This window comes from Diorhabda sublineata, chromosome 11 (genome assembly GCF_026230105.1).
Source record: "Diorhabda sublineata isolate icDioSubl1.1 chromosome 11, icDioSubl1.1, whole genome shotgun sequence".
Lineage (NCBI taxonomy): Eukaryota > Metazoa > Arthropoda > Insecta > Coleoptera > Chrysomelidae > Diorhabda > Diorhabda sublineata.
The window spans coordinates 5,858,140-6,146,497 of record NC_079484.1 but is presented as its reverse complement, the minus strand read 5'-3'; the positions used below and the strand labels follow the sequence as shown (position 1 = coordinate 6,146,497).

The 288,358-nt window shown below is 33.1% G+C and overlaps 1 protein-coding gene across 1 annotated transcript; it reads left to right on the top strand.

Annotated features, from left to right (window-relative positions):
- Window positions 1-123,277: 123,277 nt before the first annotated feature.
- LOC130450247 (LIM domain transcription factor LMO4-B) lies at window positions 123,278-251,207 on the top strand. Its single transcript, XM_056788536.1, has 6 exons — window positions 123,278-123,566; window positions 175,006-175,311; window positions 175,377-175,722; window positions 229,402-229,575; window positions 231,239-231,387; window positions 247,413-251,207. The coding sequence occupies exons 2-5, from the start codon at window positions 175,155-175,157 to the stop codon at window positions 231,363-231,365; spliced, it is 804 nt and encodes a 267-aa protein (XP_056644514.1). The 5' UTR covers window positions 123,278-123,566; window positions 175,006-175,154; the 3' UTR covers window positions 231,366-231,387; window positions 247,413-251,207.
- The last annotated feature ends 37,151 nt before the right edge of the window (window positions 251,208-288,358 follow it).

The following is a 288,358-nucleotide window of genomic DNA, read 5'->3' as shown; positions in this document are numbered from 1 at the left end:
CATATATGAGTGTCTTTTTCATTGTTATGATGTTTTCGATAAAACACTATCTGCTACTTTTTTCTTTGCCCTCCACTTCAAGCTGATACTTATCTGTATCTTCATTTAGTGTTTTCTTCAAGGTTTTCTCTTGAATCTATTATTGAACATAACAGTTTTATGCTTCTTCAGTCATTGTATTTGACTCACTTATTTAGTACAATTGAATAAGCCTTGTGAAAATTGTTACAATTGTTACGATCAGTTTTTACTTTCAACATTATTGTCACCGTTTTCTTATGCTGTTCAGTTTTTCGCGCTATCGATTAAGTAATTCTTTGTTTCAATTTTTTGTCTTGTTTTCTTCCTATCGAGGTTTTTTCCAACTGTACAACAAACCTTTCTCGTTTGTACTCCATTCATTTTAAGTTTTTTTCTATAGCAGAATTTATTTTTATCGTCTTTTCTTTCCCTTTTTTGTGTTTAAAAAGATACGAATATTTTTATTACTGTTCCATTACTATAATTTTCAAAAAATTAGTCAAATTTATTATTGTAGATGTATACGGTTGAAAGCAATTAATAATCTGCTCGACCATCTGTTTATATATCTTCTTATTATCCAGTTTCGACAGTATGCGTTCCCATGAAATTAAAAGGTGGAATGATATTTATGGCCGTTAATATTAGCGACAATTACACGGAGAAAGCTGATAAAATTAACTAACCAAGGACGCTTTTAGTATTGTTAGCTTTCACCTATAAATCGATTATCAATTAAAATTGATAGAGAGCTTGATTTTTATACGGAAATATTGTAATAAGTATCTAATAAAGGTGTGCCATACAAGGTATCCGAGTTTATTGAGAACAATGAACGTACAGGGACGTATATTAGATGAGTAGAAATAATAATTAATATTTGAGAATAAGTCGAATACAGGCTTTTTGCATTAATTCATCTTTTTAAATCCACCATCACGAAAGAGGCGCAGTCTATAGTACACGTCGCTTTTGTTAAAAATCATAATTGAAATCTTACCTATATAACCAGTATAAGAAGGTGAATGGGGTGAGGTGAAACTGTATGAAAAAAGAATATCGAATAAATGAAATCATCACAAACAGTACTCAAAACCGGAGGCATCGGCAGTTTTACCAATTTCGTTAATCAGTTTAAGGCAGCCGCTAAAGTAAATAATTGGTCCGATAAAGAAAAGCACTTCGAACAGCTGGAGAAAAAGTTGGACATGCGATATGCTCACGAACCTGATAAATCTGAGAGGACGTGAAATGAGACTTCCTTGTGTACTAGAATTCGGCCTATAGAAGACCTAGCAGGAGTAAATTATGCAATCCAATTGAAAAGGAGAATGAACGACAAGCACGAATTGGTTCGCTAATCTCAAAGTTTCCAGCTACAAACGGCGGTTTTAAAGAGGGGAATAAATTATGGCTGCAGAACCCGAAATGGAGAAACGAATTACAAAAAACCTGGGAAGGTCTATATTTAATCAAAAAAAGGATCAATTATGTCATCAATCGTAAAAGCAAGATCCTCAATGGAAAACCGAAAGTAGTCCATCTAAATCGACTAGCGTCATTCGAAAGAGACCTTGACCTATAGGAAGAAGTGAACATTGAGATTGGTTTATTCAACCGGACAATTATTCGCTGATCTGCAACATCCCTGTTCGTATCAAGAATGCACGAAGTTTGGTAACCGCATTGCGGAAGAAGTTTAGTAAATTATAGAAACTTGATGAGCAGATCCCAGCACCTGGAAAGACGTTGATAATCGAACACTATTCGTGGTACATCTTCTACTTGTAATCAAAAATGATGTGCGGGAATTGCTTCAAATCCTCCGCAACCATATGTTGTAAGCCAAAGTGAAGAAACTGGCTATGACCAATATAGCGAGTAACCAGTTGGATTGGCGAGACCTCAAGAGCATGGTAGAAGTTATATTTCAGGATATCTTGGTTAAAACGTTGACTGCCAACTACGAGATAACTCGTAGTTTGTATTCTTTTCTAGGACGCCAACTGTTACTTCGTCCGGTGTTTACTTGCCATTTTTGTGCAGCTACGATTAAACTCTGAATATATAAGTGCTAATATCGATAGATGGCTTCTGGGAAAAGAACAAAAAATCAAAGCTGGCTTGCATGAACAGAAAATTTATTAAAAAACGAAGAAAAAAAAATAATTATAAAAATTAGTTCAAATTCTCAAAATAAAATAATATTTTATTGTTTGTGGAACTTCTTAAAGCAATCTTTCAAACAAAGGGCTGGCTTTTCTTTACATGTTGAACAGAAATAACGCGTTTCTCTACGTTTTTTTGCTTGGGTACATATACGACGTGGCTTTGTCGGACGCTGCTTTTTTTCAGTAAGTGGTAGACTCCCTAAATAATGAATCTTTTGCAATTTCATTTATTTCGAATCTGGTTGAATTTCTGTCCACAAATTATCATTCGCATTTGATGTCGTTGCTTGGGAATCATTATCTTCAGATTCGGGATCATCTTCAGGTTCAGAGATTTCATCTTCACTATCACTTAAATTCTCAGAAGGTTCATAATCGCTACTGTCGTTACCATCCTCGCCAAAAATCTCGTCTAATTCGGAATCACTCAGATTTGCGCAGTATTCAATTTCATTTTGAGTCAATGGTCTTTTCTTATCCATATTGGATTCTTGATAATTTAATTATAATATTAATTATAAAACTAAATACTCAAGAAATACGTAAATGTAATGCAGTCGACAATATCTGAGAATATGAACGCGTATATATGATTTAGAGAAGCGACAGGTCGAATCGTGTCTGTGCGTGTCTGCGTACGAATGAACTCGTAGTTGGCTTCCGCGAAGAGATTTATGTTACAGAAGCCAACTAAGAGATAATTCGTAACACCTTTTTTTTTAAGAAAAAAACACATTTTTTATGCTTTTTATGATAACTATGCACTAAAATTTGAGTTTTTAATAATATAATGTAATTAAATCAAATTGTCATTTTTAAACGGAATTCTGAATCTTGTCGTGGCAGTCAACGTGTTAACATATTAATTTGCAGCTATCCATCCCGTCATGAGTACCTAATGAAGAAGCTGCCCCGTTATTTTCATATGCAGTTGCCGATATAAACATCCAGTCCCAGCTATACATGAACAGCAGGAGTAATTTCCTTCTTAGGAGGGGGTAGTGCTCACGACATGGACCGTGAAGCTGGTCTTGTTCGGTTTTAATGAAAGATTTTTATAAACAGCGGTGATTTGTTTATATTATTTTTTTAAAGCTAATTTTTAAGAAGTTCTTTTTATTTGTTTGTTTGTTCACTTTCTAGAGCTCTAGAAATTCCTTTCTGATATATATTCGAGCTTGTTTAACAACGATAGTTTATAGATAAAAGTCGTAATGAACTGAACAAAATAGAAAAGTAACCGTTTTATTTAAACAAATTAGAAAAATAGTCAGAAAAGTAGTGAATAGTTAATAATATAAGTAGTGATAAGTGAGTTAAGTCTAGTGTGTTTAAATAAATCAAGTAAATAGAATTTATCAATTTACCCCCATTTCTTTACTAAAAAAAGTAAAATTTATTGTAAAATAAAGCTCTGTAAACATTGAAAAAATGTTTTATCTCTGTTAGGACACGAATAAGAAAATTTTTGAGTGTGGAACCGGCAAAACTTTCCATGCTATTTGTAGGATAATGTGACTGTTTAGTTATATAAATAAAACATCGTTAGTTCGTTTAACTGAATATGGAAAGAGCCTATCCATGTTTATAAATTTAATTGACATTTTTGTTGAAGGAATACATCAATGTAGTTAATGATGATTCAGAAATTATAATAAAGAACTATTTGTACTTGCATCTTATTCATCAATATTGATCTATCACTGATCATTGATCTTTTTACGAGGATTTCTTTATTACAAGGACAATATTCTACAAGAATATTGAAATATTCATATACTCGTAAAAACCACGCCACCAAGAAGGTTACTGACACATTATATCAGTGGGATTTCACGGTACTTGCCCGCCTGATAATAATATAGAAAAATTTTTACTCTGCGCTCGACAAAATACTCTGATAAAATAATAGATGAGTAGTTAATTATATCTCAACACTGTAATTATTTCATTTGCAAAAAATATTAGCGATATATAGAGTGTGTCAAATACACAGCTCGTCAGTTATTTATAAAATAGTTTACATCAATTTATAAAATTTAGTTCGACACGTAGTGTGCAATATAGGTCGTGAGATTGATGTTTTAATTGGTTTAATCAATGAGACCTATAAAGGAATGTTGTCTTCTTCATAGTAATTCCTTTGAGAATCCAAGCAGCGTTCTCCCGCTTATTCGAATACTGGTATAAGCTTCAGCAGGTTACAATTACATATTTGAACATTTTCTATTATTACAAAATGAGTTTACAGAAGAGGAGAAAAGGTCGAAAGAAAGAATGGTAGGTAAGTTGGAGGGAAGGGGAGGAAAGGTCGTGCCTTGTTATATTTCCTATTTTTTTTATCTTTCTCTATGTAGTATTGTGCTAGAACACATATTTTTAGTCACGAAAAATTTTGTGGAAAGGTTTAACATTTCATGTTTTGATTAAGTTTACTGCTCCAATTATTATTTTTTTTATTGGTACTAATAATTTTTTTGTTAGCTCAAGATTAATATTTGATGTATGGTAATGGAAATGTGCCCCTATTACAAATATTTCTATACGATTTACTACATTTTATTACCATTACATTAACGTTTAGATTATTAATATATCGATAACTTTAAAGTCGTAGCTTTGATTGAAAAAAAGCAGCATCTAAGCTTAAACTTTTTTCATTGCTCTTCTTTTCCCCTATTCGTATTCGTTTTGCCTCTTCAATATGTAAGTACAACTGTACTTCCTTGTTGTGGTGCACCGGTTGAATTCTTTGTTGAACTCCCAGCCTGGCAGCTGTAGAACTGCGGGAAAAAATAACATGAGGACAAGGAGTCGGGAACGGAGATGGAATTTAATAGAAAAAGAACGAGTAAGTAGAATAGATTTGAATAAAAAGGAGCTTATGCTCCAGCATATGAATGAATTTTTGTTTTTTCAAAGATATAATTAAACAGGAATCTGTTTTGTTTAACAAATAGACAGAAAATACGAATTTACACGAAAACTTTTATAGAAAAATTGCTTTAAACAAAAGAAAATTAATAAAGGTAACTGGAATTTATTAAAATTGTTATATTTAATATATATTTGAATATATTTCTTATTTTTTAGACCTTTTGATATATTTATTTGAAGGGTATAATTTTTTCTGTTATTATCCAATAATTAAGTAAAGATTCGTGAAAAATTCGTCTTTTTTTTTTCTAAAAAAGAATTATGAGGACACGATACCGATTTTCTAAAATTTGTTAACGGGGTTTTTTATAGAAAAAGTTGTTCTTTTTCTTCTTTTTATCATTAAAATTAAAATTATAAACATATATATCGCCCCCCTCATATACATGGCGCAACCATCAATCGTTGGTGCAGCAGGCTTTCTGCGGTTTTACTGTAGCCTGGAGCACCAGAAAATTTTTCAAAAACAGCTTTCTTTTCGTTCTCTTCTGGCCAATTATCGATCGCTTTTCCTCTTTTCAGCTAGAAAATCACAACTCCACGCAATCACCACAACCTCAACTCTGCAGAGGAGAAGCTCCTATATCAGGGCCAACACCAAAAAACTTTTCTCCTCTCTATCTCTCTCTTTCTCTTTCTAGCAACCATCTGTCTACGTATAATGTCTATATTTTACATGTTTATAAGACAAAATTAGAGTTTATTCATTGATTTAATTGAAGTAAGTGACAGAAAACTTTTCTTCGTAAAATTTTCCCGCCATAATTTTTCTATTTGTTTTTTTTTCATATTTTACACCATTAGAGAGATATTTTCAAGAAATAAAAAACATTGTTTTTACCCTAATTACATGAATTTTTCGTAAACGATGGCTAAAACATTAAGTACCCCTTTTCAAGTTTCATTTCTGACCATAATTATCAAATCGTGACAATACTTGGAACTTTAAGGTAATTTTATACTTATACTTGAAGGATTATCATATTTTTATCCTATTAAAACTACCAATAATATATATAATAGTTCACAAAATTTGATCTTTTGTGAGGTTATATATGCAATTTGAAAAATATTATAAACAAAATTATAAATTGAAGTTTTATTAGCTCCGAGGTAACAGTATGAACTACAATCAAATAATTAGCTTTACGTGCTTGTAATAAAATTTGAATTTGCCAGTATTTTATGAAAGATGTCAAATAAATAGTTCAGGTTCAGTCCCCCAGTCGATGTCAATTTGGTTAGAACAAATAAATTTAGGTTATCTGATGGCGTCAATATTAGTTGAGTTCACGTATTTTTTATTCAACCCTCGTATAATAATACTGAGAAAATGATATAAAATCTGTCATGTTTAATGCAAGTTAAGTCAAATATATTGGTAATCCGAATTATAAGGTTGTCTGGGAGATCATGAATATTAACCTAATTCATTATAGCCTCACGCACGATATTCTATCAAAGATCTTGATAGGGAACACAATAAGGAATTATCCCCAATTATAAGTGAATGGAGATGTGTCCGATGATAAAGACAGGCATCTCAGCGTGTGGGAAGATCGATTGTAAAGGCAGGTATAACGATATACGGATATGAGATAGGAATGGAAAAGAATTCGTGTTCGTGAAATTCGGATTAAAACTTATTTTCCCATATACTTATTTTTAATTTGTAATAACCGGCATAAAAGATTGAGGAAATTTTGTGCTTAGATAACGAAAGTATTGGAATAACTCAATTAGTTGCAAAAGCGGAAATTGGATTGTTGAAACAAAATATTCGTAGAAACGTTGGTTTCGACGTGTAAAATTTTAGTATTTGGAATATCACAATCGAATTACTATGATCTGATGTCAGGTAGATCATCTATCAGCTGATTCTGGATTCTGCCTCAGTACCAAATTTTGATCATAACTCCCGAACGTCGTCCTAAAAGTTTTATTACACTTCACTTACATTAACTCTTCCATGATATTTATTTATTTGTATAATAGATTCTAGATGTTTAATAATTGTTATTAAGCAGTTTAAAATGATTAACCCACTCACACGAATCAATAGTAGACACTCATTTACGAAGAATAAATAATTTTAAAAGCTCCAAAGATCAAAGACAAGTCAAACAACCGTCTGCTGATTGAGCCGAATCATATTTTTCATAGTTTCCGAAAATTCCTTAGTATAACTTGAATACAAGACGAACAAACCAATTTGCAAATTGGTCTTTTGAATCCTCTATAGTATACATCAATCCAACTGATAGATTAGTTCTAGCAGTCCTATAAAGAAAATTGTTTCCATTGCTGGATGAATGTGGAAAGAAAACAATCTGTTGTAATTGAACATTACGTGGAATAACTACAAGTGAAACTAACTATAAATGGTTCTTTATTTGTAAATTTGAACCCAGATGACGTTGCAACTTTGAAACCATAGTTTTGAATCTCAATAAGTCAGAATTGTGTACTTTCATTCCGATCCGAAACTCAACTGAATCCATTAGAGAGAAACATTTTACAAGGGTATGGAAACTCGCTGGTGTGGAAGGGAAAAATGAGCTGTAGCGCCCTCTCTTGGCTTATTAGCACAACTAGTTCAACTATTGACATAGCACGGTGGATGCCTAGTTGATCTGGGGCGGAAGCCCATCAACAACAACTTGATAATTTAATTGTAGCACGTATTTAATCGGAAAGAAGCTGAAAGCCAAATCCATCTAGGGCTCTGACTTTAATTAGAAACTTGATTTAACCTTGGATCATCTTTGTGAATCATCTAGAAAATACGTGGTTTGTGCTTGGTAGTCTGCTACTTTAACTTTTATAGTCAGATCCTGTTAGCGGACTCAACAACATCAACATTAAGTTGAAAAAAATATCAAAGCAGCTTATGAATTATTAAAATTTGTCGAGAAGAACGAAAAACTGTAATTATTCGACTTCAAAAACAGAGCTTGACTTGTTCAAACATTCGATTAATTGATTGAATGGGAAATGAGACGAGTAAGTGCCCAATTTATTCCAAACTGTTGAAATGACATGGAATGTGGAAGAAAGATTGATGTTATTAACTCAATATAAAATTGTAATTATTTCTTTCTATAAGAAGATGGGGAACCTAAAGAAACAACTGTTAACTATTGAGGCATTTTGTATTGCATCAAAATATTAAAGGAAATAATTAAAATGATTGTTACAATCAAAACTGATATCTAAGAATTCAGAAATCATAATCCAATATCACAAATCAAATAACCGTTACCAAGAATCGATTATATCATAACAAGAATATCGCCACATTGGTTATTGATGTCTTGGAAGTGAAAAATGTTAGGTACGTAGTATATCCACATTCATATCTGATTGATTTAACTTTTTTACTCGCCATGTAACCGATCATTGTTTATAACATATCTACCACTTCATTCTTTGTTGATGTCACTTTTTGCTTGGTTGAATTACATCGAGTCATAAAACTATGATGTATGCGACAGCTTTTTCTCGTTTGGTTTACGAAATGATAATGATATATAATTACACAAGTTTTGTATACAAAAAATTTGTATATGTATTTGAAAGAGTTATTAGTTTGGATACTTCATATTCTTTTCACTCAACTGTCCTTTTTTTTTCAGAAATTATATACCAAAAATATATTTAAAAAAATATTTTCATATAAACATTCTAATTAATATGTACTTATTTTTTCCATTGGTTGGGGCCTTAGTGTACAAAAAGTGCTACCCCTGTTTTTCACAACAAGAAACAACAGATAAACTTTCTCTACTATTTGTTTAATTTCATCTGAAGTTGATTTTCGTATGTATTCGTGCACAGCTAATCTATTAAGCTTACTCCTTGCTCTCAGATTTAATGCTCATACTTCAAGGAAAGGGATTGTTTTAGTAGGTAACTTACTATCTACTTCATTTTCTAGTATTTTCTCGATTGTCCTTAGCCTATTTCACAACAGGGGCTCAGATCCAACGAAGGTTTATTCCGCTCCTACTTTAATAAACTATTACATGTCCCTTCATTCCAGTGCTTGCCAGAGCCTGTTAATTCCCTTGGATATCAAGACATTCGGAACTAATGGCTATATTACAAGAATATAGTCTCGTTTTTGCCATATTTTTTCCAACATATTCTCTCATTGCATTGTTTCTGCAGTTTGCGGAATTTTTTTCTTTGTCAACCATATCGAAAAATCCTGTTCTAGTAAATCATATTATGGGGTTATAGGGTTATAAGATTATAGAGGGAATTTTTGTTATCAGGATCAAAGTTTGACATGTCTATCTATGACAATATGCAGATCCTTCATGAGAAAACTCAGATGCCATAGTGTGGAAGTTGCGCTGTTCTCGCCTTCCCTCGCCTCGCCTCTCTGTCGTTCCATTCCGTATTAAATTTTTAGGATCGAATAAATAAACGTGAGGATTGAAATAAAGTGAACTCCATGCGGAATTGTATTAGTAGAGGATGTATATAAATATTATTTTAATTACGTTCATTTTGTAGTAGACTTACCGAGCGCTTCTTCCGCCTCGCGAAAACCTGAAAAACTGCTGTAGTTGGACAGGTCTTCATTGTCCTTGTACTGCTAATGTCCTTTTTTTCAGGGGTTACCATATGAATTTTTATTTGAATTTTCTTTACTAGGCGACTGCTTCATGGTTCACATTTATCGTACTATGTCTGGTACTGTTGGTCGATGATTGTTGTTTATCAAATGCTATCGTAAGAATCGTGGTAGAAATTACTTTTATAGACCGTTTTCTATTAGAACTAAACTTTTCACACATTCTATAGAAGTTTTGGTTGCATGACTACGTTGTTAAATACTTGGTTCATGATTTTAAGATTAAAAAGAAAAATAACTGCAATCACGTTGCTGACGGTCGGCTTTTATTACTTCATGTCACCTTTTTTAAATAAAACAAACGGTTCTCATTCGAGCCGGCCTTTTAAAACACAAAACTTGGCAATATTTCTCTTTGTGACCATCTTTCCTGTTTCACTTTCTATCATTCGCATCGTATCTTATATCACAAACTGGATCCCTTCGCCCTGTCATACCAAGATACATTCCACATAAATATGAACTCTCATTTGCGTATGATACGCAGTGACGTTTTGATGGCTTCAGCGTAACTTTTTATTATTTCAGTAGTAAAACAAAGCCTCGAAACGTAACGATGATTAAATGTTTTCGTCGACTTTTTAGAACGCAGCATAATAATAATGTTGATATCTAACGTAATTTTACATATATATGTACTAAAGTGTACTAAAAATCGGTGTGCAGTTAATTTACGAGGGTTGACCGAAAAGTTTACACAATTCCACGACATCCTCATAAAACGGTCGTTTAAACTGTCTCCATTTTCGGAGCAGATTTGCCTTCTAGAATATACTGTTTTGACTATTCCTTCATTCCAGTAATTGTTGTTGTGGATCCAGATTTCATTTAAAGTTAGAAATCGACACAACAAATTTGTGTTAATAAGGCCTGTCAGTCAGTATAAAGCAAATACATTCTTTTGATATGTCAATAGCCTCTAATATCTGAGGGATCTTTCTTCGAAGGTATTAAGGGTTGTTGTCCGAAATCAGTTGCCCAAAATTTTGCGATCCGTACAGAGTTGATGACCGGTCAATTCTCAGGTCTCTTAACAACTTCACATAGTGATAATTTTTTTCCAATTAAGCTGTTTTTACTTCACTTATTTCGTAGTAAGTGTGAAGAAGAAAAGAAAATGATTTATCAATAAAAAAAATTTGAAATGTAAGCGAATTGTGATGCAAATTAAAAGAGTATTAAAACAAATTCCAATAGAGCTGTCAATTTTATGAACGTCATTTGACATTTGACAAGTGATATAAACTAAAATGTCAAATTATATTTACATCGTTTACCCATCGAGATAATGAGGTTAAGATAAAATAATTATAAATTGAAATATATAAATGCCTATAGTATGGATCACAAAAATTGTTTTTTGAACATTGGATCAATATTAATTCTAATGATAATGTCAGGGAAAGTAAAAGCTTACTTTAGACACAACGATTAAGTAAAATAAGCAGTGTAAATTACACTTCAAAATGAATGGATTTTCACAGAAATTCATACTTTTGAGACTTTGTAGGTATTGAGCCTTTTACATTCGATACGATATATACAACAAATAGCCTGAAAATCGTAGGTTAGGATAAACAAATTCCACATAGTTTCCTTGGACTATTATAGCGGTCACACATTTTTTTCGATAACAATCTTCAAAATCGTCACCAGTTTCGATAATAATCTCTTCATCAACACAAAATTTTTGTCCGGCGAGCATATTCTAGGGGTTTGTGAACAGAAAAAAGCCGCTAAAGGACAGATCCGAAGAATGCGGAAACGTATTACTCTAATCCACACTGTGCTCTGCTTTCTCACTACATAAATGCATTAACTCGAAGGGTTTAATCCTCTTAAATCTTGTTGTCATGTTTGTGTTGTCTAGCGGCTGGATTGTCTCACATGATGTTAATGGCTACTAGCAAAACTGGTTATGATTTGCTTGGAACTCTCTATCTGAATATCCCGATGAATGACACCAAAATACTGATGCCATAACCACGCTTTGGGATCGATTAATCACGAGTAATCCACTCAGCTTAAATATCGATTGAACACTAGTGTGAAAAAATAAAACCATGTTTCAATATTTGTTACTTATTTACGCAAAAAACGGGTTTATCACTTATCATTAAATAACTCCAAGCACTGCTGAGAATCATCATGTCGTTATATTCTTTGGTCTATTGTAAGATCGCAGCCCCCATTTCAAACAAAACGTTCTTGTGAACTTCGTCCTCGGTGCTCATTCCACCTCGTTAAAACTTAGCAAACCATTTTTGATCGGCTAATTTTCCTGTATCTGAATTATGTTTATTGAGACATCCTTGGCATCAATAGTAATTTTTTGCAAACAAGAAATGCTTTGATTTACTCAAAATGCTATAACTGATCAACTAATAGTACAACAGCTCAATCCACGTACTTTGCTGAGGATTAATTTTGACATAACCTTTAGTATCTGAAGATGATAACTTGGAATACGAAACGCGCGCCAAATAGTGTAATTATGAGTGTTGGTGTAGTGTAAATAGTGTGTTCAGTGTGAATATCACCAACGGTTCTAGAAATTTCAACTTAGTAGGATTAATTTCGTTTTCACTGAATTTAATACATTTTCATTGAGGTTCCAACTGAATATTTGTCAATTTTTGGTATCAATTCCAATATTCTCGGGTTTGTTTTGAATTTTGTTTCTGGTACATTCCGGATTTATTCTATGCAAGTATGTCATAATATTTGATTCGACCTGTATACTTCATACTTTCAACTGATATAGTTTTCCAATATTTTCTATGTGTAAAATGGTACTGAGATTAATAAATCGTTCGAAAATATGTATCAATTTGAAATAATTCAAATTGGAAAGTTCCTATTTCATTTTCGATAAATAAATCAAATAATTATGGCTACTGATTGCAACAACGTCGATAATATTAATTCAATCAAGTATTCGCGTCAGTTTGATACGAGAATCCTATTATGCCGTACACGGACATTCAATTAGTAAAACCATGGTATTTCATTAGACAGACTAATGAAGTGACGTCACCGGCGGTTAAACCAGGTGATTATCAATCATCTTGGTGTGACGGCTTATAGAGGAACAGGCCGCGTCTGCAGTCGTTCGCTCGCTCTTTACGGGAGTATTCCAAGGGCGTAACGATTTCTTGTTACTCATAACTAATATAGAAACAATTAACGATATTAATAAATAAACTTGAGTCACTTTCGAATGGTGTGTAACAAGATATGCTATTTCTCGTTACACATCCAAAACCCGCCGTCTCTATTTTTTAAGACCGCATGCAAAATCTCGCACATTATCGATTTGGTACCCATTCTAGGGAAGAGTCTAGTCTCCTGTCCATCAGGCTCCGAAAACAAGATAACAACGGATATAATTATTGCCACTTTATTCACTGGCCACGATAGGAATTAGATTGATTTATTTATGAAATTTTTTTAGAGGCAGCCACGATGTCTTGCACTATGTCCAGCTGCCTTTATCATTTTCAAAACCCGCAATCTCCAACGTATGCCACTTTCAAACTTTAGCGTATATATGACAGCCAATAAGCAAGAATATTATGTTCACGTGACGGTTAACTTATATTTTCACATCCCAAAATTGTTCTCAAAATTCGCATATCATTCGATATGAGCAACTTTAAAAATCAGAGGTAAAAGGTCACAAAAGCAAATTTATTTTGTTAATATCTCGTTGTCTACTGGTTTCACACTATTAGTACTTTCTAGTTCTCCAAAACTGTTTTAAACAATTTTTTGTACGTTGAATCGTTTCTGAGATAGAGCGCGGTACGAATACTCCCGATCGAAATCACCTCATGCCAATTTATAAATAAATATTTTGCCAAATATATAACTATAAATAATTTTCATTTTTTATCAACTATCACAATATATTTAAATATTTTTGTCTTCATCTATGATTTCAATAATCCTCTTAATATATTTTCGTCATTGAAAAATCAATTCACAATCGTGTTTATTACCATGTGCTTGGTAATAAACACTTGTTTAGAGCATGATTAGGAAATCCGGGAATGCGCAACGGACTCCTAGAACCTATCACGACAATTTTACTACCTGCTTCACCTGAACACAATATTCTGCATCTGCAAGAATGGTTATGGTTCTAGATGTAGATAGAGATGCGAAGTTGCACTGCTTTTTAGATTGTGGCCAATGTAACCGACAAGATTGTTAAAATAGGGCCTTTGACGCAAGAATCATAGAAGAATTAGAAACAAATGTTGATGAAGACGATAATGACCTTGAAATTTCACACTTGTGGGAAGATGACGGCTATGGAGAAAAAGAAATGAACTTAGAAACTTTATTCTTTTAATTAGTCCTTGTTTTGACAAACATAAATAGAACGAAAAACATTTTTCGATAAAAATATTATTTAAAATCTCATTTCTTGTCTTTTTAATTAATTTTAATCAGTATAAATTCGATTAGAAATACGGGGTGCTTCAAAAAAGCTAATCCCTCATCCAGTATAGATATAAAACAGAAAAGTATTTTACTATAACTACTGGCAACATTGCATTGATGTATTTCCAATTTTTATGTTTGACTCTCATAGAGGGCGGTAGTTACACGGTTCGTACCAAGTATATTGAACATAACTTTTTCAATATTAGATTTATTAAGAAAAATTTCAAATAAACTTAAACATCATTTAATTTCACACCAAAAGGTTCTCTTGTTAAGACTCGAGACTGTATACCGTTTTCGGAATATTTTGATTTGAAAATTATGAATAATAACCGATGTTATAGCGCCCTTTAAAAAATTTTTTACTTAGAAAACCCCAAATATTTTTCAGTTTTATATTTATCCTAGACACGTGATCACCTTTTTTTGAAACACCCTGTATAATAGGATTTAAGTTTATGCTTCTAAAACCATGCAAAGCCAACGCTTCCAGTGAATTTGTTTGCTCAAATGTATGTTATTGAAGTACAAGTGAAGGTTGTGAGTTAATATTCAATTAATATTCAATTCCATATAAAAATAAAGAGATTTTCGGTCTTCCCGACTCAAAAGGTTGCCGACCCCTACTCTAGGGAGATTTTAAATGAGAATTTTGATCTGTACAATATTCATATTAAATATAAATAATGTAAAAGTAAAAAAATGAGCGATTTTTGTAACATTTAACCTTTAAGTGGAGAACAAAATGTTTTTCCAACAGAAAACGAAAATAAAAACTAGATCAATTTGCAACATTACAAACACTTATATAACCATGTTTGTAGCTCCAGGAAATGATAACCTTTTTTATAATGATATATTGAGAAAAACAGACTACCAGTCTCCTGTTTAATTTCATTATATTGATCTTTTTACAAGAAATATTTGTTTAACTGTTGAAATAACTATCGCAGTATAGTTCTTCTTAAACACAAAACAAAACTGTTCACTCATCTTATTAAAGACTTATAAATTATATTACCAGAATGCCAAATAAGTTTTCGTAACTTCCTTAGTTGTGACCACAACGCTTTTACTTTATACAGAATTATTAACAAGTATCTATGCTTACCTTCAAGAGAACTTACCTTATTTTTTTATTCCAAAGAGACTCTGGATTATGCATAGAATACGTATTATCTAAGAAGCGTATAAATTCTTTATCCGAATCAGTACTTTTATAAACAAAGAAGTTCTATAAGATAAATAACTAAAACCCCATAGATATTAAGAAGTTACCTTAATCGAAACAACTATCATTACATCAATATACTTATCATTGTAAGTAAAAATAAAATTACAGGAAGCCATTCATTAATAAATTAAGCTCCAATAAAAAGAGACAAATAACATAAATTACTTGGTACTATTGAAAACCAGGTTTGGACCAACAACCAGGAAACAAAGGCACGTTTCATCAAGACAATGTTTTCAATGTCCTGTTTTAGGTTAAGTCCTGGACCTTGAACAAAGATATGAGCAAAATATTAGAAGCATTTGATAGAATAAAGATTGCCATGCTGACCGCCAGCATTCGTCACAGATAGGCACCGCAAGAAGAAGTTCTTGTTTTGTATTTGTGGTGATATAAAAACAAATATATATTCTCCATTAAGATTAATACATTTTTGATAAGTTAGTATCCATTTTCGAGAAATTCCATTCCGAAATAACGTACTGAAACTCTATGGTGGAAGCCCCATCAAATCAAGCTTCATGTTATGTTATTGAAATACATTGCAAACTAATTCATATAATTCTTTTCAATTTGAAATGTGGTGTTTCCCATCAATACAAATGCTAATATAAAAAATCAATCAATTCCATTTGTAGATTCAATTTTTACGAGGAAATCACATAAAGTCTCACTTTTGGAAGGGGTCAAATATTATCAGAAAAACGTATAAATCACAATATGGGGAGCCAAGGTAGATTCGTACTTCGACTCCGGACATTATCTCCAATATTTTTTCTTGCGAAGGGAATGAAATGCAAATGAAAAGTCGAATCTCTTGACACGCGAAACTGTAACGAATAAAAGGAAATGAAAAAGGCAACGGGGCTACGGAGGGATCTGAGGAGGGTTTATTAATTAAAGAGGAAGCTCAATCAAGGCTGGACTTCACTATTTATGGTGAAAACGGGAGAGAAATGGAAATATGTCATGATTTATGATTACAAGGTACTTAAATATGTTGATATTGGGTCATATTTATTAAATTAATTTGATAATTTTTTTCTTTTATGATCTATTTGTTTCGGTGGTGCTGATAATCAATTTACTTTAATCATGCCAAAATAAAACGAAAATAAAGAATGAGATATTTCGATATCTCTTCGTTTTCGAGATATCGGTAAATAAAGTCACAACCAAACGTTAGTTCGAAATTATCTTTATAGATGGTGTTTAATATTTCTTCTAGAATAAATATTTAATCAATTCTAGTCTTGTAATTTAACAAATAAGAAGTTTATCTGATTAATTTTTATATAATTTACCCTCATATTCCAATAATATTCTACTACGTGATAAATATCACATTATATACGATGAATACAGAAATAGAAGTATTTTTAGAAAGAATTGTGTATTGTTTGGTACCGTTTACAAAATAAGATACAAAATTTGAAGATTTCACCGATAATTATCAAGCAAGAAGTACGCTCCGAATGTTTTCAAAGGCGAAGCCCCGGTAGGGTTGGATTAAGTTAGGTTAGGTTTTTTCGATGATGACAACGGCACATTTTTCCTTTAATTCTAATTCATCCATTAGGTAGTACTGAAAATACGAAAAGAAGTACAACATAAAGCAAAGTAGACGAAACTTAAAAATCTCCTTCGACATAAATAGTAAATTTCCTTCAGGACGTTCGTTGAAAAACAGATGTGCCTTATAACGTGCGTTGTGTGTGATAAAAATGATTGTGTAGGAAATGCTGAATGCTACGCAATCCAAAAGTTTATGTGAGATGTGGATCTGGCTTTAGTTATTAATATCATAGGCTCGAAATTCATATAAGGCTGGGAATTGAGTAATTTCACCTTTTATTGATAGAGAGCCTTGATTTATTTTTTGAATAACTTATTTTAGTGTTGTACTTTGCCGTTTGTCACGTGATATTGGTCAAATTAACCTAACTTCATAAGTTAGTAGTGCACGATTTTTATTAGAACTACAAAGATGTTTTTTTGAGCTGATTCCAAGGAACCGAAGCATCAATTCTGGAGTTGACTGTCAACAATTAATGAAACAGGATGAAGAGATACGGCCAGAATTGTCAAATCGGAGGGTTTAGATAATGCAAGGCCTCATACAACCCAACTCGTGGGAAACTATTTGAGCTTGGCTGGGAAGTGATGCTCCATCCCCCATAAAATCCTGATCTGGTAGAAAGATACAAATAACATAAATTACTTGGTACTATTGAAAACCAGGTTTGGACCAACAACCAGGAAACAAAGGCACGTTTCATTAAGACAATGTTTTCAATGTCCTGTTTTAGATTAAGTCCTGGACCTTGAACCAAGATATGAGCAAAATGTTAGAAGCATTTACCATTCATTTCGAGGTGTGCAGAATTCTTTGAATGATTAAACTCTCACAAATGACGATGATCTTAAATCGCACCTGGTTCAGTTTTTTGCTGATAAGGATAAGAAACTTTATGAGCGCGGAATCTTGAAGTTAAAAAAAAAAAAGATAGTAAACGGTTATTGAGCAAAATGGAAAAGATGTAATGGATTAAAAACTATTTCTAGTGTTTTATTTTATACTACAAAACCGAAATTGTCGCCAACCGAATAGCTACTATATTGAATTACTATAGACACTTTCTACATATATATTTTAACAATTATTCTAATTGTAGATACACGATTATCCTGTATTATGATAATTTCAAATATTGTGATAGTTTGTATCGATATTTACATTCACGAATCGAATGTCAAAATACAATACCGACGTTTATAAACATCAAAACGGACCGAAATATTTTAGTCTTGTTTCAAAAATATATATCCCATCGAGTAATCCATCAAATTATACGCTTTCTTAAATAAAATAAATTATTTCGATTCCGATTGGAGACGCAGCACGACATGAGAGAAAAGGTAAAAGGTATCATTATTGTAACTATATGTAAGTGGCAGACGTGAGTAGACTGTAAATATTCGTGGAATGTATACCGTGTCTCTAGATTCTCGAATTCTCATCAGTAGAAAATATCGAAACATAATTTTCGTCTAACCCTATATTAGTTCGAAATAAAATATTAGTTATTAGGAGAATGTATGGGATATATTACTTTGAACCTTTCACACAATATCATTATATCGAATAGTTTGAATTTAATGCCACAAATCTTCATAATAGGAAACTAACACCCAGTTGACTTCGAGGTATGTTGAGATTATTTCAGACAGACTAGCGTCGCGTCGAAAAATTTTGGCAGCTATCCAAGACTTCTGTAAACTAAGCCTAAAGTCGCAAAATCAACTAGGGGTGGATACATACTAATGAGAAAGTCATTGCTATTGGACGATGAAAAATACTTTACGTTTTCTAATTCGGAAATCAAACGGGTGTGAGATTTCGAGGGTTATACACAACTTACTTGAGTTGAGTTAGATATATTAACAACTGCCTCCTAAATTAGGTGATTTTGTGAGCAAATATCCCATTGAAGGCCATATAATGTTTTGACCGCAATTAGCGTCTCACCAATATGCAAGGGCAAGAAAATTTTACATTAAACTAAGATACCTTTTATAACAAAACAAGATTACCCCCTAATTTACCTCAGGCTCATCGAAATGAAGAGTTTTGTACACTTTTCTATCGAAAAGTGTATGATGGAGGGTGATAAACCAATTAGGATGTAGAAAAATATGGGATAGTCCAGGATCTAATAAGAGATGTTTGCAAAATGTTCGCCTAATTGAGAATCACAGTCTCCTTCGTATAGTTTAGGTAATAAACTTCATTAGTTACTAAGCAGTTAATAATGATTAAAAAAATGTATGGTGAAATATTTTGTTCCAAAATTATTGGGACATAGTTATGAGTAGGTAGCCAATGGCTAAAATCAATTGAGTGGAGATTAATGTGATACGAACAAGTTCCCTCGTACATTCATCTCTCCCACGATTATGAGTAATGTACACCTTGAACCTAAATGATGTTCACCTTGTACTCATCTTCGTTGTGTCGCACCGGTTGTTCTTTCAACTGCCTTTCTTTTTTATTTGGTTCCAATAAATTACAATTTACGAAACTCCACAATCAGCTCTAATGAAATCATTCAAACTTTTCTGTTATTTTTTGCTGTCACATTCAATAGTTATGAATCAATTTATACAATTAGTAATCTGTCCTCTAAATTACATTGAGTGTTGTAATACCTTGTTAATTATTTATATACATGTTCAATTTAAAGTTGTTAAAATTATGAACTCATCACACATTGTTAATAACGCATACTTAAAGATATAATCAAATCATCCAATAATGGTAAAAAAATATTACAAATATCAACTTGACTTTGTCACTAAGTTAATAGATGTTATATAATTACAACTTTTTTTATTACAATGTCTTTATAAAAAGTGTGTTCAATTAGAATGTCGATAAACTCTCAGAAATTTGATATTAGTACTTATAGTACGGGGGCTTATATTTAAAAAACATGTTACAAATGTTGCGATTTTATTATTATTATCATTATTCTTGATATTAATAATTTCTCCACTCCCTCCAAAAATATTGGTTTTATTGCTTCCTTTATTAATTTAAATCAAGTTTTCAGAATGTCTGCTGCTCTGCTATGATGTATCTTGTAACATTTTTCACAATGCCCACTTTATTTTTTGATATAAATTCACATGAAAAATATCTTGAAGTTTAAATTTTGTATTTAATCATTCCTTGGAACCCAGATTAATAATACGATCAAAATAGACATTTAAATTGGCAATAATTCCAAAAAAAGTTGAATTTTCGTTGAAACCTTGGGCGAATTAATGGTTTTCTTCGACTCTAATCTCCTCATTGGACGTCCTTTGTTTCTCCAACATTTCCACAAGTTCTACATATATCTTTCATTTATATTCTTTATTCTTCTCCTGTTTTTTTCTCATAAAGAATAACCAAAAAGTAACAAACACGTCCATGGTTTGAAAAGAACCTCTGAACATTTTGATTGGACACACGAACAATGAGGCTCCTACTGCTTTTGAATTTTCTTAGCCCAATCTTATTGAATACACTATTTACACCATCACTACACTAACACTTACACTAAAGGTAAACTGTTAACGAGTTTACCTTCATTCTCTGAAGACAATCATTCCTATTTAAGACCAATCTTATTTATCCAATACCTGAACGAGATGGAAAATAACTTTAGTGGAGTAACCAGCAAGGAGTCCTCAAAATGAGCTTAAACTACGGCTTTCCAGGAGCTTAAGTTGACTTTTGAATAGGAGTAGGAAGGTTTACTTCAAGATTTCTTGAGCTCTTAAAAATGTCGATAAAAAAAGCGCACGTAGTAGCAATTGTAGTAGCAAAATTGATAATCTAAATACTTAGTGATTCTAACTGACTTTATTTTTGAATGTACAAAAGTTGTTTTATCTAATCTTCTCCATTAATAAACAAGGTAAAAAATTCTTATCTATCATTTTCATATTTTGATTTATCGTGCTCTAAAACGGATGGGACAAGTAAATTTTAGGGAAATGTGTTTTATAACCAAGAAAAAAATAGAAAAATGTCTTTATCAGTAATTCTCAGAATTGTTCCAAGAAATATTATCTTTACTGTTTAATGTAAGGTTTATTTTAGCCAACAAATTATTATGTCATAAGAAGGGAATCCAAACATCTCCAATTTAATTTATGAGGTCAAAGAGACGCCGACCTTTTAAAGCAACGAAGGCATAGGAAGATACCACAATAGGTGTGTGTAAAATATACTGAGATAAGATTTTAGAGGGAAAATTAGCGCGTTTCCTCTATTATCATCAACGCCACCACATTAACAGCAAACACCAAACAATTTAGATAAATTCACTCGTTCACAGTTCGTAGTTGGTACAAACACGAATAGTAGGAGAGTTAATTTCCAAAATGCATAAGTATTTTATTCTTACATATATGAACTATTTAAACAAATGAAAATTTAAGTAATATCAAAAGATCGAGATCAAATAATCCATTAAAGAGGTTATTTTAAGTATAGGTAAGCATGTAAACAGTAAAATAGAAAATAGAATGGACTATAACGTTGATTATAAGACTTTAAGTGGGTAGTTAACTCTTTTGACATGTGTTTTAATTAGGTTCAAGTCCGCAGTAGTCCATAGATCTTCAACCAAACTTTTCTCTTAGCTCAGAGTTAACCTATGAATCGTAGGATGTTTTTTTTGTTTATTTTATTTTTATAAAAATATTCACCATGCTAGAGCTGGTAGAATCAATCCCAGTGATTTGAAATAAACGCTGAAAAGATTTATCAGATGTTTTTTCGGATTTATTCAACGTTATGCGCGTTTATGAGGCAATTTCTTCGTGCCTACATAAATTCTTCACAAGTGTTGGAGCAAGCATATGGACTACAGTCAGAAGCTATACTTTCTCAATAGTTTCATACACCAGAAGTCTGTTCTTCACGTAGTCTTTCTATGATATTGGAAAGTCGAAATTTATCAATACTCTCGAAAAGAATCCGGAAACGCAGACATCAAGAGAATGTTTAATTTATGCTGGACAGTTTTTCTGTATTATCTTATATGATATTTGCGATTCGATCCCGCTTTGCAAAGTCAATGGCAACAAATGCGTTGAATCACCTTCTACCACTCCCATCAATAAACGTGACAAAGATTTTTTTAAGATTCTTGGGAATCGTGCCAATGACCCTTCACCTAAGCTTCCAAAACTTATTTTCTGTGAATATAAAGAAAAGTGGGGGTTATATGTCTTCTTTTTAGTGGATAAAAATACAAATATACAATATACAACATCACCATCGACACTCTATTTATCGACGGCGACAACAACGTAGATGATGATGTTTAGAGCTTCTCAACATCATTTCCCGCGGCTTCCTTAGCCAGTACTCCCAAAATGGTGAAATATATGAAAATGATTACCTGAACTCGGACTTACCTACCGATTTAAAGCCGTGCTGGAGAATGTTTTATTAGTGGAAAGGATGAAATAAAAAGTTTTTAACAAATTTTTTTTCAACATACCTCAAGAGAATATGACAAAAAAAGAAATTTTTATTGATATCTTGAAGATCTTGAAGATATATTGAAGAATCGGGCTCGACAATTTCAAGGCCTTCTCAACGCAATAAAAAAATTCAGCTTTCTCGGTTCATTTGCATTTCCAAATAAATGTAATTGCTGAAGTATTGAAACGTCTTTTTGTTACTTTTTTGAAGAAAATTATGAAATGAAGCATGTATAATTGAAAAAATATTAAATAATGTGTTTATAGTAAATATTCACTCCACCTAGCAGCCTTTGTTATTGGTAACATGGTTTAAAAGCAATTTGAATTTATAATAAAACCGTTCTAAGTGAAATTGTTTTAACCCACTTGAGTAAATTTCGTACCGCTCAAGAACTCATTACGAGATTCAAAACAAAAACTTTCCAGTCCGAAAACTAATAACAAAGTTCGCTAAAGGCAGAATCATCATCATATCGTCGTCGGCTAGCCAATGCCTGTCCGGAAGTGCATCTACATCCTGGGCCCGGACACGAATCCGGACCCATCTACTGGAATTCGGTAACATAGTTTACATAGGCCAGTACATTTAACTTAACTAAATTCTTTGCCATTTGTAATTATAAAGTTTAATATAATTTAAACATAGAATACAACAAAACAAACTGACCACCAATACAAAATGATGATGACAAGATAACGTTACTTACACATCCAACAAGCATATATATACGTGAAATGTGTTTGTTGGATAAATAAATATCCAAAGCGATAAGAAAATATGTAAAAAGATACAAATGAAATATCTACGATTATTGAAAAAAATGGAGAAACAAAAACAGGATAAAGAAGATCCTAAGAACCAAAAATCGAGAGTTCTATGCTACACTGTATAAAAACAACAACCAGTAGAACGAGTAGAACTAATTCCACTGATTTTAAATCAGAGTTCAGAAGATCTACCACATGCTGCTTAAGATGAAATAAAAACTGAAATTAGTAATATGGAAAAAGAAGTCACGTCATGATAACTGTTTGATTATAGAAGCTATAAAGTGTGGGGGCCTTTCTCTCCACCAATAGAAATGACTTAATACTTGCTTAAAAAAAAGGAATATCACTTTCCCAATAAGACCAAATATTAATAGTGATATAACGAACTTAAACTGTATCAAAATTTGCTTTTCCATAAGAATAAGTTGTTATGCGTATTATTTCGAACAGGATAAGTTTTAAATTAGATCTTTATCAGCACCGAGAACAAGCAGGGGTCAGAAGATGGTATGGTACAAACAATCATTTAGATGTCAACTTAACCCTCATAGATAAAAGCGTAGAATAAAACAAACTAATTATTCTGGTGTTTGTAGACTGTTTGTAAACCAAGACCGTGTCGACGATGTCAGAAGTAGTTTTTCTTTTATCTAAGAAGCAAGCACAAACGTTAAACCCTATTAAACTCGATTAGTTCAAGTTGTACCTGCACCTGGATATGGATCTTGAACTTTTTTCCGTTGTAGAATTCGGAAAAGATATGCGCTAAAGAAAACTATCCCGATAAAGTCACGTTCTGGGCGTCTGCCGAGAAACTCGATGTTCATGAACCACGTCTACATATCACATAGGTCTTGCAGATGCTGATCTAGCTGAGATCACGTTGGACATACCGGAAGAGCTCCTGCCGTTGTAGTATTGGTAAAACAGAGTTAGGTTGAAGATGAATAAATACAAAACTGAATACATTTCAAACCTTAAGTGAAATATAGAATAAGTAAGCTCCTACAAATATCTTGAAAACCAAATTGGCAGTAATAGAGAACCAGACCAGTAAAATAAGCAGAAAGAGATGTTAAGCACGGGCCGCATTTGGTTAACTCGAAGAAAAAGATGTTGTAACAAGGCATTCTACCGGTGCTAACATACGGTGCTGAAACTCTAGCCAAAATCCAGGTAATGCAGCGAAGAAAGGAACGAGTGTTACTAGGTTTATCTCTGAAGGATACAGTGACCAGTAAAACATTTCGCAAGGAGACTAGTTGAACAGTTGCGGTAGTTAGAATAACAGGTTTGAAATGGTTTTGGGAGGGAAGAAGAACAGACACTCGGAGGACCGAAAGAATTATTGAGTGGAGATCGAAAAAAAGGTCATTAGAAATAGAGGAGGCCCATCGACACGTCGGGCTGGTTTGAAAATATTAAGAGGAGTCCTCAGTTGAATAAAGTTTCTGCCAGGGACCGTGCACAGTGGTACATGACTGTTCGTTTAATCATGGAGGGAAATGGAATTTCTAGTGGTGGATCAAATTTTTTATCACTCTATATAATTGACTGTTTACTGCCACTAACATTTACACTGTCTGGCACTCGTTTCGATAACAAAATATTTTCTGTGTGTTAGTTTGGACCAATTGGCTTCGTAATGTCAGATTTTATGATATCGGAACAAACCAATACAGAATGTATCCTAAATTGTAAGTCACTCACATATGAAGAAAAATGAGAAAGAAGGAAAGGAGTATACATATTGTGTTTAAATCCAAAGTTATGCACAAATTGTACATGTCATGATGTTTGCATCCTCGAAACACCATCATGAATTTAGTTTCAGGATCTAAATATCGATTGGAACACATAAACTAGTCAAACTTTGCATTGCAAAAACACTGTACAGTGCTCTGTATGAAAAATAATGAAAGTTTTGAAATAATTCCTTAAGTTTTATTATATTTTTGTGTATGATCGACTAGACAAAAAGACAACAAACACCATCGAGATCATATGGTTTAACGTCTTCTTTTGAATTCGGTAGTTTACTCTTTTTTGGTTAAGAGAAGATATGAAAGAGAATCTTTGTTCTGAGTAAACGTTGAGACTTTAGACTTTACCCATGATGGTTTGTATATCTCGTGCTTTGGAGGTAAAGCAATTCTCTAATGTTTTTTTACTACTAGCATGCATAAGCTACAAATATCTCGTATCTATCCATTTGTTCGTCAATGGTCAATAAATCAACGAAATACTACTAAATACTAAGCAAAACCAAACTGAGCAAAGAAGTGAAAATAATACATTGAAAAGGATAAACTACAATGAACATAATTGAGATAAAACACCTGAGAAGTATGTCGGAGAAAAGAACGTGGAAGAGACAAAACAAATAACGAAACTAGAAGATGATCAAAACAGTTAAATAAGAGTCGAATGACTACCAAAGAAACCGAAAACGAAATTTTTGTACAAAATATGGAAAATTCGGTGAAATGAAACTCTCATGAGATATTAAAGTGAGTAACTTATTATAGACATTTGAATAATACTGGCCTATTAATAAAGTTAGAATGATACCGTAATTTAATGACAATGGGTAACCGCTGGTCCGTCGTCGAAATCATTTAACCGAATAGTCGGGTGTTTCCCGATGGATGTTGTTTGCCTTGCGGCTCACCTCCAGAATGCTAATTGTTTGTGGACCAGCCCCGAAGACATTGTCCGATTGTCTCCAACAACCCGCAAAGGGTCTCAGATGTGGTTAGTATGAAATGCATCTGTGGTCAATGAGGCATGAAATCTGAATGGACCGTTTACGATTTGTATTCCTTCAATCAGATTTTGGGAAACATACGTTTTCTTAGTATCAAACATTTTAATCATTATCATAACATTTTTTTCGACAAATGAATCGAATTGTAAATCATATAATAAATTAAGAAAAAGGAAAACACGATATTTTGGTTCAAATCTTTTATAAGAAATTTATAAACAGTGTTTTTCATGGAAAAGTTTGTAAGCATTCAGAATTTATGAATGATACAACAAACTATTCAAAATATTGCTCTTGATTGGCAACATTAACTCCATGGCCTTCGTCTGTTGTTTCGTGGTTGGAATGATGTCAAAATTATTATTTTCTAGAGCATTTTGAAGCTAAAAGTTTAAAAGTACTAAATCGGGTGAGTAAAACTAAAGGCATGAAGAGTTTTGACCTCACAATCTAAGAAGAACTTTGATTGAGGAGTTTTTCAACAGCGAGGTTTTCCATTATCACATCACGAGTTTTAGCTACGACATAAACAAAAAAAGAGTCCTCCGTTCGTTTGTGAATATATAAATATGTACGAACCATTTATTGATGTTAATTTCACTATCCACTGTTTTATCAATTGAAATAAATGGTAATGTTAATGCATAATTAATTTATGGTATCCATAAATTATTACCTTAAATATGCAGGGGATTTTTCTCACCGTTCGAATTGAATTTCAGACATAAATCAAATCAATAATGGCGCCTTTTGTAGTACTTAATGTTGGAATATATGGACTTTATTATAAAGGCTATTGCTGCGTTATTTTTGACGTGGATATAAATTTTACTTGATTAAGCATTAAATACTTGGAATGTGCATACTAAAGTTTTCAAAACTATTCAATTATCTTTTAATTGTCTACGATATACATGTAACAGTTAACCTAGTATTGGAAGAAATGTTTGTTTTAAGTAATTTTCCAATTAAACAATTCATAGAATTTTTAATAACAGTTTTTTCGAATAAAAGCTCTTATTTTAAGTCCCATTAAATTGTTTTTATTTTATTTTTAATGATTCGATCCAATTTTGATCTTTATCTAAATAGATAACTGTTAACCCTTTAACGACCGGTAGGTAATGTAGGTCATTATTTACACAAATGGAATTTGCATATCATCAAGTGAGTTATGACTATCACTGCTAATTGTATACTATACTTTATCTATGATTATAACAATATATACTAAGATACAAGGGACAATCGCTAAGTCATGATTTTAATAAGTGCCATAATATTTTGACTTCGGTTACAATGTGACAGCTCGTGATCGTGGTTATCATGAAGATTAGACAACTAGTGATTCTGCAACCTAGCCTAGCCCAAGGGTGGTTGCAATATTTGGGGTAGAATATTAACCAATTGAAAGTGTCCATTATTATGTTATAAAGAAGTTTATAAATTAAGGCTTCCGCAAATTTTAAAAATTAATTTCTCTATTATATCATCATCTATCAGCCATCTTCCATCCACTGCTGGATATAGGCCTCTTCTAGTTTAAACCATCTGTCTCTATCTTGAGCTGTATGTATCCAATTTCCTACAATTTTCTTTACATCGTCACTCCATCTTGTTGGCGGCCTGCCTCTACATCTCTTATCAATTCTTGGCCTCCACTCCAATATTCTTTTCGTCCATCTATTATCCGTCATTCGGGCTACATGGCCTGCCCATTTCCATTTCTTTTGGGTTATAATTTCAATAATGTCCTTAACGTTTGTTTTTCTTCTTATGTTTTCATTTGTAATTCTATCCCTTCTCGTAATTCCCAACATTGCCCTTTCCATTGCCCGTTGCGCCACTCTCATCTTTCCTGCAGTTTGTCTCGTGAGGGTAAGCGTCTCTGCCCCATAGGACATCACAGGTATAACACACTGCTCATATACTTTTCAAGGTACTACTCAACTTGCCAAAAGCTATCCATCTCTATTATATAGTTGAATGCAATTTAAAAGATTTAGAAAATCTAGGTTTCAATTTTCCAACTTTTCAATGTGGATTCCAAATTCCAGGTAATACTCTTGATGAATCCACCACGAGTTGACTCAAAAACAATAGGAAACCAGAAAGGTTCACAACAGAAATGGAACGTAACGGAAACTTCAACCCAATCCTACCTAGTTTACATATAAATAATACAGAGTGAGACACAGAACCAGTCCTATCTAATGTAGTATTTATTATATATCAGTAACCTAAAGTTTCATTTTTAAATCGAAATTATACCAAATGTGTCACATTATTAGAAATGTATTCAGAATCAGATTTAATCAACATCTACGATTTTTTTCAATATCAAACTGTTTTGCAAAAAGTGAGGTCCATTATATACTTGGGTTGTTACTTGAGCTTTGAGGTAGACAAATAAAAACAAATATTTATAATTGGATACGACTTTTCAATTCTCAATTAAAATCAATACACTTTTTGCATGCATTTGAACTAACTGCCGAAGCATTTTTTACATTCTGACTGAGTTGACTTCAAAACATGTGATTTGAACGCATTAACCGCTGCTTCAGGTGTAGACAAACGTTAACCTCCCAATTAATTTTTGATCTGTGGAAATAAGAAGAAATCATCGGCGGGTAACCGATCAATTCGATGTTTCGACACTTTAAAAACGTTTTCCTGATTGTTTCGTACACTTCTGGCAAATTCTGGTGTACCATTGTTGTACAGTCGATTGTTGATTATTTTATGGTTCATATGCATAGATCGATGATTCTTTTTAGAGCATTTCTTTGCACCAATCGACACCAGCTTTTTTTGAGCGATTTTCAAATTATGCGGTATCCAACGCTAACAAATCATTTTGACGGCCAAATATTCATGCAGCATTGAATGTATACGAGTGGAACTAATGCTCAAGTATGCCTTAATATCACGGTATGTCACATGATGTCATTGCAATATGAGTGTACGCACAGGATCGATGTTTTCTGGCACGACAGGCGATTTTGGACGAGCCTCGCGAAATTCATCCTGTAGCGAAGTGCAACCACGTTTGAATTCGCAAAACCAGGCGCAAAATGGTGCTTTTGGTTTGCGATTTAATTCCATTTTTTGACCAAATGAATGTTTGAAGTATCTGTAAATAACTCAAACAGTATTTGTATGACAACACGTTTTGAGTACGTTCACCATTAAAAATGTCAAACTGTACGATGGAAATTTCAGATTCGACATATTCATTCAGCAACACTTGTATATGGGAGCAAATTCTTTTTTTATATTTCATAAGTAGTACCCACATATTCCAAGTGTTGTGATTATTGCTTTCACTCTTTCATTACTTTGATTACATTTTCATTTTTAATTGTCTAATTTATTATTATCTCAATTATGCCATGAAGAATCATTTCAAATATAGATCATAGTCCCAGAGATGCGAGGAGGAAACGTTTACGTCTTATAAATTATACTCTTCGCGTCCCAGACGAGCTGCTTGCTCTCTATATGTAATTGTTTTCATGCTTTATGAAGAAATTATATACTTCGATCCACGATTCTAGTTCCTACTATCTATACAGGTATACATTCTCAATAATTCAGAAATGTAAATTACTTGTCGAGCTCTGAATATACTGCGTGTTAAACGACACCAGTTCATCAGCATACGTTGCATCTAAAGTTAACGTTTCGCTTACTGGTAATGTTATTTCAATAAACAATCTACATCTTTAGTCTTCTGGAGAGGGGTTTTGTCAGAACAACTTCGTTAGGCAAATTAACACAGTGTTGCCGAGTTCCACTGAATAAATTTAATTTGTTTATTTCACATTGGTATTATAATACTAAAACAAGGATTAGTTAAATACGATAATATGCGAGGTTTTCTGCTAAAATTGTTGTTGTGGAAGCTTAAACCATTTTACTCATAAACTTCATTTTATGTTATGTCAATAGACTGTGTACTGTGTAATTAACATTCCCAACTAATTCGAAAATGTCATATTATCGACCCGTTTCGTTTTATCTACGAATTAGTATTAAGTAGACAATTCCACGATAATAGTACAGGAAACAAAGGCAAAAAATAACCAGAGGTGTGATTTGTTTCTAGTACGCTGTAAATTAACACACTCAGTACAACTTAGAAAGAAACTATACATATATAATTGAAGTTTATAAAATTTCTCATAAAAATGTTGTCTTGTCCTTTTTGGGTACAATTAATCGTTTTCTCAAAAAACGCCATTGAAAGCGGTAAGGGAAAAAACTTCGTTGAAAATCATCACAGAGACCAGCACCGATATACACTGTGTTTTTCAAAGCGTAGGGCACATTTTCCAAACAAAGTTTTTTGGAAACAACACCATAAAACTATTTTTTTATTAGTTTTAAGTAAGTAATGGTTGGCTATAAAGAAAAGGATCCAAAATTATTTCATCCATCTTGTGACTCATTAATTAGTATTAAGTAGACAATTCCACGATAATAGTACAGGAAACAGAGGCAAAAAATAACCAGAGGTGTGATTTGTTTCTAGTACGCTGTAAATTAACACACTCAGTACAACTTAGAAAGAAACTATACATATATAATTGAAGTTTATAAAATTTCTCATAAAAATGTTGTCTTGTCCTTTTTGGGTACAATTAATCGTTTTCTCAAAAAACGCCATTGAAAGCGGTAAGGGAAAAAACTTCGTTGAAAATCATCACAGAGACCAGCACCGATATACACTGTGTTTTTCAAAGCGTAGGGCACATTTTCCAAACAAAGTTTTTTGGAAACAACACCATAAAACTATTTTTTTATTGGTTTTAAGTAAGGAATTGTTAGCTACAAAGAAAACGATCCAAAATTATTTAATCCATCTTGTGACTCATTAATTAGTATTAAATAGACAATTCCACGATAATAGTACAGGAAGCAGAGGCAAAAAATAACCAGAGGTGCGATTTGTTTGTAGTAGGCTGTAAATTAACACACTCAGTACAACTTAGAAAGAAACTATACATATATAATTGAAGTTTATAAAATTTCTCATAAAAATGTTGTCGTGTCCTTTTTGGGTACAATTAATCGTTTTCTCAAAAAACGCCATTGAAAGCGGTACGGGAAAAAACTTCGTTGAAAATCATCACAGAGACCAGCACCGATATATACTGTGTTTTTCAAAGCGTAGGGCACATTTTCCAAACAAAGTTTTTTGGAAACAACACCATAAAACTATTTTTTTATTAGTTTTAAGTAAGTAATGGTTGGCTATAAAGAAAAGGATCCAAAATTATTTCATCCATCTTGTGACTCATTAATTAGTATTAAGTAGACAATTCCACGATAATAGTACAGGAAGCAGAGGCAAAAAATAACCAGAGGTGCGATTTGTTTGTAGTAGGCTGTAAATTAACACACTCAGTACAACTTAGAAAGAAACTATTCCTATATAATTGAAGTTTATAAAATTTCCTATACAAATGTACGGTACGGGAAATAACTTCGTTGAAAATCATCATAGAGACAAGCACCGATGTACACTGTGTTTTTCAAGGCGTAGGGTACATTTTCCAAACAATGTTCTTTGGAACCAACACCATAAAACTATTTTTTTATTGGTTTTAATTAAGGAATGGTTGGCTACAAAGAAAACGATCCAAAATTATTTCATCCATCTTGTGACTCATTAATTAGTATTAAGTAGACAATTCCACGATAATAGTACAGGAAGCAGAGGCAAAAAATAACCAGAGGTGCGATTTGTTTGTAGTACGCTGTAAAGTAACACACTCAGTAATACTTAGAAAGAAACTATACATATATAATTGAAGTTTATAAAATTTCTCATAAAAATGTTGTCTTGTCCTTTTTGGGTACAATTAATCGTTTTCTCAAAAAACGCCATTGAAAGCGGTACGGGAAAAAACTTCGTTGAAAATCATCACAGAGACCAGCACCGATATACACTGTGTTTTTCAAAGCGTAGGGCACATTTTCCAAACAAAGTTTTTTGGAAACAACACCATAAAACTATTTTTTTATTGGTTTTAAGTAAGGAATTGTTAGCTACAAAGAAAACGATCCAAAATTATTTAATCCATCTTGTGACTCATTAATTAGTATTAAATAGACAATTCCACGATAATAGTACAGGAAGCAGAGGCAAAAAATAACCAGAGGTGCGATTTGTTTGTAGTAGGCTGTAAATTAACACACTCAGTACAACTTAGAAAGAAACTATACATATATAATTGAAGTTTATAAAATTTCTCATAAAAAAGTTGTCTTGTCCTTTTTGGGTACAATTAATCGTTTTCTCAAAAAACGCCATTGAAAGCGGTACGGGAAAAAACTTCGTTGAAAATCATCACAGAGACCAGCACCGATATATACTGTGTTTTTCAAAGCGTAGGGCACATTTTCCAAACAAAGTTTTTTGGAAACAACACCATAAAACTATTTTTTTATTAGTTTTAAGTAAGTAATGGTTGGCTATAAAGAAAAGGATCCAAAATTATTTCATCCATCTTGTGACTCATTAATTAGTATTAAGTAGACAATTCCACGATAATAGTACAGGAAACAGAGGCAAAAAATAACCAGAGGTGTGATTTGTTTCTAGTACGCTGTAAATGAACACACTCAGTACAACTTAGAAAGAAACTATACATATATAATTGAAGTTTATAAAATTTCTCATAAAAATGTTGTCTTGTCCTTTTTGGGTACAATTAATCGTTTTCTCAAAAAACGCCATTGAAAGCGGTACGGGAAAAAACTTCGTTGAAAATCATCACAGAGACCAGCACCGATATATACTGTGTTTTTCAAAGCGTAGGGCACATTTTCCAAACAAAGTTTTTTGGAAACAACACCATAAAACTATTTTTTATTGGTTTCAATGGTTGGCTACAAAGAAAAGGATCCAAAATTATTTCATCCATCTTGTGACTCATTAATTAGTATTAAGTAGACAATTCTACGATAATAGTACAGGAAACAGAGGCAAAAAATAACCAGAGGTGCGATTTGTTTGTAGTACGCTGTACATTAACACACTCAGTAGAACTTAGAAAGAAACTATTTCTATATAATTGAAGTTTATAAAATTTCCTATACAAATGTACGGTACGGGAAATAACTTTGAAAATCATCATAGAGACAAGCACCGATGTACACTGTGTTTTTCAAAGCGTAGGGCACATTTTCCAAACAAAGTTTTTTGGAAACAACACCATAAAACTATTTTTTTATTGGTTTTAAGTAAGGAATTGTTGGCTACAAAGAAAACGATCCAAAATTATTTAATCCATCTTGTGACTCATTAATTAGTATTAAATAGACAATTCCACGATAATAGTACAGGAAGCAGAGGCAAAAAATAAACAGAGGTGCGATTTGTTTGTAGTAGGCTGTAAATTAACACACTCAGTACAACTTAGAAAGAAACTATACATATATAATTGAAGTTTATAAAATTTCTCATAAAAATGTACGGTACGGGAAATAACTTCGTTGAAAATCATCATAGAGACAAGCACCGATGTACACTGTGTTTTTCAAAGCGTAGGGCACATTTTCCAAACAAAGTTTTTTGGAAACAACACCATAAAACTATTTTTTTATTGGTTTTAAGTAAGGAATTGTTGGCTACAAAGAAAACGATCCAAAATTATTTAATCCATCTTGTGACTCATTAATTAGTATTAAATAGACAATTCCACGATAATAGTACAGGAAGCAGAGGCAAAAAATAACCAGAGGTGTGATTTGTTTCTATTACGCTGTAAATTAACACACTCAGTACAACTTAGAAAGAAACTATACATATATAATTGAAGTTTATAAAATTTCTCATAAAAATGTACGGTACGGGAAATAACTTCGTTGAAAATCATCATAGAGACAAGCACCGATGTACACTGTGTTTTTCAAAGCGTAGGGCACATTTTCCAAACAAAGTTTTTTGGAAACAACACCATAAAACTATTTTTTTATTGGTTTTAAGTAAGGAATTGTTGGCTACAAAGAAAACGATCCAAAATTATTTAATCCATCTTGTGACTCATTAATTAGTATTAAATAGACAATTCCACGATAATAGTACAGGAAGCAGAGGCAAAAAATAACCAGAGGTGTGATTTGTTTCTATTACGCTGTAAATTAACACACTCAGTACAACTTAGAAAGAAACTATACATATATAATTGAAGTTTATAAAATTTCTCATAAAAATGTACGGTACGGGAAATAACTTCGTTGAAAATCATCATAGAGACAAGCACCGATATACACTGTGTTTTTCAAAGCGTAGGGCACATTTTCCAAACAAAGTTTTTTGGAAACAACACCATAAAACTATTTTTTTATTGGTTTTAAGTAAGGAATTGTTAGCTACAAAGAAAACGATCCAAAATTATTTAATCCATCTTGTGACTCATTAATTAGTATTAAATAGACAATTCCACGATAATAGTACAGGAAGCAGAGGCAAAAAATAACCAGAGGTGCGATTTGTTTGTAGTAGGCTGTAAATTAACACACTCAGTACAACTTAGAAAGAAACTATACATATATAATTGAAGTTTATAAAATTTCTCATAAAAATGTTGTCTTGTCCTTTTTGGGTACAATTAATCGTTTTCTCAAAAAACGCCATTGAAAGCGGTACGGGAAAAAACTTCGTTGAAAATCATCACAGAGACCAGCACCGATATATACTGTGTTTTTCAAAGCGTAGGGCACATTTTCCAAACAAAGTTTTTTGGAAACAACACCATAAAACTATTTTTTATTGGTTTCAATGGTTGGCTACAAAGAAAAGGATCCAAAATTATTTCATCCATCTTGTGACTCATTAATTAGTATTAAGTAGACAATTCTACGATAATAGTACAGGCAACAGAGGCAAAAAATAACCAGAGGTGCGATTTGTTTGTAGTACGCTGTACATTAACACACTCAGTAGAACTTAGAAAGAAACTATTTCTATATAATTGAAGTTTATAAAATTTCTCATAAAAATGTACGGTACGGGAAATAACTTCGTTGAAAATCATCATAGAGACAAGCACCGATGTACACTGTGTTTTTCAAAGCGTAGGGCACATTTTCCAAACAAAGTTTTTTGGAAACAACACCATAAAACTATTTTTTTATTGGTTTTAAGTAAGGAATTGTTGGCTACACAGAAAACGATCCAAAATTATTTAATCCATCTTGTGACTCATTAATTAGTATTAAATAGACAATTCCACGATAATAGTACAGGAAGCAGAGGCAAAAAATAACCAGAGGTGCGATTTGTTTGTAGTAGGCTGTAAATTAACACACTCAGTACAACTTAGAAAGAAACTATACATATATAATTGAAGTTTATAAAATTTCCTATACAAATGTACGGTACGGGAAATAACTTCGTTGAAAATCATCATAGAGACAAGCACCGATGTACACTGTGTTTTTCAAGGCGTAGGGTTCATTTTGAAATCAATTTTTTTTGGAAACGACACCGTAAAACAATTTTTTTATTAGTTTTAAATAAGAAATGGTTGGCTACGGAAAAAAGGATCCAAAATTATCCATCTAGTGATTATCTTTTGAGATAATCTCTACGTGGAAAAGAAATATTTATGTACAATGTCCTTTGTAAGATTTTGTAAAAATGCCTCCGGAACAACAGAATTTTTCATTTCGCAACGAAGTTTTTTGAAGTCGTAGCTGTATCCCAATTACATTATCTATTTATAATCAAGCTATCGGAAAGCTTAGACTCTGAGCTTGGAATTGACACCCTCACTTTTCATGTAAAACGCATATTAAATATTATTTTCAACTTTTACTTCGGAAAATAGGCATTCTTAAAGATAAATTTTTTGTCCTCAGAAAGTATGAAGCGCTTAGTTGGACTTAAGTTGTTAAAAACATCCTGGATAATGTTTTCATTACAAGTTGTAAATATAAGTTGATTAATAATGCATCAAATTTAAGGTTGCATCTGGAAAACTACGGCAAGATTAGTTAAAACTAATTATATCTACGATGATTTTCAAAACTGTAGAAATGCTGCAATGTTTCTGTTGTAATAAGCTAGAAGGGCATAAAAAAATCATCCAAATCCCAGCAATATACGCCATTTGGTAAATCTACCGAGAATTTCAACAACAAAAGATAGAAACTATGAACGGAATCGCGAGAAGAAGATCTGAATAGCGTAGGACCTACCACAGCTCTGAGTGAAAGGGACTGCACGACAAAAGACTGTCTCAGACATCGAGGCTGGATTACGACGAGCAATAAAGATAAGGAGAAGGACCTCCTATTGAAGACCCTGCCAATATGAGAAATACGGACAGCTTTAGCAATTGTTTCCTCTCTTTAAGGACACGCCCAACGCAAACGTCAATACCGAAGAAAAAAAAAGAAGAATTTAGTGAATTGCAAGAAAGAAAAGAAGAGGATAGCCGAACACTTTTACTCTTGGAAGAAAGAAGGGAAGCTAGCAGCATAAAATACTGATGACCTCATCTAAAGAGATTATGGGAGACTTAGTGGAAGGTATAGTTCTTCGACTGAAGCATTTTGGGAAAGGCGGGCTGGATCTAGAGACACAGCTGACGATTGACTAGTTGAAACAAGAAAACGTCGATGTTCGTTTACAAACACAACAAATTATTACTTCTTCATAGAATTGAATAAAGTAGATACGTTCTGTACGGGATTTAGAATGTTACGTAATAATTAAAAACTCGATGAGTCTTGGTGGAATCTAAATTGTAAGCTTGTAACTTTACAACTTCAAACTGGCAATATTTCAATGATCCTGAAAGTATAATAGTGAATACGATATATTCAATTTATTTCAGTAATTGAAAAATGTTATTTTTAGTAGCCACCGCGTTCTACTTGTTGACACTAACGGTATAATTATGTGGTAAAACAACCGAAAGATATAATTGTGTCCTAGAACAGAGCAAGCCTTACCCACACAAAAACCAATTAATCTTATTAGAAAGAGGAGTTAAGCAATGGTAATAATTTTCCCGTGATATCGGATTTTTAATTAGCTGTCAAATATACCAAATTGCATTTGACGCTTAATTATGCTCTCGATCGATTTGTGGACGAGTTCCCAGGGGTGGCGTAGGTGGATTTTCTTCCATTACAATACGTTACTCCGTCCTGATAAACTGGGTTGCTGGAGAATGATATTTATTTTGTAGAATTTGAAAAAGAGGTTGATGAATGTTGTATTCATTTGTATGATCCTTTTAAACTTTCGGACAAGGTAGAGATTATTTCACAGTCACTAAGTAAACACGAAAAATAATATAGCTACGATTTCTCAACACAAAGTGGATCAAAACTATCTAAATAATGCTTCATTTTATATTTCTGGATTTAATTTTTGGTTTAGAATGAAGATGAGGTGAAGCCTCTAAGTCAAAATAAATTATAATTATAAAAAGAACGAGGTGTCGAAAATTTTGACTTATTCTGATCGTATGAAGTTGTTGAAAATCAATTGAAACTATTTTCTTATTTGCAATCATGGCAATTCTGCAAGGATATAATGGTAAAGTTACATATACACTTCGAATTAAAACTAATAAAAAAGCTTGTTTGAATTTTATAACATTTAATCATATAATATAATGAAAAGGTGAAATGTTCCTACACCTGTTGTATATCTTCCATATTGAGGCTTCCTTCCAAATATTTTCAATACGGTCCTGTAAATTTACACTACACATTATTTTCTTTATCGCACTTTGCGTGATTCAATACTTTCTTTGTCTTCAAATCATTTATCTTCACTGGAAGCATGCAAGACTCATATTTTTTTATTCCTACATATGAATTCCAATTTATCCCGACTTTTCTTTTCTTCTTATATCCCATTCTATGACTCAGGTTTACATACTGTTACGAATTCGTCCACTGACGTAGACCATGAAGCCGGTCCTGTTCTATTATGTTGTTTTAATCTGATGTTTGGAGGATGCGCCGGGTGAAATTCCCGGACGGACCATTTACATTATGATTTTTATATTCCGCCGTAATTTCTTTATATTGTGTTAACAACTTATTTACAGTGAGTGGGGGCCGTTTTTATTGAAGAAAGAAGGCGTTCTTATTTATTTATGATTAAAGTCTCTAGAAGCCTAAGTAGTCAGTAAATAATCTGATATCATCCCGAACACCACGGGATAGTAAAGTAAACGGTGTGTTTAAATAAATTAGTATGTTAAGAATTATATAAGCGTTTAGTGATAAGTGTTAGAGCATTGTTTAGTGGATAGTGAATATTGTTAGTGTCTATATGAACCCCACTGATAAAAACCGTTTAAATAAATAAGAAAAATTACATTGGTGTCAAGTGTGGGGTAATAAAAAGAAAAGGAACATTACAATTCCCTGATATATTCTTAATGTATGTGTATCAGTCACTGATATCGTTTAGTAATAATCAGCTTTGTAAGAATTGTCCAATCTTACTACCCTGCTTTCACATTTCAGCTTCTTTAAAGCATCTTCCAAGGCTTTTCTATCCTTGCTTCGTCTATTGAGGCCAAGACGACATTGTGGAAACTTGGGTCACTTGTTTTTAATAGTATTGAGAGAATTTCGTTTATTATGCATACTTTTTCAAGATATTTATCAAACTATATACATAGAGTCGCCTCCAAGCTTGATCTTAACCATATCTTGGTGCTTCTGGTCACATAATGTATTTAAAATTTATCCACAAGAGATATTTAATCTTATATCACAAAAATTCGACTATTGCAACTCGATTTTTTTTAAATTAACTATAATTATGTGCGCCAATGTATAAATTTTATAATATTCTTAAACCATATTATCTGAAGGCGGCGTTATTTCCAACTGTAATTATTAATTAAATTTTGTGTATACAAAATAAATAAGGTTTCGCTATTATTACGATGGTAAAAACTCATTTACTTTTTAATTAAGATTATGGACCCTATTTACTCCGTCGCTGCCACAAATTAATCTTGTATTGCGCCCACCAATTATGCGCCTTCGCCGTTGTACCAGGCCAACAATTTTTTTGTTAATTTCTCTCTTTAATGTATATTTCAATACAGTGACGTACATAACATGACTCAATTAAAAAAAAATTAAAAATCAACTTGACGTTATGCGACATTATGCCAAAAGAAATGCACAATACCTTCACAATCATTACTTCGCAGTACAATTAAAATCCTTTTCCAACCGTATCGCTTTGATTACTCGACTCAACTGACTCACGTCGCGCCGACGCACTTGTTTTATATGGTTATGGCGATACTATCTTTATCTCTTGCTTGTCTAGGCACGCGCTGCCCTTGAAATTACTTATAAACATCCGTAGACTTGAGAGTACGAGTATTTAACACATCCGTAGAGGAATCGAATGAAGTTCAAAAGCTCTAAAAAACATGATTCGTCTTTCTGTGACACACCGGAAGCGGCCCGTGGGCTGTATCTTTGACATTCATCATAATTTTCACATTATCTCACCAATCACAAGCCAAAGACAGTTGGTATTGCTACGAAAACACCGTCTTCGATTGCTTCACCGACATGAAGAATCAGAAAAAATCTATTCTGTTATACTTAGGCAGGAACTTGGAAATATAAAAAAAGCTGTTATAGAAATTTCAATCGTTCTTCAACAGAAACATAATTGAAGAAAAAAAATATATTTGAAGATCATGGAATTATAATACATCAGGCAAAGGAAGAAAAGGCAGACCTGCACAAAGTGGAAAAGAGCTAAGAGGAAGAACTGCAACAGATAAACTTAACACGGGAAAAACCTTCAAAAATAACCAACAACAGAAGGAAATAGAAGTCCTAATAAACAAAATTAGAAGGAGTCCACAAAACGACGATTGAGGATAGTAACTAAATTGGAATTTTTGGAACCGTTGGCGATATTCATACTGAACACACTGTTTACACTATTACTACACAAACACTAACAATTACGCTGTCTGGCGCGCATTTCGATTACGAAGTTAACGTCTTCAGAGATTTCAGTATAAAGATAACGACGTTTCATCACAGCTGATAAAACACAGATAGATGCGAGAATTTTTGCTAACTCACGTTAACTTCCCAATCATTTCTTTCTTATTTCTTCCTTACTTCCAGCAATGTTTGTTGTTACTTCATGTTACATCATAAATAATTGATTTCTTTTTCTCCGTTTCCTCGCGCTAATAGTCTTTAATCAACTTCTTTTTATTCGTTCTTCCTTTCTTCGACATTATCTCTATTATCTGATCGCACCATACACAAAGTAATATTCCACTTGGTGGACTGTCTTATCAGACACCTCAAGGTTCTGAGATGATATGGAATCATTCGATCACCGCATTTACGCTAGGAACTATTAGATAAAAGTCTTCTTCCAAGATTATATATTGAACTGTTAGATTGAAAAACTTTCATGTGAAAATTTCTTGAAGATATACATGTTAGTAACTCATTTTTTTGAGTTTTTATTCTATGAAACTCCGTAATATTGTGGATTGTTATGTCGAAATAGCTACTTACTACTAATAACTTTTTCGATTATCATACCATACAAGTCTTCATCAGCAGCTGAACAAGTTAAGTCCAAATTCGTTCGTTAAGTCCATTCGTTCAAATAACCAATTTAATGAAGCTCTTATCAAGGCGGAGAAATTCACTTAGCATTTCAGCGATTATCAACAGGCGCTGTATGGGATAATTACGAAGATTGAAATATAGATGGACTTGATTTGCGTCCTTGAGTTTGATGCTTAATCTCAAGATATCTTCTGAACATAACGGTGGAAATCGCAACTGAAGAAACCGTGGAATGGAATTTCCTCGTTTTCTCCGCATCTTGGAAGTTAGTTATCAATCTTCTGATCAGCCTTAGCTGGTTTCTTGTAAGTTTGATGAAACTCTCCCTCAATACCTTTTGATATGTAGCATGCCTGTGATTTCCAACCACCTATTCAGAAAGCTTTCTTCATATTTTCTTTTCATCAGAACTTTGAAAAACCCATTGGATACGAACATTGAAACATTGGTAGCGGACTCGTAACAGCTCTGTTCCCTAATCTATCATTTCTCTAGACACCAGATAATCCAATGAACCATATCAGCTTGACAGCTTTTGAAGACCTCCACGAGTGCTTCGAAAGTTTGTCGTTGGTCGCAGCACATATGGATGTGTTGGTTGATTTATTTATCAGGGGAGATGACTTTAAATTTGGTTAGTTCTGAAGTTGGGGTGACGGTTATATCTTAAAGTAAAACCTCTTCGAGGTCCCTGATCTGACCAAAATAAATTCACACTCCTCAACAAGTGAAGTTGAGAAATACTCAAAAATTATTTTCCACTTGATAAAATTCACACCGCCCTTCGATTGAGATGATTGAAATGATATTAGATAAACAATTATATAATTTTATAATTAAGAATAAACTATTAGGTAACTGTTTCTCTTATTGTTCAAAAATACAGAAATTATTAATGACAAAATATGAAATTATGATGATACATAACATTTTTATCGATAATATTAAATACTTTAATTTTTCTTGATACGCCATTAAGTGTTTAATTCTTGTAGTTATATTAGGCGAGACCCACTTCTATTTGTAATCGCACTCCAAATATTGCTAATCCAAGACACCCGTATATGCACCCCTATACAATTCCCTTCACTATATCCTCCTAATGACATAATGGCCCCGTAACGAGGCCTACATAGCCACCCTGCAAAAAGTATTCTGTCCGCAGAATTAGAGTAGACCATGGGATGGCGTGCGAACAGCCCATCATCAGGGCAACCAGTCTCGGCGAGCCGATGACAATACACCCCAAATGACAAGTGAAATACGCAAATGAAGAATTGTAGAACGTGTGAATGGAAGTCATTATGACGACACCGTTGCCACACCACATCATTCCTGATTGCGATTGTGTCTGTTTGAGTATACGTTTGACTTGAAGGGCTTTGTTGCCAAGCCTTTCGGTTTACTCGATAAAAAACAAATCAGTCATGATAAAGAAAGATTAACCAAGAACTATAACAGGAAGAAAAATAGGATATTAGTTTGAAAATAGAATCACTTAAGGTCTTCTTAAAAAATTGGAGTAGAATTTCTCTTAAATATTAATACACACAACAAGAAATTAGCATTTTAGTCAGAAATGAACACCTGCACTCATTAAATTTGACCGTGTAAGCATAATACAGCATGCGGAGGATCTGGGTTATATGGTGAAGAAATTGAAGGACGAGTATGGAAAAGTATGTCTTGAAATAAACGTTAAAAAAACAGAAAATCTAGCAATGACACATTTGGGATTAAACAACCTAGATGCAGATAAAAACGTGCAAATTAAATAGGTAGATTTATTCAAATATCATCACAAAGGACGCAACAATGCAAATAAAAAACAAAAATAGACTAAGACAGACACGAAGAATTATGAGACAACAGAATAATTAACAATAAGATACGTAGACATATGAACATGAGTAAAAATGCTATTGAATATGTTGAGAAAAAACGATAGTTATGACATGACCACGTAAGAGATGAAAAAATAACAGATGTATGAAAAGATACACTCAAACCTCAAAAATATGCATGCATTTAGGAAAAAGAGACAGCAAACAATGGAAATGGGATTCCTTAGAAAAAATGAGAATGAGACTCGATTAGACTTCATAAGAAACGAAGCATAAAGACAGAATATTAAATTAAAAACCTGCAGAACAACATATAGGATGGCTAGACATGTGAAATGAAAAAATGAGGAAGAATGATTGGACGCCGAAATAATAGGAAACGGAAGTAGAGGAAGATCTGTATTAACGAAATCAACAAAGATGTTGTCAATATAAGAAAGAAACTACACGTGGAGCAAACTATTAAAAGAAATTGAGGGAATTTTGGAGAAAATACTCAAAGAAAAAAGACATGGATTTCATCAATCATCAAGTAATGTTCCCAGTTTTAGTTATTCTAAAGAGGTAGTTGTATTATCTTCTTCTTCTCTAGAACTCTTTACGCCCTTTTGAGAATCAGAGTATTGGGATTCCAGTTTCCATTCTCCTTTCATCCATTTTCACTCCTTTGCTATTTCATTTATCTGCTAAATTGTTCTCCCCCGTTATTTGCTACTTTTTCTAGCCAAAGTTTTCCTGGGTTTTCTTTTTCTTCTTTTTTTCTATCTTCTTGCTTCTGCTACTTTTCTCATTAGGCTTTATGATATTTCTTTCTTTTTGCATTTTCTTGTTCATGACCCAAGTTTCACTTTCATCGTTTTCTCCTATTTCTTTTTCCGAAAATTATCTTATTGAGAACATAGTATACTTGACTTGCTTTTTTCACTCTATTCGCTATATCTATAACTCGTTTCCTATGACTCCCAGTTATTCAAAAGCGGTCAATTTTTTGATATATAACCATCCTTTCACATTCATTGATATCTACTTCCATTCTCAACTATTCTGTTGTCCACTTTCTCTTCTATTTTCTCAAATGTATCTGCTATGATTACTGTATGCTCTGTATATACTAATCCGTCTATTTTTACCGGTTCCAGGTTTCTTTAGCCAATTATATTTTAATTTATATCGATGACAAGTATATATAGTAGAGGACTAAGATTATCTCTTTGTTTTACTACTATCTCCATCCCAAACTGCTTTTTCAATCCATTTAAACTTTCCCTCTTACGTTTTCGTATATTCGGTTTGCTAGGTAATCCTATTTTCTTGATAATATCCCCTACAATTGTTCTATCTATTGAGTCGAATGCAGCTGTCAAATCGATGAATGTAATATGTTCTATTTTTCTTTCTACGAGTCTGGTCCCAGAAGTACCTAGCCTGACCTAGAGATAGCGGTAGCTGCTTCAAAAAATACCACTCTAGTAGAAAGTATACAATCTATACAGCACGCCACGTTGTTTAGTATTTGTTTGTCAGCCGTCAATAGTGAACGTTTCCAATGAATTTTGTTTGTTTAATCTCCTATTCTTCCTATTTTCTTTCTTTTTCTTCCTCTCTTTGCTCCGATTTCGTTCCAAAAGATTCTGTTATTGTCTTTATTATTATTCTCGGAATTGCACACATGTTTTCTTTTTTGCTTCTATAGTTTCTTTCTTGACTTCGTGTCTCATGGCTTTTTTTATCAATATAATTCTTCTATGCTGCCTATTTCTGTTTAACCATTTAAAAAATGAAATTTTCGTGTTTTCTTGTTTCTGTAACTACCTTTATATCTAATATATATTATCCGTATTGGCAACATAGCGGAATCTTTATCTCCGGTTGGTCGGACGCGTCGTCATGACAAAAATTAGTTTCAGAGAGTGGGAGGGGGGGATAAGTAATGAGATATTGTCCGGCAATAAATGCGTGAAGTTCAGTGGGGAGTCGGATAGGATATAAATGATTTCTCATGAAGGATAACTCACAAAAATCAGTGTACGCTACGTTCTTTTTGGTTTTTTATAAAATTACTTGAAAATATTTTGCTGAAGAAAAATAAATTGATACAATTGGTTACGAGTAATTTGATGTATCCGAAAATTTTGAGGTGCTAATTCAATAAAAGTTGATTTTTTAATTCTATATAATCAAAAAATAATATGGACACGTACCTCGTCTTCACTCCGGTTCAATTCAACTTTAATCCCTCTAGAAATTATCTCCCATGGCAATTTTTTTAAAGATTAATTAATATTAATTGCCGCAGGTGGACTAAAGCAATTAACTTGAAAATGTTTACTGTACAGTTTAAATTAAGACATTTAAAATTTAAATATGGTTTGATTACTTCTTTTGTTTTCGGTTGTTCGTTATTTGAAGCGATTGTTTTAGGGTAATTGTTTTCTGCTACAACGAGATTAGAGATGTGGGAGGTGAGAGGATCGTATACCGAACTTTAGATGAATTTGAAATCTGTTTCACAGAAATTACAGATTAATTCATATACATGTATATTTTAGGATAATACCTTATCGGAAAAGGCATAGATATTATTAAATTATTATTATTCAAAACCTTCAAAAAGTATGGGACTATTTACATAAAGATGTGACGCCTATTTTGTTCTTTATATATAACACATATTTCTGTGAAAAAAACTATCATCTATAGATTTTCAAAAACTATCGAATTAATAGTTTTTATCACAGTTTATTTAACTATCATTGTTAGTTTGTCTGATTAAATGTTTTAATGGAATTTTCTAAACAAATTTTTAAACTATTCCCTCATAATTTCGTTTGGGAAGTCGTCGTTCATTCTTGGTTGGTAGATCGAATCTCATTGGGGACGTGAATGAAAAAATTGTGAATACTCCGTAGCGGATGTTTCAATCAATTATTAGAACAGTGGTCGCCAAACAGTCGATCGGGTTGGCAACACTGAGTGTCTGGGACACTGCAGCCGATTAGTCATTACCGTTTTTGTTTTGCAGACTGTTTGTTTGTTCCGCCTGAAGCCAGAGTGGGGTTATGTCTGTGCCGTATGCGCTTAATTCACTTGTACACGTTTAAGCTCTTTCCTTGGTCATTTTTACTATGGCTAGTTCAAGCAAAAAGCCGAAAACCTATCACTATCATGCAGAGTGGGATCCCGATTACTTTTTCATGCAAGTTAAAGATAAATATGTGTGTTTACTTTGAAATGTGAGTGTCTCTGTTGGAAAGGAAGGAAATGTCGAGCGTCATTTCAAGACAGTTCACAGTGGAATTGAAAAAGATTTTCCGCTGAACTCAGCTCTGAGAAAAGAGAAGGTGATACAGTTAAAATCTCAGCTAAATGCACAACAACTAAGTTTTTTTGAAACACTATACAAGAACAAGGCAGCTACCGAGGCGTCATTCCGGTTTTCCAAGTAGTAGTAGTAGTAGACTAACTAACTTACTCCCTTGTATTAACGTTTCTCTAAAAAACCGCATTTTTTAAATGTACTATAGTGTTGTTATGTCATTTATTCCTCAATTTCCCATCATTGTAAATTGTTACACCAATTATATCATTCATTTATTGCGCATTAAGTGAAAAATTCAATTTGAATACTAAGATATGGTTTTATTCTTATTGTTTAGAATTATTATGGGGTTTCATTGTTTGTATTGAAACAGAACAAATCACAGTTCTTAAGGAAAATTAAACCAAAAGATCTTACACAGCTTCACCTGTTTTACAACATTTATATTGTACTGTGAACAGACAATTTTCTCCTACACGTTACATTTCTTCTAGTTTTTTTTACACATTGAAGCCAATTTAATGAAGTTCAGCTGTCTTCATAGTGTTTTCCTCATTCGATATTGGTTGTAAACGTGTCAGCCGCATTCAGTCAACTGTTTTTATAGCCCAGTTAAAATACGTACCTCAAGTTGACTACGTTTTAGAACAGTTGAAATAACGGTATGTGTTATAAAAAGTAATCATCCAAAATGAGTTGGAACTGTTATCTCCTTTTCAGTATTTCAAGACTTTTATAGTTTGCATAAATTGTACAAAGAGAAATTTTTCTACCTTATAAAAATGTAGTTATCAGGAGAAACATTGTTAATTTCAAATTATTCTACTCGTTTGTCTTATATAAATACTAACTAACCCTTTTTTTCGCCTTAGCTATAAAGCTATAAATAAGCAGATTTTGGATTTTATTCACTCATTTTTCTATTAGGATAATAACTATAAATAAAAAAAATAATTATTTCAATGATTCTTTTTAAGTCAACTATTTTGGTGCACCCTTCATCAAGATAACCGATAACATTTTTTTTTATTATCAAGCGTAAGAACATCATCATCAACATCATCATCAAGCCTTTCGATCTTTTGGATTATGGCTATCGCTTATAGCTCTTTAAAAACCTTTTTTGAGGTCCGTTACTCCTCGTTATCTATTTTTGTTTTCCTTTTTAAATTATCGTTTGTCTTGGCTGCTTTTGTTATTATTTTCCATTTATTTTGGTTCCGGAATTTTGCCATCCAGTTCTCTATATTAAGGGCTCTTATATCCACCTTCTTTTTGGAGCCTATTGCGTTATTCTTTCAGTTGGTTTTCTTCTCATTATATACCCTGCCCAGTTGAGTCTTTTTCTTCTCCAGTCCTTTCTCTTTTCGTTCGTTTCTCTTTGCTCTCTTTTCTCCTTCCTGTGTTGTCTTTGTACCTGTTATAGTTCCCATTATTTTTCTCTTCTTCTTCTTCCCTTTTGTTGATTACTGTTTCCATCGCATACGTGATTACTGGTCTTATTAGGATTTTGTGCATTTTCATTTTATTTTGTTTGGTTATATGTTTGTTCTTGTTTCTTCCATAGGCTTGATAGCCTTGTTGTAACCTTTTCTTTATCCTGTCTCGTGTTTTTGTCCCAACGTCATTAGTTTTCAGTTGATTTGCTCTATATTCTGGTTTTCCCCCTATTTTCATACATTTTGTTTCCTCTGCATTTATTTCCAGTCTGTAATTGCTTGCTTCTTATTCTAATTTGTTGATCACCTTTATTAATTCCTTCTGTCCATTTGGTATGATAGTTACATCATCTGCGTATGCTACTGTCTTTATACGTATGTTATAATGTGATTTTGCGTTTCTCATAATGCCACATATAATTGACCATTCAGAAAACAGGATTTTTTAGAATCAGACCCCAAATTTACAAAAGTTGCCTGTGATTTGTTCATGGTCATGGGGAATGTAATATGGATCAGAAATTGAGTCCTTGAAACTCAAGCGGCAAATCGGTTAGGATTATCGGGGATCCTCGAAATTAGAACTTCGTCACCTTGGAATTTTCCTTTCACTTTCCTTTGAGTATGGTCGCTCAAATCACATTGTTCATCAATTTACTTACCATCAAACACGTTCCCTTGCACAGTTTTGGTTGGTGTTTCGAAGTATAACTTCTAATATCGTATTAAATCCTCGATCTTCGATAATATCTGCCACAAATTATGTCATTAAAAAGAAGCCATTGTGTATTTTTTGAGTTTTTGTTAGAAAATTTCTTTATTCAGGCGTTTCGCCACGAAGCAATGGTTCAAGTTGCGGAGTTGATAATGGCAATTTCACTTTCCCACTAAGGCAGCACAACTCTGGCTTTTCTCCGGAAAACTTGCGCCACAGTAATCAATGATACAATCGTATCGACACGCTGCTCGAATCAATGCAGTACTTCTGTGCATCGAAAATTATCTAGTTGTTCATTTTCTCGACGATTTAATCTCCATTAATTTTTTTTCTACCAATCACATTCTGGCTTAATAACATACTTGGTTGTCTCTTGTCTCTTAGTCAATAATTCTTTGCAGTCTCTTCCATTACATTATTTGTTATGGTTAACAAATCTAAATCGTCTGCATATACAAGTATTGCTGCTTATAGCAATAAACTCTGTTCTTTGTCTCTTGCTCTCTTTAAGACTATAATAAAAGCCTCACTTGATAATGGATCTTCCTGTTATAATCTTTCTGATTACAAAATTCCTCGTTGTTCTAATTGGTGAATTATCTGATATCATTTTGTTAGCTCTACAATTTTTTCGGAATTTCCAGTAAGCTCCAGGCAATATATAATTTATCTCTATCGATTGTGTCACAAGCCTGCTTAGAATCTATAAACAAATGATGAATACTTTGCGTCATAACTTGAAGAGATAGTTTAGATCAACTCCTTAAGAAACGTATCAGATCTGCGGATCTGCTTCCAATAAGTTTGGAAAACTTACACACTAATTAGTCGAAAAGGGGCTAATTTGATTGTATTTGGTTTTATTAGGTACTAAAAACTAAACTTTTTTTATTATTTCATAAGATACTTCACATGTTATAAGATAGTTTTCAAATGATTTTGATATCGGTAAATTCATTTGAAAGACATAGTTTGGGGCAACTTTACTGAAACAGGGATCGTACAGCCAGATATTACTAGTTTGATACTTTGTGCAGTCCATGAGGTATTAACTTAACATGGAAATAAACGTCATGAATTATGTTCTCCTTTTATTTCCACACACTATCCAGAAAATCTGAATAAGCTCTCTCTAGGCGGACCGAATCAAATCTAGAATATATGGTGGATGTTATAAAGCGAAGCAGTGTGGAGTTGAGCATTGTGATGAAGCCAGTAACCAGTGTTCATGGTTGTATTTGATTCCTTGAGGTCAATCAAAAGGATGTCCTCGCAGTTCCATAACACTTTTTTGTTGTTTTTCCTGGCCTTTGCTTTTTTTAGAAAGGACTTTCTCTGCTCGGTACTGCTTTTGCACTGCGCTGAGAATTCGACCACTAATTCTTGTCATAGTAGCTCATGTATATTCCTAGAACACTTGTTTTGGAAATACCGGTATATGCTGCAATTTGTTTTGTTTTTACCTCTGGTCATGTGAACAATTCCTTCCAATAATTTAATCTCTGGAATAGTTACCGTCAAAGAACCTCCCGCACGCGAAGATTTTCGCCCCCATCGAAACAACTAAGACCAATTCTAATTGTTGAAAATTATGAACAAAAGTCTCCGTAAACAATCTCCATTCTGTTTTGATTTGTATTGGTACTAATCCTTCTGTAGTCAAAAATTTTATAACAGCACAAGACTCAATTTGAGACATTTTGGTTGATCGAGCTCTCCTATAATGAAATGGATGGAAGTACCAAGTTGAAACTTTGTGTAAAGCTTGTCACTGACGCGTGCATAAATATTTTTATGAGGGTTTTCTATTAGAGGGTTGTTATATGAGACCAAGAACTCATGGAGTGCACTATGTACCTCTTCAGCTACACCTACAATATTATCATCGGGCTTGTTGTGTTTATTACAATTATTATTATCATTTCCTCTGCGTTTGTAACATTATCCATATTTCGACAATTTAAGAAGCTGAAACTTGTCTGACTGATTGTTGAAAATATTAATTGCTTGTTTACAAGTTTAGTGATTAAAGAGGTCAATCAAATTCTCAAGTAGGTCGAATTTGTCTTCTAGTTTTTATTTCCTTAGCGGTGGAAATAAAAAACTTTCTCCACAAATTCCACAAAAGTTCCGATAGGTTCATTTTAGTATTAAAAATCAATTAGTTTAAAATAGAAGTTTGATAACAAAAATCTGAATCTAATTTACACCTTATTTTAACGGTTATAATTCAAGACGATGATTGATAGATCATTAAAGAAACAATTTAAAAACTATCGATTTACTTCCAGATATTTTATTTTTCCGGTTTATAAAAGTCCACTGGTCAATAATGTAGGATTAATAAGATAAAGTCAATCTTCTCTTCTCACGAAGTGACAGAAAGAATTCTGAAAGTAACTCACGTTAATACTATTAACACACTCACGTTTAAGTTAGTTCATTAAGGATTTAAATACAAATCTGAGTGGTTGGCAGTAATGTTCCTTTCTACCTTCTCAGTGGTGTATCAGTATAGTTAATACTACCAGAATATTAGACTTACACACTTGGTAATTGAAAATTAGAACCTTCGTACCTATAGAACGATTCAAGTTAGAAATTTTTAATTGCAGATAGTTGTAATCAATATTATTTTCAAGTCTAAGGCATTGTTGCTGATCAAAGACTCTTCAGTAGTTCATTCAAATCGGCAACTACACTAGAAGACCAAGTGCAGATTTGAATCTGAAGAAATAAGGAAAAATATTTGCCCAATGCAACATTTACGTAAGAATGAGCTATCGATGAGGCTCAATTATGTTGTAGTCTGGTATAAATTCTGAGAGTTTTACTGACTTGGTTCTTGTGGTTAGAGGTTCTATGACCATTTTAACATCTGGTACAGTCATTTTAGGATAACGCGCGTCTCTACCGTGCTTGGTTAATCAGTAAATGTTAAGTTGTAAAGATAAGTTGATATGAATATGCCAGCTTCCAATTTCGATTTCAATCTAACCAAATATTTTGAATCAGGATACTCCGTTCAGGCAGTTTAGCTGAGAATAGGGTGGAGCTTCAGTCAATATGGGATTAATTGGATTAACTTGATGTTCAATAAGTTTGTTTTTGGATAAAGTACTTTTTAATCTTCAAATAAACCTATACGTTTTTATATAAACATAATTTCGCGTAAACTGTCTTTGTTAATCACAATTTATTTTCTTTTTAATTTATGTCATCTCTAACAGTGATATTATCCAGAAATGTTGCTTATAAAATTGGCGTCAATGAAATAAGTGAATATTAATAATTAATAATAATATGAGAATGAAACTTCTGTTGTGAAAGTCTATTATATTACAAACATAACTTTGTCAGCCTTAATGAGTACTTTTTTATACCTTTCAAAAATTACGGGAACCTATTACAATAGGAACAAATGTAACCAAGAGCAGGTGTTAAATAACCAAGGAGTGCCAAGAATTCGCCGTCATGACACGTTTAAATTTATGACCAAAATAACAACGATCAATAGTCGAGCACCTTTTATAACTGAAAAACCAGCAAATGTGACAAGATTAAAGGTAGATAATATGAGTCAGTGATGGACACTGAAAAAAAAACATCGAGTTTTTTTCCATTTAATGCATCTTATAGTCGTATCGATATATATACATCGATTGTTTTGCTATAAGTTAGATATGTGAATGGTTTAGATATTAAAAAAAGCACAAATTCTTAAAGGCATTTCAGAAATATATAGTGATATATCTTCCACAAAGATTTATAAGCCTACAGTAACTGAAATGAGCTCAAAATCTATGCCAAAATGAACCTATAAAACTTTTCATATTTAACTTATCAGACCAAATATCTATTATCTAGGTCCGTGATTCCCAAAGTGTTCAAGGTGGACCACCAGGGGTCCACGGGAGACTCGACGGGGATCTACGTTGTTGGGCCTACAACAAAAAATGGGGATGCACAATTGTAAATGGGGGTCAATGAAAATTTATTTTATTTCGATAGTGAAGAACTAAAATGATGGTTTGATTTCTTCAACCAATATGATTTAGTTGATTTTATTATCAAATAATTAACCATAGCAAGAAATCAATTGTGACTCTTTTTTCGAAAACTGTAAATTCGTCGTTTAAACCCAGTCATAACGCAAGTTTTCATAGATAGATCTTATCTTCAGTTTTTTTCGAGATTTGAAAATTGTTAATATAGAGGGTTCACCGCACCCATCATAATTTTGAATGTGGTCTATGAAACAAAAAAGTTTGGGGATCAATGATCTTGGTTGTGTCTTCTATTGTACACAATTTCGTTTTGAAAGTTTCTAAAACAACCTCATATTTATTGTCTAACCATCGTCTCTGCCTGTTATTTAATATTGAGGACCATCAGCCTTCAAAAAATTTTTTAAACCTTCATTTTCAACTATTGAGAAAGGCTGATGATCTTTAGAAATCATATTGTTCAATTTTTTTGATCTTATGCTAGATTATGAATAAGAGTACATGTTTTGAAAACTGACCTTGATTGATTTTTAACGTTTTATAGGGATCAAGTTTATAAGGATAAGTTTTGATGCATTAAATGAAAAAATGTCGATGAATCCTTACTATACTTTGAATGTTTTATATTTTGTATTTTCTTGATATGCTGTACCAACATTTTCTTTTGTCTGATAATCATTTTTATACTGCTGTCGATACAAAATTTTGAAAAATTTGGTATTGAATGATTTATTTTGCTGCTGGATTATTTCAAATCATCGCTCTTCCGTTGCCTAAATATGTGATTACATCAGTAATATAGTTCATGATTTTCATTAAAATGGAATGAATATCATTAAGCATGAACCTAATAGAAATTAAAATGACTGAATTTCGATTTAAAGTATAGTCATTTTAATTATATTCGAGACACCACTGTGTCCTTCACATCTTTTTCTGGATGGATATAAGGATGTGATACCTACAGTCTTAATTTGCATTTCAAGTGACTTCAGTGACGAGTCTATTGATTTTAATGAAGAAATAAAATTAAATTGTATTGCCTTTCGATTTTGTTATCACTAGTGAGTGTCGTGTTGCTAGAGATAAAAACGTACTTAAGACACTAACTGCATTATATATGATTTTTGTTTTTGTTTTTGAAAACCAGAATATTCAAATTAAACTAGCAATTAATTGAATAGTGAGGAAACTGGTAATGTAATCAGTGTTGTTTAATCAAGAAAAAACGTGGAGTTTCATTAGAGAATAATTACAATAAATCGTAACAAGTAGATAGATTCCATTGGAGGTTTAATTAAAGGAATCACCAACCAGAGAGGGACTATGATTTTGATATAATAGCCAATACATTTTTCGGTTTACATATGTATTTTGTTTGTCACGTTATTTAAACTTTTCCATTAATTTCTTTTCCTTTCTTTCTCGCATGCGTCAAAGGTTAGCCACGTCAGTTTTTCGTCTGAAGCCTACTCTTTCGATTGTGATATCTGACAAGTCTGTAGACTGTAGACAAACCAGTATAGCCGTTGTTTTTTCGTTTTGCTGTAAAAATGATAGACGCGAGAAAAAGGAATGGATTGCTTTAAGATTTCACATGCAACTATAATTTATTGAAAAAAGTGTAATGAATATTTATCCCGACCACATGCTTAAGTATTTTCAAGATGGCCGAGATGTTTGATGATTCACGTCCGGGTCGCCTACGCCAAAGCGGATGAAAAGTCGGTAATCCTGTTTGCTCTGATCTTCGGTTAAGTATTCGTGCGATTGCTGAATCTATATGAATTGACAAGGAATGAATATACGCCACAAATTTTACATGAAAACACAAAGATCGCAAATATATTGAATGCGGATCAAATAAGCATTAGAAGAAACAAGATTTGAATCTGTTGAACCGCCTGTCCTGAAATAACTGACGTGAAAGACTTCTTGCATTGTTTATGGGATTAGGGGAGGGGAGGGGTATATATTGAAGATGATAATAAATAAATTTACATAACAAAATGTCTTGTTATTCAATTAAATCACTTTCTTATCATCTTGATCAGATATTTCAACGAAGTGCGAAAAGTAATAAGACTGATTTCTAATTACCAAAGTTCCAATTTTTTTCTTTGAAAATAGCACCTTTTGACAGTTATATAAGTTGAGACATAGTTCCAATTCTTGGTAGTACCACTAGAAGCCTCCCAACTGTTTTGAGTTTTAACTTATCGGTTACTGTCTTTTGAATGCAGATTATAGTTTCAAACTAATATCCTTTAATTACAGATTTCAATTTCAGGGAAGAGTAAAAAGGCACAAGCTTTCAAATTAGGATTCGGGGTCATTGCTAATACTCTAAACAAGACGAACACTCGAGTTTCTTTATCATTTTGTTCAGTTGCGAAGTTTAGGATGTCTTTGTAGTTAGACTTAAGTTGCAACTGCTATCTATAGTCGGAATATCCGTGTCATTCAATTAAAATGTGATTGATAGTTAAATTAGAACTACAGCGGGTACAAATGAATACAAGGGGAAGAACAAATTAGATAACCAAATTCGAGTTTTGAGTGGCTAATGCTTGATCTTCTTGCAGTTGAATTTTGACTCGAGAGACCTGAGAAGTTATGGGCGCTAGTCTTAGTATCGAGGGTAATGAAGAGGTAGCAGAAAGTTCGGTAGTTTAAACTTACTATATTACATCAGAAAACTATGTACACAAAATATTAAAAAACGTCGCGCGAGCTAAGTCTCTGGAAACAACATAGCATCGCCGAGATCTCGGCGCTCGAGATCTGATCGCTTCGCTGTCTCAAAACAGAATGAATTTCGTCTCGACTCCAAGCGCCTCGACTGGGTTCGTGTAATTATGGAACAATGAGTAGGTAGAAAGTATTGGTTTTCCCAAAAAATACCAGGTATATAGAGGATTGGTTCAATTATGTGCTATTAAGACATTAAGAAGGTTACTTGGAGTTTTCAGGGTTGGGTATCGGTTATTCAAGGATTGAGGAAATTTGGTCGGAGAAATGTGTGAAAGTATTTTTAAATGCCACGTCATCTGGCGTGGTTGCCTCAAAGTTACTTGGTTATGGTTAACTATCGTATGCCATATTCAAATTCTGCTGCTGTGTTACTCTGGTTTTCTTTTAAACGTGATATTTTGAACTTTATAAATAGTTTGGATTGGTGATGGTATATGTAGAAGCAATTATATCTATTGGTCTGCTAGTTCGATACCTATAATGCCAATGTGGGAATTTAACTAAATAAAAGTAACTGTTATTTCCTAGGATGTAATAAGTTTTGTATAAACTGGATAAAACTATTAATTGGCATCAAATCAAGAGAAGCCCCACATATCTTTGCAAAAATTCATCTATTTAAAACCTCAGCTCAGTCGATGTGAAAAATTTCGATGAAAAATCATTATTTCAGTTCTACCTTTTCAGACATATTTTCATCTTCAGCATAATAGGCCGGTATAGAAGATGTATTTTTTGGGGTAGATGAATTTTTTTAAATAATAAACCAACAAATTGTTCGGCGTAATAGAAAATTTATATTGAATGAAACCAACTATGTCTGACCTATGTTAACAACCCAACCTTATTTTGGTCTCTTTCAGAAACTTTTTTCACCTTTTGGAATCCAAAATAAAGTTTTGGTGGTCGATCAGATGTAATTTCTTCTGACAAAATACCCAGTTGAACTTCTTCATTCTACAAATGACATAAGTAACTTTAGATTGCTCTATTATACAGGGTGTCCCGTATAAAAACCGACCAGAAACGTACAGGGGAACCTAAAATATGACGATGTATCCCTGAGAAGTAACAGGACTCAAAATTTCCTTGCATCCCAGTTTTCGTACACCGTATGAGAGGCATTAAGTATAACCTCTTCATCTTGCTCAGTCATTTGAACAGGAAATTCTCGACTAACACTGTAAAGACCGTCTTTCAAGATTAGAAAATGTTTTATTGTGAGGAGCCAAGCGATTAAGGAACCTCCACTTCTTAAACTCATTTAAAAAAAATTGTAACAATTTAATTAGTGAAAGAACCAAATTGAAAATTTCCAAATTTGATGTGGTAGTTTTAAGGTAAAGGATGGCAAAATTTTGGGGCTTCCTTTGAGGCCTTTTATTTTAGAATACCATCTGCTCTGGGTCGGCTCTTATGCAGTATATGTGTGTACCTCTCTATTTCAAAAAATGAAGCCCTCTAGGTTCCTTATAAGACCATTTAATTAATTAATAATTATTCTGGAAAATAGTTGAGAATCTCCGGGAAAAGTTTTGATATTTTGAAGAAATGAAAAGAGATTATGGATTTTAAATAGAAAATAGAAACGGAAATCTGGAAATTTACGAAATGGAAAAGAAATGAATGGGCATAATTGGATAAGCAGCAGCAGAATATTATAAAAGATGTCTCATTTTTTTCACTTATTATATTTATCCTGATGTTCTATTGAAAAGCATGGGAGAACCGCGAAATTCATAGTATACTGGCCTAATCTTTTCCTATGCTATAACATACAGTTTGTATTTTTTGTCGGGCTTCTGTTTTCTGCGCGAATGTGCTTATTCCAAATTCATTGGACTGAACACTCCTCTCTCGCACGTATGTGTATTAATTGAGCTGTACAATTTCAATATATCCATATAAATAGAAGCAATTCAAGCACACAATATGACTAAATTGAATATTACAGAATGCAGACGAAAATTGAATAATAAAATAGGGAAGTCGACATTGGCGTACGCCGGAAGTAAGCAATTTCGAAAGCAAAATATTTAAATTATTTGTCGAATTATAAAAAACATGCATATATTTATTAATTTGTATGAAAATTCTTTCTTTATATTCGATTTATTGCTGAGATAACTTGAAGAGTAATTAGATATAAAAAGACTGATATAATAAAATTAAAATAAATTACTTCGCTTTAATCACAAAAAAAGTATCAGGACTTATAATGATAACTAAAAAAAAATACTTAAAAAGAATATTACCAACCGGAAACGATAAATAAATTCGGCTTTGAAGTAGAACAATGATTAGCAACCAAGTCTAACATCATTCAATAAGTCATGTGACTGACACATAGATGGCGCTGCCATTTTCAAATCCAGCTTTCAAAAGACTATGTGTGAAATTTCATAAAATTTCGATTAGTCAGAAAAAATTGACAGTCTTCTAAGTGAAGGTTAGTTATTTAGATTCAAAACAATTTTATGTGTTAATTTATCATTACTTCTCGGTGAAAAAAAATACTGTTCAAGCTTAGCAATGGCTTCGAAAGTTTTATCCGGACTTTGTCCAACAAAAAGAACCATTTGTTATTGGTTTGCTGAATCCAAATTTGGCCGTACGGCACCGATGATAGTGAACATTCTGGTCGTCCAATTAAGGTGGTTACGGATGAACATTTGACCATGAGAAAGCTTTTTTCAAAATGGATGCCGCGTTTACTCACAGACGATCAAAAAAAAACACCGTGTTGATAATTTAGAGCAGTGTTTGGCCATACATACACGTAATAAATCAGATTTTTTGCGTCGACATGTGACTATGGATGAAACATGGACCCATCAATTCACTCCGAAATAAAAACGATCATCAACTGGGTAGACTGCAACCGGTGAACCACGACCGAAGCTTCCAAAGGCATAATAGACAGCTAGCAATGTTATGGCTTTAGTATTTGGGGATGCGCATGGAATATTGCAGAAAAGTAAATTCAGTGTTTCCGTGGAACATTCAACAGATATAAATGATTGTAAAAAATTTCACGTTTCTAACATCGACCACTTTTAAGTGGACCTTGACTTACAAAAATTCCAAATTTATGCCTCATTGGCTCCGTCCTCTTAGTTTCGTGAATTTTTTTTTGATAAAAAGTTGGGGTATGTACTCTCTTTGACCCCAAGTCCACTCGAATGCATACCAGATCTGATTCACTGCTAACCAAATATAATTTTTAACGAGTCAGCTCTTGGGGACATCAGTGGTGTAGTGATTAGAACGTTCGACTAATCTAGGCTTGAAGCTGAGATCGTGGGGCACAAAATGGCAATTATATTCTTAGTATTGTTAACACAAATGGGGGCTATCGATTATCGATTGTGTCTATATAATAATTGTTATAGTGGCACTCTGATCACCAAACACGTTGCTCCAGGCACTAAAATTCTCACCGCTGTGTAGGCTACATACATTGGAGTGCGAAGACTGTGAATCACAGCATCCTAGACGTAGGCAAATTTGTGAACCCGAAGAGAAGTGCTCATTTAGGGTAGCTGGAAGCACTTGAAACTTGAACTGACTGTTTGGGGCTAAAATAGGATGACTTGACCATTCATATGTGCGTAAGATGAATCGATCCAACTGTAGACAACATGTGACTGTAGTATAGTGATGTGATTGTAAGAAACTCGGAGTAGTTGTAATGAATGTAATGAATTTGAGGTTAGGTGAACAGGTTAGGTACTCCTCTATTAAATCTGGTTGTATTAGTAATTCGCGATTAAACTGTATTAAAAACTACGGAGACGGAGCAAATGAGTCATAAATATGGACTTCTTAGAGGTCAAGACTCATCAATATATAGATGGTGTCGTTGGATTCTGAATAAATAAAGTTGTGGCTGTTTACTTCACTATAGCAGCCATGGAAATTAGTAATAGTTTGAATAAATAAGTTAGGAATGAGAAAATCAAATTAAATTTTAACAAACAACATTGTCGGCAGGTAACAAAAGTTTTTTCGTCCTCACTAACTTCGAAACTTCCTGTTTGTACGTTAATTTATTACATAGCACGGCGATTGCAGTTACGCTCCTGACCTAACGTAGGGGTCAGGTGATAAATTTAACCCCCTAATTTCGTAGCTAGAGGGGTGGCTCTATTGTGAGGAACCCTAATTTATACATTTAATATATTTGGTTGGTATTTAAATACAATTACGGCTGTGTACTGTTTGCCCGGGAAGAATTTACCTAATGATATATGATTCCTATGGGATGAGAGGACAGATGTAATGAAAATATTTCGTTTCCGTTTGTTGTGACCAGTTTGCATGTTATTCTTTCCTGAGAGTCCAGTGCAATTGTACAAACTTAGTGGGAGGAATAAATTTCCGTGTTATCAATGATTACTGACGTGAGTTGCGAATATTGTTTCATCTACACAGTGGAAAAGCCAAATGAGGTAAATATATCTCCAAGACAACAGAACTACACTCACAGAATATAAATTTTACATTTAACGAATTTTAAAAAATTTCATATTGACTCCTTAGTTCCTGGAATTTGACAGACCTTAAATACTTGAAGGAAATAGATGAATTTGTTCGAATTTTATCCTCACATATAACATTGAAAAGTATATTCACATATTTAAAGCTGGAAGATTCTACAAGTGGAAGGTGTTCCGACTAAGTGAAACAAATAATGTATCGTTCTCTCTTTCCTACGGGCGCTTCAGTTAGTTCTGCGCATCTTTTGCGCGCATGAAGCAGGCGCAGTATAGATAAAATGTCCCGAACGAGAGAGAGAATGAAAACGTCGGCATCGTAACGTAGAGACTTTTTTCCCGTAAGAACTGTCCATATAGGAGAATTACATATTGTTATTTTCAGTGGGTTTAGGAAATGATAAAAATGTACACAAAAATCAGAATGTAACTTTTACATTTTTAATGAAAAATATTCAGGACTTTATATAAAAGGCAGTTATTTGTTTGTTTACAATTCTTACAATTCTGTGAAAGAAAATTACTGAACAAAGTTTTGGCATGTGGCGACAAGATTTGAATATAAAAATGAATCTTAATTTGATACGAAATGAACATACCTTTTGAATCGATTGACAATACTTGTTTTTATTAAAAAAACTCTTGCTAAACAATCGTCGGATTGTTGCTCAATACTTAACAATTCTTGAAATTACAAATTGGAGCACGTTTGCCTGTCGCTTTCATTTCGCTTTTTCGTTGTCGCGTGAACATATCAAAAAGTGCTTAACTTTGACTCTAAATGAATCGAAATAGTGTGAGGTATAGATAGGGTCAAGGTTAGGATAGGTCGGGTCAGCTGTCCATTTGATCAAATCTGTCAAAATTATGAAATAAATATTTTATAATCAATGTAATCAAACAAGGGTATGATCTATAGTTATAACTTGTAGTAGTTCCTTTCATTTCGTAATGGGCACGTTATCGTAAGCTTTCTGTGTGTTAATGAATAATAGATTTGCTGCTCTATTTCTTCCTAGTTTTTTCTCTTTGACTTGTTTTAAGCAGAAAACATTGTGTGTGCAAGATCCTCTCGCACGAAAGTCACATGGTTTCTCCTCTTCTTAGTGTTTGTATTCCGTTTCAATAATATCTTCAATTATTCTTTCATAGGTTCTAATTATTGTATTAGTCACAAATAGGCTTCTATCTTTGTTACAGTCTAATTTTTTGCCTTTTTTGTTTATCAATATTATAAAGGCTATTTTCTTCTGGTATATATACCGTTGGCGCAGATGAGACAGAGAAGAATACAGCTTTTGAGTTAGTAGTTTTGCATTTATCACACTGGTCCTGCTGCTTAGTCATTTTTTAGATGTTTAATTTCATTTTTTACTGCATATGGCTCTTCATATATTTCTTCTCCTACGATTTGTACTTCGGAGCTCACCCTTTGTTTGTAATCATCTTTAATTTAAGGAAAAAAGTGTAAAGGAAATAATTTGATCCTTCATTTTTGTATTAGTCGCCTAATTCTAAAAATAAACTAACTTGATGGTATTTCTGATAGTTTTGAAAATATGCGCATGAATCTACAATAATTAAACTATTCTCGTGCAATCACATCTAAGTTTCAGGATATATATATATTACAAATTTATAAGATTTGATGAAGTATTAATATATATTTTCATAACTGAAATTAAATAGAAGAAAGATTCCAACGTTTTACGACACTTTCGATATTACTTTATTCTGCTTTGGTTTTATTATACTTTTCGACACATTTGAACGAATCTGAAATTACAAAAGTTTTTACGACTTCCAAAACTTATATTAAACAAATTCAAAAACAAGCAGCTTCGAAAATTCATCTTCTAATGGAGTAACGAAAATATGTAGAAAATAATATACGTATACAAAATCATTTTTATAAAACCGTGGTGATAATATTAAAATGACTAAACCAGTTTCTAAAATTTCTCTACCACAATACGTGTATAATAGTATTTAGTACCATTTTAGAATAACTTTTTGCAGTAACTAAAAATAAGAGACTAGTTAAATAATTAATAGAATATTTATTAAGCCCTGACACGTACCACTTTTCAATAGCTTAATTACCTCTATGTACATTAGCAGGTAGGTAATTTTATAAAGGGGCGGATTATTTCGGTAAATTTTATGGCCGAAACTATATTATTCATAATAATAAACTTAAAAATAACATTAGAAATAAGTATTCTGTTGAGTTTCGTAGTAAGTGGTTCTCTGTTCATAGTGAAAAAAGTGATTATAAAGACGAAAATGTCGAGTCAAACGAGCCGCAGTTGCAAAACTTCCCCTGACAAATTTTGCTATATTTTTGAAGAATTTATGGTGAAATCGCAAGCCGAAAATGTTGAAAAAGCCCATTTCAAATATTTTGCTACTTTAATAGGAGACCAAGACAAGCGGTGAGCCCCCCGTGTGCTATGTTAGTTGTCGCTTGTCATTGGTGCAGTTGATGAATGGGAAGAAAAAAAGCATGCTTTTTGCATTTCCAATGGTATGGCGGGAATCTACTAACCATTTTGATGACTGCTATTTTTGTCTATCAAAAACTGATGGTTATTCTAAGGAAGGAAACAACAAGATCGAGTATCCAAATTTTCCCTCTGCTATACGACCTGTACCGATTGCGCCGATTCCCAAAATATTGTTTTAGAAGATACTGAAGACAACGTATTATCAGGAAGCTCTGAAGAACAATGCACCGACCCTATTTTTACTTCAAGTACCAGTTCCACCGAGCCACATTTGATTGTTCAAAGTGAGTTGAATGATTTAGCACGTCGTCATTTGGGGTTATGAAAGCAACAGTCTAAACCATAGGTGGGGATCCTGCGGTCTCGAGGCCGCATGCGGCCTCCGCGAGGTTCTTGTGCGGCCCTTCGCCACCTAGTACAAAATCAGAATATTAGTCTGAAACGGACCCTAACACGCATGGGCGAGGCTCTGGCCCACAGACCATCCGTTTCAGACTTGGACACTCAAAGTTAATTTTTTAAACAGTTTTCAGCGCCCCCAAGTTGCTAATAGATTTTCTGATTTTGACGAGCACACTCCTACTATGAAACTGGCATTTGAACCACATTTAATAGATATATCCGAGGCTCCTGCAGAACTACAAATGGAGTTAATTGATTTAGGGGAAGATAGTATCATCAAATCCCTTTTTAACGCTAAAAAGGAATGCTTAGATATCTGGAAAAATGCTGTTGAATATCCATGCCTTCGAGAACATGCTCGCCGTTTACTTTCCTGCTTCGGAAGTACCTACTGTTGCGAGACAACATTTTCTCTCATGTCAAAAATAAAAACAAATTTAAGAACGCAAAAACAAAAAACAACACCAAATAAGTCACTAACTTAGTGAATGAAAAAATATTTTTTATTGTATTTTTTTATAATATTTTTATATTATTTTATATGTATATTGTATTTAAAATTTTGTAGTATTATATTTTATTTTTTCTATATAATGCAATAAATTGTTAAATCTATAGAAAAACTATAATAATTTCACAAAAGTCACTTTCTTAGGTCAATCAGCTAATGCGGCCTCTCTTATTGCTGCCAAATTTAAATGTGGCCTCTAATGGTAAAAAGGTTCCCCACCTCTGGTCTAAACTCCTTGATTCCCGTCTCAAGGAATGGAACTTGTTAACCAAAGAGACGAAAATTACGACCCTTAGAAAATGCTACATTTTTAGCATTCTACAGTATGGAAAATTCGTTGTGTGCCTGAACGGATATTGATGGTCTAATGAAGGAACTTGATATTGAGCATAATCCCAGTGAGTGGCGCCTATTTATTGACTCGTCTAAATACAGTTTAAAAGCAGTGTTACTACACAATGGAAATTTAGATCCATCTATACCAGTTGATCACTTTGTGAAGATGAAAGAAACTTATGAAAGTATTCGCTTGCTTTTAGACAAAATTATCTACAACAAGTATAAGTGGCGGATATGTGAGGACCTGAAGGTGATTGGAATTTTAATGGGACTTCAGGGAGGGTTTACGAAACATTTCTGTTATCTTTATCTACGGAGAGTCGGGCAGTAGATCAACACACAGCAAGAAGTGAGTTTCAACCAGGATATCAAAATGTTAAGCTTATACCCTTTGTAGATCCCAAAAATGTCCTTCACATTAAACTTGGATTAATGAAAAGCTTTATGAAGACTATGAATAAAGAAGGTGATGGATTCTTATACCTTAGAGAAATCTTTCCCCAGTTGAGTGATGCCAAATTAAAGGAAAGTATTTTTATTGGGCCACAAATAAGAAAATTGCTGGACGACGACAATTTTGCAAAAAAGCTCACCAGACAAGAACTTGGAGCATGGAAGGCATTTGTTAGTGTAGTGAGGGGATTTTTGGGCAACAATATGGATCCGAAGTACCAACAGTTAGTTGATGAACTTCTAGACGCCTACAAATCCGTTGGTGCTCGAATGTCATTGAAAATTCATTCCCTCCATTACCATCTGTTTTTCCCAAAAATTTGTGAGTTATCAGTGATGAGCAGGGTGAAAAATTCCACCAAGATATTAGAACAATAGAAATTCGGTATCAAGGACGATGGGATTTGGCCATGAAGGGTGATTCCTGTTGGTTTCTAAAAAGAGAAACTTCAACCACTCATAAAAGGGGTTGCACTTTCTAATTGATATTTAAAATGTTTTTTTAAGTTTTTGCATATAAATATTGTCAGTATATATTATTTAAAAAACGTGAAATTATTTTTTTAATATTTTACCAATGAATATGGTATTGCCTTTCTCCATTCCACCACGATTCGGTTTTTGAATTGATCCACCTAATGATTTCAGAAATGATCTTTCAGTAGTAAACTTATGACCTAATTATTGTGTATGAAACATTTTAAAGATGACCATAAAAGATTTTAAACTTATGCAATCGGTTACGTGACCAATGATACCGAGTTTCTCATCATTTAAAACCGAATGCCTTTCTATTAATTGCATCGGCCATTAAATTTAATTGGAATAACTATTGTTAAATCCTTGTTGACGGTTGTGGATAAAAAAAAATTATCATAACTAAGATATTCAACTTGGAGTCGCATATTTTACGATCAATAAAAATGTTCATTTTCGAACAACAAATTCTTGTACACCTTAAGAAAGAAATGTCTCGCGTTGCGCCGAGAGTGTGAAACACAATAAAACTTTAGCTCCATTGTTATTATTTGGAAGTAATTTGTTATGGATGTTGACTTTTCGGAAAAAATTTATGACGCGTGTCGTTGGAATCGTACTGTGTAACAGGGGTCAAGCGCTTTAAACTTGTTCTGTACTTTCTACGTTCTGTGGTCTTTCTTCTCAAGTTTATAGAACTTCGGTCAGGTGAACTGGACAACTAAAGACCAACAACTTTCTTCGGACATCTCGATCGTAAATTACATCACAACATTGTGGTAAGTTTTAAGATAATTACTGACATAGACGCAACATACGAGGCATGATGGAAAAACATTGTGAATTTTTTCATTTCATTAATTGGCACTGGAATTAAAAAATAAGAACTACATAATAGATCACATAAGGAACTACGAGGGCCGTTCTTTTATTCAACTTACGATCGCTCTGTGTAGACACTACGCGGCCAGAAGAAATAGGGCCCTCGTTGTGGGTGTCAGTCGGCGTTGTGCTACAGCCACGTAAACAGATCCGCCATTATTGATGCTCCCGCCAACTGTGATTTGTTTTCTACAGGCTGAAGGCAATAGTGCTGCAGAAATCCATCCGAGTCGTGGGTATAGGGAAATCTTCATGAGTGATGGTATTGTGCATGATTGGTGTCTAAAGTCAAAATATGGCCGTAATTATGTATATGATGAAGGGGGCCAAGAACACAAATCTGTCGTTTCAGATGACCTGGTTCAATGAGTTGACAGAATGGTTAAAGAAAACCCCAGATTCGCCATTACTGCTTTGTCTACGGAATTTCCAGAAGTTATGTAAGTAAAGTAACCATAATTGTACCAATCTTTTGGTAATAAAATTATTGTTTTATAATAACTGGTCTTTTATTTATATCCTATTGGAGGTTGAGAATAAAGCGGCTTCTTTGGCGTGGCTGTCTGTAGATTCGTGTCCAGTGACTGTTATATCATGAGCAATGAGAGGTTAATATCTGTTTTGTATATTTTGATAGACATATGGCTATATGTTTGCGGGGGCGAATAATGTATTTGAAAGTCCAGCATCTTTTCTAAAAATAAACAATAGTCAAAGTATACTCTTTTTAATATATACTCCATGATTCCAATACTTATGTATTCTTCATCAACGAATCAATTTATTGAGAATTGTGGTGTCGAGAATTTTTTTTTAAAAATTATCAAATTCATACCGTTTGAAAATCAATATTTAAAATGACACGTGAGTTTGTTATTTTAACAAATATATATTAACATAAGCGGAAATGTAGTTGTGAGTCCCTCCTATTTTTTCTTCTCATGAATAAACTTGGCTCATACTTTTTCATTTTTTGTTAATAGTTAATGCTTGATTCCAGGTTTTCTTAGATCTAACCCTCTTATTTTTCATTCAAGCTATGTATCCAAACCAGCTATTGATTCATTAGCTGATTTATTCTGTCTTCACGTGTTAGCTCCATTATCTGTATTCTGCTTTTTGTTCTGTTTGTCAGTGACCATCTTCTATATGTTAATATTGGACTCTATATCTTATTTACCGTCATTTTGGTTTTCCTACTGATTTTTTGTCTTGAAAGTGCATGATATAGTTTCGAAACCTTGGATATTCTTTGGTATATTACCGCGTCGACTATTCCTTCTCTATCTTTTCCCATGCCTAAGCATCTGATATTTTCGACTTGTACTTTATACTACTTTTGACTCACAACATTAATGTTCAGATTTTCCTTATAATGTATAATATTTCATTCTAACTTCTTTGGTTTATCTCTTTGTGGATATAATCCATAACTGTTATAAACAACAGAGAACTGAGTACCATCCCTGTCTTAGTTCATCTTTTATTATAAAGATTTGAAATTCTAAATGATTTTTCCTGACCCTTGTTGTTGGCCAATAGACTTTTGATTGTTTTCAAAAGTTTGTCAAAAGCTTTTTGTTAGTTCCTGTCTTTCGTTATGCTCTGTGTATTCTTTTACTTCTTCATCTTCCTGTATGTATTGATGATTGATCAGTAGTTCGTTGGATTCATTGGATAGATGAATTAAATTCGCCACATTGTAAAATTAACCTCAACCATAACTGCAAAATTTTGAATTTCCGCCTATTGATGTAAAAATTATGGTGCTTATTTCAGTTAATAGATTTAACAAAAATGAGCTTCTTAATAAAAATTTTAGAAACTAAAAAACATCCATTTTAAGTAAGTAGATCAAGTTTGAAAGGGTAGTACCTCATAAGTCAAAATTATTTTGCGAGATTCCGAATTGACTCACAAGCAGACAACGGAGAAAATGAAAAGAAATACATAAAAAGTATTCTTGCATCTATACTTGACCCCGAAGATGGTCCCAGAAGTACCTGTCCTGTCCTAGAGATGGCGGTAGTTGCTTGAAAAATATCACTGAATTAGAAAGTATGCGTTTGACAGCCATCAATAGGGAACATTTTCAGTGAACTTGTAAACATGGAAAAAATTAGTCATCGTATGTGATATAATACTTTTATTTGAAAGGCGTTAGCCCAACCAACATGAAAACTGAACTAGATTCTAATCTAGATGAGACTGATCCTTCGTTATCAACAGTAGAATATTGGGTAGCAGAGTTTAAACGAGACCGAACGACCTGCGAAGACCAGTATCGCAATGGTCGACCAGATGAGGTGACGACTCCAGAAATATTGAAGAAAATCAACAAAGCGATATTGGATGATCGTCGATGGGAAGTACGGGAGCTAGTCGACATGGTAGGAATTTCAAAAAGTGCGTTACATCGCTTATTAACATGAAAAAGCTGTACGCAAAATGGGTGCCGCGTTGGCAGATATTTCCATCGTATGTTTGGCAATAACCATGAATGAAACGCGGGTTTATCACTTCACACCCGAAACCAAAGAACAATTAAAACAATGGACTGAAAAGGGAGAACCGGCTCCAAAGAAGGCAAAGACCGTTCCAACTATAGGCAAGATCGTAGCGTTGGTCTTTTGGAATACGCGGTTGAAAATTTTCATTGACTATCTTGAAAAGGAAATAACTATTGTTGTTGTTTCCTCAATCCAACTCACTGCAATGACCAAAATTAATGAATTAAAGTTTTAATTCCTATTTAGGTCCCTCGGATTATTTTCTGTTCCAGACTTGAATTTGTTAGTTAAAGACTTAAATTTACTGCTTGTTTCGTCCCATAGCAGTCTACATGGAACCGTTATACGACACCGTAAAAACCAATCGGTTACAAAGAATTATGTAAATATAATTAATTCGATCTGCAAAAACCGATATGGATTAATTGTACTGTAGTTATGGATCTGAATGATGGAGTGAATTTGAGTTAAGCCCGCCCGACACAGAAAAAGGCTGCGAAATATATATAAAACTGGAGGAACATCACATAAATTCGAGCAATTATTCAAATTTTATTGTAGATTTGTATATGGCGATTCACGCTATGTTTTATGAGTTAGAAGCATGCGAATGACACTGCACGGTAGTTATGTTTTAGATTATTGTCCCTGCCTCGGACATTTCAATATATACTGACGGTGCGATTCACACTACTGCAGATGTCACTTCACCTATTATTTTAAATAAAAAAAAATTATGAATCAATTGTGAGATTATAAAGTGAGTAATAAAGAACTGGAGCAAATTCTATAGTGTTGGCATTTTAAACTCACTAGCATGGGCGCAGCAACTAAATTTTCAAAAGGGTTGTCCAGCCAATTCTTTATAATGACTAAAAAAAAAGCTATGGGCTTGTTGAACGTCGCTATATTTTATGAAAGGTAATGGATTAGACTTCATTTTAATTTAACTTATTTCCAAATTTATCAAAAACTGTTTTTCATTTATAAATTCTTGAGCTAGTGCTACGAAATATAAGGAATCTAATATGTGTTTTTGGACATGGCATATCGCTAAATTATTTTATCATGATACTTCGTAAGTTCGTTTTGAGTATACGCAATTTAATTTTAAAATAAGTCATTTTGTTTCAAGGAAAAATTGGATGGATACCCTAAAAGAAGGTGTCCACTTATTTACATACCCTGGACACCCCACGTTGTTGCTCTCTAGTACTTTATAGCTATTTCAAATTCGATAATCGTGTCTCAAAGCTAATGTTTAGAGTTTAAAAATTTCATTTTTATTTTGTGTTATTCATTGGTTTTCAAATTTCTTTTTGAAACTTATGATATCTGCTAGGTATTTGCAATCATTATTAAAGATGGACCTATTGTTATTTGATGAAGATTGAAGAGTTTTGGATAATGAATTTCAGAACTGGATAGAATACCACTGTAGAGGGCGAACCGTCTTGTTGACTTGGAATATTTCGAACTGAAACCTTTTCCACAGCACTTATGTTTATTTATTGTAAGCAAGTTTAGAGCACTGTAAACAAATATAGCAATCGTTAATTTCAAAAAATAATCCGACAATTTTGCTTCAGCAAGGCCAAATAATCAATTTCTTGCAACGAATTGATTATATAGAACGTGTTTCTGAATTCATGCGAAAAAATGCAGGACGTGATTGCTTGTGGTGGGTCTTTCCTATAACAAAATTCCTTCAGCCCACTTTTTTCCGAGATATTACTCCTGAAAAGAAGAGGTGACCAAAGTTGAATTCTTATTTTAGATTTTAATTTCAGTAAAGCTAGAAATTTGAAATTCTGCAATTTTTGTGCACTCGCAAAACACAAACCACGGGTATTTTTTCAATATTCCTGTTACATTATACCGGGGTGAAATTAACAACCCTCACTTTATTTCATATCAAAAGTTTTATGAAATGAAATTATAAATTAAAATCCTTGCTTTAATAAAAACCTTTTATATAAATAATTTTCCAAAACCAATAGCTGCAGAGACAAAAAATAAACGCCATAATTCAAAATTTCTTTGATAATCTGAGTAGAAAACGGTAAAATTGTAAAATAAATACTGTAAAAAAACGTCATGGATTGTCGTCCATGTTCAAAGATTTGAGGTGTATTTCTTCATGGTGTCACACGTTATTTGAAAACTATTATTCAAATCGATAATATCAACTATGGGTGTCGTGTAGACTGTGAGCAGAAATCACAAGGATTTAACCTTTTAAGGGTGATATCTCAGAAAGGTTGAGGCATTTTTGTTATGAAAAGGACCCTTCCTACTTTCATACGAGCAATCACCTCTTGAATATTGTCGCATGAATTTATACCCTGTATATTTCAAAAACGCAGATCGGAAATTGTTGTTTTTATTCAATATTCAATAAAATAATTACATTCATTAAAAGTTGGGTAATCAATGAAATATGTTGAGTGAGAAAGTCGCATGTGAAAGCATATTATTGATTATAATAACGCCTGGAGTGTGAAGATTTATTTTGCAACAAATTAATTAAATATGAGTAGCTCATCGTCCTCGTTTATAAATAGCATCTAACATATGTTATCCAAGCCTTAGTCTAGCGGGAGGGCGATTTAATATCTTTAATTAAAATAACGTTTTTGTTTTTTAAAAAAAATGTATTCTTTTTTTAAGGAATACATAATTTTAATTAACTACACATACACATTATTGGATCTAACTGTTCTCAGAATCAACGTCACCAATATAAATAAAAGAGAATATAGTAGAAAATACGGGGTCGTCAAGTAAACGATATAAATGCATGTCGGACCTAGTGAAATTTTTGTATACCATTTTTAAGTTTGTTAATTATTTCTTCCTTTTCCCGACTTCATAAAAAGAACGCTTCTGAACTGATTCAATGACTTCCAGAATTGCTACACAACCTGGAGAAATTTTATGTTAAATAATTTTCACAGCATCAATCTCATTATTGATAATAATTGACATAATTGGCATAATTGACAAAATTCGCATATTTCTGCTATTTAAAAACAAACATTGGCATCATCCAGGCGTACTTATGATAAAATGTGATTGTTCGTAATAAAAACAAAACTGAACATGTCTGGTATTTGTTACCTAACAAAAAAAACTTTGAGGCTCCCAACTCAACTAGTCACATCCTATAACTATATAAACTAATGGTCAGGATATACCAAAGATGCGAAATAGAAATAGAACGCTGTTTTCTGACTTCCCCGTCCAGTTTCGAGAAATGCTTGTGATTTTTCTTCAATATCTGTAACCTGTTTTTCTTCAAAATCCCTTCAATTTTTACCAGGTCTCCAGGTGGCCTCCCCCCAAAACAATCTCAATCCATCACCAAGCCTCTTCCATGGACTAACATCCGTTCTTCGTTTGACCTACACACAAACTATCTTCTCTTAGACCCTTAAGCATCAAACTTTGACGTCTTAAAAGAGGTTGCTTCACTGCGACCCTTCCAAAAAGACCTGCTTCTCTCAATCTCCCTTTCACTGTACAAGTGCTCAAAGGCACATCCCGAGTCGTGGATCACATTTATTGATCAATATAATACGTCTATCTTCAGCGGTTGAAGTTTATCGACGTTTCTTTCGCCAAAGATGGATTCATATTTTTTCACGTTGTAGTTCGAGGTATTTTTAATTCTGAGGCAATGATACGGTTACTTTTGGGACTAATGGACAAGTTTCCACCGATATTTTCATGGCGTTACCCATTTTAGAACATACAAGTCTGAATTTGCGAGAATGAAAACAATTCATATACGAACAGATTTCTTGGTGTAAAAAGTATAAATTAAAATATAAATTTTGAGATTTGATGAATGGATTATGGGGTAAAAAGACCGGTAGTGTATATACTATATTAATATTATCGGCTACTACACTGGATTTCTACCTGACTGGCGGTTCGGAATTGGAATTAAAGCGTTCGCTGGGAAATGTTTAATTACATGAACCAAATAGCGACGCTCTTTGACGTTGTCTTTAGTTTTGGTTTCCAACCCGAACGTGAGTTTGTTATACCATTCTGATGAGAAGTAATAACGTCGAAACTAGTCAGTAGCTACAAACCTCTCCTTGCAATTGCGAGCCAATGGGAATGTGCATATCGACAATAAGGTCCATTGACATCACGCTCTTTAGAGGTGATGTAATTCAATATTCGTCGGGGCATTAGCCAGGAAAGTAGTTTTTTTTTCTTCGAATTATTTTAGAGATGAAATGTAGAAATCATTTATTTTGATATATTTGACACACCTCATTTAACTTCGAAATTTGTATATTAATAGTATATGTATATTCCTAATACCAACAATATTCAATTTTCTTCTTGAAATGAACTGTACTAGAAGCGATGATAAGTTTCTAGAGAGCGTATCAGGTTAATAATAATGAGTCATTTGTGATACAAACAAATTAAACGTGTTTCATGTTTCCTGAGTTAATTAAAATGGATGAGTTTCTGTTGTACGACATGTGTGCGTTGGATTTTTAGGTAATGTCAAGGGGAGAAATAGGAATTTTGATGGGACTACCACTTTCATTAGTATTTTGTTACTTTAATAATAAGCGTTGTGATATTCAAAGTCAAAAGTTTCTATGACAACAACACTTTTAAATCAAAATCGTTATCGCGTAACTTTTAAATAAAAAATTTCTCGACATTTTATCTAAGATTCATTGGTAAGAAGGATATTATGTCAACTTGTAGGTACAAATATCAATATATTAGACAAAAGCCCGATTTTATCATTCTCCTAAACGTCTTAAACTGGTCCAATGATTCCAACGTTGGTATAATTGAACGAATCGTGTGGTTGTAGTGCGTATGTCATCCGATGAATGTTTTACCTCCAACGCACGTTGACATTGGAACGTTAGCTATGGAAAGTCGGTTTTCTTCACCTACCTACAACATTGGAACGAAGCTGGAAACCTTGTTATACAACTACATATACTTCTTGTCCTCTTGCACGTGAATGCTACATATTTTGTATCAAAAACCAAAGTTCCCAGTATCATCCAGTTTATCTTATAAGTTCGGCAAAGTTTCGTCTTCACCATAGTCTACTAGAAGTTTATACAGTATCTTCATAACTTCTTCATGATTCTGAACTTGAAGCAGAGAACTTATACGATGGTTTTTTGGTTTTTTCCAAATTGATCAAGGTTCCAGCTTAGATATTCCTTTCCTTGGCGAAGATACATCGTTTGGTTAGTGCTATATAGTAAAAGATTTAATATGCAATCCATTTTATACTTGACAGATCTGATTAAGTGGAAGATTTACTGACGGAGTTTGAATATGTTGAAAATTTCTACTCCCAAACATTCGATACAAGGAAGGAATGTTCTAAATCTCAATAACTATGGAGGTTAAGATAAGGTATGTTCCATTTCCATCGAGAATTGAGTACAGAGATTTATGTAGTTCAAATAAATCTTTCGAGTGACGAAAGTTTCATCATTATATTTTCACCAACAACTTGGTCAGTGGGGATTGTAATATAATGCTGAATTTTCGAATCATTACTTTGGTTACAGAAGAATAATTTTGGAATCAGAAGAAACCTATTTTGTTGTTCGAATAGTTTAATAATTATATGAATAAGATAAATACATTAAGGAGAAATTGGAATTCCGATAATGTTTGAACGAGGGAGAAAGAGGTATTCAAATATGGAGATATGGAAATGATAATAAGGTTAATGTCTAAACAATTAAAAGCATTCCTAAACTGATAAAAAATAAAAGAGACGCATAACTAGGAGAGAGCTGAAGCAATAGATTGATAAAGAAAGACGAGAGCAGAAGAGAAAAAATTCAAGCTTTTAAATGAAAAATCGCTTATCTTTTTATTAATTTAACATTATTATATTTTTAATCTAGTTCTGACCCATTATTTAATCAATAAATATTATAGAATTGTTCTTTATCGTGAAATTTTGATAACGACGAAAAGTGATTTTGATAATGACTAAAAGTAGGTCAAATGTTAATAATATTTTGTATAAAAAATCTCATTTATTAATATAGAACTAGTATCAAAATCTTTTATTGAAAAAAATATGTACATGTACCTAACAAAAGTAGAAGATGACTGTTTGGTGGATGGATAAAATAAGGAAGTTAAAAATGATGAAGAGAATGATGGATGAAATCCTCAATTACAAAAAAAATCATGAAAAAATAAAAAAAATAAGAAAAAAAGTGAAGAATAAAGTATAAGAAGCTGAGGAAAAATCATGGATAGCTTTCGGACTAATAATGAATAAGAAAAATGAATATATGATTAATATAAAAGGTAAGAGTGCAAATATAATCACGAAGGAAGATAAAAGATAAGAAATAAGTTTCAATAAAGGTTTCTAGAAGATAAGAAAAGAAAAAATAGTCGAAGAAATTAACACACTAAAGCTGGGAAAAGCACCAGGAATAGACATCTGCTTAAGTGATGAAATATATGGATGAAAGGAGAATAAATGAAAAAACAGAATGACTATATGAGAGAATGTATCATAAAATAAAAGCATACGATGGGAACCTAGGAATTAAGCTACCAACATGTAACATTAGCAATTGTATCAGTAAAATGAATGGAAAAAAGAATAAGAAATAATATTGAAGTCAATTTGAAGGACTAACAACATAAAACCAAAAAGATCTTTCGAATGGCAGGTAAATGTTTTAGAAAAGATGGAGAAAAACATGGATTGAAAATATAAATGAAGCAGTTGAGTGGAAGGGAAGAGAATGGGGGAAGAAACATTAAACGAAAGTTAGAAAGACATAGAGAAAAAAGTATATTCCATAACCCCCAAAGAAATATACATCTTACGGTAATCTGTCTTAGGATTATATAAATAAAAAATGTGCTTATAGTGTCATTATGGAAATTATGGTTTTTCTTTTTTGGTAATCCAAAAAAAGTATTCCTAAAAATAAACTTAATTGGCCATTAGACGCGCACAAAAAGCAGATTAGTCACGAGTTCGGTACACTATTAAATTACAACCAGCCAAAAATCGTCGAAGAATAGTCCCTTATTAAAAATTCTACACAAAAAGAAACAGCGTGTAGCCAATTAAGGGAGTGAAATGCATTGAATGCGACTGTCTGTCAGCTCAACTCCAACGAGTTGACGAGCTTGAGAATCGTGGGTCAAATTCCAAGGGTGAGCATTTATTTTTTTCTTCTCGACCACTTTTGTATTTGTGCGGGTGGATGTTCTATATCTCAATGGCACTACAATCGGAGGTTAACGACTAATAAATACACGTTTACACGTTTCAATTAAATTGCGGACTTTTTAGTACACTGAAAAAAAAGTTACCAGTAGATTGAAAGAGCTAAACTTTTGATATCTTATTGAGGTAGTTCTAAAACATAGTCATTTATGTTATAATATTATTGACAGGACTTGTTAAACAAAGTAGACAACTTAGTCCTATCATAGAATGTTATTTAAACATACCCCGGATCAATTCTTGCTGTTGGTATTATGATTATATTAATAGTTTCTGATAGCATCTTTCAAAATGTTATATAAATCTCTTAGTTTTGATAGTCATAAAAAACAGTTGTCGTAGTTTGAATATGTGGAAAAATAATTAAATAAATCGTGAAAAATTGTATTGTGGAAACACTTCGTCCATGGGTACACGATTATATGCAAGAAACAAAAATTCAGTCAAAACGTGCTTCCAAGAAAGCAAAAACCGTTTTTTTCGTCCAATATGGTCATGATAACACTGTTTTTTGGCTAACAATGTTTTCCAGCGCTATTCATTTATACCGTAGGACTTCTTGTTAAGCCAACACGTTGATAGATTTTTTAGAGCTTTAGTTAAATACTGAACTGGTATATTTCATAATTTTTTTATAATAACCCGAGGGGAAAACATAATAATGTATTAAATTAGTTATGAATGTTAATGTACGCATTATTAAAATGGCGGTCGTTTACCACTATCCGTTATCTTAATGAAATGACGTAAACCTACATGATTATATGGCTTTTAACTTTGCCATATGAACAGAAATTTTAATGAGTTGGAAATTTTACTGTGCAGATGACTCACGATAACTCTAAAAGCAACGTTTTAAATTAGTATAAGGATTGTTCAAAAACAATATCGATCACAAATTGGTAGTAAAACAAAAAAGGGAAATATGGGGAAGATTTAATAGAGATATCGAAACGGAGATCATTCGTCACCAATATTTATATGAATTGATTAAAAATTTCTGTAAACTCAGAGAGATGAAGAGAGAAAGAGATTCGTTGGTTAAAGTTTGGTAGGATAAGGAGAGAGAGAGTAGACCCTGATATAGGAATAGCTCCTCGGCAGGGCTGGGGTTATGGTGGTTGCGTTTGCCTAACTATTTCTGAAGGTATATTTTGGCTAAAATGAAGCTTGTAAGCAAAAACGGCTCTTCTCGTTTTTTTTGGATTTTTCAAAGTTTTGTCTTTTTTGATTCATTTTAAATTTAAAAGGGTATTTGGTAGGAGAACCGGGTATAGCTGCGGTTGCATTATTTCCTATCGTCGGTCATTTGGTAGGATAACCGGTTCACCAAGTTACAGGGAAACCGCAGAAAACCTGCTGTTGGGTTGCAGTTCATCTGATTGATATGATATCGAAAAACTAGAACATGACATAAAAACAAATGTTAATATCATCCAAACAGCGGAGATCTTTCATCACCAATATTCATATGAATTGAATCAAAATTTCTGTGAACTTAGAGAGAAGAAGAGAGAAAGTGATTCGTTGGTGAAAGTTTGGTAGAATAAGTAGGGGGGATTGTTGGAGTCGGCCCTGATATAGGAATATCACCTCTGCAGGTCGGGGGTTGTGTTTGCCTAAATATTTCTGAAGATAGATTTTGGCCAGAAGAGAACGAAAATGAAACTTGTAAGTAAAAACGACTCTTCTTGTGTTTTTTTGTTCATTTTAAATTTAAAAGGGGGCGGGCGGGTACAGCTGCTGCTGCATTATTCCCTATCTTCGGCCATTTGGTTGAAAAACCGGTCCACCAGGTTGCAGAGAAACCGCAGAAAACCTGCAGCACCGACAATTGACGAAATATGTAGGTTGGGTGTTGGGGATCGGAGTTTATCTGATCGATCCCAGGGGATGAGAAGGGTTTCTTTTTCAGAGGAAATAGTTGATGCGATCACATAGTGGACTTGGAGGTCATTTAGGCGATTTGGAATGAGGGTTATGTGGGTATTGACATAAACGGTGTTGCTAGAGCTGCATCTACACTTGAATTAGCAGTACCTGAGAATGGACTGCTCGTAGGTCAGGAGTTTTTTGAGAAGATAATCGGGCAAGACCTGCTGAAGACGTTTGCTCTATATTCGATAATGGGACGGATATATGTTTTATGCGTATGAAGTAGGGTGAGGGGATGGATTCGTCCGAAATTTCCTCTTAGCGCCTTGATGAGACAGTGAACTAAGTACAAATAACCATTATGACTAATATTTCAGAGGTCAGTCTCCTACGAATTGGTAATGTGGAATTGCAGCAGAAAATCTTGCTTTAGAATTCATCCGATTCGGAATCTGCGCTGCCTTTACCAGTATTCATTACCACTGATTCAATATCTATATTTTTTCTTTCTTCTTTCATCACCGTATCCGTCTCTACCAATATGTCTTGCAGTGGGCCCAAAGTGGTAGCCCTAAGACATCATGACATTGTTTTCGGAACAATTCATCAATGACATCTTCTTTTGGTTCATTTTAGCAATTTTTAGTAACTCAGGTCTCGAGGAGTTTTAATTAAACTCAACATTGTTGGTTTTTAACCAAGGGATAATTTCAATTGTAATTTTTTATTATCTCATAGGTACGTTTCATTGTCGGATTCTCTAATAAATTTAATGATTTGTTTTTTGTTGAAGTTTCTGATTTCTTTGCTTCATATCCAACGTTCTTTCTTTTGAAAAATGCTATAATCTTCGGATACGTGGCTATGTTTACATAATTATTAACTAAAACTGGTTTTTCAGCATCGAGTAGATGCTAAATAGAGTAGAAGGTTCAGAGATTTATGATTTTTATGACAAATAAACCAAAATTACGTACATAGTAGGAATAAACTATGAATACTTTCTTTACTCAACTTTGACTTTTCACATAGTAATTGTGTTGTAGCGACAGTAGTTGCATTAGTAATTTCGTCAGTCACATTCTCAACTTTTATTATTTCATTATTTATCGCAATCATCGCAACCAAAAACCATTCAATCTTTTGAGATTGAAAAAACTCAATTATCAAGATGTAAATATGATAAATTGGTATGTCATACAACGCGTTCTTTCCGGACTAGGTAGAAAAAGCTATACTTGCTTAAAAAAAGCATCCGGAAAGAGGTACTTTCCAGTTAGTTGCCGAAAAAAGTATTTTCAATCAATTTTTCAATTTGACTTATATCCCAGAAACCAATAAAAAATGTTGATTTATGAATAAAATAAATCGAGCAATAGTGCAGTTCAATGAGGATGTTCAAATGAAAGTACCGATTTCACAAAAAAATGTCAACTTTTTCAAATATATTGTGATATTTTTGATAAATATAAAGAAAACTTTGTGAGTTTATAAAAAATCGAGTAGGTTAACCATTTCAGGTAAACGAAAATGTAGTCCGAGTACATAATACAACTCGTGATGACGGATTCATTAAGAGTATTACCTGGAATTTAGTACATACTCCACTTGAAAATTTACGAAATCCAAAAATGGAAGCTCAGACTTTCTAAATCCTTTAAATTGCATTTTGCATTTAGATACTAAATAATATACCAACCATATAACATAATAATGCACACTTGGAATTGTTTAAAATCCTACCCTCAATATTTCCACCTCCCTTTATCCAATTAAAATAATAAATTTGAAGTTAAAAATGGTAGACTTTATTCTCAGCCAACGGGGAAACAAATTGCTCGTAATAAATGATTTCAAATTTAAAACACAGAAATTACAAAAAAGTGGCAAAACTCTTTGGTGCTGCTCAGTAGAAGGATGTTTAGGCTAGGGTAGTTTCATAATTGAAATCCTGAGCTGCATAATTTTCCGTCACGAGTTGTCTAATCTTCATGTCAATCACGATCACGAGTTGGCACATTGTAACAGAAATTTTATGACTGGTATTGAAATTACGAGTTGGCACAAGGCCCACTCAAACAGCAATCGTGAAATTATACACTTCTCGATCGACTACTCTGACTTGATTTCCTATTTATTATGTCAAAGTGTGAAGAGATTTGGTTTGGTTAACGAGTATATTAATAATTGGTAAAGATTTCTATATTGAATCGTCGAGTTTTGTGAAACTCAAAATGGTTGATTGAATATTAAAACGACGATTCATTCATCAATTGAAATTAACAAATCAAGATTGCTGCAGATATATATAGTTTCAATTATTATAAGTAGTACTAAGAAGTACTCAAATAAAAATGATTATCTTGTCACAATTAAAAATGGATATCAAATGATGAAATCCCAAGAAACAACTTTGAGAAATTGTGTAAACGTAGACTCATTGTAAGAAACGAGTTTATACCTAAAACTTGGTTCGTTGGTATTCAACATTTAAGTGTTGTTCAAATAAAGGAGAACCATTAGTGAGTGAGTCTGTACAATGTAATGGGATAGGTTACGTTAGGGTCCTTTCGAGGTAGGTTGTTTGTTAATAAATATAATAGTAGGTTCTGTTCTATTATTGGTAGAAAGGTGTTTTTCTTCGAAATTGCACACAGATGGTATTTTGCCGATTCTTATATTTGATTCTAGTAAAGAAATATTATTCTACTGAACCAGATTATTCGATAATTATAAGTATTTGAGAAGTTGAAATAAGAGAAGCGAAAAGTAATTAAATCTCATTCAATAAACAAAATTCAAACATGTTTGTTTCTAGATTCTTAATATTTAAATCTAGTACCAGCCAATACAATATTTATTTGCCTTTAAATTCTGATGAGGTTCGTTTTTTTTATTTATTTCAAGTTATAACTGATTTCTCATAATATATTGAAGTATAAAATACTTTAGAGAATTATAATCATGTAAAAAGAAACAAAGAATGAAAAAAAAAATACTAAAATGATTATTACCACAGTTAATGGGGTGAAATAAGAAGGCGCTAGGACTGGATGACAGTGGAGGTCATCAGATGTACTCAGTAACTTGGTAGATGAAGGCACAAGATTCAGTGTATTCAAAATTATTTCAAAAACATATAAATAAAAATAGGATAACCAGGGATCTCACTTAGATCGATTTTACGGAGCGGCATTCTTAAACTTAATGATGAAGTCAATGTGCAAAGCAAGATATTGTCTTATTTGTAAAGAAATCAGACTGAAAGAGATGGCACACCCTATTTTAAGTATCCAGCATGTGAAGCTGGTGACTAATTGAATTTTATGGTGTAGATTTAAAATATGGTTTAAAAGTTTTCCCGTCTACAAGTTTTCCTTTTATTTAGAATGCCAATCTTGCAATCTTACAAATTTTTTAGGCATTAGAGTTTTATAGGGGCTCATATTTAACACGTGGATACCTGGTGAGGTCCATAGGCCCCCAACTTAACTATCCCCACAACCCAGAGCGATCCTCTGGACCGCACACATTTTACTCCTCCACGGCACAAGGGAACGTATTTAAATGTATTCTACAGTTTGGTTGGACCGTCTTGGGTCTTTGGAACATTTCCCTACACTTGGTTCATTTGATTTTGTTTTAGTTTTAATATTTGATTGAATCTTTTAAATTGTGCTACTTCACATTCCCTGTACCTATTTTTGTTAATTTTGTTTCTATAGGTATAAAAAACATGACGAAAAACATATTACAATATAAATAGAACATTAAAAAAATTGTTGTTACAATCTAAATTATTAAAGTAGTCACTTTTTTTACTTTGGATTTCAAAATTATGTTTTTTACTGTATTCTACACCATCTCTTCTCACCTTAGACCTTCTCTCTTCACTAGGCAATGGGTTTTTTGGTTTTTGCGTCTCTTGATCACCAACATCCATAGTTTACTCCTTCAATAAGTTTTTTGCTTCTTCTGTTATGAAGAATATAGGCAATAGCAATTTTCCTATACCAATCAAAGGCAAAACGAAAAACCAGCAACATTTAAATTTTCCAAAATGAGCAAATGTTTAATATTATATAAACTATTGAACAAAAATTGATAGCAAAAATTATTTTTTTCTAAGAATCTTTTTCTTCTTGTTCTTCGTACTCCATTTTAGACAGATTGCCTGATCATTCTTCGCGGCATGCCTATCACCTCAATTGATGGTAAGATTATCACTCCACCATTCGTTAATATTTTCCACTTTGTATTTTTGCCTTATGTCGTCGCTACGTTCCCTGTCTAGGAGCGTTTTTCCAGTAATTTTTCGAAGGACTTTCATTTCGCTTCTTTCCAGGAGCCTTTTTGTTTTTGTTGTATCGGGCCGGGTTTCTGCTGGTCTGATTACAGGTTCTTCACTTGGCCTCGATACTTATGTATTTGTTTTTCCTTATAGTGTCGTTCAGACATCCGGCTGCTCTTGCTGCTTTCATTGTTTGCTGCCTTACCTCTGTCTCAATATCACCATATCCGGATAGTTCTATATTCATCTTGCATCTAAGGGATATTTTTGCTGTTGTCAGGCTTTTTATTTTGGAGGCAGAAACCATAATATTTAGAGATATTGCTGTGCAATTAAAGCGATATAGCAACCTTTGGAGGTCGTCTTCGTTTTCTGCAACCAGCACAGCATCGTCAGCATGGCACAGGATTGTAATATTGCGGACAATCATTTTGTATCCGTTCAAACTGCTTTATTATTTCATCCATAATTATATTGAAAACGAGTGGACTCAGTGAGTCGCCCTGTCGTATTCCTCTTTCCACGGGGATTGGTTCGGTGAGCTCACCGTCAATCTTGGCCTGGATTTTTCTAAGAATGTTATCGCTAAATACAGTGATTGAAGATATAGTCTTTATACCTGCAAATGTGCTCTCGATGCACCCTCTTTGATGCACGCATTCGGTCAGATAGATGTATAGAAGATTTGTCTTTGTTATAGTCGACCTCGGTTCGATGCTTTACAACCACTCCTGATCGTCTGTCAATGCTTACTGTCTCAAAGTTTTAGGTAACATCTAGTTAGAGTCCAGAGCGGGCCTATGAACCGCACACAAAAAGTATTATTTTTTCTTTCATTTCGAATGGATAGTAGTTGTTCCAGGTGAGAAATGCGGTCAGTTGTTGCTAACGCAATATTGATTGGTGTATTGATAAAGTCTTCTCTTAAAAAAATCACTTGCAACGGCACATTTTCTAAAAACTTCATTCGTAGTATCTGATAAATAATTTCTATTACATGAATAGTTCGTTTATGGTATTACTTCCATAAATTACCTGGTAGAAAATGAAATTCATTCTATAATATCCGAAAGAAAAGCATTACGTTTGGTTTTTGCGGTTGTATGTCATATTTAAAGACTTTTAACATACGGCAAATAAAAAGCTACATTAGCAGAATTATAAAACTACTAAAGCTTCATTAGTTTACCGCTTCTCAATTTTCTTTATTAAGTTAAAATATCTCTTCGGTCACACCTATCTTTTTCTACCTTGAAAAAACCTTCCAGACTTGAGGTGAACAGCATCTTTACCAAAATAAAAGTTGATTAGATAAAGAAAGCGAGAGAATCGCCGCCTATTACACGTTCTTCGATTAATTCTCGCTTTATTAACCGAAAGGAGGCTCGTATCGGATAAGAAACGGCCTCATTTTTCCATTAACTGAGTCTTAACCTTTCTTTTCCCCACGAACCACCTGTTCCTTATACTTCCAAGTGAATTGTCTGCGAGCAGCTATATTGTCGATGCGGTGGGGCTGCGGGGATTTGCAAACAAATCGGACATTCAGTTAAAGTAGGGATAGACGAGGAAAATAATAATCATCTGAGTATTTTTTGTCATTTAAAAACGGAAATTGAAAATGGAAATGAAATTCGTTTTTATCTTTCTGAATTAAGAATTGCTATTATTTTTATTGCGACATGAATTGAATTGTCTGAGCTTCTCAATTTATTCCAAGGTTTTACTGAAAATTAGATTAGTTCTGCTAAAAGAATTTTATATTTTCAAATAATCAGAAGTGTTCAGCACATAGGAGAAAGTTTCTTATTTCGAGGTTATGTTTTTGACGTCATCTATAAGATTAAATGCATATTGATTTATGTGGCGCGCTCTGGGCAGCGAAGCGCAGCACAGCACAGGACAACATCGATGAAAATTCTTTATCGTACAGCATATTGGAAAGCAGTGTATCAAGTGTGTGATAAGCATGTTTCCAAAATAATTTCCTCTCTATACTTTCGTCACAATAGAGCAGAATTTGATCCAACCTCTTATTTATTGTGAAGATTGTAATGCTTAAAAATCAATTGGGACTGAAGAAAAACTAACAGTATTTCCAAGGTACCTTTTATTTAAGTATAGTATCATTACAAAACAGTTTTATTTATGAAGAAGACTAATAAAGACAGTCACAAATTGGGGCTCGTTGTCCCGTCAAGTTAGATCGTCGCTGTAGGATGTACCACAAATGAAGAAGAGGTAGAAGTTTTCGGAGACGTTTATAGAAGGTGACCAGTTGTAAAACTGATGCTCTGCATAGATAAGTTGACGAACTTGATGCTGTGGCTACTGTGAAGAATAGGTTGCCTCAAGGGTCAGGCCTTGTCTCACCCTCGTCAAACATCAACCTGGCGGGCTTCGACAAATTCCAGCTGTTTGCAATATTCACATTATTGGTGAATATAGGAACCCAATGTAGCTGCATTTCTATAAATGTCTATAAATTGCGAAAATATTTATTTCTACCTCTACAGCATTCCGAACTATTTGAATAATACCCTAGATAATGTGAAGATCTGGAAAATAGAAATTCATGAAACGAAATCTGCGCAGTTTGAAAAGAAACATGTCTAACAGTTTATAAGAGTGTTGTCCATAAAATAATGTAAGATTACTCCATTCTGCTCTTCGTCGGTTGTCAAATGCGTCGCTGCCAAGAGTTTCTTTAATTCAGGGAATAGATGGTGATCACTGGGGTCTAAATCTGGGTTGTAAGGGGGGTGTGAGACAGTATTCCATCCAAATTTATATATCCGACTTTGAATTCTGTGCACCATTCGGCGCAAATCTTGCACACTCATACGCCTCTTAAGAATGTCCATCGAAGGAACGAACAAAAAAACGAATCACAGATCGTAATTCACAACTGGCGTGAGAATCAAATGAAAGCTCGTTCTTTCACGGTTACTAAGACAAGAATGACCATTAGGTATAGATAGCTCGCTGGAACAGGAACTGGAAGAAAGGGAACCAAGCTTCACACAAGTCTCGCCAACATCGTTCCTCCTAGCTTCGGGAGCTCCTTGTAAACGTTATTTTATGGACAATCCTCGTATAAACAATAAAAAAATAAAATATTTTAGTGAAAGCGGGGTCAAATATTACAGAAACAGCAAGTATAAATATATAAATAGCAGACTGCCCATACAATACTTTTTGAAAATGTTACTTTTGAAACCGACCCTTTCATTAAGTCAATTATCGTAACTGGAAATTAATACTGGAAACAACGTAATTAAATAAATGAATAGGGATGTTAGGATGTTATAAGAAAGAATTGTTTGAGTATTCTTATAAAAAGGTGTGGCTGGACACTAAAACTAATTGAAGCAAAGAATTATGAAAAGAAATATTACCATGACAGCTGTACATTATGGTTTTAAAAAAATATGCTAGACAAAAGAGAGAAACTCTGTGAAAAAAAATTATACTAAATTATAGAAAATTATTATGTCAAGTACACAAAAATTGAATCATATATAAGGGTGTGTTATAAGTAATAACTTCTAAAGATACAAGATAAAATACAACGCGATTCAAAATTATTAGGTAAAATCTTTAAAAGTTGTTGAATTTACCGTAATTCCAGCGAAACTTCGAGTAGAGGTGTGTAGTCACCTCCTTGTCTTACCACAGGATGATCGTTCTAATAGACGCATTGGATTTAGCTAAATAACCTGAACATGGAAAATCAGTGGTTAGAGAAAGGTCAATTACCAGAACCCGTCGCGAAGACAGGTCGATTCATGAAGTCTTGATGTATATCTGGTGGAGTTATGAAAGTTTTATCGAAGAAATATCCAGGTTTAGTTAACCGAAAGCGGGTTTTCTTCCAATAAGTACAATGTTAAACCACATAGCCAGAATAAGATCTACCATATACATTATTAAGTCAACCACACTAAGTCCAGACTTTTTGTCTTTGGTTCCCACTGATCTGTATACTACATGGAGGCGCTGACACTATGTGAAAATTTTCAATATCACATTTAAAGAATTTTTTAGTCTGTTGTAATTTAGTTCGAGATTTGGTATTTTCTATTAAATATAATTTGTTCCTGAATTTAAATAACAAACTATAGATATGGAAAGTAGTATTATTTCTGACAAAACATTGTTAAAAAGGCAAGAATTGTTTATAAAAATAAATAAGTAAAAATATATCTTTGTCTATTTTAAATTTTTTTTCCAAAAAATACCATATTTTTTAGATGTGTACTATATTTTTTCGTGGGTTAATTTGAAAAATACTTATTTCCCTAAAAAAATGTTGGCAACCTTAGAGACAACCCACAAATATAATACAGTTTGAAATCATGTTATTCTATGCGTTACTCTCAATTGTAAATAGAGTATACATCAGTTTTTCTCCTATTTTCGTGGAAAATTTCACTACTACAACATTAATACTTTTAATTAACCACGTAACTATAAAAAAAAGAATATTGTTAATTGCCACTCTTTATATTTATATCCAGCGACTGATAATGAGGTGAAACAAATAACTAAGACTTGGAATCCAAAAAAAAACCCTGAATATGATAATATCAATGCGGAAATGCTGAAAATTGAAACGGTTCACTCGAAATAGGGCAATTTCCAAAAGCATCCAAAAAGAATGTTGTAATACCAATTTTTAAATATGGAGACAAGAATGATGTGAAAAATTATCACTGATAACAAGCCAAGTTAAAGTATTGGAAAATATTGTGAAAACTAGAGTGAACAAATTCTTGGAAAACCGTAATTTACTTTCAAACTCCCAATTTGGGTTTATAAATCATGAGTCAACTCAAGATACAATTCATTTATTAACAAACATCATTTACGAATGCTTAGATGAAGATAAACCAGTAATAGGAATATTTCTTGATTTGGCAAATGCTTTCGACACCGTCCATCATTCTATTTTACTAGAAACATTAGAGTACATAAGAAAAATAGGTCCAGCATATAGTTTTTTTGAAAGTTATCTAAAAAATCGAAGACAACAAGTCAAAATATACGATATGCATAACAAAAGATCTGTGGAATGCATCATGGAACAATATTGGGTCCATTGTTTTTCACTATTTACACGAATAAAATATTTTTGGTAGAATTGGAATTGAAAATTTAAAGAGATTGCAAAAATTAAAACTTGGTTGGACTATAGATTATTATAAATGATTTCAAAACAACAATTTATCTTCCATTCGACAGCCTCGAGCCAGCTCTTCCAAATTTTGATACAACAATACCAAATTCTTTCAGAATAAAACCAACAATTGAAGTTAAATATTTGGGAATAATGTTAGAACGTACGTTCCGATGGAAAACTCATGTGGATTACTTAACAAAAAAATTAAGGAACATCCAATATAGTTTTAAAAAAATTGCCAAATTCTTAAATATTAAAGAGAGAATTATGATTTATTAAAGTTTAGTGTAAACACCTTTAAGTTTTGGTTAGGTTAGGTTAGGAAGGTGTTGCGAAAACACACTATAATGGACTACAAGCTTCGCAAAATAAATTTTTGCAATTACTTTTAAACAAGAATAACAAGTATCCCACTGATAAACTTTACATCGAAGGTAGAGTATTAGATACCCGTTAATTAAATTATTTGCACGTCAATTTAAGACAATATTTATACAGAGATAAATTACAAGGATTAACACATGGCTATTAAACTGGGAATAAATAAAGGTATGTTTCACCCCTCAAGAGAGTGAACATGGGACAGAGAAGTTATTGGTACTTAGGGACTGTATCGTATAAAAACCTACCAGAAATACATTAAAAAGATTCAAGAGTGCACTAAAAAGTTGTATATGGAATAGTCCAAGAAAAGATGAATTAATTGATAGTTCTTGATCTAAAAGAAACTGAAAACGTACATTGATTGTGATGTTATATTTATACACTAATGATTTTATGTTTATATTTCTAAATCTTCTTGATTTTAGGTCTGTTCTGTTTCAAAATTAGTTTTTTTTAACAACTTAAAAACTTTTTTTTCACATCTTATACGTAATAGTTAATAGTTGTATAAACATAAATCTTTCTAAAGCCATCTGATTTGAATACTTGATAAATAATTCAAACAAACTCTAGTTGACAAGTTGACGAATACATTGTTATAATGAATTTTGATGTTGTATTTATGGTATATTTGAAATCACGCTGTATTATCTGCACCGTCAACTCAATGACCTACATCAAAACTCTTATTTGGCACAATAGCTGTCTCTTGAGTTGTGTACGGCTCCGATATTTTTTCTACCTGCCTCGAACCCGCCACGTTGCCACGTCTCAACCGTTACGAAGGTTCTTTTTTGGGGTTCATTTACTTTTATTAAACAAACTGCCGGCTCCATTACTCAGTGCCAAACAAAGGGATCACAGTAGCTGCCGAAACAATAATTGAAAAACGGTTCGAAACTATTCACAATCTTTTTTATGATGAATCATTGTCATAAGTCACAACGTTTTTCTCCGATTGATGGTCAAAAAATGAAAAATGATACCCTCAATTTTACATAAAAATTTTAGATTGAATGAATGATAAAGAATAGCGGCAATTACAAAAGAAACTCATATATTAAATCTTGTTGAAATAAAAGATCTTTTTCTTTACTTTTTACAAGATAAGATTAAAGGTAATCATCATCTTTAAGGTGAACTGTGTGTAATTTAGTTAGGAACATTATATATATAAGACGGTGTTATCGAAGAGTGTTTGAGGTTACATTAGATAAATCTAGGTTAGGATAGAAAAGAACTTTTTTATTTGAAAAACAACGAAAACACAAAGGAAAAGTTACATAAATATTATCTCGAAATCGTTTCATTAAATAAAATGATTTGTTTAAGGTCCGAGATATTTATTTACTGTAAATACTTTAGTATATAAAATTTGTTTTCTTTGCACAAAGTCATCGTAGGATAGAAGTATATAAGATGAACGATTACATATTAAAAAGCTATCTGCAAGGTGGGTGCTGCGATTACTTAATCGCAATCAAAAGTTCACTCGCATTCAAAATTCAAACGAACCATATAAATATAATCAAAGATAATCCATACAAACTTCCCGTCAATATCTTACAGATGATCTTACAGATGATGAAACTAGAAACTATCCTAGGGACAAAAATACAAATTAAGCCGACTTGTGTTACTTTCATTGTTCGAAACAGTGCAGGAAGTCAGTTCTTTCAGGACGAGTATCGCTTCTTCGTTCAAAGCTTCAACAGTCTAAAATCTTTTTTCTCTTAATGTTGTTCAACACACACACACTTTTCGCATGATAACATTTTCATGTCAAGCCGATGCTCAGTTCGAACAAGATTACAAACTTTTACGATATTTTCATTCGATCCGAACCTGAATCATTTTTAACACTTTCTGGACCATCTTGAGAACGCTTAAACCCCTTAAAAACACGTGAACGTGACAAAAATTCATTGCCATATACTTTTTTCAATAAATTGTAAGTTTCAGTTGCAGCTTTTCCAAGATTCACATGAAATACCACAATAATCCGTTAGTCTATTTTTTCGTTGACCATTTTACGGCTCTTAAATAAACGAGGTCACGGCTACACTGATTTGTCTATTGTCCGGTGGATATCGCATTCGAAAGAGAGATTCATTGGATAATTTTTAGCTAGAATAAGGGAAATTTGTTATATGGGAAAGGTTTGCTGAATTGGCCCTGATATAGGCATTGCTCCTCTTTAGGGCTGGTGTTGTGAATGTTGCCTGGGAGTGTATTTGCTGACCTAATTGGAAAGGAGGAAAATCGAACGATCTTTGGCCAGAAGAAAACGAAAAGAGAGCTTAAGTAAGTAGAAACGATTCTTCTCGGCTTGAGGATTTTTATGTTTGTGCGTTTTTTTTGTATGATTTTGGAAAGTTCTATGTTTTGTGATTATTTAAAAAAAAATAAACGGGAGCGGCTGGGTACAGCTGCAGTTGCATTATTCCGTATCGTCGGACATTTGGTTGGTGAACCAGGTTACCAGGAAACCGCAGAAAACTTAATAGCCATATCTCGTATTTGATTTGATGATGAAGCTTGTTATATTTCAGAACGGAAGTATATAGTAGAAAAGCAACAAGTGAACAAGCAAGTATCATGTAAATAGCTCATTAATAAAGTGTACGAAATAAGACAATTCAATTAGTCCTTGGAAAAGAACAATCATTCCATGAATACCCTAACAGAGAGTATATAAAAAAAATTCAAAGATCAGTTGAGAGACGAATCGACCCCTCTTGCTATGTAAATGTTTCTGAAGGGTAACTGTTTAGTGTAAAGTGATGTTACGTACGTAAGTTTTAGAATAAAATGTGTCCCCTGGATTTCACTACGGGTTATTACCTCAGCTGTTAATCACGCTGGGTCACCGTGTATATCTCACGTACACTAATTGAACATAAATAGTTACTCAAGAAGAAATCATTGTAATTGTTGAATTAGAGGTTTATAAATATTTATTACAAGTATAAATTATTTATTATGAGTTACAGGAATCGGTTCATTTAACTTTCCTAGATCGTGACACTATCACCTGTAGCGATACTATAAGAAAGACACCGGCAGTGTGTTGCCATTTTGTTCTCGGAATATTTTTGTGAGGTTCGAGTAATCGTTGAAACTTTACGTGTTCGATTTGCAACTTTAGGTTCGCCGACCACATTCCGAGGTAAAGACCTGTGTACATAGAGTGTGGTGGCCCGCTGTTCGGCTGTTATACCACAACCAGGGAAAATATCAGTTCTTATTATACATAATTGAATTACGTTTACACCGTTAAAAATAAAATATGAATTATTTTATTGGTTTCAGAAGGGCAAATTTAGGAAAAAGCATGTTTTTGACCTATAGTACAGACAGGGAAGCTCAAAATCAGGTGTAACCTCCGAATTTTTTTAAACTGAACGGATTTGCATGAAAATTTAGAATATCGAGGCTCAATATCAAAAGTGACATAAGTCCGATCGACGCCTTTTACATTTAGAGATAAAAACTACCTCTAAGTGATAAAAATTTTAATCATTTTACTGGTAAAAATCTTACTCAAGCGCAAACATTAAATAGTGTTTCATGTTCTCGAACGTATTTTATTGTACATTTGATGTTTACAACCCCTTTGTAACCTTTAAAAACAACCTCTATGCAAAAAATAATGACAAAAAATTACTTTTTGAAGATTTGATATAATTAAATTGTGGAATTCTTTAAAATAGAAGCGATTTTGAAAGTAATGAAAGAATTTTTTCCTTTCAAACCATAAAAACCACCACTGTATTGGAATTCTTCAACGATGTTTGGTAGTTAAAATAAACATTTCTTTATTGTTTACAAAATGACTTCAGTTTTAACTTAAAAACCACCGCGCCCTAAATATATATATATCAAATTTTTCAGCATAATTTTCTCTACAACATACTAAAATTTTAACGAAATCGGAAAGGTGTAACCTAATCAAGATAATTACCAAAATTTTTGTTGTGGAAAAAAATATATCTATTTTAAAATCAAAATTTTTATTTTCTAGTTCTGTTGGTAAACATTTCTGGAAACTATCTCCGTAGCATGTTCCACAAGTGGAACTGCAGAATAAGCCTACTCTTATGCAAAATGTCATTTTGCAATTTTTTAACCATAACTCGATGAATTTTGAAGCCATGGTATCCTATATAAAAGCATTTTAAAGAAAATTTCGAGAGCTATAAACTGATGTAAATGAAAAATATTTAGAGCCATTTATTTCTTAAAAGGAAAGGGCCGAAGGGCTCGAGACTGGTTATTTTTCCACCAAAGTGGATAAAATATTTCCTTTATTTTCCAAGTTAAAGAATAAAAAAAAATATTCGTTGGAAAAAAGTTACATTTTTGGTTTGTATATTGTTTCAAGTATCTTTCATAGTTTCAGAGTTATTATATAATTATGGCAATTTTTTTTTGAAAAATGAATAATTTTCAACTTTTAAATTTTTCAAAAAATACGTATTCTAATCCGGTCACTTCAGGACCGTATACTAACAAAAATACTAAAATAAAACTAATTGTGAAAAGTCTAGGCTTAATTTTAATTCTGTTGGAAATAGTACAGCTGTAACTGTTCATTTTTCTTTAAAAAATATGAGCGATCAATTTATTATTGACTATAACTTCTTCAATTTTGGTCCAATTTATTTATAAGTGCTCATTTTAATTGTCTTTTTGAGTACTACACAAAAACTTTATTAGCATTATGTACGTAAAATTAACTTCCTCTTCTTTGTTTGAAGTTAAGCCCATCGATTCGAGTATTCTTCTCAAAATATATAATATATAATTTTCTTTGTTACAAAACTTTAATAAAATGCGTAGTTTTTTAGTTATTCGCGAAAAATTTGAAAACGTGTTTTTTTCACTCAAAATTGGAAACTTTGAATATTAAATTGGTAACCCTGCAACTGCGGATTAACTTAAAAGAAATTTCATAATTGATCAGGTTTTATTTCAAATTGAGATCTTTCCAAAAAAGCTGAAAATTTTGGTAAGAAAGAGCTTGATATCCAGAAAACATCAACCTGCAGAACTAAGCCAGTAAATACCTACCAAGTAAATAGAATTGTTTCGATTATTACTAATTATAATTATTTATTGTTAAATTTGGTGCAATATAAAACTTTTTCTACTAAATGATGTCGGTGAATCACTCAGCGAACTCGTACTAAAGGTAATAATACGGCGCGTACTAAATTATCAAGTGATTTTGTCTTTCTAATATGAAAGGATTTTTCAAAAAGTACAAAAATACAATATATACAAAAACAGTGCCAAATTCAGATCATATCTATTACATTTTCAATTTCTACTACAGATCTAAAGTGACTGTGAATATAAAGATAAAGAAGAAAAGTATTTTCAAGTACCTTAAAAACTCCATATTCAATCAGCAGATCAAACAATTGTAATGAGAAATTTATTTAAAAATTGAATCAATAGAATCTCCATTAGTCAGATGTTAAGGTTAGTGCTTATCGCAAACGTCATAATCCTTTTGTAATGTTTTTTATTTACCCTGGAAGCTTAGTCTATGTACATGAAATGTCGCCGTCGTTAAAAATCCATTTTCTAGACTGGCCTTTAGATGTTTTCCAAGATGTAATTGAAAAATGATGTTAAGGAAAATAGCTATGAACAGATTGCTGTTGGTTATTAATTGTGGAAATTCAAAAGAAGTTTTTTAATTAATTTACTTTGAGCTCTATATATATATATATATATATATATATATATATATATATATATATATATATATATATATATCTAACACACAGGATCTGGAATCAGTGAAATGAATGTATAGAAAAATATTTTTTGTCAAGTAGTGAATATTAATGACAATACAACTCATATAACAAACACAAATACTTTTGTAGTTATATAAATTAAAAGATTTCAATTCCATCTTTAATGGTTCAATTTTGAAAAAAAAAATGTTAGTTGCTAAAAAATCTATAATATTTCTTATAAGTAATACATTATCAAAAAAAGTCCAACTAATCAAATTAATGAAATTTTTCGAATTTCCATTATTCATTCAAACTATAGACTGAAGTTTTTATACTTGATCTTTCACGCGTCGTCGAACCGGTGTTGTGTGGTGTATGCACTCCCACGTGGACATTATACAATGTGTCTGATCGTTCGGTTCTGAATTCTATCCTCACTCTTCGTCGTCATACTTTCTTGCATCTCTGCATCGCTACCGACCTCAAACCGGTTCTTGTGCGGCGTCTTCCTTTCTGCATTTTTAATGTTCTAATATACACAAAAAATTCTGTCTCTGTAACATGTACTATATGAAAAGAAAAATTAGTGTAGCAATAAGAACGTAGCTTATTGAGCCATGATTCAAATGAGTAAAAAATGCTCATGTTTACGAGGAATTAACATACTTTTATAGAGTAAAATAACTATTTATTCATATATTATTTTTCATCAAGAATTTGGCTAAAAATTACAATTATAATTGTATATAAATAAACATTCACGAAACGTTACTATTGAGTTGCATAACTTTTGTTATTGACCTGGTTCTTCTTGGCATTGTATTTACAAGCTATTCATATCTTTGTGTTGTGAATCCACGTCTTATTTATGGAAAAATGATTTTAAATTCTTCCACTCATCTTGTAGGAGATGCCGATACGTCCTTTTTCATTTTCTACCATACAGTCTCGTCAGAACTGCTTAAGATTCATTCTAACAATAGAATATTGTTTTCTTTGAACCCTTCATGCTATCTTTGATAAATGACACGTAGCCACGTCTTATCCTCTACTGAGTTAAAAGTTCCTTGTATCGTGAGTAACAAATATTGGTTCTTCAGGAGCCATCTTCATTTAATGACGGCTGGCGACAATTTCGGCATACTTATTTCGGTCCTGAGTGGTGCGAATTAAAGATGATGTGTTCATACCAGTCTAATAGCTTATGCTTTTAACAATATGTTGTCTTTTCCTTCTATTATTAATTTCACTATATCATAATTTCCTTTCCCGTACGTCTAAGCACTTCATCGTTAGGTTTATGTTGAGTTCATGATATTTTTAGTAGTCTATGGAAGATCCACATTTCAAAAGCCTCGAGTTTGTTCATGGTATCCACTTTTAAGTCCATGTTTCTGCTCCATACAAGAGAACCGAGTACACGTACACCTTTACAAAACGATATCTTAAGTTTAAGTTGAAGGTTGCGTTACATAAAAGGTTTTCACATTTGGAAATTTAGCTTGTTCTATACGTGATCTTACTTTGTCATCTGGGTCTAAATTTCTCAATTGCGGTATCATAGATGTTCAGTTGTGGGTTTGGAAGTCTTGTTATGGCCATTACTTCTGTTTCTGTTACATTAATTGTAATGATAACCGTGTCGTCTGCGTAACGCATGCCGTTAATTTTTATTCCATCCTCGTCATCGCCTATTGCTTGGTTAAATATGTGCTTAGAGTACACATTGAACAGTTATGGCAATAAAACACAACCTTGTCGTTGGTCCATATCTAATCGTTGCTTCTTGGTTCCAATAAAGATTTCTAATAAACTCGATGTCTTGTTTGTCTAAACCTTTTTTCTGTAGTAATGTCAGAAAGACGGTATGATTAACTCGATCAAAGGCTTTCTCGTAGTCTATGAAACAGGCATAGACATATTTCCTCATGTCTCGACATTTCTGGAAGAGTATTAATAAGCTGGCTAATGCTTCCCTTGTTCCTAGACCTTCGCGGAATCCAAATTGGGTATCGCTTCACATTTATGGAAGATTCTGGCTTGTATAATTTTAAGTAGTCTCATCAATCTTATCAGTCTGAACTCATCACATTTCTTGGATTTTGATTTCTTAGAGAGGGGAATAAATACAGAGGTAAGCCAGTCTTTTGGAAAATTACCTGTTGTATAAACTCCCTGTAGTAACTGGAACAGCGGTAACAAATTTTCTCCTTCTAAACATTTATTAAGAATGGTTAAATATTTGGACCTTCCATAAAATATAAAGTCCGATATATACAGCAAATATCGATCCCCATACTATAACGGATGTCTCAATTTTTTCTACTCCAAGTGTCATCTTAAATTTCATATACAGTTTCTCGTTAAAAATGATGTGATTCTTAGGTTCTAATCTAAACAAACTCAAAACACGTGTTATGGTTTCACAGATTTTTAATTACTTGACGAAATAAGAATAAAATACGGGCAAATCGGAATATGTGGAGTAGATACATGTCTGACATGGAGACAGCATGTCTCAAGCAGGGCCGTCAACAACTCACAATGAAAAACCGCTACAAAAATAGCTGTAGTCGGGATTTTTCAACTAAGAACTTCACCAAATGCCCGTTGCAATAATTCAGAGTTTACTACTTACAAATGCAGTTCTGGCAGCTCTAATTCTCCTAATTCTCAAAATATATAGACTGACTATCGTATTTTGTTTCACTATTCCATGTTAATCCACTTTCAACTTTCACTTTCAACCACCGTTTCTTTAATTTCTTAGACCTTTTGATATGTTTATGCTTCTAAATGTTCTTGATTTTAATTCTATTCTTACTTAAAATCAGTTTCTTCTATAATTTTTATCTGTCTTTAAAAAATTATTTATAAGAGACTTGAAATCAAGAACATTTAGAAGCATATATATATTTAACTTTTGGTAAAACCCATACTTCATTGTTTATCCTTCAAATTTGTCAATTTTGCTATTATGATCACATGCAAAGCTTTTTCAAAGTTTATTTTGTTTGTATTACATCATATATTAATTTGTGAAGAACTTGTTTCCAAAAATTATTTGTTTGTGGAGGTTTACTCCGCAATGGAATATATGAGACACAACTCCTTTAACTGTAGTGTTACTTTTTTATCTTGCTGTTTCATAATCTTATATTGTACATAATTTTTTGTGTCTTTCTTGCTCTGGAATAAATCCATGGGTTAGTATTGTCCAGATAGGAGATAAAAGGTATACCTTAAGAGTATGCTATTGTTGTAATTATCTCCTCATTATTTGAACATAACACCAATTGAAAATAATTAAATTCCAATGAGTACAAATTGAATTCCAAGGAAATTGTTTTTTTTTCGAATGGTAAAGTTATCGCATATCTAAATCTATAATCGAAAAGCATTTAAGAATTATATTAATAATTCAAAACTGTCGATGTGTACTGAAATAACTATACTAATAAATAGTTTTGAAATAGAAATCTAAATAGTCGAATGTTTGGTCTATTTAAACTATAAATAGAGCAAAATGACTGCAGCACCGACTCTCATCGAAATAATTCACAAAAGTTGAGTTAAATGATATGATTGTTTCGTGAAAAAGAGAATCATTTAGAAACAGGAAAAGCCAGAGGATGAATTTTTATACTCAAAACAAAACATTTAATTATGTTTTGTGCCCTACAATGAAATTAGTTTTTGTATAAGCGTTTGCGAGGAATTAATTACTTTCTTAATTGATTTCCTTGCAGCTTAGTTTTAATTTGTCCCTTAAGGCTATAAGCTCATTCTTTTATTTTTAATTCTTTTCTCTTTAAGATATTACTTCCAATCTTGAAGTATCTTCGAAATCTTAAATTACCCGAGAAGTTTCATGTTGGTGGTAGTTGTTGACTTAATTTGGAAGTTATTGTGGAAGTAGATAATCATACGTACAAAAAAGCGGGTAGAAAGAAACATCCCTTGTAGTGGAGGTATAATCAATATGACAATAGGTCTAGCATCCAAAATAAAGGAGAATGTTTGACGCAAATACCATTGGACTCATCCACCTCGAAGAATAACGAAAAAATAAGGAGTAGTATTAAGAGATACCAAAAGATTGAGGGAATATAAATTTTGAAAACTACAATGAAAAAATCGGAGAAGTTGAAAGAAACGTTGGATATTACCTGGCTTATATTAGCTTCATCTTGAATGTGGGTTTGTTTATTTGTAACTCTCGTTTAGACTCAGAGGAAGTAGCTTATTTTTACTTACATAACTGAAGGATACTACTCCTTTAGGTTTCAGCGTTCGAAACAGATGATGATATAGCAAAACAATAAAATACGATGAGAATTTTGAAATTTTTAATTCATCCGCATATCTACAACGACAGTACGAGGTCTGACTATTAAATAACAAGACTTCGCGCCTAGAGTGCGCCCTAGAAAGTTGAGGTAGTGGGTTGGGTATCTAGATATCTTGTCTATCAACATCCCAAAACACGTTTTCGTCGTGACTAAAAACATGAGCAATGTATCGTTCTCAAATTTCTCATTGTATTGGAAAAAAAAACCCGATTGAATGCTATAAATTGTGGCAAGAGGCATATGAGGACAATTCTGGTGGTGTAAGCGCTTTAGTGAGAGCCGAGAGAGCACTGAAGATTACCAGCGCCCAGGTCGCCCTGTGACTGTTTCAACTCCGGAAACAGTGAACAAAATCAACCAAATTCTGCGTGCAGATCGTCGAATGAGCATTCAGATGATTGCCGAGGCTGTAAACGCTGATAAATAAACGGCTAGAAAAATTGTACAGGAGGTATTACACATGATAAAAGTCTGTGCCAAAAAATCTGACCCCTGACCAAAAGCTCTTACGTCAACGGGTCTGCTCAGATTTCCTTGAAAGTTTAGAAAGAGATCTGCTTTGAAAGGGACCCGATTTGAGTCAATGGAAGCGGTAAAGCAAAAAACGGCAGAGCTCCTAAAGGCACTCACCAAAGAAGACTTCCAGTACTGCTTCGATCAATGAATAAAATGAATGGAAAGGTGTGTGGCTAGGGGAGGGGATTATATTGAAGGGGAGCATTCGAATGTAGAATAATTTTTATAATAAAACCCTTTTTCGTAACCAGTCTCGTTATTTAATAGCCAGACCTCGTATACTTGCAAATTAGGTTTGCTACAGTATAATGTAACAGTGTATTTCTGCACATTTTCTTGAATAAAAATCGCTTTAATGAAGGAGAATTATATTTGCCTTAGAATTACGGATTGCCAGCCAAACACTTGCGAGGTTGCTTTTTATACTTTTCGTTTTATTGAGAAAAGAGCATGTTTAATTGTCTATTTAAATTAAAATTTTTGTTTCGACTTTTCTAATTTTATTTTCATGAAATTGAATGCATTGTTTGAAGAAGGATAGACAACAGAGTTTAGTTATTGAGCGTGTACCTTATTTTAAACTCAATTTTCTTATAGCTTAAGAAGAATTGTTGACAATCTGTATAGTCTTTAATATTTAGAAAGAATATGATGCAAAGTGGAGAAAACCAGTCTTATTTTTAACAAAAAAATAATGTAAAAAGCTCCATCCATTCATTTTGATAATTAAATAAAGTACAATGAGTGAGTATTCAAAGTTTTACTATAGAAATATATTTTGGGACAGTTACTAAAAATGTTATATTTGTTAATTTATTTAAAAAAAACTAAAATATTATCCTCAAAATGAAACTTTCGGTTGGTTTAAATGTTTATCGACAAATAACAAAATAGACGAGGCCAGAAAAACTCTTCAGGATATAAATAAAATACTTGTAAGTACACACTACGTATCCTTTTGTACACACCTTTTGCAAAAACGAGATGAAACAAACACTTATGTACAGGGAGCCTCCCCTTTATATATTGAAACGGTCTTCGCACAACTTCGAACCGCTAATTCCGATGTGCTGTATGTGTATGTAAATAATATGACTCACAAAATAATTATTACCTTGATATGATCAATTTGTAGTAAACTAACTACCGGAAACCCTTGAACATGTAGTTTTAGTTTGTCCAATATATACGAGTATAAGAAACTATTTTGTTAAATTCCAGGGCTATTCAGATGATTTGGAATCACTTCTTACTTCAACAGATGGGATAAAATTGAAGAAACTGTGCACATTTATAGACGAGGTTATAAAAAACAGATGATCAGAAGTAAAATTCTTCATATACAAGGCTACTTGAAGGGAAAATGATGACTGAAAAATTAAACACAAAAGAGAAATCAAAATAACATATAGATGTCCCACTGACGGAACCAAACCTCCAAGGAAAACTGTGGAGCTCCCGGCCCCTACACAAAAAGGCACCTCAACATTGATGGAAAAGACAAACAGAAACAAAAGGAGACGACCCGTCAACTGGCTTTACGCGACAGAACAACTACTCCACGTAACGAATCATCCCTTTTTCCTGGTTAATTTCTAGGCCTCAATCTGCCAGCTCGGCGCAACGAATCATCCCATTTTCCTAGTTGATTTCAAGGCCTCAATCTGCCTACTCCACGCAACGAATCACCCCTTTTTCCTGGTTGATTTCAAGGCCTCACTCTGCCTACTCCACGTAACGAATCACCCCTTTTTCCTGGTTGATTTCAAGGCCTCACTCTGCCTACTCCACGTAACGAATCACCCCTTTTTCCTGGTTGATTTCAAGGCCTCACTCTGCCTACTCCACGCAACGAATCACCCCTTTTTCCTGGTTGATTTCAAGGCCTCACTCTGCCTACTCCACGTAACGAATCACCCCTTTTTCCTGGTTGATTTCAAGGCCTCACTCTGCCTACTCCACGTAACGAATCACCCTTTTTTCCTGGTTGATTTCAAGGCCTCACTCTGCCTACTCCACGTAACGAATCACCCCTTTTTCCTGGTTGATTTCAAGGCCTCACTCTGCCTACTCCACGCAACGAATCACCCCTTTTTCCTGGTTGATTTCAAGGCCACACTCTGCCTACTCCACGTAACGAATCACCCCTTTTTCCTGGTTGATTTCAAGGCCTCAATGTGCCTACTCCTTGGAATTCCACCAAGAAAATGAAAAGCTGAAACAAAAATATAAAATGATCAAAATCGAAAATAAGAATATTATTGCTATTAAGAACACTGTTGACACTAACACACTCACTGCTGGTATTGAGCTAACTGGGGAGTTAGTCGCCTGGACCTTGTAATTATATGGGAACTATTTTGAAGCTTTGGCGCGCTTAGGAAGTATATTTTTGGCGGAAGTGGTAATAAATGTATAGAGATCGGCTTTTCGGACTGTTTTAGAGGAAATGTTGTTGTTGGCCGGAGTAGTATTGTAGAGAAATGGATGAAGAAGGTGTTTCCAAGTTGCCAGCAATCTTTGGCAATCATCGCATTCGTTCAGACAGTTTGGACGTTTCTCTATTTCGAATAATCCTAGACTTGAAGGAGCGCAGGGGAACGATAGTTTTGGTTGTATTGAAATAGATTGTGTGTCCGGTATGGACACGATGTTGGGCAAGGGTGAATGAAATATCGGAATTAGTGACAGACATCAAGTGTTCCATGGCTCTGACGGAAATATGTCGATTTGTTTGGCTAATATCGAAACAGGGCAATCTGAGCAGGGGATTTCATACACTCCATGATGTTCATTGGATTGGACGGATCTGATTAGGTGGGAGAGTTTCTGAAGATTCTGCAAATTTTGTCTGTTACACCTTTGATGTAGGAAAGAAATGCCCCGAGTTGATCTTTAAAACCAGTGGAAGAGTTGGAGATGAAAGTTTGCTAACACTCCTAGAAATTTGGGATATGTTGTAACCATTCCAAATAAATATTTGTCTCAAAAAATTGTTCTCAGATGCTCGACTGGATTCGTCAGACAACGAGACGGATCGTGATACGAGTGTATCAATAACAGAGTTAAGTGGGACCGGATGGTGGTAGGATAGAGCGTTGAGGAAACGATTGGTATGGTACCGTGAAACATTTTTTTTATTTCATACATTTTACGCCTGTTTATGTTTTTTTGTTTTTAGAAAACGTTCTTGATTTTAGGTATTTTTTTATTGCAAATTGATTTTTAAAACAGTACCGCTATTACTCGCTTTTGACCAAAAGCACATCCGAATGAACATTTCTCTTACTGAGTTGGGACCTAACCTAACCTAACCAAATTTGGTATTTTTAAGTTGAAGGGTTGCAAAGAAATTATTCTAACGCAATTTTGAGTCCTATTTTGAAAGATGTAGCTTGATGTAGAACTAAATTTCCCCCAATCGTTATATATGCCTCTACTATGTGTCGGTTTTTATGAGGGACGTCCTGTATATATATATTTGGCTGATTTGGCATTCCTAGCCTAACGAACGACAACGATACGTTACGTAGCGTTATACCAATAAACAATCTACGAAACGTGCCTAATTATCAGTGTAGTTAACGTGTACGTTGCGTACGTGAGTTGAGTTATTGTATGTTTTTCTTGTATAGCTACGTACACGGAAAAACTTTTAATGTCCTTTTGCTCAATATGAAATGACGTTTTTATTTATTTCTTAAAATTGAAAAAGTTCTGGAGGTTCAATGAAACACTGTTTTTGATTAAAATCACAATATTAGAATGTATTTGAATATATTATATACTTTAGTTATCCAAACAAAAAATTACGATTTATATTAAATTTGATTTATAGCGGTTATAATTGTGATGACATATTTTTTAATTTACTCTATTTTTTGGTCTTATTTGTATTTATTTTCGTTTAACGGTGGTAATAAACTCGTCGCCAAGATCACCTGCTCCACTAATCCGATATGTAAATTGGTTGTCGGAATTTAAGGATTTTTGTATTTTTACATTAAGTTTGAATTCGACAAATGATTCGCAACAATTCTCTAACAAATAGTTTTAAAATTTATACAAAACTCTACTTGATATGCCATGAAAATGAAATAGCCATCCACCTCATCTGGATTCAAGTAAGTGTGTTTTTGAGCCAGATTCCTATTTCGGTCTTCGATTCATAATCAGAATCTTTCAATATAATTTTCGATCTAAATGAACTAGGCAACCGCTACATCTGGCCAAATCCACCTTAATGGGTGTATGGCCATCTCGACATAAACGAAAATTTTCCGAGGATCAAGTAAGACCATACTTTTATCTTGCAATTTAATACGTATAAGCATATTTTATAATAATTTTTTGTCTTACTTGGTAGCAAACAAAAAGCTAGTACGACATAATAGCCATTTTGGAGTCCGTTAGTGAAAAACTGTAAGAACTGTGCACAAAATGAGAACGTTCCGTCCTATCTAGACATCAGTGGTGAAATATGTCTATTTGCAAACGACACTAGTTTCTCTTGGGCTTGTTGTGGACCATTCCTTGAAATATGATTTCCTCCTGTTTTGCGCTGAGATTAATTTCCAAAGAACTAAACTTATCCACTTCCTTAACAGTTTATTATGCCCTTGATGAGTCGCATCTCCGATATGCCCTTCCCTACAGGGGTATGTGTGGTGCGTCTCAATTTGAGAGAATCTTCAAAACTACAAAAGAGAGCTGTTAGATATTTACTCAGATTAAACAGCAGGGTTCTCTGCATGGACTTTTTTAAAAAAGTAAATATTCTGGCTCCTCCTTTCTTATTCATCTTTGACTCAGTTTGTCTAATTCGTAAGCGCGTTTCTCCAATTTCAGGAAGGTCGTTGCACGGCTATCCACTTAGGAATACGGAGCACGACCTTTATCTACCTACTCCACGGTCAAAATTAATTTAGGGCTCAATATTTTACAATTAAAAAAAATGCACAATCAGTTGCCAATTGTATTGAAATCGATGTCATGTTTTCCCGCATTGCGCAATAATTTGAGGGCATATTTACTGGAAAGTGCCTTCTACTACAAAAATTGTTTATCTTTATTGGTTATATGCGCTGCTGTGAATTTGAGCACTTCTTGAGCACTGTTATAAATTTTTCTTCTAATGCTGCCAACATCAGTAGCTGTAAGAGATGATGGTAAGTTTGTTGCTAAAGGTCTATCAATAATTTTTGAAGGCCTTCCATTGATATTTTTACTCTTTCCTTCGTCTTGCATGCACTTGGAATAGCTTTTATGCTCACTTCCTTTTAGAATGTTCCGTAATTGTATGCGTCTTTCCTCCTGGATATCAGGTTCCCCATTTCAATATGATTCACTTGGTTGTCCCTGGGATTTGCAGTCAAAAATGATTGGTAGTGCTTCGCGAAATATTACTAATACTTTAGAATTGAATAATTTCAAAAGTGCCCTTGCTACTGGTCCTTAAACTGATCTAGAATCAGACTCTTGTTTGAATAAAGTTAGTAACCTTAAATCTTTAAGATTATGAGAAAAAAAATTACCAATATTTGAAATAGACCTTTTCGCTTACATTTTGCGAAAATACTTACGATCCCTAAACTGTGTAAAATGTGTAAACCATAGGAAAGTGTACTTGCTACTTACCAGTAGGTACTTACTAGAAGTTTACGGACCAGCTAATTGTCAATTTTTTTCGTACTTTCCATGTGTAAACATATCGTGAAAAGTTAATTGTTTTTAATGCAATGAGCAAGTCGAACGGAAATCAAATAATTTTATTTTTGAATTTATAACAAAAACTATAAAGTGTCAAGCTACTTCTTATTTTATTCGAAGCAAAATAAGACTTCTCATCCACGTTTCTAAATATGTGAGTCCAGGTTGAACTAATTTTAACAGTTTCAGATACTTTTTCACAGTTAATATCATAAAATTTCGGGATAATCAATTGATGTCTTCTTTGACAGTAATTCTGACCGAATCTCTAACTCAAAGTCCATTTTTTCATTCTAAAATTTTTATACAATTATTAGCAATTCCATTTGCAACAATAACTTTGAAAACAGCACGTGCTACAGCTCTTGAGACGATTTCGATTTCACTACTATGAAGACACAAATCGTCAAGCAAGTACTTTCCGCCAGTAAATTTTCCAAATGTGCACTAAATAAAGCTAAAATATGTTTTCAAATAAAGCTCCCTATTTTTTCTATGTAAGATATAAAGTTATTTTTATTGGTGTATGTGTCGTGCGTGTATTTGTCGTTTTGTTTCAGCGTTCGTTTGTGCGTGACGAAGATCAGGCGTGTGCCGTGCGTGGACAGAACTACTATTAGAGTTCAGTTATTCAGTTGATTGCTTTAACAAAAGAAATTCCATTTGTATCGAACCATGGCTGTTTCAATTATATAAACAAGGTGAGGGACGTCCTTGCAATTCGGTCTGTACTAATTACATTTATTGAAAACAGATGTTATTGAAAAAAATATAAAACATAACAGTAAAATAGTAAATGTCTAACAAAACTCACAGATTTCAGTAATTCTAAAAATATCTTCCCCATAATACGAATGGGGACTAAAGAGAGAACTCGTATCTCAAGAAATCGAGATTAACTCATAATTTTATAACCTCAATCATCATTCTACCACAATGTAATATTGTTTTGGTCGACTTGTTCCACTATCCAATGCAAACGCTCGCTTATAAGAAGTAGAAATTATATTCAGATTAATGGAACAAAAATTTGAAGCAAAGGATGCAGGGCTTTTGCTGAAGATCGCACGATGAAGAGCGATGTGGAATACCGCCGATTGTCAACAACATCTACACTGAGCTGTTCAAAGATCGAAGGATCAATGTTTAAACGCATACTTGAAGCTTCCGATGTCACAATTGAAAGAACTTTAACAGAAAAGTTGGGTTATAGCGAGGTGAGTTCTTGTTGGGATCCCGGATTATGATTGGCGGTCAACAATCTGAGGGAGTAGGAAACAGGAAGAAATTGTTGGATTCTATCGTCATAGTAGATGAAATTAACCAACAATTTTGTCAGCGGTGTCACTCTGGTTTAACGTCACCCAAGAAATTCAAATAAACCCAGTCGGCAGGGAAGGTTATGGCGACTGTATTTTGGGATCATAAGGAGGTTTTTCGATTTAATGCAATCTGGGATGACAATAAATTGTGAAACATTGAACAAACTCTGGCGAGAAATCCAGAATCGCGACAACGCTTGCCCCTACGAGCTTTTGAAGAAATCTTTAAAATCTATCCTTTTTACAGCCTGGACTTAGCCCCCTGCGATTACCACGTCAAGCCAAAGGTGGCAAAAGCTCTTCCACTTAGGAATACAAAAGCTGTCTCCGATAGTGTGTGGAGAAAAACGACACTACGTTGAAAAATAAACAACAACGATATATAAATTAGTAACAATTATCAATGTTTTCTGTTAGTACCTCGTGAATATCATATTTTGGTTCGTTCGAAGGCCTTCCAAAAGAGAGAACCCTAAAAGTTATTTCACTTCAAAAAACGCCGTTTAAAACATAGATGTGATTGTTCTTCTGTCGGATACAGCTCATTTTGTAACAGAATTCGGTATATTTAACATGAATATAAAACAATGAAGTCTGTTTATGTACCAATAAATCGAATAAATTATAAAAATTAATTGGTATTTTCCTTAAAAACCATCCGGGATTTTTCTGGTTTAATAATACATCGGATTGTTCAATTTGAAACAATTGGTTATATCATCGATTGCTACGACTTCATTTTATGATTTGTTATTCTCAAACAAATATTTGAGCTATGGCTTGAAAAAAATGATAAAATACAAAAGTCTTGAACACACAAACCGTGTTTCTTACTTTGGAAACACAAAGAACTTTTGTTATACTTTTTCACGACGATGCCAGATAAGTCTATAAAGTATTTACTTGTACATAAATGTAATGTTTGTATTTTACATATGACTTCTTGAAATTCTTGGAAGTGTAGGTTTTGCTGAAATACAAAAACATTTATTAAACTGAATTCTTAAATAATCCTGAGCTCGTCATTATATTTTAGAAAAGATCATCTATGACAACTAAATTTCTTTTATGAATAGAGCAATTCAAAATCATCGTTAAAATAATCTTTCTTATATCAAACGATTCCTCGAAGTTGACATTCAACAAATTGAGTTGATTAATATTGTTCAAAATATTTATTGTGACAAACAATTAGAAATTGTTAGTTTAATTGTGGTTATTTGGGTATAAAACGAGTTAAACATTCTATCGATTGGTTGATAGTTCAAAGTAATGACAAACACCTATGTTCTAGACACTCTAATTAGGAACCTTCCTATGAAACTTTTAACGTCACTCACACCTATGAGTGCTTGGCATTTTCGAAAACGTGAATCCAGGTTCTTTCTCTTCCATGCGCCAACTTCATTTCGAAGCTTCTATTGTCCATAACATGTAGATGGAGTCTTAGATGACTGTGTTTAAAAGACCAATAACCAGTCGTATTTCGCGCCTGTTCAAAGCAGTTGATTGATTAGACATCCAGAAGCGCCAACTATGTGCGCCAAAAAAGAAGTAAAACATACTTGAACTAAAGTTTCTGATTGCAACTTGGTCCATACTCACTTACTTACTTACTTAATCCTGATAGCTTTCTATTTTTTCAGGTGTAGGACATGATCCATTTGATTCTATATTTCGATTAGTCTGAATAATTGGATGAGAGTTCATCTAGATCTCTAGGTGATTGCTGTAAATCTCTAGACTGCTGAACATCGTGCTGGTCAATTTAAAGGTTGTCTATTTTTGAACCTAATTTAGCACCTTCCTAGAGTTTACTAAACTGAGGTTTTAAAACATGTGTCAGTGGCGGTTGGCTTTCAAACGTTCGTCCAGAAGCCCCAAAACTAATTCCATCCGTTACGAAAAGACACACACTATAACTGACATTTTTTCCAATATTATTTTTAGCATTTACAGCTTACCTTACTTCTACTACAACAGCCAACTCCATAAGCATTTCTCCAATTTCTATTATCTCAATTTTGATGCAAAACTGAAGACGTTAACGCCTAAAAGAGGACCAGCTTTATATAGTATGGTGGTACTGCGTTTTGCCAACATTCCACGCTATTACGTCTTGAATTGTTGCATCGATGAATAAATTCTTGCTTAGTATCTGCATTCTCAGCTATCGATATTAAATATTATTTGTCAATGTGTAACGTCCTTGTCCAGATCTTATTTGGTTCGTACCAGCCTCTCTGCACCGTGTCAGGTTTCTGAAGATCGTAGATTGGTTCATGTCATAGCGGCGTGCTACTTGAACAGCACATTCATCACGTAAAAGATTTCTCAACTCAGGTTGCATCACTTTTTATAAAGTTATAGTTGAACAATAGCAGCATATGAACACAAACCGTCATCAAGAAACAATAATTCAACCTGTCGTGTGACAGTAAAAATTTGTACACAGCATACACATTGGCTTGCATTGAAATATTTTTTTATGGCGTAGTGTATAAACTCAAATTTCCATGAATAAGCAAATGGTGTAATGTTTTTTCACAAATACCGGACTGGATCTGGAATCTGGATATCTCCATTGTTTTATCGAAAGATTGGTCATTTAAAAGAAATTATTCCAAAACTACTAATCATTTTGCATGGATGACTCACAAAAAAGGCTTGACTTTTAGGTGGATTTAATGCAAATCCATTTATAGCCCATCAATTTTATTCTGTCTAATCAAGGTTAGGTTACTTTAGATTACGTTAGGTTAGGTAAGGTTACGTTAGGCTAGGTCAGGTTACGTTAGGTAAGGTTAGGTTACGTTAGGTTATTCAAGTGAATTGATAGAATATGAATTTGTGTCTATTATAGATACAAAATGTAATGTTTTTCCATGTGTTCTATTATGTAGTTAGAATGTGAAATATTTTTCACTCAAATACACTATAAATATTTATTCAATTTGTTGCTCATTCCATAATTGAAATCCCGAGCTACATAATATGCCGTCACGAGTTGTCTAATCTTCATGACAACCACGATCACGAGTTCGCACATTGTAACAGAAATTTTATGACTGGTATTGAAATTACGAGTTGGCGCACGCCCAATCGAACATAAACATAAGAGATTCTAATCGTCTGAAATCTTGAAAAGTACATAAATAGCAACTTTTCAATATCAAACATCAGATGTAATATTTATACTGATAGTTAACTATTTTTTCTTATTACTCACAAACTTCTTTTAAAACCGTATATTGACTACAAATTCACCTACTTTTCTTTAGAGAGACAATAAGAACACAATTTTGGAGTTATTTTCTTATGTTGATCTAGTCAGCCGGTCGACAAGTGAATGCGAATAGCCTGTTCAGTTGTTTCGCGTTTCAGGTGTTACACGCCGACCACAGCCTGTTCATTTTGTTCTCCGCCATTGCATCTCATCCGACGAAAGCGAGCAAATAAGTGTAAGAGTACAAGTTTTTGATAATATTAGCATATTTGGTTCGCAATGGTTCGTTGCCCGGTTTTCGGATGAGCACAGATGTTGCCGCTAGATATTACTTTAAATTCCATTTTTTTATTGATGGCTTTCGACGTTACCAAAAAAATTTAAATATAATACTATAATTCATTGTCAACGTAAATGCTAATGCGCAGCTTAAAATTTTTATTATATTTTTATACAAATTGATAGACTTGTTTAATATTGATAAGAATGTTGTTTACCAAACATTTTGATAATATTATATGTAATATATACGTTAAAGTTAACAAATAAACTAACTTGAATAGTACTAATGAGCAGAAATAGAATCAGATAAAATGTTAATAACATAATGTATATAAATAATCAGAAAAGTAAGTCCCACAGCTGCAAAGACTTAGTACACTCTAAACTCTGGACCTCATAGAGGGCGTCCGCAAAAATCTTCATGCACGCGCAGTGATAAGTCTCAATAAGCGTTAAGCAAACTTTTAAATTGCTGCTTCGATCCATTTTATTATAATAGAGCTTGAACGGTCACTAATTCTGTTGAAAAATATATCAAATTGGCAACAATGAAAACACATGCGAGAAGTCCCGTCGCGGTGATAAAAGAAATTACAGAACAGAGCGGCATTTCCAAAACAAGTGCTCTAAGGATCCTACATGAGCGTTTAAACATGACAAAAATTAGTTAAAAGTTAAAAGCAGCGTCGAGCACAACGTCGTTAACAATTTTTAGAGCCTTGCCGCGAGGGGCAAGAAAATCTAATCCAATCAATTGCAACTGGTGATGAAATTATAATCTACCATGAGAGCACATTCGAAAAAGGTCACGGAAAGTACCAAAAAAGTGATTGCTACAATATTTTGGTATTGCGATCGAATACTAAGGTAGTTGCGTCAAAAAGTTATCCACAAAAAGAGAGGCAAAATAGACCGAGTTTTGCGCTTCCTTCATAACAATGCTCCAGTCCACATTGCTCCGCGTTCCAAGGATACTGTACACGAATGAGGGTGGTTTCACAGAAATTTAACACCCACTATATAGTTCTGATCTGGCTCCGTTAGACTATTTTTCGTTCCCAAAACTGAAAGTCGAGTTGAGAAGAAGATTTAACAGCAATAATCAAATTAAACAGGAAGAATATATTGAGAAATGACAGTTCTGTATGTATGACCTTTCTTTCTATGTTAGCTTAAGAACGCATGGACCGCACTAAGTAAATTCATAGCTTCGCCGAATTATCAGAAAATTACAAAACGTTTGTAATCTAAAGGATATTTTGGATATGTATCTTGAAGTGGATATATCTATAGAATATAAATAATTTCTGTGTGTCTATTTACTTTGCTGGTATGGGATTAATAGCTAAAATGCAGCATCCTAAGTTGCAGTTTTGTGAGTTGTCTGGAGGCTCTGAGGACGACCACTTGGTTATAAAAAAACGTGACAATTTATATCAAATTAAGTAAAAACAATTTACGAATATAAACAAGATCCTTGCCGAAACATTGGCGCCTCAAGAGACACCTGAATATGCTAGATGCAGATTCTGGTACGTAGAAAACGAAACTACATTCTCTCGAAGAAGCTTCGAAACTCCAGAGTATCACATTTGTAAGCGTATGAAATAGAAAATGAAGATCTTCAGTAGGTCCGATATCCTGAACTTTCTAAAAGGAATGACATTAATAGATCGGTTGTAAATGCTGAGCAGGGAAAGAGGATGCAATAGAACCTTTGGGTCGAAGCATCCTGATATATAAATATACACATACATCTCATGAGACTTCTGGAGAAGACCAGCGGGCAAATCCAGTAGGGACAACGTAAGAAATGACAGTATAAGGGAGATAATGGAAAACAGACATACATTAGTCGATGATATCAAAACCGACTAACAAATCTGGTATGGTCAGATAGTCAGACTACAGAATACCTAAACAGGTTCAATAGTGGACGAGAAGAGGAAGAGTACGAAGAAGCTGGAAAGAGGACGTAGATAACTAAAAGAGGTAAGAAATCGAAGACGTCTTAAAAATCTCCATTATTATCTATTTCCGTCATACTTTATCAATAAATTACATAATCTCATTGCTTCCCTATTCCATGTTAAGTAACGAAATTAAATCATCTAATTAGACCACATTATTTATAATAATAATTAATGATATTCATCGAATAAACGCCACAGTTGAAAATTGTTTTTAAATCAATTATTATTTCAGTTAATAACTAACTCTTGACTGTCAATTACTACAGCAAGTTGTAAATCTAGTTGAATTTTTTTAGAATTAATTCAGCCTTGAATGTACACTCTTAATTAGTGGAGAGATAAATGACAAAAAATATTGTGGAATACTAAATTACCAATTAGTTTCAATAATTAAAATTGTGAAACTTAATGAGAAACCTAATTTGGTTGCTTTTATTTGGACGATAGCTGATGAAAAAAGTTCCAATTATTTTGCGTTGTACTTCTCATTTTTGCTCTCATAGTCGACGTAATTGTATACCTCTACACAACTATATAATTAATATTTTACTGAAATTTGTATCAATTCGATGAAACAGATGAAGTATGAGGTTTAGATTTCATTTTCACCATTTCGCGACCACTTTAATTAATATTAAATATAATAACTCGTCTTCTCATTTACTTTTACCTTTTCAAGCATCAGATAAGTGGGGTTTTCTTTTTCCCAATTATTCCACTATCATTTTTATTACACCTACCCCCATTACTTATTCGCCTCGTTTTTTGAATGATTAATTTCATCAATTTTATAAGTGATTTTTATAACTGACTACATACGTCTATAATCTTCTGATGTCTTCGTTCGTTATTCTATTAGTTAGTTTCTCCACTTAATAGTAGTGGTAAATAGGACAACCTCCAGTTTAGCTTTTTACTAATTTACTGAAGAAATAAGTTGGACCATAATAACATACAAGAAATTAACAGAAATGCCATTAAAAGGTATACAGATGGATCTAAAACAGCAGACGGAACTAGAATAGGAGTGTACGAGCCCAGAGCCAACGATTTTTCAAACAGAAATCTATGCAATTGAAAAATGTGTCCAGTTTAATCTAGAGAGGAATTATTATAAACGGGAGATCATCATCCTATCCAAAGGCCAAGCAGCCAGTAAAGCTTCAAGCTCCAATATACTAAAATCCAACCTCATTCGGGATTGACTAGAAAAATTAAAAAAATAAATACCCTACAATGGATTCCGTTACACACCGGAGTAAAAGGAGATGGAATAGCTAATAAGTTAGATAAGGCGGAGACAATCAAGCCCTTCGTGGGATCTGAATATGATACCCCAATATCTATATACATACATACACTTATTTTTGGATTTCTCATTCCTATTACCTTTATTTTTGTCTAATCTACATTTTTTATAGTTATCATTGTATATTTTGGTGTTCCAATTCCGTTTTATTGCTAGGGGTATGTGGGATAGTCAACGTGGTCATATCTTTACAAGATTTATGTCAAAAATCAATAGAAGGTTTTAGAGAGACATCAAATATTTATTAAAAGAGGTATAAGTACACAAGTTTCAACAAACATATCAGTCGGGTATAACTATGAAGTAATAGCTCTGGGATTTTCATTGATATGAGAAGAGCATTTGACAATACTATATTTCACTCTATCGGCTTACGTGAGACAGCGAAAGAACTCAACCACTAAAATTTGTAGCCTTTGCATTGCACGAAGAAGTACGTATAATTTAGAAATTTTCTTGAATTATGCAAACTATATACCAGATCTAATCCATTCAACCTAATTCGTCATCAAAAAGTTCCTTTTAAGGTAGGTTACTACCTAATAAGAACTTATTCACTATAATAGCTGTAAAAATAACCGAGTCAACAAGAAGGTTAGATTCAACACAGAAAACGAAAAGGTAAAAGTGCTGAAATCGCCCAGCCGAATTGACTGATATTTAAACTAAAATTAACTAGATTGTTTCCAATAAAATTTTAGTCATCCAACTGACGCATTCACATGCTTGCGATTAAGACATATTCCTGACTTAACAGTGTCACTCTGTATATAACTATCTCAATAACGTTCACTATTTAAAACCATTAACACATTTTTATCACCACGATCTGATTTAAATAAACACAATTCGTTATCACATAAATGTAACAAATAATCTTTCGTTCTCACGAAGCAAGTTACCGTCTAGGTACCTGTTCAGTTCCATGTCGCTAAACACCCACCCACCCATTCATTCATATCATTGTATGGTATCCTTCCACCTGGACCATAGAATAATAGTATGTAGGTACCTATACCGTGAGAACAAATAATACGGTACCTCAATATGCGTATATCACAAACGTTCCATTATTCTATCCAATGTAACGGTCAAGATTTACTTCACTTTCTTCGAATGTGAATTTTTCTATCATTGTTCTTCGTATACAGGATGAATGTGTTGATACTTTATTTTGTTTTTAAATATTTCGAAGTAGTTTTGCAAAAACAAAACCTAATAAACGATGTGGAAGAATCAATCAGTAAAAATCGAGGTTATACACTAAATTTTATGTTATTTGGGAAATAATCATTGTAATATTCTTCAATTATTTATTCTGAATAAATCTCTAAATTTTCTTCATATCCATGTATCTACGTATACAGAGTGTTTCAAAATTTACGCGACATAATTCAGAAATTGAGATGGGTCTTTCCTATAAATTTCCTCAGCCCACCCCTTTCCGAGATATCACCCTTAAAGGGCGGTTACTAAAATTGATTTTTTTTCTTAACGGGCAAGGAATCGTATTACATTTCACATCTTTACTGTTTTTCACTCAATTGATTAAAAAAATAATAAATTAAATTAAAAATATTTCATAAAAATTCATCTTGAAAACAAATTTTGATATGAATTGAAGTGAGAGCTGCTTATTTCATCCCCGTATAATAAGACAGGAATATTCAAAATATACTCTTTGCGAGTGCACGAATTTCAAGCATTCTAATTTGAACGTAGTCGTACAGACACCAATGATGGTGAACGTTCTGGTGGTCCAATTGAGGTGGTAAGTCCAGAAAACATCAAACAAATCAAAAAATTGTTTATATTTAATCCTAAATTGAAATTGCGTGCGATAGCTGAGACCATAAAGATATCAGAAGACCGTGTGTTTATAATTATGCATGAACATTTGACCATGAGAAAGCCTTTTTCAAAATGGATGCCGCGTTTATTCACAGTCGATTAAAAACAACAACGTCTTGATGATTCAGAGCAGTGTCTGGCCGTATTACACGTAATAAATCACATATTTTGCGACAATATGTGACAATGGATGAAACATGGATCCATCACTTTCCTCGGGAATCAAAACGATCATCATTTGAATGGACTGCAGCCGGTAAATCACGTCCGAAGCGTCCAAAGGCACAACAGTCAGCTGGTATGGTTATGGCTCCAGAATTTTGGGATGCGCATGGAATTGCTCTTGGAGGAGATTAGATTGATAAATAAAATTGATTTTTGGCAAGAAAGAAGAAGAAGATCCTATTTGAGTCCATATTTGATACAATAAGTGGGCATTGTTGATTCGATGGAATGGCCTCATATTGTTTATTTTAAATGGGAGTTGGAATCAATGTTTTATTTTCAAATTTTGCATAATACAGGGCACATTTTATTCACAAAATCTGTATTACAATTAATAATAATATATATTAAAGTCAAAAAATAATTTATTGTTTTTATTCAACCTGATACATAATTAATTTTTTGATGTAGTCATGCACGAGCTATTTATCAAACGATAACGATAGATTCTTAATCATATTTCCGCACCGAAAAATACAAAAATAGTGCTGTTTCAGTATTTCTTTTGGTTCAGTGATTTTCACAGGAAGTACCGTGTACCAGGGAAATAATTATACAGATATTAGATTATATTTGAACCAGGTGCTAACCGAAGTATAAACGAATGCAAAATAAAAAGTAGCAAAAAAACATTTGAAGGAAAAAAATTAATTTTCGTCCTTCTCCAAGTTCTTCAACTTATCCATTTCAAAATAAATTAGTAGTACCTTCTTGGTCCTTAAATGCCAAAAAAATACATTATAAATACTGATTGGATTATTGAAGTTTAGATTACTATACGATGCATGTTCTCTTCAGAGTATGACTACAATTCATACTTCATAGTTCATTGGTGTCGACGGCCTTTGAAGCCGTTGAGCACATAGGTCTTCAGATAGGGCCATCGTGCCCCACTTAACGTTACCAAAATCCGATGTTCTTTGAGGAGCCGATTAGGCGCTTTGGCTTGATGTCGTTAGGCAAGTTGGGGGCTTGCTCACAACGTCCGTGTGAGTGCAGGGCACTCACAGATATCGTGGTCTGCAGTTTCGTCCTCCTTCATACACCAGCGGCACTCCGGATCATCCGTGTTGCCTATGGTGAGAAGATGACGTCTTAGATGGCAATGTCCGGTTAGAAATCCGGTAACTAGTCCAATTTCGTGCCTATTTAGCTGAGGTAGTTGTTGGGTAAGAAAAGAATAGGGTCCATCCATCCATATCTGCCGATCCCGCGTTGCTAGAAGAGTGTGTCCGCTTCGTCATCGCCTTTGAAGTAATAGTGTCCGTGTTGTTTTCTTCATACGAGCGCATGCTTGTGTGAGTTAAAACTTGTAAATATCGACTGATATTATTCTTAAACTGCGAATTATTTCTTGTTATATGATTTTAGGTGTTTATGATTGTAGTTTAGTTCCATTTATCCCTGTGAGACGCAAGAACGTGCGGTGATTTATACTTTTTGAACCAAGACATCTTTACATGAAGTTCGTGTATATATTGTTTTCGTTCTCGCAAATTCAGACTTGTAAGTTTTGAAATAGGTAAAATCAAGGAGCTATCAGTTGAAGATTGTGCATTAATCGCAGTGCAATGGACGCAACTTGATAAACAAGCAATGAACTACAAAACTAAATATTGCAGAACAAGAGTCAATGATATACTGATGCATTATGATGAAGCAGCCAATGTTCAAAACTATGTCAAGTTTCCTTTGACTGCCTAACACAGTCCTTCCAATAGCTCAACTTAGTATTCTTTGGTAATCGTGTAGCCTTTTTGATATTGGTAATTCGAAATGATTATGAACATTCTCTTTTTATATTTTTCAAAGCAGAAATTGATAGAAAAGAAGACAAGACACTATAAACAAACGTATGCTGTTAAGGAACTGGCCTCAAGGACGCGCATCGGTTTTTCTTACACAATCTCAACATACTCAAATCTTTTTCCTTTTAATGTAAATTGGATTCGTTACAAGATATAACCTTTTCTTATAAGTTTGAGTCATTTTCAATCGCATTCAAACTGTGAATACAAAAATTTTTACGAGCTTCTTGTTGTTCAAATGTGAGGTTTCTAGAAACAATTTTTGCACACATTTTTAAAGTAACCATAAGATATCCTAATGCATTACTCGTAAGTGTTTCAAATAAAAATTTTTATCGCGTTTTAAGCAGCTTTTAGTTACACCACTGGTACTTTGATGCTGTCTAGATATCGAAAAGCAATTTGTGAATTGTGTAAGTTGGGACTCTAACTCTAACGAGCGGGATGGCATCCCAATAGGGCTGGTAAATCCAGTGCAGGACTTTATAAATATGAAATTATACAGTTGAAAGTTGTGATATGAGTTTTATTTTATAAATTAAAAAATTCAAATTGAATTGAAACAAAAAAAGATTCTAGTTCTAATACACATATCTTACATCTAAGTTTTTATTCATATTGAAGAGGCCGCAAGAGATGCTAAATGTGTGGAATACATTGTCCAATATGTCCAATAGGACATGTGCTCTCGTATATAAAAATACATTATACAGGTACACATTTCCCCAAAGATCTTTTTCAATAAAATCGACCCCAGGAATTCCAAGCTACCTCCATTTGGAAAGTCGAAGTCACGCTTTCTTATATTCTCCTTATTGTCCTGGTAATACCTACACCTTCTACATTTTTTCATGGCATTAGCTCATAATATCACGTCTTGGTTTATCATATGCAGCTGTTTTCAACCGTTAAGCAGCTCTTGTCTACGCACTGACGCCATTACAGTCTGATTCTTTGTGTACGTTGTTTACTGAGTGTTTAAGATGCCTCCGACAATCGTGAGTCCCGCCGATTGTGATATACGATTTCTTAGTGCTAAAGGCGTAAAACCGATCGATATTCATCGTGAGATCTGTGAAGTTTATGGATAAAACATTATGAGTGATCATCACCCAAAAAAGTGAAGTTTTAGCAAACAATTTCTGCCCGGAAAATCATGTGCACAGTTTTTTGGAATAGAAAAGGAGTATTGCCAGTGGAGTTTCAGCCTCGTAATGAGACAATCAATGCAGCGTCTTATTGGGAGACATTGAACAATCTGCGTCGTGCAATCCAGAACAAAAGACGTGGCAAGTTGAGTAAGGGTATCGTTTTGCTGCATGTGGCTAATCGGACCAAAGATCTCATCAAATCTTTTCAATGGGAAACTCTAGATCATCCTCCCTACAGCGCTGATCTGACGCCCAGCGACTACCAATTGTCAGCGCGTCTTCAAGACGATAACGAAGTCAAAACAGTTGTGATACAGTGGTTAACAAGAAGTCAGGCGGCAGAATTTTATGAGGAGGGTATTCAAAAACTGGTGCCACGTTATGACAAGTGCCTCAATATTCACGGAAATTATGTAGAAAAGTACATTAAGGTACAGGCTTTCATGTAAAAATAAAATTATTGCTATATCTTTGCACTTCTTTTTTTAATGCCAAAACTTAAAAAATATGCCTCGTACATCGGCCCATAGACCAATGCGCAATCTGGGGTTTTTTATCAACCCTTATTTGGCTCTCTTTCTTTGGAATTTTAGACTTAATCCTTGCCATGACAATTTAATCTTTCCTCTGATTATGACATATATTAATTGTTACTGTTATGTGTTACATTACTTCAAATGTGGTATTGTTAACTGTGATTACAAATTGTTGGTACCTGACCTTCGTTTTGTTTAAGTTCGTACTCCAAGAAATAAAAAAATATTTTATTCAATGTAGTTTGTAATTCGTTTTTTACTAAAAATATCAGATAATTGTTGATTGTGAACAATATTAAAGCTTCAGATAGTGAAGTCATGGTGAGTGCCTTCCTAGAAAAAAGCTATGATTTTCTGGTTCACAAAATCTGACTACCGTAAAATTCAACTGTCTCTTGATATTGATAATTTTAACCAACAACCGATCGTGATAGTTCAAATAATTTTGATAAACAGAATTCGATTACATATTTTGAAATTTAAATTTGCGTAAGGCCTTTTTGTGCAATCGTACAGCGAGATTCATGAAAATTGGATAAGTATTTGTGTTCAGCGCTCAACTTAATCCTACCCTGTGTAGGGAACACCAACGGAGGGAGAGAAACGACCTCACAGAAACACACAATCGGTCCTAAAGGTATAGAGAAGTGGATAGTCAACCTGCAAGTAGAGCCCTTTTATAAATGCTCTGATAATGAATGCCCTATATGCAACAATTTCACAATTATGAGCGGAATCAAGAACTTTTGTTAAAAAAATTGCCGAGGTCCAATTAGTTTTATTTGAAGGCAACAGCTGATGGATTTTTACATTTTTCTTTTTTTTTCTTTTTTGATTGACGTTGATAAATGTGATTTAATGGGTCCCTTTTGTGGAGATTCGTTCAAGAATGTATAGTTTAATGAAGACAATTTAGTTTCGTCCCTGACTGAGTGGATGTTGGATGTTGAATTTGACTAAAAACAACTTTGAGTTTTAATTTCAAGATTTCAAGATGACACCACTTGAAACTCTGCGTGGGTTAAATAAAAGACTTTTACATGTACATAGACTTTGTATAGATTTGACCTCATATAGCTTGTTAAAATTATTCAATATTAAAAATTGAAAACTTATAAATAACGTTAATAATTTCGTGTTTTTTACCCAATAAAATATATTTCTGGAATGTTAATTGACGAAACTAGTAGAATGTATGACTTCTAAGTGAGTTACCGTTTCTCTTATGAAAAAATTAAGTTACTCTCATAATCGGTGCTGATGTGATTCGTGACTTCACTTTTCATGTCTCTTGATTTCTCTTATACGAGTAATAATTTTAATTTGTTCGTTACTTGGGGCAATCGGTTATATAATGCTCATTTGATAATTCTTTGATATTTATTTCGAATAAAAATAGTTATTAGTATTATATTGTAAGATTTTTAACTTTTCCACCTAATTTCCATCTGTCAATAATATGACGATAAAATTCGAAATTCGGCAGAGCTTCTCTGTATATTTTGAGATACCACAAAACTAGAGTTCCCAGAGCTGGCAACACTGCATTATAAATACCTAAATGGTAAGTACTGACTGCAGTTGAATCGTTGCTATCACAGTGTAAAGTACATACGATTGGGACTTTTCTATTATGGATAGTATCCCTTATATAAGTTTATAAACCATTTCCTTTTTTGTATTTGACTTTGTTTAAAGAATTTGGAAATTTTTATAATCAATTGTATGTTTGTTATTGTTATATCATAGTATGATAATGTAGTACAATTTTTATATCGTATAGATGACTTCTTAATCTATTCACTTCATATTGACACGTTTGTCCTATGTAAAAAGCATCACAATAATCCTATAAACATAACATTATTTCCAATATTGTGTTTTATATTTTAGAATACTGGAAAATTTTTTCTAATTTCTTTATTCTTTATAAGTTTTATCATTCAAAGATGTTTTGACACAAGTTTTTGTGGATACTTAGATCATTACAGACAGGTACAAATTTCGTCTAATTTGGATACAAACTATATGTACCTGCCTTGAATTCAGTTCATGGTAATATTTATAACCTTCACCCAGAATTTTAGCAATAAAATTCTTTTAAGCACCTTAAATAACAAAAGAGGTAATAAATAATTGTCTAGTAAAAACAGTTTATTCAAATATCGGTAAGCAAAATAAATATTCAATACAATAGACATTTATTATTATAATAAATCTTCAACTGCTCTTCAATAACAGGGTCTAGCTGTACAGAATTGTAAATCTAGCCTGGAATTTTTAAAATATGAAATTAAAGTTTTGAGTTTACCGCTCTATCTACAATAAATTTTGCATTCCCAATATTATATTTCGGAAGTATGAAGAGTAACAGCTCTAACTTCAACTCGTAACAAAATATTTAGAACATGCCATTTTCTTAGAAGGAAGCTGATAGTTCGTCCCTTCAGTTATTATACAAACCGTTTTCTTTTCTTCGTATTATATGAAATACAGACGTTAAACTCACAGAAGTTTTTGAGTGATCCTTAATTCTATACAAGCTCACAATTGCTTGGAGCCAAATATTTGGATATAATAGACGCCCCACTTCGAAATTAGCAATAAACAATTTGACCAGGTCGGTATTACAATATTTAATTTTCAGAATCAGTGAATCATTTGAAACTATAGATAAGGAACAGCATTAGACAAAAAGTTCTTCAAGGTAGTCATGCAGAACTGGAACAAATAGTAATGGAAAGTAGTCGTAATCTATTTCTTGGATTAAACATGGTTTGACAGCCATGACACTGTTTGTAAAGGTAGGACTAATTATGTAACACGAAAGCACCCTATTACAGGAGGAATGGCATACAGGAGGAGTTTATACTTGAACAAGATTTATATTTCGAAGTGTTTTATACAAAGAAGCAAATCATAGGGGTTTTAGAAACAGAAATATTTCAAAAAAATATACTGTGGACGAAATGGCCAAGAAAAATGATCAAGATTACCTCTTTACTATTGTTGTAAATCCAAACGACTCAATATGACCCAAAGTAAAAAGACAGACAAGAACTAACAACACTTCACATGAAAATTCTTTCTCTGTTCTAGAACTGACAATGGAAAAATGTTCAAATATTCGCACAGAGAATTGAACAAATGCCATAAATCAAGTAAAAAGAGTCGAAAACCAATATATGTAACATAGACTAATTGATTTAAGCGACAGTGATACTGAGGAAGGGTTAAAACTTGGTAAGTCACAATTTTATAATTTTCCAGAAAATTGTTTTAGCTATGAAATTAAAAAGTTATTCTCCAGTATGATTTTACTGTTATGTAATATTCATTGAACAAAAATAAAAAAAAATAATCTCAACAACTTCTTCTGTCAAAGATTTTTTAGCTCTACGAGTAACTTTCATCAAGAAGTGCTTTGTAGCTTCCACTCTAGTTTTAAAGTTACAAATAAATCCTTAAATCAACAAAATCATCTTTGTATTTAATTTGACTGAAATTATCTTCGCTTGTTATGTAAAATATAGCTCTGTGTAATTCTTAATTATGGGTTATTTATATACGTTTGTTAGACGATTATGGTTTTACAAAGTGATAATATTTTCGCTATCTAATGACCGCCATTATATAACTATGTTATCCTTTCCACACATGAAACTCAAATAACTATAAGTAATTAAGGAGAGGTGTGAGACAAAAGGAATACGTCCATGATGCTAGAGTGAAGCTAATTTGTTATAAACATACATAATTAATAATTTAATTACTAAGTCGTAGTTTGATTATCAACGTAAATAGACTTGCATATAATTCACACAATCACTAATTACAACTGTAAAAAGTTTAATATAATACATTGTTAGAAAGAGTATTCATTAAACTCATTTTCAAATTATATGACTTTGTAAATTAGCATGGTTAATATGTCGTTAAAGAAATTACTAAATAAGATTTGTTCACGTTTGTAAAAAATTCCTATGACATGATTATAAATCAGGTTTGACAAATAATTGATGACGGTAGATGTCAAACAGCATTCCTTCCATTTAACTTGAAAAATTATTGAATCAATAAATCCTTATTATTACATTGGAATTCCTGGGACTACCACACTAATTTTCACAATTAAACTGTCGCGCGTTTCGATAATCAAATTATCGTCTTCAGAGACCGATGGTAAAGTGTCTGGCTTCTGAGGATGATCACCTTGTTTTCAAAACGGTAATCAAACCGGGTAATTGTGAATTTTGATGTAGAGGTAGTAAAATAGATCTATTTTCTTTATATTTTTACTTAGATATTTGAAGATTTTCAATTAGAAAACACCTAAAATCACGACAATAAATAAATCTAGTTACCATATCGATTGCATACACTGCAAAAGATACTTTCAAGTCTGTAATGAGTAATAAAATCTTTTAAAAATAAATCTCATAGAATAAAATATATGTTTAGCGGCCTGGAGACGGCGACTCAGACTAAGAAAAGCACGGAGTTGGAGGCGATCGAGAAGATGATGTTCAACGACAGTTTATGTCAGAAATAAGAACCAAAGTAATAGAAATAGGTCAAAAATAACTAAAATGAAGTGAAGATGGTTTGTACATGTGGCGACAAGCCCCGTATAAAGATAGATATTTGAATTGAAACCAAACGAATCCGCGAAAAGTTACAAGGCATGAAGGCATCACTTACTTTAATGTGTACACATTTCTGTGAACAGCTACCTCAATAAAACAATAATCCGGCTACCTCCATTTGGGAATTCGAAGTCACCACTCTTTTATAAGCCCTTCATTGTCCTAATAGCATGCAATTAACTTAATCCTCTCCGTTATACCTGGTACACGTTTCAGGAAAAACCAACACATTTACAGGAACCCAAGCGAGAAATCTTGGATCGTGGATAAATTCATTCTGACTCTAGACAGCGAAGCGAGCATTCCTCGAAAGCCTATATCAGTCATGTCAAAGATACGGCCCGCGGGCCGCTTCCGACCCCTGGACCGTATCAATAAGGCCTGCGATCGCAATGTGTCACAGAAAGAAGAATCATGTTTTATAGAGCTTTAAGTCTTCATTCGATTCCTCTAAGGATGTTTTAAATACTCGTATCCTCAAGTCTACGGATGTTTATAAGTAATTTCAAGGGCAGAGCGTGCCTAGACAAGCGAGAGTGAAAGACAGTATCGCCATCTTTTAGCATCAAGGAGAAATATCCTATTATTTTTGTCGAGAACGATATAATCTTCCACGCGCTTCGTGTCTAGACTAGACAACAAAGTTGGGGCTGTGGAAAATCAAATCAATCAAAATCAAACCATTTCCCTCATTTAAAATCATTGGCACAGTAGACCAAAAAAAATTGGATGAATATTCTCAATTTCTGCAAAATTCGATTGATGAATTCAATAATAGTTTTGAAGAATTTCACAAAATGAATGAAATGGAATTCCCAATTTTCAACAATCCATTCAATTTTGAAGCTTCACAGGCACCAGTTCATTTGCAAATTGAGTTGTTAGATCTTCAATCGGACAGTACTTTGGAAGAAAAATTTAATGAGATCAACGCTTTTACAATATTTCAAGAGTTTGGATATTTACCCGGAATTAAAAAACCACGCAGCGCGCATTTTCTGCATGTTTGTGAGCAGACTTTTTCCGTCATGAAAATAAATAAGAACAAACATCGCTCAAGACTTACGAATGAACATCTCCAATCAATTCTTAAAATAACTACAACGAATATGATACCTGACATCAATGAGCTTTTAAAAAACAAGAGAAGTCAGGTATCTGGATCCTCGAGCTCTACATAATTACCTACCATCTTTTATAACTTTGATATGATTTTTAACAACCGTATATTATATGCTTACATAATTTATTAAATAAAATAATTCAAATCATTTCGTTTTATTTTCAATTTGGCTCACCTACGAATTCAAAATTTAATATATGGCTCTCTGCAAAATTGAGTTTGACACCTCTGGCCTAGATCTCTATCTCTGCGGAGCTACGCTGTTCCTAGAGTTTCGACACGCGCCACTTAGTTTAGTTTTACGTTTTGTTGATATATCAGTAGTTATTACATTAGAAAACTCACATTAGACCTTCTAGAGAAGCAAATTATTTGAGAAAATCTTTTTAAGAACGTGAAATAATGAGTTTTATCACATTCTCAATTCAATTTAAATATTTGTTCCGAATGTGTGTGTGTTCTAGAAGGATGAATGACATCAACGTTCATTCACCAACTTTAATTTTAATTTATAGAGCATATAAATAGAAACAACATTTATATGGTTTTATTATTATTATTTTTTTAAATAAATTTCATAACTAAATTAAAGACAGGTTTATTATTTGTTTATATAACTCAGGTAGCTGATATCTACTTCATTAAATTACCTACGTTCTTATGTATTGGAAACATAATGAGTGTATTCAAAAAAGAAAGAATTAGAGCAATAATTTAATGTAATCAAACACTTTAAAATGCTGATATACTATGAAAAAAAAAATATTGGATTGTGGGATACAAATAAATAAGTTTTCTTTTTACTCTAAATCTACAAGTATTCCAAAAAAAAATCATTACTTCGAATTAAAGAAGTCTTTTCTCTGAATAAGTAAGCTTGTGGTTAATTAAAATGAAATATTTACCTATTACTAAAAAGTAATTGGAAATACAGTTCATATATGTTAAAACAAACAGTCTCGACTAAAGCCATGTCCTCAAAGTATTTGCAACGTTTCGTTTTCGAAGCGTAAACACACTTAATCTATTTATCAGCACAGACCTGCATCCGGAGGACCTTGAGTCTCCTCCCCATCTCTTTTCGCCCGAAACCAACGGCGCACGCCACTGAATCTCTCCCTACGCCAACTTTTAGAGTCTCGACGAGAAATCCACTGAATTCGGTTTCAGTCCATGAACGTCGTTCAATTAGAGTAGAGCTAACATTCTACGCGAAGTCAGCTACTCGGAGTTTTCGTATCTAAACTACAAAACGTGTTTTTAACTGATTACTATCTAATCTTCATACCGACTGTTTATTCTTTTGTGTTTGTCTAGACCACGAAGTGTTAATAGTTTTTATTTAAGTGTTATTTGGTGATTGTTTTTGTTGATTTTTGTGTTTTTTCAAGTGCGTGCCATGATTTTCAATTTAGATTTATGACAGACTATGGATTATGAGGATTTTTTGTGAGCAGGTAGGTTTTTTCAACTATTAGATATAACTACGTTAAATATAACCAGATTCATCCAACGCAAAAGATATTTATTATGAATTAAATGTAACAGTATATAATATTCCATATTGTGAAACTGGATTTAATGCTATTGATGTTCTCTGTGCAACCGTTGTCTAGATTTCGATATTTTCTTTCAGTAATTATAGACGCTTTTTGTGATATTTCCAAGATGGATTTATTTATGCAAATATTTGTTAAAGAAAGTTATCACTGTTACTTTATTATACAGTTCTAGAAACTGATTTTACTAATTATGTAGTTTAAACAATTTGTAGATATATAAATATAAGTTTCAATGAGGTAAAAATCAATTTTGGTAGGCCTTGATATTTCGGTTGTATTAAAACACATTTTTCCGACTAAATTTGGATAAAATAATAAAAATTTAATTGATATCTACATTTCATCAATGTTTATACAAGATAACGAAAAATAAACATATTACAAATACGTATGACATAGTTACTTACCTAATATATTAGGTTAGGGTTATGCGGAATAAACTCATTGATTTTACAGTAAATTATAAGAAGTAAAAACTATTTAAAGATGAATAAGGTTAGAAAGTGCTGAGTCTAATTGTTTTTTGTTTACTTGGACGTTTGTTTTGTACATTTATGCACTTTATTATGGATTGATTTTAAAATGAAATGCTTTGTTTGTTTTTTTAGTAACAAGCATGCTGGCATGCTGTTGCCACTTTGATAAAAATATGTGATTTATTTCTATTGCTGGCAATAAATAAAATACTAAGTAAAAGATATACAGTAAAACAGAATTTATTTTCAATTTCATCTCACGTTGCATTTCGGTAACAATTTGGAAAGAAGGAAAAGAGACCATAAACTTTTAGATTATGTCCATGTTGATAATGGAATGGAGGTTTTGGGTTGTTTCTTCCAAGAAATTTCGACATTTACAAAAAGTCAATTATTTCTGTAATTGTAAATGTGAGCAGAGGCGTACTTCTAATATAATTTTTTTTTCGTCCTTAGTGTTAAAATATTCTGTACTTTAACACATACCACGTGTGTTCCACGGGGTTGACTAAATAGTATGTTAGGTTAGGTTAGATAGGAATTGCAAAGAGATATAAGATTGTCAGCTGGTGTGCTTTTTTGCTAGTATGGAGTGCAACCTTTTTTCGTTCCATCATCAATTAATATAATTCGGTGTCTTCTATTTTATAGCACGTTTCGTCAAAATATATAATAGATAGAATTCCACTTCCATATTCCTCCTAAATGGTGGACTATTATAGGTCTTAAGAGAATTATTTTCAGATTGGTTAGGAAGGTACAACTTTCTTCGAATATCAATTCCTCTCCGTCAATATTAAATAGCCTCGGATGAAAATAATTGGTAATTCTTACAGCATTTTTACGATACTAGTGAAAGCCTCGCAAACATGTTTTTGAACGCCGCCGTTATTTAGTTCCACAGAAAATTTCCAGTACACATTTTATGATAAATCGGTCAGCGATAACTCTTTTTTGTTCTCCAAGTGTAGACCATATTCCTTCACCAGTTTTCTAACAGCTTCAATATCTCAGGTATCTGCAGTAGACGGGCGACAAGGACGAGGTTTGCCTTCTAAATCCTAAATTGGCTAAAACAATTAACCAAAGCTCGATAATAATCTTTTGATTTCTGGTCTTTTTAAAACCTTGAAAATAATAGCGGGAACAACTAGTACGAGAATGTTCTAGAAGGCGGTGTTGCCGCGTGTCTAAAATTTCCTGTATGGCCCGTGAAATAGTTCATGTTTCTTTCTAAACGAGCTGTTCAGCATCTGATACGTGCATTTTTGAAGTCATGGGATTTCTGGTATTGTAATAAAAGATCCTATTATGCCACGAAATGAAAATCATCTTTTTCATTGAGACATGCATTATAGATATGTACTGCAATGAAAATTTATAATTTTTCACCATTATATCTTTTACTATCCACTTAACTATTATTTATTACATAATTATTTTGTTGATACATACATTTTGGCAATATCCTGTCAGGTTATTTTGTTTTAATGATAAAAATGTTATCATTACCTAATAATACCTGGGACGAAGACACATCAGAATACGATATATAGAGATTCTGTTTTAAACTTATAAAAATAAAAAGATTTTGAAAAAGAGATTCGGGTAGATTATAGTGACCAAGACATGTTTGATTACTTTTACCTGTTTTCTGTGAACGCGAGTAGTTATAGTGAACCATCATATGGCGACCGTGCCATGTGGGATATTAAGATATGGTGCGGGCTCACATGATTAAATATCGAAAACATCTTATTGTATTAACATGCTGTTGATTTTGCGCATAAGAAATATGAACTGTCTATCTAATTTCTGCTCGAAATCATCACCAAATAATGGTACGAAACTTACTTTTCGATCGAAAAAACGGACACTTGTTGATGTTCAACAATCCACTTGACAAATATTCATCGCTGTTGATGGGCTTCGGATCAGTGACAGCTCGAAAATAAATCAATTGAATGTCTACAATGAGTAGATGTATAGTTTCTTTGAAATATTTTCCTATTTTCAAGTCTGTAACATTACATAATTTTATTTTTGAATAATTTATCAATAAAAGATGTCGATCTTTTACTTACTACATATTCTGCAAAGTACTTTATGGAATTTACTATTAGTATTATTTACGAAACAGGTTAAGTAATTTCTTATCTATAGTTACTTGACTTTTATACCTTTTCATGTTTGAATCTATCTAAATATAAAACGATGAATTTATACAAAACTCTATCAAGGTAGCAGCGTAAAATTAGCAAAAACCATATAAAACATAATATAGGTATGTAAAATTTGTAGCTTTTTTGTTGCTATTTAGTGGCTGAAAACGATTTTGATGTTTAAGCCTTTCGCGAAAAATCGCAATTACTGCTAAATTTGTTGCTGCAAATAAGTACTACCGAAAATTAGAAAAAAAAAGTTCGGACGAATTTTTTATACTAGCCGTAATTTTCTTGGCATATGCTAGCTTGAACTCGAATTGTTACACGAAAAATGGAGAGAAGATTTAGTTGCTACATTGAACAATGTTCAAATGAGCCTGAAGAATAAGTAACAAAATGGAAACGAAAAATCGGCTGATTTTCCGACCAGCAACAATTTTTTGAGTACATGCTAGCTTGAATTTGGCTTGTTAAAGATGATGAAGAAATTTATTTGCTACATTGAACAATGTTCAAATGAGCCTGAAGAATAAGTAACAAAATGGAAACGAAAAATCGGCTGATTTTCCGATCAGCAACAATTTTTTGAGTACATGCTAGCTTGAACTTGTCTTGTTAAATGGAAGGTGATGAAAAAATTTATTTGCTACATTGAACAATGTTCAAATGAGCCTGAAGAATAAGTAACAAAATGGAAACGAAAAATCGGCAATAAAAATGCTACAAATTTTGCATATTTAACACTGCTACTTTGATAGAGCTTTTATACAATTAATTTGACAAATTATACGTAAAGAGCGCGTCTATATTATGAAATATTTCATTATTTTGAACACAGTTTCAAGAAAAATAGTAAATACTTCAACTGAAACCCAACGCATATAAATTTCAATTTCTTTAGGATGAGGATACAAACTTAGCAACAGGTATCACCCAACGAATGGTCAGTAAAATTGACACAAAATTCAGATTAGACAAACTTTTGAACGTCTTAAGGTGAAAATTTATGTTATATTAAGATAATCTTCATAATACTTGATGCCAAATTTCAACGATCGGTATTACGTATTCTGATTCAGTTACATCAAGAACTCTATGGTGACGGTCCCGATTGCAGTATAGTTTTGTGATATTTTGCAGGATTTCTATAGCCACAATCCACGTTTTAATAATTATATATCAAGTCGTCATTATTTCAGATACGGCACTAAAAATAATCATCACTGGATGTCTGAAGAAAGTCAATGTTTGAAGGAGAATAATTAATAACACAAATATTGGTATTTATCTTTTATCTCTGTAATTTTACGCGAACAAAAATTGAACCAGTCCTTGTTGCTATGTTTCTATATGTGCTAGTTTATGAGACCGTGTTACAACATTTGAACCGGTGTTTTTCTGAGAGCTGGATTTGTAGAACTAACATAGTGGTCCCAAGATCTTCAGATGTAACAACTCTATAGGGCTATTTAAAGTATCTGAATCACAAAATCTATACGAATTAAAAGACTGATTTGGATACGAAGAGAATGGTGTTGGTTTTGCACAAACAGTCAACTAAGACCAGCTTTGGGAGCTTTATTAAACTAGCACAACAAAATCAGCAAAAATTACCAAAAAAAAAAACTATTTTTTGTCTCTTGTTGTCACCTGGCGAGTCGGCAAATATTTATTTGATGCTACGTTGAGCAACAATTTCTTTCCTATTTCGTTGACAATCGACATTCAAGCAAGCATTGACACAGCCGATCTGCAGGTGTCTATTTAGTTGTTGACTCTCCAGGTGATAACAAGTGAAAACAAAATTATTTTACTGATTTTAAACAGTAATTCAAGACATCTTATTGTAAAGCTAGTATTGGTGGTGAGTTTTCGAAATCAGCAAGAGCAAGAGAGTTTTTTTAGCAAATAAAATTAGACACAAACTTCGAGAGATTTTTTTTCAATCAATCAATCAAGGTTCTTGCAGTTTTTTGTTCTTGTGTATGCCTTTGTTTATAAAACTTTTCAAATGTAATTAAAAGTCAGTATTTAGTGGTTTAATGTTGAATACATAGATTGTCATATTGACATAAGTTCTATTATTGTAAGTAAATAATTGTGGCGTACCATATCCTATACAATAAACAAATTAACGATTTTTATGCCTATCAATACAACTAAAAATTAATCTTCTACGTTATTTTTTTTCGTGTATAGCATATTTGTGAGGAGAAATTCAAATACTCGATTCATTTATAATTAACCATATTTAAGAAAATGAAATTTCCATAAATAGAGACAATAACGCCTCAATTAACTGTTATTTATTAAATGTATTAATATCACACTGACAATAAATTTTTTTCCAGTATTTCCTTTTCCAAATTCATTTACATGTGTCGTTGGAGTACTTATTATTTAAAAACCAAAATTTTCGTGTTGACCAATACAATATTTTCTTATTTCTCGATATTTAATTAACTACAGTAGTATTTTGCACTTTATTTGACAGGTTTTCTCCAAAACAAATCTACCAAAAAATTGCAATACTTGCAACAGTTTTGGTGCAATACCAAAACCAAGACCGGACTCTACAAGAACAAGAACATAACACTTCAAGTCCAAGATTTACCAGATATTGTGCTTGCGTTTACTTGGCACCACATAAGAATATCTTCGACCATTTGCTTTTTGTTAACAGACCCCTGGGCTGAAAAGTATTATGTATTAATTAATTTAATATTGCAATTCGTTTATTGTAAAATTATTATCTAAAAACGTTTAATCATATTTTCACTTCATTGAAGACTTTCCATATGAGATAATAGAAAACCAACATTTCAATTTAAAAAAATCGTTTTCTTACACTATTAAACGTTAATACTGAGTTTATATATTAATAAAAACATTTTTACTAATCAGTTTAAATTTATATTTAAGTAAAAATTCAACATGAAGGAAATTATGCTTTCACATAAAATAACCTGAAAAAACTGACTATATAAATAAGCGTAAAACTATAAAATCGCCCTTTGAGAATAAATATTTGAGTTTAGTGGTGAGGAGCTAGTTAAAATCGCTTTTATAAAAGATAGTTGGGATTTATATAGTATATACTCGTTTTTAATGATAGATAAAACTCTTATAATGTATATTCTTTATTAGAGTGCTTGCTTCTAGTTTATTTTACTTAGTGAGAGATTCGCAGCATCCTGAAATAATTATAATAACGTACTTATATGTATATTGGGAATGCAGCGACGTTTATATTAAGCTATTAATAATTGAAAAAATAAACATACTACTTAAGGCATGTTAAGTTGTATAAAATTGCTTAAAACATTGAAAAATTATTATATATTAGAAAAATTTTATATTTGCACTTCTCAAAATATAATTTTGTTTTATTTTCATGCAAGATACAGGTATATAAATAGTTCAATAATTTTTTATTTCGCATGCTTTTAATTAGTGTAATGAGTATACCGAAATGATTTTCAAACACTTAATCAAAAAAAAGTGTTAGAAAGAACAGAATTTCACATAATCATTGATTTAAAAACACTTAGTCAACTATAAAATAATCGTTGGAAATGAGTTACCCTCAATCGAGAATATAATAGACACAAGACATCGACTTGTATAATAAAGTATCCCAAAGAATACAAATACTTTCCAATGAAAATAACACAAGATGTAACACGTGGCACAGCAATCAAAAAAAGAAATATACAGAACAGATAAGGTATATCTATGATGAATGGAATATTATGTCAACAAATAATATTAAAAGCTAACAAACAACGAATATTGGCAGCGACGTGTGGCAGATAAAACAATCAACACAAAAAATGCTAATGACGACCGAAATGGACTACAGGGTAAGATCAGCAGGTGAATTCAGGAGGGACAGGACAAGAAACGATAGAATAAGAGAGATAAAGAACAAAACAATTAATTTGGTATTATTATTTGGTAATGTCAGACAACAGAATATCTAAACGGGTACTAAAGTAGATACCACAAGGAAAAAGAGACAAGGAAGACCACGGAAAAGCTGGAGAGAGAACGTAGATAAAGATAGAGATATAATAGAAGACATATGGCAGGGTAGAGATGTTTCAATCAAGAATTTAATCGATTCTAGATACAACAGAAACACTAATGATGCTAGATGCGCGAAATGCTTTCTAAATGTGCCTGTGCGCAAGATAACGGAATGTTTTCTAAATGAGCCTGTGCGCTAGATGCTCGAAATGTTTTCTAAATGTGCCTGTGCGCTAGATGAACGAAATGTTTTCTAAATGTAGCTGTGCGCTAGATGCTCGAAATGTTTTCTAATTTTACCTGTGCGCTAGATGCTCGAAATGTTTTCTCAATGTGTCTGTGCGCTAGATGCTCGAAATGTTTACTAATTTTACCTGTGCGCTAGATGCTCGAAATGTTTTCTAAATGTGCCTGTGCGCTATATGCTCGAAATGTTTTCTAATTTTACCTGTGCGCTAGATGCAATTGCGCTCTTCGCACCCCACCGACTACGACAGAACCGGCATAATAATTATAAGAATTCAGATTTTATTTGAAATTTATACATACAGAAAGTAAACAAAATATTTTCTTGATAATATTGTATCACATTTTAACGGAAGTTTGTCAAATGATAAGAACGGCTGCGTTCATATCAAATAAGTTTACATTTTGGTTCAAATACCTATTCAACTCATTAAGGAATGGGTTATTGATTTTCAAATAATCCTCAAAATTATAGAAAATATTTCAAGATCTTCATAAGGCTACTGTACATTGATAATTTCGATATACTGTCATTATCTCAGTCACAATAAGATATCAAGTCAATTAATACTTGAAAACATTGAGTGGTATTAATACAGGTTGTTTCCAAATTTATGCGACAAAATTCAGGAGGTGGTTGCTTGTATGGCTTTAAGAGACTCATAATAAAATACCATCAGCCCACCCCTTTCCGAGATATCACTCTTAAAAGATTGTGACTATAATTGAGATCTTATTTTTTCGAAATTTTAGCAATTTTAAAAACAGGGGTGAAATTAGCAACCCCTACTTTCTTACATATCAAAACTTGTTTTCAAGATGAAGTTTTTATGAAGTAAAATTATAACGTTAAATTCTTGTCTCAATTAAAAATATTTTTTATTGTCAATTTTTCTCCTAAATCCAATAGCTGAAAAAAAATAATATAATTCATAATTTTTTTAATAAATCTAGTGCTGGAAAAAACCACCTCCACAATTATCACGTATGGGTAGACGAAAATCCCCATGAGATTATAGAAAAAATATTTTAAAAATGTTTTTGAATTTCTTAAATCAGTTTTTTCGAAATTGATCTCCCTGAACTACTTGAAGACATCGCAGTAAATATCAAATGGTGCTTCAGAATACATCAGACGGTCTGCTAGGCTCCAACATTGGCCTCATCGATCTCCAGAGTTGAATTCATGCGATTTTTTATGGGGTTACCTTAAATCATTAATTTACACGAAACCAATAGTTGATATCAGAGATTTGAGGGATCGTATTCAAATAGGGTGTAAAACAGTAGGCTACGTTTCTGTATTTTGGCTAGAAGCATTTATTAGCATAAATTTTGAATTCTGGTGGTTATTTTTTTCTCTGATCTATTGGTTTGTGGAAAAAATTCAACAATGAAAAATATTTCTAAATAGAACAAGTATTTTAAGGTAGAATTTTATTTACTAAAATTTTACCTTGAAAAAAGTTTTGATATGAAATTAATTAAGGGTTGGTAATTGCTCCCCCATATAATGTAACAGGAATATTGAGAACGTCCCCGTAGTTAGTCCTTTGCGAGTAAACGAAAATTCCAAAATTTCAAGCATTAATAATCAATTTTAGTCCCCACCTTTTAAGTTTGATATCTCGGTAAGGGGTGGGGTGGGATATTATGTTATAGGATAGACCCATCTTAAACTCTTACGAGCAATCACCTCTTGAATTTTGTCGCATTAATGTAGAAGCACCCTTTATATTTATATATCTTTCCTAATCTTTATTGAAGAATTCTGAAGACCAAGGGATGATAAAATATTTATCTGAATTCTTCTAGTGGTGAGACCATCAAGAAACTTAATAGTCTTTTAACTTCTTTCTTTTTTGAACGTTCTATTGTGCAATTAGTTGAGGTATATACAAATTCGTTTAGATCTAGTAAACTACCAAATATTAGAACACCAGAACTCCGTTTCAAATTTGCCCCTTTTTATATAATGTTGACTATTTCTGAAGATACATTTGGAAAAGTGTTTCTCTTTACAACCAGGAAGATCACAACTATTTTTGGAGATGATTTTTCCTTAATGAATCATTCTCTGTAGAGGAACGGCGGTTTCATCCATATTTCCAATCTCGTTGTTTTATTTTTTTCAAAATATTCTCCAATAAAAAGTTGATACGTTGCTATACCCTTGAATCAATATTGTGTTTTGAATGTGACAGAAGAAAAAGGTCTCATTGGGTGTCAAGGTTCAGGAGCCAATTAACCCAATCTTTTGGTTAGTTAAAATTGTTTGAGCTGAATTGTGAGATGATTATCCTTTTCGCAGATTTTCTCTGAGCTTCTATAGTTACTTCGTTCTCGCCCAACTGGATTTAGCTCGTCTTGAAAGACGAGACTGGCCTTGGTCTTGCAGTATTGATCTTAGTTACAAGCAATAAGGAGTCCTCTTACGATTGAATAGCTTTTATATAAGGATTGTTTAAATAAAAATCATTCATCATCAGGAAAAGACTTTTCGACGCCGCTGTATATTTTCCGCGTCGTGAATTTTAGTTTGATATCATCACGGTTCTTCTACAAGTATTTTATTTATTCCATTGCATCCTATGTTATTTAATTCTTTGAATTTAATTTACGAAGCTCATGTCACAGTCGTTGAGTCTAAGCATTTTTCAAAATAGAATTACCATCATGGCGTGAAGTACCTGCCAGTCTGTATTATTAATGTAATCGTTGATAGACAGTTAAATGAGATTAGCATATGTCAACAAATGATAAAAACTTAACTACAAGAAGAAGACGTTGCTGGGCATTCAAAATTTTACGTCCAAGTCTAGTGTGAATGTACTTTTATCGGCCGCAAACGATTTATCAACATTATACTAACAAATAAAGTGTTCGCATCACCAACCATTTAAATAAAACTACAATTCATCATTACCTTTAAAGCCATTTATCAATTTAATAGTTGCAATTGAACGTTAGTGTCGCGGGAAAGGTGATTTATATTTTTCCTAGTTTATTACTCCCTGAAAATTATCATTTGGTGACAACAGGTGATGCTACTTTCGTTGAAATGTAACAACTTTTTTATTAAAAATCCTCAATGTACTCGACGGAATCGGCGGTCATCAAAATGTATAATGTTTCACTTGAATATCAATATTACGAGACTAAAAAATATAGAACTATGAGGAAGCATCGAAACATTGATTTCCTCACAGTCTTAATCATTCAACGTATGTGTGAAATAACTTAAAAAACCCTCACAATGGATTGAAACATAAAGAATTGAAGCTTTAGTATATATATTTGATTTATTGTTGATGTTAGAGGGTGCAATATGAATCAAAGTATTTTTGATGCGTTGTTATCAGTAAAACATACGATATGCAGTTGGTGTGGGTTTCAATGACTCGATCAAGTGATTATTACCCTGTACCAAGGTGTCAATGACTTGAAGTCTCATCAATGCAACCATACCAAAACATTTCAAGAATATACAGAAAGCTGATAAGAGTTCTAAAACGTCAATGGTTCTAGTTATTGACATGAATGTCAATTATTGGTACATCAGGTGTCAATTACTAGAAACTTATCTATTGCAAACATGGCACTAAAAAAATATTCCATAAAAGAGATGAACGAAGCTCTAGAAGCTGTAGCAGGAGGCGTACCTGTGCTGTGTTATTACAAGTCAAGTGGAAAGCTTCCTCTTTGGTTAAGACTCATCATTCTGTTCATGAAGATCAGTTATTAGACAGTGCGCAACTTTTATGAGAAAAGAAAACGCCAGAACCCTTTCAGAAATTCTGGCCCAGGTCGAAAATGGTCAGAAAAGGTGCACAAATTTAAGTCGAAGAGCTGCACAAAATTTAACTCGGGCACGAGAAAAGGTATCAGAAGAGAAAATTAGACAATGATTTGGAGAGATAAGGGCTTATCTGGAGTCTAAGGATCTATTAGATGTAACTAATGATGGAACGCGTGTTTTCAATTGCGACGAAAATGTGTTTTTCCTTCAACCAAAAAGTGTTAAGGCATTGACAAAGAAGGGCGACAAAAACATCTATACTGCTGGAATCAATGGTGATAAGGAAAACCTTACAGTTGTAGTGACCGCTTCCTTTATGGTCGTTTTTAAATACCTACGCATTCCACGTCATATTGCTATAAGTAGCTGGATGTATTGCGAAACGTTCTTCGAATATTACAAATAGTTTTCTTCCTTGGTTAATTGACAAGAAAATTAAAAGACCCATATTGATGGTCCTCTGTTACATGAATTGATTATAATGTTTGAAAAAGTAGCTACCCAGTGATAATAGATCAATATTGCCTGTAACTTCAGGTAGGTCAGCTGTACAGATTTCTAAACCTATTTAGTCATTTCCTTGAGGGGCTCCCGATAGGATTGGATAGAAATAAATGAGTGTGTTATTGTTTTTATAAAGAAATGTCTATTAGTGAGATAGAACTCTTGTAATTCTTAGAATAAGATATATATTTCTTATTTTCTACAAGTTAATTCGTTCAACATTTCCATCGAAGGCTTCATCTATAGACAGGTGTTTTTTGGAGGTTACTATAATACAACACGTTCACAGTTAGTTGTTTAGTGAGAAAATCCATCGCAATTACTCCCCTCATGGATCAAAACACTGTACACAACCTCTTCTCCGCTGACAATGTAACTTTTGTTTTAACTGATGTTCTTTCATCTTTCTTCCTGCACTTCATAGACGAGCGTTTACTTTTCTCAATATAGTGGTGTACCCAAGTCACGTCTTTGGTGAATATTCGTTGCAATAAAGTTTCCCCATCCTCTTCATACCTTTTCAGGAGACGCATCTAAACTTCCCAGCGCTCGAATTTCTCTTCAAAATTCAGAAGTCTTGGCACTCGCGGAAAAATATCGCGTCTGCGTCGCGTCTCTCAAAGTAGAGCTTTTTACTACGCTGATATTCTAATCAGTAAATTTTTTCTGTGGTGCCGCATATGTGGTAACTTTGCCACCACTTCTCGGTTTTTTCGTGAATCGGAATACCATTCATACACTCGAAGTCTTTGAGAGGCATTGATCACCAAATTTTTCAAGTAATTCGCAATAAATTCTCGCGGATTTTACATTACCTTTCACCAAAAAACCAATAACAATGCAACAGACACTAGTACATCCATCTATCATCGCTATCACTACACTAAAAAGCGAGGTTATATCGGTCGCGGCTGTTTTCTACGCTTATTAACAGATCAGCCTAACATCCAGCGCAACAATCACTTTCAATACAAAAAAATTTTCGTTTGTTGTTCAAAAATTCCGGTTTATATTCAAACCACCTTCGTACAATTTAGTACAAATACCTTGAGAAGCTAGCTATGTGGCTATATCTAATTTTTCCCTTGATTTGGAGATGATTTTTAGGGGATGTGGTGATAGTTAATGTGAATTATTGTATTGAACAAAAATATTATATCTACAAAGTAATTTCCGTGCGGTTGAAAAAAATCCTTGTACAAATACTGAAAAAATATTTATTGCTTTCAACCATGTGGGAACATGTCCTTTTAGCTGGTTGAAGTTTTGACCACCAAAGAAAGATTTTAGGTGTAATAGTAAGAGATGAAACTAGCTAGGTTCGATCTCCGGAGGATAATCCAAATTCCTGTTGGCAAAGTTTTCAAAATTTCAGTTTTTCAGTATCAATTTCAAGAATTTGTAATCGTAAGATTTGCAAAAATTCCATAGCAAAAGTATTAATTACAAACTTACGGTTTAGCTTAAGATTCTCACTTGGCTTAACTTTCTTTGCATTTAGAAAACAAATCACAGATCAAATTTTACACAATTAAGGCTGAGATCATAAAGAACGCGTTGACAGCAGCGATCTTAAAATGGCGTGAATAAATTTCTTCTGTTTGAGTCAAGGTAATTGCCGCGCAAGTTCGGAACTGGGATCGCAGCACTGCCGTTGATAGAATCAGAACTTAATTCTTGCATCACCTTACTAGTGATTAAGCCAAAATCAGGTCCTTACCTAATGCCAAGATCAATTCTCATTGTTGTTTTTACTTCCGCGATTTTAATTTTATAATGTAGTGGATTCATTTGGCATCTAGTTCTGATCTTTTCACACTGTATCATCTAGTGTATTTTGCGTGTATGGTATCTTCTATCAATTGGGGAATTGTTTTATGTTGGACAACTCTATTTCCTTTTCACTTTCATAATGCAGATCGTTTACTATAAAATTACTCTTTCGGAATATGAAACTACTTCTCATTTTCCATATATAAGTGTGAGTATGATAAACATTTCAAATGAGTTTAGTTGCGCTCTGTATAAAATATTGCTATTTGAATTCAGTTAATTGATTAATTATGAATTATGAACAATATCATTGGAACTTCTTTTTATAACTCTGATTTGAAATATAATACAAATACAATCGAAATGTCGATTGAAGCTGATTATATAATGAAACTGAAGTTGATGGACACATACTGATGGACTCATATTTAATTTACAGATTAATTAATACCTATAATAAACATTACCATATAACATTATTACCTTCTTATTATCTAAGGTGTAACTTTACTTTACGATCTTAACGGTACGTTTCAAATAAAACTAGTATTTGTTACACGTGGATTATAAACTTGTTTGAGAAAGTTAGTAAGCTCCGCCTGTTTGGTAATGGCACAACCTAGGCAACCAATTGCTTGCTTGAAGGTAATTATAACCAGTTTTTAAATTAGGAACACTAAAATTCGGGGTAACACATCAATAAGTGAAAAATGATAATTTACAACGTGTCATAGAATCACATTTTAAATGAAACTATATTATAAAAATGTAGATTGAACAAACTTGTTGTTCTTGTCAGAACAACAGGAAAAGTTCAAAAAACAAAAATTTGTATACTGCATGTCGAGAGTACTTCAATTTTTATACTTTTACTTTATCTGTTTAATCGGAATCAGTCCTAAAACAATTTTTTTAGGAAAAAGCAAAAAAAAAATAAATTGTGTATACATGTATGTGCTGAATCTAAGTAAAAAAACTCGAGGTTGTAACAACTGATATTATTTCATTGGTGGTACTTACTCTCCTTCCTATGTATGTTAACCACTTTCAAAAATTCCCTTTTTTTTGAATTTGAATGTATGTTTTTTCAATATTTCGTCATTATGACCTTTTAATCTATTTTCTAAATACTGAGATGTCTGTCCTATGTAAACAGCGTGATAATCATTACAAGGTAATTGATACATAATATTATTTTTTTTTGTTTTGAATGTTTTAAATTTTAGTTTAGTGAAATATTTTGATAATGTCCTGGACGACTTATACTAATATATTTATTGAAAAAATTCGAATGATTAATATAATTTTGCAAGTCAACGTCCAGTCATATTTTGATGAAGAAATAGATAGAAAAATCAATTTTTCACCTGCTTTAAAATTTATTTCAAATCAAAAGATCTAAAATCAAAACAATTAGTATACAAAAAAATATAAAAGGGTTTAAAAAGTAAAAAACTTCTATTCTAATTGTTGATGTAAAAAATTGTAATAGAAATCAAGTATTTTCTAAAATACGATACAAGGGAATATTTGAAGAAATTTCGTTGGTAAACCTCACACATGAATGGTTCGCTCCGAGGCTGATGACACGAATTACAAAGAGCCGACAAATTTTATGGTCAATCTGTACTCTCTGCGACAAGCGACCTTTCTAGTCGTATCCTGTTTCACGAATTCTTCCGAGACGTTTTCTTCGGCCAATAAATTAAATACATCAGTTCTTAAAACACCAACCCTTACATTTTTGACCCCCAACTGTTACCAGACCACTGTTGAATATTGAAAAGAACCCGCAGGTGGCTTCGAATTAAATTAGGACAATACCTACATATATATCTATAAAACTATATAATTTTTAGAGACCGGTTATAAAATAAGAATATGTCGTAAATCAAGAAAATTTCATTAGTGAATATATTGTTGAGATAAAAATTTACAAGCGGTAGCGAGCACCCTGTATCTTTGGGAAAATGGTCGAACAAAGACATTAAAATAGTCCCCTCTTCGAAATATTTCTTTCAATGACTTTATTAGACTTTTAAAGTTCGGTAGTAAATTATTAGGGGACTAAACTATTGAGTAATTGCTTTTATTCAAATAACAAGTTTTAAAACGAGCTGGGAAATCAGTGAATCACAAATTGCTTGTGAAAGAATCCGAAAAGATGAAGATGAATTTTGGCTTGCTTTGCTTGTCCCCCAGTCCCCTTTTAAGTTTTAACAATTTCACTAAATATCTCAGAACATATTAATTTTAGAGAGAAAAACAAAAAATAAACATCATAAATATTCCTACCCTTTCTATATTAACCTGATCCTTTGTTTGGTAAGGCTCATCTCTGCAGAAGTAAAATTGCTTATTTTTCTCGCGTTGGTTACAAGCCAGAGGTAACGCTTGCTGCCGTCCGCTCACACACTTGGAGGATTCTAGGTTATGTTAGTTTAGGTTAGTAAATTTGACTATACATAACATTTTTATACCTATAACTTTGAAGGAGGCTGAAGGGTAAACGAATCTTTGTGAATTATCTTCACGTTTCGAGAACTTTTACTCTTGCTTTCCATTTTTTTTTTATGTTTTTGCCTCATTTTGTCACTACCTCACTCCCCTTTTTCTCAAATCTCTTCTAACTTTTTCCAAACATTTTTTTCTTGGTGTCTTTCCCACTTTTATTACCTACTTGTTTTACCCATCCATCTTCTTTCATTGTACCTAAATGTCCCAACCATTTACCCCTCTGTGCCTTATACTTGGGTGCTTATACCATTCAAATGGTTCTGTTTGTTCTTTTTCTGGATATTCCATCTTTAATTCTTTCTGAGCATTCTACGTTCCCATATTTCTACTTTTTTTCGTTCTTTAACCAGGTTTCACGTGCGTAGGTAATAAATTTATAATCTGATGGTTAGTCGTACATAAAATATAGTTTTTAACTTGCGGTAATAATCATAATCCACTCGAATAATATACTATTATAAATAATACAAATCACTACAATTGGTTTTATCAAATTTATGATTTTATATTTAAACCATTCGAAAAAACACATGCAATTTTTAACGAGAACTCTTCCAAATAGGTAATACGTCATCAGCGCCGATTGTGTAGGAGAGCGGCCGGCCCGTTTGACAAAAGGCTACTGGCTAAAGTGCTATTTTAACGAAAGAGCTGATTTGCTCTACAGACAACTTGCGCCAAATAGATTCCCTTGCAAGTGCTATTTATTTTGCCACAAATAACAATCTTATGATTGATAAAATCCGTGACATGCACCAGATGAATAGAAAGATCGATAGAACGGGGCAAAAACAAAAAGATTTCATGTGCACGAAACCTCTTAATTTAGATACCAAGTGTTAAAGGTAAAACAAATATGGTATTCCTTTTACTGTTCCTTTTCATGGCATCACCGTTTTTTCCGTGATTCTCTCTTAGGTGTACTTAAAAATGCTTTATTTGGTGTAGTAATGTTAGTGTTGGTACATTTTGATACAATTCAATCTTTAAAACGAATTTTTGTCGATTTAGGCTTCGATATCGTTACAAAAGATACTGTCGAAGCTTGGTGGGCCAAACTAAATCGGTGCTGGTGACGTCAGCCAGCGAATGGCGCATTCCAAGAAGAAATAAAGGCTGAGTAAACATATTCCACTTTCAAAAATTTATAACAGCTCTATTATGAAGGTTAGAGACGTGCGGTAATTTGCAAAATTTATGTTACAGCGTGCCCAATCATTTAAAAATATAAATGCAGCATCGTACTCATTGGTAATCAAGAATAATCCTTCAAATTTCCCCTTAACTTTTGTCACAATGTCTTGTGAAGCAGCATCACTTCCTCGCGAATTGCGGTCTTCTAATTTACCGCGGCTTGAGTGAAATATCATCAGGAATTATTTTTCTGCGGCTCCATTATATTAAAACAATCATTATTTATAATTAAAACAACATTTGCACTGACATCGAGCAATGCGAAAAACTCTTTGATTAAAATCATTATTTGTGGCATAGTAAATTGGAAAACTTTCATCACACAAATTATATTACTTTCAATATAAAACAAATAAGCTGCGCCTATGTCATTTATTAGAGTACAACTCTGCGTTATGATGGAGGAATTGACCAGGTCAAAGGCAAGTGAACAAAATTCATGGCAGTCCTTATAAGTGAAGAAACGAAAATAACTTAATTGGAGCAGTATATTTGAAATAATTATTACTGTTAGTATGAACAAATCAAAAGATAAAATCTCACATTTCAAAACCAAGGTTGAGACAAAATAAATGATTTCCGACAACAGTATATGTCTAAAAAACAGAATGAAATATAGTAGATTGAGATTGATCTGGGAAAAAAACTTCCTTAAAAATATTATGAGGCTATAAAAACGTTGCAGCGGCATTATTTACGGTTTCCAAGTTCAAGTCACAACATATCCCCTATTTGCATTCTATTTATTGCAATAAATATTAATTCTACTAATAAAAGCATATTTAATAAATGATTACACTCGCTATTCTTAGCTTTACTTGGATGTGGGTTTGTTTGTAATTGTCCTTTGTAACTTATCATTGTTAGTGTATCCCACCACTTTAACTACGCTCGTTAGCCGAGCGGGCTAAGAAGTCAACCTCCGGATTCGCCGGCCGTGGGTTCAAATTTTTAGAAAGTATCACTGCAGATTTTCTTCTTTTTACATCGAACCAAAATTTTACAACTATCTGCCCTCTGTTGGAGATTTACTACCTGCATCAGTATTACTTCAGAATTAACACTTCAAATCTTATTATGCACATTCGTGGACATTCACAATACTAATGAGTAAAACTTTTTTTTTTTTTTTTGGAAATAAATCGAACAAAAAAGTGGAAAATATAGTAAAAAAAACGTATAGCGTATGAAATTAAAAAGTGTTTCTTATTTCTCCTACATTCATTCATTATTGTTTTAAGTTTGTTTTAAAAATTATTTTTTAGTTTTTAGTTTGATATGCTTTAAAAGCGTGTTTTTCAGTTTTTTCAAACTACATTTATTTTTGACACAAAATTCAATCAATACAAAAATCAATGTCGTTAAAAATCAATCCTTGTAACATCAAAGTTTTTTCCTTCGTCTAGCAATTCGCTCTACTTTCATATTTGTTCGAAATTAATTCCGAGAAGAACCAATAAAGGTCTGACGGTGGCACGGCTCGCAATTCTTCATGACACTAATTAAAATAACTCGAATTAATTCTCCTTTTCTGTCAGAAACTGTCGGGATTATTGGACAAAGATGGTAAATAATACTCACAGAAAAGGTAGACAGGATCCACGGTGACGTTCATCTCTGAGATTTTAAAACTAATTATATAGCTAGTCTAAGATAAATCATAATTTCAGTCTTTGATTTAACAAACCAACATCGAATTTTCAAGGATATGGACTAAAAAGACGTCCTAGTTGTTGTACATGGTCGAATCCTTTTTCAAACTGTTTATTCTCATATATAGTTTTCAAAAGCATGTCATATTGGCAGTGACTAGACATTTCTCCGCTTTTTTATATTCAATATTGAAATAATCGCCTTTAAGACTGTTCTGTTCTTGTTCACCTCTTTTATGTTTTTTAAATAAGTGATTAAATACCTTTGCACGTTCCTGTTAAAGGTGCAATTTCATGTTGACTCTCGATGCTGGCTTAGAGCGTCAAATGTGGTATAATTTCGACTGGAGGGACATTTTAAATTATAATGCAGCGTTAAATCTAAAAGCGTTAAGCTTCAAAGCGCTGATAAAAAACACTAAAATCTCTGTCTATAGTGTAATGTTTTTCTTATTTATTCAACTTGTTGTTCAACGTTGGGGTAAATTCATACAAACCTTTCTTATCTAATAAATTCAAGTACTTACATTAGAAAGAATAAACTATGCACTAAAAACTGAACTACTCTTATTCTACTTAAAATAATTATCAAAAAATACTTATTTAATTTATTCAAATTGACCGATTACTTTTTACTATTTCGATACGATAACATTCAATTATTATTCACGGACTTTTTCGCTGATAAACAAACAACTATTTATACAAAAAGAATTTCTTGACAATTCGATTCTAGAAAGAAAACAAACAAATAAAAAGGCCTTCCACAAAGTAGTGTTTCATACGAGAGAATGTAGATAGAGGTTTCGTCCTCAGTGCAACAGAATCTGCACGCCGCATTATCTTCTAAGTCTAGCGTCTCAGGTGTCCTTTGAGGCGACAGTGTCCCTATAGGATTCCTGTTAGTATTCGTAGATTGTTGTTATTTAGGTTGATACACTCAGCAGATCTTCTTTCGTTATAGTTTCCCGGGAGAGTCCCAATAATTGATTTTGCTCCTATCTACCTTTTTTTTCAATGTTTTTTCTATTGTTCTGTAGCTGATACCACAGAAGGGTTCAAGTCGCGTTTAGGGCTTGTTTTCTCCCGTTTTTTTGTCCCGGAATTCATTATTTTTCTTGCCTAGCTCGTTTTTCTAGGTAATCCCAAACGAGTTTGGATTTTATGATATTGGAGCTTAAAACTCTAATTGCTGCTTGGCTATCGGACAGTATGATGATTTGCTGTTTCCGATAGTTCCTCTCTAGATTGAACTGGACATATTTTTCAATTGCATAAATTTCTGCTTGAAAAATGTTTGGTGAGATGCCTAGACTTTCAGGATGTTTGGTTCTGGTTCAGTACATTCCTATTCCAGTTCTATCTGCTACTGTAGATCCATACGTATACCATACATCATTTCTTGTATGGTGTTAGGACCCCCTACAGCTTAGTATTAAAGTAAACTTTTTCGATGCATTATTCTATGGCATGTCTCAGGTTTGGTTATTATTTAGGGACGGTTCTTCTTTGATGATTCCGTCTCTGATCATTCTGTTGCACATAAGTCTATTCCTCGTGGTATTCAGACTAGTACATCTCCAATATTCGTACCTTCGAATAAGCGATCTGTCCTCAACTTAGTACAATCTCTAACTTTTTCTGCTGATAAATATTTTTAGGTAGGCGTTGAGGTAAAAGTAACTGTTGAAGATCATCAAACGCTACATCATCATCATCATTCAATTATGCGTGATTGAATTCGATAAAATGCGTATATCCTTCTCGTAATTATTTTCAGTTGATTTATGTTTATCGATAATTATGTGCATCTAAAATACGGAATTAAAAAAAGGAAAAAAACAGAATAGAATCTCATGTGGTAGTCACGCATACTTTTCAATTCAGTTGGCATGAAATGTTAATGTTTTTTTAATAACATGTACTTGCTATTAATGAATGTTTATAAATACGTTCTCCTATAAAGTTACACGCAATTCTAGAAATCTTATAAACGTTGTCAAAACTACATGACGTAGGGTAGGTATATCCAATAACGTGTTATGATGTTATTTTTTGTATATTAATCATTTTTAAACTCAACGAAAAGAAGCACTTATTTTTGAGTTTGTATTATCTGTACCTTTTCCATTAGTCTTTCTTGTATAATACTTTCTAATGCCTCGAGAGTTGTTAAATTCTCTATCTCCAGTCTTCTGATTAACAGAAATATGCCCATTGCTATGTTATCAGGGTTTTAAATTGTGATGTAATCATCATTTTAACTTTTACACCATACAAATACAAATAATCTCATGTCATATAATGGGTTACCATATCCTAAGGGTTGCCCAAATTTTAAGTGGAAATTCAACTACCTTTATTTGATTGATGATTGTGTTTGGTATGGTTTTTTTCAGAAGGTTCAGACATTTGCAATTACCGTTATCTTTACTTATGTTGTCTTTACATAAACCTGTTTTTTCTTTCGAAGAAAAATATGTAACGCGAGGTTAATCAGAAAGTTTGTCACCTCGAAATTTACTTCCTTTCCAATTGCGTACCAATTTTTGTTTTTTACTCATTGGCATCTTAATTTAGGAGATCAGGCGTGAAAAATGTATCGCTGAAAACGATGGGGATTTGTCGTAATGACAAAGGATAGCAGAATGTGCCGTTTAGTATCTATTCGTGACCTTTGTCCCAAGGTAAATGCTTAACGGGTCGGACCTCTTACATGCAGGTGCTCGTGTTTGTTTTTTCGTTTTCTCGTATTTAGTACCTATATTTTTCGACCCGGATAATCCTTCAAAGTAATCTTTTACAATACCGTTCGTTTGTTTGACTATTCAATCCATCTTTATATTCAGTTTCTCATGATTGGTGAATATCTAAAATGTTCATAATTTCATACCTCAATGACGGTAAACACGAAATTACTTTGATAAAGAGAATATTAAACTGAAATTACTAAGCATCCGAATTTAGTTGTGTGGTTGTTCGTATCCATTTCCCATTTATGGACCCTTGTGACAACAATAAAAAACAATCGATTCCTTATGACCATATATCCTGATGTTTCCGAGGATGTATTAATATCTTGTTAGCCTAGACCATGTTTAAACAAAATATTGCGTTACCATATCAACGAATAATAACTTATTAAAAGTGTAAGTGTAAAGTTTGACGTCAAAAAAGTCAATGGAAAATTTACCTCTTTTGAAGCTTTGCAGTCCAATTTTTCATGGTCGCATACGAAGGACATTGATCACCAAGGGTATTAAGCTTAACTCTGAAGATAATGACTAATCGGGAAAGCCAGTTTCTGTGTCAGTTCCCGAAAATATCGATGCAGTTCATGACATGATTTTATACGATCGTCGAATTGGGCTAAAACGATCTGATCTGATCTGAAGCACGGAATATTTCATACGAACACGTTCATCATATAGCTCACGTCAATTTGGACATGAGAAAAATTGCTGCAAAATGGATCCCCAATTGTTTGAATGTTGACCAAAAGCGTGCAAGGGTAGAAGCATCGCGATCGATCTGTGCTCGATTTGAAAACGATGTAGACTTCTTAAACCGAATTGTTACTATGGATGAGACTTGGGTACATTTCTACGATCCCGAAATAAAGCAACAATGGCGACACTTTGGTTCTCCAAGACCTAAGAAGTTTCGTGTCCAAAAATCTGCTGGAAAAGTTCTGGCTTCAGTTTTTTGGGATTGCCATGGATTATTCATGATTGCTTTTTTGGATAAGGGTAGAACAATAACTGGAGATTACTATTCGACATTACTGACCACTCTACGGGAAAAAATTAAAGACAAAAGACGCGGAAAGCTATCTAAAGGTATTTTGTTGTTGCAGGACAACGCCCCTGCATACAAATCTCATGTTGTTATGCCAAAAATTCATGATTTAGTGTTAGAATTACTAGAACACCTCCTTTATTCACCAGATTTGGCTGTTTAAAAGATGGTAAATTTTCTTCCAACGAGGAGGTAATAAAAGCTGTAGAGGTCTGGTTTGCAGAGCAAGAAGAAACATTTTTTTGAAAGGTCTAGAGACGTTTCAGGTTCGCTGTAATAAATGTATCTAATTAAGAGGAGAATATCTTGAGTGATACAATATTTTGACATTGAAATTTTGTTTGGTTCTATAGTAGGCTAAGAATTTTTCAATATATCCTCGTAGATTTGATTTTCATGCTAATAGCTTCTTCCTTCAATGTCATCGGTAGTAGCACTTGGTGGATGGAATCTCATTAGGTCACATTTTCTAAAAAAACAACGAGCTTCGGAGCAGTGTTTCTACAATCTTTCCATACCATTTGTATAAAACAACTTCTTTGTCTTAGCCCAATACTCATCAAATACAAAATCAATTTGATCATGGACGAGATAAGCCAAAACCTTAGGCTATAAAACTTCGACATTGTAGTGATAGTTAAAAACGAAGATGAACTAACAATTCAAGCGAGTAGCAAAGAGATCCAATCTGGATATATCTCCATAGGAGAATGAATTCTTTAAAATGTAAGTAACCTAAGTTGCGAATTGTTTATATATGATCAGTCAGTGAATCAATATATGAGCTTCAAGCACTTCGGCTTCAACATTAATAGAAAACCTAACACAAGAAGTGAAGTAATGAGGACACAAGACAAATTTACGCGGACGATATTGTAAGATGTGTAGAGGTAGAACAAGAGACTGGAAAGGTAATCTGATTATCTATTTTGCATTCTTCCTTTTTGCTTTAGAGCTTCCTTCCACTTTATAAAGTCTAAATAAACAGTAGAGGCTTACTTAAGTGTTATGAATTACATCACATCGCGACATCTTATTACCACATTTAATTTTGTTTTTAAGGCTCTCTAACTATCTGTGTAGATTTTTGTAATTCTGCTCGATACTCCATTTTCCTTTAACAGTCTGGTAGTCTTTCCTATCCCATAAATTTCCGCTTGAAAGATTTTGCTTCCAGTTTTCTTTCTGTTCTGCCATCTGTGACGTTTGAGACTTCCTTCCTTCGATCCATTCACTTTTCTTCTTTCTTGGTGATCATATAGTCCATAGTCCGTATCCTGAGCTAATAGATCTTTTTTACCTAGTCCAATTTACCGATTATCTGGATAGTTATCCATAATCCTTTTACAAACGAAGTGACCTTCTTAAAGCTACATTTTTTATGAATAATTCTATAGATTGCACATTTAGGACTGCTTCTATTGATACTTGTGCAGAACTTCTTCTGGGTCCAGTGATTCCAGTGCTGCTATCTTCTGTATTTTTGTTATAAATAATCCGTTTTCTTTTTTGTTCCTTAAAATGACAAGAAGTGGAATGAATTTTTATAAATTTTTCATTTTAGAACAAAAGATGCTAAACGTTTTATTTCAAATCATGTTGATAAGTATTTGGTTTCACCTCGTGTAAATTGAATTGTGGTATTATTAATTTTCAAACTATACATTGTAATCAATGATCTATTCTACTGCATTAACTATGTCTTCAAATATTTTCCTTATGTTTATGGATATCTTTTGCAGTTTATTGTTAGCTGCAGGTTTACTATTGGCTACCCGTCATCGAATATTTACAATTATTATCAATAAATCAACAATATGATAAATCTAAATACCGAACTTAGTAAGTACCAAATATTTGAACCACAAATTGATGATAGTAATCGCGAGTGTCTAGATTTAATTAATTTCGGTAATTAAATTTTTTGATTGGCAGTATTTAACCGCGACATTCAACCCTTTATTAATATATCCACCACCTAAAAATCTGTATTCACACGCCGCTCCACTCCCGATCGTGCATATTCAAATCAAAAACTTAATCCACCCCATATCCATATGTTCCATATGATTGAATGTTCCAAATAGTCCGTTATTTTATTATAAGCAATATTACTATAGCGTGTCGCAATCAAATCCTGCCGCATGAGGGGAAGATCGCAGTGGTGGATGTTGAAGTTATTTTATAAGGGTGAAAGATATACAATAAGGATGAGAATATTTTGATTTTTAATAATAATGCTTATGATGAAGTATAGAATTATTAGTATTGATTAAAATGGTACATTTTGTGAGGTTAGAATGAAAAAAATTGTTACAAGTAAAAAAACAAGTTTGTGTAACCATTGATATTTTGAATTAACAAGTTTTCTCTTGATTTGTCCCTAAAAATTAAATGAAACATCTAATATAACTAATAAATTTTCGCCGGTGTCTAAATCCATTTAACGTTGATCATTGTCAATCCTAACTTCATTATTGTACTTATTCTTCTACTCATTATAATCTATATCTTTCAAGCTTTGTTTTCTTCCCTGTCCTTGTAATATTTAATAATACTTCTGGTCCTTGCTTCCAAAGTAAACACTTCATTCTTTGTTCTTTAATTCTTTTTACTATATTTTCTTTGTTTGTCTAATATTTATCAATTCGTTTTCCTTCTGCACTTTCTCCTTTCGATCTTAATTGTGTCCAGAATTTTGTTTATTTTGTGTTAATCCTCAAGTTATCTTCTTCTATGTTCCATTAGAATGAACTTCTCTATCTGTTTGTGTTTTTATTTGATTTAATACTATTTACTTTTTATGAATAACCTCTTCATTGCTTATTATTATTATGCCCGGGTATTTTTTTCCATTCCCTATTCTAATCTCTCTCGAAATTTTGCTCATATCAATTTCAAATTACAACGAGAACCATTCTTTTTTAATCACTTTCTACACTTCTACACACTATTGAGAATTATACTCGCTCAATTGAGCTATTTTGACCCTGTATTTTTGTGGATAACCATCCCTTATTTTATCCCTATTCAATTACATCTCATATTTTTGAAGCATCGACTATTGTTTTCCATTTCTTTTTGTCCTTCATCTGTTTGTTCCAGTCACGTACTCCCAGATTCTGCATATCATGCACAATTTGATCTTCCCATCTATTTTTTGTTCTTCCAGGTAATCTTCTCTCGTTTGGTCTCCATTCTGTATCTTTCCTTGTATCCTGCCGTTTTTCTATTCTTTTAATGTGTCGATACCTTTGTACTCGTTTTTCTTTATTTGTGTTTACTATATCCTCATTTTCTAATCTATCTCCATTTTTGTTTTTTTAAACTGAATTTCAAATTGAAGTGTCCTTGCTTCACCGTGCCTAAATGTTTTTTTACTATTTTTTCCCCACTAAATTAATTTGTTTAGTCCTAAATCTTTCTCATTGTGTTTTCCTGCTTTCCGATCTTCACTGGATCTTCAATTTATTTTATCATAAAGTTTGTTCCTATTGCGTACATTATTGTTAACCCTCAATGTTTTGCTTGGTTTTAAATCACAACTTGAAGAATTCTTCTTGAATTTCTTCCAACATATTTCCATGATTTTCCTCTCCTATTAGTTCTTTATCTTGTGACATGACCAGGTATTTTTCCTTTTTCTATTTCCTATTCTTATGTCTTTACTTTGTCCTGTTTTCCAAGCCTCTCAAGGTTTTGCTTGATTTTAAATCACAACTCGAACCATTCTTCTTGAATTTCTTCCAACATATTTCCATGATTTTCCTCTCCTATTAGTTCTTTATCTTGTGACATGACCAGGTATTTTTCCTTTTTCTATTTCCTATTCTTATGTCTTTACTTTGTCCTGTTTTCCAAGCCTCTCAAGGTTTTGCTTGATTTTAAATCACAACTCGAACCATTCTTCTTGAATTTCTTCCAACATATTTCCATGATTTTCCTCTCCTATTAGTTCTTTATCTTGTGACATGACCAGGTATTTTTCCTTTTTCTATTTCCTATTCTTATGTCTTCACTTTGTCCTGTTTCCCAAGCCTCTTAAGGTTTTGCTCGATTTTAAATCACAACTTGAACAATTCTTCTTGAATTTCTTCCAACATATTTCCATGATTTTCCTCTCCTATTAGTTCTTTATCTTGTGACATGACCAGGTATTTTTCCTTTTTCTATTTCCTATTCTTATGTCTTTACTTTGTCCTGTTTTCCAAGCCTCTCAAGGTTTTGCTCGATTTTAAATCACAACTTGAACAATTCTTCTTGAATTTCTTCCAACATATTTCCATGATTTTCCTCTCCTATTAGTTCTTTATCTTGTGACATGACCAGGTATTTTTCCTTTTTCTATTTCCTATTCTTATGTCTTTACTTTGTCCTGTTTCCCAAGCCTCTTAAGGTTTTGCTCGATTTTAAATCACAACTTGAACAATTCTTCTTGAATTTCTTCCAACATATTTCCATGATTTTCCTCTCCTATTAGTTCTTTATCTTGTGACATGACCAGGTATTATTCCTTTTTCTATTTCCTATTCTTATGTCTTTACTTTGTCCTGTTTTCCAAGCCTCTCAAGGTTTTGCTCGATTTTAAATCACAACTTGAACAATTCTTCTTGAATTTCTTCCAACATATTTCCATGATTTTCCTCTCCTATTAGTTCTTTATCTTGTGACATGACCAGGTATTTTTCCTTTTTCTATTTCCTATTCTTATGTCTTCACTTTGTTCTGTTTTCCAAGCCTCTCAATGTTTTGCTTGATTTTAAATCACAACTCGAACCATTCTTCTTGCATTTCTTCCAACATATTTCCATGATTTTCCTCTCCTATTAGTTCTTTATCTTCTAACATGACCAGGTATTTTTCCTTTTTCTATTTCCTATTCTTATGTCTTCACTTTGTCTTGTTTTCCAAGCCTCTCAATATTTTGCTTGATTTTAAATCACAACTCGAACCATTCTTCTTGAATATCTTCCAACATATTTCCATGATTTTTCTTTCCTTTTAGTACTTTATCTTCTAACATGATTATTTTACTTTCTGTTATCAGTTTCTTCCTTATACATTTTTCTTAAACCGATTGAACTTTGTAGGTGACAATTGTCCTTCTGGTCTTTATTCAGTTTCTTCTTGTTGCTGGACTAAAATTCATTTTAATCTAATTGTTGAGTCACATTTTCTTTTTAACATGCGATAATTCAAGTACGCAAATATTCGTTTACCCGTATTGACAAATCCCCCATGGAAGAGGAAATGAAAGAGAATTATTGTGAGCTATTCCGTTCCTATGATAGAAGAAGGGTGCGCGGGTTGATTATTTTATCAAATAGGGGATTTTTTTGCAGAAGGGATCCGTAATTACATTAGGAAAGAGGGTGGTAATTGCTTTTTAAAGTTGGTTGTGATCGATTGAAATAGAAAATTGGATATTGGTTTCAAGGGGTTGAACTTGCCTGATTTAATTGGGTAATATTTCGGGGGTGGAAAGTTTAACCGACTGGGTTGTATTTATAGAGATCAATATTAAATCTTGTTGCAATTTAGAAAACTATTATAAAATGGATGACTTTTTAACATGCTTCATTTATAATGGGTGTGTTATGGGTATTTTATTCATGAACCAACGTAAATTTGTTCTATAAAGATGAACGATGAAGTTTCTTTTACTTAGAATCGGAATTGTTTCCCATTATGTGAAACTTTTGGAATAATTAAGAAAAATAACGTTTTGAATCACTTTTGAGGTTATATGAGTTTTTCTTTTCAATAACTTCATCTGATTCGACTCTTATCCTCCACAATTTTTAATAGGAAAATTTTCAATTTGACGGATTAAAACCTTTAGTACCTGAAGGTAAGACAAGATCCAGCCAAATGTAATATGAAATTTTTCTGCATTTATCTTTAGATAAATGTCGATATTTCATCGTATTTTCCTGTAACCATTACGGCACTCAGAAACTTTTACGAAAGACAAGTCGTAAGTATACTAAAGTGCCGTGGGTGTCTAAAGTGGTAAGAGTGGTCATTTATAGATTCAATGGACAATTTTAAAAGGCAGAGTGTGTTCTAAGATCTGCAACCCTCCAAACGGAAATTCATATATTTTTATTTTTAGATCTAATCGCAGAATCGTGTTGCTTCAGGAATTGAATGGAAAACGGGACTTTTCAGGATAATAACAAACTTATATAATAATAATATAAACTTCGTCGATATTTTCATTCAATAGATAAAACACTTTTAGTGCGTCATTATTAGTATACAGGGACACAATTTTAAATAAAAATTAGATAAAAATATGCTTCATATTGAAAGACCATCATTGGTTTTCAGAAACTGATTTAATCATAAACAAACCTTAATTTCCATCATTTCCGTCATTTGCAGATACGTTTTTTTTCAACCATATGCTACGGCATTTGAAAATACATATACAGACACACCTCCAATAAGACAATATTCTTTCTCCACCCGACTTACCCATGAAATTCCAAATTGTCTTTATTTTATAACACTTTTAGTTTCTTAGCTGCATGCAACCTAATACTTTCTAATATATCTGTAGCACGTTAGAGGAAAAACCGACATAGCTACTTCTCTCTACCTTCCGCACTGTTTCATTATATACACTTCTACCTATTTCTTTACACTAACCCAAGGGGGACTGTTTCAACTTGAGTGTTGGAATGTTGAGGCGACAACATCTCGAACGACAACTTAATTGTCTCTAAGCCAAGCTACGCTGCTTCTAAAGCTTAGGCACGCGCGGTTGGACAAAGTTTTACAGAGGCTATTACTATTTTTTGTATTTCTTTAATAAATTCAATCATATATTTATTATAGTCTTACATTTACATTGAAAAACCCGATACAAACAAAAAAAATATTCTCTTAACAAAGACATTACTTATTAGTTTTGAAGAAGCCTATACTTTTCTATGGAAAAAATATTAAAACTTCAGCTCGTTTTCATAACTAAGATAAGTATTTAGTTCTGAAGTGACAGGAAATAACAATTCTAAAGAAATTAGAAAAGCAGTTTAGCATTTTCAATCAAAAATCGTTTGTTCTCTAGCTCTACTATATATTAAACGCTACCTGCTACTTTTTTATAACACACTCACACCTCTAGAGAAGGATTAACGTTATCACCTATTTACAGGATAAATAGCTAAACTATAGAACTTCTTTCCATTACCAGTGGATGGACGTAGCGTCAAATTTTGTGGCAGCGTCTAATTTATGTTATCCTTTGGAGGAAAACAGAATTTATGACCACCTGTTTAGAATTGTTCAATCTTTTTCTGTTAAATTCTGAATGTTACAACTTATTAGATCTATTGTACAGTCATATTATCTTCTCCTTGGCCGTTCTTTGCTTTTTCCCTACCGTTTGTTTTTGCAGTACCATTTTTAGCATCCAATCTATTCCATCTCTATGTATTCTCTTAATATTTTCAAGCCGTTTCACTTTTTGTTGTCTAATAAGCAGACTTACTCTAGATTTTCTCATAAAGCTTCTCAAATTCCTTATTTGTTCATCATCTACAGCAGCCCTCCCCTGAGTATTTTCATCCGCAGATTTCTCTTCGTATCTTATTTCAGTTTTCCTTGACACGTACTTTGATTCCCTCATTGATCAGAAGTTTCCAAATTTTCTGTTCCTATGGTTAATCAGCACTTATTCTTGTATTTCCTTTTCTGCTATTATTACCGCTAGATATACAAACTAATTTTTCCGTCTCTTGTTGACATGAATCATATATAATTATCTGCCTCTTTCTGAGTATTTTCTATTATCATATAATTTGTCGCGATTCTACAGCTATTTGATTTCGGCTTTTACTCGATGCAAAATTTTGTATTCTGACATTTCATTGCCTTAGCTTATAATATCATGAGATAAGCAGAGGATTTTATGAATGATAATAAAAAACTTTTGAAGAATTTATCACTCCATTGATAATTATTCGTATCCGGTTTTTTTAATAATTGAAATTAATTAATTCTTAGGTAGTATAAATGCCTTTCATTAATGAATGGAATTCCAATTAGTTTATAGCTTTTGTGATCTGTCGACATTAGAATTTTTAATTTGAGTAAGCACCAAGTTTATATATTTAACCGTCTAACTTATCGAAATAATGTCTTGGCACCACTGCCATTAAATCTTCATATCCTGCTGTTATATTAATTTAAATTTCATTTTTGAAAATCTCATACCGATTCAAACTTGTTGTCATAATTATTCGGTCTTTAATTATCAGATGATAATATTGAACGAAGTTGTATGTTGTTAGGTGTCGTTAACCTTGACATAACGGCGTTGTACGAAACAAATATTAATTCTTAATAATCGTAGGCGTTAGCTTTGTCTCATTCTTATATATGTACCAAATAGAGAACGTTTCATAAAATAGGTACTGAATGTACAAATTTGCCAGAATTTTGAAAGATATGTTATTCATTGGACCCCTGGATGGTGACAAATTGGTAATCAGTAATCCACTTGTTCCAGCGAGCCACAACCTTCCGAATTCCTTCCCAGTAGAAAGTTTTCGTCCATATATGGAATATAACTTTCCTTCTTAATATAATCTCCATCTAGTGCAGTTTTTCCAGCGTGCTAGAAGCTTCTGTATGCGTTCCTAGTAGAAAGTTTTCGGTTTGCTTTGAGATCACTTTTGAACCGCTTCCCGAACGCCCACTTCTGGAGTAAATCAATAACCTTGACAGTCTAAGGTGATAGAAATCCCAAGGAACGAATTCTGGATTTTACGAAGGGTATTCTAGGGCCTTTTATCGATTGTTGATACGATGGTCTACGGCTGGACGTTGTCGTGCAATAACAAAACTTTGAGAGTAGACCACGGAGTTTGTAACGAATTGATAGCTTTAGCCAACAAATCATTGTATATCGCACTATTTGTGGTTGGTGAAAACTACCCTTTATTGTCAAAATGTAATAAAATGAAAGTTAAAGCATTTAGAAAGTTTAAAAAACATTTGTAGGATTAAACTAAAGATGTCTTAGGATACTATTAATTTCTTTGAATTTTTTTAAAAGCTTCATTTAACCTGCTAACAGTTTTTTCGATAGAATTCAAGATTTATTTGTGAAAAATCGATTAAAAATTTGGTTTCCTTGTTACAAAAATTTAAAATTTTTCCAAAAAACTCCATATGGTAATTTGTGTTTAGATTGTTTTTTTCTATCGATTTCAACTGTTAGTTTTAAGTAATAGAAAAAAAATCAATACCACCTCTTAGTTGGTATACCCATAGTAAAAGCACATATCGGTATAGGGTATACTTTTCTTTTTAAGGTATTTACTCGTATTTAATATTAAAATTTCCAGCAAATCGATGCGTCTTGATGGAAATCTGTGGTAAAAACCGTTGTTCACTGGACTAAAGGTCTTGTTCTAAGGTTTTAGATATTTTTTTAGGTACTAAAGACTTAGGTGAGCACTGCACTGGACGTTTAACAAAACTAGTGATTGGATACAGCTATTTAGCTCGAGTTTTAGTATTTCCTCGAAATGATTTTGTGGCTCTCACCAAATGGTCGGTGTTCCAAATAAGAAGGAACTTTTTTTAACACAGTAAAATAAGTCTGTTATCGATTAATGGATCGTACATCCTCTAAAATAGTGCTATAAGTCAAAAAAACTAGCTATCAAGTAATAAACGTCGGAAATTAATCGTAACTTTATTTTCCACTTTACGGATAATAACTTTAGTAACTACTTACGTATATACCTTATAGGCCCTTGACTTGAAGTCTAATGCTTTTCCCCAACTCCTTTTGTTCACGGCTGCATTGTTGCCAGTTCGCTATCCCTAACTTCCTTACATGCATTTAGCCATTTTCTATGTGGACGCCATCTTCTTATTTTTGCACCCTTTCCACTTGTTAACGGTCTTTTCACCCACCTGTTCTCTCCATTCTGGTTATATGCCCCAACCAACGTAGTATTTTGTCCTTTCTGTATATCCCATCTCTGCCTGATCATATCACCTTCGTTCTTCTTCTCCATTCATCTTGTTCCACTAGTATCCCTCCTCTCTCCCATGAATTTAGTCTATTTTTCTCTTTCTTATCTAGAACTCAGCATCCACTACCCTATAACGTTGTCCTGCAAAACAAAATACCTTTGGATAGCTTTCCACTTCTTTTCTCTTTAATTTTTTCCCGTAGAGTGGTCAGGAATGTCAAATAGTAATCTCCAGTTATTGTTCTACCCTTATCCAAAAAATCAATGATGATTACTCCATGGTAATCCCAAAAAACTGAAGCAAGAAATTTTCCAGCATATTTTTGGACACGAAACTTCCATCCATAGTAACAATTCGGTTTAAGAAGTCTACATCATTTTCAAATCGAGCACAGATCGAACGCGATGCTTCTACCCTTGCACGCTTTTGGTCAACATTCAAACATTTGGGGATCCATTTTGTAGCAATTTTTCTCATGTCCAAATTGACGTGAACTTTATGATGAACGTGTTCGTATGAAATATTCCGTGCTTCAGATATCCGTTTTAGCCCATTTCGACGATCTGATAAAATCATTTCATGGAATGCATCGATATTTTCGGGGACTGACACAGAAACTGGCCTTCCCGATCGGGCATCATCTTCAATTTACTTCGTTTGAAGTTTGCAGTCCAATTTTTCATGGTCGCATTCGAAGAACATTGATCACCAATGGTATTAAGCATATCCTCGTAAATCTACTTACCTCTTAACCCTTTCAAATACAGGTACTTAATGATGACTCGATACTCGATTTCCGCAATTTCAGGTGGACATCTTTTTTCTTTTAATTTATTGCGTAACTCTGGTTTACTTTTTTGACGTCAAACTTTACACTTACACTTCTAATAAGTTATTGTTCGTTGCTATGGTAACGCAATATTTTGTTTATGCATGAAACTGGTCTAGGCTAACTAGATATCAATGCATCTTCGTATATTCTTAGCTTCTTAGCTTTGCTACCCTTGAGATTCTCACTGGCACTTCATAGACAACATCCAGTAAGGTAATGTACCTATAATTACCTCAGTCAGCTCTATCTCCTTTCTTATGTATAGGGCAAATAATTGCTTTGCCCCATTGCTTGGCTTGGCATCTCTTCTAGTTCCTAGATTTTGTTCATTTTGTTGAATATCCGGTTCTGCAGAACCTTTTCTCCATAGTTCTACTTCTATATTCTACTAATTCCCGACACTTTTATTATTTTTTAATATTGTTTACTACCACCTTTATCTCCTTCCACTATAGGGCTTCGGTGGCTCTGTTCCTTTCTTATTCGCCCGATTTAGTTTCTCCGTTTTTCTCTATTTTTTTAATTTAGCAGTTCATCAAAACATTGCCTCCACCTATTTCTTGTTTCTTAATTCTGCAAATTTTTCTTGCGTTTTTCCTTTGCCTCTTGCCTTGTTTCTTTTTCTCAATGGTTTTTATTCTCTGTCCTTCCCTCCCTAGCTGTTTCTGAGTCACGTCCTTCGTTGCTTCTTGTATTTCTCCCTATTCCATTTCGACTTCGACCTAGTAACTATCTACGTAATATTTGAGATTAGATTTCTAGCACCAATAGTACAATAAAAGAGATTTGTCTAATTTTTTGACTCATGACACTATTTGAGCAGAGGTTCGATATACGTTAAATGATAAAAATCAAAAACAAAGTAACTCGAGCTATTTAAAAAATTTTGAGACGGGATTTTATAAAAACAAGTTGTAAGTGCATATTATTTATTAACCACGAAATTCGCGGCAACAGACAAAAAGTAAGATTTTGTAATAGAAAGACAACCTGGCACAAATAAGTAATTAATTTTATTTTTCTTGGAAAATAAACTGATCTCTAGAGAGTTCTAATTAAGCCAATCTCAAATTAGATCCACCTCCCAAAAAATCCTCTACTAATTAACAAAGTTAATATTATATTCGAGCTAATTAGCTGAGAGATGCAGAGAAGATTGCCGTAATTATTTTGAGATCATTAGTAAATAATTGGTCGAAAACATCCATGAGTGTAGGATGTGCGGTTAAATATCAAAATTAAAAACACCTGCCTAAAATTGCGGCGTAGCAACGACCCAATCTAGTACCTCGTTATACATTTTTCAATCATACATTTTTAATTAATAAAATGGATGGTTAACATTTTGTTTGTTTACTTTCGTTTTAATATTTTGAAGTTAATTTACCTTCTCGGTAATATTTGAGTAGCGTAACTCGCAAATGATTACAATTAAAATATAAATTTGATTCACAGACTATCGTTGAGGCGATGAATACAGTACTTTCATGAAGTAACGCGAATTATATATTTTTTTACAACGGGAAATTGTTTTCAAAAAAAAATTGATTCATTTCATTCACAAAAATACAACTGGATGTACATCTGAAACCATTTATTGAAACAATTAAATTCATCCTAAAATGCTTATATAATGTTTACAAAAATTTATTTCACGTAATATTTTTATTTGCGTCTAATGCCAAAGTTTCCTCATATTTTTCTAGACCGTAATTAATTATAGTCCATACATCATTAATAAAATGAACAATAAGTTGAAAAAATTCCGAAATATCAGGTACAGGGTGGGCTAGAAAGTTTTGCGAATTTAAAAAAATAATAGAAAAACTAAATATAATCCAAATACAATATTTTATTTCATTTGAAATACACATCTGGGAAATTATTTCTTAAAAAGAACTTCATTGAGATCTCAAGATGAACATTTATTAAAACGATTATTAAAAGTAAACTAAATCCAGTTGAAACAAGTTTTATTTTGAAAAAATTACGATTGAAACCATTAACATATTTGGTCTCTTTTATTTTATACTGCTACACTTTCTTTTCATCAAAGAAACGACCTCTGACCGCCACTAATTTTGTAACTACACGTTGTTTTTATAAATTTTTCTAACACACTTTTTCGTATATTATTCCAACGATCATCCAAAGAAGTGGGAATCCAATTTCTGATCCTGTTCATCCCACAGTGATTCTATTGGATTTAGATATTTAGATCCGGAAATTGTGGGGGGCTATTTCATTGTTTCTAATTCACCACTATCTTCTTTAACTTACAAATAGTTGAGATGAAGCTTAGATTTGTGCTTTGTGTCATTATTTTGCTCAAACGCATACTCACAGCCAATTATACGCATCCCATAAGGGTTAATATGCATTTTTGATATGTAATGATTACCATTTCTGTTCGGGGTTCCTTCAATTCTATAGAGATCCCTTACTTTATGTTCAACAGTTGGAGTTATAGCATCGGGATGCTTTTTTTTGTGAAGATCCGCGAAAATCCTAAATTCTTCGCTTTTGCCCAAACATTTCGTATTTGGACACATCAGTCCACGGGACTTGTTACCAGTTTACTACTGTCCGCGTCGCAAGAGTGGTTTCTTTGTAGAAATTCTGCCATTTAGGTCAGTTTTTTGTAAGCATTCCTTCAATACACTCACTGATATCTGTGCTGTGACTTCCTGTTTATTTTGGACATGATGATTAAGGACTTATCCTCTGCTTCAAAAGGTACACGGGGCCTCGTAGTGCGTTTTCTGTATCAGTTTTTTCAAAACGAGTGATTGCATCTCCGTCAGTAAAACTTGGTACTTATATTTTTATAACAACTTCTCGTTGCATACCAGATACGTACCAAATGTGATTCGGATGCCGATTTTATTTTGTTTTTCACAAACAGTACGCGGGGATAAGAAGGAAAGTCGAAGACATCATCATATACACTTCGTAAACTAACGTTTCGTTATAGATCAAATCAAGGTGTTTATGTATCACATTTCAAAAAAGTAAACGAAAAGTTTGTTGGGTAACAGCTCCTTTAGATTCCAAGTTTTCTCACGCTAGAATTCGTCATGGATCTGAACAGCTAGAAATCTGACGGTACTAGGTCCGGACTAAATGCTGGATATCGTAGGAGTTTGATATGCCAAGTTTGGTTTATTTCTTTCGCGCAATTTTGGCAGTATGTGCTTTTGTATTGTCTTGCTATAGAGCTTGATTCCGTGTTACTAAACCTGCATATTTTTCTATTAAACCTAGAATGATACAGAAGTGCCCTATATATTCATAATTCCACTATATATACAAAAATTTTACATGTTCGGGCTGTTAATCCATTCTTCATTGCAATTAACAAAACATTTGAATTTTCCCTTTAGTCTCAGATACGTATGAGAAAACTTCAGTTATTTTTTTTTTGCTAATTTTACCCATTTCTCCGCTTTCTGCTCCTATTGAATCTATGTACCAACTAAAATTCTTCATGATTCATGTACCTAAATATATATTTCACGTTTCGAATATTTTCTAATATCAAACTATCACAGTTACACATCACAAGGAAAAGAATGAGGTAACCTACTTAAAATAGTTAACATTTCTCAATAGTTCTGGAAAGATTTCACTTATTTCGAATACCAATTTGGCGACGGCATTTATTTTTAGATACATTTTGGTATCATTTCCTGTACGTTAATAATATACTGTCTTAATAACGATTCCCGTCTGCCGAGTTTGTAATATTGAGAGGTCTAGATCGAGGGAACTAGTGTAATTATTGTTCGTTATTTGGTTCCATATTTAGCTCTAATGAAGATTAATAATATGGCGTTTTCATTAAGATCACCAAACAATTAAATATGTTCACTGGAGATAGCGAACATATGGTTCACATGTATTATTAATATATTAAATTTGATATTGTGTAACGAAATAAAGATAATATCTCTGGTAATAGATAGTGTTTCATGATTGCCAGAATAATTAATTGCATATGTTCGTAAGATGTTAATCATTTTTAAAATTAAATTTGCGAAACACTACAAAAGTCTGTACGAAAATCCCCAGTCTAAATGTGAAGTTATATCCGATTGAAAATCATTCCAGCGACTTTGTTACGACGAAGATAATACTGTGAATAGAAAGCAAGGAGTTTGTTATTGTATGGTTAATATGATTGGAAATCAGATCATCTAACAAAGCTTTAGATTTAGTTATTGCTTTTGCACCCTTTGCCAGGGGCTGTTATGATATGTGTTATCATTTTATCAGTAGATGTTCATGTTTCTCACTTACAGACGATTTAGAATTTTCACTTTAATTTAGAGTCGCTAAATTTTCAATTAAAACGCGAAACAAATAATTTTGAACATATTTCATACTTTACCACGAGGTACTAGAGCCCTGTGTGGACCTTAGCCTCCTCAACGATGGATCTTTATGGCATTCTATCCCTTAACTTTGAGCACCATCCTGTTCATAATTCGAAGGTCATCCGTATCATTCTCCAACTATTTCATTATGGGCCTCCCTCTTCTCCTCTTCTGTCCAGCTTCTCTTCTGACTTCCTTTCTTTTTGTATAAGTTCGTGCTCCATATTCTGCTCTCATTCTTATAACATGGCCATACCATGTTTTGAATTGATTCTTAATTGAAATTTTCTCTTATAATGTTATTTTGGCGTAACTTGATTCATTCTCTACGTTTCTTGGAAATCTCATTTCTACACTTTGTAGTTTGCTTTTATGTTTCTGTGTGTCCATGTCTCTGATCCATATGTACTTTTTTATATATTTCCTTCTTTATTTCTATGTTATAATCTTACAGCTGCTTCATGTCTCTCGTTTCGTTTTTTGTTCCACTCTTCCATTTGGTGTTATTGTCATGCCAAGAGGTATTTAAAACTTTTGAACTGCTCTATATCTAATTCTCGTAATTTTGTCTTCTCCTTTTGACTTATTATCATCGTCTTAATTTTGTGTTCGTTTATTATTATATTCATTATCTATAGACTGTCACTGTATATGCTTAAGTTTGTGTTTAAACTTTTTTCATCGTCTGCCATCATTACTATTCCATTTTCCGAGTTTTTACTGTTTACTGCCTTTTCTTTTTATTCCTCCATCTAACATTATGGTAAATAATAATGTGTTTATATCCGTTCATTAGTTTTTCCTCTATATCTCTATGTATTTCAGGATTTTCCATGTCATTCATATTAATTCTGTCGAATGCTTTGTCAAGATCTATAAATCAGGACTTCTCTTGCGCTTTTTTGTCTAATTATGGTTAAGTTTGCAACTGTTGCGCCTTTGTTTGTTCTAAAACCTTTTCCTCTTGGCGTTTTTCGGAAGTTTATCGAAATTTACCAAAATAAGAATTAGGCAACCAAAAGATAAACCAAGTGATTAACTATTAGCCGTGTGGGTACGCACAAACGAACATTTCGTAGCAACTGACCTTCAATTATAGATCCAAGGCCACATTGAATTATTTTAAACGTTACCTATTCGAGAATTTCTTTTCTCGCTCTGTAATATCAGAATTTTTCACGCAGTGAAAAAGTGACTTCGTTTATAATAATTTTTAGATTTGATTTAGATAATGCGCGTTCCTTTCCACCTGTAAAGTGTTTGAATTAATAATGAGTGTAAATAAAACATGGAAAATAAATTAAGTTTCGAGATAACGAAACTTACAATATAATTTTTTAATGAGAACGAGAATGAATGATAGATCAGTATCGGTTCTATCACAACCAGTCTATGGAAGGCTATTAACAGTTTCTATAGTTTGAATATATTTTTAATTTGTTCAGTTACCATGGGCGTTTCATCTAAAACAATTTTTATCCGGTTGGTATGGATAGAATATAACGAGATAATTAACTAAGAATGAATATGAAATGACAACCAATAACCAATCAATGAGAATAGAGTGTTAAAATAAGATACGGCGTAAATGTAAATAATAGAAATAACATCTTATATACCTTATATTAGCAAAACAGTTAATGAACCAAAAAAATGGACATTTAATTCAATGGAGTGCAAAAACCTTACTTAAATTATGATTTAATTTGTCTTTTTTCTTTTATCTAATTTATATTTTCAAGACTTCGATCAGAGTTCTATGTTCTCTTTTTTGTAGATCTACATTGGCTTTATCGTGTCTCAGTTTTTCCAAGTTCTATTCTATTTCTCCTATTAAAAGTCTTTTACAAAAAATTTTGGGAATCGTTGAGCGTGGGTGGCAATCAACGAGTAACAATTTTTTACCGTATCTATAATGAAAAATTGAAAGAGTTCCCACAATGTCTTGATAGTTGCGTCTTGGATATTCATCATCTCTATGTCAGATTTTCCATCTCCTAATGCTGGTTTTTTAAACCGACCTCCAAGTCGTAGATCATTGCTCACATTTTCTGTTAAAGTCATACTAAGGTATTTGAAACTTTTGACTTGTCCAATTTCTAGATCGTATAGCTTTTAACTTAACAAATTTCCTCTTTTTCTACTCTGTAATCTGCTTATAGTATCCCCGAAACTTTGATGTCTTACGTTTTTCAGTTCTTTCTATTTCTTCATCTAACAAAATGGCAAATAATAATGGGCTGTTTTGGACATATTTAATACTTTTTGTTCAACTCTTGTTTCAAAATCTATGAAATACAGTCGTACCCATATGTTCTTTTTACTAATTCATGCTATTTACTCTGTCATAGAGCTTTCTACTCAAGGATGGTGATATATTAAATTGCAATGTTGCCAGATCTATCTCCTAGTTTCATGCATCTCATTATAAACATTGATTCTCGTATAAACGATCTTTAATAAATATTTGGAGAATGCTGGAACTGCGGATCATCCTGATTGCATTCGAGGTACCACTCGCAAAACTCCAATTTGCGATCGAAATAATCCTCGTGAAGTGCGTGGAGGAGACCTGGAGAACGATCGTATATTTGAAATTATCCCGATAGCCCCATTGCGGATTTGTTCGGCTGCTCAACTAACGCCAGCGCCAGATTCCATATTTTCGTTAGTTGATGTAGATACCGATCGTTCAGAAGACGGCGCGTCGGTAACAGAACCCGTTCTTAAGAATTTCTCGGTCGAACTATTTGGTAGCGGCGGGTTGTTGAAATTTGATAAACATAGTTTCGTAATCCGCGTTCATACGCAAATAAAACGTATCAACACAAATCTTTCAGACAAAGAATTGTTAAGAAAGAAATTGGAAAACTGTGGAATAAAATGTATGATCTGCAGGGATACTCACGGATATATTATTAAGCTTGAACTATGTTCCGTGAAACTAGACAAGAAAATTTATTATACCATTTACAAAATTTTGTTGTTTATATCATTTGCTTATAAACTCATGATTATAATTACTAATTCACTTACTACGATACATTTTAACTAGACAGTCAAAATGATTAATATGTTATTATATTTCTTCAGTTATTTGTTTACTCATTTTTTTTATCAAATTAACTATAAATTATTTAAATACGTTCGAGTTATTTCCTTGAGACCGCGTTAATAATAATAATAATAATAGTAATTTTATATGGAAATTAATATACATTTGAATCATTATAATGAACAATTCAAATCCGAACACGTGCGTTCGCTATTTTTTACTAGAACAAACCGAATTTCATGGCTGTTTTCTTAGCGTTAATAGCTGATTTTATACTAAAGCCCGAGAATAAAAACTGAAAACTTTACACCAGAACTACTTAATTTCATAAACGAAGCTACCGATGAAAAATATCTGGCAACAAACGTAGAATATTTCATAATAATTCAATCGTTTTAATAATAATTTATTTTCGGTTGCTTTAATAATGAAAGTTGTGGGTGCTTATCGCAAAGCAAATTTCAAATATCGTAGATTTTTTGGTGGTCAATGTATCTTTCAGAGACGAGAGGAACGCTAGTCATCCATACTCTCGATATGTTCTATATTCACGCCGTTATGTCCTTTGTCTTGCATTCGAAATATCGCGTTTCCTTTTGGAGACTCGTAGAATGTGTTGATCAGGCTCACTCAATCAAAAATATCGTCCTATTGTTTATTAATTTGCATCTTTTTCTAAGATAACATTATCAAAGTGCTTCAAATTTGGATAAAAAAGGGATAAGACCAGGTTCGAAAATTATAGAGGTGTCGCATTAATAGATATTGTATATAAACTGAGACAGAACAATAACTTAGATTCAAAAGTATGACTGAAATTTCTTTTTATTGATTTGTAATAGGCTTATGACTGAATATACAAAATATAACTATAGGTAGTGGGAATAGCTAAAAAATTGAGATATAACCCTAACCAATACCAACATAAATTAAATGTGACACTATTTATCGGATGCATTTATAGTGGAAAAAGGACTAAGACAAGGCGATCCTCTTTCTACGAATCTATCCACGACTAGGTCCGTGGCGCCGATCTGTCCGGTTATGATGGAACTATAAAATTTTGCGAATGCGGCGTTGTCTTTTACGCCTGTTCATAAACAGTGTTAATTAAAAGATAGAAAAGAGAATTAGAAAAGATTTCCAGCAAAGTTTTTAATAAACAAAAAAATGGATTACAAATAAATCAAAGCAAACGAACTAAATGTACAGCAAAGAGTAAAGTATTAAAATTCGAAGAAGTTGATATATTAGATTGTCTATTCTCGAAGTTCAGAGAGCAGTAGGATTGCTATCAAAAATTCTTAGAGCAAAAACTTTTTAAGAGCAGTCACAATGAAGCAATTGTCAATACATCAAATCTGTATGTGCCAAAAATATGGAAAATAATAAAGAAAATATATAAGAATCAGAAAATAGCACAAATCGTTGAGCACAAAGAGCAATGATTAGAATATATTACCAGAATACCATAACAGAGAATTGTAAGAATGACGCTAGAGGCAGGACAAGATGGGTAAAAGAGGAGAAAAAATGGCTGCAAGATCTCAAGGATACAGATAGATAGGAATAGTCGGGTGGAAAAAATAGCAAAGGACCGGAAGAAATCGGAGAAGAATATTAGATCTACCTTTTAATATTATTGTTACGAACAAGTCTGCAATATGCGCTTTGGAGCCGGTCCTGTCCGATTGTAGTTAGTGGAATTCTAAAATTCGGCGAAACCGCGGCGCGTTTGATCCATCCGGAAATCGTTTGGTGTTTTTATCTTAGCTGGAGATTTGTTTGCATTGTTTCTTTTGAACTAATTTCTATAAAGGTCTTATTTATTTATTTGTTTTGTTCCTTTATTTCCTAGAATTTTTGAGGACTTAGTTTGTATATACAAAAGAGTTTATTTATTGCACTTAGTTAGTTTATAATAAATAATCATGGAGAACAGCACAAAATAGAAAGTAACCGAAGAATTTGAATAAGTATTAGTGATAAGTTACTTATTATAAGTTAGTTAAGTGTAGTGTGAAGTGTTTAAATGAATTAAGTTTATGAGAGATAGTGTTTATAAAGTAATAACTGATTTGTAAAGTTTAAATCTATGTGTCAATGACTAGTTTTTGTCTGGTCACTCTGTAGGACTTGCATTCAATAAATAATAATAAATAATTTTAAATGTACTTAGTCAAGATATTAAAACGTTGAAAAAAAAACGCTCATAATTTATACACGATAAGATTCACAAGAGAATCCCTAAGGCGGTTCTTTGAAAATATCACCGATCTCAGACACGGTACTACGATATTGATCTCTTGTTGTTGTTTCCATTTAATTACTAGTACTAAATGGTAATTTAAACCTTTGTGGCGGCTTTAAAATAGGCACTTACCCGCCCCCTGTCTAAGATTATGGCGTCTGGAATGGAAACAAAAGGGATATTCTTCGAAATGTTGGATATTGAGGGCAGGGTATTATTAAGTCCAGTAAGATTTTGTGAAATAAGTAATAATTGTGGGTTTTAATTTTTGAGCAGGTAGAAATAATAGATGAAACCTCGAAATGTAAACGATTGGTTATCATGAACTACGAAATGTTTTCCTAATACACTTTTTATAAAACGTTACCGCTCTAACAAAACTATAAAATGTACGTAGTTTTATAATTTTAAATAAACGTTATGACGAATATCTTTTCGTCTAATCATTTGTTTCATAGACCACTTTCAAAATGTTGCTGGATCAGGTGGACCCTCCTGCAGCTAGATTACTACCAATTTCCAAATCTCGAAAAAAAGTGAATATTAGATCTATCTATGGAAACTTGCGTTGTGGCTGAGATTCAACGACGAATTTACAGTTTCAGAAAAAAGTTAAAAAAGTTAATTATACTATAATAAATCAACTAAACAAATTTTTAAACAAATCTTAATTGATTGTGCTGTGAGTGGATATCAAAAAAGAAAAATTCGCCAATAGAAAAAGCGACTCTATCCAACTTCCCATTCAAAATGCTCCTTTTGTTTTGTTAATAACTGTAACAGCACTAAAACTTTTGTCGACAGGATATGACGAGGGAAACGCGCTTTTTCCTAAGTCCATAACAAATAGGCAGGTAGGTACTCAATTTTCCGGCACTGGCAATCACTGATTACACCTAAAGTCGTATCAATTTGCACGTTTTAGCAAGCGTTGCTGTCGGGACGGTGGCCGGCGCGGTAACGGCAAGTCTCGGCTTGTCGTACTGAATAACGAATATGCAAGTTTTTACAAGTAACAGTCGCTGAGCTTCAAAATATTATCTGCCTATATTGATAGGAGAAGTCAAGTAAACATTTTAGTTCTTCGCTTAGGATTGTGTATCCCTCCAACGTAGGCCTCCGACGAGTTTTTCCTGGGGAACCACTTTGGGAATCACAGCTCTAGATTATTAATAATGTTGGAAATTCGAGGTCTGGCTATTAAATAACGAGACTGGTTACGAAAAAGGCTTTTATTATAAAAATTATTCTACAATCGAATGCTCCCCTTCGATGCACTACCCTCCCCTCGCTGCACACCTTTCCATACGTTTTTTCCATTGATCGAAGCAATGCTGGAAGTCTTCTTTGGTAAGAGCCTTTAGGAGCTCTGCCGTTTTTTGCTTTACCGCTTCTATCGACCCAAATCGGGTCCCTTTCAAAGCAGATCTTTTTCTAACCTTTCAAGGAAATCTGAGCAGAATCGTTGACGCAAGAGCTTTTGGTCAGGAGTCAGATTTTTGGCACGGACTTTTGTCATGTGTAATTCATAGTTTAAAATTTTTCTAACCGTTTCTTTATCGGTGTTTACAGTCTCGGCAATCATCCGGATGCTGATTCGACGATCTGCACGCAGAGTTTGGTTGATGTTAGTCGCCCAGTCTCGTTATTTAATAGTCAGACCTCGTAATGGGAGCTGTATACAGTGTTTTAGTCTAATCTACAAGCTGTTTTCTGTTTCTGCTATTCTATATTGAAATAAACCAGGGAAACTCGTAATTAAATACATGATCTCAACAATCTTAGTTAATTTGTGACAACTATCGTATATTTTCGAAATTCGTTTGTAAAGTAAACATGTTTTTAGATATACCCAGTAATTACGTTCACATTAATCACAAAACACTCAGAAGCAATAAAAAAAGCTTCCTCTAAATTAGTACAAAACGAATTAGTAGAAAAATAATCAAAAATATACGTTTAGTGATAAATCATAATCATGCGTCGTAAGATGGAGAATCTCGGGGCTTCACACCAATTATCCCGCAGAAAATGGTACATTTTCGAACAATCAGATGGTGTTATTATTGAGTTATACAGGTATTATTTCTTCTGTTCGCCGGCCATTTTTTAATTTGCCTCGTTGCGAAAAAGGTGCACGAACGATCCGTGAGATTTTACGAGCAAATTTACGACGTAGGATAACGAAATATACCTATATAACTTCTACAGAAATTGGTTTAAATCAATTTATTTTATGGGAGAGATACCCGGTGATTTTCTTAATTAGATACAAGTGGGATGTGTTTAGTTTTGTTGTAAATACTCGTTTTTATAACATCTTCAATTATAATATTTAGGTTTTAGCTACTACATCTTCTTGGTTTTATGCAATTTCTCATAAATAAAATAATCAAAATAATTTACCATTTATTTTATTATCCTTAAATAACTGACTACAATAATTCTTTAGAAAGTTTATTATCTTTTTGTGTACAACGTATTTTAAATATATTTTAACGCCAAAAATATGCAGAGTCCGGAATTCTAGTTATCACCAAACAAATCCTAATGGAATTGTAAAATGGTAATCTACTCAAAGACCTACCAATTCACTATGGTGAAGCTCCACTTTCATACATTATGAATCTACACAAGCACCTTAAAATTACGATTCTTACCATCCATACTATAGATTTAATTTACATTCTTTTGACTTAAGTCCGAAATACCGCACACGGAGCGCAGTGATAGGGAAGCGAGGCGAGTAAAGGCGAGCGGATATGATCGCACTATCCAAACTCATGCGAAGATATCTTGTGGATCAGGCATAATAAAACGATAATTAGTAAATATGGGATCCAAAATATACTGAGTGGAGGTGCAAAAGGGATAGAAAATAGAAATGGGTAAAATTTGTTGTTAATTGGTTTCTAAAAAATCGATTTTTTTGGCTCAATCTAATGCCAAAAATGCTGTAATTTTCAGCTATTTCTAGTGCGTGGTTAACTATTTATTTTCACTACTCAGCCACTATTTAACAATAAATTAGCATTTTCTCCTATTTTTTGTGACCAAATTGAGCAACAAACTTGATTTTAGGCAAAAATGTCAATTTTGCACTACCTGTTTCATGGAGCTTTATTTCTAACAATATTAACTGATAATAATCACAGCAAATAAGTTTAAAAATCAAATGAATAAATTTTTTAAAATAAGCACCTGTTATTCACGTCTAAATATTGCACTCCCAATAGATTTTCCCTTAATGAAAAATACCCCAATACCCCAACGCAGACATTAATAGCTTCACTTAATATTGGTATCGCTTTTTAACTCTTGAATGGCGATTATCGTGGTGACAAATTCTAAAATTTGGAAAAAATTGGAAATATCTTAACAAAATAATAACTGAGAAAATATTTTGGCTGTCAAAACACATCCGAGAGAGATCCGTTCTCAGCACATCGCTTAGAAATCAGACTATCATTGGTGTTCAAGTCCAACAAGAGCTCCGAAAAAGGTAACATTTAGCCATACTGCTACTGGTCCTAACCGAAATTAGCACCAATCCACCGAGCTGTTCGTATAAGATTTGTCGGAGACCAAGTAAACTGGACTGACAAACAATGGGACATCGTTCTCTTAACAGACGAAACCAGAGTGTCTCTGCATGTCAGCAATAGAAGAGGAAGAGTCCACAGAAATATTGCATAAAACGTGGCTTTTAAATGGGTTCCTGGAAGGTTTGGACAAACATTTCAATGGAAGCAAAAACCGAGTTAGTTTTTTTGAAACTGGCGATGGAGCGGGAAGATTAACTTCGAACCGATACATAGAAGAAATTTTTGGGGATGACGTTGTTCCCTACGAAAAATTCTTCTTAATTTAGGACAATGAACGTTTCATACTGCAGGTTTCGTACGGCAGTATTTATAGGATTTCGAAATTGCCACCATAGACTATGGAACATTTATGGGACTTATAAGAAAAGTTTTGGCTAGAAATCCTGCACCAGCTTCGAAATCAAACCACAAAACGGCACTCACTTAAGAATGGAATGGCATCAAACAAGATCTAGTGAAGAAACTCATTCGATTCATGATATTTTCATTGGAAGCAGTTATTAGGGTTAACGGAGGGAAAACTAATTATTGATAGCTTGTATTTTCTTTACTGTTAATTATAACCATTTTTCATTGTTTAAGATTCCTTTCCGTTTGATAATTTTTCTTTGCCAAAAACTAACTAAATAAACACATAGAGCACAACTAAGACTAATGGCTTATAGATGCTGAAATCAAAAAAAGGATGGAGGCTACAGGTTTATTGGCAGAGACTTTTGACCGCGAGCTTGCAACTTGAGTCGATTTTTCCAAAATATTCGTTAAAAGAGAATCAAGAATATGAATTAAAGAAATTGTTTTCAATATACTAGATTCATTTTTCTCAAAACCAATCGAGTGTAAATATTTACGGTTCACAATATTTTCCACCATAGGAATACACCATTTCAGTGAGTTACAGTTTATTGTGATAAGAATGCACATACATAGAGTGAAAAAGCAAAAGTTCTGTTTGAATAGTACGTCTAAGTTATATTTCTAACTCTAATTTTAATTCAAGCTATTTAATTTTTCATGTGTTTCAACTGTTTGTCCAGTCTTTTTATAATATTTTTATCGATTCGCATTCCAAACTTAACTCTATGTTAAAAAAATTGATCAATCGGAAGTTCCAATCTATACTAAATTGGATCATAAGGTGAGGACAAGAATTTGCGATTATAAACATCAAAAATAAATTACAAAAAAAAAACAAAAGTCTTATGACACATAAGATCACGTGTATGTGTTAAATAGTAATAAATTATATAATAAATCAAGTGTAACTTATATTTACGTAACTATTAGATAAATTTGAAAGAATTTTTGTTTCTTATTAACTGAATACATCTGTGGTTGATTCTAGTTCTTCCAGGTTGTATTATAAGGGTCATCCTGGACTATAGTAGGGCTACCAAACATGATCAAATTATAAATGATGAGACATGTTGAATAGTAGTGATATCTAATGAGATAAAAATTTACTTTCTCTTAATTTTTGTCACTTATTTTGTGAATAACAATAATAGACTGCGACACATTCGACGAAATGATCTTCTTTCGCTTTCATATTTTCATACATCGTTTTCTCTCTTCTATTCTATTCCCATAATATGAAGCTAACTTATTTGAGACATACTTTCCATGAAATTTCGACTTTTCTTGTGATTAAATCCAAAGAGAAATTCATTAATGACGAACGAGTTTTATATACAACTGAAACTTTGAGATATTTATCGAGTACATCTTGTATATTATGTGGATATAAATTATATTTGGATGATCATGAATATAAATCAAGTTAATAATTTTCTCCAATCAACACTGGGATATGAAGAAATAAATGGTTTCGTTCGCAATAAACAGAATCATGTATCAAAAGAATCCTCTAAAAATTTGTAGTCCCTCAAAACACCTAAAGCTATGAAAGCAAACACCTGTATGCATATTTGAGATGATTTCATGTTTGAAAGCACCCGAAGCCTCTTATGCGTCTATACACTTATTAAATGTCATAATTTATGCTAAAGAATTCCCAGACCCGGTTTTTATCAATTCCATTTGATCCACAGAGATAGATTGTAAAGAGTTGATAGCATTCTTTACCTGAAAGTTTACTATGGTTATTAAGGGTCATTATCATTTTTGATTAGTACTATAACAAATTTCGTGGCATCTTGTACGAATTGGAATTGTTACTTCGGGCTGAAATATCTTGAAATTTTATTATACGGGTGTGCTGATTATAGACGCTCTAAAATTTGAACTATCACATCAATTCAAAATTAAATGTTACATTGATCAATTTCAAGTACACAAGGTGGTCAATATTTTTTCAGTTCTTTATACCAGCAGAACCTAAAGTTACAAGAGATAGAAGGGACCTAGACTTTAACGTTTAGAGGTTATACAGGATGTATAACGCATGCACTTTTCTTCAAAGTTTTCGTTACAAATGATCTTCTATTCGAAATTTTGGTTTTCCCTTGAGCTTTACGTGCTGTTTAAAATTTATCACAAGTCTGCTCTTTGATAACTCTATACATCATAGATTTTCCAACAAGCATACTACTAACTTATTCCACTGTGTCCTCAACACTTTTACATAAATGTTTGCCTGTAAATGATTTAAAACAATTAAGTATTAATGTTTCTCATCATTAACTGAAGATGAAGAGGACACAACTTGGACTTTACTAAATGGAAAGCCTTTAGGAGCTCTGCAGTTTTTTCCTTCTACCGCTTCCATCGACTCAAATCGGGTCCTTTTCAAAGCAGATCTTGTTCTAACCTTCCAAGGAAATCTGAGCAGACCCGTTGATGCAAGAGCTTTTGGTCGGTAGTCAAATTTTTTCGCACCGACTTTTGTCATGAGTAATTCCTCGTGTAAAATTTTTCCAACCGTTTCTTTATCGGGATTTACAGCCTCGGCAATCATCCGGATGCTCATTCGACGATCTGCACGTAAAATTTGGTTGATGTTGGTCATTTTTTCCGGAGTTGAAACAGTCTCAGGGCGACCTGGGCACTGGTCATCTTCAGTGCTCTCTTGGCTCTCACTAAAGCGCTTACACCACTCAGAAACACGTGCACGAGATAGAGAATTGTTCTCATAGGCCTCTTGCAACAATTTATAGCACTCAGTCGGAGTTTTTTTCAATTTAACGAGAAATTTGAGATTGATAAGTTGCTTCTGTTTCTCGTCACACTTGGTTTTCGGCACGAGGAAAAAACACCCGCCCGTCTAGGGTGCTTTCTAGGCGCGCAGTCTCGTTATTTAGTAACCAGACCTCGCATTTATGAAAATTTTAGGAAATATTTAGATTATTCTGTAATAATATTTTATATGAACGTGGAGATTTCCATAAGCAATTAGATTTTAGTACTATCTCGTACATAAAATAGTACAGGCAAATTAGTCGAGCTTGTGCAAAAACCTTAAATTAAATTGGGCGACTTTGATTTTCTAGATTCGGAGAGATTTTGGGATACTGAATAAGTCTAGCAACTCTTAACAAAATTACGGGCACAGATTTTCGAAATTTTGACTTGAAACTCAAATGCAAAAAACTCGAAAACTATGAGGAATTTGAAAAAAACTGCCGTATCAAAAAATGTAGAGTACCAAAAAGTATCCCAGGTATTTGTTGCTAACCTCCAAATTTTTTTGATTATCATTTTGAATGTTCACATATTACAAATGAACAGAACTGTAATAAGGGGTTCGCAATCGATTTTGTGTAACGCGCTTTTACAAATACAAAATTTCGAATTTTCGTAGAAACTCAATCTTGGATATTTAAGGACATATTTACGGAAAAACGGGATATTCTGGAACTTTCTGTGCATTTTTAAAATTGCAAAAATAAAGATACACCATCCTGAGAATGTTTTTGTATAAACTCGAAGCTGAGATTCTAAACTCCACATTTTTGTAAAAAAGAAACTATTAAGAAGTTTGTGAATATTGACCGAAAACGATCGCGTTTTTTGAAAGTTATTCATTTGAAACCAAGAAGTAGTTGATGTGTGCTATATACGTGAAAATATTGATAATAATACGAATGACAAATTTCTCGTTGGATTTGCTTGTTTATATGACGAGTGATGAAATATATCCATTGATACTTCAAGTGCTTATGTGGCCAATATACCTCTGCATCTCGATTTTCGAAAATTTCCTTAGTCGAAACTTATTCTAGCTTACCCAAGTAGAAAATAGAGATCGTAACCATCATAATGCATTTGATTTTGAAAAACCAAGTTGTTTTCCAATGGTTGGAGCAGTTTCCATTTGCGCCTGGAACGTAAATTGGCTTGGATTCGCACTGGCGGGAATGTGCGAGCGGATGCTACGGCTTTCGGCGTTGAGGGTGATTTACTCAGAAATAGTGGATCCATCGAAAAAATGACTGAAGACCTTTTTTGTAGAAAACTTTGTGCTCTACATTTTTTGTTCAGGCAGTTTTTTCGAATTCCTCTTAGTTTTCGAGTAATTCGCTGTTGAAAATTTCGAAAACTGGTGTTTATAATTATGTTAAGAATTGCTAGGATTAGTCAATAACCAACCGAAAACCTTTGATAATCTAGAAAATCAGAAGCGCCCAATTTAATTTCGGGTTTATTCCTATTCCATCTGTACTAAAAATAGACTACGGAATTTATTACCCGCGATTAGCGACTTGCTGGTAGGAGTACTAGTACAGTTTGGATATGGAGAAGTTGATTTTTAACAATCCTATAAATTATATCTTTCAAAACACTAACTTTTAGAGTTAAATTAATAGTACTGTTTTTTACGATGTTTTTCTAGTTACCATTATGTTCTTATCCATTTGTGGATTGAAAATTAGGCACTCGCAGCTTACATTAAATGGTATTCAATTACGGAATATTGGCATCGATTCAACATTTCCTATTTTTCAAATAAACACGAAAGATTTGACAACAATGTAAATATACAATTAGATAAGTGATATTACGAACCAAAAATTTATAATAATCGTGCTAGTCAGAACAACTGATGCGTTTCATACTAAAATTATATAATAACACATCATTTATAGTTCGTTTCATTGTTTCAGAGTTTAGAGAAGTTAAAGTAGCTGCCTACAGTCGGGTAATCGTCACTCGAATCTAGTCAAAGGAACCAGAAAGTTATTGTTTGTTAGTAGTAGTACGCGCTGCGTACAGCGCTCCATCCGTCAAACTGGCAGCCAGCGCTCTTGCTTCAATGAATCCTCATTATCATCCTTATGGAGGACCGGAACTAACATCTCCGCATCCTCCTTCTCCTGATAATAATAATTACCACGGACATCCTGGTCCAGGAGGACCACCGCCGCATGCTAGGATGCATGCGACGAATGGACATCCTATTGGAACAATAGGTAAGTTAAAATCTATCTTATATTGTCTTTAGCGGAGAATTTTTAAATTATAATGTTTTTCGCAGGTCACAGTGGAGGCCCCCACGATCAGCACCCACATACACACCACCAACACCCGGCGTTTACCAGTGCCGGACCCCCATCCGACGGACCACATATCCCCCATCACAATCCTTCTTTAACGAACAACAATAACAACAACAATACTAATAACAATAATAACAACAACACAGTGAAAGTTTGCGCGGGTTGTGGTGGAAAAATAGTCGAAAGATTTTTATTACACGCGTTGGACCGATATTGGCACAATAGTTGTCTTAAGTGTACGTGTTGTGCAGCGATGTTAGCTGATCTAGGAGCGTCGTGTTTCACGAAAGGAGGAATGATATTGTGCAAACAGGATTATATGAGGTAAGTTTTTCAATGGTGTATTGAAAAAATAGTAGGTTCCTTATAAAGTCCTTTCTGGTTATTAAAAACATTTACTGGTAACAAAACCAAAACTACGCTGCTAAACTATGAGCATTCGACTGTTTACCTTCAGAAGACGATAACTTGGTTATCGAAACGCGCCTCAGTGTAATTGTGAGTGTTGGTGTAGTGGTGGTGTTCAGTATGAATATCGCCAAAGGTTCCAGAAATTCTTACTAAGTTGTGAAGAACCACCATTTTAAATCCAATAAAATTGGTGGTGTCTCGATTTTTCTTACAAAATCAGTAACAAGCAAAGATGTGACATAAATAGACACCACTGATTTCTTTTTAGCCCCATCCTCGGCCGTGGTTAATTTTTATTTAATTATTCTCCAGCAACTGCAAGAGTTAAGTGATTATTAGGGGATATTCCGTGGGTGGTACGGTCTGGATATTTTTTTCTACGTTTTTTATGGCATTGTTTAGTAAATCCTGAAAATTTCAGATTGGTCCTCGGCCTTGGCTCATTTTTTTAAATTATTTGCTTACTGCTGCGTGAGTGGGGGATGTTTCGGATGTTTCAAAATCAGATAAAGCAAATATGTGACATAAATTGACATCACTGATTTCCTTTGAGCCCCATCCTCGGCCGTTGTTAATTTTTTTGAATTTAGTTAAGTGATGATTACAGTATGTTTCGAGAGTGGTATGGCGTCGATATTTTTTGTTTTACGCCTTTTATGGCATTTTTAGTAAATCCTGAAAATTTCAAATTGATCATCGGCCGTGGTTAATTTTTTTTTATTATTCAGTAATAACTATTGGTAACTGTATTCCATTTTATTTTTGTTACTTAAACTGTGAATTTTATATAGAATTTCTGCGATAACTTGAAAGAATCTATAACATTGCGATAAGTGGACGACCCATCTGTATCTGATTAATGCATAACCATCAAAATTCAATTATTTTTATCAGACATCGAGGCATCGCGCCACGACATACGGGATGGACGCGTTCGTGCTTCGCCTAACAAATTGAGTTTTCGCCGAAACAATAATAAATGGTGGCCGTTGACACCGTTAGGGATAATCCGAAGGTGCAATATAGCAAAGTCCGGGAACCACCAAATACGAATAGACGCCTGACTGTTATATGAGATAAAGGGAGAATTAAGAAAGTTTCGGTACACTGAAAATTTCATTTTGAAATAAGTATACCCGAATTTTAGAAACTTTTCTGATAGACAAAGTAACTACTACATTTATTTGACATTAAGGTTACTCAGAAGCTCAATTGGCTGTTATGATGGGTCTTTAGCTCTTAGAATCACCTGAGTCTTCAACGTGGCATCGCTCAGGATGCTATTCTACTAGACTTGGTAATATATCTCAATATTATAAATTTGGCCAGTAGGCACTTATTCAAATTACACTCCAATTTTACCGCAATACTATCTGATTATATTTACTCACTGAATGTTAGGATTGTTACTTAGATCTTCAAATATTTTCCTGTTTCTTTAATAATTTCCAATGCTTCTTCTAGTTCAATTCTCGCTAGATATACTGGGTGCTATCGTACCAAGTGACGTTTTCTACTCCCCTAGGCTGCTGCTATGCTACTGGAACGTAGGTATTCATTTAAATTATATTCAATTTTTTATCGCAAAACTATATGATTATCTTTACTGGATGTGGATAAGTCCACCCGCAGCTCTTCAAAAGTCTTTTTCTATGATTTTCGATGAGATTTTTCTGATTCAACTTTCTTGTACCGAGTGGCTTTCACTGCTTGCTCCAGGCTGCTGCTCTACTAGACTTGGAACTCACGGTTCTTGGCAATACTTAAAATTCAATGTTATAGATTTCGAACGTAGGTATTTATTTAGATTATCTTCACTGGATGTTCCACCTCTGCGCTTCGAATCTTCTTCTGGTAGAGCTGCAGATCTCTTGAACTTTTGTCTTGTTCAACAGTTGAACAGTTGCACTGAGGTCTGTGGTATTCATTGCTTGCCTAACCAAGCTGATGTTCTGCTGGACATGGAGCTCATCGCTTTTGGTAATACATCCCAATTTTTTTGATATCTAATGTAGGAGTTTGTTTAAATTATATTCCCGCCAAACTTTATGATTTTGTGGCAAAATAAATATCATTAAACTCACTCTTCTCATTATTCGAATAACCCGGTAAAACAGTGTCAGATAAGGGTATAAAAAGAGTTTAATTAATTGAAAAGCAAGAAAATTGAACGCAATGTTCCTAACGAGAATCTTTTCGAATTTTCATTTCACAAGATTGATCTCAAAATCACACCATTTTATTATTTATTATGGTAGAATATGGGGTAATATGGTCTCCACGGTGTAGAAAAATACAGTAAACATAAAGTTGCATGATAAACTTGTGCCAACAATGTGGAAGGTCTTGAATAGCAACACACTAACATTCACAATTACACTGTCTGACGCGCGTTTCGATAAACAAGTTACCGTCTTCAGGTGTAAACAGTGTATTCGGTATGAATATTACCAACAGTTCCAGAAATTCCAACGTAACAGCCTCAGCATTTGCCGCACTACGGTGGATGCTCAAAATTCTTCTTTTTCTCAACGTCTCGAGGTTACTTCCATCTCGTACGATACACCAAGTGATTAATTTGACAGGCTTCGTTACGCTTCTACTAGCCGTCACAGAACCTTCTGTTGTTTTACATATACACTATGCATTAGTTTATTTACAAGGATTAGTATAATTCATCTTTGCTCGTAGACAAAATAACGTATATAACTCGATAGAAAGTAACTTTTTCACACTAGTTTTCTACACACTCATATCTTTATGTCCTCATCTAGTTTGAGACAAAGGTACCATTTGACTATTCAAATAGTTTATAGAAAACCGATTGATTTATCAATCTCAATGTCTAAAGCTCAATATGGGGAATTATATAAATTTTTCTTTCATTGTATTTATTCTAATTTCAAGAATAACTTCAATTTCAAGTTTCGAATCCTCAGTTCCTGCTTCGACGCCCTATTCCATCCACCGAGGGGATTACAACGCTTCTGTTCGTTACACCACTGCTTTTATACAATATTTCACCCACTTTCTAGGTGATACGATGGTGTGGGTGGCTATATATGAAAAAAGTTCTTGTCATTTGTCTTGTTTAGATTAAGGATATTTGACATATGAACATTTTTTCGCCAGTTCGGAACATTATTTATTTCACGCAGTAAATCATATTTAATAGCCTTAAAAATGACGCTCGTATATATATATATATATATATTATTTATCGTATCCGGAACGAAGAATTGGACCGTCAACCTATTTGTAATTATTTTATACTCATAGGTGTGGCTTCGTTATTGTTGGCCGTTCTGAATATAACGGATTCATTTTGATTTGTGGGTGTTGAAGTAAAATTTAACATTGAAAAATATAGAAAGGAACTTGAGAAAACGTAATTTTTTCATTGCAAAATGAATAATGATGAAAAAAATCATTTCGAGATTGATTTATAGGGAAAAAACGATAACTTATCAGCAACTTATTCATTTGTGAAAGATATTTATTTCCACTGAAGCAATATAAGGTTCGATACCAAGTCAGGTCAGTTTTTCCTTTGTATTATATTGGGATTGATTGTTTTTGTGGTCTATTCCGTATATAAATATAATCATAAATCTTCATATCTTAAAGTATAGAGTTCACATAATTAATTCTCTTACATAAAATTTATTCATTTTTGCTTTTTTGTCAACTTTTTTGCTCCACAAGTCTTCAGAAGAATGTTTCAAGGAAATTTATTCAATGCTGTCTTCCCCGTTGGCTATTATCTAGTTTTTATTTACATATAAAGTTTATATCATTGTTTATTCTTTGAATATACTTTTTTGAACTTTAATCTTGGATATGCCCCTAATTATTTTCGTCTTACTTTGGCCTTTCCATTTACTCATTCGAAATAGTAGAAGGTCTGTTGCTCGAGGTACTCAATGACTGTTTTTTATTGTTTTGTCTTCTTCAATGAGGCTTATTTTCTCATTCTCTGTTTTCCAGTTTGTACAGCCACTCCTAATACAATATGGGAACTTCCAATAGGGTTTTTAATGGTTTGCTCAGCGCCTGAGCGTCCGCCATATTTAAACGGCGAAAATATAAAAGTTTCGGGCACTTTTTCTGAATATGACCGGGCAACAAGTTACAGACATTTTTGATTCCATCACGTCTCAAAATATTTATTGTTTGAAAAGTCAAATAGAATCGTAGTGTCACACAAACACTAGCTACTCTGTCCAGGCTATGATAAATTCTGAAAGTGGTAAAATTTTACGTGGGACTTGTGAATGTAAAGGATGCTCTTCTGAATATTTTATTGGTGCAATGTAAAGAAACGGCTAAACAAAATGTACCATGTACAAGTAAACTTTGTGATTGGAATCGAGGATCCAAGAAAAAAGAAGCCTATAAAGCTGACCATCAAAATAATCAATCCAACGATGATAATAATATCGATATAAATAACTCGCAAGAAAAATAATATTGATGACACACGAAATGTAGAACAGGAAAAAGAAAAAACATTATACTTTGCACGCTTAACCCACAAATCACATTTACTACACTTGGAACAAGTGTTTAAATGATTTTTCACTGTTGTTTTAATACGTTTTGGGAAACTCACAAAAAAATATTGATTTTCTAAAAAGGATTTACTTCGTACTTTTTTATTGGTAACATTTTTTATTTCAATAAAAATACTTGTTAATTTTTTATTTATAAATATATAGTCATTTTAATTTCACTGTTTTTAACAGATAAGCAATTTTCTCAATTTTTTTTTATTTTAAATTGTGTAGAAAACGTAGTGTGTATCGAAGTGCCCGAAAAACATGGCGGAATTTGAGGCATGTGCAGAAAATATTTTCATTTATTTAAAAGGCTATTGGTTTTTTGTGCTGACCAATTCAACGAATTTTTTAGTAGCCATCGATTTTACAAATTTCCACCAGGGCTTCTGACAAGTCCAACTAGAACTCGTTAGTTGAGGCTTGGATTGCATGCCCTCTTTTTCCACTACAATTTTTGATATTTATATTTTCATTTATTGCTATTAATACTACATCGTCTGCTACGAGTATATCGATTTTTCCTCACATCCCAAAAACATTTTCTATTCAGTTTACGTTGAGCTTGGTCTTGATTTTAAGTTATTTTGTATAGTAAAATGTTTGTTTCCAAGTGTTGAAATAACTATCAGTTGAATCAGTTGAAATCAATATCTGGATAGTCTCCAACAATCATAATAAAAATCTTTCAACAAGCATTAGTTTATTGAACATCACAATTATTATAAAACTTACGTACAATATCTCGAAAATTCGTACAAATCTAATTTTGCCGAACAAATCATGAAACGTATACACGTACCAATATCTCACACGGTTTTAATTTCTCCCCATCAAACCTTAATTATTTTTATCGGGTATCGACGTTCAGCTATCGCCTCGTCGGCCAACAAATCTGGTTTCCTACTAAACAATTATAAATGGGTGGCCGGTGACAGTGCGCTAGTAATTCAGGCGTGCTGCACACTGAAATCCCGTAATATTTGATTCAAACGTATTTCTCCAAGTTAATATGGCTAAAACTTGTCGCTCGGTAATGGAGGTAACGAAATAGAAAGTAATCTGTGCCGTCAGTGGGATTTGATTCAACATGCACCAGACGGTCGATCTAATACGGGGTTCCAAAATAATACGCCAACAGTTGGGCGACGAAATAGCAAGAATATAAAGTTAATAAATGCCATGTTCGATGATAAGCGAAGAAGACAGTAAAATAAATTGTCAGTTATTGACAAAAGTTGATTAAAAAAATCCAAAATTATTTATCTTTATAAATATGAGGTAACTGGTATCTTGTACCGATTAAAGGTCTTTCGTGGTCTGTGCGCAAAAGATTCTCTTAACAATAGCAGATACCAGGAGCATCCCACAAAGAGATATATTCAAATATCGTCGGAAATGAGTGTGCAAAATCAACAAACTGTTCTTGAAGTATATAACTAAAAATGTTGGCTGGTTCCCAACATATTCCTCGAGCCCCCAGTGGATATACAATACAGTGTATTGGACTTTCTATTTGCATACTAGTGAAAGTTCGATACATTTAACCTTTCGTGAACCACGTGGATAGAAGAACCTAATGAGATGAAAAACAAAGATAAAACAAACATCACTAAACATTATTTTAGGTCCTACAATCACTATAATTTCTACATAAGAACAAACTTGCGTTAAGCATATGGGTACTCCACAAACGTACTCGATCTTTGATGTTTGGGGATTCTACATTCATTAAATTAACCATGTATGCACTTATGAGAATACCTCAGAATCTATGGTTTCTCCAGTGCTGATTATATGCCATTATGGTACATAAATAAAATCATTGCATTCATTTCTCAACGATTGAGTACTGAGAAAAATATAGTGACTCGTCAGCGTTTGGTCTTTGTGAAGTTTTCACTAAATCACCATGTGGTTTTGTCAGATTGTATCTTCATCTACATGAGGTTTGGAAGTTCTGCCGCTGATATTGATAGAGAATAAATTACAAGTAAGAAAAATGAAATATTTGCTGAGAGCCAAAGGTGTGAAAAATAATGTGCAATAGATTGTGTATTTTATACATTTCCCCAATGTGTTTGGTGCATGAGTGTCAGCTCCAAAATGAATACTTGTCCAGCAATATTTAAGTTTCGTCAACCTCCGTACAGTACCAATGAAGCTTTCGGCGAATTTTGGCTCTTTACCGGATAAAATATATCGTTCAATCTATAACAAAGAGTCTATTGCAATTAATTGGAAATAAGAAAATTACCATTTAGTGAATTTTTTGGAACGAACACGTGGACAGAATGACCATAGAAAGATTAGCAAAGATCGCACGAGACGGTAAACCAAGGACACGACGACCTTTAAGAAGACCTCCAAAACGATGGATGTATACATGACAAGTTGGAAACTACAGTCCTTAGGCCTACAATACGTTGAAGAATTTTTTAATAAAATCGTCAAATCTATTTAAAAACGACTCGACGTACTGAAATAGAGTTAGTAAATGCATCTTACAAGGTCTGGCTATTAAATAACGGGACTGGTTACGAAAAAAGGTTTTATTATAAAAATTATTCTACATTCGAATGCTCTCCTTCAATATACTCCCCTCCCCTCGCCACACACCTTTCCATACGTTTTTTCCATTGATCGAACCAGTTCTGTAGTGAAAGGCTTTAGGAGCTCTGCCGTTTTTTGCTTCACCGCTTCCATAGACTCAAATCTGATCCCTTTCAAAGTAGATTTTATTTTCGGAAACAAAAAAAAGTCACACGGTGCCAGACCTGGTGAGTACGGCGGCTTGTTCGAATACTGGAGTGCGGTTAATGGTCAAATACTGCTTCACAGATAGGGAGTTGTTCTTCCACAACGCGTTTTGTACGAACTCGTTCTCGCAGGGTTGTTAAAACTGACAAATAGTAAGTCTGGTGGTCACTCTCTGACCCTCTGGAACCCATTCAGTCATCACGATACCGTTAATGTCGTAAAATATTGACTCGAATTTTGATTTACGCGCACGATATAAAGAATTGTCCCCATAGGCCTCTTACAACAATTTATAGCACTCAGTCGGAGTTTTTTTCGATTTAACGAAAAATTTCGGATTGATACATTACTTCTGTTTTCCTCACACATGGTTTTCAGCACGAGAAAAAAACACCCGCCCGTCTAGGGCGTCCTCTAGGCGCGCAGTATCGTTATTTAATAGCCAGACCTCGTATATAAATAATAATCAACCAACAGCTTTTATAATTAATATAACAGAAAATATATTAACACGATATGATGTACCAAATTTAAAATTACAGAATTTTATTCTTCTTGGGCATTTATGATGGCCTTAAAAAGGCGAGAAAAACAGCAAGAAGCTTAATTTTCTTTGTCCAGACATTTGCAACACACTGTCGAAACTTACTACCTTATTTGACCATTTACCATATGTAGTTGTTTTGTTGCCTTGAGACCATATATTAGTTGATCTTTCAACAGCAGACATCTGGATACATTGGAAAAGACCCATCCTCCACAGGTTCTATCGGAACATTGAAATGAGGTAAAATTTGCCTGAAATGAGGTATAAATTATCGTCGAGATCAAACGTTTTCCGTTTTATTCTAAATTTTGATTTTTTTTTATAAATTCTGATAGATTAGTTGACTAATCCTAAGACACGTGTATAGAAAAAATTGTTATAACAAACTCATCTATACTGGGTGTTGTTTTCTATGTAAAATAGTTTATATTAAAAATTCTAAGAATACAAATAAGATCTAAATCCTAGTAAATCCGCGATGTTTTTTATTATTTTTATTCGTAAAAATCAAACCAGTATAAAAACAGGAGGAGAAGAGACAACAAGAGAAAAAAAACGCTCCAGTAAATTTTGATTTAGTCATCGTTAAAATTTATTTCTCACAAAATGTCGGCTTAAGGCATGAGGTTTTAGAATTGAGGCTCCGCCGTTAGCCACTAACACCTCGTTGTGACATGACATTTTCTATTAGATTACCTAATCGTTTCTTCCCCTAGCAATCATTTTCATCCCCCTGTTCTTATTTGCTGTCAAATTATGTTCACGTCTGTCATTCTCGAACGAACGCAGTTGCTGGCACGTGACTGCTTTTCTGGTTAACAGGATGTTCCTTTCCGAGTCTCTTTTTCTATTATTTGTGCTCGTTTATACATAAAAGCAGAGAACACTGAAATCTATTTCGATATTTATGTGAAATCAATAGACGTACGGGATAGAGCACGTAAAGAATAACATTTTTCAACTTTTCTATTAGTTTTAGAAATTCGTCAAGGATCTAATTCAGAATCATTTTGTTTTTTCGACGAGTGCATCATAACTTTCTCATGACATGTTTCAATTCACATTTTGAATTGTTTCATAAAGAAGCAATCGGTTATATGTACATGAAAATAATAACAGGAATTCTATGCTCAACATAGTTACATACTTACAATGCTTTTTATGTCCTACGTTATCAGTAATTGATAACTTTTGCTTGCCTGTATCTTTGTTTGCTTTGAAATGTGTTCTTATTTGTTTACATTAGAATCACCCAACTCCTCTTCTAGATTTCTTAAAGCTCCTGATGCGTATATTCTATATAATTCTCATATGATTAAGTTAAAATCGGGTATTCTGGACCTTATTTGTGAACCTGCTTCCCCAAAGGATTGGATACCATGGTCTTAGGTTACGAGGAAGTGATAGCAAGTATGAGTATAAGAAGCTGAGTGACTCCAGCAGAATACCACATCCTTTATTATATCCCTTTTCATCACAGACATTTTCCATTTCCTGTTAAAGGTTCCTTCTCATTTCATCGTAGTTTCTCTTTCTTAGTAGAGATATTTCTTCCTACCTTCGTTATTACTATGTTTCTGGACTTTTAATGTTTACTTGGTCATTCCCTGTATTCGATTCTGTTTAATTCTGCTTTGCCTGTCATTTTTATATATTTTGATAATAGCTTCAATACCATACAATATCTATCTGTTACTGACCTGATTAATTGGCTCTTTTTTGCGTGTCAAACGCAGCTTTCAGATATATGCATGAAATCCGTGGAATGTCCTCTCTATTTGTCTTCGGCGTACATGTACATCACTTGATTGTATGTCCATTCAAAAATCTGATTGCTATTCTTCCATTTCTTCATTTGTTGTAAAGATTCCATCTTGTTTTTAGCAGTTGATTCTTTTCGACGCCGAAGATGGTGGATGCACATTGAATCTAGAATTTATATGGTAAATTTTTTCTCGATGTTTCTTTTTTTTTTTAGAAAAACTTGCGTTATCACCAATAGTAGACCACCACAGTAGAAATCTTCTATTTTACCACAACTTGTCTTTTTCATATTTGGTATATATTCAGTTGTTATTTAATCATTTTTACAATATTTTTATATTTTTCTACTTTAGCTGTTTTCCCTATCCTAAGTTATATGTTGGTCCTTGTTTATAGACCGTCTCCTATTTCTATTTTCATCTGGGTTTATTCATCTTTATTATCTTCGCTTCTTTTAATATCTAATATCCATATTCTTGTATATATTCCCACCATTCTCAAATTTTCATAAGTTTATCAGTTATCTTATGAATCTTCAAGTTCTAAGTTGAATTTTCCCGAACGATTGATGATATTTATACTAAACTCAATGTTCACGCTAGAAGAAGCTAGTAGATAAACTTAGTTTTTCTTCAGTTTCTGAAGACGATAATTTGGTTATAGAAACATGCGCCAGACAGTGTGATTATGAAGGAATAAACAGTGTGGTAAATATCCTCAGGCTCGTTCGTATCCTTCTTATAATTATAGCCACAATTAGTATTTAATTTACTTAATAGCTTTTAGATAATAATATCAAAACGAAAAACAACCTATATAACTTTTCACCTATGATTCTAATAGCACTTTTTCATTTTATTTTCATAAAACTTTCTTACCTCACAACATCATTTTTATAAAGAGTGGTTTCAACTGAACCACACTGTTTTGCACAAGGTCAAAACTCTGTCTAGTACAAGATACATAATGAATTATGACATAGCAACCCAACCAGTTATTTCAACATAAATATGAATTTAATTAAAAATGGTGAATCATATGATACTTGAAGCTTGTGTATTAATATTAATTGAAAATTAAATTAGTTTCGTTAATAATGGTTGTTATTTCTTTTTGACGTTAATTAAAACGCCAAAAATTTGTTGGAATTAAATGAATTATATCTTTGTCGGAGTTCATTTAAAAAAAAACAATTCCATTGATGTTCGATTAGTTTGCTTTTAGCGTTGGACATGGTGAATTGATTTGTTTAAGAAGAATCTTAAAATAGACTTCTCAGCGTCTTTTATAGAAAGAAACCTCATTTAGAAAACTACATAAAAATAGCTCAATTAGACAGTCATACGCCTCGCTATCTTTGGTCTTCACCTCGGTTGATTCTGCTAAGCTAAGAGGTTTCTTTAAAACCTTACATAGATACAGTGTAGGCAGCTTCCCGAATCTGTTGCCGGGACTATCTCAACAAGTGTCAAATAGGTTTGCACCCAGGGAGTAAATTAACTTCAAGAATACGTGTCAGATGTCTTATGACTTTATATCCTTTTGACTAGTTTTTTGGCTAGTTACGATAGCCGTTTTTTTCCCAATCTCCGATAGGCTATAAATGAAAGACAAGTTCATATAAAACAATAATTTTATTAACAAAAGATTGGTATACTTACAATTACTTTTAGACATAATCACCAAAGAGATTGAGACATTTGTCATATCTGTGGACAAACTCTTCGATACCCTCTTCAAAGAAGGTTGCCGCCAATGAATTCAAGTAGAGTACAAAAAATATCTTGAAACTTCTGGAAATTCCGTAGACAAAAAAGTAACGATGAATTTGCGGTTTTCTTTAACCATTCTGTGAACTCGTTGAACCAGCTCATCTGAAACGACAGATTTACTTCCTTCGACCTTTTCATCATGCACACGGCCATCTTTAAGCTTTCGACACCATTCACGCACACCATCACTCATGAAGTTTTCCCCATACACAATACACACACCATAGCGGACATGTTTACGTGGCTATAGCACAACGCCGACAGATGCCTAAATGTGAGCATTGGCGGATTGTGTATAGCGAGACGTCTAGTTTCTGCTGCCCGAGTAGCATCTGCACGGAGCGATCGGAGGTTGAAAAAAAACGGACCTCTTATTTTTTTTTTCATTTTGGGAGCTATACAGTTAAAAATTTTATGAATCATCTGATCTCCCAGCACCCAGTTGTCCAAGAGTAGATTGCTATTAATCAAAATAATGCTTTGGTAACTATATTAAATACGTATATTTTACAGAAGCTGAAAGTTTTTAAATATTTATGTGAAAAGTAATAAAAGCAAACAATAAAAGAATGTTTAGCTTCGTATATAGATCATCAATAAAAATACTTTGCATGTAAGCTACTAAAATTCTGCACAAAAAAACGGTTAGCATGATCTTCCCTGCTGAAGGTTGTATCTTGAATTTTTCGTGCATTGGATCCATTCGTTAATACTGCACATGCAAGAAAATTCTTTCATCTTGTCTATCTTGAGGTAAAAACTATTACAAATGGCTTTTGGATCGATATGGATGGATATTTTAACAGATAATCTTTTAATGTGTACTTCAACTAGGAGAGCTGCTACTTAAGTTTTGAGATAGACAAATATATATTATTAGATATGGTTTTATTGTTTTTCAAAATTTTTCCATTAATCTCAATTCACTTTTACATGCGTTTGAATCAATTTTTTCCATTCCGATTTAAGTACCTCCATAACATGTGATTTGAACGCATCAACCGCTTCTTCAGGTGTAAAAAAAGGAATCATTGGATGTCCAACTAAGACTGTACGGCGGATTATATCATTTCGATATTCCTGCTGTTCAAAAACGTTTTTTCTAACCCTTCTTACAAACAAATATTGGTCTACCATTTAGAAATGACCTTTGTATGTTGCTCTAATGGAATTTGATTCGAAGTTTCCAACAACTTTTGTTGGATTTGGCTCGTCTTCAAATTTCGGATTCATATCTTATATCCATGATTCGTCGCCTATCACGATTTTTGAAGTACCAAAATGAAATTTTTTCAGCATTTCTTTGAACCAATCGACACGAGATTTTTTCGAGCGATTGTCAAATTATGCGGTATCCAACGCGAACAAATTTTCATGCAATATTGAACGTATGCGAGTTGAACTAATGCCCAAGGATACCTCAATCTCAAGGTATGTCACATGACGATATCAGTTACGCAGAGCATCGATATTTTCTGGACGAAATTGACCCTGTAGTGAAGTGCGACCACTATTGAATTCGGAAAAGCAGCGAAACACTGTGGTCATAGAAAGTCATAGAAAATTATTGCGTTTAAATTCCATTTTTTGACCCAGATTAATGTTTCAAGTATCTCTAAACAACTCAAATATCACTCGTGTGACAACATGTTCTCAGTATGTTCATCATTAAAGATTATTAAACTTGGTAATGTCAGTGTTGCCATAATTCGTATAGTTCTCAGTTTAAACCGGAAATCAGATATAAGATAAAAAAAATAGAAAGAAAAATCGAACAATGTTATACTTAAGTATCATGAAAAAATTCGTACAATTCGTATATTGCACAGAGGGTAAGAGAATATGTAAAAACTTCCACAATATTTCTTAAATAAATAGTGAACATATTGATGATATATCTTTGTCGAATGTCGAAGATTGAACGTTTATTTTTAAAGATTGCGAGTGCCTTTTATTGTACAATTTTCAATACAAATAACATTGTAATATTATAGCATGGAACCACCTTTAAATATTGATCTTTATGCTTTATGTTTTTCGGTAAATATTATCGAAAAAGATGAATGTCGAAAATAACCGGGCATGAACTAATTTCACGTTTTAGCCGCATTATTTCACTTATCCACCATCTGGTAGCCGACGTTATCGCTGTAACTGACCGTCGATTTGCGTGTAATGGCCACTAATAAAACACTGGAAATAAACTTATGGTTTATTATAACGAACACCGTTCAGAAATACACCAACAAAACTGTTTCATTAATTTAGAATATTCAGGTAGTATCAGATAAAAAATAATTTGTTTGCAAATTTTTTCAAATCAATATGCAAACTCAACCCTTTTCTCTGGATATAAAAAAGCACTTAATGGTATTGTCATTTACTCGCCTCTAAAGACGGTGTACAACACAATTTCCATACCCTGGGCTCCAGGCCAACAGACAAACGAAGATTTTCCACAAATGGATCGGCAAACATCATGATAGACCTAGAGCATTATTTACATCATTTATCAAAAACTGGTTGTACTTTTGGACACAAATACCAGTACAACGTAAGGGCGAAACAACTTTATACAGTCACCAAAATTTTTCTGTAAATTGACAGTTCCGGGATCACATGAAAATAGTTTCTATCACTGTGCTGAAATGTTTTGACATTGAAAAGAAGTGATCTGTAGAGATGAAGTAGAGTACTGCTTTTATAAGGGCTTATTTTCGAAGCGAAAAATCACGTTTTATGGTGAGGGTACGAGAATGAAACTACTAGGCACAGTCTTCATTATGGCACCCTCATCATAAAACTTGATTTTTCAGTTCTCATTCTGTGTATTTTCACAGTGATGGGAACTATTTTCTGCGACTCTTGGTCTACCGAAAATTTCGTCTTAGATTCGGAACTTAGAGGCTTTTAATAAATTCATTTGCATACAAACACACAAACCCACTTTATCCTTGTTCGATTTAAAAAGAAGAAAAAACTATTTACGATTTACTTGTGTATTGGTAATCCTCTTAAAATCTTGAATATCCTGTTCTAGCAGTTTTTAGAATATATCTAACTGACATCAAGGCTCAAAATGTTGGTAATAACTTGTATTGTACAATTATTGTACGGGCATTTACCTCTTGCCACCATGTAGACCTTGGTCTTCCTCTTCTTCTAGCAACTCCAAGAGTCCAATCTAATATTGAGTACGCTACTGTTTCCTCTCCTGCTCTCCATACATGTCCCAGCTATCTTGCTCTTTGTTGTTTAATTTTTCTTACTATGTCCTCTTTAATTTCTTGTGCTATTTCATGGTTCATTCTTCTTCTGTACTCATTTTCTATTAGTTTTACTGGTCCTAATATTGTTCTTAATATTTTTCTCTCAACAATTCTTAAGTCTTCTTCTTGCTTTTTTGTCATAGACATAGTTTCTGCAGCATACATCATGACCGGTCTAATAACTGTTTTATATATTCTCATTTTTGTACTTTTTCCTAGTATTTTGTTTTGCAGTAGTTTTTTGTTAGCGATAAAAAAATATAGTACTCTGAAAATCATTCCCTTACTATGTCCCAATATCCAGATTAAAACATTGCTTAAAGTTTTTATGAAGAAGTTTTTGAAAAATCTTTTTGGAGCTATGACTTTTCGATTGTAAATACAACAAACTATCGAAATTTCTCTGAATTTAGGATCACTAGTTATAAATACTTGTCTAATGTTAACTCAATATTTTTCCCATGGAAAATTATCATTTTCTCGCAGTATTACCAACAGTCGATATATAGGTATATTTTTGGTAATACTCGAATTAGTTTTTGACAGTTGGTAGTACGCTTATTTGTTTGGAAAGGAATTTTAGTTTGCTACAGTAATTGTTGGAAGAAGATTTTAATATAATTTTTTCATTCTATTCAACAACTCAATCACAGTGAAGAATGAAAAAGGTAATTTGTGATTTGTTATTTCCTCATCGTCATTTCTTCGTGAGGGGATGATGAGTTATAAGGTTATAACCTTATAACCTTATAACCTAGATCGACTCGGTTTTTGTACATTTTTGCTTATTGAAACTTTTTAATGGACATTTATTTCATAATTTGTAAGTTGATATAACCTAGTCGAAATTTCATAATAATCATCATTTATTCTGGGTACAAAGATATTTTTCACTTCTAGTGAGATAAATAGTACAAATTTCAGTACAATTTAATATGAATTTTGATAAATAGTAAGATATAAAGAGATACAAAAATGGGACCATCAAAGATCTAAAAATATTGGATCAGTAATTCATTATAATCTAGTTCGAAGTAATCTGAATTACTGTCAACAAAATCCTTTTTCTTTTTTCCAACATAATCGTCTAAAAATCTGCATACGTCTTCATGGTACTTTGTTTCATTGAGTACTGGTTTTGTTTGCTAGAGTTGTTAATGATTTGTGTAAAGATAAGATGTAGATACGTTCATTATCAGTACATCAATAGTTTCATTAATTGTTAAATCGAAGGAATATATTATGATATCAAATATATCTATTCACTAATATATATAAACCCTTGGATAATTTAGACATATTGTAAATGTGACAAAGACCATTAGGAAACTAAATATATGTTTCCACTTCCACATTATGAAACAAATTTCTTCTTTATAAATATTCGAATGTTTTTTTTGTTGCTTTGCAAAATCAAATCTCTTTGTGAATAGTTTGATTTTTCATTCTCCGATGTTCTCTAAATCAAATGATGGATATAATTATTTTTGAAAAATTTATTTCTAATGAGAACCTTTAAATCGCCTTAATTAAATATGGTCATTTAAGAGCGGAAAAATTTGTTAAATTTGCTTGGTAATCATTCCAACAAATAGCGTTCGATATTGTCTTTCCGGATGTTTATTGTTGAAAGTATTCAAAGAAAAAGTTGTTTGTGTGTAGACGAGGTTATAGACTGAGAGGGTGATTAGGCCTTTTTCGTGGCGTGTGATAATGCATCGATCTGCATTGCGGTCTCTGTTTAGAACCGTCTAATTTATTAGCATAAGTTCTCTATACACGCCGCGACTTGTATCGATCCATCCAGTTATACCCGAGTGAGAGAGAACAAACCCCTTTCTCGTAGAGATGGGATCAAGAAATTTTAATTTCAATTATTGACCAAGACCAAGCCAAAATTTATGTGGCAAAAATAAGAAAACAAAAGTACAAAAATCGTATACGGAGGCTAATAAAAGACTGGAAACAATTTTACATTGTTCAACAATTAATAGAAACCAATTAATTTTATATCTCAAATGCTCATGGTTGGATATTGGCTTGGTTATCAATTTTATACAATGATGAATGTAATTTATTTTCGGTTTTGTAATAATACATTCAGAAAAAAGTTGTGAACCTAACTCTGATGTTATGTTTCCAATAGCGCACCCAAAGGGAAGATTTGGGTGTTGAAACCCCCCTGAAATTTTAACAAAAATATATTTTTGGGATATAAGTATATACCAACTTTCCAAATACCTTATTAGTGCAATACGGAAATACGAAATCTGGAATCAAAACCAAAAACATGGAAATCCGGCAACCCGGCAGCCAAGTCATTGGTTGTAATCGGCTCATATATCTGCACGCCAACTCCGTTTAAAAAAACGTAAAATACTCGAAAGTTGAAGAAGAATTTCATTGTTTACTTTCCTATTATAATTAGATAAGTACAAAAGCTATAATATCAAAAATGTCAAAGCGGCAGCTAGATATGTTGTACTTTTTTTCGAAAAACCGTAAAGTTAGTTTCAGAAGAACCTGAAGTAGAACACAATGTTCCTTTTTCGCCTTAGTTGTGATTTATTCAATTTGAAAGGTAGTTGATGTAACAAGACTTTTTTTTCCAGAATCATCCAGTACTCCAGAATGAAGTTTTTTACTTTTCCTTTATCTAATTCCGCTATTTCTTTGGGGAAATCTACGGGTCCCTCAGCATTTTTTCGTCAAGGCAGAGCACCCGTAGAACAGATGCTTGATAGTTTATTATTCTTTATTACTCTCTTTCCAATAGTTGTTCGTTGTCAAGCATCCATTTCTGGAGTGTACAATGTCCATTGTACTTTATTGGTCTTCTAGATTGACGTTAATCTTCTCATGTTGACGTTTCTCTCTTCATTTAACCTTAGCCAAATTGCTCTTTATATCGTGAAAGTACTTATATTTGGCCTCATATCCTGATGTTTGGTAATTCGATTGGTACTAGTACTGTTTGTTGCTTTTAATGCTTTTAAGGCTCTTATTTGAATCACCTTTTCTCCTTAAACGGCTAATAACCTTCTCTATTCCGTAAATTTTTGCTTGAAAGATATTAAATTCAGTACTAAGTTTGTACAACTTTTGAACAAATACCTGCCCCTGTTTCATTTATTATTACCAAGTTATGTTGGGAGCTTATAAACCCTTTATTATTTTCCAACCATTTTCTGCAGGATAATAGTTATTATTATAATGATTATTTCTCCTCAAGATTGTTGTCTTCTGAGACTATAACTTTTATGAAGAATTCTATAAGCTGCGGGCTTAGGGGTACTTCTAGTGCTGCTTGTATAGTACTTTTCATGAGTCTGGTGGCTTCCACTGCTGCTTATCTCAGTAATCTGGTTAATTCTAAATTTATTCAACTTCAACATTTATTTTGAAATTATGCAAACTGCCGAATTCCAAAGTATGTTTTTCTCCTGATGCCAAACTGGTTCATAGAGAAAAGAGGAGAGCTACTTGAAAGTCAACTCAAAACAGGCATATTCATTTCCTGCATATATATGATGCCATGAAATGCAATGAAAAGGATATATTCTCTACTCCTTCGAGGACATTTAGTACGGTCAAAACACAGATTCCAGAAACTTAAACTTCTTCATGAATAAAAGTTTCATGGAACGTCGTTTGTTGCCAACATACACCTTAAACTTGGATTCATGACTCCAGATAACTGTTGAACACAGTTGATGCTCTTTTGTCCATAAAAATCATCGTTTTTGTTTTTACTTTGCTTAAAATAAAGCGAAATCTTAAAATTTTTCCATATCCCATTTTATGTTCTCCCAAATGAGTATCTTTTGAAATTGGTATTCTGATTTAATTTTGCAGCCAATTCTCGGGGAAAAGTTGATAATCTTTGTCATTTTTGGATAGCTTTGAAATGACAAATTATATTCGTTTCGATAACTTGAGGAATTTTATAAACAAAAAGTCTTCAGACGGGCACCGCAAAAATTGATATGCAACTAAATTTTATCATTCAACGAACGTAATAATCATTTTCTCAATCCCTACTTAATAATATATTAAAAATTCCATAAATAAAGCACCACCCTCTATTTCAATAGCAAAACCTAAAATGTTAAACTTTTGGATTTCTTTTTCACAAAAAGTATCTTTAATGTTAGCGATAAAACTTCTTATCAGCAAATAACTGTTTTTGTGGTTTTTTTAAAATTTTAATTTTATGTATATTTTAATGTATCTTTCAATCTATTGTTGTACCAACTTGTGGACAGCAGTAATTTAAGTTAATCAAGGTGTGTTAAAATCGAGACTAGTTAAACAAAAAATGAATGAGTTAGGCAGTTAAGTGAACGCGAAGCTGAAAGAATAGCCGAGTTAGTTGGACAGGGACAAAGTTACCGTGAAGTGGCAAATCTGTTTGGCGTACACCACACAACCATTGGCAGATCGATGCAAAGATTTCGAGAAACCGGTTCACATTCTAGGAGGCCTGGACAAGGACGTCCATCAGTTTTAACTTCTCGAGATGACCGTTTTTTTCAATTAAATTCATTGAGAAATCGGTCAATGACAAGTGTCGAGCTCAACAGACTTTTACGCGAAGTCCGAAATGTAAATATCTCTGATAGATCAATAAGACGACACCCTCAGAATGCTGGACTACACAGCAGAAGAACTCTCCAGGTATATTTGCTAACCAGGCAGCATCGTGTTACTAGACAAAGATGTGCAAGGCAACATTTAGATTTGAATTAGATTATATTTAGAAAATTGGTGCTGATGAGACAAAAATCAGTCCAGACCAGCCCTTGACGAAGCAAGATACATAACTGACATCCTTGAAAATCATGTCGTTCCGTTTGGACCATTTATTGGTGATGATTTTCGTTTAATGCATGATAATGCTAGACCACACGTTGCGGCAGATGTTCTGAATTACCTAAACGAAGTAGGAATTCATACCCGGGACTGGCCACCAAGAAGTCCATATATGAATCCTATCGAGCATGTCTGGGACATTTTAAAACGCCACATTCGTTGTCGATATCCATCACCTAAAAATTTAAATGAGTTTGAGCTTAGTATGCAAGTTTTATTTTTAAGAAAATTTGGTTTTATTGCAATGTTGCGTTATTTTTTACCACGAGTGTAATAAGGTATGGAATTATAGATGATGTTAGTTGTTGAATTAACAGAATAAGCCTAATCGCATCCTCCAAAGTTATAAGATTGAAATGAATTCTACTTCATAAAAATAAATTTGTTTCTTAGCAATTCAACTATTTCACATTACGTGTTCAAAACTAACTCTCTACATTGTTCGACGTATTAGTTCCAAAATATTGCCTGTTTCAACATCTCTAGTTTCTCTTTTTGGACTCCCAAACCTTCGCCGACCGTCGTCGGCGGACTCACCGACCGAAGTGCCTGAGGGTGAACGAGCAGAGAGGGGAGAAACGCACCCGCACGGCGCTCATTATCAATATTTATGCCATTATCTCGTGCCATCCAAATAGCAGTCTATCTCTCTCTCAGGGACTATTCAAATTTTGAGTGTAGGCTCTTTATTCGAGATTTATGTCTCTTATTGTTTTTCGATAGAGATAAAAGTCTACACGATTAAATATTTTCGGAATTTACAACGAAATTATGTATATCAATCTAAAATTATGAAAAGTCGGTAGACATGTTTAAAATTTTGTAAATTGTACAAACTATTGGCATTGATAATCTATAAAAGTAAGATCTAATCTAATTAAGACATTGCAGCACCTGGATTGATAAGTTGCGATTTAACAATAACAGTTTATCTGCTTTTGTTCTGTTCTAACTTCTGGAGTTACTAAGGATTTCCCCTATTCAAGAACTGACCAGTACAAACAGATGAATTCTGAATTAAGAAACAAGAAAATTTGGTAATACAATTGTTCTAAAAATGAGATATTTCCAAAAGGAGATTGAACGGGGTACTGAGAGGATTAAGTCTTAAAAAGGATTATTTTTGGTACAATACCCAAGACATGAAAATAAAATGAAAAATCGGGTACTTCACCAATATAAAACAAAACAAATTGAACAGATTCCATTAAAGCCTAACTATCTGTTCATGCATATTAACAGTATTTAATAATAATAATTTAAAACTACAAATTTGATAACCAAAAGGAAGATAATACTGAAACACAGATTGTTCTATTTTTTGTTTACATGAAGTATATTTCGTGAATCACTCTATAAACATCTTGTAACGAATAACTTAATCTTCTCATTAAACTTTACAGTTAACAGTAAACAGGGATGTTAAACTACAGATTACGCTGTAAATGAAAATGTCCTTTATGATCCGCATCAAATCTCTTTTACGTGAATAAATCGATATTTTATATCCTTGGATGATTAGGAGTGTGTATGTTTAGTGTCAATTGGGTTTATAGCTCATAAATTGCAATGAAAGAAATATATAAATATTTTTTACAGTGTATGAAATGTTATAATATATCTCGTTGGTCTTTGTTTCTGAATCACATGATTGCTATCATTTGCAGAGATGCAATTTTGGAATAACAAAGTTTTAATGGGGTTAGCAGCCAGAACAATTGAAAGTGGTTTCTCGATAGTTTATTGCAAATGGTCTCACAATGGGGTCGATAATGGGATTCTTTTAAGAATAAGTCTTCTTGAATGACTAACTATACTTAAGTTACAAAAAGCCATTAAACCTCTTATTAAGATTAACGAACTTTGTAATGGAGTTTCTTTACGGTGTTAATTAAGTAAAAAGTACCCGATTCAAGTTATGTTTCGTTCAGATACATTTTACTGAAGGGAACCAAGAATACCGAAACTGGTTTACGTATTATGCATCTCTTATCTCGAACCAAAAATGATGTACGTATTGGACTAAAGCTTTTTTCTTTAAAAGAACGGTTATATAGACATACACTATATTGCAAGTGTCCTTCGATTGAAAATCAACACACTTTTTGTATCTGACAGATACAAATTCTATTAATCATTCTATTTTAGTATTTTTCAGATAAACTGCCTGAATAGCTGAAATGAAAAACGATAAAATTTTTATTAAAAATTGTAGAAAACTTGTAAATTAACTTCTTTTGGGAGTACAACATTTTAAATCAAATATTATGTGAATAAAATTGGCCTGAGCTCTACGAAATTCTAGAAAGAAATAAAAGTTCTTTCCTGAAGCTACTTAGTTAACAATTAAAAAGTGCAACGTGTGCGCAAATGGTGCAGAGAATTCAAATGCGGCAGTACAAACGTCAATGACAAACAATGCTCTGGCAGGCCATCGTTTTCGAACTGATTACGAAAGTGGACGAAGCAATGTTGAAAGATCGAAAGGTGACGGTTCGGGCCTTCAACGCGATGATCCCTGCATGTCAGCAAGTCCTGCATTCACACTACTTTGATAGACCACTTAGGATGTGCAAGGTGGGTCCCGAGAATGCTGATGGATCACAACAAATGGCAACGCGTGGAAACTGCCCTAGTGGTTAACTCGAAACACTTCACAATCGACGAAGAGCTGATTGAAGGGGTTCTATTCAATAGACTTTTCCCAGATTCAATTTTTTTCATTCAGGAAACATTGATTTGTAGGCTGAAAGACTATTAACTAAGATCATCACACGAATTTTTGACTTGAGTCATATATTTTTATCTCTAAAAACAAAGTTCTAGTACCCGCATTGCGAGAATTTAAGTAGATTCCTGAAAATGCACTACACAATTTTTCTATCAAAAAGTTATTAGAATCATACATATTCAATTTAATATTCAATTTTATTTCTACGAAGTATGATATAAAATTGTATAATTATAAATATGTAAGGTCATAAATGTATAAATCTTAGTAACATACCTTCCTTTTTAAAGCCACAATAAATAATTGCTGTGAAGTCCTCGACTTCGTTTAAAAGGGAAACTCCACTGAGTCTCGAATAATCTCCCGCCGTAAAGATAAAAAACAAGCGTCGAATTTCGAGTACACAATCATTTTTATTCAAGTTTTCCTGAAGAAAACAGCTTTAATAGACCTTAAACGTTCTTGAAATAACCACGGCGTGAATAAAATTACAACGTGGGAATCTTTTTCACGAACACTTGCTGAACGTTAAGATTCTCCTTGAAAAATAATCGTCGGGAATTTTTCATAAACATGGTGAAGCAACAGGGAACGACGCGAATTTCGACCTAATTTCTGCCGATCGCAAGGAAATCCTATTGACTGCGCCAAGCCAGCTTCAGAAGTGGGACTGTTACGCTAACGCGATTTTTGCCTCCCCACGGAGAGAATCTCGCTCGATGTTGGGGACATTTTCATTGTCTTGTACCACTGCTAACGTCTGTTTGCTTAGGATAGTGTCTTGTAACTGACGATATGCCGCTTTTATTTGCTGATAATATTTTATTTATTCTATCTGTGTGAGATGTTGTATCTCGACCCTTTTGAGAGTTTTAAAAACGATTTTAATAAACAATAAATTCATGCATTTCCAATTAATGTTCAGCTGTTAAATATATCCTGAATTATGGTGTCTAGACATAGTAGATAATGCACATATGAATGAACCAATTAGTACTAACTGAAACCACGCATGGGTAATAGTGTTTACATTTTTAGTTCTTTCGAAATATGTGACTTTTTTGCCGTGTAATGTTTTATTTATGAACTAATTTAAATCTGAAATTAAACCAATAAGTTATTCAAACTCGTTTAAAAACAGTGGATAATTTTAATAATATGAATCCATAAGCACGAAAAAATGTATAGAAACATGTTCCAAATTTTTATCATTAGCATTTAACACAATTTTATGATTATTATCGATTAAAACTAAAAATTACTCGTGTTTTGACTAAAACGAGGCAAAGTCTTATTCAAAAACTTGTAAAAAAAGTGAGAAAGCCTGAAAAATTATGGAGACGAGAAAAAACTTGGGAATGAGTGTAGAATTTATGACTGGGAAACGATAAATGGTTGAAACAATCGTATGAAAGATCGTTGGAGAGGAGAATATTTCCTAAAAACGTGTCGATTTCCCAAATCATAGATTTTTTGTTAATATGTTTCACAAGCAGTTGAAAATTGGAATACTCCTGGCATTTGGCCGTGAGAGCAAGAATACAGCATGCTAATTCTGCTACGTAGAGAATAAAACTTTAGTTCACATTCTCTTAAAGTGTAAGAGACCAAGAAACTTCAGAGCATTACACACATTGTCAGCTAGTCATTCTACTTTTTGGAATGAGTGAAATTAATTAATCTAAACACTGATCATCCCCCGTACCACAGATTAAGCAAACTAATTATATTCTTTGAGTCGAAGTTTATATGTGAGACCCTAAAATACATCTACATAAGAATAATTTAGATTGATATGTACCTAGTGTACAGAAATACAGTGACTGAGCAGTTACCGTTAAACCTTCTATAACAAATACATTGCTATCGTGAAAAAATCAGTTTAGCTGCATCATTCATTCGCATCATAATTCAAAGCAATGATTATACTTTTATATTCACAGGAATGTGTACTTTCAATTGGTTTCTAAAGATCAAACTATAAAACAGAGGGTGTCTCATAAATAATGTATATTTCAAATGTTCACTTTGTTAAGTAAATTCACAAAAAGAAAATTTTGATATTCAAATTATCGCTGGATGTGGTAACAGCTCAATACCACCAAGTTCTTCGGCATAGCAAGACTCGTAATTTTTTGCGACGGGTTCTGATATACGTGTCCTTTATCTAACCACTGATTTTCCATGTTCGGGTGATTTAGATAAATTTACATATTGTCATGGCGTTTGATAAAACCATGATCTTTCGCCAGGGCAAGGAGCTGTTTAAACACCTCTACTCGACGTTTTGCTTGAATAATGGGCGGGTACTGGTACTAGGTTTGTTTTCTTTGTAACCTTGCTGGTGGATAACCTTTGCTAGTGTCAAATCCACAGTATTAAAAGGATTAAACCAACACCGTGCCGTTTGCTCATTATCTGCTTCTTCCCCATCAGTTTCACGTATTTTCCTTGCTGTCACGGCTGCTCTAAACTTTTGTTTCCAATAATATCTCAACACTACAGGAATTTCACTCTTTTCAAGCTGTGAAAATGATAGTTCACATCCTGATGTAGCTGACGGAAGACCTAGAAATTTTCACTGCGCGGAGGAATAATGACCCGAATGGTGGGCTATTCATTAAGATAAAGCGATGAGTTTTCCTGAGAGTCTACAATCAATTGAAGCTTTGAAAATGGAAACACGCATCCTGATGTAGCTAACAGAAGGCTTCTAATACTGTTTTAAACAATGGAGAGTTCGTTTGAAACATTATAGGGAAAGAGGAGTGGAGTATATTGAAGATAATAATGAATAAAAATGTATGCATTTCAAATAGAATGTTTTGTAACGTTATGAAGTAATGTAATTTCCTTTTTTGATAATTGAAACTAAAAAAAAATAGGAATGCATGGAATGGGATCGATTTTTGAAAAATTGCCACTTTTCTTTTGGTCGGAAGATTAAAGAGTAAGGTCTAAGGCTACATCTCGTATTTTCTTTTGCACATTACTTGTATCAAATACGATATTATTGTTTTTTATTATGTTTTTATTCGTATTGTGTAGAATAAACAAAATTTTTCACATAATCAAATGATTGAGCATAAATATGTAATTTATTATGCACAACTCTCTGATTATTTCGAGATATTCATCTATTTTGACGATTTCCGCTTTGGTAGCCGTTACCGCATCTGCAAAAACAGAAACGACAACGTTAATGAGAACCCCCTAATTGGATCCCATCGTCGTCAGTCGGTCCTTTTCTTCGTTGCAATTATCTGGTGCGCGCAGGTCCTTAACAGCAATAAACATCACTAATAAAGTAAACACCGCGGCCTATTTTAACGTGCTTCTGTAATAAATCCCCAAACTCTCCGCTAATTGGACGGATGTTTGACAGCGCGTGTGCTTATCTACCACTATTTCATTCCATACGGTCTGTTGCTAGCTTCGGATCAGTCTCTTATCTTGTTCGGGCAGATGCTTTTCATTATTCGGTCACTATGTTGGATAAGAAGAGGATTTGTATACTGTATACAAAGTACATTTGTGAAATATGTCTTCACATTGAAAACATTCGTTAGGGTTGTCAGGGATAAAGTTTTGTCTTTCTAATTAATGAATTTATTAGCAAACTTGATCGCTTCGATTGTAAAACAAACAATGCCTACAATGTCGTTTGTATTAATTTTTATTTTGGTAATGATCATTCTAAAAAGATGAAATGAACTGAACGCCAAAAAATTCATAGACTTAATAATTGAACGCTGATGCGCATCGTTCGTTTTGAAATCAAAATCAAATTCTCTTCAACTATTGCAAAGAATACTCAATAATTATTATATTAACAAAAAATTGCGATTTAAGTATTTTTATAACGTTAAAAAAGTTCATAGTGTACGTTCGAGCGCTGATGAGCATCATTCGTTTTGAAATCTAAGCCCGGACATTTTTTCGTGGTAGATAACTTCACAGGGGTGAGGATCCGATGTCGATAAAGATATTCGAGGAAATTAGTTATCCATTTTACCATACAAATGAGTTAATACCTATGATATGAGTTCTATTATACTTGAACAAGGGTTTAATAGGGTCCTATACTTTTTGCGACATTGTCCTTAATTATCAGACAAATCATTTACACATTAGTGGAGTTGTTAGTTAATTACAACATCATTATCATCATTTATTCATTGAAGGACATGTGGGTCGACACAAGTTGCATCCTTTTATAATTTTATTACGTGCAAAAACTCTGTAATGATACTCAAATAGGTTACTAATATTATAAATTATTTATAATGAGGGTTTACGTTACATGTTTTACTTTGTTTTTCGTTGTACATTACTTTATTTGTACGCTCTCTTAGTGTGAGTTTTTATTATGGAATGTCTCAATTATCCCTAAAACGGATTGCAGGATTTTTATAAATTGTACACTGCACTTTTGTTATTACCATGAATAAACAGAAAAGACATACTAATCAAAGAAAGTTTTTATTTGAAATAATCAACATTCTCCGGGTATGTAACCCTTTGACGAACCGACTATTTTAATTAAAGTATATTAACATAGACTCGAGCATTGGAAAACCACAGAAAGAAATAAGCTCGAAACAGGTCTGGGCTGCGAGGAGGCCATGAAATATCTCCTCTAAGCGGCATCAAATTTACATAAAAATTATACCCTTTGAAGATATCTCCACTCAAACTGTCGCTTTTTGAGAAAAGTAAATGTCTTTGGTGTTCTAATTTAGGGTTTTATCTACTCCAGAATCTCTAATTTTGTTGGTGAACATACCCAACGAGTGAAAGTGAGCGTGGTTTTAGGTCTCTTCGCTTCTCCTACAACGTGTTTGTTTTATCACTAGTTGAGCACGTTTTTAACTCATAATTTAAATAAATTCACACTTGGATATTGTTAATATTAAGTGTAATTCTAATACCATCGAAATAGATGGCGAGTGATCACTAAGAATCATTGTAATGTAAAATTGTTTTCCTGTGAAGCGATACATTCTAACTAAAGCCCATTTCTCCGCGGAGTTGCTACCGTTTACAAAAGTGCGCAAAGTTATTATTCACCCTGTAGTATGAACACATTATGATAGTACTTATATTGTCGTTAAATCTTTCTAGAAACATGAAAGAATATCAAAAATACGGATATAAAGAAAGGCTTTTGTCGCCTTCTCGGGCAAATATATGCAAACGGTGTTAGAAGGAAAGTGGGCATGTAATTGGTTCCCTCAACTCCCACAATATCGCCCTATTCCTCAAAAGTCACCGCGATGTGGCTATTGATTGAGACCGGAGGCGGCGAACGGGGAGACGTGATGGCTGGAATCGAGTTAGGCAGCAATTCAGGAAACCCGTCGACCCATCTGCTGTGTCGCCAGTGGTCGGGGAATTTTTGCGGATATTGGAGTGTGTTTTCAACAATAGTAAAGATTTTGTATGAGGAATGAATAGAATGTCAATATTCTCAACAATTGAGGAATAGATATAGATTTCTAGAGGTGAAATCAATTATATGATCTGCCAATTAAAGCAAAAAAAAATTACAAAGGGATCTATTATCATTCAATTCTATTATAAATTTAATAATATGGTGATTCTTAATTAATTTCAGACTTCTAAAAGCTTTTCCTATAGTTCCTATGTTAGAAGATTTTCTATCCAAGAGAATTCAAAGACTTCTACTGATAAATGTTAAAACAATAATCCACATTAAAAGCAATGCACGTTTTTTTACATCAAGTATATCAAAAATTTGTATAAAGATACGAATGCCTATTTTATTTCTATCAAACATTTACTCCAATCGCAAAAACCTATAGATAAAGTAATTAAAGATGTAGTAACTTGACAGTATGTAATGGAACTACTTGTACTTTCTGAAACAAATGATAAATGAATTAAATATGATCTCAATTAATCAATTATAGTAGAACCCCCGTAAGTCGAATCTAGATAAGTCGAAAACCTCCCAAACTCGGAAAATATTTCCCCCCCTTCTCCTTCAAGTACAAAAAGCTCTCTATAAATCGGAAGTAATTAGTGAGTCCCTACAAGCTGTTTCCGAAGAGATTTTCTCGAATTAATAAACTTGGACCTCTGTATCTCAAATATAAAATTATTACCGTACATAAGTATCTCATTTATATTATCAATTCTATGAAATGGTAATTGAATTTACAGCTGAGTGAGAATTTACGGCAATTCATATCAATTTTGACCTCAACGTGAAGAAATTGATAAGCAATCAGTGTGAAACGTAAATTAAGAACCTTGAATCTTGCTGATAAATTGCATGTGCTCGAAGCAGTGAAGATTAGTGAAAAAATGAAAGATGTCGCGGAACAATTTGATGTAACGTTAAGTACTCTTTCGACGATCATAAAAAATGAAGAAGATATAATAAATAAAAGTTAAAAGTGGTCATCGTGCTTGGAAGAGTGCTTATTAAATCTGACATTTATTCGATATGGATAGCTGGAAAACTTTAAGCGTAGGCATGGCCCTGTTGTCAAAAAAGTTTGTGGGGAAAGTGCGAGCCTAAAAACATCTTCAATGCAGATGAAATGGGCCTATTTTTCAAATGTCTTCTTGATAAAACTTTCAAAGATGATAAATGCCTTGGTGGAAAGCATAGCAAGGAAAGTTTAACAATTTAACTTGCTTCAAACGTTACAGGTATAAAAAACGTCCACCTTTACTTATCGGAAAATCAAAAAACTTCGCTGTATCTCAAAATGTAAATCGCTACTATTAAAATATGAAGCGAATACTAAAGCATAGATGTGTTCTGGAATCTTCCGAAACTCGATTAATTACTAAAGAAAGATCTTGATAATTGCACGGCACTCAACGATAATGTACCATCAATGAAATCAAAAAAAGTCGAGTTTTTACCTCCAAACATCACATTTTGCAATCGATGGATCAGGGAATCATCAAAAATTTCAAGTTATACTCTAAAGAAGTTGCTAGGAATATGTTGGCTAAATATGAATGAAAAGAAATACTCATCATATAGATGTATTGCAAGCAATGCGAATGACTGATGCAATTTGGCGACTGCTACTACTATAAAAAACTCTTTTGCTCACTGAGGATTTTCTTCGTCATTAATCGAAGAAGAAGAATATTTCTCTAAAACCTCCTCAAGCATGGGAACAGTAGCGTGTGGGTTATGTTTCGAGGACTCAAGAATGGAATAATGAAGATGTCACAGATCTAAATTATGTAACATGCACCCATTTGGTTTCCATTAGAGAATTTGCTGCTCTCTGGATTCTAGACAATGCTATAGATGAAGAACAACCTTATTTGAAGCAAAAAAATAACTTTTTTCAATAAATATTTAGAATAAATATGTTTATTATCTATGTAATTTGAATTGATACGTGTATGTATTTGATTTTTTCCTTTCTGGTCGCCTCCTCCCTAACTAGAAACCAGTTGTCACTTAACTCGAAATCCTCTATAACTCGAAAGCACAATAAATATTCGAATCATTGTAATCAACTTTCCTATTATGTGTATAATTATATATATATATATATATATAAATGTTTAAATGAATATTTTCACTTTAACTAATTCAATTCCATCCCGTATATCAAAAAGTACTGGAATATACATAATAATTTAACTCTCGCTGTTAAATTTGCGAAAAGCGCCAACCCTATCTAATCAAAAGGTGAACACTAAAAAGAAGGATTGGGGCTGTTTTCAAATATGATTGATTCAATTGAACAGGCAACAACTCTCGTCTTGTTACCAATATCGGATCGGATGGAGCTTCATTCTTCGACTTTGATTGTATCTCGACTTCTTTAGTCTCATTTTAAGCAGTACAGCGTTGCCACGTGTCAATATGATCCATTTAAACTGTACAAAAAGACTTTTGCCGAAATTTTGATATTTAAGTTTATTAATTAAACATGTTCGGTCAGCTTTATTTTCTCGAAACATGTATTTCTCATAAGAAAAAATACAAACAAAGCTGACAATTTGATATAAGGAGAATAGAGAAAAATGTTGAAAGGTGAAGGATAAAAACTGATTGATTAAGCAAAGTTTCAAAAATTTTGAAGTCTGTGTTTGATATAATTGTATATTTAATCATAGCACTTCTTTCCCAATGAACTTGTTTTATTCGAACTAGAAAATAAGTGAGCTGATTGAACAACCGACTTGGTAGAGCTATAAGCAACTAAAACGGTGAAGGGTACAAGAAAAAACGCAATATATATATAAACAAATGAACTGATATACCAAGGAATGCCAACCAAGGTCAACTTGGAACAACAACAAAATAAGAAGACGAAAAAGATAATGTAACTGAGGATGAAGATTGGGCGATGTTCCTCAACGGCACTGCTCAATTTAGACCTACAGTATGTAATGAGAAACGTAAAGAATAAGAGTTTAAAAACGAATGAAAGCTGAATAGTCACATATGATACAATGAATGAATGAATGAAATGAATATGACTATCTGGTGGCATGTGAACGATTTTGGGTTGCTCTATAAAATGATTTTTTCCTCCCCACTGTTTGAGCTGCGATGTTTTTGTTTCTATATTAAGTAAATTAATAGAAAAGCGGCTGCTTAATTATTGCCTATCATCGGTCAATTGGCCGATAAACAAGTTCTCTAAATACGATTTAGAGAATTCTCTCTAATATTCTCTCTAATTCTCTCTAATACGAATAAAACTTCGTATCGACGCGACGAGTAGTGAAATTATTTTATGGTTATAGAGGAATTAACGTGGAAAATAAGTTAGCTATCAGGAAGTTCTTCACAGGAAGTTTTTCACAAGAGCGTTGCTCGCATTGGTAGTTTGTAGATACGTATCGAGCATGTCGGTCATTTCGACGGCTTGAAATCGGACTTATGACATCTGGTGTTGTTGGTAAAGTATCTTAAGATTCAATGCTCGCGAATGGAGTACCCTGTGAATTTCGAGGTGTTCTCCTCAAAGTATCGGTCGGAAATCTTATGGAAGAGGTATTTGGCTCTGGTGCTGTTATTTAAAAACGACATCTTGTATTTTTTGGTAGTTCAGAGTCATCCTCCATCTTCGAGAATTGCGTAAGCGGATTCTGGATTGGAGAAGAGACGATAACAATAACGGGACAAATAAGGAACAATAATGAAACGGTAACTGATGACATTTTGAATAAAAATTGACCAAAATGAGAATAGGAAACTTATGTATTATGAATACAGAGAAAAAAAGAAGATGTATTAAAGAAAAGACAAAGAAACAATCCGGTATAAGAAGATTGAATCAGTAGAGCGGGATTTGAGATTGATAGTAATTGTAAGATGGTTAGAAAAAACTTACCCTACATGTTTTTGTGGACAAAAATAAGCAAGATAATATCAATATTAAAATAGATGGAAATGTTCCATGAAAAGTTTCCAAACTACCATTTCGTCAATTTCCAATATTGATATGGCAACATGTTGAAGTCGTCAAACAATTTAAGCGAAATTTTCAGAGCACCGCATCGTTAGCGAAGGTTCGTGCGGGCCTACGTAGGTAACATCTCCAAGGAGTCGACACATAATGCACAAAGCGCTGATTATAGCCCGAATACATCGACGGCCCAATTGACTGCCTAAAGAGGACCGATGAAGCTTTGTCGCGTATTTTCAAACTACCGACTCACTATTTACGATTTATTCCATTGGAAAATTTGACCCTAATATTTGGGAAAAATCCTCAATATTTCGGAACAACTTAATGAAGCTACTCTTCAAAGTTTTTCATGTACCGTTCAGATTGTCGTTAGGTTTAGTTAATATTAGTGCGAGAAAGAACTTTCGAAATTATTTTTGTCAACGCAAATCCGTCTCTTCATCCTCCTACTCCTCTATTTATAGCTTAGAGTTTTTTTTGGTCATTTCTTCCATCTTGTACTCGTATTTCATCCATGAGGATGGTCCCAGAAGTATCTGGTTTGACTTAGAGATGGCATTAGTTGATTGAAAAATATCATTGCATTAGAAAGTACACGCTCTATCCAGTCATCAATAGAGAACGTTCTAGTTCTTAAACTAGATTCTACTCTGAGTGAGACTGCTCATTCATTATTAATACTAAAATATTGGTTAGCAGTGACTGAATGAGGCAGCTCGACGAGCATCGTTGTTGTCGACCAAATGAGGTGACGACTCCAAAGATGTCGAAGAAAATCCACAAAGAAGTACTGGATGATCGCCGACTGAAAGTGCACGAGCTAGAAGGCATTTTAAAAAGTGCTGTACATCGTATATATCGAAAATTTTACAACAATGAAGAGGTACTTCTGCAGTTAATGGCTATTTTGACATGCTTGACGATTCTTATTATAAAAAGGGTATCGAACTTATTGAAAATCGTTGGGTGAAGTGTATGGAGCTAAAAGGAGAGTATATTGTAAAATCAATTCCAAATTTCCAAAATTCATGTGTTTTCTTTGATGGGGCAGGTACTTCTGGGAGCATCCTCGTGTAATTTCTTTTCGTAGAATTCTGTCTTTCTCTTCTATAATTTTATAAAATTTGAATATATGTATAACATCTATACGGTATAATAAAATGCGTCTTTTATTTTTTCACATAAATTTGTTGTCTTTTTCAGCCCCATTAAAATATTTTTTACAGAAATATAGGGCATCATCCTCGTTAAGGAACCATTTTTCTTGATTCAAACAATTTAATCAAATTCCGTAAATATGCTGCACTTATTTCTCAGGTAAATAACGAGTAGATACCAATTCTCAAGGTAAACGACATTGTCGTTGAGTGTTTCAGAGGCGTACACATATAAGGGCGCAAGGGTAGAACTATCGTTTATATTAAAACTTGTTTTTACGTTACAAAATATAATATATTGTTGCACAAAATATTATAGCAGAGTAGGTCAAATTATAAGTTTAGAAATCTTTCGTCATATGTAATAAATCCATTGAAATTTGATTTAATTAGTAACAACCATTTTATTATAGTTGAAACTTTTTATACAAGTTCATTGGACACATGAGTTTCATAAATATGAAACAATATTTAGAAAAGATATTATAGTAACGAAATTATCATACCATCTGTATCATTTTGTAAAATTTCCATTAGTCTTCTTTGCATTTCAAAGTTTTTTCCATAAAATGAGGAGCAAGTTAAAACCCCCAGCCTGTAGAACCAAGAAAATTTTTATTAGGGCCCTCTACCTTTAGCTGACAAAATTATTATGAATGCATGGATCTATGAGTGTACGAAATCTGAACAATAAAAACTGCAACAACAGGAAAAAGTGGCAATTAGGCATCTGACAACGTCATAGAACATTTTGAACCCGAATTTATATTTATATTATGTTTTCTAAATTATACATTCGAACATTATGAATGGATGATTTAGTATGTCCAATGGTTAACAATCCGTGACTTTTACAGGGACATCCTGTACAATGTAAAGATCGAAAAAATCTCGATAAAATGCATAGTTTAGGAGAAATTTAGAATTTTAGGTCGTTGTATCATAAATAGTGATTATTTATTAAAAATACTTACAGGAGGTATTAAAACACAATCAAACATCTCTTGGAAAACTAATGTATAAATAAATAAATATTTGTACTACATACTATCGAAAATAATCTAATCTATAGTTTAGAATTTTGGAATGCTCTTCATTTCAGTAGATTCCGTAAATGTGTAGAAGTACAATTTACGCACTTCGAACATTTATTACAACTTTTTTTGTTTTTATTTGATAAGTTGTAGGCTAACCAACTAAATTTCTCTACATTTCAATGTTTTCCTTATCCTGGAGATCCTATCAGTACGAATTTATGAAATTATTATTCATCATTATTCATGTGACTGCTGTTCAGGTATGAGAAAAACGTTACCTAACAAATATGCATAATGAACAATTAAATAAACAAAGAAAACAAACATCATTATCTCAAATACGTTTATAGAATAAATTGTTATTACTTCAATTTAATGGATCTTAAACACTACGATTCTAGACGTATTCGAGTGGTCCAAAAAAATTCTCTTCCAAAAGTCTTTCTATTGACTGGTAGGAGCTGAATGTTTCTGCTGACATGATACTCTCGTAATCAAACCATCGGCGCGTTGTGTGCCACGTTTGTTAACTTTGACCAATAACGCATTTGAACGAACATTTTTCACGTTGGTTCCTAACTGTAGACGGAACCTTCATCCACTACTACATTTTTGAAACCAAAAAAGTGTCAATACCGTGGATTGCAAAAGTCTATCTTACAGGAGAGTATTGCGCATCATTGCCAGATACGGTAAGCGTGAAACTGCGAAGAATCGACAACATTTAAAGAACAACAAAGTGCTTTTCATTCTCATAACTTACCTTCGTACAATTCGGTGATCGCCATGACTTAAATTCACGAATTGGTTGAGCACTCTTCGTATTCACCAGATCTAGCCTCCAGTTCTTTCTCCTGTCTCCTACATTTTTCAACTTTTAGAATCGTTACATCTCATAAATGGTGGTTCTTAGCAAACATAGTCTTAGGATTCAATTTATTAATAAATTTTTAGTTAAAAAATCAAAAAAAAATATTTTTGTCACCTTCAACCTCGAATAAAAATATTTCGGGACTTTTTACCTATTAATAATCTTAGATATTCAAAAAATTGATGATTTCCATTCCGAGTCCGTTCAGACGTTCTACCCAACCGATTTGCTCAATTTTTTTTTTCAACGAAAGGTATTGTTGCATAGATCAGCCATTAACCATCGGATTTCATCTAATTTTCACCATTCTCAAGTTATACTCGAATGCGATTTCCCCCTGTACATTACTTATGGGAGTTTTTCACATACACACGTTCTATCCTCAATATCTCAGGTTCTATTTAAGATGGAGACTTCGTTTTGGTTTAAGAACACTCGCTGAAACACCTTCTTTCTTTTGAGTTTTTGAACATTTATATCGGTTGAGTTTGAGAGGAGCTAAACACGGACATTCAATGTGGAGTTATGGATTTTTGTAGGTTTTTGGCAATTTTTCTACATTCAAAGATCTATATCTCAGGTTCTAATATAGCTACAGAGTTCGTTTTGGTTTAAGAACACTCGCTGGAACACCTTCTTTCTTTTGAGTTTTTGAAAACTTAAATCTGTTGAGTTGGAGAGGAGCTAGGCGCGGACTTTCAATGTGGAGTTATGGATTTTTGTAGGTTTTTGGCAATTTTTCTGCATTCAAAGATCTATATCTCAGGTTCTAATATAACTACAGAGTTCGTTTTGGTTTAAGAACACTCGCTGGAACACCTTCTTTCTTTTGAGTTTTTGAAAACTTAAATCTGTTGAGTTGGAGAGGAGCTAGGCGCGGACTTTCAATGTGGAGTTATGGATTTTTGTAGGTTTTTGGCAATTTTTCTGCATTCAAAGATCTATATTTCAGGTTCTAATATAACTACAGAGTTCGTTTTGGTTTAAGAACACTCGCTGGAACACCTTCTTTCTTTTGAGTTTTTGAAAACTTAAATCTGTTGAATTGGAGAGGAGCTAGGCGCACACATTCAATGTGGAGTTATGGATTTTTGTAGGTTTTTGGCAATTTTTCTACATTCAAAGATCTACATCTCAGGTTCTAATATAGCTACAGAGTTCGTTTTGGTTTAAGAACACTCGCTGAAACACCTTCTTTCTTTTTAGTTGATGAACACTTAAATCGGCTGAGTTGGAGAGGAGCTAGGCGCGGACATTCAATGTGGAGTTATGGATTTTTGTAGGTTTTTGGCAATTTTTCTACATTCAAAGATCTATATCTCAGGTTCTAATATAGCTACAGAGTTCGTTTTGGTTTAAGAACACTCGCTGAAACACCTTCTTTCTTTTGAGTTTTTGAACATTTATATCGGTTGAGTTTGAGAGGAGCTAAACACGGACATTCAATGTGGAGTTATGGATTTTTGTAGGTTTTTGGCAATTTTTCTACATTCAAAGATCTATATCTCAGGTTCTAATATAGCTACAGAGTTCGTTTTGGTTTAAGAACACTCGCTGGAACACCTTCTTTCTTTTGAGTTTTTGAAAACTTAAATCTGTTGAGTTGGAGAGGAGCTAGGCGCGGACTTTCAATGTGGAGTTATGGATTTTTGTAGGTTTTTGGCAATTTTTCTGCATTCAAAGATCTATATCTCAGGTTCTAATATAACTACAGAGTTCGTTTTGGTTTAAGAACACTCGCTGGAACACCTTCTTTCTTTTGAGTTTTTGAAAACTTAAATCTGTTGAGTTGGAGAGGAGCTAGGCGCGGACTTTCAATGTGGAGTTATGGATTTTTGTAGGTTTTTGGCAATTTTTCTGCATTCAAAGATCTATATTTCAGGTTCTAATATAACTACAGAGTTCGTTTTGGTTTAAGAACACTCGCTGGAACACCTTCTTTCTTTTGAGTTTTTGAAAACTTAAATCTGTTGAATTGGAGAGGAGCTAGGCGCACACATTCAATGTGGAGTTATGGATTTTTGTAGGTTTTTGGCAATTTTTCTACATTCAAAGATCTACATCTCAGGTTCTAATATAGCTACAGAGTTCGTTTTGGTTTAAGAACACTCGCTGAAACACCTTCTTTCTTTTTAGTTGATGAACACTTAAATCGGCTGAGTTGGAGAGGAGCTAGGCGCGGACATTCAATGTGGAGTTATGGATTTTTGTAGGTTTTTGGCAATTTTTCTACATTCAAAGATCTATATCTCAGGTTCTAATATAGCTACAGAGTTCGTTTTGGTTTAAGAACACTCGCTGAAACACCTTCTTTCTTTTGAGTTTTTGAACATTTATATCGGTTGAGTTTGAGAGGAGCTAAACACGGACATTCAATGTGGAGTTATGGATTTTTGTAGGTTTTTGGCAATTTTTCTACATTCAAAGATCTATATCTCAGGTTCTAATATAGCTACAGAGTTCGTTTTGGTTTAAGAACACTCACTGAAACACCTTCTTTCTTTTGAGTTTTTGAACACTTAAATCTGTTGAGTTGGAGAGGAGCTAGGCGCGGACATTCAATGTGGAGTTATGGATTTTTGTAGGTTTTTGGCAATTTTTCTACATTCAAAGATCTATATCTCAGGTTCTATATAGCTACAGAGTTCGTTTTGGTTTAAGAACACTCGCTGAAACACCTTCTTTCTTTTGAATTTTTGAACACTTAAATCGGTTGAGTTGGAGAGGAGACATTCAATGTGGAGATATGGATTTTTGTAGGTTTTTGGCAATTTTTCTACATTCAAAGATCTATATCTCAGGTTCTAATATAGCTACAGAGTTCGTTTTGGTTTGAGAACACTCACTGAAACACCTTCTTTCTTTTGAGTTTTTGAACACTTAAATCGGTTGAGTTGGAGAGGAGCTAGGCGCGGACATTCAATGTGGAGTTATGGATTTTTGTAGGTCTTTGGCAATTTTTCTGCATTCAAAGATCTATATATCAGGTTCTAATATAACTACAGAGTTCGTTTTTGTTTAAGAACACTCGCTGAAACACCTTCTTTCTTTTGAATTTTTGAACACTTCAATCGGTTGAGTTGGAGAGGAGACATTCAATGTGGAGATATGGATTTTTGTAGGTTTTTGGCAATTTTTCTACATTCAAAGATCTATATCTCAGGTTCTAATATAGCTACAGAGTTCGTTTTGGTTTAAGAACACTCGCTGAAACACCTTCTTTCTTTTGAGTTTTTGAACACTTAAATCGGTTGAGTTGGAGAGGAGCTAGGCGCGGACATTCAATGTGGAGTTATGGATTTTTGTAGGTTTTTGGCAATTTTTCTACATTCAAAGATCTACATCTCAGGTTGTAATATAGCTACAGAGTTCGTTTTGGTTTAAGAACACTCGCTGAAACACCTTCTTTCTTTTTAGTTGATGAACACTTAAATCGGTTGAGTTGGAGAGGAGCTAGGCGCGGACATTCAATGTGGAGTTATGGATTTTTGTAGATTTTTGGCAATTTTTCTACATTCAAAGATCTATATCTCAGGTTCTAATATAGCTACAGAGTTCGTTCTTTTCTATTATAATGATTTCTGATACTTATTTAATGGATTCGATGCGAGCGAAGCCGCGGGTAAAAGCTAGTAATAATATGATTGTGATAAAAGTAAGAAACCAAAAATTTCGACTACATATTGAGTTAATAAATAAATTATAACTTCCCCAGAAGAAATTGCGATACTTTTATGAATATCTTGAATGAATTATGAATATCTTGACCTCAAATAGTAAATATTGCGGTCTCTATGCACGCATCAGTGACAAGTCTCAACATTAAGCTCTACACAAATTTTTAACTTGCTGCAAGAAATAAAAACCGAAATCAAAAATAGAATGGTGACTTGTGTAAATCATTTTCAACAATTAAAAATTGGTGTAAGCTGGGGACTAGATTCATCAGTGTCTGACCCACGTGCGGGTGCTCTTGTAACGGTGACTACTCCAGAAAACATTGAATTAGTGGAAGTAAATGATTTTAAGGACCGGCGCGGCGCCTAAAAAGAAAAGAAATTTCCGCACAGACCGGCACTTCCAAAACAAGGGTTCTAAGAATCCTACATGAACAGTAAGAGCGTCGAGTAGAATTTTGTCAGCGATATTTAGAGCTTTGTAGGAAAGACCAAGAAAGTATAATTTGATCAATTGTAAAGGGCGATGAAGGCAAAAAACGCAAAATTCACAAGAAGCGCCAAAAAATGATGGCTACAATATTTATGGACTGTGAGGGTATCCTTTTGATTAACAGTTTTGCCTTACTAAGGCAATTGCGTTAAAAAACTAAGGCTACGGATTCATGGATCGCATTATGTATATATTGTAAAATTCCTTCATTACACGCTGTATAATTTAAATTACAATGACGTTTTTATTAGTTTTTTTTGTTAAGTAAACTACATCGCCATTTATCTCTTTTCATCTATTTCGCATTACAACTGCGTCGGTCGTAAGATGACGCTGCTATCAACCTTCATAATAGGGTAATTTTAACAGAAATAAGATTATAAATTGAAAGACATTTTAAATTTGCATTTAAATCAGTATTCGTGTAATCGACTACAGGCGGTGCACGACATTTCCCTTTTCTCTTTCCGGCCTCTGTCTAGTTACGACCTTGGTTTCGCGGTCCTTTAAACGAATCCTCAAGGGATTTTTATAAAATAAGAAGAAATAAATGGAAATAAATAATGTTGAGACTAATATTTTATATTTTTGAGTGAATGGGATCATACTATTTGAATTTCAGTAACTTTTTCCTCTTTCTTCGATGGATAAAAAATATTTTGATGGGGCAAGTTTTGTTATATCAGGTGTTTTTTTTATAACTCGAAAAAGGCTCAGATCTTCACTTAAAACTACTACTTTCTCGGTTATTACCACGACGAGAATTGAATTACCTAATCTTTAAAGAACGTGATACCTTAGAGTTCTTGTAGACGTTTTTTTCACCGGACAACGGATTGTTGTTTTTTGCCGGATTAGCGATGGTGTATGCTTTATAATGGATGCGTGTACATGCACCGGACATCGGTCCGGCGAACAATATGTCCGGTGCATGTACACACATCCATTATAAATCATACACCACCATGAATCCGGCAAAAAACACGGTCCGTTGTCCGGTGAAAAAAACGGACATCTACAAACGATCTTACGATCCTCTAGACGAGTTTACTAAAGTTGTAGTACTATCACACACTTCAAATCAACAATTATAGAAACACCAAGATATAAAATACCAACTTCTTCCTCAAGATATTCAAACTATAATTCAGGTCATCATGACAATAAAAATATAATTGATTGATAATGAATTCAAATACAAATAATTTGTCCATTTTAGCCTTTTTCCCGATATTTTAATGTGTCTACTTTCTTAAAATTCAAGCTCTTCATTCACTTGGTTTTGCTCTGCAGTCTGCAACTACAACTGGTCATATCTTTGGTTTATATATTTTCCCTACGACAGCTTATGAAAATGATAGATTCCACAGTCATTTTTATCTAAGAAAGTAGCTTATTCCACACATGTACTAAAAAATAACAAAACATACGTGTATTGAAATGCTTCTTTTTCTTATGTTATATATTGTCTCGAACGGTAGAGGGAATACGCGAATACAATATGAATCTGGCTGGGTGCCGAAAGGCAAAAGGCCAAAGTAAAGAAGCCTGAAGAAGTAGACAATATGATTTTTTGAGGTTATATTAGTGTATTAGCAACACAAGCACATTAAACAAAGAAGTTGAACATTGAACAACATACTGATACTGCACAACCGAAAAACAATGCAAGTTTGTGTAATTCATCTCTACAGCAACAAGAGGCAATAAACACATATGTTATAGATACCACCAATAATGCAACATTACAAAATCCACTAGAACTTAGTAATTGTTATAATAACTTTACATCCAACTTCTCAGAAAAAAAGGAAATCAAAATTATTAATAATTATTTAGTTCTTGTTAAATATCTAATATAGTTACAAAAAATTCACTGTTCTATTGGTTCCTTTTCTGTTCTTTAGTTATAAAATATTTCATAATCATTCTTTTCGTTTTTGTCATCTCTACTATTATTTTTCATCACTTGTATTTATATACTGTTCAAAAGATGTGTGATATTGTTTAATTCACTTTCCTTTTTAATAAATACGTTTTTTTGAAAAATTTCTCACGTTGTCGTAGAAAAAATAGTGTACACAACTCGTTAGAAAGTGTATTTCGCACTCGTTACGTTTCAAAAACATTAATTGGTGCGAATTGTATCACATGCGAGCTGCATGTGCGATTAAGGTGCGATAAAGATTTCTTGACGACTATTAGTTTTGAGGTTAGAAATTTTGACATGTCGTCAACAGTCTAGATAATTGGCCGTCCTTCTGTTTATGTATTTTAACAGTTATAGCCGAGAATAGTACTCAAGATTGTTCTAAACGAAAATTGCATATGATATATGAAGCTATCTGAATATTAAAGAAGAAGCGGAGAATAAAATGTTAAGGGTAGTAAATAAAAGATAATGGTGCTTAAGTAATTTGAACATTGATAGAAAAATAAGTGTATATATTCCAGTGATGAAACAACAACCCCGCACCCATAGTAGTATTTGAAAAAAGCTCTAAATCTCTCTACATTGAGGTTATGTCATTATCTCATTTTTCGAAAAACTTTGTATTCTTTTTCTCTGGTTGAACGCCATGTTCTGGATAGAACAATCGTTTTTATTTTCAGTTGATTTATCTTAGATTCAATCATCAATTTTTTGAAAGGTCCCTTTCATATTTTTTTTTTGAATTATCGTCATATCGTGTGCTAAAATTAGAATTGTTATTATCAAACCTCTTGAACCAGCATCTTTGATAACTTCTAATGCAATATTGGAAAGGGTTTTAGACATTGCTAAACATCGATATTGGTATCAAATGTCGTTATAACTTTTGCCGTGTATAATAAGTAGCCTTAATTTTCAGGAATGTAATTACAATATTTCTTTCGAGTCTGAAGCTCGTCCCAAAGTATGCGTTGATAAGAATAGACATCAACAGACAACAACAATAATAAAGTCAAAGAACTTGGAATTTTTCATTGGTTTTGAATTTTTGTTAACAATTTTCCGAGCTTCAAAAGATGAATGTATAGTAGGAGCAGTTACTGGGTTTCTAAAACTTAAATATGATTTGATAATAACCATTTGAAGAATTTGTTATTGTATTAAAACTAATAAATGAAAAATTTTGCAATCATGAGCCCGCTTGTGCTACATCCTGCGTGGTCAATCCAACAAATTTTCATTAATTATTCTTCATTTCTCATACTAACTTCACAAGTTTGTTATGAAATAATCGGTAATTTTCCATTTACCTCATGCATAAATTAATAATTAATTCCGCAATTTGTAGACTGCTATAAATTTCTCATTATTTCAAGCAGGTGAGTTATTAACATCAATATACATTATCTTTAATTGAAGAAAAATACAGGGACCAGCGTTATGACACATTACAGTATGTATAAATACTAACTTATACATTCAATCTAACAATATTGATCATTCCAAAAGAATCTTGAGGCTACGTTGATCTTGGGAACGAAAATGAAGAGTTGTAGAAATAATTTGAGTGTTTGAGAAGTTTCTTGAGTTTTCACAAATTGATGTGATAGAAATTCAGGAAGGTACCTTCCGAAGGAGACTAATTTTTGGAGGTTTTTGTGTTAGTACTACTACTTGAAGGTACTTAAGCATTTTAGCAAAATGGGCTAGTGAGTAAATGCTCTGTTGTTTCCATACGTTCCTAGCAGATTCTGCAGTTGTCGTCCTGTGCCATGTTTATCGTCATGGACATTTAGATAAGGAAATAATTTCTAAAATTGTGCTATATAGTAACCTGATTGGTGATCAAAGGCAGAGGTAGAAAAATGAAGAGCTGTAGAAAGAAGTTGAGTAATTATATACAAGTATAGCATTTTCAGTTTTCTATAGGTAGAAAATAATAAACAAACAGTCAACTAAATGTGTATACATTGATTAATTTCTTATTACTAGCTTCTACACTAACCTATTCATAGAAAAATGTGGAAAATATCCCTGGAAATCATTGTCTTTTTTATCCCACCCGTTTCTGATACTTGTTATGATTTCAAAATTTGTACAACCGCGTGGTAATTGGTCGCTCTAGCCTGGTAGGATAATTGTAAACTGGGATCATTCTATTGAACGGTACAGATGGTACAGATCTTAGTAATTTGTAATTGTTGAGAACAAAAGAAGTACAGATTTATCAAGTTTACAGTTCAGGTTCAGACTTAAGTATGTTACTGAAAACCGATTTCCAACTTCTAAATGTCTAAAAGAGTTTACATGAAAAACATGACGTTTATCTATGTACATTTAACGAAATGTGTATAGAACTAGGGTTGAAATAAGAATGACAGCCCTCTCTATTTACTTTACATAGAGGGTCTGTTAAAGATATAAGCAAATTCATCCATTCAAAAGTTCATAAGAGTCAATATCTTGTTTCCAGCAAGTCTTCCAACCCTCGAATGCATTGCAGTAGACATCCTCCGGAATATCCTTCATTGGCAAGGTTTGATTCCTTCTACGCTCCCGAAATGCTTGCCTTCAATGTGTGTTGCATAAAGTGGAAGCAAAAATAAGTGGAGAAAGCTGCGGAGATAAGAGGATCCAAAGATCATTGATTCTGCTTTTACCAGATAGCTAGAGATAATGGCAACGGGGGCTAGAGTATTGTCACAGTATAAACTGAAACTTTGTACGATGTCTGAGTTTCATTCGTTTGAGTTGACTCATCCGCCGTTGTCAAAAAGTTATATAAGTATAATTGTCATCTTGGTTTTCTTGCAAAGCTTTTTGTCTGCTTTTTGATTTCTCGCTCATATTTAAATATACTAGTTTGGCCTCTTCTGTAAGTGAATTACTTTGCGTGTGACAAGATTTTCTTGGCAAATTTGTTTCTAATATAACTGTAGCCCAGAACTTTTGCATATTACATGACTGTAATATAAACACATCTCCAGTTCATTTTCGTTTTGAATCGATCAGTTCTCTCACTCGCATAACATTGTTGGTTGTGATGGGCTTCTGGCGAGGTCCACGTTTTACATCTTTGGCATGCTTCGGGCCACCCAAATACTTGCTGATCTGAAAGGCATCTTTTCTATAAGTTAATTTATTCTTAGAAATAGTCTCAGTCCCGGTTTTACCAAGTTTCCTACGGAACACTTGATCCCATTTTTTTTAGGAGCGCTGAATTTTTACTTGCACAAGATCACAGATATATTCTTCCTCATTCTCCGGATGCTCAGAGCCTTCGGAGCGGCAGGATGTTTTGCTCACTCCTCCCCCTACCAGTTTTAACCGGGCTAATCGTTCTCAGACTTGCAGTCGTGTCCCTGACATTACTTTTAGGACATAAAAACGATTTACTTATTTTTTTGTGTCTCAGTAATATATCTAATTTAATTGATTCCTTCTTTTCCTAATTTATTATTTTCACGATGTAAGTTACGTTATTTGTAAATGACAGCGTTTGTTTTGATAACAAACTTTCCTTCCATCTGGAAAATTACCATTAATTATTAACCGATTTTAATTAATTTAGATGGATTTAAAGAAATCCAATCAGTTTTATGTTGTTTTTACATCAATTAGATTGATGTCTTTCATGTCTTTCACTGACAGCTTTTGTTCGCTTTTTCGGATAACTTTCAAATAAAATCTATCCGGCATTGGGTTTATCTTATGTAACGAACATAAATTAATTAAAGTCATTCAATTAGCTATTATATTTGAATAAATAAACTATGACGAGCTCATAATCTCACGGTAAAAAAAGTATATTACTTGTAACTATGTTATAAATGTAATTACTATTTTTATGCATCTAGCAAGTGACTGAAAAGGATCAAACCCTATGAATTCGTGTATTGTATACATTAATTTTGAATTAACTGAACTCGTTTTTTCAACTTATACCATAATTATTACAAAATTTCCATTAGATTCTTTAATTTGTTGTATTATATTGAAAAATATATTTAGTTAAGTATAAATATAATTTTGCAACATGACAACACCGTAGAGCAAGTACTCTACACCCTTATAACTTTGGTTTGATGGAATAAAACCGTCATAAAAACTGAGTATATTCATTATGAGAGCCATTCAAGTGTGGCGTTGCATAAAATTAATTAGCCATCGTGTACTAGCATTTTAATAACGTTCGGCCGACATTGGCCCGACCAGACCACCCCACCCCTTCTCTGCGGTCGGCAGTCTTGATTAATGCAACCACTTTACATTAACAATCCAGTAAATGCAAATTGGGGAACCGGCAACGTGGCAACACACTGCTGGCGATTCGTTCAACCACCTCCGTCTTGGACATACATCCACGTGCCACAATGTCTTCGAAAATTCGTATACAGTGTGGAAGGATTTTCAACATTTTATATTTTTTTTTTATATAAGTCGCTTGTAGTTAAGTTTTTAAAGAAAGAAAAACTGCATCGATGAAAAATTCAACTTATTCACGAACTCTCAGGATATGATAGGAATTTTTGAAACCTTGATCGTTTTGTGTAAATGAATCGACACAAACGATCAGGTTCTACAAAAAATCAATGTTTGGTGCAGAGATATTTGGAACATCTTCGTATGGTTGTGCTTCCGGATCTTGGAATTTAAGGAACCAAATAATAGGGAAAACTTACATCCCAGAATTTGGTTCCAATAAGATGCTTCACCACCACATTATGGTCTTCATGTTCGAAGATTTCTGGTTAACCAGTTTGAAGAAAAGTTCGTAGACTGATCTCCCCCCTCTCGATTTTTTTCTGTGGAAAAATCTAAGAAGTCTACGGTAACCAATTACGTTAGTCAATTTAGAGAACTTGAATTTAACTTGAAATGTGTCCTATCGCTCTGCCGATTATTGGAGACTCCATAAATTAAGTCTATCATCGTCTTGGCTCATTTCTGATAGTTTGAACACTTCCTGTAAAAAATCGTTTTGCTTTAATAGACTGCTCAGTTACTTCAAAAGGTATTACTGATATTATATTGATAACGTCATAACTCTGACAAATTGGACTTTTTATTTTTTCAAAATAAGCGAAACATCATAATTTGTTTTTACATTTTTTTTAGGTGAGTATTGTAAGTTTTATGAATTTTTGGCATTTTCCAAATGACTCCTTACCCCTAAAAGAGCATAGCAATATATACAAACCCCTTTTCCTCTATTAAATTCGTCCAAAGCATCTGCTGTCACCGTCTAGTACAGTCAACACAAGTCTGTTAATATTCTCTGGTTCTCTTCACCTATTGGCATCACTGGCACCCAACTTACAGATCGTGTACCTAAAAATATCAACGTTAAACCTTTCAATCGGAATATTTCAGTTCTCCAACGCTCTGAAAACGTTCTCCAAACAAAAAATCTACTCCTCACGGTAAGAACAGACACCAGAATCCTTTCTGAGTTATCTGGAGCCTGGAAAACCGATTCACCACCAACATTTAGCAAGAAGGCTATTTCAAGACTGCGAATTGGATATACTGATCTCACACACAGTCACCTAATGACTTCCGACACGTTCATTAACTGCCACAGTGCCTGTTTATCAATTGCAAACAGCACATATCTAAAAGAAGATAGTTTGGAGTCGAAACTATCTCAATTGAACGGACCAAATAGACCAAGTTAATTCTAGATTTGTTTTTTGTGTGTTTCCTATGATTACCTATCCATTGATTTCTTACACGTATAAAATGTGTCTTTGATATTATCTGGATCCGGTCCTGATTCTCTCCGCCATTCCGTTTCTGCCGTTCGTTAACTTCCCACTAATAATTTATCAAAGTTTTCACACAAATTGCTCTGATCATTAGCTCTCGAGTACCTATAGATATATTATACAACGAGAGCAAAAAATTATTTTCTATAGAGATGAATTTGAGCTCATTAAAAGTTGATACTCTAGATATAAAGACCACGGGCAGCGTAGGTAAAGTCGAGCGTAATAATGATTAGAAGATAAAAATACTCGAAAAAATTTATCTTATGTCAATATCTTTATTATGTGGAATTATGTAGTATTTTATTGTTAAATATATTCAAACAAACATAATTAAAAATATCTGGATATTAAATAGATAATAATTTTAATATAACAGATTTACGTAGTTTTCGTTTGGTAAAGTCACGGGAAACTTTATCGTACAGCATTGGTTCCAACAACTTTACAAAATTTTTACTTTCATTTTGAATTGACACGAATTTTACAAAAATAAGGACAATGTCTCGTTTTTAAGATGATCTGGAGATAAACGAAATATTATGGCTACCTGGATCACCCGATTAAACTCCCTGGATTTATTTATCCCAATAATCGGTCTTAGAATGTTCTCGAACCCTCTCTATCATTCTACTCTGCACCTCCAAGTCCAAACTCCTTGTTTTCTTCATTCATTTCATTCCATTTTTTTCTATGACCTGCTTCTCACTTAATAAGTTACTTCGACAGTCAATTATTTCTAAGAAAGGATAAGAGCCTGAGAAGGATCGAGGTTTTTCACTATTCAGGGAGCCAAAAAACCTCTAAAGAACCACCTAATTGGGATTGTTATTTTCGATATTCATGAGAATGTGTACATACATCCACTACGATCAAAATATTAACTAACTTTAAGTCATTCACGATTTTGTCAAATTTTAATTGTAAGAGCTAATTGGAGAATGAAGATGCGAATGCAATTTCTTCCTTGGCTGCTCAAACAATTGAAGTTTTAATCAGCCAGAAGATCAAGATGACGTATAATCAATCATAGATCCCCGCTTTAATACTAAATGACTTCTTGGGTGTTCGTATATCAAAAATCAAATTTTGTGGTGCATGAATTTAATATTACGCGCGATGTTTGTCATCAAAACCTGTATTTTGGAGCTAATGCTTTAAATGCACGGAAAAGTGTACTAAGGTGAGTTATTTCTTTATGAATCCGACGAGTTATTTCTTAGGGATGATAAGGATCGAGGTTTTTCACTTGTTATCCTGAAATAAAGTGCCAATTCATACAATAGAAGGAAGTCAAAAAAGCTCTAAAGAGCTAATTGGGATTGTTGTTTTCGATATTCATGAGAATGTGTACATACATTCACTACGATCAGAAGATCAAAATATTAACTAACTTTGAGTCATTCACGCTTTTGTTAAATATCTTGTAAGAATAAGAACAAAATGTGCTTCCTACCAAGACAATGTGGAGGGTTATTCCGAATTTCCCATCAAGAGATCATTGGAAAAATTCGATAAACGTCAAAGAAGATGCGAATGCAATTTCTCGCTCGGCTGCCCAAATAATTGATTTTTTAATCAAGGTCGAGATGACGTACCATAAAGCACCGATTTAATACTAAATGACTTGGTGATCGTATATTAAAAATCAAACTATGTGGTGAATGAATCTCAATACTAGGAGCGATGTATTTTTTTAGATTCATTAGAAAAGAGAAACAAACTTCGAAAATTGGTCAAACGCTTGGAAAAATAAATTAAGGACATTTCCAAGTTCAAATTATTATTAAAAGCGTATTTTTATTTAAAAAAAAAGACAATTAAAATTGAAAAAGGTTAAGATTCACTAATGTAAAGGTTGAATAAGATTATTATAAATAATTAAAACTCATAAACATATTTATTTTAAAATAGCGTATCTAAGCTAAACATATGATGTTCAGTGTAAATGTAAAAGGCTCAATTTAATCCTCAAAATTTAAGTAGAAATTAGAATAGTCTTTATTTTGATTGAATATTTTGGGTAAAGTGAGTTTTTTTAATCAAAAAGAATATTAGTAGTAAAATACTTTTATTCTAAGTATGTGCTTAAAAAATATTGAAAATAATTTCAGATGTTTTAAATATTTCAAAATTCAAATAAAAAATGTGTCGCGAGATTGCAATTCACTCACTAACGAACAATGAAGCAAGTATTATAAAAAATATTAATGTTTTATCTAAAATATGTGATGTTTCTTTTTATTTTTTGTTATGATCAAATATTTATTACTAAATGCTAATACACTTTATTGACACGAGAAGATTGGAAACAAACAAAAGTAAATGACTTTTTTGTACACTAAAATAAGTTTACAACAGATTGATGTCTAGCATAATTCAAGTATTCCTCGAAAATTTTGTCCTGTATGAAGAAAATATGAAAAAAAAAATATTGGAAAAAGTTTTTTAGAATCAACTGGAAATCAGTTTTCATTATAATAAAAAAAATCAAATTTGGCTTATTAATACTAATTAAACAGAAGTAAAAGTGAAAAAAATCCATTATTCTGAGATCTGGGAATCTAGCAAACCAGACTTAGCCAATCAGAAATCATGTATGTAAAATTAGGCAATTGTGGTTGAATAAAGTGAGTCGTATATTTAAAGAAAATTCGTCAATAAATGTTTACAGAATTTGTAACATTTAATATAATATAATAAAGGTCTGTGTGTGATAAACACAGACCTAGATAAGAATATTTTAAAATTTAAATTCAGGAAGAATATAATGAATTATAAAACTCATTTAACTGTAAAATTTTTCTACGCAATAACAACTCTAAACACAGAATTCACAAACATGCAAAATTGGATATTTGTCTAGTCAAACCAGAGGAAAATTTTACCTACAAAACGAAAGTATATCATAACATTTCCCAATTCCAAAATAAGTTAATAGGTATTTATCAAATTTAACAAAACGAACGATGTTTTGGTGATTGTCGAGGCGACCTACGTAGGTCATGGAACTCCAAACGGAGTCATGAGAAATCGACTTTTATAGCTAGAAGGGAGTCGCTGCCTCGTCTCAAGGTATGTCCTTTTAGCGACCTGAAGATAGTCCCAAGTCGGGGCAGTTGTTTCCGCAACCTCAGACTCAGTCGTTTGACCCCGCGGCTTAACTGGCTTAAGTCGGATATCCATGTGAGTAGAAACATCCTATGGGGATTGCCTTGGCTTCAATTTTAACAGTTTTGGGAAGACGGAACAACGTTTATCGTAGTTCCTTCCACCAGATTAATATTTACAAATCCAACTTTGTTAAACAATAAAAAAATTTAGTTGACGTTTGGGATAGGATAGGAATTTTTATTTCGGTGGTATGATTAAATTTTCATTTTGTGGATGTATTTATTCCAAATATTTCATTAAAGATTTTTCGGAACAATGTAAAAGACCCCGATTTTTCTAAGAATAAACTTCTTGTCTGTTACGTGCCTTTTCTGAAAAGTACTGAAATTCCTTCTTATAATTAGTATCGATTCCACCCTCCTTGTCGTCTCTTCGTTATCCCCTTTTATAACCAACGGCAGAACGGCGTATACAAAACAAAGTATTAATAAATAATCCATCAAGTGGTAATTAGAACGTCGAAAGCATAACGTATTCAAAGTTGTGTGTTTCGTGAAACAGGCGTTCGATCATCCGTTGTTGCTTTAATTAGAAGTATCTTATATTGTGGAAATGCTGGGCGATTATCCGCTGCTGCCTTTGCCGCCGCCGTTGCGCCGTTCCCTTCACCGCCCGCGGGCACTTTCTGATTAACGAATCCAATTATAGTCGCGTTGTGCGCAGGAAATTATTAGTTGCGTTTGTTAATTAGATTATCTACGGACAGAAAGGTAGATTGATTAGGAACTCTGATATCGGGAAAATCCTATCGAAAACAAATCATTTGTTCGATACATTAAATCAACCATAATTAGAAATAAAACACTACCTGTTTCAGGTATTAAAAAACACGAAACAACGCATTTTTCAATTCTATTTTCCTAATACAAACCGAAACTGTAAAAGGCTCGCTCTAATAAAACTTGTGGGTGCTTCTCATCAATGGTTCCATTTCTACATGGAGCTTGGAACCAATCACAAATAATGGTTAAAGTACCATGCATAGTTTCATGCTTTAATCATTCTTTGGAAATGGAGAATTCCTTTGTGATTCTACAAGTTTCCATAACGAGTTTTTCGCATTTTATGGCATTGCATTTTATTATAATAGGGATTTTTCAGAAATTATGATCGTGTTAACCAGATTATGATTTGAATGTTCGGAAAATAATCCAGATCAAGTTCATTGTTGTTCGGAAAGTGATCGAGTTAATCGGGTCGTAGTCATATGTTATGATCCTTTCGACCCTGGTAGACCGGTGGGTAAATGCGATGAGTGTAAGGGTTGTTCGATTTGTCTATGGTTTTTTTGAACTTCAGAAGTTAATTATAACCCTTAGATGGCTGTCTATTATTGATTATCATGAGCAGCGTCATTGATAAGTTACTGAGGTTTGCGGTTTTTATACTTTCGGTCTTTCGGCATAAAACTAGCTCATTAATTTTAAACTTTAGTACAAAATCCGTGAGACGGTGTAAATCTTTGATAATTGCTCACTAACAAATATTAAACATCTACAATCTATTATACAACTAAATAAAAATAAAAGTTCTTCTATATCATGCTTTAAATTTGAAATTTTCACCGAAAAGTCAGCATAGACGTTCGGAAACTGTGATCTAAATCTCGTTCTAAAAACCCTAAAGTGAGTTTTGCTACTAATCAACAAAATCTTTGTATTTAGTCAGTTTGGTTGTTTCAGCCTTCTCTGTTTGTAGTACAGTGTCTGTTTATGGATTCAGCTTCTGTAATTTCACTACAACTAGCAGTGATATACTCATTGGTTTTCCTCGGAAATTCCAAATATTCAACTGTTAGTTCTAGATGATTCTATCTTGAATTGCTGTTATGAACCCTTTTGTTCACCAAATAAGCTTCTCTTTGTTAGCCAATTCACGGACTGAACTGTTACTTCCTAGGAAGAAACGTGGCGGTAACTTCCTTTCTACTCCAGTCAGTTTGTCGTTCTTCGATATGTTTCAATATTTTTCAAATTTTTAAATCCCAAAACTGAAAATTTATGATATGATTCTATTACGACTTCTTCTGATAAAGTGTTCCCTATTCTAACGAGGTTTCGGTAAGTTGTTGTAGAAGATGTGTTGACATCCGACTTCCGAAAACCTTCAAAAGTAATCCCCACATTCGTATCATATTCATCTCGTTTTATTATAATAATATATAATAAAGTTTTGAGTGATATCTACTTGTTTTGCCATTGTTAATTTCTGTGTGGTTTCTTCTAGTGCTTTTTTCAATATTTCGATGCATTATTACTTATTTTATTCAATGTTGAACGTTGTCGTAGGATGAATTTGAATATATTGTGTACGTTCTTTGTTTACACAATCTCTTAAATCTCTATTAATATTTAAAATACATTATCTACTAGATATAACTAATATATATTCACTGCACTGACGTCTCGTTTGTCACACCAAGAACTATGAACTCCCAAAATCGAGTGAAGATTAGATTTGGAAAAAACCAACGAATTCGCCAAAATTTTAATAATTTACAATGTTCTGTTGAACATAGGCAGCTTCAAGTACTACGCGAGGTTATGTAATGAGAAAGGTAGACTTTTTAGTGAATTCATCAATGATGAGTGGATATCTGAATACTTCATTTCTACTTAGAACTTCTACGTATTTTGAATTTGAATTCAGATTGAATAATATTTTGAATGTACCAGTATAAAATAGTACGATAAGACAGAAAGAACTTTTTAATACCTACAGCCAGTGAAATTTCTTATTTGCTAAGTATTTCATTGAATAGCAGGTGGTAGAATTTGATTTTAGTATTCAATATAATTACCTTAAAGCGCAATGCAACGATAATATCTTGGCGCAAAATTTCTGTCCAAAAAGCATCTTCTTGAGGTCTAAGAATAGGGAAAAGTTGCCCAATTCAAGCTATTTTGTGACCCGGTGCATTCTCTTATTGATACAGCACTTCTTTCTTCTTCAAATGGGGCCGTTTTTCCGCGATTTCTTCCTTATAACATTCCATTATAACATACGCACCTCAAAGTACTGATACCATGATTCTGCCAGCTGACTTCTGCGTATTTCCACGCTTCGAAGTTGGTTCATCACGTGCAGTTCACTAGACTGAGTAGTAATTTGACTCCGGTATGAAATGTTAGAACCATTTCTATTATCATATATCGATCCGATAATTTGGGTTCATTGCGATTGAACACCTCCCAAAATCATCAAGTCGAAAGACACATTTTGTACAGAGCTTTCGTATTCTCAAATATTCATTCGCGATTTCTCCAACACGTGAAATCTTCAGGGTTTCAGCTCCACTATCTGGAATTATTTTGTATCCCTTTTCGACAGTTTTTTTGAGACGTCCACTTCATGCATCGTCCTCGGTTCTCATTCCTCCACTTTTCTACGGTTCATTTTTGATTAATGTTTTATTGTCACTCGAAATTCCTTTTTTTCAATTTTTTCAAACTAGCAAAATTCACTTCATTCAAAGTACTATAACTTACAAAATAAATCTACTTGTGTCTCTTAAAAGCTAGAGTTAACTAAAAATCATGTGGATTTAATACTGATAGCGCCATCTTAGTGTCAGATCACGAACTTTCCAGCCTACCTTGTGATGAATAATTTCGGAAGCTTTCTTTTTCAGTGAGACTTTGTTATAGCAAAACCTTGTATATTTTATATTAGTTATGATAATATTCTAGTTAAATGAGAAATTTCATGTGAGATTATTTGATATTATATATTGAATTTAATTCGACAAAAGAGGTTTAATGTATTGTATCTTTAATGGTCCCGCAGGATATTTGGCAACACGGGCGCCTGCTCGGCGTGCGGGCAGTCAATTCCAGCCAACGAACTTGTGATGCGATCAGGGGGACCGTCCCTTCAACAACCCGGCGCTCCACCGCACGTATTTCACCTTAAATGCTTCATGTGCAGCAAATGCCTCAGCCCCTTGATGCCCGGAGACAGGTAAATTCACTTTTAATTTATTTATTCAATATTTGTATTAAGTAATTTATTTATACTTATCATAACATTCAAAATGTCATATATAGATCTAATTAATATGCAGCATAATAATCAGTTAAATGTAACTATGATTCTTCTGTGAACAAACACGGGGTAATTGCAAGTGTAAGGTAGCTTACACACTGGAACGATGCAAGCCGATCGACTCGAGCAACTACTTGTATTAGTTTGACTCATTAGGATTTCTTACAAGCAATCACATTATGGGTCAACCCAGAAACATCTGGATAACAGACAGACATCTTTCTTTATAAGCAAAAACTGAATGTTTCATATCGATAACCACGTATTTTTGAATCATAACCAATATGACAGATTCATTTGCCTTTCGTATCCTCTAAAAATTAAAGGAAAATGGAGAAAAAAGCAGAATTAGTAACATCTCAAAATGGTCAAGCTCATTAATCTAACAATTCCTAAGTTCTACTTTTAAATGGCTTCTCCTTGGTGGGAACTGGATCAGGAGAAGGAACTCTGGGAACCCATTGTCGTATTATTGGACTTTTTGATCTAGTGTATACCTAAATGTACTCAGAACATTATTTTCTTTGCCTAGTTCATCTAGAGCCATAATTTTTACAGTGGTCCAGATGAATCCCCATAGGGGTTTACCAATATTTCCTCTGTTTTATCTTCATATTTGTTGACTAGTTTTGAGAATTTGGTTAAAATACATTAGGAGGTTGTCCATGGAAACCAGTAATGTAACGAAAATTCAATGTTTCTATACATTCCACGATTAACTTTGACTAGAATATTTGTGAGTTAATCGCTTTTATAGCTACTTGACATGCTAAAAATCTCCACTACTTCCACTAGATCTTATATACTTCCGCTTGGTAGATACTAATAATAATTCCTTTGATTAAAAATATTCAATTCTTAATTTTTGCGGTTGTGGAAGGATCTGTAAAAAAGTTTTTGATTTTTTATATTCTGTCTAGTTATTTTTGTTATTCAACAATACTAAGAAGCTTTTCCATTCTCTAGAACTTGTAATTCTCCATTTTTTGAATCTGCCTTTAACTATTCCAACCGTAGACGCAATGGTTCATCCTTCTACGACAATGTGAAGATGTGCTGTTGGTCAAGTCTCCAAAGTACTGATAATGCAGCTGCATCTTGGTCAATTGTTGCCTCGTCTCTGTAAGACGACTGTTCCACAAGTTATTAATGGCCTTACGGTCATGATGTACATTCATCTTAGTTGTATACCCACTTTTAACCTGCTTTTCTTTTACATATTCTTCTTCACATCATTATAGTCGTTATAGCTTCCTTTCATATATTCCTCATGCGTTTCTCTTCTCTCTAGGTATTTTTTACAATGTAATCGTTAATATATTAAGTGATATGTAACATATAAATGCTATGTTTAAATACATGCAATGACCTTGTAGTTAATTAAATATAAAAAATGCGTAATAAGAAACTGCGATGCTCACCTTGGACCAACGCTGAAAGTTATTACTTGGAAAAGTGGTGGAAAGAGTTAACGCAACTGAATATCAAATTTTTTTGGATCTTTATCTGTTATTTATAAGATTATAAGAAAAAAAACCGACAAACTTTTATCGTTTCACGTTTATTTATAAATTTTCAGATACTACATGTTGTCGGGTAGTCTAGTATGCGAACAGGACTGGCACAAACTGCTCAAAAGTACCGCTGCAGCGACGCCGACGGTACGCAAAGGAAAGGTGGGACGACCGCGTCGTAGTCGTGATTGAAATGACGCCTTCTTTGATGCTGGTGAGTTTTTTTTTCAATTTATCCTAATTTTTGTTATAAAAATTGACAGTACGATGAATATCAGGAATAGAAAAGTTAGTAAACATTTGATAGACATAATGAAGAATATATATAAGAAAAACATAGAATGTTAGCGGGAAGACAAGTAGATCTTTAACTTACAAAGGAGTGAGACAAGGAGGCATTTTAAGCCCGTTATTATTTCTTCTAGTCATGGACGGAATAGGTGAAATAGTGGATAAAGAAGGAAATAAAACACAAATAGGATACAACAGATTGAGACCAATCAATATAAACGAACTAATGTATGCGGACGACCTTCTAAAGACTGATTCATTAACTTGACTTACCCTTTGCCGTTTGTAGTAAATTCTACACCCTATTCATAAAAATTTCGTTATTCTTTTTGTTGTCGTGATTATTTTTGTATTTTTGTTTAAGTTTTTTTTTTATTGAGACAAACGCAAACGGTGTGATTGGCTTTATTCTATTGCTACGAAAGATCGACAGGGAAATAAAAAATTCGTTTATATTGAAAGCCATAAATGGCAGACCTATCGGCAAACTGCGACGTCAAACGGCAACCATGAATGTTTTTATGCATTTCAATGTTTTAATGGAGCAATGCCGATAAACATACAAGAGACAGAAATAATGAAAATACCAAACAAATCGGATAATTGGGAAAATACAAGAACTAGAAAAGAAAAGCGTTAACAGGCTAAAGTATCTAGGGACAATTGTAAGACCAGATGGAAGAATTGACGAAGAGGTAGCCAATCGGCTTAATAAGACAATATCTATAGCCTATATGTAGCCTTATATAGACTAGTCTTAAACAAAAAAAAAAAAAAAAAAAATAAAACGTAGGAAAACGAAAATCTACGAATCATTACTACTACAAATGTTGATCTATGGTTGTGAATCCTGGGTGCTAACCAACGAAGTCAAGCAAGAAGTAGGAACATGTGAAATAAAAATTCGGTGCAGTATAAAAAGGAGGACAGAACAAATAAAGTAATATAGGAAACCGAATCAAACAAAAAAGAGAGAAGAGGCAGGTCCAGAGGAAAATGGAATGGAGAAATAGCAAAAACCCTGGAAAAAAGTGGACTGAACTGGAGACGAGCTAAAGGGGAAGCAAAAAAATTTAATGGAAAAGAAACATCACCTCTACACCTATCTACCATATCACTTCTACACCTCTGGAGAAGAAAAAAGAATTGCGTTAGTCTTAACCCAAATATTGGTAACTCTAATTTGAAGTTCGAGTCGTTAGTGGTGGTTTGAATCTACTAAATTCATGAATTCTGTCTTTATAGAACGATAAGTACTTGAAATATTAATTAAAGACAGCAATGGAGAAGTATCCTTCAATAAGGATCTTCATTTTATACCAATATGGAAAGTTTTTAAGACAATATGGATCATGAGCTATACTTTTATATTTTAATAAGTTATATTTGGTTTTAATCTTCTAAGACGACTTGAGGCTCTTATCCGTTGATGGAATTAACGACGTACCACGGGACCTTCACAACAATTCTGAGGGTTTTTTTCTATAACCTTTGGAGAATTTCAATGTAAAAGTTACTTGCAATACTCAGAGCTGAATCCTTAAGCTGCCCACACACAGTACTGCGTCGTCGTTCGACAGGAATTAACGACGAGATCGTATAATTTGGTTGAAACAATAACGAGGGCACACACGATACTGCGTCGCAGTATAATCTTTGTTTTCGGTCATGTCAGATCCAAATGATTTAATTTTATTAGCGTCTCTCGCTCTATGCTTAACCAAAGATAAAACTAAAAGAAACATAACCTAACCTAACCTAAAATGTTCATCCCACCGACACTGCTGCACTGCAGCAGTCAGTCTTTTCTGTCTGCAGTCAAATTGTACGATTTAGTTGGATGCAAGGCCACACACGATCCAATTGCATTTGATTTAGTTGGATACGACGCCGCAGTACCGTGAGTGACCAAGTTTAGGTTTCAATATTTACTTTGAATTCCGTTAGCAAAATGGTACGATAGAGCGAAACCAAACAGTGATAGAAAATATTAATAAATTCTTGGAAGAAAAAACATTTGTCTCAGCAGCGTTTCTACGAGAGCTGTTTTTTTTTCAACTTCCGATCGATCCATGCCGAAGCTACGGGGGTAATAAGAAAGCGGCCATGCGCTGTAGGCAACTGCGAAGTTCTCGCACTACATACTCCGCCATTGTTGACATTCAGGCGTCAGTCGGCGTTGTGTTACAGTCATGTAAACATGCCACCGTGTGTATGGTGTTTTGCGTGAATGGTGTCGAAAGTTTAAAGATGGCCGTGATGATGATTGGAGCCAAGGACGCAAATCTGTCGTTTCAGATCAGCTGGCTCGACAAATTGATAGAATGGTTACAGAAAATCCCAGATTCACCATTACTGTCTTTGCCTACGGAATTTTCAGTTTCAAGGTCTCTTTTGTACTTTATCGTTACTGAACGGTTAGGCTACATTGAAGAGGATATTGAAAAGCTTGTTCACAATTATGAAAAATGTCTCAATTTCTTTCAAAATTATTATTTTATATGAACTTGTCTTTTATTTATTCTCTATCGAAGGTTGAAAAAATAGATAGCAGCCAAGTCTTTGATAAGGGTTGGCTGAGTTCAAGCGTTGATAGAAAATAGATTAAGTGAAACCCATTTTTAAAAAAATTATTTTGTTGACTGGTGCTCTATAAATATGTAAGTAAAAATAGTATTATCGAGATCCGTTACAAATATGTACGCTAAAGAACAGTAATTAAACCTGTGTTTACTATAATAAAAGCCACGTGTATGAATTTTTTTCTCACATTTATAACAAGACCTCGCGTTGCATTTCAACAGCGGACATATAGTTTGCGTCAAAGTATTATAAATAATTTTCGAAATAATTCAGTTGCCAGGAATTTTATTTTATTTTTCGCTAAGAATAAATCTAAATCTTAATGTGATGCGACTGGTTGTTACGCTGAAGGCGTTACTTTCGTATTCGGTAATTTATAACAGACGGTTAATTTTGAAACGCCGTGACTGAATTATATATAGAGTACAAGGATACTTATCTAAATACAGAAAAGAAAATTTTGTCAACATAAACTGGTAATAAACGAATTTTAATTCCTACGTCGTATTTTTAATATCATTTGTTTTTAAACTGTTAACAACTACTATTAAATATGAGTTTTTATTAGTTATCGTAATATAAATAAATATAAGACGATGTAGTCTTCATCTCTAAATCTTACTTTTCCTTCCCAACGTTTTGTATTAAAGATACAATATTAACTGAATCATTTTACTCTATTTCTAGAAAGTTTCACTAATTTTTTATCTCGATACAAATTATCCCTCCGTTCATTAGTAAGAAAAGTATGCTAACAAGCCACTATCAACAAATCTGATAAGTATTTCTACCCAGCTTACGAGGGTTGAGGGAAGTTTTCAGATAGATAAATAAAAACAAATATTTTTATTTTTTTCTCAAAATATTCTCCATTAAGATCAATTTTTGCATGCGTTTAAACCAATTGTCGAAGCATTTTTTTCATTCTGATTGAGGTGATTCAGGTGAGATGTAGAAAAACGTTGACTTCGCAATTTATCCAAGATATTCGGAAATAGAAAGAAATCATTGGATACCAAACAAGGAATGTACGGAGGATGCCCCATCAATTCGATGTTTTGATTGTTCAAAAACGTATACCATTCAGAATTGACCGTTCCACGATGCTCTAATGGAACGGGGGCGATATGTCCAGTTATTCCGAACAAACAGGCGACTAGTTACTTCGAAATGCTTCGTACCTCAACGAGTTTTGTTGGATTTGGCCCGTTTTGAAAAATCCATACGGTCGATTCTTGTTAAGTTTCTGGTTCATAGACATAGATCCATGAAATCTGTTGAAGCACAGAGATTGAATTTTTTCAGCGTATCTTTGCACGAATCGACACGAGCTTTTTTTGAGCGATTTTCAAATTATGCAGCTAAATGTTCATGCAATATTAAATGTATCCTAGTGGAATTAATATCCAAGTATGCCTCAATTTCATGGTTTGTTACATGACGATCTTGCGATATCAGTTTACGCACAGCATCTATATTTCCTGGCACATCCTGTAGCGAAGTCCGACCACTATTGAATTCGGTTTTTCATCACCAAAAATCGAAGCAAATTGATCTGCACACTGCAGTTGGTTCAACTTACGTCGAATCTCATAGAAACTCATTGCACGAAAATTTGATTTAATTCCATTTTTTGGCCAAGATGAATGTTTCAAGTTTCTGTAAACAACACAAACAGCACTCGTATGACAACGCGTTCATGATGTCAGTTTGGCATATTCACATCAGTTTTGCCACATCTCAAAACTTAAGTAACAACTCTCATATGTTGCCAAACTTTTCCAACCAAACATCCTTCATTTACCCATGTTGTATTTGAATAAATATATTTTTGTCATCTCTTCTTTCAATCTGTAATCTTACTTAAATATTATCTCCTCTAACAAATAAAGCTTCGTCTACAATAATATCTATTAAAGTTTATCCGAAGTCAGTCTATTATTACAAATTTAATCATTTTGCCTACTCCAATCACAAGACTAAACAATAGGAAAAAAGGAAATAATTGAAAAATGTGTAATTCAGTGCTATAGGTCAATTTCAAATAAACTAATTATCATCAATTTCATGATTTGTTTGTATCAATAATTTACAGTCTGCTGCATTGCACTCTCTACTGTTATTTCTGTTTTTTTTTGCTATTCTTGCTAAAATCAAATTTCCTGTCCCAATGTTGTAGATTTATCAACAAATCTCATCTGTTTTGAGTATTTACTTCAGTATACAATGTCTTGTATTCTTTTCAAACTATCACCGTAACGTGATAATTTTTTCTTCCATTGCGCTTTTGCTCATTATTTTCAAATGCAATCAAAACGTACAACTTTTTTCATATCATCGAAGTTGAAAGGTAAAACTTTTTCATCTCTTCAATTTCTTATTTCTCACATTTTAGTAGCTTTAGAAACATTTTATAAAGCTAGTGCTTCAGAATATAATAGAGATTTGGTGCTTCTAATATTCCTATGATTCATATTTTCTGATTTCACTACGAAACGGACTGGGTACATCTGTCCCTCGAAGGTGCCTACCAACACAAACCCTCACCCTCGGTGGTGGTGCAATATTGGGTCTATATATATAGGTTGTATAGAGCAGAAGGTTTCATTTGTTTTATTTTTCAACGTTAAAAGTGTTATTTTATTGCTTATACTACTGTATACTATGATTGAGGAAAAATTTATTCCAGTGGTTTAAATATTTCATCACTGTTATGCAAAAAGTTTTGTTTTGGTGCAAAGCGAAGTCAATTTACAGGTTCTGTCTTTCATTTAAAAGATGAAACCTTGATACTACTTGTCCTCCTCTTCCTCCTCACACATGGTTAAAATCCTTCGAACTAAAGACTGCCAACTACACAAAATTCTTCTGTGAGGTACTGAAAATTTTGCTAGTCTTTGCTGGAAAAGTATTTTACTAGCTTTCATTAACTTCTTGTTCGTCTTATTAACTAATATTACCATCACTTATTTTTTCATGGAGAGCTTCGAATCCATTTCTCAATACCAGATTTGTACAATCAATTCTTATCCTTTGTAACTTCTGTAATTTCGTTATCATTATATCATTCTTTATTCCGCAAATATAATATAATATTGGAAAGCAAAACGAGTAACTTAATTAATTTTTTTTAATACTGTTCTTTTCTTAATTGTCTTGTTAACGTTCAAAAAGGTAAATGTTATGAGCTACTAATTAATTAAAAAACAATCAAGCAAATCGTTAGCTAAGACATTAATCGATTAATTGGATCTGAAAATGAAGCCAAACAAAAAATTCTTTGTAGTATTCCGCTTGGCAAATCTATTTAATTAAAGTATGGATGCAGAAAATACAACAAACAACCCAACAAAATAAATCTCCCTGTGAAATTAGATGATTAAAAAGAATCAACGATTGCTCGGTTCTTCTATTATCAAAGTTCAATTATATAGATACAAGGTGGACCGTTTCACCGCCGATTTTGAATAATAGATCAAATTATTTGATATTTTACCTCTTTTACTCTATTCATGATTACAATATGCGAGTTGAGGCAATTGTAAACACAATGTGCCCAATATCGCTTCTAAAGTTTACCGTTAGCTTTAATTGCCTTAATCTCACTATTACGAGTTTCCTTGGGGTGTATTGGATAGTGACTATAGAATATATAAAAAATCCTGAGCAATGAAACATCAACCACTGGTCGGAATAGGTAAAAAGTATCAAAATCATTCTTGATCCTGAAGATATGAGTTTCCACAGCTTCCACAAACCAAATACCGAATCTAACGTGAGTTTATACGTATAATTACACTGTCTGGCGCGTATTTCATAACCAAGTTTTCGCATACTGCGTCTTAAGGTAAATTAAAATTTACTGAATTGATCCTGGCAGAGAACCTCTTCTAGAAAAACAGAGAAACCTACTTTGGTAAAAAAGTTCACATTTAATACCTATTTACCGAAGTATGGGCTGGAATACAAGGAATTATTCCGTCGTGTCTGCTCAAACTGTTCTTACATCTAACTTTAGAATGCATTCTACAATATATTGTTTAATTTAAGAATTTTACATCGTACCTATGACAATTGACAAAACCTGATTTTTCTGCTGTCCATATTTTAAATAACCCAAGTGCTCAAGACGCCGAATTTTAACAGATCTCCTTGTTTGCCCGATATAATCATTACAGCTAATTTTGTAAATATCAATTTTCCAAATCTCAAGACCTCAAGACTCATGTTTCTTATTTACTTTACTTTTTCTGCTATAACCGTTAAGTTCCTTAATCCAATTCTTTTCCATCTTGTACGTATAAAAATCGAGTATATGGAAACTAATCATTTTATGTTGAATTTAATGGAAATAATCAACCGGGATATATCTGAAATTAGCACTGTTTTTCCCAAATACATCAAATTCTAAACATCAAAATGATAATTGCCTCTTTTCATAAGGATATTTTATAAATGGACATTTTGAATTTAATTCTGAGATAAAATTATCAAAAATATCATTCTCAAACTGGTGTCTTATCCTTAGGATTACAGACTTATCTTCTTATATTTATAAATAAATCAGATATCAATGGTGATAGGTCCATAGCTATTAATTCATATTTATTCGGTCTCTGAAGACGATAATTTGGTTGTCGAAACTCGCGTTAGTATAATTGTGCTAGTGTATGTATAAATATTACCAGTTGATTAATTTTTCACAGTTCAAATAAATATTTTCCATTCACCGCGTTTCGATACCAAAGTTATCGTCTTCAGATACCGAAGTTGAATTGACGGTTGGTGGATGTTGATGAAGTGGTTATAAATAATAGTGTGAATATCATACGGTTCCAGTAATTCCAATTTTTAGGGGTTATCAATAATTTATATAGAAGTATATTACTTAGTTGGGTGTGAATGATACTGTTTTGTTGAAGTTTTATAATTTTTTTATTAATGTCATAAACTATGAGTAATTATTGAATAATAATAGAATATAATGCACGTATATATACATTTAATTGCTTATTCGTATAAATTAACTTTTATAAATAATTTATAAAATAATCGTTTATTTCTCCTTGCGCTATGAATTGGGGTTTCTCAAGATATTGTATACTTGGTGGACTCAACAAATTCCCAATGTCTGACGGGACCTATGCAATTTATTTTATCTCTGTTTCCGTAAATTGGATATATGCGAATAGGATGTTATCAAACAGCCAAGAAAAAACGTTCCCCACAGTTTCCTTCCTGAATATTTTTTGGTAATATAAATAACGATATCGAAAAAATTTTATTTACGAAATACAAGATGCTCGTCCCTAAATTACTAAAATTCAATTCTCATTATGTTGCAGTAGAAATTTTATACCAAATATTGTAAAACATGCTACAATAAATATATTTATACGGGATGTTCGAGGACTTGATGCAAAAAATTCTCAGAGAGTTTCTATACGAAGTCTGGCTACTAAATAACGAGACTGGTTATGAAAACGATATTTTATATTTCCGTCTATCTGTCGAAATAGTTTTAAGAAGTTTTAACTCGATGAATTGACCTGGTGTAATTTAATAGTTGCCACCTAGTTTGCTTTAATTGTATTATTATTTTCGACTGTTCCAAGAAGAAAAACATTTGTTCAGACGAGTATGATAGGAAGCTCTATTCATTACAGTAGTAGATAGCTCCAAAGATTATTTCCTATAGAAACGCATGAGGTACTTTTGGTCCTCTCCGATAAACTTTCGGGTACAGTATTAAATATTTGGTCTTACAAACCATTACCGTAAGGCTGTTGATTCTTTTTCCCAGAAACCAAACTGTTTATCAAAAAACCAATAAATCCCGTAATTTATAGTAAACCAATTGATGATGTCTCTTTGCTGCAAATTTGTGGACGAATGACCAAGAAGTCGAAAAACTCGAAAACGGATTAACATAGAATCCAGGGGAGATCTCATTGGACTAGGACCATGAAGTCCAACTGTGGTTATTGATATTTTGAACAAGATCGACAAGATAAAAATTATACTGAACACACTGTTTACACTACATTAACACTCACAATTACACCGTTTGAGGCGCGTTTCGATAAGCAAGTTATCGTTTTTGGCGACTGGTAAACTCGAACTACATATTTATTGTTAATTTCCATGGGGAAACCTCTCTATTGAACATATTTAACAATTTAATATTACTTATATTTATTTAAAGATTATTACTGGTAACATGATCGGAAATAATCGATTTTTTCTCCGTCTATATTTTTTTAAATGAGCTTTGTGCTCTTTAAATCGGACATTAAATAATTTCTTAGTCTGGCCAACATACCTTCTGTCATAATAACTACAGCATATTTCATAGATACCATACTTTTATAAATCTGGTATTTTATCCTTAGAATTATCCATCAATTGTTTTAATGTATTTACTGGATTTATAAACCAATTTTGTTATTAAAAATTCGTTCCAACCTTGCATATAAACAGGATTGAAAGGTATCAGAGCAGATTTTCTTATTTTTTATTTTGATTTTGGAAGAAAGTGGCTTCACATTAAGACTCCTTAAATCTATTACGGTTAATTAACTTATCTAAAGATCATTATAACTGTTGAGTACAGCTACATTCTCTATAAAACTCCTTTCCCTATCTTTTACCTTCAGTCTCCCAGGACGATAACTTGGTGTAGTGATGGTTTAAACAGAGTATTCAGTAGGAATGTTACCAACGGTTTCCAAAAATTCCGACTTAATTAAATTAAAAATTCCAAAAATTTTCGAAATAGGCTGTCATTCTGTGTGTTTTTTAGTGTGCATTCAAATTAAATAATGCTCACAATTAGAAATTTAAGGAAGTCTAAATGACTGGACGATTTTGTAAATAATAATACTAAGGATTCGAGTCAAAGGTTGTACAAATTTGGAAATAACAGAAGGCTTTTTATTCAAATCCAATTCAAAAAAAAAGAACGAATCCTGGAATGGCCTTTTGTTACCAGTGTCTTATATTTTCTTTGTTTCGGCTTTCATTCACATCATTTAGGTATAGAACAATTGTTAGGGAAATTACATCGTAATGAAGGTGGTCGGTTGGTAGCACCGATTCATGTTTGACAGTTGACTTTGGAAATATTATTCAAATTTAAAAGTTTGCTTAAGTCAGAAAAAAATTTATCCTGTAAGCAGACGATTGAAAAACTTCAATTCACACCACCAGAATTTACTTCTTCACAGAATGATACATAATAATTCCAATATATTAAACCTGTCAGCTGTCAAAATGAAACAGGGGCACCAACCCACTACAAAAAATTACCCAAAATTGTTCAAAATTAGAGTGCATTCTTACATGAAAATATGTGCGCGAATAACGTTGTTCTAATACAAAAATAGAGAAATATATTTTCGATTTCGAATTAAAAAAAAAACGATAGTTTATGAGGTGTTTTTTTTTGGATTGAGTTTTCAAATTCGCGATAAAAGGATCCGAATATTTCGAGAAACTCTTTTTCAATAGTTTCTTTTCGGTTTAGTTCATCACTTGTATCTCTAGTTTCTAGTCCTGGTTATTACACATTATTTGTTACAGTCAATGTAAACCATGTATTCCATACATTGATTTTGGTAAGTAACTGAAATTTGAGAGTATTCACATTAAAAGTTTTTCGTTGGTGTTGGCCAATTTATTATTTCTGAAGCTAAGAAGCTGTATGTGTAGCAGATACTTTCTTAGTATTTGTGAAGGCATGAGTTACCTCGTCGAACACGGATGACATGTCAATCACCACTTCGGTACCTTCTCCATTTTCTCTTCAACCAAGCTGGAGGATTCGTCTTTATTGGATATGTCCCGTGTCCTGTGATATGTAACAAAATTGTTACTTAACATAAGAATAAATCCTGTTGTCATTTATTTTATTTTCGGCTTAGATGGTTTTTATAGTGTCTAAATCAAATTATCAAATAAAACTAGTCCATCCTGTATACCGACGGATCAATGGTATATCAATGCAGTTAATCCTACAACACGGCATTGTTAAAATACCGTCTACTGACATAATGAGCCACTCTTTGTACATTATATTTTATAGTCTTTCGCCATTTTTAGTCTTGTTCTGGATTCGAACAACGTAACTGTCTAATTAAGGGGCACAAAGCTCCTCTATATAATACAAGGTAATTGTTAACTATCTATAGAAAGATTTAATTATTAATTAAATCGGGAACGAAGCGAAGTTAATTAAACCCACTTGATCATTTATTGATGATTAATGAAAAAAAAAAGCGCGCGCCCCGATTCTGTTACAATATTGTTGGTTTCCATTTACATGGGATTAATTATTTTTTATAATTCAATCAAACTCCCAACGATTATTACGATTATTTTCAATAATTCAGTAACAAATTCCGTTGTATGATATTCTTAGAAACCATAAAGAGTTTTGAGAGTTATTGCCAATTCGATTGTATATGTGTTACAACAAAGTACGAGGCGCTTCAAAATATAATATTCTAATCAATATCGGCTATCGCAATCAGTATTTATCGGAGGATTCTGTGAAGCTATTTACAGTGTATCATTTCAATTGGAATTTTTAACAAACACGTTCAACGTAATAGCCCGAAGTGTTCAATTACATTCCCTTATAATTCTACTTTAAAAGTCTTTGAAACTGCAATAAAACTAAAAGCAGCAAAGTACATCGAATACACAATATTTATCTTCAACAAACGTTCACCGTCGTCTTCAAATTTAATTACTTTCGTAATGAAATACTATATCACATTCTATTGTAGGAGTAATGAAATATTTTGCATCTAAACAGAATGACTTATTATGCCCTCATCGGTTTCTATTATTTTAAATAGAAAGACAAATTTTATATACTATGAAACTCGTTGTTATATTTGATCGAATTATATAGCCTCACGTTCTGCATTAGGAGTTTTCAATGGAAGCCTCAAATAACTTAAACTGGTGAAAAGAGATGAAGGCAGTTTTTAAGAGTTAAAGTATGGTGCAAGTGAAAGCCTTCATTAAACTGCCCTATGTCAGATATATGTTTGAATAGCAAAGAAAAGTTTTGACATCCTTCTGGCCCATTCTTAGTTCTGTGTACCTATACTAAGTAACTCAATGGACGATTTCCAATCACTCTCGATCTTATCACATTTTTATTCCCAATGCAACAACATGTCGGAGCTTCATATTTAAAAAAGTTTAATTTTGATATTTTTAAATTCTGTAGTTTTGTACAATTTTGTGATGAGATCTTCACTTCAATATTTGAATTTTTACAGTTACTTGTAAGTACCGATGATAACTGATCTTTATAAATAGCTTTCCAATGATGTTTATCACTATAACTAAGACTGTGAAAGCCTTTCCAGTCCTAATTATTCTAGGTGATTCCTTTGCAGTCCACTTGATCGCCAAATAGTAGGATGGGACATTCCTCCGGATGTCGCCGGCTTAAATACAAGCCTCCAATGACAAATTACATTCCCCCGTGTGGTGATAAGGTCCTGGTAGTTACAGAAGGTGTGTAGCTTTATAATACAGATAAGCCGCCATACCTAGCTGAAGAAATTTGAGATATGCTTTTCCCCTTTCCGCAGCTTCACATGCTTTACTTCATTGCCTCTGAATCCTCTATGTCCAGAAATTCGTAGCAAGTCTTTCGCCAGGTATTTTATTTAGTACCTTGTAGTATTCCATAATTAGGTTTGATCCAATGGTCACGCTTTGTATTGATATTTCTGCAGCTGTATAGATATGCAGACAACGAATTAGAACATGCAGATCCAAATTTCATTGGCAAAATCGTTACTGAAGATGAAAGTTGGGTCTACGGCTGTAACTTTAGGACAAACATTTACAGTTATCAATAGAAAACGAGTAATTTATCTTACCTTAAAAAGAATCTCACTCATCTTTCTCTTTGTTTTTTGACTTGAAATTATTAGAAATAAATACATAAGTTTCAAAATGAATATTTTCAATATAATTGGGGCTTTGAGTATTAAAGAAATATTCAATTTACAAATTTTGTGGAAACACTTTAAGTATTAAAAGATGATTCCTTATTTTTTGAAATGGTGCTTGAATTGTATAATTTTCTATCCAGCAAATTTAGCAATTTAAATTGGTAATAACGATAATAAACATCAACAAAGACTGCACTTTCATTGCCGCCTTTTAAGTCCTTACAAATTTTAAAATTAATTTGAAATAAACCCAAATAGCCCCATTTCCTTCTATTAACATTGTCGAGGAACTATGCCGTCGCCGGCAATCCCCCAGCTTTCTCCGGAGTTTCGGAAGAGCCGCCATAAAATCTCCCGCTTCGTGTCTCTGATATTCAAATTCGTTTAAAGTATTGTTCTAGGTTATAAATTTAATTCTGCAAGTATTAATTGCTCATGAAACCCACAGAATTACGTTCAACAGCCGCATCGATAGGCTTTGGGCCCAGATTATGTACTTTGCTCGTCGAGCTCTGTTACTCTCACTCTTCCGCTACATATTTAACTCGACTTTTGGGACAAAAAGGGTTTTTTTACTGACTATATTGTCCCGAGATGATCGAGTCACATGTATACAAGTACATTTCGAAAAGTTCTATCCAAAAGTTGATTGTTTAAGAAAATAATATTAAACTAAAGTCGTAGGTACTTTTAGGAATCAAATAATCTCATTGATGTTAAAATACGAGGGCCATTTCATGTTCAGGTTTTACGCCAGTGATTTGTGATTGCGGGGTGTGGCATGAGTTGATATTTTTAGTCACAACTGTATGTATTAACATATTTTTTTCAATATCTGTAGATGAAGTGACTTAAATTTCACTCGACGTTAAAGTTAATATATTCGTTTCTTGTGTAAATAAATTTCGGAATTTTTCCACATGAAAGAACGTTTATCAAATTACAAAACCTTGATTTTGATTGTTTCCGACAAAAAACATTTTATTTTCACGGTTGACTAATGAAATTATCGCATAATGACCAAACAATTAATTAAAACATTACAATTGACTATCAACCGAACAAGTTGTAAGAAAAATTTTGCGGCTATTAATAGATTAATTTCAAGCTTGCATAATAAAATTGTTAATTATTTCACGAATTAGGCTAGTTGTTCAGGAAATGAAATATTTTTTCATTTCATAATTAGTGACCTCAAATTTCTTTTTTGATAAACGTAATGCTGCTGTAAGGTCGTTCAACCAATTAAATGATTATTTGTAAATTGTACTAATTGTTATTACTTTATTTAGTTTGTGAAACTATGAATAAATCTTATATTGTAACTAATACGTAATTTACAATTATCAAATATAAAAATTTCGATGATTGACAAATAAAATGACAAAAGCTTCAGACCGCTTTCTGACGGGCACATTTTAGCATCCGAAGTTTGCAGCAAAAAATCGAGCGCTTGTGGTTGACTGTCACTATTTAACCTTTTCATAGGGCGTTTTGTCGACTTCAATTCAGCTTGTGTTGCTTGTTGTAGCCGCTCCCGTCGACTGACTGAACCCAGACTTCTTTTCACACATGGCGATTATCCGACGACTAATGTGCTTCTTTTACTCAGTTAATAACATGGTTAGTTTTATGACCGAAATTTAGAACTAACACGTTATTCGTGATTATTTATTCTAACTATAATATAATTGAAAAAGATTTCGCAATTATTCTCATGAGATTTCCAGATATTCCTGAAAACACGCTTTAACTTACTCCATTTAAAAAAAAAACAAGCAAAAGTCTCGCAGCCTTTTTCCATAGACAGCTTCACAACAGCAAAGTATGAACGCTTCGTGCAGAAGAAAGCGGGCACGGGCTGTAGGCAACTGCGAAGCTCTCGCACTAGACACTCCGCTTTCGTTGACATTCAGGCGTCAGTCGGCGTTGTGCTACAGCCACGTAAACATGTCAGCCATTATTGATGCTGATGCTGATATTTTACATGAACTATCGGAGGTTTGGAAAAAAAACCACCTCCGTACACGTTCAATTATGTCAGTGGCATCTCCGGGAATCTTTACCATATTTCGCAGATGATAATTCACGAATTCCAGACATTGTCTGCAACTCTAATTTACTGAATGTTAGTGCTTTCTTGATCCAGTTTATCCAATATCCAATGTCTTCATCTTTTGATTTCAAAATGGCTCTGGTCCAATGAACATATGAACCCGGACTTATAGTTGTAAGTAAAAGCAGGAAAGCGTCGCGAACTCAAAACCGCACTGGTTGCTGCTTGCTAACAAAAACCACCACGAGAGGGACTGATTCAACTAGCATCGGTGTCAATAGTTACCATAAAACACCACGGTCGGATAGGCAAAAGAGATTTAAATATGGAAAAGTTTCCAGTATTAAATATTTTTAAAAAAGGAAACTACCATGTTTGAAACTACGTTTAATTCATACAGATCTGAATTTTGGGAGTGTGTGACAAAATGATTAAATAAGATGCAAGAATTACATATCTGAATAACACATATTTCTAATTATATTTGGAAAAGTCCCTAATAGTTGTTAGCACCCAAAGTTTTCTTCGTATTTGTCTTCAGTTCTTGAAGCAATAGAAGTAACGTTCATAGGGTTGTCACCTTTTTTTCTGCAATTAAAGTACATTAGTTGTTATAGGTGAAAAAAAAAAGTGAATGGTATCAAATAAATACAGTTGATTTTTATTTATTATAATGTTTAAAAATATTTTTCGTTGGTTTTTTCAATTAGTATTAAATTAGTGTCTCCACCAAATAACTTATATCAAATTCGCTGACTTCACTGTTTCTTTTTAGTCGCGCCATTTCCTATTCATCACAGAAAAGACTTTTTGTGAATGGAGACGTGGCATATGGAATAAGCAGTAGAAGTGAAATCGCTTTATACAAGTTTAAAAAATTATCATCGCTTTTATTAAACACTTGCTGCAATTCTTGTGAAGTTGATAGTTGTGCAAACCACTCAGAAGTACATCTCTAACTATAAAGTTGGTTCGATGAAGCGATTTCTCCATGAAGGCTTAAAATAAAATATTTTTTTGTACATTATTCTAACAAAGTATAGAGTACAATTATAGTGTACAATACTTTGTATTAAAGTACGGGTGGGGTGCTGCTTTTATCTTTATTTCATCGTCAACATATCTAACTACAAAAATTCGATACATGGAAATATTGGTCGCAGGGGTAAGTTGCGACGATCAATCACAAAAGCTCAACTGCTCGACTCGACTTAAAAAAAAAATGAAATTGAAACCTTTATTATATTTTTCTAATTGGCACTGTATATTACGTTATACCATTATATTTATTTTGATCCAAAATTAAGTTTTTTTCTCTTTCTCTTTCAGTTGAACCGTAGTAGCCGGGCGATACAGGGACGTGCAATATTTTTTCGAAAAAAGAAGCGTTCCCTTGACTTTCCAATCTTTGGTTCAGACACTATCCCAATCATGCGTTCTGTTTTTTTCGAATAAATTTTTCGAAAATTGAGCTCAAAGTGTTCTGGATGCGAATTAAGAAGACAACATGTTCGATGACATGAGTACCATCTGGGTAAATATTTAAGACAATCAGATCGACAACGATTTTGGCAAAATTTCAAATAGAAATCATTAATTTCATATTTGAAGGTTCTCAGTATAATATGACCCCCTTAACTTTGCTACAAATAGCAAAAAATATATATATTTTATACCAGATTGTACGAAATCAACTAATCAAGTATAGAGAGTGCAGAAAATCTTATTTTTTTCAACTTTTTTTAAAAGATTACTCTATATGTCCAATTTGAAAAAGTATTGTCTTTATAAATGAAAATATGAGTACAATATTTTATCATATTCACATTAAATTAGCGTTTACAATAACCATTAAATTCAAAATTGTTGGCTATGCATTGGGTAAACCATAACCAATTCAAAGATTAAATTCGCCACTAAAATTTTGTTTAAATTTAAAACCGTTATGCTGAATTTTTTGCTCCAATTCTTCGCCAGAATTTAGATGCTTTAAAAGCTGAGCCTTTTGCAATATATTTTGGAAATGTTTCTCGTTTTAATATGTAATTGAAAATATCAGATGAAAAATGTCACTAGCCTTTCTCAATTTGTTTTGTTTAATACAATTACTCTGTAAAATAAAGATTAGTTCATGGCAGGGTCTTCCTCCAGATTTTTGCGAAATGTATCAACAGAATTGAGCGGTCTTCTGCGATAAGATGTGTTGTATGTATATTCTTTGCCAATACTCTAGATGAACTTATTTAAATTTCGTGTGAGACTTTCTTTTACCCATTTCTAGGAGTTTCTACTATGGTACCAGATACATGAGTTTTTTTTACAAGCAAAACTCTGCTAGTATCAGAGACATATCTATTTCTAGACCTTGATCTAACAGTTGCTTGAACAGATAAACCACGATTCTTTCAGACAGTGACAGATGTTCTGATCCGTGAATATCCTCAACATTTTGGCCAAATTATTAGACGCACTGCAAGATTAATATTATTATATTAATTACCGAGTGATATTGTACCGTTGTATTGTTTTAAATTACATTGTTTTTTATTTTTATATTATCTAATGAATGACCAATTAAGTTAACACAAATAAAACAACATTAATTTAAAAAATCAAATGTTTGTTAAATTTTACACAATAGTAAAAATAATGTAAGTCAAAGTCAATATTTAGTTGAGCCACCTTTAGTGGCTATCAAAGCTTCAATTCTGCGTGGCTTGCTATCAATGCAAGACTGTACTGTCTCCTGTATTTAAGGATGATGATTTCACACATGAATAATCTTTTCTAAAAGCTGGATTTTGTTGGTAGTCACATCCTTAGCTACTTCTCTTTTCATTAGCTCCCACACACTTTCAATCGGATTCATATCGGTTCTATTACCCGGCCAATCCAATAGAGGGATATTTTCTTCTGCCAAAAAAGCTTTGACATATCGAGCAGTGAGGCTGGGAGCTCCATCTTGCATGAAAGTGAATGGTTCTCCATTTGGAAACCATTCTCTGAGCTGCGGAATCAAGTGATTTAAAAAATACAGTGCGTTTAATAATTTGGCCAGGGACTGTATACGTCCTCTCCAAAATACGTGGCAAAATTATATGTGTATTCCCGCAAATCAAGGCTAGGACAAAGGCAAAACATTTTAATTCCAAAGCGTGCTCGTTTTGATTTAAGAACTTGTTTAACGTGTAGTCGTCCTTTGTATAATACCAAACACTCGTCTATTGCTAAAGTTTCCCCAGGATAAACAAGGTTCATACAATTTTCTTTGGCCCAAGCAAAAAACATAACCAAACGGGTCATGGGTTTCCCTGGTATGAAAGCTTGAGGATTGCTAAATCTTAAAAATTTTAGAATAGCGAAAAACCTGTTTCTTTATTTGTGAATAAAATATATTTGGACCAAAAAACAAAAAGGTTTTGTTCCAATAGACCCATATATAAATTCAACGAAAGAAAAGTATACATCTCCGGAACTGTCACATCCTTCCAAATTATACCGTAGACTTTTTGAGTACCAATCTCTATGAGGTACCTTCCTGCACGTTCATTCGTCCAATTACATAAATGCTGAATTATATTTCTAGACAGAAATGCCTCCAAATAATTTACAGGGTATTTCATGTTCTCTAATTCGATTGCGGGGTGAAAACCTTCATAATCACCAGAAAAAGGCACTGTTGTTGTAGCTCTTTTATCCTAAAACAATAATAGATAAAAGATAAAATAAAAAAATATACATAGAAAAGACCAACATACCGAAAATGGATCTGCTACAACAGTAAAATTTCCTATGATTGTAGCTACATGATCTTCGTCTTCTGAAATACTCGATAAACTGTCGTCGCTTTCGCTATCCGTATCAGGACCGCTAGGTAAATATTCGGATCCCGAATCCTCGAATGGTTCATCATCACTCACGTCGGACATCCTTTCAAGTAAAACGCACAAAAAACTAATACTGCTGCTCTGCACCGTTGCAAATAACATTTTACACTGCAGACCGCCAAAAATATGGATGCGGTATCTCATTCGAGGGTATATTATTATTCCAACGTTTATTTTAAATATATCATTTGTTGCCACAAGTGGCAATCTGGGATATAGATCAATTTGAGATGGTTGCCACATGTGGCAACATGGGATTGAAAGGGTTAATGAGAAACGGTGTAGAAACCTTCTTTATTTGAAGGATAAATTATGATCTTCTACCATCATACTACTTCTCATCCTTTATCATAAACAACTCATCGTTCGTATTCATACAATTAATGATTTTTAAAACAAAACAAACGAAACGTTGAAATGCCCACGGATCGTCTATTACATTCCAAGTATTATCAAGTTTTTGTGAAGAAACATTGGAGTGTCTATAAGTATAAAGAAGGTATAAGAAGTATTCCTTTCAATTTTCATCTAATTAATTAACAATGTACATCTTCCAAACCATAAACCGCTTTCTCTCATTTTATAAATGCTTTTGATTATGTACGCCATATCATACTACACGTATTACCTGTTTTAAATCTTATTTGGAAACTAATTTCGAATCTTACTGTGAAAAAACATACTCAAGAATTGTTGTTTTGGTTGGAGCGTTTGCTTGTAGTTGTTTGTTAAAAAATGTACACAGATTTAGCGGTAGATCGTTCCTGATATAACAAATTTAATTACCTTCATCATATCTTCTCAAAATTATTTGATTCGTTATTATAACGCCCTTAATATGATTCAAATTACCAGTTCTGCCAGTTTTGTTATACTACATGAGTTTTTGGACAACATTTTTCATTGTGTACTAACAAACTTATCGTTTTATTTAAATTGAAGCGACATTCTGTAGTGTTTTAATAATTTTTATTCAATTTAAGTACATAAGGCAGACATTCATAAGAAGTGGCGTTTGTACAATCAAAACGAAAAAGTCGAAATCTAATTATTCTGATTGTCTTAAAATTTCACTAAAATTGTATAAATATGTGAAAAGTTAGTTGAAATTAAGGATTGTAAAAAGTAATTGTTCGATACGAGTTGTGAATTAAGGGAAGGAAAACTTCCGATCGCAAGTTTCATTTGGTATGTTGTTGTTATTTTTGTAAATAATAAAGTATTGTTAATTATGAAATTATCGTTTCCTTCCATGTCCATTTCCTCAATACCCTTAAATTTGCATTAAAATAAATAGTACATAGGACGTAAAAACAAAAAATACCATAAATGATTTTATTAGAAACAAAATGAAATTAATAATATCAAAGATTGATCTGTAATTGGAAGGTTTCTTCCAAAATGGCTTTCATCTGATTTGTCGCGGTCTCCTCAATATCAGAATTTGTGTCAAAACGTTCTCCTGTTAGCACCTCCCACTGTCAGGCTGGAAAAAAAGCTATTGATCCACTTTTAGATCTATTTCATCGCTCAAAGTTTCCCAAAATGTGGGCAGAGGAAAGCGGTAGGCGACTGCGAGGCTCTCGCACTACACACTCCGTTATTGTTAACATTCAGGCGTCAGTCGGCGTTGTGCTACAGCCTCGTAAATATGTCCGCCAGTATTGATGCTCCCGCCAAGTGTGAATTGCGAAGTGTGATTCGGTGATAATTTCGAAAAGTAACCATAATTGTACCAATCTTTTGGTAATAAAATTATTATTTTATATGAACTTGTCTTTTAGTTATAGCCTATCGGGGGTTGATAAAAAAAACGGCCCTCATAGTATCACCTTTTCATACCTGTATTTATCGTATCCATAGATTCAAATTATGATGATTTCCAATTCTCATGCAAAACGTTTTGTGTTTATCAGTGAAAAGTCTCTGAATTTGGCCTTCATTTCATTGTTATATTATTTATTGACATGTAAATACAGCTAAATATTAGGGATGGTAGTTTTTACAACCAAAAAACTTATTTAGAACTTATAAAAATATTATATATATAATTGAGTTGGAAAAATTAACAAATACAACTGTCAGATAGGTATATGTTATATTTTCAAAAATTTTACAAATACAACGATAACATAGAAAACCCAAATTCATCCATCTTTGGAATATTGGTCGCAATGTTGAAGCTCGGCTCCAAAACGTACCCTGAGGATGCTCAACTCAATTCGGAAAAGAGCAGTTCGACTTATGGGCGATCCAGACTTGACCATTAAGGTGGACAGCCTAGATCATAGAAGAAAGGTCGCTGACCTGACTATGATTTACCGATACTGCTATTACAAATGCTATTTTGTATGACATAATCTCGCCTAGAGCAGTATTTGCAAGACCTATTCGACAGGGAGCTGCCCAGAACTTTAATTTATCGCTGCTCATGTCTTTGGAGAAGTGTGATCCTGTGGAGTCAGATACCAAGGCACATGTTTCACGATCACCACAACCTACAGAAGTTCAAGATAAATATCCGCACGGCAGACACATCACGAGTTGTAAAAGGGATTACCCTCTTTAGTTTACTTTTTACTTAAAAAAATCCAACCTAATCTAAATTAGATATGTTTAAGTATATTAAAATGTAAAATATAGTAATTCTTACAATTTAAGAAAGTGCCTTTGCTGCCGAAACGTATATAAAATTCGATAAGACCCAAAAGTAGTCAGTTTATGGCTATTCATTCGGAGGTCATCATCTACAGCCGATCTATTACTTCATAATACCTGGAATTTTCCTTAGGGTTTTAAAAGAATTTCGGTTTCCATGAAATTTATTTTATTCCAATACAGGGTATATTTGGTTTACATTTTTTTTAATAAAAACCGCAAAAGACATAGAGTACGACGAGTAAGTTGTAGTGGAACAATTAATATCACAATCAGTTTCCTGGAACTGTTTTCGTGATAGTGACAATAAAGTTGGCAAGTTTTGATCTCCATTCATATCATAAGAGTACGGAGAATTAAGTCTTCTTGAAAGAAACCAAATCCGCCTATAAGCTATTCATTCTTTTTACTTTTTCTTTCATCTTCTCCGTGTGAACAATTTTTTTTTGTTATTTTAGCCGAAATAAAAAAAGTTTGTACGAAATTTGTCGCCTTAAGCTACAGCCTCCTTAGCCTGCTGGTAAATCCCCCCCTGACTTTGGTACACCATTGTCTTTTCACAATTTTCTTTCAGGAAAAGTCAAATCTGAAGACACTATCGAATTTTTCATAGCTCATAGTCGTTAGGACCAGGTATAATGACAGAGTCTATTCTATTGCACCTCATATCAACTGAAGGCTAGTCACTTTCTTAGATTGTGGGAAAATTCTATACCGATCTAGTGGAAACTATTATCCCTTTTCGGATATTTACCTGCCTGTCTGTACTCACGTACCTGTGATAGTCTTTGGCCGAATTATCCAATGAGTTTCAAACGACTTTTGTTAAACCGTAGGTCAGGTAATTAATTTGGCTGAATTTGCATCTCCCACTCTTTCAAGCTCTCGAATTGTTACTTGCCTATTTGAATAAACACGTTTTCAAATGTTTTTCATTACGTCCCCACCGTTCCTTGTCTTCAACTGACTCATTTCTAGATTTAAATCTATCATAACACTCGTAAACAGTCTTTAAAGTTGATATATCGGATTGACCATTCACTTCTTGATTACACCTCGTATTATTATAATCATATATGTTAAAATTACTATAAAACTGAAAGTGAGACATGGTATATATGAACTGCTTATATAGAAGAAAATTGGTTAGCTGAATATATAGATCTGGCTTGAAAAATAAATAACAAGTACAATTTGAATTGATCCAAAAATTATAAGTTTGGTTTGCCTATGAATTACCTCTAAGTTCTAGTAATCAAAGTAGTCCAAAATTAGGCAAACTTATACAGAAATCACCATATAATAGAAGCATATTTTATTATCTAAATGTAATGCTTCAGTCTTCAAAAACTGTCAGAAAAACCATCGTTATAAACTATTATCTTTTTGACGAATCCGCATTTACACGACTGATTTTTAATTATTAAAAAACCATATTACGATGTGAAACATTACTTGATGGTGGATATAAAATATCGTTGGAAAAGCAATACACTTTACTTGATGGAAAATGAAAATTCAAAACGCATTAAGGAAATTGGCAGAGCTTTTATATTAATGTTAATTGTGCACTTCCATCTTAGAATCACTGTTGTTGGAATAAATGTACCTGTCCAATTCTCTTACCACCAAAAGGGCATTAAATATTTATCACGTTAATTGAATTGATCGGAGACTTCTTTGGATTAGAGAAAAGGAGCATTCCCTAAATTGATGTTTAAATTATATTAACAACATCTGAATTATTCATTTGCGAAATGTTTCAGTTGCACAACGGCCAATTTCTGAATTAAAAGAACTCCTTTAGACTGTTACTGTTTCATTTTTTACAAAATGTATTTGTTGTGAACAGTCTGTGCCTCTAATTTATTCCGACTCTTCTTTTAAACGGTTTGATTTTCTTGTACTTCTTGTTACTTAGGATATTTTTTTATTACAAAATTCGCATCAACCATATACTGGTAATTAGGTAGATACTTGAATGATGAATTTAATTTACAGGTATTTGTTAAATTAACTTTATTTGTGTGAGGTTAGTTATATTGCATTTAGGTCCTAACATTGCACATACTGTTCCGAGGGATAGACCTGATCATTATTTTTCTGCGTTACAAGATTATTAGTTAACAGATGTTGCGTAGCTTGTGGAGGTAGTATTCGAAATTCCTCAAAGTCCTTATCGATGATGATCTTATTTAACTAGCGCAGCTGCGCGTGTTGGAGAACTGTTGCTTCACGATTACGGATATGAGCAACCATTTTCTGCTGAAGATGTCTGTCACTGGATGGTTCTATTCACAGGCGGTTCACGATACAAGTGTCTCAATTCTGTTTAAAAAATATCTGAAATATTGCCGTACTTGTTGCCAATAAATATGTTGTTCAAAGTGTCAATTCTGTTTTTCTAATATAATAAAATTAATCTTATGGATGCATCTCGTATTATCGGTTATAAAGATGAACTTTGTGCTGAATCATGGTTACATATTATCCAATAGGTTAAATAGACCGAAACTGTCTTGCAAATTTCAATTTTCAATGACTTGTGAATGTTAGTTATAAATAAAAATTTCATGTTATATCTGAAGATAATTAAGAAATTAACTTACTTAAAACTATTTCAATTACGACAAAACAACTAATAGAAAGTTATAATTATTATTAAGGAAGATTTTCAAACATCTAATAATTGTCCAACTCTGTTTGTAAGAAGTTTCAAACCACGCTTCATAATGGGCGTAAAGTTTGATATAGGGAAGCAATATTCTGGGATTACTTTGCTTGATGAGAAATGAAAATCCAAAATGCATTAAGGAAATTGGCGGGGCTTTTATATTAATGTTAATTTTTGATGGAATCCATTTTCATTTGCTCAAATTGAAATAAATCAACCAACTTTTGTGATATTAACGCAATTTCCAAAATTGAAAAATTGTTTTTTTGGAATCTCTTACCTTTTATATCAACAACTGAAACAGTTATTTTCATTCTGTTATTTTTAAACAATGTGGAGTATCCAATTCTCATATTATAAAACTTCTCTTGAATAAATGATTTCCACTACATCATATTTCAATAAAAAACATTAAGTGTAAAAATTTTACTTCGTTCTTTATCAAACTTGATCATCAACTACGTGAATATCAAAACAAAAAAATGTTTACTAATCGCAATTCAAATTTAAGTATACAAAAAAAAAACGAATTATCAATTTAAACCATTCGCATACATGTTGAAACTGCTCAAGTTTTTTAAAACCTTTCCTTATTTTTATACACAGGGTGAACCAGCATTACAACAAACTCTAATAACCAGGGAGTTTTCATAAACATCATTTTCTATAAAGACCCATCAAAACCCAGCTAACCAATCAGTTGGGTATCCTCTTCCGTCTATGTCTTTTCGAATACAGTATAGATATGATCTCGTATAAACGCATTATTATGAAGAGGCGTCTTCGTTCGAATATTTAAATGGAACTAATGAAACTGGCAGGTGATTTTGAAGAAAATTTTAACAAACCGCTTCAGGTACTCTTTCATCAAAGATAATCCTATCATCTGATCATCCATCATTCCACCCCAAGCACTCAATGACCATTTCTATTAGGTATTGCAGATTGAGACTCATTAATATTTATAAAAACTTTACTCATTTGCAAAAAGCACCAAATCATACAAATTTATCTGGCGATCAAATTTGATATATTCACGAAATCTTACAAAGTCACGTTAAAGTAACTCTTCATGTATTTGGATATAATAGAGATGCATTTTATGGTTTTAAGGATTTTTTGAGCTGTTTGTGATACTTAATAGTACTTGGAAATCTTCAAGAAATGATTTCGATTTTCTACTTTGTGATTCTGACACTATTTGAGCTACTAGGGACAGCAGGATTTTTTTCCCTATTTTAAAGGAATGGAACTTTGACCAAATTACACACTACTCTAAATGTGTGATATATAAGTGTAAAAAAAGGGAGAAAGAAATTTTTTCCCTCCTCTACGATGGTCAACTACTCCTTGATAAGTCACACAGAGCAACAAAAAATTAGAGCGCTTTATAACTTTATAAATTACGAATTTTGAATAACCATTGAGAACAGCTACGATTATAAAAAAAAAGCTCCGACTTCCTGCGAAATGTGGTCACTTTTCAAACTAGACGTGTTAAAGTAAATATATTAGAACAAAAATCATCTGCTTTTATCTGCCTATACGATCATAAGAAGGCAAAGAAAAAAAAGGTCAGAGTACGGCTTTGTTTGTTGTTCTATCTTGGTAACCCAATTGGCTTGCACAGTACATTTCTAGTGAAAATCATAAATAGAAATGCAGAAGAAACAGATATTGCTATTGAGAAATATCCATGGTACTACGTGCCATCTACGGTGCATAACTTTTGTTTTATGGTACTTGAATCGCGAGGAAATCGATTCTCCTAGCCGGAATATTGTCGAAATAGTCACAAGAAAGTAGGAATAAAGATTACACAACTTTCATAACCAGAATGTCGTGGAAAATGTTTCGCATATCTACCAACGAAGACATGTGCCACAAGATACTGGAGACTTCGGATCTTTTTATTACAAACATTAAACCCCAACCAAAGAAAAACTATCCGTAAATCAGTGATGTAACTAAGGAACTGTTAATATAATTTCCTTGAATTCGAAATCGTGAGTTTTTTTCAAATTTACTAACTTTTGATTTTGAATCTTTAGTTTTATCATATACAAAAGTCTCCGGTTTTAAAGCTTCATTGAATTTTTGAATGTAAGCATTATTTAATTCATATATACACTCCAAATACTTGTTGCAACAACCTATAACGAAAATTTCAGAAATTTTTATCTTGCCTGTAGTCTTTCAATTCCATATCAGTTTTTAAATTTCAATAAAAATAGTTTAACTTGAACTATTGTCGAATGATGTTTCTGTGTTAATACGTTATCGAAATATTGGATATTTTCCGCTATTTGACCAATCGACCCTACTGTGCACCTTGTTTATCATTAAACTGAAGTTTAAACTACCCCCGGATCGCTGGTAACGTTTAAATCGTAGTTTGTCATCTATAAAACGTGAAAAAGTCAATATCTGTAGTTTAAACTGTCGTTTGAAGTTTAAACTTCACATGGGGGATAAAATTATCATTAAATTACTTTGTAATTATTTGGGAATTTTATTGCATTCTCTTTTATATCATAAATCGATAAACCTGGAATTTTCAATATTTTTTTTACAAATAACTTCTTTCTCGATCAAAAAGCAGTTATATCCGAACGAACCATAATAACTTTATTTCCCTCTTGCTTTTTTCTCCGTCCATTTCTAGAAAAGAGTGACATTATGAATCGTCAGAGGGATATTGAACTGAACTGAGGGTCTTACATCAAAGTCAAAAGTTAATTTCCTTTTGCGTCTTGACCAAGTTATTATTTAATCTGTGTTGTGGTCATTCCTATACACTTTTGATTGATGGAAATCATATTTCAAAGAAGACTAGCCAACACTTGCAAAAAGCTAATTGATTAATTAAATTTTCTTTTATGGACGTTTAAGTTTTCATAATTTTTTATTGAAACACTTTCTTAATAAGTTATATCTTATGTTGAGTCTATAAATTAGAATATGGCGGAGGAAATATATTTGATAATATTTGATAAACTATAAACAAACTAACTAATTTCACTATACAAAACACATATTGTTAGGTTAGGTTACAATACTTAACTATCGCTAATATTTTTTATAGAAATGTAACAAACTAAACAAGAAATTTGTTAGTTGCATTATAGGTGCATAAAAACATTCGAAATGAAGTCAGAGTAGTGAAATAATCGCCAGTGACAGGTACTTTGTTTCGCAATTTATTACTGCTTCCTCATCTGTGTTTTCAGTAAACTAATTCGAGATATTTTTCATAGAAATATGACAAACTAAACATGAAATTTGTTAGTTGCCTTATAGGTGCATAAAAACATTCGAAATGAAGTCAGAGTAGTGAAATAATCGCAAGTGATAGATACTTTGTTTTGCAATTTATTATTGCTACCTCATCTGTGTTTTTAGTAAACTAATTCGAGATATTTTTCATGGAAATGTGACAAACTAAACATGAAATTTGTTAGTTGCCTTATAGGTGCATAAAAACATTCGAAATGAAGTCAGAGTAGTGAAATAATCGCAAGTGATAGATACTTTGTTTTGCAATTTATTATTGCTACCTCATCTGTGTTTTCAGTAAACTAATTCGAGATATTTTTCATAGAAATGTAACAAACTAAACAAGAAATTTGTTAGTTGCATTATAGGTGCATAAAAACATTCGAAATGAAGTCAGAGTAGTGAAGTAATCGCAACTGACAAGTACCTTATTTACATTTCATTGTTGCTTTCTCATCAATGTTTTTTTAGGTAAAATAATTTGAGAGCAATTTATATATTGAAGAAATTTTATTTTTGCCGTTGAGAAAATGAAGAATATAAAATTATAATCCTGTAACACGTGAATTGATTTCACGTCGGAAATATTTGTGGCCACTTCTCACTTATGCGCGTTCCCTACCTCTTCCATGTATTCAACAATTTATTTTCATTTGGCCTTATGAATCATTTTCTTAGTACCTTGTATATAATAAATTATTCTCGTAATTACCTGGAGTCGTTTTTATCACGTACTAATTTTTATGTGATGTATTAATCGAACAATACTAAACCATAAAACATGTCAGAATTGACGTTAAAATTAAGATTGAAAGTTAATAAACTAGTAAAAAATATTTCAATGACGTAATTTATGGGTTTTTCGAGATTGCGAATACGAGAAATGATTGGAAACTACATCGCATCGCCTATCTAACTATGTTATCGGTGAAAGTTATTCGCTAGTGAAAGATTAGAAATAAAAGTAGAAGAATCACTGATGCTCTATCAAATTAATCTACATCAGGGTGTAGGGACAAAAAATGTGTATAAATTGTTTGTTTTAATTTAATTATTTGCACTCTATGAAAAAATGATTACAAGACTATAATTACACACCTTTCATATTACTAAATCAGCAACCAATCGGCTCGCTTTCCCAATTTTATAAATGTTGCATTAAATTATGAAATACGTTTGCCGGAGTTTGTTCAAAATTTACTTTTTCAATTCTTCATGTGTAGTTACTTCCAAACCAAACAACCTTTTGTTTCAAATTTCGTCAAAAACGTTCAATTGACATCAGTTAAGGGAATTTAGGAACATTCCTAGATTCAATTCTGCAAAAGCTTCCATAACGTCCTTCGAATAATGAGCAGTTGCCATATCTGGCGAAAACTCAAGAATTCAAAATTTCCCACAGGATGCTTTTTCTTTATGAATTGCATTTATTTGGATCTAACATACTCGTTTTCATTTCTCATGTTCAACATTTTATGTCTTTCGAAATTCGAATTTACTTTCTTGTCGTTTTAAAAGTAAAAGTAAAACTCGTGGTCGATAATGATTGCCAAACCTTTAGCGGGTGAAAATAGCTGTCACTGAAACTTCTAAGTTTGGATTTCTAATCAATTTGCTGCTTCTTAGAATACTTGTATGCCGATTCTCTTGATTTTTGGATTATATTCTGTTCTTTTAGAATGTTTTCTATATATTTCTAATAGATTTTGAATTTTCTGCCCAATTTTCGCAAACCGATTCCTATTTCTCCGTGAATCGCTTCAACCAATACTTCTCTCTTCATTTTTGCTATTTTTTTTCTTTTCGGCCTGTTTCTGACTTTCTTCTGATCAAAATACCTGTTCTAACACGCCGACAGTTATCGCAAATTGATTCTCTGGTTAATCATATGTTTACAAAGTGACGAACCACAAACGATTTTTTAGATCTTGATTTTATTCATAAAATTTCATTCACGATTTCTATACTTGAAACTAAACTTTTAACAGAGACATAATGTTTATACTGGACCCAATTACGAAAAACATTCTCAGCGTCTACTTTACTTGCTAAGATGTCTACAAATGTAAGCATTTTTTGATCTGACACACCTTAAAATACCAAATAATTACAATTATATGTTTGGTTTCACATAAGAAACAAAAATGGACAAATTATTGATTAAAAATTCTAGAGATTTGGTTAATTTAGTGAAATAGACATGCGAAATTCACACGAAAAGTTTGAAGTCAATTATTTTAAAAAACTGTCCCGCCACTGTTCACTACACCGTTGCAGTTCTAATTAATGTGACCATTTTGGCCATAAATTTAAACTAGAAGCCAATTTACGTACAAACTTAGATGGAAATGAGACTATTAATTGACACAAATCTCTGCTAAACTCGATTTACCTTGAAACGCTATTTTTTTTCTTACTTTTTATTGTCCTGCCTGCTTGAAGAAAAATTTTAACTAGCATTGTTTATTCGGATTTTAATGAATATACTAATATATTTATCTATTGGTTATTAGAAGTTTGCATGGCAACATTAACAACGCAAGAATCTTGATATATCTTTTAAACTAGCTAACCCGGTGAGCCTTGTTCTGCTTTAGAAAGAATAGATAAGCAGATATTGGATTCTATTGAGCTCAATTTTTTATTAGAATAATAAATATAAATTAAAAAAATCAAGTATTTTGATGATTCTTCTTTGACCTCGGGATAGATGGATATCTTTTGTTTTATTATCGGCAAGAACAAATAACGCAGATGGTGCTCAGACCCGTGAACATACCCCATATTATTGACCATGGGAGGAACATGGATTTTCTATATTTAGTCCACAAACCTTGAAAGATTGGTCTTGAGATTTGTTAATGGTCATGGCGGATGTAAGATGGATTGGAAATTGAAATCATTTGAGCTAAAACGGCAAATTGATTGGAATCATCGGGATCTTCGGAATGAAAACCTACCCCAATGCGAATGCAGTGCTGCAATCGAATCGAAACGCTGGTAGACTCAAATCAGCACTTCTTCTGTTACGTCGAAAATAATCTTGTTATTTATCTCTGAGGTATGCTTGACGATTTCATATTGTCAACCGATTTGTTAATGAGAAGCAAGAAGTCGAGACCTATTAATGGGGCGCTCTCCATGTACAATTTCTTTTTCTTCTCCAGTCCTTTCGTTCGCAAATTTTCGAAAACTTGTTGCATTACGGTTTTATTGGGAAATATTAGATCGTCTTGGTAACGGCATTATTAATAATAATATCGGCACGATAATCTAATAAAAACTAATAGAAAACATAACCTTTAGCTGTCAGTTGCTTTTGTTATACCATTTTTATCAAATGGATGGCTAGACTGATGTTTACAAATTTTTCGTTGTTCTGTAGTTGCGTTTTGTTATACCAAGTCACTTCTTATAGAAACAGGATAAATATATCCCTTGTCCTTCTCCTATTTCCAAGCTACCTCCCCACCAATTTTCAGTTAAATTGGTACGACCGTTTTTGAGTTATCAAGAAAACAGAAGATCAATACAAAATTCGCAGCAACCAAAACTTCTAACAATTCGTGGAATAATAACGAGAAAGAATTTAGTAACGGTTGGCTCATTTTCTATTAGTCTATTGTCATATTTGATTAAAGTCAAACTCGCTTAAAGAAATGGAAGAGAAAGAATCACTATCGTTGATATCGTGAGGTTTTCCTTTAACCTGGTGCACCCGTTTCCCACCGAGTGGTCAACAATAGAGACCATTCTCTTCAAAAATGTGTTTGGTTCGTTTGGCCTTCATTATTCCAGTGGATCTGAGATTTTTGTAGCTATGATAGTTTATCTTTAATATAGTTTAGAGTGGCGGAATCACAAACAGTGCAAAAAATCTAATTTTGTTGTATATTTGAAGGTAGAGCACCTTTGTTGTGTCAGTCCAGCATAGCGACTCTCCTTACTACAGCGAACTGTATATTTCTCATTTTCCAAGACGATTTTTTGATAAAAATCACACTTAAATTCAGCCATATAAAGGTAAATTCAATAATCCTAATTGAATGTTAATGATAGCAGGATAAAATCGTTTAGTTAGTCTAAAAAATAAATAAATATCACTGGTAACTACACATGTAGAGAGAAAACTAGTACGTTCAAAAAATTAAAAACAAGCGACATCTACAACAGAAAAATATTCAATACAGAGAGAAACAACGCACGAAACGTAAACACACCTGTATTTATATCAGGGCCTTCTCTGGAATTTCCATATCCCACGTTAACATGTTCCTATCTCTAGCAATAACTACTAATCAGCTCTCCAATAAAAAACCCTGATCACAATTCATTGGATGTTTCTAAAGAAGTGAAATCCTTGTACAAAGATTTTGTCAAGAATGAAAAACCACCACAAAATCATATTAAAAATGAAAACCGATAGATATTTTCCACATACCAAAAGGACATCCTTGTACTTACACTCGTTGATGAAGAAATTTAATTTTAGGTTGTTATGAGAAAATAGAATGTGTCTCTCTTGTAAATAAACTGGAAGCTTTCACAAAATATAACCAAATTATTTTTTTTTAAATTATCACGGAAAATTGTGAATGACAAAAGTTGTCTCCTACGACTGCTAATACTGTAACTATAACGGGACCTTTTCTGGAATTTCCATAACCTACGTGAACACATCTCTACCAACAATTGAACTCGACAAAATCCTATTAAAAATGAAAACCGATAGATATTTTCCACATCCTTGTACTTACACTCATTGGTCAAGAATTTTGATTTTAGGTGGAAAATGCTTATCTTTGAAAAGTATAAGATCACACCCAATTACAGTATGTGTTTTTATGAGAAAATAGAACGTATATTTCTTGTAAATAAACTTCCAAAGATTACAACCAAATTATTTTTTTTTAAGTTATCATGGAAAATTGTGAAGGACAAAATTAGGGATTCTCAAACTTACTACTCTAAAGATACAATGAATTCCATTTGTGTAGCTTTTCGATGTCGACGGAAAGACCTTGTTACAGATTATCTGAAAATACTCAAGGTCAAATACAAAGAGAGGATGGTCGATTTATGCAAAAGTTCAATATCATTGTTGCGTTTAGATATATTATCCCTAAGGATTTGTGAGTCTATATTACTCATTGATAATTGAAAGAAGGAAATTGAATATTTTCATTACATATGTGAAAAATCTTTTTCGGTATTCGGAAAGAGAAATATGTAGGAAGCCAACGCCATAAAAGCTAAGTACAAAATATAATATGTGAATGTATCCACCCGTTTTATTACATTAAGTTTTATCATCTTTTTTTTTATTTATACGTTATACTTAATTGAAATCCATACTACGCGAAAAAGCTTTGTGAGGTTCTGAAACGAATGCAGGTGAATATCTGATTATAAAAGCCAAAGCCTATCGTACTATCAATCTCGAGCTAATTAACTTTCATATTTAAAACTCCGCTTCGTACAATGTGGCCGATTTAATGACTAATTAATTTTTCAAAGTTATATATGGTGGGTAGCTTTTTTCATTTTCTTTGTTAATGGTTTTAGAGACCTCGTTTTTTGTTCATGCAGGTTACTACGATTCATGAAAGTAAACGTTATACAAGTCCTTTGAAAAAATGAAATTTCTTTATACAGTGCTTTTCAGATAAAAGTATCCACCTTTAATAACTTTTGTAATACTGGTATTTAGAAAAAATCCAAAAACACGTCAATTTATGTTGGAAGGGGCAAGCATTATGGCTTATTTAAACTTACTGGAAAAGCCACCCCCTCACCCCTAGCAGCATCCCCTTTATTTTTTAAATTACTTTTCATATTTTTTATGTAAAATTTGGATACTCCTGTTTGAGCTGATATCAAAAATGTATAATACTTGTAGGTTAAAGTGGTTAGTTTATGAGATAAACAATTTTTCTTTTAAGAGCACAAATTTTACTTATTATTTACTTTCACCTTATTTGCCTGTACTAAAATGGGTTGTACAACAGTTCAAACTCTTTAATCTTTTTAACTGTGCTATTTATTCTACTTATCAAAACCAAACAACAAAAAACTCTACTTTTTATTAAAGTTTGACATTGTCAACTAGAATTTGTAGTCACTATTGATAGTGTAATTTGATACATTATTTATTTTGTTTCTCTAAAATGGTTTACTCTTTGCAAGAAAGAATTGAAATTGTAGGTTTATACTACCAAAATAATAATTGTGCAAGAGCTGCTGCTAGAATATTTAACGAATTACATGACGGAAGACATGCAACTCATAAGTATGTAATTCAACTGATGGAGAAATTTACCACAACAGGGTCTGTTTGCAATAAAGTGCATAAGCGAGAGGGACTCGTAAATAACGAAGCAATCCAAGTGGCAATTTTAGAACAAGTCAGCTTAGAGGCTCAACAACCCCAATCGTTGTCAACAATAAGTAGAGCGATCGGTGTTTCATCTTCTACAGTTTTCCGAGTTCTACATAAATTCAAGTACCACCCATACAAAGTTAAGTTGGTGCACGAGTTGAATGAAGATGATTTTGATCGTCGTCTAGAGTTTTGCGAATCAATGACGCAAATTATCAATAACAATCCACAATTGTTAAACAATATTTGCTTTTCTGATGAATGCTCATGGTCATTAAATGGCTTAGTAAGTAGGCATAATTGTAGATATTGGGCTGAAAGTGATCCACATATTATGCGTGAATTCCATACACAACATCCCCAAAAGTTAAACGTTTGGTGTGGTATTCTAGGTGACCACATTGTCGGACCTTTCTTCATCAACGGAAATTTAAATGGTGAATCATATCTTGAGTTACTCAGGGAAGGGGTTGACCCACGTATTACAACAATAATAGAAAATGATGATAACCTTTCCGAAGATTTACTGGTATTTCAACAAGACGGAGCTCCCCCACACTATGCTATGCCTGTCCGACAATTTTTAAACGAAACATTCCCCGCTCGTTGGATAGGTAGAAGGGGGCAGATGATGGAGTGGCCACCTAGGTCACCGGATTTAACACCCCTAGACTTCTTTTTATGGGGGTATTTAAAAACAAAAGTTTATGCTACCCAACCAGAATCTCTGGATGATTTACGAGAGAGGATAGAAAATGAATGTCGACAATTAAATCCAGCCGTATTAAGCAATGTCAGAGAGGCATTTCAAAATAGATTATACCATTGTATGGAAGTGAAGGGTACTCATTTTGAACACTTATTGTAACTTCATAATAAATAGCACAGTTAAAAAGATTAAAGAGTTTGAACTGTTGTACAACCCATTTTAGTACAGGCAAATAAGGTGAAAGTAAATAATAAGTAAAATTTGTACTCTTAAAAGAAAAATTGTTTATCTCATAAACTAACCACTTTAACCTACAAGTATTATACATTTTTGAAATCAGCTCAAAGAGGAGTATCCAAATTTTACATAAAAAATATGAAAAGTAATTTAAAAAAATTAAGGGGATGCTGCTAGGGGTGAGGGGGTGGCTTTTCCAGTAAGCTTAAATAAGCCATAATGCTTGCCCCTTCCAACATAAATTGACATGTTTTTGGATTTTTTCTAAATACCAGTATTACAAAAGTTATTAAAGGTGGATACTTTTATCTGAAAAGCACTGTATAAAACACTAGGTAATATTAGTTAAAAATGTGATACCAAAGTGATACATACATTTTTCTTTTACAATAATCTCAAATTTGGAATTAAATTACGTTATCGCTTTCGGTGCAATAAAGCATCTAAGATAAGAAATTTTAAGGTTAGCTTTAATATTTTCGGCGTTGTCAGATTGTGTGAAAAAAGATTTTTAATACTGAATGAAAGCGAATTAAACGGTTGAGCTGGAATATCCTGTTTAAACTAGTGAACAATAATAAACTTGAAGTGGAAAAAAACATGGCAAAATTCTTAATAAAAGTATAGATGAAACTGGAAGAAGTAATCAATGTGTTGAAAAAAACAAACCAAGAAAATACAGAACTAAAGGGAGGAGTGCAAAAGCAAAACGTCAAAATTGCGTCTACAGCGAGAAATGAAGAGAAAAAACCTAATACAGGATAGAGGAAATGAGAAGAAATATTAGAAAAAGTTAGACAAGAAATGAATGCGTTAGACATCAAGCTTGATGTAGAATTGGACATCGATGATATTATAAGAATTGGAAAGCCGAAAAATGGATTAGACCGACCGATATTAGTGAAATTAGTGGAAAGCAGCAAGACAAAGGAAGTACTTAAGGTACTTAAAAAAGGAGACAACCCACAAATGAAGATAGCTAAAGATAATGGACATGAAATATTGTCATTCTCATAAGCTAGACAGAATCCTCTTGTTTTGATAGTATTAAATTTCGATTCTTATAAGTAGAGATCTCTATCAGTAAAGTAGATTTCCAGTGAGAGTTTATTCTACTTCTTCGGGAGGTTTCATTGAAATTCACGACGGCAGATTGAATTTATATTCATATTAAATTTCCAGTTATCCGTAAAATTTTTTCTGTACCGTAGATAATTGCATGGATGTGAGGGTTGCGTTTCAAGTTTATTCAAAAACTGAAACATAAATGAACTAGTTTTCGACTCTGAAGCTAATATCGCAAAAGCATAGTTTTCAAAATCCTGAATACCTTCTTGGGGTAATGAAAATTGCTGTCCGCGCATTTTTTGTTTGACAGTGGAAACAAAAAAGTCATTGGGCGCTAAATCGGGTGAATATGGGCTGTAAGACATTAATTAGGTCCTTATTTCTTCAAATATTTAGTATTAACATGCTTTATTATCATGCTGAGTCCAATAGAAACATATATTTCTTACACCTAAATTTTTCTTCTTTCTCCCATGACAGGACCATAGTCTGCTCCTTCTTTGATATCTTTCTTCATCCTGGCTCTAGGTTACCACTCCACCTTTTTATTTCTTGACCTCTACTCCGTGTTCCAATTGGATATTTATCTTTTGCTATTTTTTTCTTACGCTTTGATACCCATATGTATGCCACATGATCGTCTAAGATGTTTTCGCTTTTTTCTCGGTGTATTGGTGTGGCTGTGGTCTTCAAGAGTTGTTTCATTTCAGATGTTTCTGGCCTCGTTTCTGATGTATAGGTCACACCTAAATATCCATGCATTATCGATGGTATTATAGTTTACAATATTCTAAGAGAATCCTCTATCTCTTAGTAAATCGCACGTCGTTCTTCTTTAATCACGTTGCGCACAGCATTGATGTTTCTTGGAATGACAACCGATTGTGGTCAATCTTCTCGACATTCATCACTGAAGGACCCATGATCATGATGATATTATGCAAACCAATTGTAAACATTTTCCATTTACTTTCCAAGCGATGAAATTAAGCCAAAAATTCATTGTAAGCTGATGAAATGTTTTGTTTATGTTGTTGTCCAAAATTCCGATGTATGAGTCTATCAAGAATCGTGTTGTGTGAATACTTTTTGATAAAATCATCTGTTGCTTATGAAATCTTATATCAAGTGATTGGATCTCATGAATTATTGCGTGCTCAAATCAAATTCAAGCTTATATTTTTTATAATAACCGAATAACCAATAAAACATGAGATATTTGTCTAAAAACGTTGAATAGATCTTTTTGGATTATTAGAAAAATGTTTTTACAAAGTTCAAATTCCGTGACGTCTTACGTTCCAAGATTTATATCATGATAATAATAAAAATAAGGGATCGACCGAATCGCAAACGTATCCATAAAGTGGGCACTCGACAAGATGAAACAACAAATTGGAAATAAGAAAATTGGGTAAGAAATTGTCGGGGAATTCGCCAGAAAAGAGAAAGGAAGAGGTGTGGGGCGGACGGACGATGTCTTTCATTCTGCGACCGGACTTTACTGAATTATTCAATGCTCACAAATTCAATCTGGGAATTGGAATTTACAGGCATATTGGCTCTTATAAAGAGAATTGTTTTTGATTCCACTTTATTTTCAAGGATATCATTTCACTTATATTTAATTATTTTCAACAGAAAACGAACTTCAATATGATGTTTTAAGTACATTTTAGAGAACCACTACTAATTGTGAAAATTATTTCTATCACGTTACCAAAATAGGGTTTTCTTTCCTCCGAAATAGAAAAAATTAGTCTACAGTCTCACGAATGTATTCCTTCTTTGGCTGACGTTTATATCTTTGGAGCTGTATTTTCAGGGTTAAAAAGGCTCAAAAATTATTATGTGCAATTCCAAATTCAATGCAATGAATTTGACCATCATTTTTATTTCAATAGGTTCAATAATGTACAGAGCATGACTGCGACTCGCATTTTAATTGCAAGTAACAGATTGTTATGAAAAAAATTAAAGCTTGAATGTATTATACAGGGTGTTCCCTGTGAGCGATTAGATGACGTGAAAATAATGCTGTGATATAGTCTATCGATCATTTAGTTCCGTGTGTTTACCGGTTTCGCATATACCAAGCTTTTCATATACCTATCGATCAAAAAATTAATACAATGTATTTAATAGACCATCGGAGCGTGACGTCACGGCCGTCACATTGTTATAGTTCACTGTCCAAATAAAGTTCGTGAGGTAGTGTGTGTAGTTTGAAGTTATTTAATTAAAAACGTTTACTGTTGTATAAGATGGTAATATGTTTTGTGCCAGAAGGCAGTTTTTTGTAAAATTTATCAAAGAAAATACGTAAAAATCACTAAACATATATTCGATCGTCAACGCAATTAAAATTGTGTTTGGAAAGTGATCCCTGACCTGTCCTGACAATGGTAGTGTGTGACGTCAACAGTCCTGTAGTTTATTCGGGAAAACTTGGTGGTCTCATGCAAATGGACCTCCCCGACCAATCCACCATTAGGAAAAATTATTTTTTACATCATTTAGGAAGTGGGGAAGGGCTCCAGCGTGTATAAACACAATGAACGAAATTATAGAATAAACTTTCATTGTGACGCTATTAAGCAGATCTTGGAATGCTCTGGAAATATTCTCCTTAGACTTCTGAAGTGCGTATAAGTTCAAACAAATACTAAACTACGTAGCGTCACCAAACTGGAAACATTGTGTACTTTTTAATACAGTAGTATTTTTCAAGCAACTACCTCCATCTCTAGGCCAAGTGATTCTGGGACTATCCTCGTACGCTTATTGAAGAAAAACTTGTAAGGAAAATAGAAAAGAATTTCCGACATTTTTGTCACGGTTTGAGATGATACCCTGAACTAAGTCGAAGCCTATAGTTATATAACCAGTATAAATGCATCTAAATGTTCTTGATTTTAGGTCATTTCTATTTTAAAATTGGTTTTTTTAATAATTTTTGGAATATAAAATCTGACGTTTTGACTTTTCTTGAAGTCTTTATCAAAATATGGTATTGACACTGACAATTTGCGCATTTATATTAAGTTACAATTAGTAATATTACATATCAAGTGCCTTGTACTAATTCTGACGCTTTCTACATAGGGCAGACCTCTCAATATTTAGAAAATAGATTAAAAGGTCATTAACAAAATTAAAAAAATAAAACTGCGTTAACGAACCTTGAAATATCAAAAAATATAAATTCAATTATAAAGATACCAAAATTCTTGAAACAGAATCTAATACAGGACAAAGAGAGTTTTTGGAAATGGTCCACATTCAAAAAAACGAAAAAGCTATGAATGATAAAAAAGATCTAAATAATTTAATTTGATTTTATTCTTATTTTGATATTCATGACTTAAGTGATCTAATGATTAATAAAAATGCGCAAATTGTCTGTGTCAATATCATATTTTGATAAAGACTTCAAGAAAAGTCGAAATGTAAAATTTTATCTTCCAAAAATTATTAAAAAAACTAATTTTAAAATAGACGAGACCTAATATTAAGAACATTCAGATGTATTTATATATGAAAAGGTCTAAGAAATAAGAAATTAAACAAATCTATAACCAGTATGACACAATGTTCTTCATACCTTTTGGAAAAGTGAAATATTTTAAAAACAATTAGACTTTTTACCTTACCAGTTTCGATTAATGTGAATATATAAGTTTACACCCGATATATTCGTTATATCTGTACAAATGTTATTTCATATGAATACGTATAACTTGAAAAAATATTTCAACTGAGTACTACAAGAAGTGATACGCCTATGGATTACGAATGCTCCATTATTTTATTACTCTTTCATGCATATATAAATAGACTATATACTAATTGTAGTTCATTTTTATTTATTTCTCTGTTTGTCTACATTAACATACAGTATAGTGATTCTTTTAACATTTTTTAGTAAGTTTGGATAATTAATTGTGTTATTTATGGCTTCTAAACCTTCATATTTATTCCTAAGTGTATACTGGATCTTCTTCATACTATCCTAAGTACAATTGTGGTTCCAATAACAATTAAGATGATTGTCAGCAATCACAAAAAAATAAAATCTAAAATTACAGCCTAAAAGGGGTTATCAACTCAAATCGAATTGAAGAAACCTTTATTTGGAAAAGTTCTTTAATTGGAGGAATAAGTTTACGGAATCGATAGTTTCAAATATTAAGAAGATTAACTAAATGAGACTAAACTAATTTCTAAACTATACGTTGATTAAAAAGCAAACAAATCAGCTCTAATTTACCGTATCCTTATAATGAAATAAAAAATGAAGCGAATTAAACTGGAAATGAATGCGGAGAAACTATTTTTAATTTAAGCTGCCTTATCACAAAAACCGACGCTTTCCGAATTAGAAGATTGAGTACTTTATTTTTATATAATTACTCGGAGTGTTTTCATTTCATTAGGAGACGTCATCTGGTTAAAATTTAATAAAAGGAAAATTAATTATATAGGTATTAAGCTTATACAAGAGCCACTGTGGGATTTCCCTTCCACCGCCCCTCCATGTTATTCTCTCTCCATTCTCCATTATCCCATCAAAATATCACACATGTTCTGTCTAATTAGAATGTGTCTCGGGAAAATAACTGAAAATTAAATACAACTCGAGAGAGAAATAACATTTTACGGAATATAATTATAATTATCAAAATAGAATCTAATTCATCAGAAAGTTGATCATCGTACGAATAAGTTGATAGTAGAAACATTGTAAAATATAATTTAGAATAACTAGAAATTGTTCAAATCGTACGAGATACAACAACAAGTCAAATAACAAAAATTAAGTTTATTTATTTTATGTGTGAAGATACTAGATTGAATTACGTAACGACAGAATTAGATTGTGAACGATGCGCAACAAATGGATGCAGATATGGGAAACCGAAACCAAGGAAAAGAAGAGGCAGACTCCGACGGAAATGTGGAAATAGCACTGAACTGAAGACGGTATAAACAGGAAGAGCAAATGATAGAACCAAATGAACTCAGTGTATTGCTGTCTTTTGTATTGAGTCGAGCATCTTCAGAGTATGCTTGAGAACCGAGCTCCAAATATGTAAGCAATATTCTGAAGATGGACGAATCTGGGGCTTATAGAGAATAAGCTAAATTGGCTACACGACTATGCATAGGACATATTGGTTCCAGACTCAACGCCCAATAAACGAATGTGTGGTGATGGTGATATTTCATCTACAGTTTTTGTGTAAAATTAGCAGTGTGGGACTTTGCTGCATTGAACTCAATCAGCTTACTCCTTTTCAGAATGTTTTCAAGATCGGTATTGATGGTGGTGATCTGTTGCTGCAGTAGCCGAGTTTAATGGTGCGGTTGATTTGAAAGACGTCACCAGAGTGCGGATATATGAATAATGCACAGAGGATTCGACAATTAGCTACGCGATTGAAACTATAAATTAATGGATCATTAGATGAAGCAATCGAATAACGAAACACGGATAGAAGAAAGGTTGTTCGACGGATCTGGTAAAAGAACATAGAGATATTAAAAAAGATGATATAGCACCTAACATAATGGAAGATAAAGAAACAGATGATTGGTTTGGTTTGGAAATGTACAGAAAGACAGATACTAAATTACTGAAGCAAGTTAAGAGGAAATTCAGGAGGAGAAGTAGTTGGCGATGACCTGGAATAAATGAAGAGGATAAATTTGAGCTATAAAGGAAGCTAAAGATTATAAATTGGAAGACGGGAAACATCAAGCAAATGCCTATTTGTCTGTTATTCAAAAATATCAGGAAGGCAATAAAATATTTGATTTGAATGTGAGATATGAAATCAATCAGATCCGTGGAAAAACGAATGTTGAACGTCAGAACCAGCGACAAGTAGAAGAACAGCAAAACAAACAGATATGTAGATGAGTGGTGGAGTTAACATGGAAATTCGCAGGGCATATTTAAGACATTAATAGACTGGCAACCGTGGAAATAAAAAAAAGAAAGAGGATGCGTTGTTTAGAGGATTGGAGGGTCCCAAATAGACATAACTTTTCCAAGAAATGGAAACATGGGGAATCGAAAGGGAGGCTTATGATAAAAAATGGGTATATGAAATTGATTAGATAGATCGATAGATTGATAAATGGAAAGATAGAGGCATTTATGCGGATTGAGTGAGGATTTTGCAACTAAAACATTCATTTCCATAAACGTTAACCGTGGAACGAGGAGAAATTGATAAATAGAAGAATGTTAGCACGTTAACAGGATCAAGGAATTAATACGTAACTGTAGAATACATTCGGTGGGTAATATTATGTCCTGGGAAAGAGCAAATGCCGTTTTGATACGTGAAACGCTTAGAAATGGAAATATTTAAAAAAATTTCGCTGTACAGAGTTCCGATTAATCAAAAATGTCATAATAGAAATGGAAAAATAATGCATTGGAGGACTTAAAGACTATAAATGTGACTGAAAAAGAGAACTAGAAAAAGTAAAACGACGTGGAGAAATTATCTGTTCTTGTTTCTAAATTGCCTTGGTTTTAGGTCTCTTCTGATTTAAAATTAATATTTTCGACACAGGTGCAAATTTGACGTTTTGACTACATATTTTGATAAAGACAGAAGGTAGTTAAAACGTCAAATTTTTACCTGTCTTGAAAAAATTCCTTTTAATTCAGAAGAGACCTAAAATCAAGATGTTTAGAAACATAAACATACTAAAAGGTCTAAGAAATAAGAAATTATCTAGAAATTATCATGATTGCCGTTACAGAGTCGATAAATATACAGGGTGTTTCACATAAAACCAGCACATAGCAGAGGGTCTCTAACTTTGGTCAAAAATTGAAAACAAATCAATTTCTTTTCAACTCCATAACTTGAGAATACCAAATTTGGTACAAAACTGTTAAGGGCACTAAGTTGTAGTAAGTAGAAGGTGATCGAAGGGAGGTTAATTAGGGGCGACTTAACCTTAAAATTCCATTTAAGTTTTTATCTGTCTCTTGATTTGAAAAATTTGATTTTAATATGATGGATAATTTAATTGTGAAGCTTTTTTGTATCTTATGTTGTCAATTATTGTTATTTAGTATTTGACAATCTCCGTTTATGTAGTAATTGATTTTTTTTTCCAAATTTAGTATTTTTAGGTTTACATTTTGTAACCTAAAAGGACTCCGACTAAGCTCATCCTGTTAATGTGTGTTGTCAGGGTTCGTTGCAAGATTTTGCTGTGTTTAATATGTACAGAAATTTAATATGCTTTCAAATTCCAAATGGGGCGCCACTCAGTTTTAAAGTTACCCGCAAAACTCATCAGTTTTGGGTTTAAGGAAATATTGAAATGAATTTTACGAAAAAAACTAATAAGAGTTGATCTGACCTTTAACGACACATGAGACTTATCAGGGGAATACAAACAGGACCACATCCTTGGAATGCGGTCAGGAACCAATGAAGTTAATTCAGTCAATCGTCCCACACTTGGTAGTTCCACGAGTCAATGTTTGACGTTAAATCCAAATTAAAACCCTAATAAAGGACCTATGTCCAAAACTAGGTCCCTAATTAAATTAAAAAGAAAAATGTACAAAATACAATCTGTGAAGAATTTCGCCAGTAGTCTATAATTTGGAGCCTAACCTAGTTCATAAGACAGTAATTACAACTATTTCTGCATTTATAAAAAAAGGATCTTACCTTCCTTTTTAACGAAGGGAACTTATATCTACTTCTTCTTGGACGTCAATTAACGATTTAATATTCCAGAATTTTGAAATCGGCGGAAGGCTCTTTTAGGACGGCTAAATCCCGCTTTTTAAAAATCTCTGGAGAAATTGATCTTAACCCTTCCACGGCCGCTGACCAAAAAGAACGATGTAATTTGGAGCCAAATTTAAAAATTTATAATCAAATCCATAATGAAAAATTCCACATCGGTTGACAGACAAAAGGAAAATATGAATGAAGTTAGCAGCAGGACAATCTAGCCAGGTGCAACAATAGCTTAATTTCAAAAACACCAGCTAACAAATCACTCATCAAAACAACCTTTCAACGGACTGAACAACCAAAAATGAATATCCGCAAAATTTACAAACTACTGCTCGAATAACTTAATTCCTCAACAGTTAACTAGATGCTGCTCGAAGCTTCTTAGGGAAAGCAACATAATTCTGCAATCAGTTATATAATCAGTCTGGCAAATTTTGAATAATGCTCGCATCTTGTAGGCCAAAAGAAAATAAACCAAACATTCAACTTGTTTATATAAAAATAGTTCAACAAAAGGACAAATTAAACTGTACATACAAAACTACAAAAGAGGTATGAAATATAATATGCAAATATTTCTACGATAATATGACAAAATATCTTATAAAGAAAATTATTTACAAAAAGAAGTGGGTAGGTTTATAACAACAAAAGTAACGTAAGCTGTGAGTAGTGAAAACGTTACAATTTAGTTAATATTTTTGTGAGACTAAACAAACAAGAATAGGAATTGGTAGTAAATCATTTATCAACATCTTTCATGATTCGAATCTCACTATTTAAAATCGTTTTCGATCAACCTTGTACCTACTTCACTACTGATACCTCGTCCGGACGATATAATGATATTATTCGAAAATGAAACGGTCTTTTTCAGTGCCTGGAAGCCAACTAATTAATCACGTTTTCCTTCCCATCACTAATGGTCTCTCCAAATGTTCATTTCACCTAATGTTCAATTAAGCTAATGTAAATTATTTGCATCTCTTGCCATTGCCGTTGCTCAGACTGGTCTAGGATAGTCGGTGACGTCGCCTCGACGCCAACGTCGAACGTCGATGTTTTCTACATCGGAAATTTAAGAGAATAAATTTAATCCTATCGATTATAAATTCGATAATATCGATGAAAAATTCCTCTACTAATAAAGTGAATTCAGAATAAGTCAGCTTTTTCGGCATGCATCTAAAACCTTTGATATAAATAATTTTTTTTTAATTGAAGAAATTTTTTTTATTAACTATAAGGAGAGACTCCTAGGTGAGTGGTCGTTTTATTAGTGACATCTTGATGCTAAACATCAATGAAAGTTTGTTTAAAGACCACGTATTTTACTTATGACATACGTTTTATTTAAAGACTTAAAATATCCCTTGCATAAAAAAAATTGGTGACGTTAGTGTTTGTATCCTTGCCCTCGACAGTTTACTTTCCCTAATTGCGACGATATTCAATGACCGGCCTCTGGTTTTGGTCTGTAGTTTTGAATTCGAGTGCGTCATCGAGGAAATTGATGTTGAAAGAACGACATTGATTACATTGCATGGTAAATGTCAACAAGTCATTTTCAGTATAAATGCAGATCTATCCAAGATCGTTTGGAACCATTTAATTAAAGCAATACTATTTTGTTTATTTCCGTTTGTTAATTTTAACCAAATGTTTTTGCTGGAAGTATGGATTACACATATTAATTTCTAGCTGATAGCTTGTTGCTGTTAGTAAGAGTGTTCATATTTTTTTCCTAGGATTTATTTGACGGGAAATTGGATACTGTAGTATCCTGTAGGATTCCAGGAAGGAAAAACCTAAAGCTTTTACACTACAAATACATATACAACGATCGTAGAAATGATTTTTGTCACCTAGCTCATTCACCATTTTTTCAAACGCGTAGTTTTTCTTTTTAAAACTGAAAAAATGTTATAGTCTCAAAAGTTTTCCAAAAGTTATGAAACCAAAAATTGTAATTAAGGTACAATAATAAGGACTATGGAGATTTATCCAACAACCATTTAATTCACTGGGTACTAGGGAAGCCATTTATAATTCAGACTTAATCATAAAATAACAAATATTCATAAACGGAATCTCGTTCAACTTTTCCATTACAATCAATATACTTTTCTATGAGTTAGAACAAATTTCAGAAGCTCTTCTTTAGTTCGTTTCAGGTAGCTCCAAAATACACATATGAAACACATAAATATTCCAATGTATCAGTCGACGCGAGCATTTTTTCAAATAATTTTTAAGTAATTTAAGTAATTTCTTGTAAATGCCCGCAATGACATATTTCAAACGGCTTTCACGGACTTCTTCCTGGCCATTCTTTTTCCCTACATAATTTATAAAGTAAGTTGATGCACTCTTGTCTTTGTTAAGCATGTCGCAACTTATGAACAATTACACGTGTTAATTATACTGTTTATGTTCCAATCAATTGCAAAGAAAACTAATCACACTCACTTGTCACAATTTATTTTAAGCTCAACAATATAAAACGTCCACCCGTTATATCAGTAGAATTCCGAAGATTAGTTGTGGGTTTAAGCACTCATTTTTATTCGACAGAAGACTAAATAGAATTTTCGATAGTCGAATCATTCTTCAACATAATTTAATGCCCTTACTTCATCATCTAGTGGCTAATGTTTCATTCTGAATATATGAAAATTTCCAAATCAATTGGAACAATGCAGAATATGTAAATTAATAAACTCATTAAGCCAAGTTTGTTTGAAATAATGAAGACTCGTACAAAAAACAAGAGCGGCATTTATTTGTTTGTGCGCTGATTGTTGAAAGCAAGAAGAAAAGGGAACACGGCAATTACAAGGTTCTAAGGCATTTAGCTTCTCCCATAACTTGAAATTAATTGACGTTGGTTTTGTGAACAAAAATGCTCGACTTAACAAGGCAGATATAATCAGGTAAAGCGGTGCATGTAAACACTTGCTTATCAGATTCGATTCAGTGCCGATTTTAGTACTGATGATGTACTAGAACAAAAATCTCTGACTTTTTGACTGAAACACAGGACTTTTAATAAGGATTTATTTCAGTTTTGAGTATATGCAACTTGGAATTGTATATACTTTCTCCGATTATTTTATTACTTTAAACAAAAAAAGATTTATCATGGTTTTCAAAATCGCGAGATTTTTCCGAATTATTTTCACGTTATGAAGATTTGGAAACAAGAAATAGACACTCAGGGTTGAATCCGGAGAATAAGGAGGGTGGAAAAGTGATTTCTAGCTTAGTCTGTTGATTTGTGCTCTCTTATTATAATTGCTACGGTTGACAAACCTACCGTGGTCTACTTTGGCAACGATGCACCTCCATTAACCAATTGTTTTAACTGATGTTTCATCTATGGTTTGTGGTGATAAATTCACTTCAAGTCCACGCTTACGAGATAGGTAAAAACTGTGTTCAATTTGGGGTTGAACACCAAGCACACTTTTGAAATTATCGCTGGTGATATAAGAGATAACCATTTCCCTTTCACATATGCAAACTATTATGAAAAATTTGAACCAGTAGCTTAAGATTTCTTTGAGATCTTTATTTGGTGTTAAGAACGTTCTTTATCTCCTGTGCTTCCACGGAGCGAATAAAATTCAGTAGACAATTTTTTTACCACTGAAATCGATCGTGCAGAGTTTCCATAGTATTTTCCGAGCCTAGAGTTGGCTTCAATACTGGTTCGTGATACAAACTTGAGGAGAGCTTCCATATTTGCAAATTTGAGCCACTAAGGTTATTTGAGATGTCTTTCGCTTCGTCAATGTCTCGTGCTCTCAATATTCCATCTCAAGTGAGCTTCCAGATCGTTCCATACTTCGACGGCTGCAATGAATTTAGTAGACCATTTGATTAATGAAATCGATTATGTTTCGTGTTGTCCCTGCAATAAGAATCCTTTACAAGCACAAAAAAATTACCGAAAGAATTGAGAAATCAAATGGCATTTGATTTATAATCGTAATATAAAATAACAAGTACAGTTATCCTTGAGCACAAATATAAAAGACATAAACAGATCTACAGAGAATGAAATTAGCAAGTGGAAAAAAATTAAAGATGCAATAGAAGAAATTAAAGCAAGAAAATATGATAGAGGAAAGATTTTTGAATACTAGCTATAGTCAATCTTTATCAATATCTCTAAAAAACCAGATACACTGTGAACAATACCGCCTAATAAGCTTGATAGGAAGTTTTTATCAAAATTATTCAAAATCGAATATAGCAAAATATGAAACGAACATACCTGAAACGCAGTTTGGTTTTCATAGCCCACTAGGTACAAAGAAAGCCATCTTTAGCCTACAAGCTCTCATCCAGAGATGCTGTGCTTTATCGATTTCTCCAAAGCTTTCACGAAAAATTTATCCTAATCAACTTTTACTCCGAAGAAATATTTAGACAAGCACTGGCAGAGCCATGATCAAAATTAACGGAGGAGCAATCAACAGCACCAGATATGCCGACGACATAGTAATTATAGGAAATAACAATGAAGTGCTACAAAATATTATGCAAAAAATATATGCAGGCTAGTGAAGAATATGATATTTCTTTGAATACATCCAAAACAAAACATATCTTGGAACTACTGTAAAAGCGAAATGGAACCAGGCATCAAAAATACAATCGCGGATAGAAAGAGCTCGAGCTGCGTTTAAAGACATGAAGAAAGTATACACCAGCAACATATACAACTGAAATTCAGACTAGTCAGGTGCTACATACTTGGTGAAGAGGCTTGTACCACAATCAATGTTACTTTAAAATGTCTGGAATCTTTCGAAAGGTGGATACATCGATTTGGAAAAAATCCTGGACGGAGCACCAACGTGAAAGACATGCAGACACTAGGAAAAGAGAAGGAAATCATATTTATAGTAAAAAAAACGGAAACTTGAGTATTTTGATGTTATACTAAGATATGACAAATACTGTTTTCTTCAGTTGATCGTCCAAGGCAAATTGGATAGTAAGAAGAGACCAGAGACGTGACGGCATCATGGTTGCACAACCTACACCAGTGGTTTGGAGTATCATCTGGCGGAGGCAATGAAACAAGAGGAGTGGCATTTTGACCCTAATTATTTATAATTAATTATCAAATTTCTGAGGTTAACCTCTTGGGTCATAAAAATTCTGTCCTTATTCATTTACAAACTGTTTTAAATCGTATTGTTGTTGTTTTTCTCTTTCCAAATTATAATTTGAATTATTGAATTGCTTGTTTCAATAATTCAATATATCTATCATAAAATGTGAATGTTTTCGAAAATATCTCAATCTAAAGTACGACCATATGTTCCCTTTTCGTGCTATAACTACGAAACTAAATTATAGAACTCATATAGCCTCAAGTATTAACCGAATACAAAAGACTCCAACTCTACTGTTTCATGTATAAAGGGAAAATAAACAAATATTATAAGGAAAAGCTAGACATGTTGAACTCATTTTAACCCTTTATATTGTTTCTACCGCTCAATTTTAGACACTGGTCGCTTTTGTTAGATCTAGCCTCCGGTCCTGTACTAATGGCTACCCTTCTAGCCGTGGGCCAGTTACTAATTAAAATAGAATGCTGATGATGTCCTCTTCCGTAGATCAGAAGCGGATTTTGTTTCTTAAAACGAAACAGCTGATATGTGATGTAATTCACGTCAAAAATATGATCCAGCTAAGTAATAAGTATCAATAATAACATCAACGCTAGAGATTCAATAAGAATAATTGAGCTGTAGTTACTTGGATGTAAATATGGTCTAGTTAGAGTAAATTGAATTATTTTCTGGCTGAAAACAGATACGATAGTTTCATAACGAAGAAAGACACATGTTGATAAACGAAAGCCATTCTATATAGCAAGTACAAGCAAAGGACAAACTGTATTGTATACTGTATACATTTTGACAGAGAAATTTTTCAATTTTATACCATTCTCAAATGAAAAAAACTAATGTGACGAAGTGTTTCTTAAAAGAAGAAAGCACCCTTGATGTTTTTATTAATAAGTAGAATCGTATTAAAAGTAAGAAAGTCATACTGTTATTTTTGAACATCTTTAAATCATGTGGTGGCACTAGTAATATGAGATGGTGTTCCCAATTAGAGAGAAAGACAATTAACTGAAGTACGAGTTCAAAAAGCGAGAGGATCTTCTCAAAGTAATAACTGTTTCTATTCTGACAGCTCTGATAGCTGAAAATGAGAACTTTAATTAGCAATATAGATCGTGACTATAAATAAGGTAGTAATCAGAGACGGACTCGTGCGTGAGAACATTTTAAAAGGTCATTCGTTTCGTGATAATTACTAGAGTTAATTAATTAACTATGAGGAGATGTTTTAGATTATTTTTTTTTGGGGTAAATTATAGAGGTGATTATACGAGATGATTCCAAGGGCATATAACAAATTGAAGTACAGAGAAGGACTATCAAAACGGTTTAAGAAAATTATTATTCGTGCTGAATGAAAACTGAATGATTGCTGTTTACCAAAAATTCTTCTACTTCTTTTTCTTTCTTCCATAATGGGTCTAACGCCTGCTGCTCTCTCTTCCTGGCTCTAGATTGTCAGTTCATTTCTTTCGTGGTCGATCTCTACTCCATGTCTTTCAATCGACTTTTATTGTTTTTACGCTGTGATAGGTACAAGGAAACTTCACGGAATCATCGGAAGAATAATGATATTAACAAATTTGTGAAATTCAAAGACGTTACCAGAAGATTCAGAAATTTTAAAAATATTGGTCCCAACATGAAAATTTGAAGATGGGGGCTGTAGAAGCCACTGCAGGTTTTTAAAGATGCCTTATTGATCGATCAGATTTAGTGGAAATCAATTCTAGGACTACAAGGAGTAATTTTTTATTAGATTCAGATCTTTGGAGATTATATAGAACTTCAACCATTCGCTATAAGTGACTCCGAATTTTTCGGTGAAAATTTTCCCACTTTTTTGATAGATTTGAACAAAAAGAAAAGAAATTTTTGTGGATACTGAAGAAAAGCCTTTTTGTTCCATTTTTGTAAGACGTAGTTAAAACTGCTTCTACTTACTTAAAGCACTAGAAATCTAGAAAATAATCAAAATTGCCAAAAATGCAAAATGAATTCTGTGTAGGCTCTTTTGTTATAGAATTTGCTATAATTTAATGATACAATCAAAGGTACTGATTTTTACTTTTTTCTGAATTGAAACGTACAAATCTTTATTTAACAACCCTTGAATATGTACAATAATAAAAGATGTAATTTCCCGATACAGAAATTTCAAGCACGTACTTGCTGGTTTATTTTTCACATTTCTTCAAGCACCAATATACTTCTGGAACACAATTATTAGTTTTTTGATTAGGAAAATTATACGATTCGGCTAATTGCACAGTAGAATGTTTGACAAGACACCACGAAGTTATTTAGATGCCGCTGCGTGGGATAATAATACTACAGGATTATAGTTATCTAAAAATCGTATCGCAGTCATAGTGGAGTAATATTTATATTCCTGGTTTTTGCCAAAAATTTATCCAAATTAAATTAAATTTGATGATAGTTCAAAGGAACAATATTTTTCTAGGGATTTTGTCATTTTTCAAAGATTCTTTTTCTGAATAGAAACTTGTGTCAATGTATCACATCTTCAGTATAATTTTCAACGACGAATTCTATCTCAAAAATTCCAAACCAATTTTCTGACCCGCATCGGCAGCGACCAGCTGCAATTTAATCAAAGTTAACACGAAAACTCCCTCTAAGGCCTCTAAATCCGCAATCTATACATGCTAGGAACTCTTCGCCACCCCCTTTAAACTCCATTCGCCCGGTTATTTGCGAAACACTTGATGAAAAATTAAAGTTTGACTGGTGGCTAATTAAGCGCACGTCGTTTTTAGAAATTTGCTCAGGTTTTCCTTTTAGAACACAAAACATTCAAAATTGTATACAGCAGATCGCTTCTTTTATATATATTCTGATCATAGGCGCTTGGTTAAATTTTTTAATAGGAATGTTCTGCACAAATATAGATTTTTAAGTCAATTGGAGCTTCAGCTTAGCACGTTCTTTATAAGATTCATTAAATCTGACTTAAAATAAGATTTACGTACAAATATGAAGACATTTGTTCTTGTAATTTCTCTTGTTCACTTTGCTGTGTGATTTACTCAAAACGCGTGCACTACTTAGCTTAGAGCCGGTATTATTTACCTATGCCGGATACAAAGTATCAAAAGGATTAAAATCCGCGTATTTGGCCAGTAGCTACATCGAGAAGAAGGACTGAATTGACTCTTCTACCGACCACCGCGCTGGTGATAATGGGCCTATCGTAAAATTGTCATTTTCGAGCACCTTCTGCGGCTGGTACTTATAATACGGTGTATAAGTGTTAAGAAGACCGAACTTGTTGGATAGTTTCTGGTGGATGATGTTACATACTTGGTTATGCCGGTGTAGATAGTCGATATTAGCTAACATGTTGAATGGTCTGTGATGTTTCTTGGCATTTTCTACATTTGAAAGAGATTGCCGCTGGTAAGCCATATGTTTGAAGACTCTTTGTTAAAATGCGGTTGGTTGAGGTTGTGATGATGTCTACCGTGTAGTGCGTGTCGTGACCACTGCTCAAGCTTCTCGGTGTCCAATACTATATTCAAGTCAGATCCTTATCCGCCTTGTTGTTGTTCTTTGTCATCATTGTTCGTGTCAACCTCTGTTTTTATCGACACCAGGATTCCAAACGAATACGTCAAAGCAGGCGTAGCATAGGTGATGATGGCCTGGACTAAAGTTGCCTGCATTTAATTCGGACTTCATAAGTGATTTCATTCTTTTCGTGTATTGATCCTGGATTCTAGCTTTTGCCTGCTTGGGGTTCAGTAACTTAGCCTGCTGAAATCCAAGGTATTTATAGGTTTATCCGTTTTTCATCGCCAATACGATATCTCCGTTGGAAAAATGCACATTTCCGTTCATGATACATTTCTTAATATGTAGAGTCTTGCACTTAGACAGTCCAAACTCCATATTTATATCGGTGGAGAATCGATTTGTTAAATCGAGAAGATGATTGATTTGACGCTTATTTGCTACCTGTAGCTTGATATCGTTCATGTAAAGAAGATGGGGAATGGTACAGTTGGTGCCTCTGTTAGCTCTAATTTTGAATCCGTACTTTGTATCATTGAGCATGGTAGACAGGGAATTCGCTGCAAGCCAGAACCACAACGGACTCAAGGAGTCGCCCTGGTATATTCCCCTACGAATGGGTATTTCGTCAGTACTGAGGGAGTTTGGACCGATTTGAAGATGTTGTTTCGTTCGCCATCTCTTCATCGCTGTTGAAAGGAATCTAACAAAAGTTGGATGGAATTTGTAAATCTGCAAGACCTCCACAAGCCAGGAATGAGTTACATTCTCAAATCGGTAATGATTTCTTATTTCTCGAAAACATTTTGAATAACTTACAAGCAGATTTTTTATTAACAGATAAAAGGTTTTTAAACACTTTACAATTTAATGGATTCGTGGTCCAACAAATATACCCTCTTTCAGTTTTCCCTCTGTAATGTTTGGAAAGATTTTTTGTAAATACTGGAAAGCAACACGGTTTTTTTCACATAATTTTTCATGAGCCCCAATTTGATGTCAAAATGGGGTAGAGTGATGTTATTGGGATCCACCAACAGCTCGTGTTTAATGTACATTCCGAATTGGCCATTATTTTCTTACATAATGATGTTTCGCCCTACTGTACCACAAATAAAGAAAACAATTATTTTGTATAACCACCTTGCAATCCCAATAACATACCGATGACCCTGTGGTCGCCGTACATTTTCCATTGGTATTCTTTATAATTTATTAAATAAATTAAAATACGCATCGTTTCATAGCTCTCTTTACAATTCGCTGCTTGTGAAAATTTTTCGTTTTCTTTGTAAGAAAAGTCTTATAACAAATTTTAGAAAACATTTTTTATTTCAAAATAATCCTTATTATATAAATTTATTTGAAATTGTTTATGGTTGGTTAGATTTCGAAAGCCTCTGAACGCACCGTTTGTAAACATTTGTTTTTGATTCGTTCTGCTTCTGTAATTAATTATGCAATTATCAATATTGTAGCTTGATTATAAAAAATATATAATTAGTTAATTCAAACGATTACTAATTAATTATATACGTTGAAAATATTTTCTAGTTTCGTAATGCAATGTCAATGTTTGAATGATTTAAATGTGTCAGTTACATTTAATATTCTGACAGCTAGATTTTGGAAATATATTTTGCTAACTTGTCGGATGGATAAGCTCGATGAAAAAATAATGAAATCAGAAAACTAAAGCCGAGGGAGATGAGGAAAGGCCGGGACGAAATGAAACAGTCGTGTCAAATTAATAGGTGTCACATACTGTTTCGAAATTGGAATGATGAGACAGGGTTGATTTTAGATGATTGGATAAAATATTCAGAGAGGAAGATGCCTCACAATTTTAATTTTGCTAAGGAATAAGTTGAGAATACTGAAACGAATAATTTAAACATCGCAGCAAATATGATATAAAGTTAATATTTTTTATATTTTCTCAATTTTTGGGAATCTGATACAGGCATTGGATGTGCAGGTATTTAACGTATGAGGAGGGTGGTAGTAAAAGTGTTTCACCAAACAATTAAGACATATTTTGATCCAAAGTGCTTGTGAAGACTCAATGATTATTCGTTTGAATTACTGTCATAGCCCGCTACTTTACAATTTTCCTGCAAATCAACACTGAGATATTTGAAGGCAGAGTGTGGAGAAAATATCTTTGAGTGCTTTTGAGTTCTCCAATTTTGCTAGCAAATTGTGTCGAGCGAATGTGATGGAGATACGAATAGATTAGAATCATTTCTCAATGCGTTAGGGTTATTGCAAATAAATGCGACAGGACAGGACAGAACGGTACTGTTTGTGAAAACGAAACTAACCCAGAAAGCGAGGAAAATCATAACCATAAAGAACCCTCTAAGAGAAATTATACAAAAATCCGAAAAATGGGTTTAAAGGAGAGATTCCAAGTCTTTTATTGGCCAAGCTGGGTAAGCTTCGTCAAAGTAATAAAGAAATATCGAACTACTTAAACGAGGTGGAGAAGCTCACTGGAAAAATTCAAGCTGCTTATATTAGCTAAAAATAAAATACACAACGGGGGCAACAGTGAAATTGCAGCATCGGAAACCACCTGGACGGTTAAAGCAACTAGAAATTGATTGAATGTCTCTAAACGTATCATCTAAATACAAATGATACTGAGTTGAATACATAGAAACATGAAAATACATAGAAAGTTCAAAAAAAAATTTATATAGAAACTAAATTAAATGGATTACAAACATTTAGCAGCACTTTACACTGATCTAGCCTATTCAGTTGACGGGGTCGCAACAAAGGCGACAAATTTCCATTGAATTAAGGTGTTATCGATAAGTTATCGTTCTCAGAAGAAGAGACTAAATCTTAGAAGAAGACAAACCCGATGCTATCGCTCGGAACGCACCCGGAAAGCGAATTAAAGCAAATTGCGAATGCCCGCGGTACGTAGCGACTTCCTAATTAACTGGTAAACTTTCATGGCTCCCTCGCATTGAGGACTAATTAATGTCGGGGGTTTAGAAGCAGCCCGAAGGCGGTGGAAGGGACCGTTTAACTCGCTCCGGGGGCTCTCCTATATTCCCTACAATGTTGTATCATTGAGAGAGTGCATAAAAGGTGATATTCATATTAATATATTTTCATTAATTTGTTTATTTGGAAAGAACAGAACTAAATACATTTTTCTAAATTTGGGTTTCTCGTTGATAAACTTGGTAAAAAAGAAATTGAAAGAAATGCTTCATGGTATGAAAATAGAACTTTTAATATGTCGAGGACTGGATTGACAAATGATAACGACAACTATAAGTACTAAAAAATATGAAGCTAATGAAAATTTCTTGGGAATATCAATGTATAGATTGGTTAAAGCAAGAAAATAAAAATAAAAGAATGTACGATACAGATAAAACGAAAAATCGACAATCTTCAACCATAGTCCGCAAATATTTTTTTCTTTTCTTAAGAAAGTAACGTAGAATATTTTAGTTTTTGTGAGTTCGTTTACTGTATTAAGTGTAACACGATGTGTCAAGAAGTCAGAATAATTGTAAGTAGTGTTTTCTAGATGATGCCAAGTCATAAGCACCTCAGTTTTGCGTTAACACGCTTTTGTACGAGGATGGTCCCAGAAGTACCTGGCCTGATTTAGGGATGCTGGTAGATGTTAGGAAAATACCACTGCATTAAAAAGTACACAATCTATGCATCATATGTTTCAAGTTTGAAGACGCCACGTTGTTTGGCAGTGAACGTTTTCAATGATTTGTAAACATGGAAAAACATGATTATCGTTATGTGACATAAAACAGTCAAATATTGGATAGCAGAGTTTTAGGCCCTACGAAAGGGTATCGAACTTATTGAACATCGCTGGGAAAAGGACAATGAATTTATTTTTTCCAAAATTTTTGTGTTTTCTTTGTTGGGCCAGGTAGATGGAGGAAAATAAGTACGAAGAGAAAGCTTCAGCTTTGTCAGATACAGATAAGGGAAGGAAGACATGGAAAATAAGAGATGTCATAAGCACTTCAGCTTTGCGAGACCAATTTGGTACTACGCTTTCGTATGGGCACATGAAGAAACATAGCAACAAAGAAGACGCCTTGTGATAGGCACTTCAGCACCTCCAGATGCAGATTAAGTAAGAAAAATTCGAAAAATATGGCATTTCAGCTTAACGAGGTCGTTTAATTAACCAACTTGCCAACCAATGATTTTGAAACAAACATAAATCTTCTACTCTACAGTTCCTTATTTTTTTATATTATCAGCGATTGAGCTAGTAAAGAGCTCCAGTATTGGCTTGCGTAATAACATATTCATTGACGAGTTTCGATCAAGTGCAACGGCAACACACCACCGTAAAGGACGATATGATTGCTACTGAAGGACATTTGGATCGATCCTTCGGGATATTATTGCTTATGGTCACTGATCACCACTTCTGATTATTCAAAAACAGTATAGCGGCTGGGCGTTTGTTACAACTGAATATTCTATATAAACAAGACGATGCACGTCAATATATTTCTGATCGAGATATGGTGCTTGTCCAGTAAGCTAAACTGAATGATTTGTCGTGGTTAACCCATTCACGAGATTTGCATCCCAAATAACATTTGGAGGATACGATAGAAAGGAGGATGTTCACTTTGTACCACTTTCCACAGACTTTGGCGCGAAGGTAAAGTGAAGGCAAAGACGGTTTGATCAAGGTGATAAAAGTATTTCCTGTATTCCGATACAAGGTTGCCACATTTATAATTTTTTATAGGATTACATGTTAATGACATTATTTCTATTAGTAATCATTTAATTATTGTAGAAGACTGATTAAGAAATCAAGGTATTTATGTGTGATACTTGACTAGTGTCACTGAGTATATTTTTTATGATAATCTTACCAATTATTGAAAGAAAACTATATT

Coding starts and splice junctions, on each gene's coding strand:
- LOC130450247 (XM_056788536.1), top strand. CDS start 175,155: ATGAATCCTCATTATCATCCTTATGGAGGACCGGAACTAACATCTCCG. Junction 175,723..229,401: donor TGCAAACAGGATTATATGAG/GTAAGTTTTTCA, acceptor ATGGTCCCGCAG/GATATTTGGCAACACGGGCG. Junction 229,576..231,238: donor CCCTTGATGCCCGGAGACAG/GTAAATTCACTT, acceptor ATAAATTTTCAG/ATACTACATGTTGTCGGGTA.